We start from the raw sequence: 288358 nt of genomic DNA on the forward strand, positions 1-288358 counted from the left end.
CACTTGCAATCGCGAAGAGAGATGTGACTTGTGTGGCTCTGGATGCTTTGATTTCAAAGTCTCTAAAACCGTCACACCTTTCTTCACCTCTTGCATCGGATCAAGCACACCCCGGCTTGTTCTCTCCGAGAGCCACCGCATAGCACTTCTCACTTTGCCTTTCATCATTAATGAACCAAACACTTTCGAGATCTGTTTGTCGTCCAAATTATCTTGATTTACTTGTTTCCTTTTGCCATATCTCACTGCTTCCGCCAACAACTTGTCGAATTTGTTTTCCTTCCAGTCTTCAATGCGCCGTCCAATAAGTGTTCGAATGTCTTTTGATGCTTTAATCATTGGATCTCTTTGTAAGAAAACACGAGCACCAATCCACAAATAAGCTGTACTCAGAACACGTGATCTGCTCCAAACTTCCGAATCAGGGTAAGAAGTGAAACACCATAGAAGAACATTGCCAGTGGGTCTGCCTGTGTGGTTCCTTTCCTACTGTATATCACTTCATCGGCGCCAGCAACGAAAAGCGATGCGAAGCCTCTGTAAGCATTGAAGAGAAATCTAGAACATCTAGGCCACAATATTCGAGCATTCCACAACGCTGTTTCACGATTGAGCGAGTTAAAAGCATTTGATGCATCCATCGACAGCAGGCCACAGCCATCTTCATTGTTGTCATCAAAAACATCAGAGAGCGCATGAATTGCACCTTCAACGCCAGCTTTCAGCCCACAAGCTAATTGATCAGTCGAACATGTTTCTTCAAGGTCCATTTTTTTGAATTATTCTCCGAAGACATTCACCTCTGCCAATAGGTCGCACGCCAGGACATTTATCAAGCGCAATCAACCTTCCAGAAACCAGTGCTCGCACTTTCGACCATGGTAAGATTTGATTGCACATTTTGTGGCGAGAGTTGCAACTTCGTCTCTCAAGTGTGAACTGGGAGCCCCATGACGTAATAAAACCGTCTGCCAATGCTCAGAATCTGTTCCCGAAGCTCCCGAACTACCCTGCAAAGAACGTGTGGTCTTTTCAATGGAAGCAGAACTGATTATAACATCTTCAAAGTCGGGTAAAATCGGCACTTGCAATCGCGAAGAGAGATGTGACTTGTGTGGCTCTGGATGCTTTGATTTCAAAGTCTCTAAAACGGTCACACCTTTCTTCACCTCTTGCATCGGATCAAGCACACCCCCGCTTGTTCTCTCCGAGAGCCACCGCATAGCACTTCTCACTTTGCCTTTCATCATTAATGAACCAAACACTTTCGAGATCTGTTTGTCGTCCAAATTATCTTGATTTACTTGTTTCCTTTTGCCATATCTCACTGCTTCCGCCAACAACTTGTCGAATTTGTTTTCCTTCCAGTCTTCAATGCGCCGTCCAATAAGTGTTCGAATGTCTTTTGATGCTTTAATCATTGGATCTCTTTGTAAGAAAACACGAGCACCAATCCACAAATAAGCTGTACTCAGAACACGTGATCTGCTCCAAACTTCCGAATCAGGGTAAGAAGTGAAACACCATATAAGAACATTGCCAGTGGGTCTGCCTGTGTGGTTCCTTTCCTACTGTATATCACTTCATCGGCGCCAGCAACGAAAAGCGATGCGAAGCCTCTGTAAGCATTGAAGAGAAATTTAGAACATCTAGGCCACAATATTCGAGCATTCCACAACGCTGTTTCACGATTGAGCGAGTTGAAAGCATTTGATGCATCCATCGACAGCATGCCACAGCCATCTTCATTGTTGTCATCAAAAACATCAGAGAGCGCATGAATTGTACCTTCAACGCCAGCTTTCAGCCCACAAGCTAATTGATTAGTCGAACATGTTTCTTCAAGGTCAATTTTTGTGAACTCAGCCACACTTTTGCAAATTGTTCTCCGTAGACATTCACCTATGCCAATAGGTCGCACGCCAGGACATTTATCAAGCGCAATCAACCTTCCAGAAAGCAGTGCTCGCATTTTCGACCATGGTAAGATTTGATTGCACATTTTTGTGGCCATGGTAAGATTTGATTGCACATTTTTGTGGCGAGAGTTGCAACTTCGTCTCTCAAGTGTGAACTGGGAGCCCCATGACGTAATAAAACCGTCTGCCAATGCTCAGAATCTGTTCCCGAAGCTCCCGAACTACCCTGCAAAGAACGTGTCGTCTTTTCAATGGAAGCAGAACTGATTATAACATCTTCAAATTCGGGTAAAAGCGGCACTTGCAATCGCGAAGAGAGATGTGACTTGTGTGGCTCTGGATGCTTTGATTTCAAAGTCTCTAAAACGGTCACACCTTTCTTCACCTCTTGCATCGGATCAAGCAAACCCCCGCTTGCTCTCTCCGAGAGCCACCGCCTAGCACTTCTCACTTTGCCTTTCATCATTAATGAACCAAACACTTTCGAGACCTGTTTGTCGTCCAAATTATCTTGATTTATTGGTTTTCTTTTGCCACATCTCTTTGCTTCCGCCAACAACTTGTCGAGTTTGTTTTCCTTCCAGTCTTCAATGCGCCGTCCAATAAGTGTTCGAATGTCTTTTGATGCTTTGGTCATTGGATTTCTTTGTAAGAAAACACGAGCACCAATCCACAAATAAATTGTACTCCAAACACGAGCTCTGATCCAAATACGAGCACTGCTTGAGATAAAATGTCCGCTCAGTTTTAATAGTTTTAAGGGCTCGAGGCCCAACCCGAGATGGTCTATGCATCTGTTTGTTTCTCTCCCTGAATTGTCCCAGTTTTTTCATTTGCAATGCATTTTCAAAAAGCAATGCTTTTTCACATATGTTCCGGTACTCATCGTCTTATACTACACTAAAGTTTTGTTTAATATTAGGAAAAAACAAAATTGAAATTGAATAATTGAAAAGAATATTTTTTTAATTTAAATTTTTTTTAAAAAAAATATTCATACAGAAAAATTAGGGAAATTATCGACAACAAAAAGGAGAAACAACAGAAGGAATTAAACACTAGATAAGGGTTCAACCATCAAGTAGGTACATATAGGTTTTTCTCTAACAATTAACAAATTAACAATGGCCGTAGTTCGAAACTAACGGTTTTTTTGAGGATTTCCGAAAGCTAGTTATGGGATATTGCTAACAGCGCGCTAAATAGCTTAGACCCCATTTACTGATACCGGTTTTTGTTTCTACGCGATCAGTACCATTCAAGAAAAAAAAATAGATGCTGCGAAAACATGATCAAAAAACTTAAACGGATGACTATTCAAGATGAAGACAATGCGGTTTAAAGAAAAAGTGTATAAATTTAAATGATTTTTTGATTCTGTAGATAGAATTTGCAAAATTTTTAACAACAAAATTACAACCAGAATTGATAATTTTCACAAAAATTTTGTAGTTTCAAATTAAATGATGCGAAAAGACAAAATTGATGCTGCTTTGTCTAACAAATTTTGGCAAAAACCTGAAGTTCTAAACAATTTTTTGAACAAAGTGTTCTAACTAATTGGTCCAAATAATTTCCTCTTTAACGAAGAAAAACTTTTTACAACAAATCATGAGTTCACTTAAAAAAACACATATAGTTGAATCATGGATGTTCAATTTCAAACTTTTTAAACTGCTATTTCTTTTCTTGTTTCAGTATATTTTTTTGTTCTCCATTTAATGACATGGAAACAACTAAAAAGGCATTATTTCTAACACTGCTGATAATGGATTCAAGAGTACGGTATGATAAGAAACAAACATCTGAAAAAGTACAACGCTATAAACAACCATGTAAAATTCTCGATTCTGATTGGCTGAAAAATCCCTACTTAGAACCAAGTTAACCTCCCCACAAACGACTTTGGGGAGATGATGTTAATTTGGTCCACTCGCTTAAGCGTTTCAGATCAAAAATTAATTAAATAAACCATTATTCTAAGGCGATTTTACATTAGCAAGAGTTGCATCTGTATGTTGTTGAACTTGCTTTATTATGAAAACCTTGAAAGTTTAAGGCTCTTTTCTTAGAGAAATTGTGGTTGCCTTGGCCCGAAGGTATGCTGTTTGAGTCCCGAAGGCAAACTTTTATTTCATTTTATTTTACAATAGTATCTGCTTTTGATTTGTCGGTTTAGTTGCCTCTTCAAAAAATTTGAAATTTCACGTGCTCTACAAGTTTATTTAAAGTGAGATTATTTTAAGTCAGAGTATTTTTTAAACTGAAAAGATAACTACTTACAGCGCAAAAAAAACCGGGGTGTGGCAAATAAGGCAAAAAACAAGGATTCTAAAAACAATAGTCAGACTATTCAAATTTTCCCGGAAAACAGTTCAAACTCATACATAGTCTACATGCAAGCAATTGTAGACCTATCCTTAATAGAGGCTTGGTCTTTTTCGAAAACTTTCGCTCCATTGAATTTCACGGTTAAATCTGAAAGATCATTTGCTGAGGTAACTTACAATTTAACAATTTAAAGTATAACCATTAAATTCAACTTTAGACTGACTTTTTAACTGTACTGAATTATTTTGAAAACCGATTGATGATAATCAAACTGTACCTACCTGCCTTCCTGATCTTTTGAAAGCTTTTGAATCGATCATTCTTGAGTTTCTTCAACTAATCTTGAAGAGTTCGTTTTCTCAAAAAGCTCATTTGATATGAACATTTTGTGAGCATCAAATTTAAAAAACTCATATCAAAAGTTAGCTATACTATTTTGTAGCGTTTTTCGTAACAGTTTTGAACCAATTTTTCAATTCATAATAATCTGAAACAAAAACAATCAAAATTGTGCAAACGCATTCAAGGCAAGGATGATGAAAAGCTTTTTGTCAAAAAACTAGAATAAATCAACCTAAAAACTTTTGGAAATTATCGCGCATTACTTACCAATACTATCTTCAGAACTCAGAGCAAAAGAAATGGATCAAATTGTGTTTGAATAAACATGTACATATCAAAGAAAAAATATGTACTTTTTTTGAAATGAAACCTGAGCAAAAATCTTTCGTCTTATATCTTGATTTTATACTCAAGTGAAAAAAAAACAACTATCAACAGAACACAGCAAGCATACTGAGAAAAACGGCAAGCCGTTAGGAAAAAGAGCAACCTATCAGAAGATCCTTATTGCTTAAAACGAGATTTTCTGCTTTATTTGCGTTCGAGATGAGCCAATAACTTACGCCGGCTATTTTATTTTAAAAACTCAAAATTTTCAGTAAAATCACTCGGAAGAAATTAGTTTGCTAATAGAACCCCATCCTAAATAGGATTTTGCTCAATTACGAGGCCAAACTGTGAATTTTGTGCATTGTAATGGGATTCCGCGCGAAGCCAAAATCAGATTTGTCATGTAATCCGAACCATTGGTAAATTTTTTTCGAATTTCACTGCTGTTTTGGATTCCACAAACAAATAAATAAGACATTGTACCGCTCAAAATTGGTACAAAAGTAGCCGAGTTTGCGGAATGCGCAACTGTGTTTGCGGAATCCAGAAAAGTTTGCGGAAGCCACAAACAGATAGCAATACATGTGTTTAGTTAAACTGAGCTGTTGCGGTATCCGCACCTGTAAGCGGTATCCACAAATTATAAGTGGAATCCGCAAATTGTAAGTGAAGTCCGCATTTTGTTTGCTGATTCAGCTTACATTTAATTTTATACGTAGTAACGTTTTAATTTTATCTTTTATTTACAAGTTGGCCACCAGCAAGTTCAATCTTTAATACTATGTTCATCAGCTACTAGTTGAAATACCTGCCAATCTCTCTCCCTGTCAACCCATCTTCGATCTCAATTCTTGTAACCTTACTTCGATCTCAATTCCTGTCAACCCAACTTCGATAACAAATTCCTTTCGAACAGACGCAACATTGATATCAATTCTTGCTTTCAATCTCAGTTCCTGCAAACTGAGCAAACTTAGAAAATTCATCAAAATTCATCAGATCATTTCAATCAATGCAATTAAAACAAATCTGGTTTAGTTTGGCCTTTTTAAAATATTTTAAATAGCGAAACCAGAACATATAGTTGGCTAATTTTACACTTTGAGAAAATATTTCTTGAAGTTAACAACTGATGTGTTCTTGAAGTTAACATTTGAATTAGCTGAAATTGTTCAAGTTTGATAATTTTTAACTAAGATTGAACTACTTAAACTAACTTGAATAAATAGTTTACTCCATTTGGACAAAATATTTTGAGTAGATAGTTTACTCCATGAGAGCAATATTGACGGGCGGGCATAACACTTACTCCATACAGTTAATAAAATTATGTAAAATTAGAATACTGCTAATTTAAAAAAAAAACAAACAGTCATAACAACAAACAGTAAAAAGTTTAATTAGTTCATTCCAGACTATAAAATTGAACCACAGCAGGCTCGGCAAAATTATGGCGAAATACTTCTCGGTAGTTATCTTCGACGGCATATCTACCTCGGCATGCACTTACATGGCATCAGATTGTTTTCATGAAAAAATGTCTGCGCTCGTTGAATTTGAGAGATTTGTCTCACGTTCGCTTTTTGCTGACAACATATTCCATTTTTCCCAAAGCACAGAATCCCAAAAATGTTGGTATTCAAAATCTTCTGAGGTTTTGCAGCACCTTTGTTGGGCTGCATAATCTCCCTGAGGTTATGCAGTCCAAAAAACTAGCAGCCCACAGTGTGGATGGTAAAACAATGGCTTTTCTGGTTACTTCATTGGTGTAGCTGTAACCAACATGAAAATTGATGTTTTTTGTCACAAGCCAACGCATGTTTTTTTTTTGCCGAAAACACAAAAACTTCGCTACTTGGGTGAATGATGTCTTTCAAATCGCAAGTAATATTGTGGCACTCTCAGGGTGACATTCGCATTTCCGATAGAATTCATTCCAGCAAATGCTCGGTTTTTTGGGCAATCGAATTTCAATTAATCGGCCGGAACTTTTCTCTGGCGTGCAAGATAGTCGTTCCTAGCTAGAATTACGAGTTCAAAAACTGTTCTAAAAGATAAATTTCTTTAATCACAAGTTCCAGAGTCAGTTGAAACCGTATGAAATGTCATTGTCAGGATATGAGATGAAATCGATGATTATTTATACAGAGTATCAGGATATTCGACGTGGTTAATTAAAAGATTAGTTACACATTTGATTAACTACATGATAACTTTACCTGTTTTACACTGTTGATGCATAGTGCAAACTTCCACGGGATGTCGTTTTTCGGTCACTCAAAATAATCAAGGCGACACTAAATATCGTTTTGCGGTTTTTCCTCTTTGTTAGTTTTTTGGCCTTGGGCTGTGAGGGTTTTTGTAGGGGTCTAGGTTTCTCAACATCCTTGATGATGAGTTTTCTGAAATTGTCTGGCATTCATTCTGTGACTCGTTTCCTTGATTTGGCTTGTGACTCGTTTCTCAAATATGAGTACTTAACGTATAATGCCACTGCCTGAAGGTTCATGTCACGCAGTACTCTTAGGTTTGTCGACCTAACGAACTGTGCACTGGACACAAAATAGGTCTTTGATGATGACAATCTTTCTTTAGCACTCCCAGCAGGTTTGAAAAGGACGATCCTAGGGGTTGAACGATGCCTTCTCCTATCTACCTTTCTAGAATTTCTTCTGCTGATGACACAAGCATCATTGTGTTAGTGGAGTTTTCTTATTTTCCACGCTGCTGAGTTTTATTTTCTGTCTTCTGGGACGCTAAGGTGGCGCTTCCCAACCAATCGGACCATTTCATTCTACACACCAATCAGTCGCTGATTAATGATAAAACTGCAGCATTTTCCGAAATTGTTGGACTTGTGCTTTTTTTTACCCGAAAAGCTCTTCTTAGCATGATGACATGGATCAGAGACTCTAATATGAATGAACGTAAGAACGAACAAATGGTTGAAATTAAATAAGTCTTGGTTCAAAAATTGACTAATGACAATTTGCCTGATGCAGGACTAATGCGTCACTGATAATGGGGCAGCTTGAAGGATGAGAACTACACTCTAGTTTTTATCAGTGAAGCCGTCATTGACAATTAACCTTCCTATCATTAAGCCGTCATTATGGTATTGATGCTACAGTCGCCTAGTGTGCTCACAAGAGTGGAAATTGTATAAGCGATTGGTGCACTCTTGTCTTGATCCGATTAGAACTGTTGTTATTGATCAAAGTGGTGCTGAAAAGACGTGTGCACTGTAATTTTGATGGGAGCTTGGGCGCAAAATATTTTATCCCCATCCTCTGCTCAATGTTAGTGGCATCTCAATTTTGATCTGAAAATTACCTGCAAGTTAATTATTAACTAAGTTTAATAATTAATTTTAAAAGCAAACACAGGATACAAGCATAAAAGATTTTGTTACAATAAAAGTCGGAAGATTTCGTCAACTACATCATAATAATTTTAGCAGCATGGAAAAGTCTCCCGGGTTGAAAACCCGATAAAAAAACGAGACACTCAAATAAGTTAATTTACAGACTGTCCAAAAGCCGAATGACTGCCGATAAAACAAACGGGACCTTGGCCCACAAAGAACAATTGAGATTGCTTAGTGCCATTGTCACGTTATTGTTTACATGCACAGAGATGGTGGAAAAGCATATCGTCAACACCACAGTACACGGTGTCTTCCTGGGTAATTGTCAACATAGGAGAAGAAACAACGAACACAAAATCGAGGAGCTGAGCATAGAACTAGCAGCCTGTGGTTATCGTTTTTAATCCAAACTACTGATTTTTATGAAAAAATTTTGAGTATTTAATTTGATGACTCAATTTATGATTTCAAATTTTTGCGCATTCCACAAAATTCCAGTCTGGCTCAAAAAGGGTTTGACGTTTTACTATACGGAGGCCAGGCCCCATTTGAAGAGGAGCTATTTGAACAATGTTATTCAGCGTGTTTTTTTTTGGTACACCAAAAACCTGGTGACATCTTAAGTGTTTTTCGTCAATTTATTCAGGAACGCGGTATTCCGGGTTGCTCCACTGATCGAGCAGTTCAAACACCAGGTAGCTCAGTATAATTTATACATTTCGTCCAAAAGATTTCTTAAAACAAAATAAAAACCGACATGGAAGCCCTTGTAACCGGTTTCGTTTTTTGCATAGATTAGCATCATAAAGCTGGAGCAGCCGAAGCGCTCCCTGGCACGTAAGATTTCAAGGCTTATGCCTTTGTCTACCATAAGCCTTGAAAAGTTCAACCAGAAACTGGACAGATTTACTTAAAGAAGATGTTTTGCAGGCAATGCTATGCCGACAATTTTCACAACGTTACGTCCATCAGGTGCAATGCGCGCAGATCTTCGTGCTGCAGATGACGGCATCTCATGAGCTGTCGAGTGAGATAAGAAATATTTACACAAAGCAGAAGTGGTCAACTATTGACCTTAAGAAGATGGTTGAACATGTGTCGAAGCTGCTAAATGATGGATCAAGGAGAAATGTTCATCTGCTGGTGAAGTCCAAATGCCTGAAACTTGCCGCCAACTACATTGAAAATTTTCCATGTGAGGTTGAGGAAGAGTTGCAGGTTCGTGTATTGACTCAGAGCTGGGTCGGCATACGTGAATTGAAATTTCCCATGTTTGCTAGAAGTACTTATTTTTTTAATGGTTCATAAAATATATCTCTATGAAAAATTCAGCTTTGAATGAGTAGTTTGACTTTCTTTTTACTATTTTTTGGTTTGCACTCGTTCAAGGAAGATGACGCGTTAGTGGGTTACCACAGCAAAGTAGTCACCAATATGAATGCCGACACCAGCACTGCTTCGAACCAGGAGTTCTCTGTGAACACGCAATGAAACGGCAACTTCTAGAGTATAAGAATTCACAATCTGTGATTATCAAACGCTCCTCAAAAGGTTCAAGATGTTAAATGGAGGAGATCACTTATTCCAACTAATATGTTTACTACCTAGTAACTGAAATTTTTCTTTTTGGCTACCCGTCTGGTCAAATTTTCATAAAAACGCTGAATGACAATTATTTTGTGAGGTTGCAATTCTATGGGCCATGTTCCGAAGATCCTTTTCCAAACACCAAATAATCATGCGAGTGGCAACCGGACAAACGCATCGAATGTCTTCGATGCTGACCACTGGCGTCTTGGGTATTTCTTTTCGAAATGATACATTGAGCTCAACTCTTTACCAGTCTCTGGCTCGCAAGTTAGTGGACGGAAATCTGTAAAGTCATTTGACACATATAGTACGAGCTACGAGACTGAGCCAGATGACTGCTCCTTAAAAACACCAATTACGGGCCGCAAAAAATATTGAGTCACCAGTATGAATCAGCTTTGCTCCTAACTGTCATAGGTTTTTGTTTGGCTGTAGTACCAGCCCGATTCTTGATTGCTTGCAGTAATCGAAATAATGCACTGCTCGAAAGCTTATTCTCTATCTCTTTCACGATACGCTGAAATGTCTGTCGGTTAAATCAAGAAAAAACAACATAAACAGAAAATCCAAAACCGCAAGATTGAACACAATTATTAAAAAAGAGATTGAAAACAGGATTTTGGAATGAAAAATGCATAAACAGATGCTAAATGAATTTAAGCAAATTGGAAAATTGATAGTGAATTTCTTATTTTTAACGCTGAGCAACTGGTTCAGAAGCTCTCGTTCATTCCAAAGGGCTGAGAAAATATTCGAAAGGGCTTGTTCATAAATTCGACTTCTCAGCGTTTTGAGCCTTGATTATACTTACAATGGTTGATTATATGCTCTTCAGTTCCGCATTGGTTTTTGTCCGTTCGCAGTAATACATTGCGATTGATTAGCTCAATACTGCGTAGACAACTATTATTGAACAATACTATCGCGTGAGTCAAGTGCCTTTTTATTATGGAGCGATGCCGAGATCAATAATCCAGCAAGAAGTTTTCCAAGAAAATGTATTATAATATCTGAAATAAACGGACTAAAATGCGAAACAGAAAACAACCAGAGTTGACTGTGCGCTAAGGTTGACATCGAGTAGTCCTTTTAGCCAAATCGTACTTAAAGTCTTCAAAAGGTTCCCGTTTTTTACATAAGCGAAAATTCATAAAACGGATCGAAAAAGTAAATCTACACTTTTGCAACTACCTTTACTGCGTCCTATTCACTGTGATTTCTTCTCAACGAGGTCTGTTAGTCCTCGAAAGCTAATTCTAAGGCATCAAACATAAACAGAAATTGGCGTCATTCTCTTTTGGATTCTTTTGAGTACGCCACTGTTATAATGTTGGCAGTGGTCTTACATGCTTCGAAAAGTGGAGATGAGTTTGATGATGCTCCTGATGCCAGGGTTCTTGATAATTTTTGAAGTTCCTAATTGTTTTGAAGGTTAAAAACACCAAAAGGTGAATATTGGTGTAACATTAGTTTGTTTTAAGAAAAGAAACTTGAGCATGCTGCACCTTTTTTCCACTCACGGTTTTTCTTGAAGACTCGTAGAACTAACATCTGCTGCTACCGCAATCTGATGACTGCGTTGCAGTGCTAATGCTCTTTTTCGCTCAAGATTGTCATTTTCCAATGTAGCTTCATCGATCGTTTCTGAAACAAGTCTTTGCACTGTTCGCTCATTGTTTGTCAGTTCTTTTCTGCTATTTCGTCCAGAATTTTGGCGCCAACAAATTTTCGATCATTATTTGATGCTACTGAATACCGATTCAACAGTTTTTGCGCCATACTTTTCTCGGCCAACGAAGAAACATATATCGGTTCAGGTCGAATCGTATGCCGCATTGTATGTCGATTTGTAAGTTAATTTGCGTGTCGATCCATATGTCGATTGGTCTCTTCGATTCGTACTTCGGTTTGTGTCGATTCGTATGTAGGTTAGTTTGTCTGTCGAATCGTATCTAGATTAGTTTGTCTGTCGAATCGTATGTCGGTTTGTGTCTATTCGTATGTCGGTTTGTGTCAATTCGTATGTCGATTTATGTCATTTCTTATGTCGTTTTGTTTGTTCTTTCTTACGTCGAACCGTATTTCGATTCTTGTATCGCTTTGTATTTCGGATTGGATTCAGCGGATTCGGATTTGATCAAAATGATATTCAGGGGTCTGAAATAAAGAGTTTCAGTACTGAATGAATTAAGAAGATTTTCAAATTGAAATCAAAAATTTTGCGGTAATGAATGAAGGCAGAAGATCTTTTTTAGAATATCTACTTGATTGCGCAATTAACATTTTGCTTAATCAGAAAACTATTTTTAAATAAAAAATAGCTCGACCAATTTTGGGTTCAGCTTCAGAGCCAGCAGATAGACTTCATTGACAACTAAAGAGTCATTAATTGTTTCGATAGTTTTTCTAGGCAAGCAATTAAAATTAACTAATTGTTTCTAGGCAAGTAACTAATTGTTTTTTTTGAGTTTTTTTTTCTGCTGACTAATTGCGATTCGAGTGTTAGAATTCACAATCTGTGAATAAAAAACGCTCCTCAAATGGTTTAATATGCTAAATGAAGGAGATCACTTAATTCAACTATTATGTTTACTACCTAGTAAGTACCTAGATGAATAGTTACAGAGATCAGAGGGTGGGGCGAAAAATGGAATACATGAAAAGATGGTGATCTCTTTTTTCTGTTATATGGCCCATAACTCTGCTCACTCATAATTAAAACATACATATTTTGAGAAAAATGCGTCTTGGTTAAGCAATCTTCCTCCGCCTCGCATTGTCCGACTCTGAAAATCCTTGTTCGTATGATGATTGGAAGTTTCTTGAGCTTGGCCCATATGTTCCAGGGAGTTTGTATAAATTGAATCACTACAATTTTTGGCTTTTTGATTTATTTTAGTTCAAAGGGGCCAATCCTTGTTCCACAAGATGAGCACCAAAAATTGATAGTAGAATTTAGCCCACTTCTTGTAATCTAAAGCGTTAAAACCACCTCTTGTTCTTTACACTGGCTACCTTAGTGGTGATACTCCGAGGGTATTTTCATGGAGTTTTGAGACTAGAATTGGGTAGAGGGTTTGTAACACCCTTACAGAACTAACCTACATATGTTTATTTTCTTTGGGGTGTAAACAACTTCATTTTCCATACTGCTTTGAATAGATCTTCAGTTTCGATGCTAGTTTCCTTCACTTCTTCCTTGTCAGTGATCGGAGTCAGTGCACAACTTCCAGAAAAAGAGACTGCACTGACTTTGCCAACTTTGAATGTTCCTCCTGTCGAGACAGTAGTGAAATGAAAATATTCCTTTTTGGCTCCAGGTCTGATCAAATTTTTACTCAAAACGCTGAATGGCAATTATTTTGTCAGGTTACATATCATCAGTTATTTTTTGGGCCATTTTCCAAGGATCCGTTTACATACATCGATTAATCATGCAAATGGCATCCGGACGAACGCATTGAATGTCTTCGATGCTGACCAGTGACGTCTTGGGATCACTCATTCCAACTAACATGATTGCTACCCAGTAACTACCTAGGTGAATAGTTACAGAAACCAAAGGGTGGGGCAAAAAATGGAATACATGAAATGATGCGGGGCTCGTTTTCTGCTGTATGGCCTATAATTCTGCTCACTCAAAAAAGTAAGGGAAATTTACATTGAATATGACCGTGTAAAACGAAGACAAATTGAAATAATCTTGTTATATCTCTTGTGTTGTGAGGTTATAAGCTTGGAATATTAGGCTAATTGTAGTGTTCAATTCCCAATTGTTAAATTCCATCACCCTACACACACTAATTTGAGGGCGAGTTTTTTAAAATTGTCCCCCATGCAGAAAATATGTTTTCCCCTCTAAAATATTGGCAATTATTTTTTCCGAAGTTCAAATCACAAATCAAAAGATTTTTTAAGTTCGAATCTCAAAAGTTGACTCCATTCTGAATTGAATCGACATATGTAATGGCGCCGTACAGTTCAAACAGTACAGTTCATAACTTAATGCGATAATCTCCATATACTTACCGACAACATAAAACGAACATGGAACCTAAAAATTTAATAACAAATAGGGAAAACCTCAAATAGTGACAAAAGCTCCTTGCACTTCATGTTTCAACTGTGCTTCAAAATTATTGTCTTAAAAACATAAATAGAACTAAATTTTTTGTAAATAAGCTGATGCCGAAAGTAAATATGTTTTTTTAAAAATGTAAAATATTTTTGATCAGCAAAAGTGTTTTTAAGTTTAGGTCTAAATGTCAACAAGAAATTGAGGCACTGGTTTCACATCCTAAAGGGGTATATTCACGAATTTGATATGGTAATGCTCCAAGATTTGATCCCGGAGTCTAATCCTGGGTTTCAAGGAGTTTGGTCCTAATTTCGCAGAGCATTCTTTTTTTTATCAGTTTGAGAATTGACTGTTTTGCCGGCTCCTCCAACCTTAATGAAAATTGCATTCGGAACCAGCAGAAAGACGACCAAGACTAGGAGGAAGACGAGCCAGACGACGAACAAAAAGAGCCGTATAGAAATGAGCCGGTAGCAACGACCTGGTGCACGCTAAAGCCAAAGGAGCCGGATGCGACAACCTGGTGCAAGCAGTAATCAAACGAGGACGAGCACTAACATATGACGAGTATTTGCAAATGACGAATAAATGCCGGAGAAGGAACTCGTAGTGTTCATTTAGGTTGCAGGAGACAAAAATGCCCTGTTTTTTTGCTAATTTCCTAAGTATAAGTGTCCACGATTATGCAATTAATTCATCATTGTTTTAGCCCTCCGACTCACCAAATGACGACGAAATCTGCTTGCGTACTGCTTCACTGTTGGTAATGCTGGTACTTTAGGTACTGCTTCAAGAATGACAAGTACTGACAAGAAACATACCTCAAAAGTCGCTGGCCAGTTGCCCATCGGTGCGCCAGCTTTGCCAATTAAGATGGTAACACTTCTCGATGTACCTCTTGACCGCTTCTGAGACCAGATCCACTTCATCTCGCATCAGAGTTTGTTTCACCAATTCCTCTATCAGGGTTCAATTTGCCACTTCATCTAGTTGACGCAGATCTACGACTTCCACTGGTACAAAAACACAAAACATGCAAAACGTGAGACCTCGGAAAAAAAAGAATTTGGCCGTGGTTTCAAACAACTCCTGCAGCACGAGTGCCAGTCAGATTGATATGTTTCTTCCAAGTGTCAATGTCGAATTGAGAGAGAGACTTTCAAAAGTAAGCTTTTGGGCCTAGAATTAGCTCAGAGTCGTTTTAATTATTTTTGGATCATCTTTTTTTCTGTATTTTCTCTATTTTGTTAGATCATGCCTGCCTCAAGTCTGATCGATCGTGTCTGCGGTTGATCTTGTCGGTTGTATCCAGTCAAACTGGTTTATTGTCCAACAAGGAGCCTTGTTAGTTCCATCGACTAAATTAATCAAGGGTTTCAAAGGCTCACTAACAGGGCCGGTAGATATTTACAGCTTTGAAAACCAAATGTATGGGAGCAATTTCATCGACGAAATTTTGAAAGAATAACCTGAGGAACTGAGAGGTAAGCAGTGCCGCTTTATAACTAAATTAAAATTTATTTATATGTAATAATGTAAGCATTTATAACTAAAATGTAGTCAGTTTGTAGGGTAATTAGAATCCACTTCCTCACTGAGTCCAGTTTTCAACTGATTTTAACTTCGACATTTTGTTCAACCTTAGGAACACATACGATTAGTTGAGCCAGCTGATGTTCAATTCTCGTTCCAAAAAAAATGGTTCCGTTTTCCTAAAACATCCTTGATGTTGATGTTTTCTGGTAGGCCACCACGAAATTTTCTGCGTCAAAAGAAGTCAAGGATGTGTCGTTGGGACAGAAATATAAAAGGAATTTGGAGCAGACAGAAGTACCGACGAAGGATCCAATCTACCTATTGTTATCGCAAGCTGGCGAAGTAACACATTTCACCAGAATTTCTCCGGTACATCTGTTATGTACATTTTAGTGAAAAGTAAAACAAAACTAAAAACGGCTTTAAGGCATTTTTCTAGGCTTTAAGGCATTTAATCGATGGTCACGTTGGTCAACAATATGCAAATATTCAACGAATACCTGATGTGGCAATCTTTGGGTTGGAAACCGATGTTTCCTGGGGATGTTCTGACGGAGGATGTTCTGACAAATATCTGATGCGGCAATCTTTGGGTTGAAAGCCGATATTTCCCGCGGATCTTCTGATGCTACCCTGCTTTTCCGCTCCTTCGATCCAAATTGACTTTTCCCAATCCGCTTTTTTCAGTAGTTCTGTCAATTGACATCAGTCCTGTCAAATGGTGCATATAAAAATTTAATAGCAATTTCCTCAGAAACATTTTTGAAAAAATGTCTCAGAAACGACATTATACGAGTTTTTCTACGGTTTCGCGTGCCTGATAAGGGTGTTTTTTTTTGAATCAAGTGGTGCACAGCTCTCAATTCTGACTCTTGAGATCTGAGATAATCGAATGCGCTTAGTAATAGGGCATCAAGTAACGTAGCTTATGCATGAGATGTAGTGAGAAGAGGTATAGATGACAAATGGTGGCCTTCTGTAATATTCTATCTAAACCTGCAAGCCAAGTGTATTATCAAAAACTTGATAAGCCGATACAAGAGCTTGAAAAATTTTCAGAAAGACAGGATAGACCATTTAGTAACTTGGGTGACAGGTCTGTCACAAAATAAAAAGAAGTTATTATGCCGGAAACATTTTTTGCAGGAAATCTCAAGTTTTGGACTATAACAACCGGTACGAGACAAGTTTAATGAATTTTTTCACTTGCTGATACTGATAGTTTTTTGTCTGAGCTGAAGTTATTAGAAAACTTGGAGAAAACTATGCAAAATTGAAGCAGCAGCAAAAAAATTTGCTATGAATGTGAAACAGACACCCTCTGACAAAGGAAACGGAGAAGCTAGAAATTATTTGAAGGACAACGTTCTCCTGGCTGTTCGATTTGATTTTGAGGTAAGTTTTTTGTAATGAGAAAGGAGACAAATGAGAAGAAACTAAACGATTTTTGCAGGCAGAACAATTTGGTGAGAGGAAGAATCTGACTGACAGTGTTGTCGAAAAAACTGAAAAAAGATCGACACAACGAACTATTTGAAATGAAAAAGAGAGACGAAGGGCTGTTTCCTAGGTTACAATGAACGGGTGCGCAGCAGGCTAGGCTGTAGGGTTTAGCTTAAGTATACAACTTTTTCCGGTCCTTTGTTTACTTGGTAGCTCATATGACCATCTAAATGAAGAAAGTGGCAAAACACTATGATAAACATGAGGGCGCTGTTTAAGAAGAAGAAGAAGAAGAAGAAGAAAGAAGTAATTTTTTTTGAAGTTTTTGGTCCTACAACTTTTTCCGGTCCTTTGCTTACTTGGTAGCTCATATGACCATCTAAATGAAGAAAGTGGCAAAACACTATGATAAAAATGAGGGCGCTGTTTAAGAAGAAGAAGAAGAAGAAGAAGAAGAAGAAGAAAGAAGTAATTCCCTTAAATAATAAATTAAGGCAAAAATAAAAACAAAAGTATCAATTCGAGACAATTTGAGCAGGTGCACTTCAAGGGTAATTCCCTTAAATAATAAATTAAGGCAAAAATAAAAACAAAAGTATCAATTCGAGACAGTTTGAGCAGGTTTTTTCAATTTTTTTTTGAAGTTTTTGGTCCTACAACTTTTTCCGGTTTTTTATTTACTTGGTAGCTCAAATGACCATCTAAATGAAGAAAGTGGCAAAACACTATGATAAAAATGAGGGCGCTGTTTAAGAAGAAGAAGAAGAAGAAGAAGAAGAAGAAGAAGAAAGAAGTAATTCCCTTAAATAATAAATTAAGGCAAAAAAACTTTAAAACAAACAAAACACGAGTTAAAAACATCTAGTAGCCTGTCATTAAATCAATAATATAATTGAAAACATAAATTTTCAAAAATCATTCTGGTTACTTTTTTGGTAATCGAAATCTAAATCAAGCAAACATTCGTAAATTCATAATTTCGATTTTATCAAAAACTGTTTATTTTTCTCATTTTGAGCTAATGATATGGTACACTTTTTTTTTACTTATTTGAACTATATATAAACGACTTACCAGATAACTTGAATCTAGTTGACTCTTTTGGATATGCTGATGACTTTAAGGTTATAGCAACAACTCAAACAGAAATGAACTATGCCCTACGAAAATTGAAAATTGGTGTAGTAAAAACCAAATGCGTCTAAATACCGGAAAATGTACTCTCGTTAATTTCAAAAACGAGCTGGAAGATCAAATTAATGGAATTAACCTAAAAATCGAAACTGAACAAGAGGATCTATGAATTTGGTAACACCCACTCTCTCATAGAATGTAAATGCGTCAGTAACGCACTACTCGAAATCAATCCTCCGAGCAAATGGAAAGGTTCAGCGAACGGCGACCAAATGGATGCTTAACTCACATATCCCATATAAGTGTAGACTGCAAAAATTAAGAATGCTTCCGCTGTCTCTGTACACTGAAAAGCATGACCTCCTGTTTATTTCTATAGTTCGCAATAACTACGAAATTGACATTAACCAGTATGCCGAAAACACCAAAAGCTCAACGAGACAAAATGAAAGAAACGAATATCAAATGACGAAAACTCGCCTTAAGAAAACCAACTCGAATAATATGTCCATGTGGAAACTGTAACCCAAATGGAAAACTCAGAACTAATTTACACTAAAACTACATTTTGGGTGCAAACCCATGGGATAACAATGGGAATGTGGGACATGGGAAAATTATGGGACTGATTTTTTATTTTGGAACCTATGAATACGCATCTGAAATTTGTTCAAATTTTCGGCACTGCTGAACAAAATTTTCATTTTTGGCACTGTTGAACAAAGTTTTCATTTTCGGCACTGTTGTACTGCCCCGATAAATCCACAACTTTTTTACCAGGAGCAGCACTCAATGACATGTCAGTAAAGCAAAGATTGAGAATGTTACTCGAGGAATGTGTGGTGGAATCCATAACTTGTTCCAAAGCAACATTCGGAATATACTCGAGGGTTTCCGCAGAATCCTTGCTGGAAGCTAGATCACCGTCACAGTCAATATCCGGCATTTTAAAGTCACCGGCAATATCCGGCATTTTAAAGAAAAGAGTGCGATATCATCTTCATAACTCTCAATATGGTTTTGGTAAAAAACGTTCAGCAATTACCCAACTCCTTGCTTTTTTGCATCAAGTATACCTAAATTATGATGACCAAACGACCAAAAATATAACAGCGCTCTATCTAGATTTTGAAAAAGTTTTTGACTGCGTTCCGCATCAACTTTAAATGCATAAATTGAAGTGTTATGGTTTTGGAGGAAAAGCAATTCAACTAACAGCCTCTTACTTATTTCTTCAAAAACAGTATGTGCAAATCAGGGCGCTGTTTAAGAAGAAGAAGAAGAAGAAGAAGAAGAAGAAGAAAGAAGTAATTCCCTTAAATAATAAATTAAGGCAAAAATAAAAACAAAAGTATCAATTCGAGACAGTTTGAGCAGGTGCACTTCAAGAGCCATGAACACGAGTTCACTTGATCAAAAGTTGACACAGTTCTCTCTAAAAGAAGTTCCTTAACTCGAGGGGAGCGAAGATGTCTACACCAAGACAGATCAACTCGTTGACCGATTTCTCAACGCGATGAAAGAAGAACTTCTCAGACTGACACTTCTTTGCTGTTTGAATTGTGCAGAGGATGGATGATTTCCGGCTGGTGGTCATATTAAAAAAAAGCAGAAAATGGCAATTCTGGCAATTCTGTAAGAACCTGTAAAATTTTGTGGAGCAGTAACACATCGTTAAAAATTGGATGGTAACAGATAGGCAGAGTTTTTGTGAAAAATAACTAGTCTTTATAGGGTATTGAACCAATAACCCATTTCAGACACTTTCGATTGAAACTTTCAAGTTTTCGGAAATAAAATAATGAAGGAAACCAAACAGGGTATGCATTAAAAATGATACTCTTTATACACATGTTAACAAAAATGAACTTGGTGGTTTAAGAGACAGTGAAATCAAAATTGCGCCTGATCAACTGAAGTGACTTGTTACATGATAACAGCTTGTTATTGATATGTATCATCCAGTTCAAGCCATCAGAGACAAGTAAACCAAGGTCTTTTACTACTTTTGAAGCAGTTATGTCCTGGTCGTTGACCATTACATGACGAGGAAAATTGCCTTTGAAACCAATGAGACTGCACAAACCGTGATTGACCGATAAATCATTTGCAGTACACCAGTTGGTAAAAGAATCAATATCATGCTGTAGAGAAGTAATATCAGTGGAAAACAGCTTTGAATCGTCAGCGAACAAATAACAACTGGAAAATTCTACACACTCTGACAGATCATTGATGAAACGAAGAAAAAGAAGCGGCCACAAGATGCTGCCTTGAGAAACGCCACTAGTAACAGGACGTGGATTGGATATTTGCGCATTTATAAGAACACACTGTGATCGGTTACAGAGATACGACAAAAAAGTAACAAGAAATCATGATCAAAACCATACATTGATAGCTTGTTTAGAATGATATCACGACGAACAGAATCAAAGGTTCTACTAAATTCAAAATAATTAGCAGCAGAAGGAACGTTGAAATCACTAGTGTGGTATACTTCATCAAGAAACGATAACAACTGTGTTACAGTTGATCGCTGTTTTCTGAAACCATGCTGAGAATTTGACAAATGTTTTCCAATCATTCAGAAACGAACACTCGCATGACTTTCGGACTACTGCTCGTGGTGCTATCATAATCGGCATTCATAGAGTTTTTTCATCTTCAAGCTCGCAGTAACACGTGAATGATCAGATAAATTGGGGGCGTTCAACACAGCCGAAATACAACAGTGCCGAAAAAGGCGGGAAAATTTCAGAATAGTTTCAACTCATTTTCTAAAGAGCGGGAAATTACTGACGCTAATTAACGAAGAAAATCACTCCAAATTTGGCGCCAAAATGTCTGCAACCGCAAATAAACAATTATTTTCGCGCCAAAACGTATAAGCTGCAAATTTTCTCGCTCAAAATTTTGTAAACGATCGCTGTTTATTTTTTGATTGCCGCACTTAATATGTTGAAGTTTGGTGATTTCCCATAGGTTCCAATATTCATAGGTTCCAAAAAAAACAGTCGCATAAGTTCCGAATTTTATCTACTTGAATTCGGATTGTTTGAAATTTGAGCCAACGAATTTATAGATTGTGTTTAACAGCATAAACTCAAGCTGCAGAATAGTGACCACAGCAGCCGCGCAAATGTATTGCGAGCTTGCCACCAAATGGTAGGAGTTTATACGAAATTTGAGCCGGTTATCGCCGCAAAGCGCTCACCTAGACCGAGACTCGGCTAATTCAGTCTTTGACCAATACAAGCGAAGGGTTTTGAATTAACCATCGGTATAAAGTATAGAGAAATACTGAAAGTAGACAATCTATGCTGGAATGATATTCGATGAGGAATAATTATTGACTGTGGCACAACATGTTTATGTCGGTGTCTCGGGTACTACAGGACGTTTATTGCTGTTTCTTCCTGTGTCCTCTCAAGGCTATCAAAGCAGTTTTCAGGATGGTGAAGGAGAACTTCTTCCGGATATACTTCGTAGTGTCCGCATACGCACAGTTCAGCTTCTCACTCATTTTTTCCGCCAGCATAGCATGATATTGCTCTGCCTCCTCACCCATGGCGCCGTTGGTCACAAAAATCAAGGGGGTAAAAGAGGCATGCTCTACCTGCAGAACGCGGTAGTTGTATTCGACTTTTTTTCCGATTCTCATGAGTCTTTAGGAGTGGCTTCAGTTTTCGGTTCCAATTATTTGGAGCGTTCGGGTGTGTGAAACGGACGTCAAGATACATTTTCTGCAGCGGCGCCCAAAAACCTCGACAAGAAATATCCAGTCTTGCATTGTCTTCCAGATTGCTTCCACTTGCAATTTCTTCATTTCCCGTCTCTTGGATCAGACCGGGTCAACGCTCACATCCTTGCACACGTTACGTAAGAAGTCGGCTTCGACGTCGCGGACAGCGTTGTGACGCATTATGACGAAACCACCCAACTTGCAAATCAAGGCATGGTCGATATCATTTGCCGCGCCACACTCACAAGTTTGAGCCATTCCTTTCAGGTGCCATCCATATCGGAGACATAGTGCATCCCGGAACTCGTCTCTGTTCATGTAAAAATTCTGCTCCCTAGATGGCAGACAAGTCAGCCATGCGGATGTTCCTTTTGGCTGTAGCAGGTCTAGCGTGCGCTTCATTTCATTCTCACTTCGGGAATACACAATTTTGATGGCCTCTTTCGCATGTTTACGGTTCGATACTGAAATTTCTGCTCGTCCACTTCTATTCGTGTAGTCAATAAGATCTTGTTTTGCAATAATTGCGTTTTTCAGTTTGTTTGTCAGCTTGACAGAGTTTTCGTAGAAACGAGACGCATATTCTTATGGATTTATCAGACCTAAACCACCAGCTGAGCACGGCAATGCTATGATGTCCCATTCTAGATCACTGAGAGTTCTGTCGACTAAAAGAGAAATAATGTTCCTGAGTTTGCATGTGCAGTTCAGAACTAAAAATAGTCCTCATTATAAAATTCCACCGACTCTGGATACCCTTGACGAGAGCAATAGAGGCAAGATGGGGCTCCGTTTTGGATGTTGCTTCCAGCGAAGACAACTCATTCGACGATTCTTCAACTTTGTCTCGTAGATAGTCGTTTGTGAAGTTCTGGCTGCCATTTGCCGCTCCCATGTATGGACGTCCTTCGCTTGTGATGTTGATATTCGTGTTCTCAAAGACCTGCTTGGCTTGCTCTCGGAGACTCGCGCTTTTTATTACTAACCAACCTTTCAACGATTTCGGAAAATACCCAAGTTTGGACCGATACTGGTCAAAAGATCAAACCACTCACGGAGTTGAACTAGCTTCCCATGGACTCCGGCGTCGTCAGCGAACCACTCTTGATGACACCCAGTTTTTTTTCAAGCTCAGCGCATAAAATGCCATCGCTAAATTATCTCCTTGAGTGGTGCCTTCCTGTGATAAATTTTCTACTCCTTCGCCTAGAATGAGTCTGGCTGGCAACCGATACGTATTGATAACATAAGTGCTGATTTTTGGGCATATATGCCTTATGTTAACAAGGGCGGTTTGACGATTCAGTCTGTTAGAAGCATTCTCAGCATCAATCAATAGAACGGCTTCCCTGGCTGCATGAATTGCTGCTTCAACGTCACCTTCTTGACCTGCGCAGGTTTGCTGTGATCCTGCTGCATGGCAAATATCGGCACCAAAAATTTGAGCGATTGCTTTCCCGAGAATTCTGATTATCTCTCCAATGCCTATTGGCCTTATGCCGCCTTTACCATCATTTTTATTCACTGCAATTGCTCTGCATGCTATACATGATTCTAGTGACTTTGGGTCAACAAAAACTGCATATTCTCCTTCCTAGAGCGACTAAGGACTCACAAAGACTATCTGAGGCTCTATTGTGCTTCTTGGAACAGAAGAGTTTCCTCACATTGTTCGAATCTGAAGCTGATGGACCTGAGGATCCATGAGTCCGAAGAGCCGATGAGTAGATCCTCTTCGCACCTATATTCTCAAAGATCAGGGGACGGACTTCGGGAGGAACACCTTGTAGCAATTCTTCCCGGTTTATATCTTGACCAATCGGATGTAACAGGGCCATCTTTACTCTCACGTGCTCTGTGGGAGATAGCACTCCAGTAGCATCCGTTTGTGATATGACTTTCACGGCAGCGCTTAAAACGCTTCTCTAGAATGTTAAAACGCTTCTCTAGATACTTCAAATGATCGTTCGCTGTAGAATCTTTGGAAGGTTTGTGCAAGAAGAAAACTATCACCAAATGGAAAGCTTTTATTGAAAAACCTTCCATCGAATTTTTTTCATTGAACATGTCAAGCAGTTTTGTGAGTTCCTCAATGAAAACTTTGAAGGTATTTTCATGTGGTATATCGAGGCATTTCTCTTCCAGTTTATGGCAATATCGTAGTACTCATTGACCTTGCTCGCAAAAGTACTTGTTGATATTTTACCCCATTGACCTTCAATCGCTGCACTGTTTTCTACAAATGAAGGGAGTTCCTCTCATGTGTCTGCTGCCAGGTTCTGAGTTGATGTGGCAATCGTCGCGAAATGGGCATGTTGATCATCCATATTTCGTGGCTCGTCGGATATCTGCATCTCCGCCATCGCCTGTGAGAGGCCCGATCTTCCGCTTTTGCCGCCACTCGGATTGACGAATAATTGACAGCGGGAGTCCGCAATATCTTCTCCACATCGTTCCACATCTGGCTGATTCCCTGTCGCATCATGTCCTTCACTGGTTGTTGAATCCACTGGGTTGTCGCATCAAGAGTGCTATTTACTGTTAGACTATTTCTTGATTCCTTTTATAGTCATTTTCGCGCAAATTTTGTGAAACCAGCTTCCACAATCACAACATCGGATACTACTCGTTGCCTATCAGTCTCGAGCATGATCCACACCTCCAGATTTTCGGCATTGCTGGAGCAGTCCTGTTTTGATATTGATCGTGTCAGTGTCCGGGTTCTGCATCCATCATATAGAAAACTTTTTAATAAGTTTATCACAACAATTAGTCTAATTGAAAAGAATTTGACCAATTGAAAAGGTTTGGAACTTATGCGATTTATTAAATAATTTCATGTTAAATGGCATCGGTCTTGTGTGGAGTATCTCCAATTGGAGATTTTTAGAGACAAATTACTGTATGTTAAGAAAGCGCACATCTTCAAAATATCCAAGACGAAACACTTTTTGATTGCTGACTCACAGGCGAAGAGACTAGTATTCCCAAACTTCAACATTCTGTCAATTCCTGGTGGCGGAAACGACACTTTCAACGGTACCCAACCCTCCGCACGCGATTCCGAAGATATTGGAAAAAATTTAGCAAAACTTGCTAAGCAACTATCCCATCTGTGCGAAAGGTTATACGTGTTAGGCATCCCCCCACGAGTTGATAAATTGACCAACGACATAACAGATCGCCATCTCGAGGTAGACAAAGTTATTCAGCGCGAGGCCATAGGAGATACTTGGGTCTATAGAAGAATTAAACGGAAAATATACTGTGAAGCCAAAATCGCAAACGACGACGTTCACCTAACCCAAGAATCCCTGAGAGGTCTTCGAACAATCCTAAAAAACAACGTTCTGCGATCAAAGCGGTCTTTGGAAACATCCCAAGACAAGCACCCAGAAGTATTTCACAGCAGTCAGTGGTGCAATTGCGGAACCTACAAGCCTCTCTAAGTAAGTTTATAGCTCTCGGAACACCATTACGGGTTCCACTGTTATAGACTTGCCAATTTTTCTATCTTTAAGTCATCTGAAGCTCTCGGAACTCCTAACGGGTTCCAAGGCGAGAGGTGACTTCTCATCTAAATACCGCTACCAGCTGGTAGCCCGATAGTAAATCACAACAAAACATATGCCCAAAAAACCCATTCAAACAGCCCCAAATAAATGAGTTCTAAAATGGAAAATAACAAAAGATGCAAAACATGCTCAAAACCCATGAACAAAAGAGATGCAGTATATAACTGTGTGTCATGTGGCGAAAGTATGCACATGACTACAAACTGTACAGACTCGGAAGTAAATGCCATAAACGTATTGAAACAACTGAACAAGAATTAACCAGAAGGATGCAATTGTTAATAGTAAACATGCGAATTAAAGCACTCAAAAAATACAAACAATCGAAGAAGACATCAAAGAACCCAAGCAAGCGATGATTGAAACCAAATCAGAAATGCAACAAAAACAAGTTGCGCCAAAAGCGAACCCAAAAAGAATACGATGGCATACGCATAAAAGGCATACCCGAGTCAGAAGCAACAGACGCCAGGTCAAGATCAGACGAAGATATGCAAAAAGTGATTCATCTTTTTGATGTGATGGACGTCAAGTGCCCAATAAGTGATCTCAGAAGACTCGGAAAATACGCGGAAAATAAAAATCGTCCGTTAGTTCTAAGAGTCTCTGCGCCATGAGAGAAACGAAGAATCCTTCTTTCTCTATACAAGGTCAAAGGCTATGAACACAAAGTATTCATAAGCAAAGAGCTCACACCTGATGAACAAGACATGATCTCATTCAACCCGGAAAGTTGGAGAGCACACAACTGCGACTAAGAAGTCTAAAATTAATTAGAAAAACTGAAAACGGCTGGGTGGAGATAAAACCCGATGACGATTCAGCCTGACTAACCCAAAAAAAAAAACTGGTATCAACAATACTCGCCTTTAATGTAAGAAGTTTAATAGAAATGTCACGGCGAAATTGTTTAGAAATGCAATCTGTCTTTCAAATAAAGATGATTTTTTATGCATAATTGAAACATGGCTGACTGATGAAGTAAGATCCGAAACTCTTTTCATACCAGAATTCCAAATGTACAGATGTGATCGACCATCCAAAAATTACCAGACGAAACATGGCGGTGTCTTAATTGCCATCAGAAACAACTCTAAACATCAGCATGAAAATGAAAAGACTTCAATTGTGAAAAAATAATGATAACTGGAGATATAAATTTTTCGAAAACTGACTGGAAAGCAATGGCATCAGATGATTCCGAGGAAGATCTAATCCTTGAAACCTTAATTGATTACAATTTTGAACAAATATTGGCAACTGAAAAAGCAAAAAGCTTAAATGTTTTCCTAGTCAACAACCCCTCCCTAATCATTAACTCATTCATTGATTAAAATGTTAATAAAATGTATTCAATAGAAAATAAGAACCTCAGTCATCACAACGCCTTTACAACAGAAATCAATCTGAACCAAAGGCTAATTGAAACAAAAAGTGATGACAAAGTAAAATATGCATTCAAAAGAGCAGATTGGAGTGCAATCAACACTACAATAATCGATAATCCCTTTACACCGTTTTGCTTTAGTAACTGCGATTTTTTACTTGATCAACGGTACACCTGGCTTTGGAGAATTCTGAAAGAAAATATACCTAGAGTAACAGAACATAGAGCCACACTCCCCCCTTGGATCACACCACCAACCTCCCACCTTTTTAAGCGCAAAGAAACTTTACTTCGGAAACAGCAATCCTGTCCGAAACCGGAAATTCTATCAAAAACTACAAATTTAGAAGAAAAAAAAAGTTTCTGCTGATAAAGATCTGAAAAACTACAAATTAGAGATTTTTGCACAAAGAAAGTTTAGTACAATTCAGAAGTAATTGCGAAGCATAAGAAGAACACCTAGACTACCTTTGATAATGAAACTTGACGGCAAAGAATTGGAGACAGACAAAGAAAAATGCGATACGTTTAATCAATTCCTCTGTAGTGTATTTACGAAAGCGGAACAAATAACCGAATTAAGTAGCTTTGAAAAAGCAAAATACAACCACATCGAGCTGAATAAAGACTGCATTAAGAAGAGGTCCAGATAATTTGGGAAAGCTTGTCCACACAAACTTAGCAAAAACAGTATCAAAATCAGTCCTCCTAATTTTTCAAATTTTTATGAATAAAGGTATATTCCCAGAAACGTAGAAGTTACGTGACGTTGTCCCAATCTTCAAAGAAAGGAACAAATGCAATATTAGAAGATACAGACCGATAAGTTTACTATGCTGCATCTCAAAAATTTTCGAAAAGGTTTCATTTGACCACATTTATGAGAGAAAAGAGTGCGACATCATCATCATAACTCTCAATATGGTTTTGGTAAAAAACGTTCAGCAATTACCCAACTCCTTGCTTTTTTGCATCAAGTATACCTAAATTATGATGACCAAACGACCAAAAATATAACAGCGCTCTATCTAGATTTTGAAAAAGCTTTTGACTGCGTTCCGCATCAACTTTAAATGCATAAATTGAAGTGTTATGGTTTTGGAGGAAAATCAATTCGACTAACAGCCTCTTACTTATTTCTTCAAAAACAGTATGTGCAAATAAACAAAGCAAACTCTAACATATGTTACGTAACAAGTGGTGTCCCTCAAGGTTCTCTATTGGGACCATTACTTTTCATACTATATATAAACGACTTACCAGATAACTTGAATCTAGTTGACTCTTTTGAATATGCTGATGACTTTAAGGTTATAGCAACAACTCAAACAGAAATGAACTATGCCCTACAAAATATGAAAATTGGTGTAGTAAAAACCAAATGCGTCTAAATACCGGAAAATGTACTCTCGTTAATTTAAAAAACGAGCTGGAAGGTCAAATTAATGGAATTATCCTAAAAATCGAAACTGAACAAAAGGATCTATGAATTTGGTAACACCCACTCTCTCATGGAATGTAAATGCGTCAGTAACGCACTACTCGAAATCAATCCTCCGAGCAAATGAAAAGGTTCAGCGAACGGCGACCAAATGGATGCTTAACTCACATATCCCATATAAGTGTATAGTGCAAAAATTAAGAATGCTTCCGCTGTCTCTGTACACTGAAATGCATGACCTTCTGTTTATTTCTATAGTTCGCAATAACTACGAAATTGACATTAACCAATATGCCGAAAACACCAAAAGCTCAACGAGACAAAATGAAAGAAACGAATATCAAATGACGAAAACTCGCCTTAAGAAAACCAACTCGAATAATGTGTCCATGTGGAAACTGTAACCCAAATGGAAAACTCAGAACTAATTTACACAAAAACTACATTTGGGGTGCAAACCCATGGGATAACAATGGGACTGTGGGACATGGGAAAATTATGGGACTGATTTTTTATTTTGGAACCTATGAATACGCATCTGAAATTTGTTCAAATTTTCGGCACTGCTGAACAAAGTTTTCATTTTCGGCACTGTTGAACAAAGTTTTCATTTTCGGCACTGTTGTACTGCCCCGATAAATCCACAACTTTTTTACCAGGAGCAGCACTCAATGACATGTCAGTAAAGCAAAGATTGAGAATGTTACTCGAGGAATGTGTGGTGGAATCCATAACTTGTTCCAAAGCAACATTCGGAATATACTCGAGGGTTTCCGCAGAATCTTTGCTGGAAGCTAGATCACCGTCACAGTCAATATCCGGCATTTTAAAGTCACCGGCAATATCCGGCATTTTAAAGAAAAGAGTGCGATATCATCTTCATAACTCTCAATCTGGTTTTGGTAAAAAACGTTCAGCAATTACCCAACTCCTTGCTTACTTACATCAAGTATACCTAAATTATGATGACCAAACGACCAAAAATATAACAGCGCTCTATCTAGATTTTGAAAAAGTTTTTGACTGCGTTCCGCATCAACTTTAAATGCATAAATTGAAGTGTTATGGTTTTGGAGGAAAAGCAATTCAACTAACAGCCTCTTACTTATTTCTTCAAAAACAGTATGTGCAAATCAGGGCACTGTTTAAGAAGAAGAAGAAGAAGAAGAAGAAGAAAGAAGTAATTCCCTTAAATAATAAATTAAGGCAAAAATAAAAACAAAAGTATCAATTCGAGACAGTTTGAGCAGGTGCACTTCAAGAGCCATGAACACGAGTTCACTTGATCAAAAGTTGACAAAGTTCTCTCTAAAAGAAGTTCCTTAACTCGAGGGGAGCGAAGATGTCTACACCAAGACAGATCAACTCGTTGACCGATTTCTCAACGCGATGAAAAAAGAACTTCTCAGACTGCCACTTCTTTGCTGTTTGAATTGTGCAGAGGATGGATGATTTCCGGCTGGTGGTCATATTAAAAAAAAGCAGAAAATGGCAATTCTGGCAATTCTGTAAGAACCTGTAAAATTTTGTGGAGCAGTAACACATCGTTAAAAATTGGATGGTAACAGATAGGCAGAGTTTTTGTGAAAAATAACTTGTCTTTATAGGGTATTGAACCAATAACCCATTTCAGACACTTTCGATTGAAACTTTCAAGTTTTCGGAAATAAAGTAATGAAGGAAACCAAACAGGGGATGCATTAAAAATTATACTCTTTATACACATGTTAACAAAAATGAACTTGGTGGATTAAGAGACAGTGAAATCAAAATTGCGCCTGATCAACTGAAGTGACTTGTTACATGATAACAGCTTATTATTGATATGTATCATCCAGTTCAAGCCATCAGAGACAAGTAAACCAAGGTCTTTTACTACTTTTGAAGCAGTTATGTCCTGGTCGTTGACCATTACATGACGAGGAAAATTGCCTTTGAAACCAATGAGACTGCACAAACCGTGATTGACCGATAAATCATTTGCAGTACACCAGTTGGTAAAAGAATCAATATCATGCTGTAGAGAAGTAATATCAGTGGAAAACAGCTTTGAATCGTCAGCGAACAAATAACAACTGGAAAATTCTACACACTCTGGCAGATCATTGATGAAACGAAGAAAAAGAAGCGGCCACAAGATGCTGCCTTGAGAAACGCCACTAGTAACAGGACGTGGATTGGATATTTGCGCATTTATACGAACACACTGTGATCGGTTACAGAGATACGACAAAAAAGTAACAAGAAATCATGATCAAAACCATACATTGATAGCTTGTTTAGAATGATATCACGACGAACAGAATCAAAGGTTCTACTAAATTCAAAATAATTAGCAGCAGAAGGAACGTTGAAATAACTAGTGTGGTATACTTCATCAAGAAACGATAACAACTGTGTTACAGTTGATCGCTGTTTTCTGAAACCATGCTGAGAATTTGACAAATGTTTTCCAATCATTCAGAAATGAACACTCGCATGACTTTCGGACTACTGCTCGTGGTGCTATCATAATCGGCATTCATAGAGTTTTTTCATCTTCAAGCTCGCAGTAACACGTGAATGATCAGATAAATTGGGGGCGTTCAACACAGCCGAAATACAACAGTGCCGAAAGAGGCGGGAAAATTTCAGAATAGTTTCAACTCATTTTCTAAAGAGCGGGAAATTACTGACGCTAATTAACGAAGAAAATCACTCCAAATTTGGCGCCAAAATGTCTGCAACCGCAAATTAAACAATTATTTTCGCGCCAAAACGTATAAGCTGCAAATTTTCTCGCTCAAAATTTTGTAAACGATCGCCGTTTACTTTTTGATTGCCGCACTTAATATGTTGAAGTTTGGCGAATTCCCATAGGTTCCAATATTCATAGGTTCCAAAAAAAAACAGTCGCATAAGTTCCGAAATTTATCTTCTTGAATTCGGATTGTTTGAAATTTGAGCCAACGAATTTATAGATTGTGTTTAACAGCATAAACTCAAGCTGCAGAATAGTGACCACAGCAGCCGCGCAAATGTATTGCGAGCTTGCCACCAAATGGTAGGAGTTTATACGAAATTTGAGCCGGTTATCGCCGCAAAGCGCTCACCTAGACCGAGACTCGGCTAATTCAGTCTTTGACCAATACAAGCGAAGGGTTTTGAATTAACCATCGGTATAAAGTATAGAGAAATACTGAAAGTAGACAATCTATGCTGGAATGATATTCGATGAGGAATAATTATTGACTGTGGCACAACATGTTTATGTCGGTGTCTCGGGTACTACAGGACGTTTATTGCTGTTTCTTCCTGTGTCCTCTCAAGGCTATCAAGGCAGTTTTCAGGATGGTGAAGGAGAGCTTCTTCCGGATATACTTCGTAGTGTCCGCATACGCACAGTTCAGCTTCTCACTCATTTTTTCCGCCAGCATAGCATGATATTGCTCTGCCTCCTCACCCATGGCGCCGTTGGTCACAAAAATCAAGGGGGTAAAAGAGGCATGCTCTACCTGCAGAACGCGGTAGTTGTATTCGACTTTTTTCCGATTCTCATGAGTCTTTAGGAGTGGCTTCAGTTTTCGGTTCCAATTACTTGGAGCGTTCGGGTGTGTGAAACGGACTTCAAGATACATTTTCTGCAGCGGCGCCCAAAAACCTCGACAAGAAATATCCAGTCTTGCATTGTCTTCCAGATTGCTTCCACTTGCAATTTCTTCATTTCCCGTCAATTGGATCAGACCGGGTCAACGCTCACATCCTTGCACACGTTACGTAAGAAGTCGGCTTCGACGTCGCGGACAGCGTTGTGACGCATTATGACGAAACCACCCAACTTGCAAATCAAGGCATGGTCGATATCATTTGCCGCGCCACATTCACAAGTTTGAGCCATTCCTTTCAGGTGCCATCCATATCGGAGACATAGTGCATCCCGAAACTCGTCTCTGTTCATGTAAAAATTCTGCTCCCTAGATGGCAGACAAGTCAGCCATGCGGATGTTCCTTTTGGCTGTAGCAGGTCTAGCGTGCGCTTCATTTCATTCTCACTTCGGGAATACACAATTTTGATGGCCTCTTTTGCATGTTTACGGTTCGATACTGAAATTTCTGCTCGTCCACTTCTATTCGTGTAGTCAATAAGATCTTGTTTTGCAATAATTGCGTTTTTCAGTTTGTTTGTCAGCTTGACAGAGTTTTCGTAGAAACGAGACGCATATTCTTATGGATTTATCAGACCTAAACCACCAGCTGAGCACGGCAATGCTATGATGTCCCGTTCTAGATCACTGAGAGTTCTGTCGACTAAAAGAGAAATAATGTTCCTGAGTTTGCATGTGCAGTTCAGAACTAAAAATAGTCCTCATTATAAAATTCCACCGACTCTGGATACCCTTGACGAGAGCAATAGAGGCAAGATGGGGCTCCGTTTTGGATGTTGCTTCCAGCGAAGACAACTCATTCGACGATTCTTCAACTTTGTCTCGTAGATAGTCGTTTGTGAAGTTCTGGCTGCCATTTGCCGCTCCCATGTATGGACGTCCTTCGCTTGTGATGTTGATATTCGTGTTCTCAAAGACCTGCTTGGCTTGCTCTCGGAGACTCGCGCTTTTTATTACTAACCAACCTTTCAACGATTTCGGAAAATACCCAAGTTTGGACCGATACTGGTCAAAAGATCAAACCACTCACGGAGTTGAACTAGCTTCCCATGGACTCCGGCGTCGTCAGCGAACCACTCTTGATGACACCCAGTTTTTTTTTCAAGCTCAGCGCATAAAATGCCATCGCTAAATTATATCCTTGAGTGGTGCCTTCCTGTGATAAATTTTCTACCCCTTCGCCTAGAATGAGTCTGGCTGGCAACCGATACGTATTGATAACATAAGTGCTGATTTTTGGGCATATATGCCTTATGTTAACAAGGGCGGTTTGACGATTCAGTCTGTTAGAAGCATTCTCAGCATCAATCAATAGAACGGCTTCCCTGGCTGCATGAATTGCTGCTTCAACGTCACCTTCTTGACCTGCGCAGGTTTGCTGTGATCCTGCTGCATGGCAAATATCGGCACCAAAAATTTGAGCTATTGCTTTCCCGAGAATTCTGATTATCTCTCCAATGCCTATTGGCCTTATGCCGCCTTTACCATCATTTTTATTCAGTGCAATTGCTCTGCATGCTATACATGATTCTAGTGACTTTGGGTCAACAAAAACTGCATATTCTCCTTCCTAGAGCGACTAAGGACTCACAAAGACTTTCTGAGGCTCTATTGTGCTTCTTGGAACAGAAGAGTTTCCTCACATTGTTCGAATCTGAAGCTGATGGACTTGAGGATCCATGAGTCCGAAGAGCCGATGAGTAGATCCTCTTCGCACCTATATTCTCAAAGATCAGGGGATGGACTTCGGGAGGAACACCTTGTAGCAATTCTTCCCGGTTTATATCTTGACCAATCGGATGTAACAGGGCCATCTTTACTCTCACGTGCTCTGTGGGAGATAGCACTCCAGTAGCATCCGTTTGTGATTTGACTTTCACGGCAGCGCTTAAAACGCTTCTCTAGAATGTTAAAACGCTTCTCTAGATACTTCAAATGATCGTTCGCTGTAGAATCTTTGGAAGGTTTGTGCAAGAAGAAAACTATCACCAAATGGAAAGCTTTTATTGAAAAACCTTCCATCGAATTTTTTTCATTGAACATGTCAAGCAGTTTTGTGAGTTCCTCAATGAAAACTTTGAAGGTATTTTCATGTGGTATATCGAGGCATTTCTCTTCCAGTTTATGGCAATATCGTAGTACTCATTGACCTTGCTCGCAAAAGTACTTGTTGATATTTTACCCCATTGACCTTCAATCGCTGCACTGTTTTCTACAAATGAAGGGAGTTCCTCTCATGTGTCTGCTGCCAGGTTCTGAGTTGATGTGGCAATCGTCGCGAAATGGGCATGTTGATCATCCATATTTCGTGGCTCGTCGGATATCCGCATCTCCGCCATCGCCTGTGAGAGGCCCGATCTTCCGCTTTTGCCGCCACTCGGATTGACGAATAATTGACAGCGGGAGTCCGCAATATCTTCTCCACATTGTTCCACATCTGGCTGATTCCCTGTCGCATCATGTCCTTCACTGGTTGTTGAATCCACTGGGTTTAATAAGTTTATCACAACAATTAGTCTAATTGAAAAGAATTTGACCAATTGAAAAGGTTTGGAACTTATGCGATTTATTAAATAATTTCATGTTAAATGGCATTGGTCTTGTGTGGAGTATCTCCAATTGGAGATTTTTAGAGACAAATTACTGTATGTTAAGAAAGCGCACATCTTCAAAACATCCAAGACGAAACACTTTTTGATTGCTGACTCACAGGCGAAGAGACTAGTATTCCCAAACTTCAACATTCTGTCAATTCCTGGTGGCGGAAACGACACTTTCAACGGTACCCAACCCTCCTCACGCGATTCCGAAGACATTGGAAAAGATTTAGCAAAACTTGCTAAGCAACAAAACATATGCCCAAGAAAACCCATTCAAACAGCCCCAAATAAATGAGTTCTAAAATGGAAAATAACAAAAGATGCAAAACATGCTCAAAACCCATGAACAAAAGAGATGCAGTATATAACTGTGTGTCATGTGGCGAAAGTATGCACATGACTACAAACTGTACAGACTCGGAAGTAAATGCCATAAACGTATTGAAACAACTGAACAAGAATTAACCAGAAGGATGCAATTGTTAATAGTAAACATGCGAATTAAAGCACTCAAAAAATACAAACAATCGAAGAAGACATCAAAGAACTCAAGCAAGCGATGATTGAAACCAAATCAGAAATGCAACAAAAACAAGTTGCGCCAAAAGCGAACCCAAAAAGAATACGATGGCATACGCATAAAAGGCATACCCGAGTCAGAAGCAACAGACGCCAGGTCAAGATCAGACGAAGATATGCAAAAAGTGATTCATCTTTTTGATGTGATGGACGTCAAGTGCCCAATAAGTGATCTCAGAAGACTCGGAAAATACGCGGAAAATAAAAATCGTCCGTTAGTTCTAAGAGTCTCTGCGCCATGAGAGAAACGAAGAATCCTTCTTTCTCTATACAAGGTCAAAGGCTATGAACACAAAGTATTCATAAGCAAAGAGCTCACACCTGATGAACAAGACATGATCTCATTCAACCCGGAAAGTTGGAGAGCACACAACTGCGACTAAGAAGTCTAAAATTAATTAGAAAAACTGAAAACGGCTGGGTGGAGATAAAACCCGATGACGATTCAGCCTGACTAACCCAAAAAAAAAAACTGGTATCAACAATACTCGCCTTTAATGTAAGAAGTTTAATAGAAATGTCACGGCGAAATTGTTTAGAAATGCAATCTGTCTTTCAAATAAAGATGATTTTTTATGCATAATTGAAACATGGCTGACTGATGAAGTAAGATCCGAAACTCTTTTCATACCAGAATTCCAAATGTACAAATGTGATCGACCATCCAAAAATTACCAGACGAAACATGGCGGTGTCTTAATTGCCATCAGAAACAACTCTAAACATCAGCATGAAAATGAAAAGACTTCAATTGTGAAAAAATAATGATAACTGGAGATATAAATTTTTCGAAAACTGACTGGAAAGCAATGGCATCAGATGATTCCGAGGAAGATCTAATCCTTGAAACCTTAATTGATTACAATTTTGAACAAATATTGGCAACTGAAAAAGCAAAAAGCTTAAATGTTTTCCTAGTCAACAACCCCTCCCTAATCATTAACTCATTCGTTGATTAAAATGTTAATAAAATGTATTCAATAGAAAATAAGAACCTCAGTCATCACAACGCCTTTACAACAGAAATCAATCTGAACCAAAGGCTAATTGAAACAAAAAGTGATGACAAAGTAAAATATGCATTCAAAAGAGCAGATTGGAGTGCAATCAACACTACAATAATCGATAATCCCTTTACACCGTTTTGCTTTAGTAACTGCGATTTTTTACTTGATCAATGGTACACCTGGCTTTGGAGAATTCTGAAAGAAAATATACCTAGAGTAACAGAACATAGAGCCACACTCCCCCCTTGGATCACACCCCAACCTCCCACCTTATTAAGCGCAAAGAAATTTTACTTCGGAAACAGCAATCCTGTCCGAAACCGGAAATTCTATCAAAAACTACAAACTTAGAAGAAAAAAAAAGTTTCTGCTGATAAAGATCTGAAAAACTACAAATTAGAGATTTTTGCACAAAGAAAGTTTAGTACAATTCAGAAGTATTTGCGAAGCATAAGAAGAACACCTAGACTACCTTTGATAATGAAACTTGACGGCAAAAAATTGGAGACAGACAAAGAAAAATGCGATACGTTTAATCAATTCCTCTGTAGTGTATTTACGAAAGCGGAACAAATAACCGAATTAAGTAGCTTTGAAAAAGCAAAATACAACCACATCGAGCTGAATAAAGACTGCATTAAGAAAATAATGCTCAAACTAGACATCAAAAAAGCAACAGGTCCAGATAATTTGGGAAAGCTTGTCCACACAAACTTAGCAAAAACAGTATCAAAATCAGTCCTCCTAATTTTTCAAATTTTTTTGAATAAAGGTATATTCCCAGAAACGTAGAAGTTACGTGACGTTGTCCCAATCTTCAAAGATGGGAACAAATGCAATATTAGAAGATCTACCGATAAGTTTACTATGCTGCATCTCAAAAACTTTCGAAAAGGTTTCATTTGACTACATTTATGAGAGAAAAGAGTGCGACATCATCATCATAACTCTCAATATGGTTTTGGTAAAAAACGTTCAGCAATTACCCAACTCCTTGCTTTTTTGCATCAAGTATACCTAAATTATGATGACCAAACGACCAAAATTATAACAGCGCTCTATCTAGATTTTGAAAAAGCTTTTGACTGCGTTCCGCATCAACTTTAAATGCATAAATTGAAGTGTTATGGTTTTGGAGGAAAAGCAATTCAACTAACAGCCTCTTACTTATTTCTTCAAAAACAGTATGTGCAAATAAACAAAGCAAACTCTAACATATGTTACGTAACAAGTGGTGTCCCTCAAGGTTCTCTATTGGGACCATTACTTTTCATACTATATATAAACGACTTACCAGATAACTTGAATCTAGTTGACTCTTTCGAATATGCTGATGACTTTAAGGTTATAGCAACAACTCAAACAGAAATGAACTATGCCTTACAAAATTTGAAAATTGGTGTAGTAAAAACCAAATGCGTCTAAATACCGGAAAATGTACTCTCGTTAATTTAAAAAACGAGCTGGAAGGTCAAATTAATGGAATTATCCTAAAAATCGAAACTGAACAAGAGGATCTATGAATTTGGTAACACCCACTCTCTCATGGAATGTAAATGCGTCAGTAACGCACTACTCGAAATCAATCCTCCGAGCAAATGAAAAGATTCAGCGAACGGCGACCAAATGGATGCTTAACTCACATATCCCATATAAGTGTAGACTGCAAAAATTAAGAATGCTTCCGCTGTCTCTGTACACTGAAAAGCATGACCTCCTGTTTATTTCTATAGTTCGCAATAACTACGAAATTGACACTAACCAATATGCCGAAAACACTAAAAGCTCAACGAGACAAAGTGAAAGAAACAAATATCAAATGACGAAAACTCGCCTTAAGAAAACCAACTCGAATAATATGTCCACGTGGAAAATGTAACCCAAATGGAAAACTCAGAAATAATTTACACTAAAACTACATTTTGGGTGCAAACCCATGGGATAACAATGGGACTGTGGGACATGGGACAATTATGGGACTGATTTTTTATTTTGGAACCTATGAATACGCATCTGAAATTTGTTCAAATTTTCGGCACTGCTGAACAAAGTTTTCTTTTTCGGCACTGTTGAACAAAGTTTTCATTTTCGGCACTGTTGTACTGCCCCGATAAATCCACAACTTTTTTACCAGGAGCAGCACTCAATGACATGTCAGTAAAGCAAAGATTGAGAATGTTACTCGAGGAATGTGTGGTGGAATCCATAACTTGTTCCAAAGCAACATTCGGAATATACTCGAGGGTTTCCGCAGAATCCTTGCTGGAAGCTAGATCACCGTCACAGTCAATATCCGGCATTTTAAAGTCACCGGCAATATCCGGCATTTTAAAGAAAAGAGTGCGACATCATCATCATAACTCTCAATATGGTTTTGGTAAAAAACGTTCAGCAATTACCCAACTCCTTGCTTTTTTGCATCAAGTATACCTAAATTATGATGACCAAACGACCAAAAATATAACAGCGCTCTATCTAGATTTTGAAAAAGCTTTTGACTGCGTTCCGCATCAACTTTAAATGCATAAATTGAAGTGTTATGGTTTTGGAGGAAAAGCAATTCAACTAACAGCCTCTTACTTATTTCTTCAAAAACAGTATGTGCAAATAAACAAAGCAAACTCTAACATATGTTACGTAACAAGTGGTGTCCCTCAAGGTTCTCTATTGGGACCATTACTTTTCATACTATATATAAACGACTTACCAGATAACTTGAATCTATTTGACTCTTTTGGATATGCTGATGACTTTAAGGTTATATCAACAACTCAAACAGAAATGAACTATGCCCTACGAAAATTGAAAATTGGTGTAGTAAAAACCAAATGCGTCTAAATACCGGAAAATGTACTCTCGTTAATTTCAAAAACGAGCTGGAAGATCAAATTAATGGAATTATCCTAAAAATCGAAACTGAACAAGAGAATCTATGAATTTGGTAACACCCACTCGTTAATTTCAAAAACGAGCTGGAAGATCAAATTAATGGAATTATCCTAAAAATCGAAACTGAACAAGAGAATCTATGAATTTGGTAACACCCACTCTCTCATGGAATGTAAATGCGTCAGTAACGCACTACTCGAAATCAATCCTCCGAGCAAATGAAAAGGTTCAGCGAACGGCGACCAAATGGATGCTTAACTCACATATCCCATATAAGTGTAGACTGCAAAAATTAAGAATGCTTCCGCTGTCTCTGTACACTGAAATGCATGACCTCCTGTTTATTTCTATAGTTCGCAATAACTACGAAATTGACATTAACCAATATGCCGAAAACACCAAAAGCTCAACGAGACAAAATGAAAGAAACGAATATCAAATGACGAAAACTCGCCTTAAGAAAACCAACTCGATTAATGTGTCCATGTGGAAACTGTAACCCAAATGGAAAACTCAGAACTAATTTACACTAAAACTACATTTGGGGTGCAAACCCATGGGATAACAATGGGACTGTGGGACATGGGAAAATTATGGGACTGATTTTTTGTTTTGGAACCTATGAATACGCATCTGAAATTTGTTCAAATTTTCGGCACTGCTGAACAAAGTTTTCATTTTCGGCACTGTTGAACAAAGTTTTCATTTTCGGCACTGTTGTACTGCCCCGATAAATCCACAACTTTTTTACCAGGAGCAGCACTCAATGACATGTCAGTAAAGCAAAGATTGAGAATGTTACTCGAGGAATGTGTGGTGGAATCCATAACTTGTTCCAAAGCAACATTCGGAATATACTCGAGGGTTTCCGCAGAATCTTTGCTGGAAGCTAGATCACCGTCACAGTCAATATCCGGCATTTTAAAGTCACAGTCAATATCCGGCATTTTAAAGTCACCGCAAACAATGTTTGACAAAATAGGACTACCTCTGGAGAAGAAAACCGGAATCGGCAGCCGAACGGAGAATTGTAGACGCAAATAATCAGAGTTGAGATATTGGGAAAAATTGCAGGATAGATAATGGCAGTAATCTGGAATACTCAGAAACGCAATTGAGTTTTTACAGAGAATCATTGTAACATCATTTTCACCAACTTTAAGCGACGAGAATGCTGCAGTGTGGTAGTTTGTATACACAAAGAACCCATTGGATGGGCTGCAATCTAATCAAGTTTCTGTGATGCAGATTACTTCGGGGTTAATTAATTGTACTTCTTTGATAAACTTCAAAAAATTGCTACGCGATAAAAGACTCCTCAAGTTTTTTATGTATAGATTGAAGGTTCGACTTGGTCGAATTGACTGGTTCGAATTGACCTTATTAAATAGGTTAATGTTTCTCCGGAGTAGCCGTGGTTGCTCCGTGTAAATGTATAGACGTTATCATCAATTCAGAACGTCTTCATCTAGACACCTGCTGATTGCAGACTCTCAAGTAAGGAATCTAATTTTTCCGAATTTCAACATTTTGTCTCTACCTGGAGCTCGGATTGGCAGTGTGATCGACTTCTTGTCGGAAATGGGTAAATACAATCTAATTGTACTTTTCATTGGTGGTAACGACGCATACGAACGCAACGTACCATCTTCTGTCTCCGAACAGGACATAGCCAACGAGATTTCAAAATTAGCAGAAGAGTTATCCCTACGCGCCCCAAAAATCTTTATCCTTGGCATTCCACATCGCGGTGAGTACAGAAAGAAAGCATCAGACGTGAACGGATTCCTGAGAACAAAAAAGGAAACTGGAAATACAGAGGTCTGTGCGACAAAATTTACTGCATATACCATCTTAAAGGAGACGAAGTCCATCTAAACAAAGAGGGTCTAAGAGGTATCCAGAGCAACCTGAAAAACAAGATTTTGTACACAAAATACTCAGACTCGTGCAATAGAGAAGGTCACCTGGCAACATTTGAGTGTCAATTTCGGAATTGCAACTGCACCTATTAAGTAAGTTTTTCTCGTTGAATAGAAACTGAACTGCTGGTCTCCCCTCTCGGGAACCATAGGTTTACATATCTGTTCCCAGCCTCAGAGTAGAAACAGTAAGCCGCAGGATTCCCCTTTCGGGAACCATAGGTTTACCTATCTATTCTCCCAGTCGTTGCAATGGTCGAGAAAGCGAAAGTTGCTACTCGTTCCCGAGTAACTTCGGCTTCTGATGAAGCCTGCAAAACACGAAAAGGACCAGTGCGTGCACGTGACCCACTTTTCATATGTATAGCTTGCTCTTGCAAAACTCACCTAACCGAAAAATGTACCAATCTGAGTGCAACAGCAATAGCTGGAATAACTGAATTGAAGACAAATGTAATGCTATTGTGCAATGACTGTGTGGAGCAAAACAAACGCGATGAAATCATTTCTCTCATTGCAAAAATGGAGGTAAAAGAAACCAATCAAAGCCAAACTACGAACATCGAGAAAGAAATGATTGAACTCAAAAATTCTCTTCTCGAAATCAAAACTGCAATTATCGAAAAATCTGATCCACCTAAAACAACGCAAGTAAATCAACCAGTAGCAACCATTCGCAAAACACCTGAAGCAACAATGGTCCCTGAGGGAATACGAGTGCGAGAAATCAAAGAATCAGACGACAAAGATCCTAGAAAGCGACAGAAACACGACCTTGCAGAAATCCAGCAGGTATTTGCCCACATTGAAGTTAACTGCAACATCAACGATTTACTGAGACTTGGACCATGAAACGATACGAAAACCCGAACAATACTAGTCAAAGTGTCCAATCCTTGGCAGCGCCGGCTTATTCTTTCCTCGGCAAGCAAACTGAAAACGTACGACAAGCCAGTCTATCTCAGTCGTGAGCTATCACGAGAGGAAGCAACACTAGAAAATGAGGCGCTACAAAAACGTCGCGAACTTATTAACGAAGAAATTGACAAGAAAGACCTCAGTATCCGCGATGGGAAACTGTTAATACAACAACACAACAAATGGGTTGTCTATGAGGACCCAAAGGAGGCTAATGATTGACTAAACCACTACGCAACTGTTCTTTTATTCAATGTAAGGAGCATCCTAGATTACAACAGAAGAGCTGATCTCTCAAATAGTCTACAAGTTAATGATAACTATGATATAGTGTCCTTACGGAAACCTGGCTCACCGAAATTTTAGACAATGCAGCGCTCTTTCTGCCGAAGTTTGATATACATAGAAGTGACCGTCCCAGTAAAAATGGTAAGACTAAGCATGGAGGAGTCCTCATTGGAGTGAAAAAGAATATACCCCACACGAGAATCATGTTTGACTCACCAGACTGTGTAATCACTATACTTCACTTCAAAATTCCCATGTTACTCTGCTGCATGTATAGCGCACCGTCAAACAGTTCCTACTGTTGGTCAGCAAATAAATTGATGATACTTCTAAACCATATCAGATATGTGCAACAAGAAAACTCAGTTCGAAATGTGATATTATTAGGAGACATTAATTTTGCACTAACTGACTGGTCTACACTGACATCCAGAGCTGAGAATGAACAGGTGGTATTGGATGCTCTCTGCAGCTTTAACTATGAACAAGCAATTAAAATCGACCATAGAAAATACTTACTGGACGTGATTTTATGCAATAATGGGGATATCCTTTCTGATGTTTGCATTGATAACTTTCTGAAAAGCCACTTCGCCAGCGATCACTTGCCTTACAAGGCAAGGATTCAATTTCAGTCTAACGAATCGTTCCGTCGCGACAGACCACATGAAATTGAACTCGACTTTGCAAAGTTTGCGTATACCAAAGCCGACTGGAGAGCCATAAACGATCAATTAGCTGAGGAGCCTTTCATGCCATACTGCTACAGAAACGTCGATTTTTTACGACTAGACTGTGGTACCAGTGGTTTTAAAGTATTCTAATAAAGCACATTCCCTTACAAACTAAACATCGGCTGTCCCTGCCGCCTTGGGTAAGCCCCTCAACCTCTAATCTTATTAAAATCCGAGCTACATTAACTAATTATTATACTAAAAAGCCGAGCGAAGCTAACCTCAGGAAGTTGGAAAAATCGCAAACAAACCTGGCCTATGCTCTTCTGATGGATCAGCAAAACCATGAGAGAGAACTTTCCAAAGAAGGACGTTTTGATAAACTTCAAAAATATCTGCGTAACGTTCGGCGTTCTACTACTGTGCCAAGTGAAATGTATCTTGATGGTGAAAAAGCTCGCTCCGACCAATATAAAGCTGAACTTTTTAACCGGTATTTCCATTCCGTCTACAGCAACATTCCATATGATTCAAATCTAGACAGTGATAATGCGACCCTCCTAAATCATTTTCATTTTAATATTATCGAAATAGAAGACATTTTAAAAAATCTTAACATAAACAAGTCAAAAGGACCTGATAGAATGGGAAACCTGCTCTTTAAACAGCTCTGGAGCTCCATCTCAAAATCATTAATGTTACTTTTCAATATGATTGCGAACAAGCAGCAATTCTCATCTACTTGGAAAGTAAGTGAAATAGTGCCTATCCACAAGGAAAATAACAAACAGGTAGTCTCCAATTACAGGCCAATCAGTCTTCTGAATGCTACATCGAAGGTATTAGAAAAACTGATGTTTGATAAAATGTACTCGAAGGTGCAAAAACTGCTGCATAACTCACAACATGGTTTCAGAACGAAATGCTCAACCATTACTAACATCATACTCTATCTCCGCGAAATCTATCTAATGTACGACAACAAGAATGTAAATAACCTTTCATCCCTGAATCTCGATTTTGAAAAGGCCTTTGATAAACTCAACCACCTGAAACTAATTGAAGCTTTCTCATACCGACTTCAGTGGCGCGTGCCTTGGTCTACTGAAAAATTATCTCAGTGATAGATACCAGCAGGTGCGAATCGGGCATTGCATCTCAAAATTACTGCCAATAACACGTGGGGTTCTGCAGGGATCAATACTTGGCCCACTCATGTTTATTTTGTACATAAATTACCTGCCAACGGTGGCCATGTCCAACTGCTTCGGCTATGCTGAAGACTATAAAATTGTCTCAGATAACGCAATAACCCTGAATATCGACTCGAATAAAATTTGGAACTGGTGCTCCAAGAATTTTATGTGTTTGAACCTAAGTAAATGCAAAACCCTTCAGTTTAAAGGCAGTATGTCTGTTTGCATGAAAAAACAGAATATACCAGGAACGGATCTTATGAAAGATTTTGGACTTATAGTCACAAACAACTTGTCTTGGACGGAACACGCTAAAACTAGATCCGCTAAAAGCTTTCTTCTCTTTAAAAAGAAACCTAGCCAATAGCTCGACCATAAGCACTAAGAAGAATGCAAACAGAGGATATGTAGTGCCAAAAATCAGCTATGCATCGTCTCTTTGGAAACCACTCTGAACTGGCACTCACTGAGAAGGTTCAACGTCGAGCAAGTATCTGGATATTAGGCACAAACAAGCTTTCATATAAATCGCGTCTTCAAAGACTTCACTTACTACCACTGTCCTTACATCATGAAATGCATGTAGTTTTACTTTTTCCTAGGATTATCAACTCGAAAACTGACATTGATTGGGAGAAGTATGTACAGATTATTGATACAGGCATAACAAGATCTCACGCAATACCCTTTTATACCAGCAAATGCTTCCAACTGAAAAGCAAATGCTTCCAAATGCAAATCTGATTTTTGGCAATGAGCATGTTCACTTTCAAATATATTTAATAGGCATCTAAACCAAGATGTCATCAAATCAACGCAATGCAAAAAAGAACTGACAACTATCTACTGGCGCTACTTCACTGCGAAATTCAAAGAAAACCTCCCCTGCACCTGGAGATTATGCTGCGACTGCACAAACTGCATCAATACTGCAAAACTGATTTTCTATGAGACTCAATAAACTGAAAGTGACAGAGAATCAATTCTCCTGGAACTTATCCTAAATCCTTCATTATTATTATTATTATTATTATCATTATTATTATGATTATTTTTATTATTGTTATTATTATTTCTATAGTCTATTTCTTTTTCGTGTGCCATTCTGCCAGATTGGCACAGCGCAACCTTCCGGCGACACAAAAGAAAACGAATATAGGCCTTAGTAACGAAAAAGTATTGCGAAGGAGGGTAGGAATATTCTAGAATTTTTATTTTTAAAATTTCGATCGAAGAGTGAACATTTCTCAGAAATACAAAAAGACGGCCATTTTGACTAAAAAGGACGAAAAAAACAGAACAACGACAAATATTGTGGAAAACGGTCGCAGAAGATACGAGAAATACGAAGCCTCTTATCGTGGCAACAACACACGATAACACTCTTAGCAGTGGGAATTGGTGAAGAAGGAAGCTTCAGTGGGGAAGGAATATTCCACGGAACCCTCCCATGCCACAAATTGGAAGAGATAAGAACGTTATCTCGGGAAGATTACGGGAGCGGAGGCTTGGTCCCCCAGAGACTGTTGTATGTAAAGGGACTATATAGAACTGACTTTTTAGCTACTTGGATGTCGTAAAACTCTGAATTAACACCGGTATTATTTGATATTTTAGAATATGAGTAGCTAGAAAGAGGAAAGGGTCAATCCATCTCCAATGGATTTAATATAGAACTGTCACACAAAAACATATTAAAATAGAGTATTCGAGCCGATTTTTTAATAGCAATCACGTAGTCTGAGGATCCGAGACTCAGCTATGTGGTTGTGTTCGCATGTAAACGAAAGCTGATCAAAAGTCGTTTGACTGATGGCCTAAAAATGGTAACTTTTTACTTAGCCCTAAACAGACCAGAAAATCAACTGGCAAGGTTAAGACGGTGAAAAACGAGTAGGATTAAGGTAACTGACGCCTGCCAGTCGTTATTAGGTATTTTTTCTACGCTCCGTCGCTGTGTAGTATTTGGGCGAATGTTACATAGACGTTTTTAGAGGCATGAGACCATCATGATCAGCAAGCGTTTCAGCGACGAACCCTCCGCTCCGGGCGTATGCCCGAGTTAGAGGCCTTAATGACCGTTATTGTACTAGGGGGAAGGTGCGTACCCTCCGTCTAGTACTATTTAGCTTTTTAACTTAGTTAACACCAAAAATTCCGGGGGCCGGAGGGTTAGGTGGGAAATCTAGAGCCCGCTTGTCCCGAGGTCCCGGGACCAAAAACAATTAAAGAAAAAGCTTAAAACCAAACAAAAATAGTGCATAACCAAGAAAAAGCCAAAAATAAATTTATTTGAAAACAAAAAAGAACAAAAAACAGTAAAAAATCCAAAAAAGACCAAAAACAGTAAAAAAAACATAAAGTGACAGTTTATATGTTATTTCCGGACGAGATGTGATCTGACCTTCCTGTTTGTTGTTGTTTCAGATTGATTTATATCGTTTCTGATAGAAAAATTGTGTGTTTTGGTGAAGGGTTGGATACCCTCCCTTGAGTGTAATTTGAGTATTTAAGCACGTTAATGGTGATTTTGCCGGTGGCCGGAGGGTAGAGTGGCAAGCTGACCGACGTGTTCCACACTCAACAAGGACATCGGGGACAACATCCACAACGACTGTTGGGTATCATTGAAACAATTTTGGTATCATTCGGGTACTATTTCATTAAAACTTGAGTGGTGGGGGGCACGATTGGCGCGGTCCGATTGTACCCTCCGTCGATCACAGATTTCCGAGTTACGGGTCTTCATTCGGGTATTTTGGTGCAAAGGAGGGTATAATAATATTCATTAACGACTGCTAATAGATTATTGTCCTTACTATATATTTTTTATGTCCTATTTAGACCCAAGAAACACCCAAATTTTGTCGAAAATTACTGATTTTTGACAAACTACAGAACCCCAAATTTTTGGATATCCGAGCTTTTCCGAACAGCAAAAAGCTTTTATGTAGGGAGTAGCTACGTAGTTCAATCCCCTAACTAAAGAAACCGCGTGAGAAAAGACTCAGTAAAAGTTGGAAAAAACCAAAACTTTTCGATCAAATATTCGATAATTTTCTGAAATTTGTCAATCTATTTTGGGGATCGAGTTTTTGAGTTTTTAGAGTTAGAGCAATAAAACTTTTTGTGTTAGGAGCGTGCTAGCATAACGTGCTCGGCTGCCAGAAAAATTCTTGAGTAACCCTCCGATTAGCTCCGTAGATAGAGCTAACGACTTAAGAATTGGAAAAGGAAGGAATCGGAGGGTCCAAATTTGATAGTTATTGGCCAAATTTTTGTCTCCAAACCAATTTTGGTCCGGTTTTTTGCATAATTCCAGTGCCGTACAGGGACTACTACGCTCGTTTCAATTTACTAGGCACGTTCAATAGGAATTGCGGAAAAAGTTTCTCAGAACCTATATAGGTGGTGAAAAAAGGCCATTTGGACAAACACGTTTTTGGCAATTTCTCAAAGACTAGCCAACCGATCGGGATAATTTTGGTACCATAAGTCGACGTTTTGGACCACTTTTTCGGACCGCAACTGTTTTTGGGTTGATAATCTCGGAAAAGAAAAATTTTTTAGAATTTGTTGGTTCGGAGGTTCCAAATTATAGGTAACCCTCCGGGCGGCAGAAAATTTTATCAAAACAACTTTTATCCTGCTGGGAAGGTTGACCGTGTCAACCAACCTGGTTTTAAGCAAGTTACGCCGCATTCAGAGGCTATACTGCGGTAAATTAACAATTTTTCCTGATTTTTGCCGAACCCTCCGGAGTAACCCTCCGGAGTGACTTGAGCACTTTAGCAACCCTCCTTAGTGGGGATTTTCCATGAGACCCTCCGAAGGAGTTAAAAACAACACCCCATAGTGAATTTAGCTTGCTTTGACGCTTTCTTAAGCTAGTTGAAGGCCCTTTTCAAAACCTTGAAAATTTTGGAAGAACCTTCCGAGGTAACCCTCTGGAGCATATTAAGCCTCTTGTTGACCCTACTTAGTAAGTGAAGGGGGACCCTCCGAAGTCTCTTGGGTGACTAAGGTACCCTCCGAAGCGACCCTCCGGAGTAGGCTAGGTGTCTGAACAACCCTCCGAAGTAACCCTCCGGAGTGACTTAAACCTTCTAACAACCTTCATTGTTAGAAACTTGAGGAAACCTTCTGTGGCAATTTGGGAAACGGAAAATATCCATTTAATTAGGATCATATTAGGATATTAGGCGTGCTTATCAGGATTATAGGAGTCCATTTTGACCCAGAAATTCGTGATCAACTTTGGATTCTAGATTGGGTGTATCAGAAGTAACCGAACAAAATTTTTTTTGATTGTGATTTTGGTTGTGTGGTTGCCTTGAGCTATGTAATAGGAAAGTTCGGGCAATCCGGGAACAAATAAAAGAAGGCCTCGGTGAGTGTATTAGGCAAATACACACTCACTTGAGAAGAAAAGTTGTTCCCTGCTCTCGTGCACTTGGAGCGTTCCCGGTGTGGGGGAGCTTTTTCATAGACTTTAGAAATTTTCGGTCAGAGGTTGCCTTGAGCTACTTAGTAGGACAGAACGGGCAATCGCGGGACACCTAAAAAAAGACCTTGGTGGGTGTATTAGGCAAATACACACCCACTTGAGAAGACTGTGTCCTGGGCTTCGTTCTTTCGGATCGTTCCGATTGAGGGAAGTCTTTTTCTTTAAGATTAAGTTTTATTGATCTGTTTCTGAATCATCACTGCTTTTTACCAAAGATTGTTTGATTTTAACAAAGCAGTGACTTGATAAATTGTGTGGCGATAAATTGATACTGACGAAAGTTCGTTGTCACCTGTAGGATATTCTTATCTGATTATCAATTGTGTCTTGTGTATTGATTATATCTTGTGAAAATTTTGTGATACCGTTATACTATACAACAAGGATGAGTTAGCATTGTATCAGTACTGAGTAGGCCCTGTGTGTAACTTTAGCTGAATCGCTAAGATTGTCATTGAGAAATTTAAGAGACATTTTTGATACCTAGAAGATCGAAGAGGCAGCGTTAAGTAATTTAACTTGAACTTGTTGCGGTACGTGTGCATCGCCATTAAATAATAAGAATATTGTTGTTTGTCACAAAGTATGCAGCGCAGGGACTCTTTGGGATCGACTACTAAGATTCCCAGGCTGAGCAAGGGCAGCACGCGAAAATTTAAAACTAGGCGTAGCCAGTCCTCGTTTAGCAGCGCCTCCGACGTGTTTGCCGAAACCGAATCGACTAAAGGTCAACCTGATCTTTCAGTGAGCGAAATGAAACTAAGGAGCGAGAAAAACCTCGATGGCAAACAAGGGCGGAGCGCCGAGGCCGGAACCGCGAGCGAAACGCTTGTGGACCCCTTTGATGAAGGAGAACGGACGCTCATTCGACCCGACTTTGAGCCGAGCGAGGACCTCGAGCAGGAGGAAGTTGAGAGGACGGAAGAGACCTCGGAGCATTCCGAGGTCGAGCCGCGAGAGGAAGTGTCATTCAAGGGAATGTCCAAATCGGAGACCAAGAGTCATAGGTGGAGGAGAGAAAATTCACATTCAGCTAATACCCAATCATCTCTGGCCAAGCAGAGCCACAACGCGATGATGTCGAGTATAAGCCCGAGTGAAGAACAACCGGGTTCGAAGGCCAAGAAGAGCTGGAAGTCTTTGTACGATGAGCGCATGGCGTCACTACGGACTGAAGGTTTATCTTCCAGTTATGACTACCCCGAGATAACCCATCCGGATGTGAACTTCACACCGTGCCCAAGGAACGACATGAGCAGGAAGGCGTCGTCCGCCTCGCCGACCAGGCCCATGTCAGATGGGATAACGATGGGAGCGTCATCAACGTTCGACAGATTGATGAAGTCGATGAGCAAGCAAAAAGGCGGTGCGTCATCAAGCACCAGGCTGCAGCCGCAGTTGACCTCATCTTCTTTGGGACTAACCCCGTCATTTGGGGCCACTGGCGACATAAGTGACATGTTCGCTGGCGTAATGAATGGTCTGGATGAACTGAGACGGGACATGACTAAGAGAATAGATCAAGTTGACGAGAGAGCTCACCAGGGTCGAGAGAATCTGAGAGATGAGCTAACGCACGTGAAGTCGCAGGCGAGGGTTGATCAGGCTCAATTGATTCGCAACACCGATCAATACCTGGCGGAGAGCCTGGCACAGGCAAACAAGGAGTCACAGGAAAGAGAGGCTAGAATGACGAGAGAGATCGAGCGATTGTTGAACGATCATGATAGTACCTACGCCCACACGATGACTAGCCTGGAGAAAAGGTTAGATGCCAAGTCTGACTTGATGATGCGGAAGCTTGACGCGATCCTGAATATGAGCAATTGGCAGGAGCGTTCCAACCCAAGGGAGCGCTCACGCCATGCGAATGATGGAGATGGTACGGGCAGCAATGTCAGAGCCCAGCAAAGCTCGAGAACGAACTACGAACCTAGGAACAAGGAGCGGCCAAGGGCAGCCCCGTCGAGGCCTGACTGGACGAATCCAGTCCCGCCGGAGGCAGATGCTACCCCGGAGACAAGGTTGCCAACTGTGCCACAAGTCAGTTCAGTACCAGATCTGACTACAGTCTCACAGGACACAACGATGTATGCCTCGATGTTTGAGCCTCTGAACAGACCTCTCGAAACATTCATCACCAAAATCTCGAAGTCAACCGAGAGAGGAGAGAGGTCAAGAAGGACACTGAAAAAGCCGAAGTCATACAAAGATGAGTCAGACGGCTGCATTGATACTTGGATAGAGGTGATGAAGTTACACTTTGAGGAAGAGAGTCTCTCCAAGAAACAAGAATGCAGCGCGCTAACGAGCAACCTGGAGGGTACTGCACTAAATTGTGTAAAGGCGAAAAGAGCCAATGAGAGAGACAGCGCTCGCAAAATATTCGACATCCTGCTGAATCGCTTCGGCTCTGGAGTACAAGGGCACCAGTTTATGGTGAAGTTCGAAAAGAGGCGTCAAAGAGATGACGAATCCATAGACAATTTTTTGGACAACCTTGAATTGCTTAGGAGGAGAAGCAATCCCGATGAGAGAATATCCGAGCGAAACTTGGCGATTGCTTCGAAGTTCATGGACGGAGTAAAGAGTGAGGAGTTGAAGACGATGTTGGCCACACACTTCACCCTGTCACTTGACCAGGTACCCACGCCCGATGATTTGCGTATGAAGTCACGCGAGTATTTACTCATAAAACCGAGGACGCAAAACCGTTACAGCAATTATGGTAACTATAGCGGGACAAACACTGGTGCGAACTCCAGTTGGTACAAACCTCGCGATGACATGGATAAGAGGAGGTCGTGTGCGAATTGTGGTTCGATTGACCATCACGTTTCCGCGTGTTCTGCATTCAAACAGAATATGAAGGCAATAGGCTACTTTCTCGAGGACGTCGACGCGACCGACGAGGATCACGAAGAGTACGTCAGAGGGCTCATCATGAAATATGGTCCGAGGTGTTTCTTCTGTAATTTGGAGGGACACTTCAAGTCGGGTTGCACTCAATTTTGGGATGCAGTGGCGGACGCGAAACATCCCCGCAACGAAGAGGCGTTTTCGGGTGTCAAGGCCAGTCGAGCACGTCTGATGAACGAGGCCGAGTCTCGGAGAAAGGAAACGACACCGAGCACCTTCATGACTAAGAAGGTGAAGACACTGCCTGACGAGGTGGTAGCCTCGAACCTGGAGGCAGAGTCGGCTAACCCACTCAAGGTGGATTACGGTCTCGCGGCAAGGACAGCGTTGCAGAATGTCAAACAGGAGCTAGCCACGAAAGAAGTAGAGCAATGGGTAAGGTCGGAGCTGGAGAGCACGGATCTTCGGGAAAATTTTATTATTCTGGGTAAAACGACGAAAATAGAAGACAAACAGGAACCCAGGAAGCAGGGACTAAAACTGAACGTTATATCTGGGAGAACTTTTGGCATGACGAAGGAGGGGACGAAAATAATGTCCATTATCTCAGTCGCAGGGCACCAGGTGGTCAAGAACTTGAGTGAACCATCCGAGATTACACTAGTCCACCTGGACATCTATGCCGACTACCTGAAGGAGAAAGATCCCAAACTGGACTCCAGGGCAGTGCGAGCGCTGCTCACAACAGGAGGTCCGAGGCTGATGAAAGTGTATGGACATTACATCGATGTCCATGGCCCTTACCCGATTCTAATGAATGTGGATTGCATCAATATCTACACAAAAGCTCACATAACTGATGCGAACGATCAGATTGGCCGGATATACATTGGTCAAGAGGAGCTGAAGGTTAGACGAATCGGACACAACGCGATGCTCGAACAAGATGCGGTGCACATAGGTTGCGAGGAAGTTGCGAGGAGGTTGCGAGGAAGGATCCTGAGAGAAAGTATGAAAAGAGACCCCTTAATAAGATCTTAATTAACCAGGCCAAGGTGCCAATTTTTCTGGATCGAAAAGTTAGATTAAAACCAAACCAAGCCGTTAGTAGCGACGTTTAGGATGAGGAACTTGAATGAACTCAGCAATGACAGACAGGTGTGTCTGGTACCAAATCCAGAAAGTAAAAGCTCGGCTATTTTAGGAAGAAGCTTCTCACTCACTCAGAACGGACTTTGTGTGAGTGTGTTATTGAACACAGAAGCAACAACAGTGACAATACAGAGGGGAAAGAAACTTGGCTATGCTTTGCCTCTGAACACAGACTTTCAGAGCGTGGAGAACTTGAAAAAGTTTGATGTAACTAAATTTCCATTGCATGCGAACCAAGAATGTATAATGAAGAGAGTGAATGAATTGAAATCTTCTAGGAAATTGTTTTCAATGAAGTCGGAAACAGATGATGGGCTGTCTAGTTGTTCCAACTTTCCTGAGAGGCCGACAGAAACAGAGTTAGCAGCGAATAAACCAGTCCTACCTGAGATAGAACATTTGAAGGGTAAAATATCAGACAAGGAACTAGATTCGCTCAGAGCGGTGCTAAGTCGGAACGCAGACGTTTTTTCGAAACATAAGGCCGACATAGGTTGCTGTAATTTTGTAGAACACGAGGTTGAGATAGAAGAGGGCTCGGTACCTCATAGGGAGGGGGCGAGAAGGATGACCCCTCACAAGTCAGAAGCGTGTAGGAAGGAAATCGAGATGTAATTGGAGTACGATATGATCGAGCCGTCGAAGTCCCCGTGGGCTTGTGGCGTGGTCATGGCGAAAAAGAAAGGGGGACAACTCAGATTTTGTTGTGATTTCCGTTATCTGAACGCAGTGACTATAAAGGACGCATACCCGATTCCCCGCATCGATGAGAGCCTATCCAAGCTGGGAGACGCGAAGTTCTTCACGACGTTGGATTTGGGCTCTGCGTTCTGGCAAGTGCCACTCCGAAAGCAAGATCGAGAAAAAAGAGGCTTCGCGTACGAGCTGGGATTGTTCCAGTGGAAGAGGATGCCGTTCGGATTGTGCAACGCGACGGCCACATTCCAGCGACTGATGGCCCAGGCACTCCAATTTTAGAAGACCACATAGAGAGGTTGGAGGAGGTGTTTTCTTGCATGAAGCAGGCGGGCTGAAATGTAAACCCTCTAAGTGTGAAATCCTCAGAGATTCCATAAAGTATCTGGACCGCCTGGTGGATAAACATGGAGTGAGGCCAGATCCTGAAGCGGTTGAAGCGGTGCTGACCTGGAAGGCACCTAAAACAGATACACAGCTGATGAGTTTTTTGGGATTCGCTAATTATTATCGAGAGTTCATCAAGGGGTATGCTGACAAAATAAATCCCATGCAGCGGTTGATGAGAAACAAGGGCAAAAAGTTCACTATGACCGATGAGGCACAAGTTTCATTTGAGAACATCAAACGTGAACTTTGCGAGTCACCGGTCCTCGGCATGCCAAAAGAGAAGGGGATGTTCGTGCTGGACACGGATGCATCAGTGGTTGCGATATCGGGCATACTTCACCAGGAGCAGGAGTGGAACGGGAGAACGGTTCTTTGTCCGATAGCCTTCGGGAGTAAAGTCCTGAGTGATACCAAAAACGGAGATGTTCGCGGTGATCACTTTCGTGGAAAAATACAGGGCCTACTTGGGGAGTGCTCCCTTCACGTTGCGTGTGGATAATCGAGCCCTTGCCTGGCTGAAAACCTATTCGATGGACCAAAGTTATATTGGTCGTTGGATCGTGCGCCTGGATGGATACCACATGATCATAGAGCACCGTACCCGTGACAAGCACCAGAACGCAGATAGCCTCAGTAAAAACACAGAATTCTATGAGCGCCTCGAGGAGAAGCAGGCTAACCAATCAGAAATCAAAGACGGGTTTTCATTTCAGGACAAGGAAACCTACGACAAACTGCCACTTACTAGGTGGTTAGACACCCTGACCTTCCAGTGGAGACGGCCGCGGAGATAAAGCTTTTAGCCAGAGAAGAGCCCGTTCCGTTGGATCTGCTAGTCCGATCCAATTTGGTACAGCAGGAATTTACCAGGCTGGGTATAAACAGCATTGCTCTATTGAACAGGACGGTGAACGTGGCGCCGGACGTCATGGGGAAGCTCCGTGACTTGTTGGACAGGGAAGTGGATAGACATGATCGTGAGTGGATGGAGACCATGCAGCGGTTGAATGTCACTGAGAGAGAAGAGAAGAGGCCAGTGTCCATTCGCAGCAGAGGCGTTGAACGGGATTGCAGGTCGATAGTCAACCAGCTGGTGAGCTCGATGCCGAAGGAGGTCTTGTTGAGAACTTCGTTCACTGAACATGGAACACTGAATCAGACCCAAGCCACTGAGGAAGTCAGGATCAAGTCGAAATCTAGCTTCGCGAGGAGAGTGCATTTCACGGACGCAAGAGAAGAAAACGAGCCGAGCCCAGATTGTTCGTCCGGGGACGAGACAATGTCAGGGGAGTCTGATACCTTCGAGCCCGTCAAGGACGAATTGTCTGAGGAGTCAGACACTTTTGAGCCCGTGCAGGACAACTCGTCCGGGGAGAGGTTGACGAGACCGTCTAGGGGCAGAATTTTGTCCGGGGAGTCGGATTCAAAGCAACCAATGGACAGAGTTTTGTCCGGGGAGTCGAGAAACATCTCACACAACTTGGAATATGATGTTGGGGAATCAGTCGGCTCAAGTGTTGACTCGAGGCCCCAGTCCTGGGACAACACATCTGAAACAACTTCCAATTCCGATATGTCGGAGATCGCGATCCACTCCTTATTGGTAGACTGGAAGCAGCGCGGGCTGGACCGAGAAACACATCAGGATCCAGACAGGGACAGGTACACCTCAGATGAGGAGGGCACTGTGATAGATAATGCCGCAGATGAGCTCGAGCTGATAGCAGTTTCGAAACGCCCAACCAGATTGCTGCCGCATGGTACGGTCGTCCGTACCAATCTGGAACCATCTGTGCAGGAAGCGACGCCTTTGAAAAAGATATGTTGTGTCAAGTTGATGGACGATGCTCATGCTCCGGAAATCATGAGTGGGCAAGTGAACGTGGTAAAGACGTATTTGAAAGCCAGGTACAGGCTGTCGGATCTCCTAAGGGCTCAACGAAATGATAGAATGACGAGCAGTTTGAAGAGATGGATCGAGAATGGAGCATCTGACAAGGGAGACTTGGAAGAAGACAGCTACAAGATCTTGAAGCAATTCTACCTGAAGAGAAAAGACTTGTTTTTCCTGAACAAGGACGGAACTGTAGCCTGTAAACGTAAGGAGGAGGACAAGGTCCTTTACAAATACAATTCAATAGTGTTACCACAGTTGTACCAGACCAAATTGCTCTTTCGCTCACATGATCAGATGGGCCATCAAGGCGTGGATAAAGTGTTCAACAGGATACAGAAACGATTCGAATGGCCAGGATTGAAGAAGGCTCGTGAAAAGTGGATTGCCGCGTGCCTGTCATGTCAGCAGGCGAAGGATCCCAGGAAACTAAGGTTCCCCTTACAGTCAATAGAGTCGTCGGGATTCAACGAAGTGGTGCAAATTGATCATCAGAAAATCTGCATGACAGCAATGGGCTATAATCAGGTATTGGTAATGATCGACCATTTTACGAAGTATGCGGAGGCAGCACCCTGCATGACAGCATCGGCGGAAGAAACATGCGATCATTTGATAAATGTGTGGATAGCGAGGCATGGCTGCCCCATCACATTCCAATCGGACAATGGCAACAAAGCATTCGTGGGTGATCTCACGAAGGAGTTAATGAAAAGGTCGCAGGTAGCGCAGGCCCACTCGACCACTTATCACCCGCAAACGAATGGCCTAGTCGAGAGGCAAAATCGCACACTGGTGTCCATGCTGAGAATCTATTGCTCGCGTTACATTGATGACTGGGACAAGCACTTGCCGCAAGTGATGGGTGCTTACAACAGCACGGAGCATTCCATCACGGGAATAATTCCGCACATGATGCTAACGGGTCACGAAAAAGTGCTTCCGTTGACGTTTTTCTACCCTGAAAATGAGGGGAAGAGAACAGCACCGCAAACGTACCTGCAGGATGTTATTAGAAGACAGCAGGACCTCAATGACCTATGCAGGAGGAACACGCAACAGGCGCAAATTAGACAAAAAAGGAGGTTTGATAAAAGGACAGCCGATGCAAAAGCCTACTCAGTTGGCGACTACGTCTGGGTGTTCCAGGAAGTGGTTCCACCAAAAGGAACCAAGAAATTATTAAATAAATGGCGTGGTCCTTTTCAGATAACAGAGGTGCACCAAGGAGGTTGGTTCTATCGACTGAGCACTGGAAGAGCAGCTCATTACGAAAATATCAAACCACACAATGCCTCGTCAGAGGACTGGTGCATCCCAGCGGACATGCAAGAGGGAGACTATTTGATAGTGGATCCTGCTTGTGAAGTGAATGAAAGGGGTACTCGCGACAAAAACGACGGGAATGAGGTGGTGGACGATTGCGACCTACCACTGGATCTGGAGTTGACCGAGCGTGTAGAGGTGGACGATGAAACTCTTCCTTGTGTCGAGGAAGACTGGGACTGCCCAGAACAAATCGAAATTGACAAAGGAATACGGCCTGACTTTCCTCTCACCATGGAAACACGCCAGAGCAAGAGAGGAAAAAACAAGAAGAAATACAATCCGTACGGCGAGGATTTCATTGTAGACAGGGTAGTTGTAAGTGATGTCATGGACTCGCTAGTGGGACTGGACGAAATGGCGGTGCTAGAGGAAATCGACTTGGTGAATGACATGGATCAGGATTGGATCGACGATCGATCAGAACCGGAAGTGGAGTTGAGTTCGAACCAGAAGCTGAACAGACTCATGAGCAAAAACTAACGAACTTGCGCGTGCTCGAATGGCTCCATGATCTGCCGACAGATCCAAAAGAGACGATCCTGACGATTCAAGACATCGATAAAGACGGCATCAAACACATCAGTCATGACAATACCGAGTCCAACTGGGTCGCCCCAGATGGTCCTCTACGTGTTCCACAATCCAACCTCGATCTCCTAGACTTCGGGCGATCGACGGGGACGTCGATGGATATTTTTGTCCGGGGAGTGGGGGTAGGACTCACCCCCACCGAAAATCTGATAATAAAAAAATTGAAATCGGCAAGAGAAACCGGAGAACTAGAGACAGAGGGCGAGAATGCTAAAAAACCACCTTTTGGACGAACTTTTGAATCGTATTTCAAACAATATCGTCATAACGGACAGCGATTTCAAACTCACGGAACGCACGTGCGCTATAGCGATAACCGCGGACGTAAGCTTCAAAACAGCACTAGCGGCTGATTTCAAAAGAGAGTATAAGAACATCAAATTTTTATGGAAACAGAGGCCTGGTGTGGGAGGGATGATAGCGCTGCCCCCTGTTGCATCACAGATACCAGGGAAATATTTGTGTTTCCTGGTTACCAAGGCCAACACATAGATCCAAAGAGCTTGGTATTGGCCTTGACTCGACTTAGGGATTTTTTGGTTGAGAGAGGAGTGTCCTCTCTCTCGTTACCAGTATATGATCCTAATAGGGGAAAGCTACATCCGAAAAAGTTGTACGCATTTGTACATGTGATATTTTCAGAAATTGACATAGAGGTTTACTTACATAAGAAATACTATCTGAGCGTATGCTAGGAATTGCGTTTGGCGATAAGTGGTTTTTATTAAGTTCACTTGATAAGAGTTAGTGTCAAGTTTTAGATTGGGATTAGGTTTTAGGTACATCATGAGAAACTATGTTTTTATGTGATAATACAGATGTGTGATTTTTATGTGTTATGTTATTGTTATGATATGTTTTATGTTTTGTGTCATAAAAGACCTAGAGTACTCCAGGTCATCAAGCTACCCTGACAAAGATACAAGTGGACGATCCACCTTGGTGCTAAATTTTAAAATCAGAATTGAGAGGAGAATTTCAATGAAGAGTTTTAAAGACTTGAATGATGTTTTATCCAAAAATGATGGTTTTAAGTCGCGACTTGTTTTTTAGATCTTGATTGATCGGAAATTGTTTATTGAATTAATTGAATCGAACGAACCAGGAAGAAACTACACGACAACAAGAATCAACACGATACGAAATGGGTGACACGAACGAACTAATGGAATCCCTCTCAGCGAGTCTAGGAGCGATTCTTGACGAGATCTATCAGCGGCTGATCGATTGTGACTTTACATGAGAAGACCCGGGGCTGGCGATGTTTATGGTCGCGCTCCTCAATGCATTAGGACGAGAGGGTCGAGGGAATCGCCCTACAGAAGTCGTGTTGATGTTGGCCTTCGGTGAGTCCGGGATCGCCGAGAGAGGTCAAAACCGACTGATGAGATGGCGGCGTGGAGAAATGTCTGGCCACGACCTGGCTCGTGAGCCAGGACTAGGTGAACAGAGGGACCACCGGCTAGGTGAGATGCCGTTACCGGTCCAACCTGCGCAGCCGCTCATCGGAGCGAAGAGACAACGTGATGGGCCAGGCCCGTCACATTGGGTCGACTCTCCAACAGCTGCTCCTCCTCCGAAGAGAGTGAGGGTGAGCGAAATAGAAATCGAGACGTCGGAGACGATTGAGACATTGGAGAAGAAAGAGAGAGATCAGAGCGAGCTGTGTGCCAAACTCCAGGAGTATAGGGCGATAGCTCGAGAAAGAGACGAATGGAAAAAGAAATACAAAGATCTGCAGGTGGCCTACAAGGAGGATGAAATAAAGCACCTGAAGGAGCTGTATATGGCAAAGGTGAGCCAAGTGTCACAGGAAGTTCTGGCGACAATGAAGTCCTCGGAGGGATCCAGCGACACACGCCCCAAGACAAGAGTACAGTAGCTGTGTACATCGAGAGGGCCCGAGGCTCCTCAGCAGACACAACAGTCTGCTCCCAGTCAGAAGAACACGATACCAGACCCTTCTGACACCTATCTCGCTCCTCAGTTCCAAGAATCATTCAATCAAGTGGCTAGAGCAACAATGGATGAGATCAACAGAACCACTGGGCGGACATTGGGTAGGATCGTTCCTTCCCAATGTCTTGATCATTCATCCAATAGCTCGGAGCGAACACCCCGCACGGTAGCGTCCTCGGGGACTGCGCATGGCGGAACCTTTCAAAAGTTCCGCGTGGTAGACATTAGGAAGAATCTGATGGCACGTCACCAGTTCACGCAAGTGGCCGTGGAGCATCCTCGAGCCTGCCTGAATGACATGAGCTGGAACCCCGCTACGAGCGACCAGGTAATTCTCCCAGGGAGTCGCCACTTGATCATAGGAGACAGTTTGGTGAGAGATCTGAATGAGATCTTCGTCTATGGTCAGACTACCACTCTGTCCTTTGGAGGAGCCTCAGTGGCTCAGGTCATCAAGATGATGGAATTCCAGAGCGAAGATCACCTGGATACACTGGGAATAATGCTGGGAACCAACGACGTCTCGAGAGCCCCAGTGACCCCGGAGAGCAAGTGGGAGCACCTATTGGTATGCCTCCTGAATGAACCAAAAGAGAAGTACAGGCCCAGGCTTGTGGTGCTGTGCACGATACCACAAAACCCGCTGGTGGGCACCACAGTGGCAGATTTCATGAATGGCAACGTGACACGGTGGAACGAAATGATCCGCAGTCTGGTGAGAAACAACCCTGGCGAGCTGTGACTTCTGGATCTCGAAAACATGCTGCGCATGATTGATCACATCGCGCTTACCAGAGATGGAATACATTTCAACACCCAACGAGGGAGACACTGGGTCAATGATGTATTTCAGACACAGTTGAGGGAAGTAGAGCAGGAGTCGAGGGCGACCAGTTCTCTGGCTCGGACCAGCTCGACCGGAGGAAATAGAATAAGGGCAAGCGTGCCCGAATCCCTCGTCAAACGCCTAGGGCCCTTGGCAATGGAGACGGCTGCAGCCGCACCCGTCGCTCCGAGCTCAAACGTATGAGAGAGGCTAGGGACTGCTCCTGCTCCCAGAACACAGCCGCTTGAAAGCCGACTCGGGAGATCAGTGGATCAGAACAGGATTAACTCCCAGACCGTGTCTAGGAGGAACGATCCGCGCGCCACGGCAAACACTGCTTCAGCAGCAGGACCGTCTACGAGCGCCGTGCCAGCGGAGGGAGTTGAACCAGGCAGCGTGCTGCTTTGAAACCGATCAGACCCTAGTCATTGGGGACAGTACAAGACGGACATGTCAACGAAGTTGAACATGAATACCTTGACATGTCGGGAGGACGCAATGAGAATGATTGGCGGAGAAAGTCCCACAGTGTCATGACTATATCGGATACCGGGCGTGGATTGGCTGCTAGCAGAGCAGGAGCAGTTCAGCTCCACGACTACACTGCGGCACGCAGACTTGAATGGATTGCCTCAGGACAATACCTTTGGACCTTTGAATAGCCGGTCTCTTACGGACGTCCGACAGAGAGCCCGGGAACTGACGCCACCTGCTCGTAAGGGCAAGTTTCAGGCAGATAACAAGCCTAATAACAAGCATCACAAGATGTACAGGCAGTTTGCTAAACCACCCGGTCAGACGCCTGGCGAATATTCAAGGGACTACCCTCGAACGACCACGGTGGATGGAGATGACAAGAGATATGGGAAACTGAAGGCCCCAGTAGGCGACGGCCTGTTTGCCGCTTATGATCCCTTAGATATGAAAGCTGCCAAGTATCTGATTGTGGCCAGTTCAGATTATCTCTACACGCCCCGTTCCCTCTTTTGGTCCAACGTTATTTTCTTGACGGCACCTAAATTGGACTGGGGACAAGCAATCGGCATGATGATAAGTGTGCGAAGGGTGGTCAGTATGGAGCCGCAGGTAATAGTGGTTGCAGGCTCAAATGGTCATCTGCAAAGCAGGGGCTTATTGTCACGTCTGACGGATGGGTCGATCCCGAGCAACAAGGTCATAGGAGAGGCGATAATGACATTGCTCTCGGCGATGGCTGAGGTAGAAACAGCAGCAAAACAACTTTTCACCCAAAATGTAGTGAAGGTGGTCTTTGTGTGGTCACCAGGGTACGCTGCATTGCCAGAACCCCTTCAGTTTGTGTACACGATGGTCACAACGATAGCAGAGGGACGGTTCAATGTGATAATTCCTGCCTCGAACAGAGTGGTAGACCCCAACAATTACTACCCATCCCGATCTGAGCTTCCTGCCGTTTGGGCTGACCTTTCCAATGCCATACAGGGACTCAAAGATTGTAGCACAACTCGGTTGGTGCTAGATGAGGTTCTGGGGTTGGAGCTTTCCACCTTCGCCAGATTGCTGAAGTTAAGACCAGGGGTAGATGACAATCATCTGTTAGTACAACAGGTGGCTGATGATCTCTGGTTCAGACGGATGGATCATGCAGAGAATGAGCAGGGAAGGACAGTCAGGAAAAACATGACGTCAGCGGAAGAAGATCTCATGGCAATGGCTTTGCGCACGAAGCCGCACAACAACTTATGGTTGTACTTGTCACCAAGACTGTGCACCTTGGGTGAGGACGCGTTCGAGCATGCGCCGGTAGTGATCAAAGAGATACACGTGTATCTGAAGAACTTGTTTGATTCCCGGGAGTTAGCTGGGGGTATGATGTTGAAATTGAAGCAGGACGTAAACACGATGTCGTTGGACAAGTTCCAAGCTGACGTGCTAGCCACGAGGGCACAGTATGAACGATCGGATACCATCTTGGGTGGAATGGGAGTGGGATGGACGCCATCCTTCCTGTCGACGTGCTACCCGAGGGCATCTCGGAACCTGATCGCGAGCTTTGTCAGGGATATCAGGAAGCTGTCGATTGGCCTGATATTAGCCCTGTACGTGACATTTGGTCATGAGAATTTCGTGAAGGGACCGGCGAACCTCTTCACCCAAGCGTTGGCAGATTTGAGATTGGATGGACTCCTGACTCTGATTGCCATGACCTACGGTCGACTGGGTGATTTGCTTGTGCTGTTGCGTTACCCTGAACAACTCCAGGGAACAAGTCGTGAGTTCAACGCGCAGTTGGAAACCGCCTCGCTCAGGAAGATGAAAGACTGGAGGACTCTCCTGCTCAAATATCTCTTGCAGCAGAACAGAAGCGTCACGGGAGAAGATAAGGTGGCGACGGATGCGGGTGAGTGTAAGCAGTTTTGTGGCATGCCCTTGCTGTCAGATTTGGCTGTCATGATGCGGATCGATCCGTTGGCTCTGATTCTCGGACTGCGGGAATTCGTCACGGTGGTGTATGGACCGGTGATGTCTTTCGCGCTCCCGGACGTGCAATTCAAGGCATACAGGAATTCTGTGTTGTATGTCAACCTGGTCTCAGTCGTGGATTGTTCCGTGCTGAATTGGGTAGACCAGAGGGAGCTGAGAGGGCTGGCCAGCGACGATAGGCTGTTCGGAAGAATAGCGGAGCCAGGTTGGGTGTTGATGGATTTCAACAACCACTTCAAGTGCCGAATGGGCCGTGAGGACCTTTCCCACATCCAGTTTAACCCAAAGCTTTGGAATCTGAGACCAGTAGTGAAAGATACAGGAGCGGCAATGAGAGTCCCACTCTTGCCAGAAGCCTACGCACACGCGAAAGAGAACCAGCAAGTGTGGCTTTCCGGGTCCAGGTCCCTGCCGGACCAATGCCCTCGATATCCACCGATAAGGAGGATGTTGTTGGGAGTCACATCTCCCGTCATTGCCCCTCGCATCGGAGCAGCTCGTGATGCAGAGAAGAGGATGCTGAAGTGGAGTGAAGGGATGGAGCCGCGCTTCATCAGCTGGAATGTTGCAGCCGCGCACACGTTTGACTTCTCATTTCCCGATGCTTGGAGTAGGAAAAAGATCAAGGCACTACCTTCCAGGAGACCAGAAGTCTCGGCTGAAATGTGGAACGAGGTGTATACTCCCACAGATGACTTATCAAGACTGAAGTGGTCAGGAGAAGTGAAAGTAGTGATGCTGGAAGTGGCAAAGGAGTGCAGAGGAGGCTCGTATATAACGATAGAGGACCTGGCACCACATGGCGAGGAGTCCGTAGAATTCCTGGTGAACGATGAATTATTTTATCACGCAGCAGACATGACCGTACCGGCGCGGCCGGACTCGGGCATAGACACACGACAAGGCCCTTCAGGACCCAACCCGAAACCTGATGCAGATGACGATGAATTGATGGATCAGGACGATAACGATAACGACATCGAGGGAAAGACGGGAAAACCGAGTGAGACGGATCTAGGAGCGTTGGAGAGAGACTTGCTAGAATACCGGTTCAGTGAAGACGACGATGGGGAAGTCGATGGGAGTCTATTGCTGATGACGCCATCGTCTTTCATGTCCCCTACAAAGGAGGCGTCGGCCGACTTATCCCCGATGGACCCAATAAGTCAGGTGAGAGAGTGTCGAGGTAGGGATCCGCAAAGACTGCTCCATGAGTCACCAAGGAGGAGAAAAATCGAAGAGTCAATGAGGGTATCCTTCCTGAGTACGCTACCGGAAGAGGAATGGGAGAGATATCAAAGTGAACTAGAAGGAAAGACAGGGGCAACCTGGAGCCGAGTGAACTTCATGGAAAGGTCATGGGACGTGATACGACGATATGGGACGCAGTCCATAATGAAGGTGGGATTGAACCAACCCATCATGCGTGAGGTCCTGGAGAAAATAGTGAACTCCATGGAGTCTGATGTTCTGACCGAGTCAGTTACAGAAGACAGTGCCGATGATCAGCAGGTCACAAAGAAATTACCCGTTAGACGAGCCAGAAAGGGGCTGAAGCGACTAAAAGGGAAGACAAGAAGTCGAGCCGTGAACCCGAGAGTGGTGAAGTCAAAAGCCAGCGCAGTGGTGGACTCTCTGACGAGCGCAGGTCGTTCAGGCGAGAGCGGGCAAGGAGATGGTGCGACGCTGACCGGGGGAGAAAAAGAGAATCTGATACCCCCTATGCTCTTGGCAGGTCTGACCACGACAGCCATGAAATCAAAGAAGACAGCACGAACCCTGGCAGACACTAAGCTAGAGATGGAGATCATCAGTCAGTGTGGATCTGGAGGACTTGAAGATTACAGGCCCTCGCGAACCAACATGGCCAAGTTGAAACTGGAGGGACAACTCGACGTGGTCGAGTACAGTCGAGTCACTGTGCCGGAATCGGTCCACATGGGAGATCTAGCAGGGGGTTATGTGGAGATGTTGAAAGCGAGGAACTCCGCGAGAGGGCACCTGATGGCTTGGAGCGAGAAGCCAGCCATGCAGGGCTTAGGGATAATTCTAACTTAAATCGGAAAGAATACGGCACGGTAATGTGTTCGGAAGCGAACGAAATCGGATTGGAAAAACTGCTAGAAATTTCTTGGAGGGCGGCCCTCCAGAGATACTTCGACGAGACGATGCATGCACCTGCGACGGTGGCAGCGTACCTGGCTCATCCATGCACGAGAACTGACCTGCAAGTACGGTTGGCTTGGTGCTTGATGGGCATCAAGAAGGCGGAATATGAAGCCAGTAACGATTCGAAATCACGGGAACAGGAGCTGGAGTTGATGGAAGCTCTGCGAGCGTTGATTTCAAAAGACGATTCTGCGATAGCATGGGCTAAGCGTAAGGATGCCCTTTGCTTTGTCAGGTTCGTGGTGGATCGTATCCCCACTCCTGTTTTGGGAGAATGCATAAAGATCATTCGGCAAAAGGGAGTTGATTGCGAAAGAAACTTCCTTAGGGCACTCCTGGAACTATATCAGGATATGCAGTTGACTGTACCAAATAGGGAGTCGAATGACATGGAGAGCTATCGCAAGTTGGAAGAAGTGAGAAAATATTCCAACAAAGAATTGAAAATGAGCCGGGAGTTGATTGAAGCAGTCAGGGGACAAAAAGACTTTGCAACACTAGGGAAACTGAAGTGGTTCCAATGTGTGTCTGGCATACCGGGGATGGCGTATAATCCCGTCGTGAATGAAGAAGCCAGGGAAGCGTACTTCGACTAAGTCATAGTGCTCAATTTCTGGGTTGAACGGATTAAAGAAACTGGAATGCTGATGGTGGAGCAACCCAAGCTGGAAATTATCTTAGAAGAACGAGTGGTCTAACCCTCGGTTACCGAGCTAAAGGGGCAAGTGAATTTTGATTGTGGTTCTTGGGACGGTTCCTTGAAAACCAGTCTAGTAACGATGTGGGAACTCATGAAGCCTTCTTGGTGTCCCCATCCTAACGCCGGTTTAATCTGGGACATGACGGCAGATATCACGTTAGACCTGGATGATGATGCGAGTCTACATGATCTGGCCATGATACACCATCTGCTGGCCATGAGGTTGACGAAGCGGAAGAGCAACCCATCCACAGAGCTATCCTAGGAAAGCCCATCGAGCAATTGGTTGAAGCAAGGCACCTGTTTGGCTCAACATAGTGGGATGGAAGGACATGTTTGCAACTTGGGGCACTGCCTGATTACGCTGAGCGAGCAGCATCGACAACTGGCACGCTTGTACGGAAGATTGAGCATGTCGGATAAGAGTGGCATGGAGTTGGTCGCGGACTGTCATGGGGTGACGGATGTTAACTTGACCACAGCCTTGGGATTTTGTAGCATGACGAGTTCGATAGAATCGCTTGAGCGCCTGGAGCGTGCCCATGAGCTAGTGACGTCCCTCAGCGCGGAAGTATTCCCTGGAGCATTGCAGACAGAGCAGAAGATCGGAGGCTGGCGAGAAGCTCTGGAGAACGAAATGAAACTGAAGGATAGTGAAGCCTATCATAAACCTACTGGTTCAAAATATCTGGTGGGTTCAAGCTCCGCGCCATATTGCAATAGTAGGGGTGATGGATGCGAGGACGCAGCAGGTGTTGATTGACCAGCTTTTCTCTGTGCCAAAGTGCGTGCGGTTGGCCAGAATGTCGGAGAGGTCATATGATTTGTTGGCGAAAATCTTTCGGGCAGTCCCGAAGAGATCTGAAGGCCAGTTGCAAGACGTAGTGGGTGAAGAGTTCCTGAGATTGAACGAAGGTAATGTGAGTGAGTTCCAAAAGCAGAAAGCGAGTGTAGCGTTACCCACTGAATTCCCCACCATAGAAGAGAAAGACGATTTACACAGAATTCTGATGGAGGTGGAACCGTTGCTGGGAGCCTCAGGGTATCGGACCCGAAGGAACATAGTGAGAACCCATGGGTAGTATCCTTGCCACTGCTTGGCGCAGACGTTATGGTACCCCAAACGCGGGAATCTGATGCTAGTATGGGACGTGGAGGAGTTGAAAGCGAATTCACGTCCCATACGGGAGTAGACTTGCTACCTTGGGAGTAGAAAGCGAAGGGAGCGTTATCCACTGAATTCCCCACCATAGAAGAGAAAGACGATTTACACAGAATTCTGATGGAGGTGGAACCGTTGCTGGGAGCCTCAGGGTATCGGACCCGAAGGAACATAGTGAGAAGCCATGGGGAGTATCCTTGCCACTGCTTGGCGCAGACGTTGTGGTACCCCAAACGCGGGAATCTGATGCTAGTATGGGACGTGGAGGAGTTGTACTCTACGGGGTTGCCCAATCAGAATCAACAGGTGTCAATCGTGGTGGTTAGTGCCATGCTGGCAGTGAGATGGTTGGAGGCTAACGCGGACACAAGTGAACAGGAGACGGCCGTGCCGACTCCTGAGCAGCTGAGCAACGTGAAGATGAGTCGTGAATTGGATCTTTTCAGAACCACCTGCAAGGTTCTGAGAATACCCAAAGCCATTGAAAGAATATGGTCAAGGCAAATATTGATGCCTTGGTTCCGTGCAGTGATGACATCATGGATGTATGAACGCGCGAAGCGTCACATGTCGAGGAACACGGAAGCCTATCAATCGTTCCAGCTAGATATGGGACCGGGAGCCTATAAGAGAGCCTTCCTGACGCACAGAAACGCGGTCACCACGGCGGTGAAGAAGTAACTGGAGCGCCTTGTGCAACTGAAGATGAGAAGAAAGAGGTCTTAAGAGCTGACCTAGAACAAAATGTGAGCCTATGTCTTCACAACAGCTTTTGCAGGAACCGGGAGCAAAAGGTGAATGTGGACTTGCTACCTTGTTGCAAACCGAGGCTGTTGGAACAGGAGAGTTGATGCACGGCCCGCAACTCCATGGACATGCTGGAGAAAGTCCTAGAAGACAGCGAAGCTGAAGATCAGGATGGAGAAGCAATGGAATGAAAATGATGAAAAGAAGAGAACAAGTGAAGACGTGAGCAAGGAAAGAAGAGAAGGAGAAAAAACTTGATTGTCCTCGTGTGTTAAAACTTGAACCAATCAACCAAGTTTTGATTATTGAACTTGTTAAACTTTTTGTTTTGATCTAGTTTGCTCAAACCAAACTTTGAAAATTGTTGCAATTTTTAAAATTGTTGAAAGAAAAATTGAGTTATGCTACTTATGTATATATAGAGAACATAGGTGAGTATATTTACCTATTTAAACATGACTGAAGTTTTTAACCTGTGTAAGACACAATTTCACTGTGTGGCGACATGGTAAGTTTGGGTAAACTCGCTCGAGAAGGGAGAGTAACTCAATAACTTTCCTAGCCACAGAGTTTCTTAGTTTTAATATCGAATGGGACCGAATAAATAACTGATCATACTTGGTGAGTGATGTTAAGTTAATTTTAACGTACGCGTGGCCGTGCCACGTCCCAACTTTTTAATCACAAGGAGCGAAAAGAAGTTTTATGGCAAGATGACGTAAGTAGTCAGAAAAGAAATTTTATCTAGGACACTCCTCATGGTGCAAATTTCGTGAAAATGTTAGAAGGCAGTGAGATGTAGTACGATGCCATTTGTGACACGTAGTGAGTTGAGGTGGAGTAGATAAATTTCATTTTCTTATGCGATTCGTAAGATTGATTATAGAGAACTGGAACACTACTTGACGATAACCCGGTGTTATGCGATCAATAGGGACATTGATGGGGACTTGTCCGGGGAGTATGTGCCATTCTGCCAGATTGGCACAGCGCAACCTTCCGGCGACACAAAAGAAAACGAATAAAGGCTTTAGTAACGAAAAAGTATTGCGAAGGAGGGTAGGAAAATTCTAGAATTTTTATTTTTAAAAATTCGATCGAAGAGTGAATATTTCTCAGAAATACAAAAAGACGGCCATTTTGACTAAAAAGGACGAAAAAAACAGAACAACGACAAATATTGTGGAAAACGGTCGCACAAGAGACGAGAAATACGAAGCCTCTTATCATGGCAACAACACACTATAGGACTCTTAGCAGTGGAAATTGGTGGAGAAGGAAGCTTCAGTGGGGAAGGAATATTCCACGCAACCCTCCCGTGCCACAAATTGGAAGAGATAAGAACGTTATCTCGGGAAGATTGCGGGAGCGGAGGCTTGGCCCCCAGAGTTTTGTATGTGAAGGGACTATATAGAACTGACTTTGTAGCTACTTGGATGTCGTAAAACTCTGAATTAACACCGGTATTATTTGATATTTTAGAATATGAGTAGCTAGAAAGAGGAAAGGGTCAATCCATCTCCAATGGATTTAATATAGAACTGTCACACAAAAACCTATTAAAATAGGGTATTCGAGCCGTGTTTTAATTTCAATCACGTAGTCTGAGGATCCGAGACTCAGCTACGTGGTTGCGTTCGCATGTAAATGAAAGCTGATCAAAAGTCGTTTGACTGATGTCCTAAAAATAGTAACTTTTTACTTAGCCCTAAACAGACCAGAAAATCAACTGGCAAGGTCGAGACGGTGAAAAACGAGTAGGAATAAGGTAACTGACGCCTGCCAGTCGTTATTAGGTACTTTTTCTACCTTCCGTCGCTGTGTAGTATTTGGGCGAATGTTACATCGATTTCCGTTTTTCGAAAGTTCAATGTCCGAATCTTAATTCTTTGTTTTTCAATGCCCGACTGCAATGAAATCGTGTTACTGTTTCTCAACTAAGCGCTCAGAACGGGAAAGTTCGCTTAATATAAGGACAGAACTGCTTTCGAAAGACGCGTTTCAATTGCTTACGATCTGAAGAGTCGTGCATGCCAGATAGAACTAAATGAAGCAAAAACGGGTCTGCAGCGATCCTTTTAGAATTTTCCAACGCGATAATTAACTTGGCTTCAGGTAACTTCAGAGTATCGAGGATGTTCTCAATAGCTTGTTTGTCATTGAATTGCCGAGCATCATGGAATCTTTTGTCGCTTTCTTTTATACCGATAACTTTGACCCTGTTCTTAAGCGAGTCATCAAATGGCGCATTTTGCTGAGTAGCACTCGATGTTGATACTTGAGGACCAACAGTTTTAGCCTCAACTGTCTTCATTGTAGAATTGAGGCGTTTAAGTTTTTTGGTTAGCTTTCCCATAGAATCAGATTAACACATAATAAGTGACCTATCTTGTCTTTTTGTGTAACAATTTGTGCAATACCAGCAAGTTGTAGTGAGTGAGTCTGCAGTAGTTGTAGTTGCGGGTCAGAAATGTTGACGCATGCCCTGTGAAACCAGCAGCTGCATTGGTTTTAATGACTTACCTATTTAATCCGGGTCTGGAAATGCCAGTTTTTCTCATCTGCACTAAGTTTTGCTTCGCAATGAATTCTCGACTAAGCGGAGTAAAAAAGTTAATCATTCGACGTAACACTTTTTCAGCCAAAAAATTGGAAACAATCAGTTTGAAAACTTCACTAATCTTGGACTTTCTTACTTTTTTCACACGAAGTAAAAAACTTAGTGCAGATGAGGAAATCTGGAATTTTCAGACCCGTGTTACACTGGTAAGTCTTTGAAACCTAACACCGATAGTTTCATAGAGGGTAGTTCTGATCATTTGCTCTCGGTCTATGCAAAAATGTCACTGAATTTTGAAGGAATCATTGTATAAAATAGACATTGAGAACAGGCATTTTAGAGAGTAAAATCTTGAACTTGCGCTTAGTTTTGTCCACTAGTGTATATTTATTTTTAAAGTGCTTAATGCTATAATTTTTTGAAGTGGATCCAAGCGAATTTTTTGGCTATCTTGAACCAAAAAAATTTTCGGCTATCCGGGAACGATTTTCTTTTTTCGGCTATCCGGGAATGATTTTTTTTTTCGGTTTTCCGGGTATTCGGCTCCGTGAAATGCCACCGTTTTATTTTGATTTATTCATTTTATTCATCAATTTGTATTTGTAACTCCCCTTGGAGTAGTTAAGCCTCTCCCACCCCCCCCCCCCCCCCCTCTCTCTTCTATTACGAAAGTGGATCCATTGAATAGGATCAAAGAGCACACTTGTCTATAAACAAAATAAAAATTAAGAGTTGAAGTTTGATATTTCGAGCGCCTCGGCAACGCATGCAGCATTTCCCCGTTGGACGGCGATGCCGATACGCTGTTTTAGAAAGGCGAACGATCTCTTTTCTCCCGTCGCCAGGGCAATTCTATTAGCGATTGCTGCTAGAGTTTTGTACGAGTCTTCCCTGATACCTCCGAGGTTCTCCACTGCAACTGGTTCAAATAAACACGATCTCGGCAGGTTTGAGTAGTGGTTCCGCTTACGCACCTCTGCTTGGTTGGCAACCGATGGACCGTCTTGGAGCCCGGTGGCGACGTTAGATGCCGCTAACCGGCTCACGCAGGTAAAGTCCCAGGCCAAAACAGCTCCGTTCATCCACGGTACTAGCGTTGCTCCATCGGGCCTCTTACCGTCGTCTCGCAGCATCCCAACTGGTTCCAGTTTTGATGGTACACCAGCTGACGTGAAGGCATCTCTAATTATGTTATTACCAAGTTGATGTCTGACAAACCTGCTCTTAATTTTAGGGCAAACCAGAGGGTGATTGCCGAATTTATCGCAGCTGGTGCCACATGCACAAGTGCATGTTGTGAGAACTGGGGCACCTAAGCGGAGTCCGACGGCAATGCGGAAAGCCTCATCAGTAAGCAGAAGACCCAGGCTGTCTGACGGAAGGGCTGCAAGCCAGTCACCTGCTCCAGGGGCTGAGCAACCTTTTAGTCTTGCGACATCCGTGTCAGAGTTGTAATTGGCGGATAATATAATTTTCCTCTGTTGCAAAACTGGGTTGTACCACGACTTTTGCTGGTGTGGTGTTGTGTTAACAAACGCGTCGGAAAGACCGGTCTTGGCCTTCCAAAGGTCTAAAGCTTTGTTTAGAAAGACAGAGGGAGAGTCTGTTGAAGTCAGCCGTGCAACAGCGTTATTCGTGGCAAAAACAGACGCTAAATAGGCGGAGCTTGACAAATCACACGGTGATTGGATGCCTAGGCCACCCATTTTACAGGTTAAAGATGCTTGATTCCATTCACGATCCTTAATGAGGACATTGCTGATTTTCTGTACCGCCTGTCTGATGTCAGAGGTTATTTGTTGCAATATGTCGGGGAATGAGAATGTGGGAGCAGTTCTAAACAAGTACATCAACCTAGGCCTAGCGAAACAATGGCGAAGCAAATAAAAGGCAACATGTGATGGTAGATAGTCAAGGTTGTCACAGAGGGTGTTCATTTTGGCTCTTTTCTTCTCCAGGGCTATCTCTAGCGCTTTGTGGCCTAATGGGCTGCCTAATAAGTCGGCGTCATCTCTGCCTACAATGATAATGCCCGGGCACACCACCTGGAAAGCTTGTATGATTTCTTTTTTCTGTGCTTCACTCTTCGAGAAAACAGTGAGCTCACACTTAGTGTCGTTAAGCTTCAGTCCGAGGATTTCAGATGCTTCTTTGAAGGCGATGAAGTCTTTGAGAACTATCTTCCAGTTGTCTCCTGCACTTATGTCATCCATGTAACCTGCTTTAAAGCGAGAAATGATGGCACGTAGACATTTGTGAACACTGAGGCAGAACCCAAAAGAGGCTATCGGATCGCCTTGTTGGAAACCTTCTCTGGAAAAGAGGACATGGGGATCATAAATAAGAAAACTGGGCCTTTCGTAGCACATGTTGTAGAAAGGAAGTAGCTCAGGGCAGTGTTCTTGAAACACGAGTGCTATCTTGTCACGGCGTATAGTATTGAACGCATTGCTAAAATCTCACTGTCGTTGGCGTTTTCAAAGAAGATTCTTGCAGCATGGACGGCAGTTTCAGCACCGTTTTTAGCACCAGCCCCCATCTGAAAAGGTGCGAAGAAGTCTAAGAACCGTTTAGTTTCAGAAGTTTAGAACCGTTAAAACAGGACGAACGAACTCAGGGGCTTTGCCAGCAAGCATAAGATTGACAAAGTCTCCTAACGTGTTCAAAAGAACGTTTCCGGCATCGGTGGCAGCGGAGGATAGCGAATCTTTGAGATGTTGTGGTCGTAGACCACTTGGTCCTCCCGCTGAGCCAGTGGCGAAGCTCTGCACGGCACTGAGCACGAGAGAGCCGGAGACTTCCAACGGTTGCTCCTGTGTGACCGGGAAGGCTTGTCTATCTGGGTGTTCGGGAGGATGTTTCAGTTCCAGTAGTTTCATATTCTCGTCGCTTGGCAGAACTACTCCCTTGTCAGAAGACGCAATTCTAACCGCAGCCTTGATGTTGCCTTCATTAATTTTCTCACAGATAAGTTTTGAGAGTCTTTCCTTGTCTGGCATGACATTGTTACGTGGTCTGGGTTTCGAATCCACAGGGCGCACAGCCGCTTCGTTGAGAAACACGTCAATTTGTCGCTTTACAAAGGTTGCCAGGTTGGTTTTCTTTGCTGATCCGGCACGAACAGGGGCTTTCAGACATCGGCGGGCAATGGTAAACACATTGAGCCATGCTGTTTTGCTATCAGTGTCATTAATGACAGCCCGCAGAGCAGTGTTAACAGCATGTGAGAAGTGTATCCTTGCAGCCTTCGGAACATACTTGAGTGTCTTACATTTAAACGCCTTGATGACGTTGATGAAATCATTGGCCGTGAATGAGGTGGCATCTATTGGGGCATTGTTAGGCTCAGTGTCTGATACTGGGACGGGAAGTTTATTAGAGAAAATGCACCTGTTGTTCACCGGTCCGTGTATACGGAAGCGTCCACTCTGATGTGTTGCGATAGACTTATTACAGCCAGGACAGATGCCTCTCTTCTTCGTGTTACATCTGCATTGGGGGCAGCTGTAGTTGTACTGCGAAGCTTCTTCCAGATTGGCCAAACCAGCGCATATCACATGTGCCCAGCAATCGCATATCTCGCACTGGACCCACTGCAACATGTTCTCGTCTTTTGCAATGCATGGTGAGAAAAGACACTCGTTAAGTTTGGGGCCACCACGGCTGCCCCGTCTCCGTCTCATTCCCATAGTCTAACGGGTCTGAAACTATTTAGTAAGTTTATCACAACAATTAGGCTAATTTTTGGAGCTCTCTTCTATTGTATTGTCATGTTTTTGTTTCAAAACTAGCTTTAGTCATTTTAATAGATTTAGTTTTTTCGACCTCTGCGATTTTTTTTTGTTTTGTATCGCAAGTGGTGCGAAGCTCTGCTTCGACTCTGTATTTCATTTGCAGAAAAATTTGATTACCGTTCGACCCTCGTCGTTTTTTCTTTTTATTGTTATAAAACCATTCAAGACCGGAAAATGGAAGAGCCGCAGCCACATTTATGTGATATATGCTTGAAAACACGCTCGCAATACAAGTGCCCTAAATGCAATTGGAAGTACTGCTCCGTAAAATGCTATAGAGATGAAAAACATTCGGACTGCTCGGAGAGCTTTTACAGAGAAGAGATATTTTTGGAGCTTGACTCAAGAGAAGACGGAGATGACCTTAAAAAAGTTCTCGATGAAATATCTCATCTAGATATTGGAGAAACCAGCAGTGAAAATACAGATGAAACATGCTCAGAAATAATCGATCTTGACAGCGGTAATATTTTCGACCAACTCACTGAGAAGCAGCAAAATGCTTTCAACGAAATACTGCGAACCAATCGAGGTTCTTTGATCGTTGATCTGTTGGTGCCATGGTGGAGGACTGATGAATCAAAAAACACTGATTCTTGCCCTAGCCTGATCAAGGCAGTGAGATGTAGTACGATGCCATTTGTGACACGTAGTGAGTTGAGGTGGAGTAGATAAATTTCATTTTCTTATGCGATTCGTAAGATTGATTATAGAGAACTGGAACACTACTTGACGATAACCCGGTGTTATGCGATCAATAGGGACATTGATGGGGACTTGTCCGGGGAGTATGTGCCATTCTGCCAGATTGGCACAGCCTAACCTTCCGGCGACACAAAAGAAAACGAATAAAGGCTTTAGTAACGAAAAAGTATTGCGAAGGAGGGTAGGAAAATTCTAGAATTTTTATTTTTAAAACTTCGATCGAAGAGTGAATATTTCTCAGAAATACAAAAAGACGGCCATTTTGACTAAAAAGGACGAAAAAAACAGAACAACGACAAATATTGTGGAAAACGGTCGCACAAGAGACGAGAAATACGAAGCCTCTTATCATGGCAACAACACACTATAGGACTCTTAGCAGTGGAAATTGGTGGAGAAGGAAGCTTCAGTGGGGAAGGAATATTCCACGCAACCCTCCCGTGCCACAAATTGGAAGAGATAAGAACGTTATCTCGGGAAGATTGCGGGAGCGGAGGCTTGGCCCCCAGAGTTTTGTATGTGAAGGGACTATATAGAACTGACTTTGTAGCTACTTGGATGTCGTAAAACTCTGAATTAACACCGGTATTATTTGATATTTTAGAATATGAGTAGCTAGAAAGAGGAAAGGGTCAATCCATCTCCAATGGATTTAATATAGAACTGTCACACAAAAACCTATTAAAATAGGGTATTCGAGCCGTGTTTTAATAGCAATCACGTAGTCTGAGGATCCGAGACTCAGCTACGTGGTTGCGTTCGCATGTAAATGAAAGCTGATCAAAAGTCGTTTGACTGATGTCCTAAAAATAGTAACTTTTTACTTAGCCCTAAACAGACCAGAAAATCAACTGGCAAGGTCGAGACGGTGAAAAACGAGTAGGATTAAGGTAACTGACGCCTGCCAGTCGTTATTAGGTACTTTTTCTACCTTCCGTCGCTGTGTAGTATTTGGGCGAATGTTACATCGATTTCCGTTTTTCGAAAGTTCAATGTCCGAATCCTAATTCTTTGTTTTTCAATGCCCGACTGCAATGAAATTGTGTTACTGTTTCTCAACTAAGCGCTCAGAACGGGAAAGTTCGCTTAATATAAGGACAGAACTGCTTTCGAAAGACGCGTTTCAATTGCTTACGATCTGAAGAGTCGTGCATGCCAGATAGAACTAAATGAAGCAAAAACGGGTCTGCAGCGATCCTTTTAGAATTTTCCAACGCGATAATTAACTTGGCTTCAGGTAACTTCAGAGTATCGAGGATGTTCTCAATAGCTTGTTTGTCATTGAATTGCCGAGCATCATGGAATCTTTTGTCGCTTTCTTTTATACCGATAACTTTGACCCTGTTCTTAAGCGAGTCATCAAATGGCGCATTTTGCTGAGTAGCACTCGATGTTGATACTTGAGGACCAACAGTTTTAGCCTCAACTGTCTTCATTGTAGAATTGAGGCGTTTAAGTTTTTTGGTTAGCTTTCCCATAGAATCAGATTAACACATAATAAGTGACCTATCTTGTCTTTTTGTGTAACAATTTGTGCAATACCAGCAAGTTGTAGTGAGTGAGTCTGCAGTAGTTGTAGTTGCGGGTCAGAAATGTTGACGCATGCCCTGTGAAACCAGCAGCTGCATTGGTTTTAATGACTTACCTATTTAATCCGGGTCTGGAAATGCCAGTTTTTCTCATCTGCACTAAGTTTTGCTTCGCAATGAATTCTCGACTAAGCGGAGTAAAAAAGTTAATCATTCGACGTAACACTTTTTCAGCCAAAAAATTGGAAACAATCAGTTTGAAAACTTCACTAATCTTGGACTTTCTTACTTTTTTCACACGAAGTAAAAAACTTAGTGCAGATGAGGAAATCTGGAATTTTCAGACCCGTGTTACACTGGTAAGTCTTTGAAACCTAACACCGATAGTTTCATAGAGGGTAGTTCTGATCATTTGCTCTCGGTCTATGCAAAAATGTTACTGAATTTTGAAGGAATCATTGTATAAAATAGACATTGAGAACAGGCATTTTAGAGAGTAAAATCTTGAACTTGCGCTTAGTTTTGTCCACTAGTGTATATTTATTTTTAAAGTGTTTAATGCTATAATTTTTTGAAGTGGATCCAAGCAAATTTTTTGGCTATCTTGAACCAAAAAAATTTTCGGCTATCCGGGAACGATTTTCTTTTTTCGGCTATCCGGGAATGATTTTTTTTTCGGTTTTCCGGGTATTCGGCTCCGTGAAATGCCACCGTTTTATTTTGATTTATTCATTTTATTCATCAATTTGTATTTGTAACTCCCCTTGGAGTAGTTAAGCCTCTCCCCCCCCCCCCCTCTCTCTTCTATTACGAAAGTGGATCCATTGAATAGGATCAAAGAGCACACTTGTCTATAAACAAAATAAAAATTAAGAGTTGAAGTTTGATATTTCGAGCGCCTCGGCAACGCATGCAGCATTTCCCCGTTGGACGGCGATGCCGATACGCTGTTTTAGAAAGGCGAACGATCTCTTTTCTCCCGTCGCCAGGGCAATTCTATTAGCGATTGCTGCTAGAGTTTTGTACGAGTCTTCCCTGATACCTCCGAGGTTCTCCACTGCAACTGGTTCAAATAAACACGATCTCGGCAGGTTTGAGTAGTGGTTCCGCTTACGCACCTCTGCTTGGTTGGCAACCGATGGACCGTCTTGGAGCCCGGTGGCGACGTTAGATGCCGCTAACCGGCTCACGCAGGTAAAGTCCCAGGCCAAAACAGCTCCGTTCATCCACGGTACTAGCGTTGCTCCATCGGGCCTCTTACCGTCGTCTCGCAGCATCCCAACTGGTTCCAGTTTTGATGGTACACCAGCTGACGTGAAGGCATCTCTAATTATGTTATTACCAAGTTGATGTCTGACAAACCTGCTCTTAATTTTAGGGCAAACCAGAGGGTGATTGCCGAATTTATCGCAGCTGGTGCCACATGCACAAGTGCATGTTGTGAGAACTGGGGCACCTAAGCGGAGTCCGACGGCAATGCGGAAAGCCTCATCAGTAAGCAGAAGACCCAGGCTGTCTGACGGAAGGGCTGCAAGCCAGTCACCTGCTCCAGGGGCTGAGCAACCTTTTAGTCTTGCGACATCCGTGTCAGAGTTGTAATTGGCGGATAATATAATTTTCTTCTGTTGCAAAACTGGGTTGTACCACGACTTTTGCTGGTGTGGTGTTGTGTTAACAAACGCGTCGGAAAGACCGGTCTTGGCCTTCCAAAGGTCTAAAGCTTTGTTTAGAAAGACAGAGGGAGAGTCTGTTGAAGTCAGCCGTGCAACAGCGTTATTCGTGGCAAAAACAGACGCTAAATAGGCGGAGCTGGACAAATCACACGGTGATTGGATGCCTAGGCCACCCATTTTACAGGTTAAAGATGCTTGATTCCATTCACGATCCTTAATGAGGACATTGCTGATTTTCTGTACCGCCTGTCTGATGTCAGAGGTTATTTGTTGCACTATGTCGGGGAATGAGAATGTTGGAGCAGTTCTAAACAAGTACATCAACCTAGGCATAGCGAAACAATGGCGAAGCAAATAAAAGGCAACATGTGATGGTAGATAGTCAAGGTTGTCACAGAGGGTGTTCATTTTGGCTCTTTTCTTTTCCAGGGCTATCTCTAGCGCTTTGTGGCCTAATGGGCTGCCTAATAAGTCGGCGTCATCTCTGCCTACAATGATAATGCCCGGGCACACCGCCTGGAAAGCTTGTATGATTTCTTTTTTCTGTGCTTCACTCTTCGAGAAAACAGTGAGCTCACACTTAGTGTCGTTAAGCTTCAGTCCGAGGATTTCAGATGCTTCTTTGAAGGCGATGAAGTCTTTGAGAACTATCTTCCAGTTGTCTCCTGCACTTATGTCATCCATAAAACCTGCTTTAAAGCGAGAAATGATGGCACGTAGACATTTGTGAACACTGAGGCAGAACCCAAAAGAGGCTATCGGATCGCCTTGTTGGAAACCTTCTCTGGAAAAGAGGACATGGGGATCATAAATAAGAAAACTGGGCCTTTCGTAGCACATGTTGTAGAAAGGAAGTAGCTCAGGGCAGTGTTCTTGAAACACGAGTGCTATCTTGTCACGGCGTATAGTATTGAACGCATTGCTAAAATCTAACTTTAGAAAGACGTCACTGTCGTTGGCGTTTTCAAAGAAGATTCTTGCAGCATGGACGGCAGTTTCAGCACCGTTTTTAGCACCAGCCCCCATCTGAAAAGGTGCGAAGAAGTCTAAGAACCGTTTAGTTTCAATCTGACCTTCGCACTTGCCTACTACTCTGCGAAGGGTTTCGCCTACAGCGATGGGTCTAAGATCACCTGCTTTCTTCGACAGTGTGGTAAGGTTAGCAGAGGCAAAAACAGGACGAACGAACTCAGGGGCTTTGCCAGCAAGCATAAGATTGACAAAGTCTCCTAACGTGTTCAAAAGAACGTTTCCGGCATCGGTGGCAGCGGAGGATAGCGAATCTTTGAGATGTTGTGGTCGTAGACCACTTGGTCCTCCCGCTGAGCCAGTGGCGAAGCTCTGCACGGCACTGAGCACGAGAGAGCCGGAGACTTCCAACGGTTGCTCCTGTGTGACCGGGAAGGCTTGTCTATCTGGGTGTTCGGGAGGATGTTTCAGTTCCAGTAGTTTCATATTCTCGTCGCTTGGCAGAACTACTCCCTTGTCAGAAGACGCAATTCTAACCGCAGCCTTGATGTTGCCTTCATTAATTTTCTCACAGATAAGTTTTGAGAGTCTTTCCTTGTCTGGCATGACATTGTTACGTGGTCTGGGTTTCGACTCCACAGGGCGCACAACCGCTTCGTTGAGAAACACGTCAATTTGTCGCTTTACAAAGGTTGCCAGGTTGGTTTTCTTTGCTGATCCGGCACGAACAGGGGCTTTCAGACATCGGTGGGCAATGGTAAACACATTGAGCCATGCTGTTTTGCTATCAGTGTCATTAATGACAGCCCGCAGAGCAGTGTTAACAGCATGTGAGAAGTGTATCCTTGCAGCCTTCGGAACATACTTGAGTGTCTTACATTTAAACGCCTTGATGACGTTGATGAAATCATTGGCCGTGAATGAGGTGGCATCTATTGGGGCATTGTTAGGCTCAGTGTCTGATACTGGGACGGGAAGTTTATTAGAGAAAATGCACCTGTTGTTCACCGGTCCGTGTACACGGAAGCGTCCACTCTGATGTGTTGCGATAGACTTATTACAGCCAGGACAGATGCCTCTCTTCTTCGTGTTGCATCTGCATTGGGGGCAGCTGTAGTCAGCAGAGGGCAGCAGAGGTCATATGATTTGTTGGCGAAAATCTTTCGGGCAGTCCCGAAGAGATCTGAAGGCCAGTTGCAAGACGTAGTGGGTGAAGAGTTCCTGAGATTGAACGAAGGTAATGTGAGTGAGTTCCAAAAGCAGAAAGCGAGTGTAGCGTTACCCACTGAATTCCCCACCATAGAAGAGAAAGACGATTTACACAGAATTCTGATGGAGGTGGAACCGTTGCTGGGAGCCTCAGGGTATCGGACCCGAAGGAACATAGTGAGAACCCATGGGGAGTATCCTTGCCACTGCTTGGCGCAGACGTTATGGTACCCCAAACGCGGGAATCTGATGCTAGTATGGGACGTGGAGGAGTTGAAAGCGAATTCACGTCCCATACGGGAGTAGACTTGCTACCTTGGGAGTAGAAAGCGAAGGGAGCGTTATCCACTGAATTCCCCACCATAGAAGAGAAAGACGATTTACACAGAATTCTGATGGAGGTGGAACCGTTGCTGGGAGCCTCAGGGTATCGGACCCGAAGGAACATAGTGAGAACCCATGGGGAGTATCCTTGCCACTGCTTGGCGCAGACGTTATGGTACCCCAAACGCGGGAATCTGATGCTAGTATGGGACGTGGAGGAGTTGAAAGCGAATTCACGTCCCATACGGGAGTAGACTTGCTACCTTGGGAGTAGAAAGCGAAGGGAGCGTTATCCACTGAATTCCCCACCATAGAAGAGAAAGACGATTTACACAGAATTCTGATGGAGGTGGAACCGTTGCTGGGAGCCTCAGGGTATCGGACCCGAAGGAACATAGTGAGAAGCCATGGGGAGTATCCTTGCCACTGCTTGGCGCAGACGTTGTGGTACCCCAAACGCGGGAATCTGATGCTAGTATGGGACGTGGAGGAGTTGTACTCTACGGGGTTGCCCAATCAAAATCAACAGGTGTCAATCGTGGTGGTTAGTGCCATGCTGGCAGTGAGATGGTTGGAGGCTAACGCGGACACAAGTGAACAGGAGACGGCCGTGCCGACTCCTGAGCAGCTGAGCAACGTGAAGATGAGTCGTGAATTGGATCTTTTCAGAACCACCTGCAAGGTTCTGAGAATACCCAAAGCCATTGAAAGAATATGGTCAAGGCAAATATTGATGCCTTGGTTCCGTGCAGTGATGACATCATGGATGTATGAACGCGCGAAGCGTCACATGTCGAGGAACACGGAAGCCTATCAATCGTTCCAGCTAGATATGGGACCGGGAGCCTATAAGAGAGCCTTCCTGACGCACAGAAACGCGGTCACCACGGCGGTGAAGAAGTAACTGGAGCGCCTTGTGCAACTGAAGATTAGAAGAAAGAGGTCTTAAGAGCTGACCTAGAACAAAATGTGAGCCTATGTCTTCACAACAGCTTTTGCAGGAACCGGGAGCAAAAGGTGAATGTGGACTTGCTACCTTGTTGCAAACCGAGGCTGTTGGAACAGGAGAGTTGATGCACGGCCCGCAACTCCATGGACATGCTGGAGAAAGTCCTAGAAGACAGCGAAGCTGAAGATCAGGATGGAGAAGCAATGGAATGAAAATGATGAAAAGAAGAGAACAAGTGAAGACGTGAGCAAGGAAAGAAGAGAAGGAGAAAAAACTTGATTGTCCTCGTGTGTTAAAACTTGAACCAATCAACCAAGTTTTGATTATTGAACTTGTTAAACTTTTTGTTTTGATCTAGTTTGCTCAAACCAAACTTTGAAAATTGTTGCAATTTTTAAAATTGTTGAAAGAAAAATTTAGTTATGCTACTTATGTATATATAGAGAACATAGGTGAGTATATTTACCTATTTAAACATGACTGAAGTTTTTAACCTGTGTAAGACACAATTTCACTGTGTGGCGACATGGTAAGTTTGGGTAAACTCGCTCGAGAAGGGAGAGTAACTCAATAACTTTCCTAGCCACAGAGTTTCTTAGTTTTAATATCGAATGGGACCGAATAAATAACTGATCATACTTGGTGAGTGATGTTAAGTTAATTTTAACGTACGCGTGGCCGTGCCACGTCCCAACTTTTTAATCACAAGGAGCGAAAAGAAGTTTTATGGCAAGATGACGTAAGTAGTCAGAAAAGAAATTTTATCTAGGACACTCCTCATGGTGCAAATTTCGTGAAAATGTTAGAAGGCAGTGAGATGTAGTACGATGCCATTTGTGACACGTAGTGAGTTGAGGTGGAGTAGATAAATTTCATTTTCTTATGCGATTCGTAAGATTGATTATAGAGAACTGGAACACTACTTGACGATAACCCGGTGTTATGCGATCAATAGGGACATTGATGGGGACTTGTCCGGGGAGTATGTGCCATTCTGCCAGATTGGCACAGCGCAACCTTCCGGCGACACAAAAGAAAACGAATAAAGGCTTTAGTAACGAAAAAGTATTGCGAAGGAGGGTAGGAAAATTCTAGAATTTTTATTTTTAAAACTTCGATCGAAGAGTGAATATTTCTCAGAAATACAAAAATACGGCCATTTTGACTAAAAAGGACGAAAAAAACAGAACAACGACAAATATTGTGGAAAACGGTCGCACAAGAGACGAGAAATACGAAGCCTCTTATCATGGCAACAACACACTATAGGACTCTTAGCAGTGGAAATTGGTGGAGAAGGAAGCTTCAGTGGGGAAGGAATATTCCACGCAACCCTCCCGTGCCACAAATTGGAAGAGATAAGAACGTTATCTCGGGAAGATTGCGGGAGCGGAGGCTTGGCCCCCAGAGTTTTGTATGTGAAGGGACTATATAGAACTGACTTTGTAGCTACTTGGATGTCGTAAAACTCTGAATTAACACCGGTATTATTTGATATTTTAGAATATGAGTAGCTAGAAAGAGGAAAGGGTCAATCCATCGCCAATGGATTTAATATAGAACTGTCACACAAAAACCTATTAAAATAGGGTATTCGAGCCGTGTTTTAATTTCAATCACGTAGTCTGAGGATCCGAGACTCAGCTACGTGGTTGCGTTCGCATGTAAATGAAAGCTGATCAAAAGTCGTTTGACTGATGTCCTAAAAATAGTAACTTTTTACTTAGCCCTAAACAGACCAGAAAATCAACTGGCAAGGTCGAGACGGTGAAAAACGAGTAGGAATAAGGTAACTGACGCCTGCCAGTCGTTATTAGGTACTTTTTCTACCTTCCGTCGCTGTGTAGTATTTGGGCGAATGTTACATCGATTTCCGTTTTTCGAAAGTTCAATGTCCGAATCTTAATTCTTTGTTTTTCAATGCCCGACTGCAATGAAATCGTGTTACTGTTTCTCAACTAAGCGCTCAGAACGGGAAAGTTCGCTTAATATAAGGACAGAACTGCTTTCGAAAGACGCGTTTCAATTGCTTACGATCTGAAGAGTCGTGCATGCCAGATAGAACTAAATGAAGCAAAAACGGGTCTGCAGCGATCCTTTTAGAATTTTCCAACGCGATAATTAACTTGGCTTCAGGTAACTTCAGAGTATCGAGGATGTTCTCAATAGCTTGTTTGTCATTGAATTGCCGAGCATCATGGAATCTTTTGTCGCTTTCTTTTATACCGATAACTTTGACCCTGTTCTTAAGCGAGTCATCAAATGGCGCATTTTGCTGAGTAGCACTCGATGTTGATACTTGAGGACCAACAGTTTTAGCCTCAACTGTCTTCATTGTAGAATTGAGGCGTTTAAGTTTTTTGGTTAGCTTTCCCATAGAATCAGATTAACACATAATAAGTGACCTATCTTGTCTTTTTGTGTAACAATTTGTGCAATACCAGCAAGTTGTAGTGAGTGAGTCTGCAGTAGTTGTAGTTGCGGGTCAGAAATGTTGACGCATGCCCTGTGAAACCAGCAGCTGCATTGGTTTTAATGACTTACCTATTTAATCCGGGTCTGGAAATGCCAGTTTTTCTCATCTGCACTAAGTTTTGCTTCGCAATGAATTCTCGACTAAGCGGAGTAAAAAAGTTAATCATTCGACGTAACACTTTTTCAGCCAAAAAATTGGAAACAATCAGTTTGAAAACTTCACTAATCTTGGACTTTCTTACTTTTTTCACACGAAGTAAAAAACTTAGTGCAGATGAGGAAATCTGGAATTTTCAGACCCGTGTTACACTGGTAAGTCTTTGAAACCTAACACCGATAGTTTCATAGAGGGTAGTTCTGATCATTTGCTCTCGGTCTATGCAAAAATGTCACTGAATTTTGAAGGAATCATTGTATAAAATAGACATTGAGAACAGGCATTTTAGAGAGTAAAATCTTGAACTTGCGCTTAGTTTTGTCCACTAGTGTATATTTATTTTTAAAGTGCTTAATGCTATAATTTTTTGAAGTGGATCCAAGCGAATTTTTTGGCTATCTTGAACCAAAAAAATTTTCGGCTATCCGGGAACGATTTTCTTTTTTCGGCTATCCGGGAATGATTTTTTTTTTCGGTTTTCCGGGTATTCGGCTCCGTGAAATGCCACCGTTTTATTTTGATTTATTCATTTTATTCATCAATTTGTATTTGTAACTCCCCTTGGAGTAGTTAAGCCTCTCCCACCCCCCCCCCCCCCCCCCCCTCTCTCTTCTATTACGAAAGTGGATCCATTGAATAGGATCAAAGAGCACACTTGTCTATAAACAAAATAAAAATTAAGAGTTGAAGTTTGATATTTCGAGCGCCTCGGCAACGCATGCAGCATTTCCCCGTTGGACGGCGATGCCGATACGCTGTTTTAGAAAGGCGAACGATCTCTTTTCTCCCGTCGCCAGGGCAATTCTATTAGCGATTGCTGCTAGAGTTTTGTACGAGTCTTCCCTGATACCTCCGAGGTTCTCCACTGCAACTGGTTCAAATAAACACGATCTCGGCAGGTTTGAGTAGTGGTTCCGCTTACGCACCTCTGCTTGGTTGGCAACCGATGGACCGTCTTGGAGCCCGGTGGCGACGTTAGATGCCGCTAACCGGCTCACGCAGGTAAAGTCCCAGGCCAAAACAGCTCCGTTCATCCACGGTACTAGCGTTGCTCCATCGGGCCTCTTACCGTCGTCTCGCAGCATCCCAACTGGTTCCAGTTTTGATGGTACACCAGCTGACGTGAAGGCATCTCTAATTATGTTATTACCAAGTTGATGTCTGACAAACCTGCTCTTAATTTTAGGGCAAACCAGAGGGTGATTGCCGAATTTATCGCAGCTGGTGCCACATGCACAAGTGCATGTTGTGAGAACTGGGGCACCTAAGCGGAGTCCGACGGCAATGCGGAAAGCCTCATCAGTAAGCAGAAGACCCAGGCTGTCTGACGGAAGGGCTGCAAGCCAGTCACCTGCTCCAGGGGCTGAGCAACCTTTTAGTCTTGCGACATCCGTGTCAGAGTTGTAATTGGCGGATAATATAATTTTCCTCTGTTGCAAAACTGGGTTGTACCACGACTTTTGCTGGTGTGGTGTTGTGTTAACAAACGCGTCGGAAAGACCGGTCTTGGCCTTCCAAAGGTCTAAAGCTTTGTTTAGAAAGACAGAGGGAGAGTCTGTTGAAGTCAGCCGTGCAACAGCGTTATTCGTGGCAAAAACAGACGCTAAATAGGCGGAGCTTGACAAATCACACGGTGATTGGATGCCTAGGCCACCCATTTTACAGGTTAAAGATGCTTGATTCCATTCACGATCCTTAATGAGGACATTGCTGATTTTCTGTACCGCCTGTCTGATGTCAGAGGTTATTTGTTGCAATATGTCGGGGAATGAGAATGTGGGAGCAGTTCTAAACAAGTACATCAACCTAGGCATAGCGAAACAATGGCGAAGCAAATAAAAGGCAACATGTGATGGTAGATAGTCAAGGTTGTCACAGAGGGTGTTCATTTTGGCTCTTTTCTTCTCCAGGGCTATCTCTAGCGCTTTGTGGCCTAATGGGCTGCCTAATAAGTCGGCGTCATCTCTGCCTACAATGATAATGCCCGGGCACACCGCCTGGAAAGCTTGTATGATTTCTTTTTTCTGTGCTTCACTCTTCGAGAAAACAGTGAGCTCACACTTAGTGTCGTTAAGCTTCAGTCCGAGGATTTCAGATGCTTCTTTGAAGGCGATGAAGTCTTTGAGAACTATCTTCCAGTTGTCTCCTGCACTTATGTCATCCATGTAACCTGCTTTAAAGCGAGAAATGATGGCACGTAGACATTTGTGAACACTGAGGCAGAACCCAAAAGAGGCTATCGGATCGCCTTGTTGGAAACCTTCTCTGGAAAAGAGGACATGGGGATCATAAATAAGAAAACTGGGCCTTTCGTAGCACATGTTGTAGAAAGGAAGTAGCTCAGGGCAGTGTTCTTGAAACACGAGTGCTATCTTGTCACGGCGTATAGTATTGAACGCATTGCTAAAATCTCACTGTCGTTGGCGTTTTCAAAGAAGATTCTTGCAGCATGGACGGCAGTTTCAGCACCGTTTTTAGCACCAGCCCCCATCTGAAAAGGTGCGAAGAAGTCTAAGAACCGTTTAGTTTCAGAAGTTTAGAACCGTTAAAACAGGACGAACGAACTCAGGGGCTTTGCCAGCAAGCATAAGATTGACAAAGTCTCCTAACGTGTTCAAAAGAACGTTTCCGGCATCGGTGGCAGCGGAGGATAGCGAATCTTTGAGATGTTGTGGTCGTAGACCACTTGGTCCTCCCGCTGAGCCAGTGGCGAAGCTCTGCACGGCACTGAGCACGAGAGAGCCGGAGACTTCCAACGGTTGCTCCTGTGTGACCGGGAAGGCTTGTCTATCTGGGTGTTCGGGAGGATGTTTCAGTTCCAGTAGTTTCATATTCTCGTCGCTTGGCAGAACTACTCCCTTGTCAGAAGACGCAATTCTAACCGCAGCCTTGATGTTGCCTTCATTAATTTTCTCACAGATAAGTTTTGAGAGTCTTTCCTTGTCTGGCATGACATTGTTACGTGGTCTGGGTTTCGAATCCACAGGGCGCACAGCCGCTTCGTTGAGAAACACGTCAATTTGTCGCTTTACAAAGGTTGCCAGGTTGGTTTTCTTTGCTGATCCGGCACGAACAGGGGCTTTCAGACATCGGTGGGCAATGGTAAACACATTCAGCCATGCTGTTTTGCTATCAGTGTCATTAATGACAGCCCGCAGAGCAGTGTTAACAGCATGTGAGAAGTGTATCCTTGCAGCCTTCGGAACATACTTGAGTGTCTTACATTTAAACGCCTTGATGACGTTGATGAAATCATTGGCCGTGAATGAGGTGGCATCTATTGGGGCATTGTTAGGCTCAGTGTCTGATACTGGGACGGGAAGTTTATTAGAGAAAATGCACCTGTTGTTCACCGGTCCGTGTACACGGAAGCGTCCACTCTGATGTGTTGCGATAGACTTATTACAGCCAGGACAGATGCCTCTCTTCTTCGTGTTGCATCTGCATTGGGGGCAGCTGTAGTCAGCAGAGGGCAGCAGAGGTCATATGATTTGTTGGCGAAAATCTTTCGGGCAGTCCCGAAGAGATCTGAAGGCCAGTTGCAAGACGTAGTGGGTGAAGAGTTCCTGAGATTGAACGAAGGTAATGTGAGTGAGTTCCAAAAGCAGAAAGCGAGTGTAGCGTTACCCACTGAATTCCCCACCATAGAAGAGAAAGACGATTTACACAGAATTCTGATGGAGGTGGAACCGTTGCTGGGAGCCTCAGGGTATCGGACCCGAAGGAACATAGTGAGAACCCATGGGGAGTATCCTTGCCACTGCTTGGCGCAGACGTTATGGTACCCCAAACGCGGGAATCTGATGCTAGTATGGGACGTGGAGGAGTTGAAAGCGAATTCACGTCCCATACGGGAGTAGACTTGCTACCTTGGGAGTAGAAAGCGAAGGGAGCGTTATCCACTGAATTCCCCACCATAGAAGAGAAAGACGATTTACACAGAATTCTGATGGAGGTGGAACCGTTGCTGGGAGCCTCAGGGTATCGGACCCGAAGGAACATAGTGAGAAGCCATGGGGAGTATCCTTGCCACTGCTTGGCGCAGACGTTGTGGTACCCCAAACGCGGGAATCTGATGCTAGTATGGGACGTGGAGGAGTTGTACTCTACGGGATTGCCCAATCAAAATCAACAGGTGGTGTCATCTATTGGGGCATTGTTAGGCTCAGTGTCTGATACTGGGACGGGAAGTTTATTAGAGAAAATGCACCTGTTGTTCACCGGTCCGTGTACACGGAAGCGTCCACTCTGATGTGTTGCGATAGACTTACTACAGCCAGGACAGATGCCTCTCTTCTTCGTGTTGCATCTGCATTGGGGGCAGCTGTAGTTGTACTGCGAAGCTTCTTCCAGATTGGCCAAACCAGCGCATATCACATGTGCCCAGCAATCGCATATCTCGCACTGTACCCACTGCAACATGTTCTCGTCTTTTGCAATGCATGGTGAGAAAAGACACTCGTTAAGTTTGGGGCCACCACGGCTGCCCCGTCTCCGTCTCATTCCCATAGTCTAACGGGTCTGAAACTATTTAGTAAGTTTATCACAACAATTAGGCTAATTTTTGGAGCTCTCTTCTATTGTATTGTCATGTTTTTGTTTCAAAACTAGCTTTAGTCGTTTTAATAGATTTAGTTTTTTCGACCTCTGCGATTTTTTTTTGTTTTGTATCGCAAGTGGTGCGAAGCTCTGCTTCGACTCTGTATTTCATTTGCAGAAAAATTTGATTACCGTTCGACCCTCGTCGTTTTTTCTTTTTATTGTTATAAAACCATTCAAGATCGGAAAATGGAAGAGCCGCAGCCACATTTATGTGATATATGCTTGAAAACACGCTCGCAATACAAGTGCCCTAAATGCAATTGGGAGTACTGCTCCGTAAAATGCTATAGAGATGAAAAACATTCGGACTGCTCGGAGAGCTTTTACAGAGAAGAGATATTTTTGGAGCTTGACTCAAGAGAAGACGGAGATGACCTTAAAAAAGTTCTCGATGAAATATCTCATCTAGATATTGGAGAAACCAGCAGTGAAAATACAGATGAAACATGCTCAGAAATAATCGATCTTGACAGCGGTAATATTTTCGACCAACTCACTGAGAAGCAGCAAAATGCTTTCAACGAAATACTGCGAACCAATCGAGGTTCTTTGATCGTTGATCTGTTGGTGCCATGGTGGAGGACTGATGAATCAAAAAACACTGATTCTTGCCCTAGCCTGATCAAGGCAGTGAGATGTAGTACGATGCCATTTGTGACACGTAGTGAGTTGAGGTGGAGTAGATAAATTTCATTTTCTTATGCGATTCGTAAGATTGATTATAGAGAACTGGAACACTACTTGACGATAACCCGGTGTTATGCGATCAATAGGGACATTGATGGGGACTTGTCCGGGGAGTATGTGCCATTCTGCCAGATTGGCACAGCCTAACCTTCCGGCGACACAAAAGAAAACGAATAAAGGCTTTAGTAACGAAAAAGTATTGCGAAGGAGGGTAGGAAAATTCTAGAATTTTTATTTTTAAAACTTCGATCGAAGAGTGAATATTTCTCAGAAATACAAAAAGACGGCCATTTTGACTAAAAAGGACGAAAAAAACAGAACAACGACAAATATTGTGGAAAACGGTCGCACAAGAGACGAGAAATACGAAGCCTCTTATCATGGCAACAACACACTATAGGACTCTTAGCAGTGGAAATTGGTGGAGAAGGAAGCTTCAGTGGGGAAGGAATATTCCACGCAACCCTCCCGTGCCACAAATTGGAAGAGATAAGAACGTTATCTCGGGAAGATTGCGGGAGCGGAGGCTTGGCCCCCAGAGTTTTGTATGTGAAGGGACTATATAGAACTGACTTTGTAGCTACTTGGATGTCGTAAAACTCTGAATTAACACCGGTATTATTTGATATTTTAGAATATGAGTAGCTAGAAAGAGGAAAGGGTCAATCCATCTCCAATGGATTTAATATAGAACTGTCACACAAAAACCTATTAAAATAGGGTATTCGAGCCGTGTTTTAATAGCAATCACGTAGTCTGAGGATCCGAGACTCAGCTACGTGGTTGCGTTCGCATGTAAATGAAAGCTGATCAAAAGTCGTTTGACTGATGTCCTAAAAATAGTAACTTTTTACTTAGCCCTAAACAGACCAGAAAATCAACTGGCAAGGTCGAGACGGTGAAAAACGAGTAGGATTAAGGTAACTGACGCCTGCCAGTCGTTATTAGGTACTTTTTCTACCTTCCGTCGCTGTGTAGTATTTGGGCGAATGTTACATCGATTTCCGTTTTTCGAAAGTTCAATGTCCGAATCCTAATTCTTTGTTTTTCAATGCCCGACTGCAATGAAATTGTGTTACTGTTTCTCAACTAAGCGCTCAGAACGGGAAAGTTCGCTTAATATAAGGACAGAACTGCTTTCGAAAGACGCGTTTCAATTGCTTACGATCTGAAGAGTCGTGCATGCCAGATAGAACTAAATGAAGCAAAAACGGGTCTGCAGCGATCCTTTTAGAATTTTCCAACGCGATAATTAACTTGGCTTCAGGTAACTTCAGAGTATCGAGGATGTTCTCAATAGCTTGTTTGTCATTGAATTGCCGAGCATCATGGAATCTTTTGTCGCTTTCTTTTATACCGATAACTTTGACCCTGTTCTTAAGCGAGTCATCAAATGGCGCATTTTGCTGAGTAGCACTCGATGTTGATACTTGAGGACCAACAGTTTTAGCCTCAACTGTCTTCATTGTAGAATTGAGGCGTTTAAGTTTTTTGGTTAGCTTTCCCATAGAATCAGATTAACACATAATAAGTGACCTATCTTGTCTTTTTGTGTAACAATTTGTGCAATACCAGCAAGTTGTAGTGAGTGAGTCTGCAGTAGTTGTAGTTGCGGGTCAGAAATGTTGACGCATGCCCTGTGAAACCAGCAGCTGCATTGGTTTTAATGACTTACCTATTTAATCCGGGTCTGGAAATGCCAGTTTTTCTCATCTGCACTAAGTTTTGCTTCGCAATGAATTCTCGACTAAGCGGAGTAAAAAAGTTAATCATTCGACGTAACACTTTTTCAGCCAAAAAATTGGAAACAATCAGTTTGAAAACTTCACTAATCTTGGACTTTCTTACTTTTTTCACACGAAGTAAAAAACTTAGTGCAGATGAGGAAATCTGGAATTTTCAGACCCGTGTTACACTGGTAAGTCTTTGAAACCTAACACCGATAGTTTCATAGAGGGTAGTTCTGATCATTTGCTCTCGGTCTATGCAAAAATGTTACTGAATTTTGAAGGAATCATTGTATAAAATAGACATTGAGAACAGGCATTTTAGAGAGTAAAATCTTGAACTTGCGCTTAGTTTTGTCCACTAGTGTATATTTATTTTTAAAGTGTTTAATGCTATAATTTTTTGAAGTGGATCCAAGCAAATTTTTTGGCTATCTTGAACCAAAAAAATTTTCGGCTATCCGGGAACGATTTTCTTTTTTCGGCTATCCGGGAATGATTTTTTTTTCGGTTTTCCGGGTATTCGGCTCCGTGAAATGCCACCGTTTTATTTTGATTTATTCATTTTATTCATCAATTTGTATTTGTAACTCCCCTTGGAGTAGTTAAGCCTCTCCCCCCCCCCTCTCTCTCTTCTATTACGAAAGTGGATCCATTGAATAGGATCAAAGAGCACACTTGTCTATAAACAAAATAAAAATTAAGAGTTGAAGTTTGATATTTCGAGCGCCTCGGCAACGCATGCAGCATTTCCCCGTTGGACGGCGATGCCGATACGCTGTTTTAGAAAGGCGAACGATCTCTTTTCTCCCGTCGCCAGGGCAATTCTATTAGCGATTGCTGCTAGAGTTTTGTACGAGTCTTCCCTGATACCTCCGAGGTTCTCCACTGCAACTGGTTCAAATAAACACGATCTCGGCAGGTTTGAGTAGTGGTTCCGCTTACGCACCTCTGCTTGGTTGGCAACCGATGGACCGTCTTGGAGCCCGGTGGCGACGTTAGATGCCGCTAACCGGCTCACGCAGGTAAAGTCCCAGGCCAAAACAGCTCCGTTCATCCACGGTACTAGCGTTGCTCCATCGGGCCTCTTACCGTCGTCTCGCAGCATCCCAACTGGTTCCAGTTTTGATGGTACACCAGCTGACGTGAAGGCATCTCTAATTATGTTATTACCAAGTTGATGTCTGACAAACCTGCTCTTAATTTTAGGGCAAACCAGAGGGTGATTGCCGAATTTATCGCAGCTGGTGCCACATGCACAAGTGCATGTTGTGAGAACTGGGGCACCTAAGCGGAGTCCGACGGCAATGCGGAAAGCCTCATCAGTAAGCAGAAGACCCAGGCTGTCTGACGGAAGGGCTGCAAGCCAGTCACCTGCTCCAGGGGCTGAGCAACCTTTTAGTCTTGCGACATCCGTGTCAGAGTTGTAATTGGCGGATAATATAATTTTCTTCTGTTGCAAAACTGGGTTGTACCACGACTTTTGCTGGTGTGGTGTTGTGTTAACAAACGCGTCGGAAAGACCGGTCTTGGCCTTCCAAAGGTCTAAAGCTTTGTTTAGAAAGACAGAGGGAGAGTCTGTTGAAGTCAGCCGTGCAACAGCGTTATTCGTGGCAAAAACAGACGCTAAATAGGCGGAGCTGGACAAATCACACGGTGATTGGATGCCTAGGCCACCCATTTTACAGGTTAAAGATGCTTGATTCCATTCACGATCCTTAATGAGGACATTGCTGATTTTCTGTACCGCCTGTCTGATGTCAGAGGTTATTTGTTGCACTATGTCGGGGAATGAGAATGTTGGAGCAGTTCTAAACAAGTACATCAACCTAGGCATAGCGAAACAATGGCGAAGCAAATAAAAGGCAACATGTGATGGTAGATAGTCAAGGTTGTCACAGAGGGTGTTCATTTTGGCTCTTTTCTTTTCCAGGGCTATCTCTAGCGCTTTGTGGCCTAATGGGCTGCCTAATAAGTCGGCGTCATCTCTGCCTACAATGATAATGCCCGGGCACACCGCCTGGAAAGCTTGTATGATTTCTTTTTTCTGTGCTTCACTCTTCGAGAAAACAGTGAGCTCACACTTAGTGTCGTTAAGCTTCAGTCCGAGGATTTCAGATGCTTCTTTGAAGGCGATGAAGTCTTTGAGAACTATCTTCCAGTTGTCTCCTGCACTTATGTCATCCATAAAACCTGCTTTAAAGCGAGAAATGATGGCACGTAGACATTTGTGAACACTGAGGCAGAACCCAAAAGAGGCTATCGGATCGCCTTGTTGGAAACCTTCTCTGGAAAAGAGGACATGGGGATCATAAATAAGAAAACTGGGCCTTTCGTAGCACATGTTGTAGAAAGGAAGTAGCTCAGGGCAGTGTTCTTGAAACACGAGTGCTATCTTGTCACGGCGTATAGTATTGAACGCATTGCTGAAATCTAACTTTAGAAAGACGTCACTGTCGTTGGCGTTTTCAAAGAAGATTCTTGCAGCATGGACGGCAGTTTCAGCACCGTTTTTAGCACCAGCCCCCATCTGAAAAGGTGCGAAGAAGTCTAAGAACCGTTTAGTTTCAATCTGACCTTCGCACTTGCCTACTACTCTGCGAAGGGTTTCGCCTACAGCGATGGGTCTAAGATCACCTGCTTTCTTCGACAGTGTGGTAAGGTTAGCAGAGGCAAAAACAGGACGAACGAACTCAGGGGCTTTGCCAGCAAGCATAAGATTGACAAAGTCTCCTAACGTGTTCAAAAGAACGTTTCCGGCATCGGTGGCAGCGGAGGATAGCGAATCTTTGAGATGTTGTGGTCGTAGACCACTTGGTCCTCCCGCTGAGCCAGTGGCGAAGCTCTGCACGGCACTGAGCACGAGAGAGCCGGAGACTTCCAACGGTTGCTCCTGTGTGACCGGGAAGGCTTGTCTATCTGGGTGTTCGGGAGGATGTTTCAGTTCCAGTAGTTTCATATTCTCGTCGCTTGGCAGAACTACTCCCTTGTCAGAAGACGCAATTCTAACCGCAGCCTTGATGTTGCCTTCATTAATTTTCTCACAGATAAGTTTTGAGAGTCTTTCCTTGTCTGGCATGACATTGTTACGTGGTCTGGGTTTCGACTCCACAGGGCGCACAACCGCTTCGTTGAGAAACACGTCAATTTGTCGCTTTACAAAGGTTGCCAGGTTGGTTTTCTTTGCTGATCCGGCACGAACAGGGGCTTTCAGACATCGGTGGGCAATGGTAAACACATTGAGCCATGCTGTTTTGCTATCAGTGTCATTAATGACAGCCCGCAGAGCAGTGTTAACAGCATGTGAGAAGTGTATCCTTGCAGCCTTCGGAACATACTTGAGTGTCTTACATTTAAACGCCTTGATGACGTTGATGAAATCATTGGCCGTGAATGAGGTGGCATCTATTGGGGCATTGTTAGGCTCAGTGTCTGATACTGGGACGGGAAGTTTATTAGAGAAAATGCACCTGTTGTTCACCGGTCCGTGTACACGGAAGCGTCCACTCTGATGTGTTGCGATAGACTTACTACAGCCAGGACAGATGCCTCTCTTCTTCGTGTTGCATCTGCATTGGGGGCAGCTGTAGTTGTACTGCGAAGCTTCTTCCAGATTGGCCAAACCAGCGCATATCACATGTGCCCAGCAATCGCATATCTCGCACTGTACCCACTGCAACATGTTCTCGTCTTTTGCAATGCATGGTGAGAAAAGACACTCGTTAAGTTTGGGGCCACCACGGCTGCCCCGTCTCCGTCTCATTCCCATAGTCTAACGGGTCTGAAACTATTTAGTAAGTTTATCACAACAATTAGGCTAATTTTTGGAGCTCTCTTCTATTGTATTGTCATGTTTTTGTTTCAAAACTAGCTTTAGTCGTTTTAATAGATTTAGTTTTTTCGACCTCTGCGATTTTTTTTTGTTTTGTATCGCAAGTGGTGCGAAGCTCTGCTTCGACTCTGTATTTCATTTGCAGAAAAATTTGATTACCGTTCGACCCTCGTCGTTTTTTCTTTTTATTGTTATAAAACCATTCAAGATCGGAAAATGGAAGAGCCGCAGCCACATTTATGTGATATATGCTTGAAAACACGCTCGCAATACAAGTGCCCTAAATGCAATTGGGAGTACTGCTCCGTAAAATGCTATAGAGATGAAAAACATTCGGACTGCTCGGAGAGCTTTTACAGAGAAGAGATATTTTTGGAGCTTGACTCAAGAGAAGACGGAGATGACCTTAAAAAAGTTCTCGATGAAATATCTCATCTAGATATTGGAGAAACCAGCAGTGAAAATACAGATGAAACATGCTCAGAAATAATAGATCTTGACAGCGGTAATATTTTCGACCAACTCACTGAGAAACAGCAAAATGCTTTCAACGAAATACTGCGAACCAATCGAGGTTCTTTGATCGTTGATCTGTTGGTGCCATGGTGGAGGACTGATGAATCAAAAAACACTGATTCTTGCCCTAGCATGATCAAGTCACGCGATTTGTCTCTAATTTTTACTGGAAGTCCTTCGAGTACAATGGTTTTTCGATCTCTAAATGTGGCGTTTGTGTACTGTTTTTGTTACCGACTTTATAATGCAGATTTTTCCGACCTCGCGGATGAAGTTGCTGCTTTTCTCTACGAGTGCACGATTTTTGGAGATGATAAAAATCTACATTTTGAAAATACGGATTTCTGTATCTGGTCAACGATTTACAAGATTCAGTGTAAATCCCAGTCTCATTTGAAAATGGTACCAATAAAACTGTTGTTGGAGGATACAATGCTTGTTTTGGAATCTTTGGAAAACCGAAACGCCATGTTTTCGCATATTTTCCAAATCATCGACGGTTGGAAAGGCGGCGCCCTAACTAAATCACAATCCAAAAAAGCAATGATGTCCTGCAAGTTTTATCTTTCGTGGTTGGATTCACATCACGCAGGTCCAAAAGTTTGGCATAATTTGATTGCAGAACTTCGAATATTTTTTGCGAATTATTTAACTATGCAATATGCTATTCCAGAACACATTCTGCAAAAACTTAGGCACAACGTGAACTCTCAAACTTCAAGCAAAATTGAAGAACTCTAATAAGAAGCGATGATTTGAAACACAGATATAATTAAAATATGACACCAATTGTCATCTGTAAGCAAATTTACCTTTTCAGACGACCCTGAGTCATAACTTTTCTTAACTATTGTTGCGATTATCAAGGATTGTTCGGACAGCTAGTGCAACTTTGTTCAAAGAATTTTCACAAAAAGTTGTTTTTATATTAAGGTCGATATCAATGAGTGAAATTGTTGTCCATTTGGCGCTGAGGTAACGCCAATGCCCGGAGTGACAAAGGCATGGGGTTTGAGTTTGATTGGAATCTGCACTTTTGGCTAACATGAAATTTTCTCTTTTAGAAGTTCAATTTTTGGACTATCGCGTTTATGCCAGCTTACATCTCGCGGCACAGTTTTTTGTGTAGGTTCAGTTATTTTAAGCATTTGAGAATGCCATTCAAATGTCCCCTAGAGTACGGGTTATTGAGCTCTAAGAATTCTGATTTTTTTAAGCAATAAAAAAGATACGTTTTTTAGTCCTTGCGATAATTTATACTTTTGATATGACGATTCATTTTGCACATAATGATAGTATTTAACAGTAAACTGATGGCGTACAGGTTACGTGTTAGACTTTTATGACAAAGGTAGATAATTCGAGTCCTTTGTTACAGTTTTTCGGATATTTTTTATTGGTTTGAAAATGAGATTTTGGTCGGTTCCTTGTTTTTCGGCTCCTATAGGTTTTGTTTCCGAGATCTTGAAAATTGTTTCCGTGTTTCATGAAACCTTAGGTGATGGAATTGCACCAGCTGAAGCGCATTTTTTTGAACAGCTGAAGCGCAACTTTTCTGTGTTATTCGAAGGTATCTCATCTCATCTGATTACAAAATCAAACAAGAATAGCCGGTTACTGTGTAAGTAGCACAGAATGTGATCACCATAATCTTAAAAAATACAACAGAAATGTTTTTTTTTAAACAAAATAGTCTCGTTTTTTTTCTGCGTGGCATGATGAAAAGATCTGAACGAAAAACTAGGAACTTAATCGTATTCGACATTCATAGTAAAATAGGCAAATTGGATAACAGATTCCCAAATTGGCGCTAAGTTGGCTGGAATAAAACCAAATTTTCACTGAACACAGATTAGCTATTGTAATTTTCCTTGCAGAAATAAGTCAGATCGCTCGCTTTTATCGCTCGAAATTAGACAAAATTTTTTTTTTAAATCCAACCTGTTTTTTTTCGACACTAGGAAAATTTCTGGAAAATTTAATATGTCATTCGAATCACGACCGAATGAAAGCGTTTCACTATGATATATCACTCAACTCTCTCCGATGGTTATTTGTGCTAGCTGATTCTGCGTGGAAAGCAAAAAAAAGTAAAAAAAAAAAACAAACACACCCGAATACAAAGTTCCTCCCCAATTTTCAAGTGGTCGCAGCAAGAAAGTACAAAATTACCACGCTCATATCCAGAAACTAATGTACGAACAAATTCCCTTCTAAATAAAAGATATTTAAAAACAGAGTTTCAGAAAAGAAAGATAAAAGAACCTTCAATCATGTTTAGACACGGAAACAGTCTTAACAACAGTAAAACTGCAAAAAAGTAAAGATTTTTTTTTTCAAATTACGAGAGTGGACAACAAATGATAATTACCAACCAGTTAAACACATACCTAATTACACAGTATCAGTGATAACTGTCCGAAGAGTAATCGGAAAACGATGAGCAAAAACGAATGTAGCCTATTGGAAATATATCGTCTGCCATTTGAATTAAAAGTCACTGCCTATAGAAACAGAGATCAGATAGTATCGGGATAATCGGGAAATATTCGAAATAAAATCGTAATAGCACGTGATTCCCATAAAGCGATTAAAGTTTTTTTTCAGTTTTTACAATTTTCCGTTTTTTCTAGTAAAGGCCTGAAATGGATAAAAAAATAATTAACGATTAGAAGTGAAAATAGCTAAATAACATTGAATTTGTAGCCGAATTAAATTGATATGGCAGCCATTTTCCCTCATCTTAATCAAATTTTGTCCAAAGTTTTCTGAAAAGCGAAAAAAATCAAACAAATTTTTCGACAGAGAATTTAGTCAAACTTTCTTTTTGGAATTCGAATTGCGACCAAAAGGGGTTTGATATGATAGCACACTTGGTCCCCAGCGAGATAACAAGATTTCTTTTTGTTTTTCGTTAAAATTGGCTGGTAAATTTTTTACCAGAATCCAGTTCGTTCCTGTTCTTCGATAATTTCTCCTTTGTTGAGTTCGTAGTTTGAAAAACTTAGCAACGGATTTTTGACAGTTAATTGCGGTGTTCCTTGAATCGTATTTTTTTTCGAATCGAACCTTGCCAAATATTAAATTGTTTGAATATACTTTTACCATAGTCATTGCTCTAACGAGAGCAAGTGTCGTGTAACTGAGAACTAGATTTTATTCATCAAATAACTCTCACAAATGTCATTTTACAGACATTTTACGAAAGTCATTTTGCAGACATAATTTGAGCATGTCTGTATTTTAAGCTTTGGTACTATTTGAAGTTTGTGTTTTTGTTGGCTGTAAACCAATTCAAGTTTGTGCAAGAGTTCAAAAAATTTTCTGCAAAAAAAGTTGAAAAAAAGTTCTGATTATTTATCATGATTTTTTTTGATTTTCTAGTCATTTTTGTCGAAAGTTTTTACACCGTTTGCCTATATTACTTTGAAGGCCGATTATGCCTAATAAATATTTGTACGTCAGATCCTTTTATCACACCACGCAGAAAAAACTACCCTAAAAGAAAACAAAACTTATTTTTGTAGTTTTTTAGTTACTTAGGTCGGAACATTCTGTGCTACTTGCACAGTAAACGGTTATCTTTTTTGAAATTCTGTAATTTGTAAATTTAAAAACCCTGGTCTAGTATTGTTCGCGCTTTTGTTTTTTTTCCGCTTAAACGCTTTAGTCAGTCTAAACTGTTGCAGCTTAAGTTTTATCAGGCGACTTAACTTATATTGTGTCATTTGAAGTTAAAATTGATTACTGTTTACAAAAAAAAACTCAGTCGGTCGTGGTCTAATTATTTGAAGTTTGAACTTAATAGCGCAAATTTTTTATGACAACAACTTTTTTTGAAATTTTTCTGTCTTGGGCTCAAAAAGCGTCTGCCCACGTATTGTCGGCTCGGTGGTCGCTCGGTTAATACTGAAACCTTGTTTAAAGCTGATAGTAGTGTTTTTCGACTGTTCTTTCGGAAATTAAATTTTTAATTATTTTATCCATAATTTTTTTTGCTATCATCATCATAACCGGTTTTGGTTTTTAGGGTGCTGCGGTAGTCCCAGTCACTGAGGTTGGCAACGTCTAACTCCTGCTCTCCATCCTTCCCTGTCCCGCGGATCGGTGCCAGACATGTTGCAGATACTAACATCATTACTCACACACTCTGACCACGCCTTTCTGGGTCTTCCTCTGCGGCCAAGGATTTCCATGCTGGTGACGGAGCTGATGCATGACGAGGCACGTTGCACGTGTCCAAACCATCTGAGACGTCGTATTCGTAGGACAGACGTGATCTCAACGACCCCCAGTTTCTGGTGAAGTGCAGCCGTGGGAATGTCATCATCCAGTTTGGTGCCACAGATACAGCGAATCATTGCGCGATCATTTCGGCGGAGACGCTGCAAGTCCGGGAATTTGGTGCCCATGTCTGACTTCCATGGAGCATGGTCGAACGGACGCAGGCAGTGAACATCTTGCCACGGATCTTTGGTGACAAGTGTTTTTTTGTCAGGATGGGTATAAGTCTCCTGAACTTGCCCCAAGCTGCGCAATATCTGGCAGTGATGGCACGTTCACAACCTCCTCCCGCACATAGCATATTTCCCAGGTAACAGAAGCTGGCTTCGACATCCAGCAAGGTTCCGTCCACGTCCAGTTGGGTTTCAGGCCTTCCATCGATTGGACGAGCCTCACCACGACATCTTGGACAGCCAAATTCCGGATCTGCAGACAGTCTCCCAGCAATGCCACAACACTTCTTGTGTACCCAGAGTTTACATTGGGAGCACCTAATCGATTTTGAGCGTACTCCTCTGCGACACACTGCGTCCTGCAATTGGAGTCCTGCAATTGGTCAAGGCCAAAACCGGAGACTAGAATCTTAGTCTTTTTCATGTTTACTCGCAAACCTTTCTCCTCCATGTTTGCCTTCCAGGCCTTCAGCTTGGTGATACACTCCCCCATGGAATCAGCGATAATTATAAGGTCATCAGCGTACAGAATCTCCCAAGGCACGTCAATGCGGAACTCGCGTGACAGCGCCTCCAGTACCATGATGAAGAGCAGCGGGCTGAGTACTGAACCTTGATGCACGCCCACTCCGACCCCAAACTCCTTACTGTACTGTTCGTTGACCCGCACGCCTATTTTTACATGCCCTGGATGACACGTATCGCCCACTCCTCGACACCAAGACTTCTCATAGCCCACCAGAGGACTTTTCTTGGCACTCGATCGAAAGCTTTCTCCAGATCGACGAAGGCGAAATAGAGATGCTTCTTCGCTGCGATGTACATCTCTTGCAACTGGCGGACAATAAAGATGGCATCAGTTGTTCCCCTGCCCGGCACGAAACCGAACTGCGTTTTATTAATGTCCACCATGTTGCGGATGAGAGGGTCCAACACATGTTCCAACAGTTTCATGACCTGGTCTGTAAGCTTAAGGCCACGATAGTTACCGCGATCTAGCGCTTCACCTTTACTTTTGAAGAAGTTCAGGATGAAGCTCTCCTCCCAGTCTTTAGGGATCTCACTGCTGCCGAAGACTGCCTCAGCCAGTTGCGTGGCTAGCTCAACTCCCTCCTCACCAGATGCTTTCAGCATCTCAGCTATGATACCAGATGGGCCAGCGGCCTTACCTATCTTCATTTTGCGGAGAGCTTTACGGATCAGTACAGCAGACACACTTGGAGGGGGACCTGCAACAGGCGGTACTTCAGGGAGCAGGTCGCACGGCCACTCGAACTCGACGTTTAGCAGTGTCGCGTAGTGCTCCTCCACGCTTTCATCTTGTCCTCATCACTGAGCGAGAGCTCACCTGCATAATTAGGAACACACTTCTCGTTACCCGCAACGTCCTGATTTGTACGGTCCAGCTGCTTAGCAATCCGGTAGACACTGCCGCCATCAGGGGTAATGTTGGCGAATTCGGCTTTTTCTGCCTCAGACTTGGCCAGCCAGATGACGTATTTGGCCACACGTTTGGTCTCACTGCATGCAGTTTTAGCTTCTTTCGCCTCAGCCGTCATGCCTAATTTCTTCAGGTTGTTGTAGGTTTTAAAGCATGCCCGTTTCTCTCACCGCTTCTTCCACACTTCCGTTCCACCATCAAGTTTCCGGCTTCCACTAGTGTTGTTTAGAGAGGCCGCGCACTTCAGAGGCCGCCTCAAGGAGTGGGTCCTTTAGCTTGGTCCATGCCTCCTCCACCGAGTTTGGAGGGCCGTCATTGGTAGCAACAATAGCCACCTTATCCCTGAAGGCAGCATGGAACTGGTTCGCAGTAGCAGGATCCTTGAGCTTCCAGGAGCGGATACGGGGAGTAAACTTGCGCTCCTTCACAGCGATGATGTGGACTGAGAAGTCAAACACCACCAGATGGTGCTGTTGAACGCATTTCTCATTCAGTATGACCTTGACATTACTTACTGCCTGGCTGAAGTTCTTGCGGAAAAGGATGTAGTCAATCTAGGTTCTGTAGTCACCAGAGCTGTATGTGATGAGGTGAGAGTCCCTCTTCTTAAATCAGGTGTTGCCTACAGGCAGGTCGTTAGCCAAGGCAAACTCCAGGATCCTCACACCCTAAGCATTTCGGACGCCGAAACCCTGCCCGCCGTGGACTTCATCGAAGCCATCAGCGTCAGCACCCACATGACCGTTCCAGTCCCCCAGCGATACAAGTATCTCCGAAGCAGGAACCCTGGCGACAGTGCTCTGCAACTGATCGTAGAATCGCTCCTTTTCAACTTCAGGCAGTCCAACTTGAGGAGCATAGACGGCAAGAAAGGTGAACACCGCCCTGCCAACGACAAGCTTCAGTTGTACATTACCTTGTCCACTCAACGCTCAGCCAACAGTATCCCAATTCCACTCAGTCCTGAGCTGTTCCCACACCAGAAGAACTTGTATTTGGAATCATTACTTTTGAGAATACGAGCCTGGTTGGCTGTTAAGCCACCAGCTCACCTATGCTCGGACACACTACACAGGTCCACTCTCCTCCTCGTCAGTGTCTCCACCACCTCACACTGTCTCTTCTTTAGGGTGCCCACATTCCAAGTGGCCACACTGAACTTTTCCGGGTGCTCGCTTGATTTGCCGCGATGGCCGGTCCCTGCCTTCCGCACCCGGGAGTCAGCCAAGCCCGAGACGCTACCAGCAGTCTGTCTATGACGGCTGCCGGCACCGCCTATCTCTACTGTAGAAATTAGACTTGCCATGTGATTGGTGTCGAAATTTTTTACAGGACCGCCTCGTCCTAGCTGTCGTCCCAACTCTGACATTACGGCTGACAGAGAAAAAACCGCCGTTCCCGCACTCGGGCTGTGTGCCTCTCCGAATGCCACCCTGTGGGGGAACAATCGCAGAACCACTGTAGCTCCTGCACCAGAATGTCAGTATGTTGATGCCTGCCACAGAAACCCTGTCACTCTGGCTGTGACAGCTCTTGTCCTTGAGAAGGGCTCTTGACCCTGAGAAGGGGGTTACAAGAATGCGGGCCTGATCCCACCCACAGGACCAAAGGACCCCCTTGGTCAATTTAAATATGGAGTTTTATTCTCCTAGACTGACTGCCACCCAGGGCTAAGGAGTTCAATCTACACCCAAAAGCTCAATGCACCCCCCAAAAGCCCAGTCGCGCCCAGGACAGAAGATGCGCCGCACTGACACAAATCACTGAACACAAATCCCCGGAGGCAGGTTGTGCAGGTGCTCCGACACACTACACAGGTCCACTCTCCTCCTCGTCAGAACAGAACAGATAAACAGAACCCCATGCAGTTTAGCGTCGTACTATTTACGACTAGTTCTTTCATCTCATTTTTGGTCGCTTGCTTGCAATGCTACGCTTGCCTTGTGTCGCTAGTGATGCAATGATCCGCTTCGCCCCTGTTTAATTGTCTTTCTCGACATGTTTTCTTGAAAATTAACTTCATTCGAGATATTAAAGATTTGATAGACGCAGTTTTCGATGTTTTTGCGAGTAAATAGCTTTTGCCTGTCTGTTTTCTCTGTCGGCTTACATGCATGGTATGTTTGATCTATCTGTCGTCTTGATTTGTACTTTTTTTGAAATTGACAGCTTCATAAAGCAACCTTATGATCGGCGTTTCATTTTGCTGACAATCAAAGATCTCAGTAAACCTTCGATTATGCAGAGGTACTTCACCACTTTGCTTAAAATTATTCTCAATATGGCGTAGTTTTTTAACTAAAAGTCGATCACTGTATTCAATGCAAAAATCATGTCCGCGAAACCTTTACAATAATATAAACTTGCTTGCGGAATTTCGCCCAAACTTTCACGCTAGAGCACTATATTAAAGATTGCTCGGAACTCTTATTTATTAAAAAAAATTTGACACATCCTACTCTGCGTGTTTAATTGTTCTTTCATGCACTGAAGATGAAGATGTTCGTTTATTTATATTATTGAAATAATTTCAGACAAGGTTTGATTTTCGAATGTTCAGCGAATATTCTCACTGAAGTAGTAGCAATCATGGAAATTGAAAGTTCGCCTCAAAATGGAGAATTAATTAATGATAGACAATTTTCAAATGCAACAGAACCAGAAGTGGATTTAGATGTCACTCCTGCTGAGACTGGGAATGTTTCTAATTCCACTGATAATTTACAACCAGCCCTGTATACGCAGACGAACAGAGCGTATAGTAGCAAAGGAAGAGGCGGCTTTAACGGTCCATTCCCAGTCGAGAGGGTGATGAAAAAGAGGGTTCGGGAGGGCAGAGTGGAGTATCTTCTGAAGTGGACTGGGTTGCCAGAGAGTGAGTGCACGTGGGAACCCCATGATTCGATTCATAGTGAATCGTTGATCGAACAATTGGAAAAGGAGCTGAAGAAAAAGCAGGAGGCTAAAAGAGCATTTGGATTTGAGAGGTCTTTAACATCAGCTTAGGTTTAAAATAATCATGGATAGAGGATGTTCACTCGCGAGCATATTTTTGCTCGAATAGAATAGTCATTTTAGTAGCTTTAAGTAATATAATCTTCTGGTGGTCTTGACCTTGACACTGTTATTACCCATATATTATCAATTGTTTCAACAGTTTTGAGGAACAAGGTCAATTTTTAAGCTTCGTATGTTTGTTAAGTCCTTTGCAATCTGACGTCACAGATTGACGCTCTAAACGCCTACTTCAGAACTTCGTTGTTTCAGGTGTTTGGAGCCAGAAGAGATAATCGGTGGCACTGAAAGTGGAGGCAGAGCAAAGTTCCTAATGAAGTGGAAGGGCGTGAATCAACTAGAAATGGTGCCCTGCGAGGAGGCCATAGACTACTGTCCAGACCTTGTGCTCAACTTCTTTCAAAAGAGAGTGTCCGGATCATTCAACTAGAGTTTTCATCTAGTTTTACCGATATCTTTGCTTAAGTGTAGCGGTCGTTTACAGAGTAATGGCCATTTCAAATTAAAACGATAGAAGCGTTATGGTCAGTTAGGTGGCAACGGAGGTCAGTTACAATTATTTTTGGTATCTCGACAGTCAGCGTGAGATTACTTTAAGCGTGAAAACACTTTATCGGTATGTTTCATCGAGATGACTCGTATCAGAAATGGCTGCAGGCCTAGTTGCCTTGGAATTCCATTGGACTTTATGATCAATTATGATTGATGGGAATAATGTCGCTTAATTGGTCTTAAAACTTAATAATTGTCGTTAGATATTAACTTTGGTTTTAGATTGAATGTTCAGAATCTGCGATTTTAGAATTGAGTTGTTTAGACCTAATTTTTTCTCATACCGAGAAGGGTATATCAAAAATTATTACTTGATATTTAGCTATTTTTGCAAAAGTAAACAATCATGTCCAAGATAAAGACTGATTTTCATCAGTTTGCTGTTTTTTTCCCGCCCACATTAATGAGAGGAATTTGACAGTGTATCTTATATATTTCGATCACATCCCTAGATCACATCCCTTTTTTGGGTTAACATTTTTAAAACTAATTCCGTTTAATCATTTGATAGCTTGGCTTATAATAAATTCAATTTTCTTAGCTTCTGCTGCACATTTGGTTTGGAGGTTATGACTACGCCTGGAACGGCAAAGGTACTAGGTTTGAAACTCGGCAGGTTTAGTTTTTTTTTCAAACCGAATAATTAGTTACAAAAAAAGTGTCGGACTGTCGTTTGTCTGCTTGTGTTTTATCGGCTTAAGTGACACATCAAGTTTTTTTTGAGCTGTAAGCAATTTTAATTCGAATTGAAAGTGTTTTATTTGAATTTTTTCCTGTAATTTGTAAATTTACTAAATTTGATTATTTTAGTTTCCTTGGTTATTTTTTGAATTGAAAGCTCTATTTGCCTCACTTGTCTCGGCTGACGTTTTATTGGTTTAGTGAAAGTATTTTGCGTCGTGTGAAGGAAAAATTACATTTTTACCTGTGTTTCCTGGAGGGAAGGCGTAAATTAAGATTTTCGAAAGTTCTTCATGACAACAGTTTCGTTTTCGGTTCAACTGGAGTTTACCCATATTTTGGCGGCTTAGTTCCCTCTTGATGAAATTTTTCTGTAGACTTGTTTTATGCAAGCGATTGTGATTTAGGAATTGTTATCCTCAAATAACACAATTACAAATAAATCTTCGAGTGTTTTTGTAGATGTGTTTTTTTATCGTACGGTATTGCAACCGAATACTAGACGTTTTCACGTAAATAAATTCGTTTACTGGATCTTCAAGTGCAGTTAATCTTCGAATCTGTACTTTCGTCAATCAACAGTCACATTGTGAGCATGTCTGCTTTTTAAATACCCGTTATATTCGAATTTGGCCAAATATTTGTTGTAAATTTGTCAACTCCGATTGGTTGAAATTTCGTTTTCGAGTTTTTACTTAATCGATTATATTATTTCGGCTTTGTGGCTTCTGTATGAGAACTTAATTATTAAATGCCAATGAACATAGTGAAGATATTGATAGAAATCATTTAATTTCGTTTTATGCCCGCATTTCATGCTCTACTTTGCGTGTGTCGATTTTTGTCTGCTTTTTATGATGCAGGTGGCAACTAACAAATACCTTAATTATTTTGAGATCTATAATTTTTTCTGAAGAAAATTTACTGCTCCTGATTTGTTTTTTTATTAGAAGCTCTTTTTGTTCCGACCGCTGAAAGTGAAAATTAACTAAGGCTGCAACTGTTTTAAAACTGAAAGTTGGGCGCTACAGACACATCAACTGTTACTGTTTTTTAAACTAAAAGTTAGGCGCTATCATTAGCAAAGATTTTCAGTCGTGATACTGCCGATACTAAAAGATTTCAGTTTTTGCAACGCACTTTGCAAATAGTGGTATTTTAATTGAAGTGCAATAGTTCTTAATGGATGTGTTACCCCTTAATAATGAACCCTAGATACGTTGGGGCCCTTGGTTTAAATTTAAAAAGATTTTCGGAATTTTCAAAAGTTTTTCAATTGAAAACAGTTTTGATCAACGTGAGTTTAACTACTTTTTGCCGGCTCAGTTGCCGATCAGTTTTTGTGTCTGAATACTTATTAAGCGCCAGTTATTGTGTTTTTAAATTGAACATTCCAGACAAATTTCTGAAAATTTTGTAGTTATGGTTTTTCGAAATTTTCTAATTATTTTTGTTTCATTTTCTGTCTGCTAACTTGCAATGCTATGTGTGTGAGGTATCGCAAGTGTGTTTAACATGCAATCTTTTTTGTGAATTTGTGAAGGTTTTAAGTTCGACAGTTTATCAATTTGCTGTACTATAATATGCGCGGTTTTGTACTTGTGTATGATGGTCAACGCGTGAGCGAGGCAACTGAACCCAAATTTCGACTTTCGAATAATTGTTTCAAATTGAGTTAATGCTGGCTAGTCAGTTTCAATTGTTCTTACAGGACTCAAATCATGTTTTTTGGTTCTTCTTATTTTTTGAAAATCTATTTATGTTTAGGCGTTTTTCTATATTTTATACGTTTTTTTTGTTTTAGAGACACTTTTCGCCGTTGTTTGGCTACTTTTGGCAAAGTGCAGGTTCATGTTTGTGTTAAATCTTTCTGCGAAAATTTTTCTGGACAGAATTTTTTTTTCCGATAAACAAAGCAACCGGCGTATTTTGCTGAATATAACAAGGCTTTTCGAAGTGATTTCTATCTACTCCTATGTACTGCTTCTGATTTCATTTATATTTGAAAAATTGTCAGTCATTTGCAAGTGCTAAATTCACTGAGTTAGTTTGTGTGATGTTTTGTCGTTTTCTTGGGAAAAAAATTAAAAATTTGTTTACGCGCAAATTTCAATTTTGGTAGTTTGCTTTTTGTTTTTTCTTTCACTTCCAATTATTCGCTAAATGGAAAATAAATTATGCTTTCACGGCAATTGGCGGTCCTTTTTAAGTTTTCAACTAATTCGCTGTTTTCTGAATCAGCTTTCGATGGTCTGGTTTTGAATTTGCCTGTGACAGCGAGCGGAAGTTGATTTAGAAAACAGCGGGCTAGTTCAAAACTTAACAAGACTGCTCGTATCAGGGCGAAGCCCTGAATGTTCCGACTGCCTTTTTAGGACTATAGAGCAGCAAGAACATGAAAACTTTGAACGTAATAAAATAAAATTAAATTTTTTGAAAAAAAATGTGAGATTTTTTGTGAAACCATCCCCCACACGCCATATTAAGTACAAACTGATAGATTTTGCTCCTATTAACAAATCAATTATGTCATATAAGCTTCCTTGAATCAATTTACGATTTCTAAAACGGATTATATCTCGCTTACGCGTTAATAGCGCGAAATATATCGCACATTAATTGTCCCAAAATGGCAATCTTTAAACCCACTTAACTTTATGAAAAAACGATCACAGGTGAAATATCTTTTCCAATTTGAAGCTCAGGATAACAATAACTTTCGATGGATAGTAAAAAAAATTCCGTCTAAAATGGCTAGTTAAAAAGTCGAAATTTGTCTGAAGAAATAAAACGACCCCGAGCACAAATATTCCGTTACTTTCGTTACGAAAGTCGGAACAACAAGGACCAATTGGAGTGAAATAGCATGGAATGTTTCCAACCCAGTAATCTTAGTAAAAGTATTAAAAATATGTATTTTTTTAATTTTCCAGGCTGGGATTACAGCTATGAATGTGGTACCTTAAAAGAAATTTTCTTGTCGCAGTTGAATCGATGTTTTATAACATGAAATAATATTTCAGATACACATGATTTCAATAATGCAGATTTGGACTGAAAATGAACCAGTGTGGACACAGAAACTACTATTTGAACAACTTGAAAGCCAATTTTTCTCTAAACTTTACGGATGTTACCAATCTTCTCACCCAACAGTGAGTAGTTTTTGATTTCTTTTGAGTTGAATAAAACAAAATTCTGATTCTGTAATAAAATTGGTTTGTCAATCTTTAAGCAGCTTTGAATCCGTTTTGACCACAACGGCTCAACGCGCTGTAATATTTGATTGGTAAACTGATAACTACTTGCCATAATGACTAAGAAGAAGCCTAAGAATTCCCACATGCAAGGCAGTGGAGGTGGCGGTAAAAAGAAACCATCGCAAAATAAACATCCTGCTCCATCCAAAAAGCATCAAGATTCCTCGGGCACGTCGATTTCAAAATCATCAACGATGGAAAATCTTTCCGCTGAAAATCCTTCCACGTCCAATACAGACTTGACACAAAAAATTACATCAAGCACTAGCTTGCAAAATATTCCGTGCGCTAATGAAGCAGCGGATCAAAGTTGTCGATCAACAGACTCTTCCGAACACTCTAATGAAAGTTCCAAGCAATCTTCCGACGTAGTTTCGAAGCCGAGAGTTCACTTTGACGAAACAAAGCTCATCCTGAATCTCGATGACGCAGAGCTAAAGGAGCACTGTGAAATAGTCGATAAAGATACATTTGATTCTGCTAGTTTGCAGGTATAGCGAGGCATGTCACAACAGATTCGTTGAGTTCCATTGGTAGATAATTTAAGAATGCTCGTGGAATGTATTATACGCATGATAATTACTTTAAATGCACCTCAAACATCCTGGTCACCACAATCCGTACCTTTCAACTATACTTCATGGCAACGAGGTGAGGACGGTTAAATGAAAGAATCCCTTCCCCAGGATTGCAACTAAAAAAGTTGCAGCCACTTGTATGCCTGGCTGGATAAACTCACGAAATAGATTCACGCTAATAAACTGAACATTACCTATGTTGATCTCTAAGCTTTCGCGGATAAATGTTCCAACTTAATTCTGCTGATAAAAATGTTCATGAGAAAATGAGAGCTATTTGAGATGAACTAGTCTTGCAAATGTCAGCTTGCCTGTCAGCATGTACTTGATTGAGTTCCACATTTATTTTGAGTCTTAACCCATGAGTTTGCTTGTTAAGAATTAAAAAATGAAACCTTGAATAATTTAAAGGCTGTTTAGGCTCACCACGAAACTCTTACTTCGGTGTGGAGAGAACATTTGAAGTTTAGCATCGAAGAATCCAAATACATGCTGGCCCAGTTGAGCCGCGCAACTCAAAAGCAGCCAGTCTTAAATGTACGCTTGATTCTACACCAGTTTTAAAAAAAATATCAGAAAGAGATAGAAATATGAAAATTGAGAACTTGAAAGTAGGAGTACTTGACCAAAAAAAAACAGTACGTGTCTGTAAAGTACTAATTCTAACATATTAACATAGTATAATTAAGTTTATAATTTACAGGAACATAAAGCTACGGAGCCAATTACTTCAAACATGGTTCGGAAATCCGAATCATCGGTTGCGAATAAAGTAACCGCTGTTGCAGATAGTTCTGCTTTTTGTCAGGCGGAAGAAAGGTGCTGGCGACATAATTGTGGTTTCAGCCACATCAAATATGTTTTGGCCGAACAGGCTTTTTATGCTCATTTGGCAGAAAGTGCAAAAAACGTAAGGAAAAACACGAAATTTTGCTCCTTACAAAAAATAGGCAAGACAGAGCAAAATCAAAAAGAAGCGAAAAGCAAAGTCAGTTTCTCAGAAGAATCGACTGACGTTTCTTTGTTCAGCGAAGATTCTTCCGTTTGGTCCAAACGACCGTTCTTCGAGAGCTCTGAAAGTTTGTTCTGGGCTAAATCAAGCGTCAGAAAGGTCAGTGATCAGGTCTCATGATTAATGATCCTGCAAGTTCTTTCTGCATGATTTGATTTCTGTCCATTTCCAATCATATTTCCATAAATCTCTAGTTTGCACGCGTGGTTTGCTCATGCCTCAAGAACTTCAACGTAGTGAGAAAGAAGTCGAAAATAGTACACTGAATAATAATAAGTGAAGAAAAATTGAATTGCCATCTGTTAGTTGCTGTTTTGCTGCATGTCAATTAGGTGTTTATTTTTCAAAACTGAATCATAGATGTTTATTTTAGGAGTCTAATTGGGTTGAGAAACCTGCCAACAAAATATTTAATGAGCAACTTCTGAGCACAAGAGTTCCAGTTGATATGCTACCTGCATATTATAAAGCAGAAGAAGCATACTTCTGCCATCGTTACAGCACAAATTCTTTAAAAGTTGCAAATGCAGAATGCGAGTTCTATAAGCATGTAGTGCAATCTGAAAGTGTATCTACGAAAGCATCGACTTCTAAACCTGACCAAGCCTTAAATAACGCAAAATCACAGCCTATTGCTAAAAGCAAGGAAGAGGCCTTTATGGATCCGGAAGTTCTCCTTAATTTAAAATCGTCAAATGATATATGGATTCCTTATGGAGACTCAGTTTGGCTGAAAAAGCCAGCGTTTCATAACGCCGAAACTCGGTTTTGGCACAATTCGAATATAGAGGTCAGTTTTGTCTCACTTGAGTTGCTTGCCATCTAAATTTATTCTTTCGCATGTTTCGCTGTTTGATTAGCGTTATCTAGAAATCAATCATTACTAATCATATCTTCTCGCAACAACATCGAACGACGGAGTTGGCCACAAAATTTTGGACTGTTGTCTTGATTTTGTTTTGCGGGCTGTCGTTCTTGTTTGCAAGTTAAACTAATTGTAAGTTTGATTCCTCATCTCTGTCCGAATCGATTTCTCTGTAGCTACTGCTTCTTGGTACTAAAACAGCACGACAATCAATAATTTCTATCCTTGCATGAGAACTCATCTCCAGTTAACAGCGATTGGATTCCTGTTTAGAAAAACAACACCGAATCCAAAAATCCGTCTTCGAAACGTTCGGATTCCAAACAGAACTCTAGTAAGAGCGAAAGTCAACGTTCAGCAGTATCTTCAAACGTAGCTGCAAGTAGTCTGGGAAGTAGTAAAGCGACTCCAGGAAAGTCAAAGCAGGTTAAAGATATCTTGGACAACTGCCTTGATTCGGATGTTCTCAGAGCTTCTAGCCTCATCCGCGAGGAGTTGATGCGAGCCAGGGCCATAATTCAGGAGGCACTGTCGGAGGTCGGTAGTCTGGAAACCTCAAACCTTAGACCAAAATATTTTCCGGATCATTTTTAAGTTGAACGCCTTGCTGAAATCTAGATTCAGCTTACCCTTGATTTTAAAAAATGATTTCAAAACTTATAGCAATTATTAGGCGAGAAGGGGAAAAGCATTATATTGTCCTACGTTTTGATGAAGTCAGTTTTGGGCGCTTAGAAACATGTTTCGAGCAAGCAAATCAAATGGAAGTTTCCAGTCTAGCCTTATGCAACCAAACGGTTTACTGATTAATAATGGTGTGATGAAATCGTGTTTAGTTTTTCGAATAGTTATCTAAAATACGGTCCATAAATGTTGGATTTAATACGCTTGCATTTCCAAGTCGACATTTTATTGATCAGACGATAGTTTTCTTTTTGGATTTCTTGCGTGGTATTGCTTCACTAATAAAGCTCAGACATCATTCTTGTTTGGAAAACTGACATTGTGTGAAGTGTTATGTTGTATCATAATGAAGTTCCAAAGTAAATTTACTTGTCCCACTGTATTGCGCCCACAAACCCTGACAAACTCTGACGCGACCTGGTGGTTGCATTCAGACCAAAATCTGAAAACAACCAGAAAAAATTGCAAATTTGTTTTATTTGATTCAAAATCAGATGGATTTCAAACATTAAGGATCGAAATTTTAGAAGCAAATCATCGGGTACGCAATTCGAAACGAGACTTGACGATAAAACAGGCAGCGCAAAAAATGGTTTTGAAAAATTTCTAGAAGAAGAAAAAGAAAGAAAAGACTTATTTGACAAAAAACGTAACAATGGTATCAACCGCATATGACTTTTTCACTTTTTACACAAGCAATGCTTGAATTATAGTATGAACTATCTTTTTTTCGAACTTAAGTCGCAAATATTGTTGCGACGCAAATATTGTTGCGATAAAATGTGTTCATTTTTAAAGTGTTCATTTTGATCAATAATCAGCTATTAAGTACAGCCAATGCTAAGGGATTTAATCCGTTAGAGAAATCGTTCCAAATTGGTTGAAGGAAGCTTATTTGCCATAATTGATTTGTTACTAGGAGTAAAATTAATCTTTTTGTACTTAATATGGCGTGTGGGGGGATGATTTTCACACAAAAAATTCGCCTCTGCGTAAATTTTTAATCACAGACTTCGCACGTGAAAATGTTAAAAGTTTCAACTGTGCAGTTGGCGTTTGGGTAATTTGGCTCCAAGATTAATTTCTTTTAAAATTTCTGATTATTCAATTCATTTGCACATAATTGTCTTAATTTACAATGCACATATGGCGAAAACGTCTAAGAATTTCCCGACATAGGTAGACCCGAGTCCTGTTCAGACTTGTTCGGAATTTTCCGAGAGATTTTTATCGGTTTGTTTTTCTGCTGATAGGTACGCTGCGTTGTTTCCAAATTGAGTTTTTTCTTTGCGTGCTCAGGGCAAGCCTGCTATAATTCACCTGTCTTGGTTGTTCACAAATGAATGCCGAGTTGGAAATTATTCTGGTTGATTTTTTTCGGCTTAATGATTTTATTCTCAATTAGAGTCTGCCTATTCGTTTCTGAGCTATCGGCTTAGATCTTCAAATGCTCAGTATAAACTTGTTTGAAAGCTGATTTGTGCAGAAGGAGAGATCAATAAAAAAAATTTTGCACGAGAAGAGATCAATAAAATTTTTCCGTTGAGTTTTGAAATATTGGTCTTTTTCGTTTTTTTTTCTGAAATTCAGCCAGCTTAGCCTGTTCTTTTTTTGATCAGTTTTTTTTTAATACAGAACGATTTGAAAACCGCTCTGGTATTCTGTTTTTGCATATCGATAGATACTTGTAAAAGTTAATTATTGTCGCTTCTCTTTTGATATATCAGATTTTGATTTGTTTTTACACTTGCGAAGCTACTGTATTAGTACAAACCTTCTTTTTTCCAACCTAAGTCGCAAATATTGGTGCCACTTTTGAGGCACCTTTACAGCTTTTCATAGCATGTGCTTTGACTTTCGAATAGTTATATGTTGTCTCAGTTGATGCATTTTTAATTCATCAAATGAACCGAAAAAAGTTTGTTTCAAACAACATAACAATAATGAAAACTCGATTTCAGAAACTTTTAACTCAATATATCTCGCAATTTTTTTGAAATGCATAATTTATACATAATGTGGCTTTACGCCTTGCGATATGTTACATGCAAAGTTAGTGTGGATGCCTTCAGTTGGTTATATTCCAAACTATTACTTGCAAAATTGAGTAATATAATATTTGGTGTCACTTTTGCTGAATTGCATTGACAATTTATTAGCATATGTAGCTGCTTTATTCGTGACTAGTCTTTGTCGGTTGTTAAGCTTGCGTGGCTGAGGGGATAGTGCGTGAGACTCAAAATCTCTTGATTGCAGTAGGTCGCAGATTCGAATCCTACACGTAGCCGAGTTTTTGCTAATTCGAGGCTTATTTCTACTCTCTTTTTTCACTTGATAGAGCTGCTTTTTGGTCGTGTTCTCGCAAGTGTTTGCAAAGCGCAGCTTGGCCTCTGTATAAATTTTTGTTTTCACGATTGATTTTTTTGTCAAATTCGTGAACGATTTCTCAATAGAGTCTTTGAATGGCTGTTCATATTGAATTTTAGTTCAACTTTGCGAAATGAAATAATTGCGTTAAATTTTTTTACCATAGCTATTTTTTAGTTTCAGTAGTGTTTCGCTTTGCCTCTAAAATATTGGAAGAATTGACTTATATTAACGACTGTGATTTGAAAACTTGCCAAACTTATCCTTTATAAAATGTATCTCGATTTGAGCAAACAAGACCAAAAAACTGTCGATATTCTTAAGTTTATTGAAAAAATTTATGGCGTTTTTGAGCAATACATTGATTAATCACGATTTTTTGTTGCTTACCCTTGATAATATTTTCACTTGCGAGAACAAGTGACCTGTAATCGGGAACTATACTTTTTCTCCCGTAAATAGTTTTTCTTATATTTTAAAAAATTGTGTAGGCATTACAGTTTCTTTCATGTGTGCAGGCTGACAGGCTCAATTTCTTCAAAAATATAAATAAAAGTACCTCTGAGTTCAGTTTCGGTAGTAATTACTATTTTTTTCAAATATATTGAAAAACGGTTGATTTTTTTTTCGGATGTGTGGTTTTTTTCATTTTTTTCTGACGGCTTATTTTTGTTCTAAATGCAATTTATTTCATATAGTTCTCTTTTTCAGCCGTTTCTTTGCAAAGCATGGGTTTTTTATTTAGAATTTTTTTACTGTAATTGAAAATTGTTTGTAGTTGATTTTGAAATTTTTTTTTCGGTTGAACGGTTTGTTTTATTGGCTTAGTGAACTTATGTTGCGTAGTTTTAAGGGAGATTTGTACACTGCTTTTGCGGCGTGGTTTAGGAGGGCTGGGTCGTAGAGTTTTTCATTTTTCAACTTTAGTTTTTTATGGATACTGTTTCATTTTCAACATAACGAGGGTTGACCCATGTTTTTTCGGCTTAGTTGCCGCTCGATCATTGGTTGCCAATGCTTTTTAAGACTCTTCTTGAACATTATTCGAAACAAAGGTATGAAATGTTTGTAGATAGTTCTCTTTTTTCGACTCTCTGGTATTTTTTCAGCTTAATTTAAAAAAATCCTTTTTCTATTCAATATCCCATAATGCATGGTTTAATTGTATCGCAAGTGTTGCGAAGCTCTGCTTTGCTTCTGGGTATACATTGGTAAAAGCACATTGGTCCAAAGGTTTCTGAAAAAAAAATTACTTCGGCGTGCTTCTGTTCATATGGCTCGAAACGTTTGGCCAAATTTGTTGGTAAGAAAAATCTGTTTGTTTGGATTAAAAACTGCTCGGAAATCAAATATTTCGTGAGTTGCTGCAAAAGATGGAGCAAAAAGCGCGCAATAGAATCGGAAAGTTGGTCAGCTTTAGCAGAATGAGCTCAAAGTTGAAGTCGAATGGTTTCCTTATGCAAAAATACGTCTGCTATTTTACTCTATATCATCAACAATGGGAGTATTGTCTTATTTTTAGGAAGGATTGACGAATCTGAAAGAAGCTGTGACTCGTGTAGACCACATTGAAGCTGACCAGACCGACCTCAAAGACGGTGAGATGATGAACAAGATACCATTTTATGTATTCATTGTTGTAAAATAGATTTTAGTCTTAAAATAGTTCTACTGCAACACCACACAAACAGCTATAAGCGAGCACTAAAACATTTGTCGCAAGTTTGATTGAATATATTGTTAGTTTCTCGCTTTTTTCAGTAACAAAAAGAATTCAGAATCAATTACAGAGTTTAGAGGACCGTGTGAAGGGGCTCGAAGCTGTCGTCAAGATGAAAAACGGTAACTGTTCATTCTCGGAAAATGTCCAAGTTTTCTTAGTGACCTTTATCCAGTGGCGGATCTAGGATTTTCTCGAGGAGATAATCCAAAAAGTGCCAGAAAATATGTTTGAGCATTTTCTGGAAGGTGTTTCGCACAAACAATTGCAGTTTTTCGGCGAGCGCTTACCCCTCCAAATGAATATATCTAGACTCCAAACGTCGGTCTGCCAAGATGGATCTTATAAAAGAGTACCAAAGAGTACAGTTTGAGTAAAGAAAACTGAAAGTTAAAATAATGTCAGCCTATTTTAACTTTCAGCTGTTTTTACTCACAGTAAAATTGTTGCTTAATGTAATTGAAAGAAGTTGTTTATTTCAGGAGAACGACCTACAACCAGTAGCGAAGTACGTCAGTGCTTCATAGATTACTTTGTCGCTAAACACGCACATAGGTTTTGTCCCTCCTCAAGCACAATTCCCCATGAGGATCCGACACTCCTGTTTGCAAATGCGGGAATGAATCAGTTCAAACCCCTCTTTCTGGGAACTGCAGATCCCAACAGTGATCTGGGAAAACTAAAAAGGGCGTGTAACACTCAGAAGTGTATCAGGGCAGGTGGAAAGCATAATGATTTGGACGATGTGGGGAAAGACACGTACCATCATACTTTCTTCGAAATGTTGGGAAACTGGTCTTTTGGAGACTACTTCAAGGTTTGTATCATTCCCAGTGTATTCACACTATTCAAATCTTTCAGCTAGTTAAATAGTCGCAAAAAATCGTAACAAAACCGCGTATAAAAGGAATGAAAGAATTATTTTGTACAATTGTTTTTTGTGATAATATATTTTTTCGATAATTCAAGGAGGAGAATGCTAAGACATCAGGTACATGCGTGATATAAACATCTGCCTTTGTAATCTATTCTTTTTTTAATCGGGAACAAAAATTAATGCGAGGTTTTTGAAACTGCTTAGTTAAATTTTTTGAACTGTTTTTGATGCCTGGTTGTTTCTGGGCAAACTGATTGCGTTCAAGTAGTATTGATTCTGGGTTTAGAAAGAGGCCTGCTTCTGGGCTCTTGATCTACTCACGAACTACTACAAAATAAACAAAAGCAGACTTTACTTCACCTACTTTGGTGGCAACAAGGAACTGGGATTGGAACCAGACGAGGAGTGTCGCCAGATCTGGCTGGATCTTGGAATTCCAGCATCATGTGTTTTGCCTTTTGACATGAAGGATAATTTCTGGGAAATGGGAGACACTGGCCCCTGTGGACCCTGCAGTGAGATCCACTATGATCGGGTGGGAGGAAGAGACGCCGCTAGTCTTGTGAATATGGACGACCCTGAAGTTGTGGAAATTTGGAACCTGGTCTTTATTCAGTTCAACAGGTGATCATGTCAGATCATTTGACACACTCATGTTCATTTTGTGCTTTATACGGAATGCGCAAATTATAAGATAATAGTAAGGAACCTTTAGAAATGATCTTAACGTCAGTCTGCCAAAAATTTTTTAAAAAAATATGTAAAAGAGTATCAAACAGGTACGTACGTTGGCTGGCAAGTGGTTCGAATTCTTGAGGAATCCCTAATAGTTTTGAGCATGCACATAAATTAATAGTTTTTCAGGTACTTTGGTTTCTTATTTTGTCTTAATGACATTTCAGAGAAGTTGGCGGAGATCTGAAGCCTCTACCGAAGAAACACGTCGATACCGGAATGGGATTTGAGCGTGTGGTGTCTGTAATTCAAGATAAGATGTCTAATTATGACACAGATGTGTTCACGCCAATCTTCAATGCCATACAAGAGGTAAGAAGAAATATTCATGATGTTGCGAATAGTTACGCATCTTTCTGTTCTCGGAAATTTGATGAAAATGAAAAAGGAGTTAACTTCAATTTTAAACAAAGGACGAATTGGCTCATTCCTAGCGTCTTGTCTAGAAAGCTAATGTTCGGGCGTACACCGGAAAGCTGGGCCTGGACGACACGGATTCTATAGACATGGCATACAGAGTACTTGCCGACCATGCCAGAACCCTAACAGTCGCTATTTCAGACGGAGGCAGACCAGATAACACGGGTAGAGGCTATGTTTTAAGACGCATCCTAAGACGAGCAGTCCGATTTTCAACTGAAGTTTTGAAAGCGAAGCCTGGATTCTTCGCCGATCTCGTGGACACAATTGTGGAGTGTATTGGTCCTGTTTTCCCAGAAGTGAGGAGTTCTGTAGATACTGTGAAGAAGATCATAAACGAGGAGGAACAGCAGTTTTTGAAGACACTTGTCCATGGGCAGAAGGTGTTTCAGAAGACAATCAGTCAGCTGGACTCTAATATTCTTCCAGGTGCATCATTCATCTCTTGATAATCTTCTTATTTGTTTCTTTATTTGGTGATTCTTTCCAGGTGTGCTTTAACTAAAATGCGTCAATAATAGAGATTTTTATCTGCCAATTTTTCCTGATAATGCAAATTAAAATGCATAGTTTTCTTTTTCAAGGTCACCTGGTGTGGAGATTGTATGAGACGTATGGGTTTCCTGTTGATCTCACCACTTTGATGGCAGAAGAGAAAGGTCTGCAGATTGACCAAGAGGGATTCGAGAAAGCGAAAGAACATTCCATCGTAAGTGGTTTCCTTGACTGTTAGAGCGATAGTTTTCTCACCAAATGATGAATATTTTATTGCTTATGAATGATCGTTAATTTTTTCTGTATATTGGTTTTGCTTGTGCATAATTTGTTTTCATCTCATCAAATTCTTGCCTTGATTGGCTTGAGATTTTGATGAGATTCGGTTTTTGGGTTTTGTTGATTTTATGGATCTTTTTGTTTGTTGATTTGTCATGCTTGATGCGATGCTATGACTCATGATGCTGAAACACTTCGTAACGCTTTTTTACCAAGGACATGAGAATCTTCTGTTTAACAACTATTGCTTGGTCTGCTGGTAGCTTTGATTCCCTTTTTTTCCACGCCGAAAGGAAAAGGTGGTTGATTACTTTCTAAATGATGTATTTTTCTGTTTTATTATGAGTCCATGAACGTACTGGAGACTCTTTTGTAAGTCTTGATGATTTTTTTCAATGTTTTCCGGAAAAATTCTTGTTTGATAAATACCTTTCTCTATTTGAAAATGGTCAGATTGTGATGCTTGATGCGAAGGTCTGATTCATGATGCTGAAATATAACTGGTTGAAAAATTTTGATTTGATGTCTCTTGAAGAATCTGCTTAAGTTTTTGTTATCAAAGTGTTAAGCTGTAGTCTTTCAAAGAATCTTCAGATGAGTGTTTCAAATTATGAGTCAAATAAATTTAAATGCTTAATTTTTGATATCGCATATTAGTAATATGTAACATAGATAAATCTCAGACCTGAAACGCAAGTAATTGGGTTGGTTATTTTTGCTTTTACGCCACAAATTATGAGTTCGATCCTCCTAATTGCAGTCTGATTTAAATGTTGCTCTGTTTTTCTTTTATTGATGTATGATGTGTGATTCGAAGGTATATTGATAAGGCTATTGATTTTTGTTTACTGTCTTCTTAATTTAAATGCTTAGTGTTTAATGCGGTAAATCACTTTTTTTTGATAAAGTTTAAGATAGATGTGGAAGTTATAGGGTTTGAAATAGGGATGTTTTTCTCTAAATTATGGCTTCAAGCGTCCTTAGTTGCTGTCTGATTTAAAGTACCAATCCAAGTTCTTTTTCGTGCTGTGTTTCTCTGATATCGTTCTCTATTGGTTTATGATATTTGATACGAAGGTACGATCCATGATGCTAAAAATGTGCTGCTTTTTTCTGTTTCGCGTTTTCATTTGAGCTGTCAGGTGAATCATGTGTGATCAAACTTGTAAGCCTAAGTTAATAGTTGATATCATAAAGTGTGAAATTGTGGTCACTTCAAAGCCTAGCTTAGTGTTTAATGTGGGTAAACAGTAATTTGTAACATACTTGAATTGGAAGTGGAAGTTATGGGGTCTCTATTGAAGTGGAACTATGGGGTCTGTTATTGTGAGTTTTGCGGTAAATAATGACTTCGAGCCTCCTCATTTGCTGTCTGATTTAAGGTTACAATTGAGTATCTTAGCGCAGTATTTCTCTGTTTTTGTTTTTTATTCATTTTTGTAATCTGATGCGAAATTATGATTCATGATGCTCAAACTTTTTTTTTTTGCTTTTTTCGCAATTTTCTATGATCTTACTGGTGAATCATTTGTGATCACACTTGTAAGTGTAATCCTATCGTTTGTTTCTACTGTTGAATCGAATTCTAAAAAAATAGCCATTTGAAGGTTAATTCTTTCATTTTGTACATTTCTGACCTCTGACTCGTTTTTTGTTTGTTAGGTCTGTGATTTTTGATGCGAAGGTCTGACCCTTGATGCTGAAATATAACTGATTGAAAACTGTTGGTTTGATTTCTCTTGATATCATTATTTTACCTTGATTTGATTTCAAATTGTTAAGCTTTATTTCTTTCAAAGAATCTTCGGATGAGTGTTTTAAATTATGAGTAAATTAAATTCAATTGCTTGATTTTCGATGTCGCATATCATTTTTGTTGAAACAGTTGAGTCTCAGGCCTGAAATGGAAGTTATGGGATCGGTTATTTCGCTTTTACGCCACAAATTATGATTAAATTGTCCCTAATTGCAGTCTGATTTAAATAAGCGAGCGCTGATTCAATCTCTTGAAGTGCTGCTCTATTTTTTTTGTTGGTGTATCATGTGTGATTCGAAGGTATGATTCATAAGGCTATTGATATTTGTTTTCTGTCCTGTTTTGTTTTAATGATTAATGCGGTAAATCAATTTTTTGGATATAAATGAATCTCAGTATTTAAGACCAGAAGTGGAAGTTTTAGGATTTGAATTTTGGATGTTTTTGCTGCGAATAATTGGTTCAAGCCTCCTTAGTTGCTGTATGATGTAAGGTAAAAATCCACTCTTTTTTTCGTTGTGGATTGATTTTTTTTGATTTTTGTTCGATTATGATTTGTGATGTGAAGGTACGATTCATGATGCTAAAACTCTACAAATTTTTTTTGCTCTTTTTCGCGATTTTGTTTGATCTTTCTGGTGAATCATTTTTGATCAAACTTTTATTTCTAATCCTATCGTTTGTTTCCACTCTTGAATCGAATTCAAAAAATAGCTATTTGAGGGTTCTTAGGTTTCATTTTGTACATATCTGACTCGTTTTTTGTGTGTTAGCTTTGTGATGCTTGATGCGAAGGTCTGACCAATGTTGCTGGAATATAACTGATTGAAATCTTTTGAATTGATTTCTTTTGAGGAGTCTGCTGAAGTAGTTGATATCAAAGTGGCAAGCTGTATTTTTGCCTGGAGTCTCAAGATGAGTGTTTCAAATTATGAGTCAAATATCCTTTTTGATGTCACATATCAGTAATTTCTAACATAGTTGAATCTCAGACCTGAAATGCAAGTTATGGGGTTGTTGATTTTGCTTTTTCGCCTCAATATTTAGTTCAATCCTCGCTAAATGCAGTCTGATTGAAATCAGCGAGTGCTGATTCAGTTTGTTTGAAGTGTTGCTCTGTTTTTCCTTTCGTGATGTATGATATTTAATTCGAAGGTATGTTTCTTAAAGCTGTTGATTTTTGTTTTCTATGTTCTTAGTTTAAATGCTTAGTGTTGAATGCGGTAAATCATTTTTTTTCGATAAATTTTAAGACTAGAAGTGGAAGTTATAGGGTTTTAAATTGGGATGTTTTGCTGTAAATTATGGCTTCAAGCGTCCTAAATTGCTGTCTGACTTAAGGTAACAATCCAAGTTCTTTTTCGTACTGTGTTTTTCTGTTTTCGTTCTCTTTTGGTTTATGTTATTTGATGCGAAAGTTTGATCCATGATGCTAAAAATGTGCTCATTTTTTCTGCTCCGCGATTTCATTTGATCTTTCTGGTGAATCATTTGTGATCAAACGTGTACGTCTAATCCCATTGTTTCTTTCCACTGTTGAATCGAGTTCTAAAGAATAGCTGTTCGAAAGTTGATGCGTTTCATTTTTCTACATATCTCTATTTTGTTTGTTTGTCAGGTTTGTGATGCTTGATGCGAAGGTCTGACCAATGTTGCTGGAATATAACTGATTGAAATCTTTTGAATTGATTTCTTTTGAGGAGTCTGCTGAAGTATTTGATATCAAAGTGGCAAGCTGTAATTTTGCCTGAGAGTCTCAAGATGAGTGTTTCAAATTATGAGTCAAATATCCTTTTTGATGTCCTATATCAGTAATTTCTAACGTAGTTGAATCTCAGACCTGAAATGCAAGTTATGGGGTTGTTGATTTGCTTTTTCGCCGCAATGTTTAGTTCAATCCTCGCTAAATGCAGTCTGATTGAAATCAGCGAGTGCTGATTCAATTTGTTTGAAGTAATGCTCTGTTTTTCCCTTGGTGATGTATGATATTTAATTCGAAGGTATGTTTCATAAGGCTATTGATTTTTGTTTTCTATGTTCTTAGTTTAAATGCTTAGTGTTTAATGCGGTAAATCATTTTTTTTGATAAATTTTAAGACTAGAAGTGGAAGTTATAGGGTTTTAAATTGGGATGTTTTGCTGTAAATTATGGCTTCAAGCGTCCTAAATTGCTGCCTGAGTTAAGTTAACAATCCAAGTTCTTTTTCATACTGTATTTCTCTGTTTTCGTTCTCTATTGGTTTATGATGTTTGATGCGAAAGTGTGATCCATGATGCTAAAAATGTGCTCATTTTTTCTGCTCCGCGATTTCATTTGATCTTTCTGGTGAATCATTTGTGATCAAACTTGTGAGTCTAATCCTATCGTTTGTTTCCACTGTTGAATCGAGTTCTAAAGAATAGCTGTTCGAAGGTTGATACGTTTCATTTTTTCTACAGATCTCACTTTTTTTGTTTGTCAGGTTTGTGTTGCTTGATGCGAAGGTCTGACCCATGATGCTGGAATATAACTGATTAAAATCTTTTGAATTGATTTCTTTTGAGGAGTCTGCTATAGTGTTTGATATCAAAGTGGTAAGCTGTAATTTTGCCAAAGAGTCTTATGAGTGTTTTAAATTATGAGTCAAATATCCTTTTTGATGTCACATATCAGTAATTTCTAACATAGTTGAATCTCAGACCTGAAATGCAAGCTATGGGGTTGGTGATTTTACCTTTACGCCACAGTTGAGTTCAATCCTCGCTAATTGCAGTCTGATTGAAATCAGCGAGTGTTGATTCAATTTGTTTGAAGTGTTAATCTGTTTTTCCTTTGGTGATGTATGATGTTTGATTCGAAGGTATGTTTCATAAAGCTATTGATTTTTGTTTTCTGTCTTGCTTGGTGTTCAATGCCGTGAATCTGTTTTTTTTTCTGATAGTTGAATCTCAGTTTTTAAGACCAGAATTGGAAGTAAAAGGTTTTGAAAGTTTGATTTTTTGCTCTAACTGATGGCTTCAAGCCTCCTTAGTTGCTGTCTGACTTAAGGTAACAATCCAAGTTCTTTTTCGTACTGTGTTTTTCTGTTTTCGTTCTCTTTTGGTTTATGTTATTTGATGCGAAAGTTTGATCCATGATGCTAAAAATGTGCTCATTTTTTCTGCTCCGCGATTTCATTTGATCTTTCTGGTGAATCATTTGTGATCAAACGTGTACGTCTAATCCTATTGTTTCTTTCCGCTGTTGAATCGAGTTCTAAAGAATAGCTGTTCGAAAGTTGATACGTTTCATTTTTTCTACATATCTCACTTTTGTTTGTTTGTCAGGTTTGTGATGCTTGATGCGAAGGTCTGACCCCATGATGCTGGAATATAAATGAGTGAAATCTTTTGAGGAGTCTGCTAAAGTATTTGATATCAAAGTTGTAAGCTGTAATTTTGCCAAAGAGTCTTAAGATGAGTGTCTTAAATTATGAGTCAAATATCTTTCTTAATGTCACATTCAGTAATTTCTAACATAGTTAAATCTCAGACCTGAAATGCAAGTCATGCGATTGGTGATTTTGCTTTTATGCCACAATTATGAATTCAATCCTCGCTAATTGCAGTCTGATTGAAATCAGCGAATGCTGATTCATTTTGTTTGAAGTATTGCTCTGTTTTTCTTTTGGTGATGATTGATTCGAAGTTATGTTTCATGAGACTATTGATTTTTGTTTTCTGTCTTGTTATTTTAATTGCTTAGTGTTTAATGCGGTGAATCATTTTTTCGATAGAGTTGAGTCTCAGTATTTAAGACCAGAATTGGAAGTTATATGGTTTGAAATTTTGGTTTTTTGCTGTAAATTATGGCTTCAAGCCTCCTTATTTGCGTTCTGACTTAAGGTAACGATCCAAGTTTTTTTTCGTACTGTGTTTCTCAGTTTTTGTTCTCTTTTGGTTTATGTTATTTGATGCGGAGGTACGATCCGTGATGCTGAAATGTGCTGATTTTTTCTGTTTCGCGATTTCAATTGATCTGTCTGGTGAATCATTTGTGATCAAACTTGTACGTCTCTTCCTATCGTTTGTTTCCACTGTTGAATCGAGTTCTGAAAAATAGCTGTTCGAAGGTTGATACGTTTCATTTTTTCTTTAATTCTCTTTTGTTTGTCAGGTTTGTGATGCTTGATGCGAAGGTCTGACCCATGATGCTGGAATATAACTGATTGAAATCTTTTGAGTTGATTGTTATCAAATTTTGCCAAAGAATTTTAAGATGTGTTTTAAATTATGAGTCAAATATCCTTTTTGATGTCACATATCAGTGATTTCTAACATAGTTGAATCTCAGACCTGAAATGCAAGCTATGGGGTTGGTGATTTTGCTTTTACGCCACAATTATGAGTTCAATCCTCGCTAATTGCAGTCTGATTGAAATCAGCGAATGCTGATTCAATTTGTTTGAAGTGTTGCTCTGTTTTACTTTTGGTGATATTTGATTCGAAGGTATGTTTCATAAGACTATTGATTTTTGGTTTCTGTCTTGTTGTTTTAATTGCTTTGTGTTTAATGCGGTGAATCAATTTTTTTTGATAGAGTTGAATCTCAGTATTTGAGACCAGAATTGGAAGTAATAGGGTTTGAAATTTTGATTTTTTTTGCTGTAAATTATGGCTTCAAGCCTCCTTAGTTGCTGTCTGACTTAAGGTAACAATCCAAGTTTTTTTTCGTACTGTGTTTTTCTGTTTTCGTTTTCTTTTGGTTTATCTTATTTGATGAGAAGGTACGATCCATTATGCTAAAAATGTGCTGATTTTTTCTGCTCCGCGATTTCATTTGATCTTTCTGGTGAATCATTTGTGATCAAACGTGTACGTCTAATCCTATTGTTTCTTTCCACTGTTGAATCGAGTTCTAAAAAATAGCTGTTCGAAGGTTGATACGTTTCATTTTTTCTATAGATCTCATTTTTTGTGTTTGTCAGGTTTGTGATGCTTGATGCGAAGGTCTGACCCATGATGCTGAAATATAACTGATTTAAATCTTTTGAGGAGTCCGCTAAAGTATTTGATATCACAGTGGTAAGCTTTATTTTTGACAAAGAGTCTTAAGATGAGTGTTTTAAATGATGAGTCAAATATCCTTTTTGATGTCACATTCAGTAATTTCTAACATAGCTAAATCTCAGACCTGAAAAGCAAGTCATGGGGTGTGTGATTTTGCTTTTACGCCACAATTATTAGTTCAATCCTCGCTAATTGCAGTCTGATTGAAATCAGTGAATGCTGATTCAATTTGTTTGAAGTGTTGCTCTGTTTTTCTATTGGTGATGTTTGATTCGAAGTTATGTTTCATAAGACTATTGATTTTTGTTTTCTTTCTTGTTATTTTAATTGCTTTGTGTTTACTGCGGTGAATCATTTTTTGATAGAGTTGTATCTCAGTATTTAAGACCAGAATTGGAAGTAATGGGGTTTGAACTTTTGATTTTTTTTGCTGTAAATTATGGCTTCAAGCCTCCTTAGTTGCTGTCTGACTTAAATAACAATCCAATTTTTTTTCGTACTGTGCTTCTCTGTTTTCGTTCTCTTTGGTTTATTTTATTCGATGAGAAGGTACGTTCCATGATGCTAAAAATATGCTGTTTCTGATGAATCATTTGTGATCAAACTTGTAAGTCTTCCTATCGTTTGTTTCCACTGTTGAATCGAGTTCTGAAAAACAGCTGTTCGAAGGTTGATACGTTTCATTTTTTCTACATATCTCTTCTTTTGTCAGGTTTGTGATGCTTGATGCGAAGGTCTGACCCATGATGCTGGAATATAACTGATAAAATCTTTTGAATTGATTGGTATCAAAGTGGTAAGCTGTAATTTTGACAAAGAATCTTAAGATGAGTGTTTTAACTTATGAGTCAAATATCCTTTTTGATATCACATATCAGTGATTTCTAACATAGTTGAATCTCAGACCTGAAATGCAAGCTATGGGGTTGGTGATTTTGCTTTTACGCCACAGTTCTGAGTTCAATCCTCGCTAATTGCAGTCTGATTGAAATCAGCGAGTGTTGGTTCAATTTGTTTGAAGTGTTACTGTTTTTCCTTTGGTGATGTATGATGTTTGATTCGAAGATATGTTTCATAAGGCTATTGATTTTTGTTTTCTGTCGTACTAGTTTAATTGCTTTGTTTTTAATGCCGTAAATCATTTTTTTTTATAGTTGAATCTCAGTTTTTAAGACCAAAATTGGAAGTAAAAGGTTTTGAAATTTTGATTTTTTGCTGTAACTTATGGCTTCTCATTAGTTTCTGTCTGACTTAAGATAACAATCCAAGTTCTTTTTTCGTACTGTGTTTCTCTGTTTTCGTTCTTTTTTGGTTTATGTTATTTGATGCGGAGGTACGATCCGGGATGCTAGAATGTGCTGATTTTTTCTGTTTCGCGATTTCAATTGATCTGTCTGGTGAATCATTTGTGATCAAACTTGTACGTCTGATCCTATCGTTTGTTTCCACTGTTGAATCGAGTTCTAAAAAATAGCTGTTCGAAGGCTGATACGTTTCATTTTTTTCTACAGATCTCACTTTTTTTGTTTGTCAGGTTTGTAATTTTTGATGCGAAGGTCTGACCCTTGATGCTGAAATATAACTGATTGAAAACTGTTGGTTTGATTTCTCTTGATATCATTATTTTACCTTGATTTGATTTCAAATTGTTAAGCTTTATTTCTTTCAAAGAATCTTCGGATGAGTGTTTTAAATTATGAGTAAATTAAATTCAATTGCTTGATTTTCGATGTCGCATATCATTTTTGTTGAAACAGTTGAGTCTCAGGCCTGAAATGGAAGTTATGGGATCGGTTATTTCGCTTTTACGCCACAAATTATGATTAAATTGTCCCTAATTGCAGTCTGATTTAAATAAGCGAGCGCTGATTCAATCTCTTGAAGTGCTGCTCTATTTTTTTTGTTGGTGTATCATGTGTGATTCGAAGGTATGATTCATAAGGCTATTGATATTTGTTTTCTGTCCTGTTTTGTTTTAATGATTAATGCGGTAAATCAATTTTTTGGATATAAATGAATCTCAGTATTTAAGACCAGAAGTGGAAGTTTTAGGATTTGAATTTTGGATGTTTTTGCTGCGAATAATTGGTTCAAGTCTCCTTAGTTGCTGTATGATGTAAGGTAAAAATCCACTCTTTTTTTCGTTGTGGATTGATTTTTTTTGATTTTTGTTCGATTATGATTTGTGATGTGAAGGGACGATTCATGATGCTAAAACTCTACAAGTTTTTTTTGCTCTTTTTCGCGATTTTGTTTGATCTTTCTGGTGAATCATTTTTGATCAAACTTTTATTTCTAATCCTATCGTTTGTTTCCACTCTTGAATCGAATTCAAAAAATAGCTATTTGAGGGTTCTTAGGTTTCATTTTGTACATATCTGACTCGTTTTTTGTGTGTTAGCTTTGTGATGCTTGATGCGAAGGTCTGACCAATGTTGCTGGAATATAACTGATTGAAATCTTTTGAATTGATTTCTTTTGAGGAGTCTGCTGAAGTAGTTGATATCAAAGTGGCAAGCTGTATTTTTGCCTGGAGTCTCAAGATGAGTGTTTCAAATTATGAGTCAAATATCCTTTTTGATGTCACATATCAGTAATTTCTAACATAGTTGAATCTCAGACCTGAAATGCAAGTTATGGGGTTGTTGATTTTGCTTTTTCGCCTCAATATTTAGTTCAATCCTCGCTAAATGCAGTCTGATTGAAATCAGCGAGTGCTGATTCAGTTTGTTTGAAGTGTTGCTCTGTTTTTCCTTTCGTGATGTATGATATTTAATTCGAAGGTATGTTTCTTAAAGCTGTTGATTTTTGTTTTCTATGTTCTTAGTTTAAATGCTTAGTGTTGAATGCGGTAAATCATTTTTTTTCGATAAATTTTAAGACTAGAAGTGGAAGTTATTGGGTTTTAAATTGGGATGTTTTGCTGTAAATTATGGCTTCAAGCGTCCTAAATTGCTGTCTGACTTAAGGTAACAATCCAAGTTCTTTTTCGTACTGTGTTTTTCTGTTTTCGTTCTCTTTTGGTTTATGTTATTTGATGCGAAAGTTTGATCCATGATGCTAAAAATGTGCTCATTTTTTCTGCTCCGCGATTTCATTTGATCTTTCTGGTGAATCATTTGTGATCAAACGTGTACGTCTAATCCTATTGTTTCTTTCCACTGTTGAATCGAGTTCTAAAGAATAGCTGTTCGAAAGTTGATGCGTTTCATTTTTCTACATATCTCTATTTTGTTTGTTTGTCAGGTTTGTGATGCTTGATGCGAAGGTCTGACCAATGTTGCTGGAATATAACTGATTGAAATCTTTTGAATTGATTTCTTTTGAGGAGTCTGCTGAAGTATTTGATATCAAAGTGGCAAGCTGTAATTTTGCCTGAGAGTCTCAAGATGAGTGTTTCAAATTATGAGTCAAATATCCTTTTTGATGTCCTATATCAGTAATTTCTAACGTAGTTGAATCTCAGACCTGAAATGCAAGTTATGGGGTTGTTGATTTGCTTTTTCGCCGCAATGTTTAGTTCAATCCTCGCTAAATGCAGTCTGATTGAAATCAGCGAGTGCTGATTCAATTTGTTTGAAGTAATGCTCTGTTTTTCCCTTGGTGATGTATGATATTTAATTCGAAGGTATGTTTCATAAGGCTATTGATTTTTGTTTTCTATGTTCTTAGTTTAAATGCTTAGTGTTTAATGCGGTAAATCATTTTTTTTGATAAATTTTAAGACTAGAAGTGGAAGTTATAGGGTTTTAAATTGGGATGTTTTGCTGTAAATTATGGCTTCAAGCGTCCTAAATTGCTGCCTGAGTTAAGTTAACAATCCAAGTTCTTTTTCATACTGTATTTCTCTGTTTTCGTTCTCTATTGGTTTATGATGTTTGATGCGAAAGTGTGATCCATGATGCTAAAAATGTGCTCATTTTTTCTGCTCCGCGATTTCATTTGATCTTTCTGGTGAATCATTTGTGATCAAACTTGTGAGTCTAATCCTATCGTTTGTTTCCACTGTTGAATCGAGTTCTAAAGAATAGCTGTTCGAAGGTTGATACGTTTCATTTTTTCTACAGATCTCACTTTTTTTGTTTGTCAGGTTTGTGTTGCTTGATGCGAAGGTCTGACCCATGATGCTGGAATATAACTGATTAAAATCTTTTGAATTGATTTCTTTTGAGGAGTCTGCTATAGTGTTTGATATCAAAGTGGTAAGCTGTAATTTTGCCAAAGAGTCTTATGAGTGTTTTAAATTATGAGTCAAATATCCTTTTTGATGTCACATATCAGTAATTTCTAACATAGTTGAATCTCAGACCTGAAATGCAAGCTATGGGGTTGGTGATTTTACCTTTACGCCACAGTTGAGTTCAATCCTCGCTAATTGCAGTCTGATTGAAATCAGCGAGTGTTGATTCAATTTGTTTGAAGTGTTAATCTGTTTTTCCTTTGGTGATGTATGATGTTTGATTCGAAGGTATGTTTCATAAGGCTATTGATTTTTGTTTTCTGTCTTGCTTGCTTAATTGCTTGGTGTTCAATGCCGTGAATCAGTTTTTTTCTGATAGTTGAATCTCAGTTTTTAAGACCAGAATTGGAAGTAAAAGGTTTTGAAAGTTTGATTTTTTGCTCTAACTGATGGCTTCAAGCCTCCTTAGTTGCTGTCTGACTTAAGGTAACAATCCAAGTTCTTTTTCGTACTGTGTTTTTCTGTTTTCGTTCTCTTTTGGTTTATGTTATTTGATGCGAAAGTTTGATCCATGATGCTAAAAATGTGCTCATTTTTTCTGCTCCGCGATTTCATTTGATCTTTCTGGTGAATCATTTGTGATCAAACGTGTACGTCTAATCCTATTGTTTCTTTCCGCTGTTGAATCGAGTTCTAAAGAATAGCTGTTCGAAAGTTGATACGTTTCGTTTTTTCTACATATCTCACTTTTGTTTGTTTGTCAGGTTTGTGATGCTTGATGCGAAGGTCTGACCCCATGATGCTGGAATATAAATGAATGAAATCTTTTGAGGAGTCTGCTAAAGTATTTGATATCAAAGTGGTAAGCTGTAATTTTGCCAAAGAGTCTTAAGATGAGTGTCTTAAATTATGAGTCAAATATCTTTCTTAATGTCACATTCAGTAATTTCTAACATAGTTAAATCTCAGACCTGAAATGCAAGTCATGCGATTGGTGATTTTGCTTTTATGCCACAATTATGAATTCAATCCTCGCTAATTGCAGTCTGATTGAAATCAGCGAATGCTGATTCATTTTGTTTGAAGTATTGCTCTGTTTTTCTTTTGGTGATGATTGATTCGAAGTTATGTTTCATAAGACTATTGATTTTTGTTTTCTGTCTTGTTATTTTAATTGCTTAGTGTTTAATGCGGTGAATCATTTTTTCGATAGAGTTGAGTCTCAGTATTTAAGACCAGAATTGGAAGTTATATGGTTTGAAATTTTGGTTTTTTGCTGTAAATTATGGCTTCAAGCCTCCTTATTTGCGTTCTGACTTAAGGTAACGATCCAAGTTTTTTTTCGTACTGTGTTTCTCAGTTTTTGTTCTCTTTTGGTTTATGTTATTTGATGCGGAGGTACGATCCGTGATGCTGAAATGTGCTGATTTTTTCTCTTTCGCGATTTCAATTGATCTGTCTGGTGAATCATTTGTGATCAAACTTGTACGTCTATTCCTATCGTTTGTTTCCACTGTTGAATCGAGTTCTGAAAAATAGCTGTTCGAAGGTTGATACGTTTCATTTTTTCTTTAATTCTCTTTTGTTTGTCAGGTTTGTGATGCTTGATGCGAAGGTCTGACCCATGATGCTGGAATATAACTGATTGAAATCTTTTGAGTTGATTGTTATCAAATTTTGCCAAAGAATTTTAAGATGTGTTTTAAATTATGAGTCAAATATCCTTTTTGATGTCACATATCAGTGATTTCTAACATAGTTGAATCTCAGACCTGAAATGCAAGCTATGGGGTTGGTGATTTTGCTTTTACGCCACAATTATGAGTTCAATCCTCGCTAATTGCAGTCTGATTGAAATCAGCGAATGCTGATTCAATTTGTTTGAAGTGTTGCTCTGTTTTACTTTTGGTGATATTTGATTCGAAGGTATGTTTCATAAGACTATTGATTTTTGGTTTCTGTCTTGTTATTTTAATTGCTTTGTGTTTAATGCGGTGAATCAATTTTTTTTGATAGAGTTGAATCTCAGTATTTGAGACCAGAATTGGAAGTAATAGGGTTTGAAATTTTGATTTTTTTTGCTGTAAATTATGGCTTCAAGCCTCCTTAGTTGCTGTCTGACTTAAGGTAACAATCCAAGTTTTTTTTCGTACTGTGTTTTTCTGTTTTCGTTTTCTTTTGGTTTATCTTATTTGATGAGAAGGTACGATCCATTATGCTAAAAATGTGCTGATTTTTTCTGCTCCGCGATTTCATTTGATCTTTCTGGTGAATCATTTGTGATCAAACGTGTACGTCTAATCCTATTGTTTCTTTCCACTGTTGAATCGAGTTCTAAAAAATAGCTGTTCGAAGGTTGATACGTTTCATTTTTTCTATAGATCTCATTTTTTGTGTTTGTCAGGTTTGTGATGCTTGATGCGAAGGTCTGACCCATGATGCTGAAATATAACTGATTTAAATCTTTTGAGGAGTCCGCTAAAGTATTTGATATCACAGTGGTAAGCTTTATTTTTGACAAAGAGTCTTAAGATGAGTGTTTTAAATGATGAGTCAAATATCCTTTTTGATGTCACATTCAGTAATTTCTAACATAGCTAAATCTCAGACCTGAAAAGCAAGTCATGGGGTGTGTGATTTTGCTTTTACGCCACAATTATTAGTTCAATCCTCGCTAATTGCAGTCTGATTGAAATCAGTGAATGCTGATTCAATTTGTTTGAAGTGTTGCTCTGTTTTTCTATTGGTGATGTTTGATTCGAAGTTGTGTTTCATAAGACTATTGATTTTTGTTTTCTTTCTTGTTATTTTAATTGCTTTGTGTTTACTGCGGTGAATCATTTTTTGATAGAGTTGTATCTCAGTATTTAAGACCAGAATTGGAAGTAATAGGGTTTGAACTTTTGATTTTTTTTGCTGTAAATTATGGCTTCAAGCCTCCTTAGTTGCTGTCTGACTTAAATAACAATCCAATTTTTTTTCGTACTGTGCTTCTCTGTTTTCGTTCTCTTTGGTTTATTTTATTCGATGAGAAGGTACGTTCCATGATGCTAAAAATATGCTGATTTTTTCTGTTTCGCGATTTCATTCAGTCTTTCTGATGAATCATTTGTGATCAAACTTGTAAGTCTTCCTATCGTTTGTTTCCACTGTTGAATCGAGTTCTGAAAAACAGCTGTTCGAAGGTTGATACGTTTCATTTTTTCTACATATCTCTTCTTTTGTCAGGTTTGTGATGCTTGATGCGAAGGTCTGACCCATGATGCTGGAATATAACTGATAAAATCTTTTGAATTGATTGGTATCAAAGTGGTAAGCTGTAATTTTGACAAAGAATCTTAAGATGAGTGTTTTAACTTATGAGTCAAATATCCTTTTTGATATCACATATCAGTGATTTCTAACATAGTTGAATCTCAGACCTGAAATGCAAGCTATGGGGTTGGTGATTTTGCTTTTACGCCACAGTTCTGAGTTCAATCCTCGCTAATTGCAGTCTGATTGAAATCAGCGAGTGTTGGTTCAATTTGTTTGAAGTGTTACTGTTTTTCCTTTGGTGATGTATGATGTTTGATTCGAAGATATGTTTCATAAGGCTATTGATTTTTGTTTTCTGTCGTACTAGTTTAATTGCTTTGTTTTTAATGCCGTAAATCATTTTTTTTATAGTTGAATCTCAGTTTTTAAGACCAAAATTGGAAGTAAAAGGTTTTGAAATTTTGATTTTTTGCTGTAACTTATGGCTTCTCATTAGTTTCTGTCTGACTTAAGGTAACAATCCAAGTTCTTTTTTCGTACTGTGTTTCTCTGTTTTCGTTCTTTTTTGGTTTATGTTATTTGATGCGGAGGTACGATCCGGGATGCTAGAATGTGCTGATTTTTTCTGTTTCGCGATTTCAATTGATCTGTCTGGTGAATCATTTGTGATCAAACTTGTACGTCTGATCCTATCGTTTGTTTCCACTGTTGAATCGAGTTCTAAAAAATAGCTGTTCGAAGGCTGATACGTTTCATTTTTTTCTACAGATCTCACTTTTTTTGTTTGTCAGGTTTGTGATGCTTGATGCGAAGATCTGACCCATGATGCTGGAATATAACTGATTGAAATCTTTTGAGGAGTCTGCTAAAGTATTTGATATCACAGTGGTAAGCTTTTTTTTTCACCAAAGAGTCTTAAGAGGAGTGTTTTAAATTATGAGTCAAATATCCTTTTTGACGTCACATTCAGTAATTTCTAACATAGCTAAATCTCAGACCTGAAATGCAAGTCATGGCGTTGGTGATTTTGCTTTTACGTCACAATTTTTAGTTCAATCCTCGCTAATTGCAGTCTGATTGAAATCAGCGAATGCTGATTCAGTTTGTTTGAAGTGTTGCTCTGTTTTTCTTTTGGTGATGTTTGATTCGAAGGTATGTTTCATAAGACTATTGATTTTTGTTTTCTGTCTTGTTATTTTAATTGCTTTGTGTTTAATGCGGTGAATCAATTTTTTTTGATAGTTGAATCTCAGTTTTTAAGACCAGAATTGGAAGTAAAAGGTTTTGAAGTTTTGATTTTTTGCTGTAACTTATGGCTTCTCCTTAGTTGCTGTCTGACTTAAGGTAACAATCCAAGTTCTTTTTTCGTACTGTGTTTCTCTGTTTTTGTTCTTTTTTGGTTTATGTTATTTGATGCGGAGGTACGATCCGTGATGCTAGAATGTGCTGATTTTTTCTGTTTCGCAATTTCAATTGATCTGTCTGGTGAATCATTTGTGATCAAACTTGTACGTCTAATCCTGTCGTTTGTTTCCACTGTTGAATCGAGTTCTAAAAAATAGCTGTTCGAAGTTTGATACGTTTCATTTTTTCTACAGATCTCACTTTTTTGTTTGTCAGGTTTGTGATGCTTGATGCGAAGGTCTGAACCATGATGCTGGAATATAACTGATTGAAATCTTTTGAGGAGTCATCTTAAGTATTTGATATCACAGTGGTAAGCTTTTTTTTTTACCAAAGAGTCTTAAGATGAGTGTTTAAAATTATGAGTCAAATATCCTTTTTGATGTCACATTCAGTAATTTCTAATATAGCTAAATCTCAGACCTGAAATGCAAGTCATGGGGTTGGTGATTTTGGTTTTACGCCACAATTTTTAGTTCAATCCTCGCTAATTGCAGTCTGATTGAATCAGCGAATGCTGATTCAATTTGTTTGAAGTGTTGCTCTGGTTTTCTTTTGGTGATGTTTGATTCGAAGGTATGTTTCATAAGACTATTGATTTTTGTTTTCTGTCTTGTTATTTTAATTGCTTTGTGTTTAATGCGGTGAATCATTTTTTTTTGATATAGTTGAATCTCAGTTTTTAAGACCAGAATTGGAAGTAATAGGGTTTGAATTTTGATTTTTTTTTGCTGTAAATTATGGCTTTAATCCTCCTTAGTTGCTGTCTGACTTGAGGTAACAATCCAATTTTTTTTTCGTACTGTGCTTCTCTGTTTTCGTTCTCTTTTGGTTTATCTTATTCGATGAGAAGGTACGATCCATGATGCTAAAATTATGCTGATTTTTCCTGTTTCGCGATTTCATTTAATCTTTCTGGTGAATCATTTGTGATCAAACTTTTAACCTTCCTATCGTTTGTTTCCACTGTTGAATCGAGTTCTGAAAAATAGCTTTTCGAAGGTTTATACTTCTCATTTTTTCTACATATCTCTTTTTTTGTCAGGTTTGTGATGCTTGATGCGAAGGCCTGACCCATGATGCTGGAATATAATTGATTAAAATCTTTTGAATTGATTGGTATCAAAGTGGTAAGCTCTAATTTTGCCAAAGAATCTTAAGATGAGTATTTAAATTATGAGTCAAATATCCTTTTTGATATCAAATATCAGTGATTTCTAACATAGTTGAATCTCAGACCTGAAATGCAAGCTATGGGGTTGGTGATTTTGCTTTTACGCCACAGTTATGAGTTCAATCCTCGCTAATTGCAGTCTGATTGAAATCAGCGAGTGTTGGTTCAATTTGTTTGAATTGTTTCTGTTTTTCCTTTGGTGACGTATGATGTTTGATTCGAAGGTATGTTTCATAAGGCTATTGACTTTTCTTTACTGTCTTGTTAGTTTAATTGCTTTGTTTTTAATGCCGTAAATAATTTTTTTTTGATTGTTGAATCTCAGTTTTTAATACCAGAATTGGAAATAAAAGGTTTTGAAATTTTGATTTTTTGCTGTAACTTATGGCTTCTTCTTAGTTGCTGTCTGACTTAAGGTAACAATCCAAGTTCTTTTTTGTACTGTGTTTCTCTGTTTTTGTTCTCTTTTGGCTTATGTTATTTGATGCGGAGGTACGATCTGTGATGCTAGAATGTGCTGATTTTTTCTGTTTCGCGATTTCAATTGATCTGTCTGGTGAATCATTTGTGATCAAACTTGTACGTCTAATCCTAGCGTTTGTTTCCACTGTTGAATCGAGTTCTAAAAAATAGCTGTTCGAAGGTTGATACGTTTCAATTTTTCTACAGATCTCAATTTTTTTGTTTGTCAGGTTTGTGATGCTTGATGCGAAGGTCTGACCCATGATGCTGAAATATAACTGATTGAAATCTTTTGAGGAGTCTGCTTAAGTATTTGATATCACAGTGGTAAGCTTTATTTTCGCCAAAGATTCTTAAGATGAGTGTTTTAAATTATGAGTCAAATATCCTTTTTAATGTCACATTCAGTAATTTCTAACATAGCTAAATCTCAGACCTGAAATGCATTTCAGGGGGTTGGTGATTTTGCTTTTACGCCACAATTATGAGTTCAATCCTCGCTAATTGCAGTCTGATTGAAATCAGCGAAAGCTGATTCAATTTGTTTGAAGTGTTGCTCTGTTTTTCTTTTGATGTTTGATTCGAAGGTATGTTTCATAAGACTATTGATTTTTGTTTTCTGTCTTGTTATTTTAATTGCTTTGTGTTTAATGCGGTGAATCGATTTTTTTTTTGATGGAGTTGAATCTCAGTATTTAAGACCAGAATTGGAAATAATAGGGTTTGAAATTTTGATATTTTTGCTGTAAGTTATGGCTTCAAGCCTCCTTAGTTGCTGTCTGACTTGAGGTAACAATCCAATTTTGTTTTGGTACTGTGCTTCTCTGTTTTCGTTGTCTTTTGGTTTATCTTATTCGATGAGAAGGTACGATCCATGATGCTAAAAATATGCTGATTTTTCTGTTTCGCGATTTCATTTAGTCTGTCTGGTGAATCATTTGTGATCAAACTTGTAAGTCTTCCTATCGCTTGTTTCCACTATTGAATCGAGTTCTAAAAAATAGCTGTTCGAAGGTTGATACGTTTCATTTTTTCTACAGATCTCACTTTTTTGTTTGTCAGGTTTGTGATGCTTGATGGGAAGGTCTGACCCATGATGCTGAAATATAACTGATTGAAATCTTTTGAGGAGTCTGCTTAAGTATTTGATATCACAGTGGTAAGCTGTAATTTTGCCAAAGAATCTTAAGATGAATGTTTTAAATTATGAGTCAAATATCCTTTTTGATGTCACATTCAGTAATTTCTAACATAGTTAAATCTCAGACCTGAAATGCAAGTCATGGTGTTGCTCTGTTTTTATTTTGGTGATGTTTGATTCGAAGGTATGTTTCATAAGCCTATTGATTTTTGTTTTCTGTCTTGTTATTTTAATTGCTTTGTGTTTAATGCGGTGAATCGATTTTTTTGATAGAGTTGAATCTCAGTATTTAAGACCAGAATTGGAAGTAATAGGGTTTGAAATTTTGATATTTTTGCTGTAAGTTATGGCTTCAAGCCTCCTTAGTTGCTGTCTGACTTGAGGTAACAATCCAATTTTTTTTTCGTACTGTGCTTCTCTGTTTTCGTTCTCTTTTGGTTTATCTTATTCGATGAGAAGGTACGATCCATGATGCTAAAAATATGCTGATTTTTCCTGTTTCGCGATTTCATTTAGTCTTTCTGGTGAATCATTTGTGATCAAACTTGTAAGTCTTCCTATCGTTTGTTTCCACTGTTGAATCGAGTTCTAAAAAATAGCTGTTCGAAGGTTGATACGTTTCATTTTTTCTACAGATCTCACTTTTTTGTTTGTCAGGTTTGTGATGCTTGATGCGAAGGTCTGACCCATGATGCTGAAATATAACTGATTGAAATCTTTTGAGGAGTCTGCTTAAGTATTTGATATCACAGTGGTAAGCTGTAATTTTGCCAAAGAATCTTAGGATGAATGTTTTAATTTATGAGTCAAATATCCTTTTTGATGTCACATTCAGTAATTTCTAACATAGTTAAATCTCAGACCTGAAATGCAAGTCATGGTGTTGCTCTGTTTTTCTTTTGGTGATGTGTGATTCGAAGGTATGTTTCATAAGACTATTGATTTTTGTTTTCTGTCTTGTTATTTTAATTGCTTTGTGTTTAATGCGGTGAATCGATTTTTTTTTGATAGTTGAATCTCAGTATTTAGGACCAAAATTGGAAGTAATAGGGTTTGAAATTTTGATATTTTTGCTGTGAGTTATGGCTTCAAGCCTCCTTAGTTGCTGTCTGGCTTGAGGTAACAATCCAATTTTTTTTTCGTACTGTGCTTCTCTGTTTTCGTTCTCTTTTGGTTTATCTTATTCGATGAGAAGGTACGATCCATGATGCTAAAAATATGCTGATTTTTCCTGTTTCGCGATTTCAATTAGTCTTTCTGGTGAATCATTTGTGATCAAACTTGTAAGTCTTCCTATCGTTTGTTTCCACTGTTGAATCGAGTTCTAAAAATAGCTGTTCGAAGGTTGATACGTTTCATTTTTCTACAGATCTCACTTTTTTTGTGTGTCAGGTTTGTGATGCTTGATGCGAAGGTCTGACCCATGATGCTGAAATATAACTGATTGAAATCTTTTGAGTAGTCTGCTTAAGTATTTGAGATCACAGTGGTAATCTGTAATTTTGCCAAAGAATCTTAAGATGAATGTTTTAAATTATGAGTCAAATATCCTTTTTGATGTCACATTCAGTAATTTCTAACATAGTTAAATCTCAGACCTGAAATGCAAGTCATGGTGTTGGTGATTTTGCTTTTACGCCACAATTATGAGTTCAATCGTCGCTAATTGCAGTCTGATTGAAATCAGCGAATGCTGATTCAATTTGTTTGAAGTGTTGCTCTGTTTTTCTTTTGGTGATGTTTGATTCGAAGGTATGTTTCATAAGACTATTGATTTTTGTTTTCTTTCTTGTTATTTTACTTGCTTTGTGTTTAATGCGGTGAATCGATTTTTTTTTTGATAGAGTTGAATCTCAGTATTTAGGACCAAAATTGGAAGTAATAGGGTTTGAAATTTTGATATTTTTGCTGTAAGTTATGGCTTCAAGCCTCCTTAGTTGCTGTCTGACTTGAGGTAACAATCCAATTTTTTTTTCGTACTGTGCTTCTCTGTTTTCGTTCTCTTTTGTTTTTATCTTATTCGATGAGAAGGTACGATCCATGTTGCTAAAAATATGCCGATTTTTCCTGTTTCGCGATTTCATTTAGTCTTTCTGGTGAATCATTTGTGATCAAACTTGTAAGTCTTCCTATCGTTTGTTTCCACTGTTGAATCGAGTTCTAATAAATAGCTGTTCGAAGGTCGATACGTTTCATTTTTTCTACAGATCTCACTTCTTTGTTTGTCAGGTTTGTGATGCTTGATGCGAAGGTCTGACCCATGATGCTGAAATATAACTGATTGAAGTTTTTTGAGGAGTCTACTAAAGTATTTGATATCACAGTGGTAAGCTTTATTTTTGCCAAAGATTTTTAAGATGAGTGTTTTAAATTATGAGTCAGTTATCCTTTTTGATGTCACATTCAGTAATTTCTAACATAGCTAAATCTCAGACCTGAAATGCAAGTCATGGGGTTGGTGATTTTGCTTTTACGCCACATTTATTAGTTCAATCCTCGCTAATTGCAGTCTGATTGAAATCAGCGAATGCTGATTCAATTTGTTTGAAGTGTTGCTCTGTTTTACTTTTGGTGATATTTGATTCGAAGGTATGTTTCATAAGACTGTTGATTTTTGGTTTCTGTCTTGTTATTTTAATTGCTTTGTGTTTACTGCGGTGAATCAATTTTTTTTTGATGGAGTTGAATCTCAGTATTTAAGAACAGAATTGGAAGTAATAGGGTTTGAAATTTTGATTTTTTTTTGCTGTAACTTATGGCTTCAAGCCTCCTTAGTTGCTGTCTGACTTAAGGTAACAATCCAAGTTTTTTTTCGTACTGTGCTTCTCTGTTTTCGTTCTCTTTTGGTTTATCTTATTCGATGAGAAGGTACGATCCATGATGCTAAAAATATGCAGATTTTTCCTGTTTCGCGATTTCATTTAGTCTTTCTGGTGAATCATTTGTGATCAAACTTGTAAGTCTTCCTATCGTTTGTTTCCACTGTTGAATCGAGTTCTGAAAAATAGCTGTTCGAAGGTTGATACGTTTCATTTTTTCTACTTATCTCACTTTTTTTGTTTGTCAGGTTTGTGATGCTTGATGCGAAGGTCTGACCCATGATGCTGGAATATAACTGATTAAATTCTTTTGAATTGATTGGTATCAAAGTGGTAAGCTGCAATTGTGCCAAAGACTCTTAAATTGAGTATTTTAAATTATAAGTCAAATATCATTTTTGATATCACGTATCAGTGATTTCTAACATAGTTGAATCTCAGACCTGAAATACAAGCTATGGGGTTGGTGATTTTTGCGTTTATGTCACAGTTATGAGATCAATCCTCGCTAATTTCAGTCTGGTTGAAATCAGCGAGTGTTGATTCAATTTGTTTGAAGTGTTACTCTGTTTTTCCTTTGTTGATTTATGATGTTTGATTCGAAGGTATGTTTCATAAGGCTATTGATTTTTGTTTTCTGTCTTGTTAGTTTAATTGCTTTGTTTTTAATGCCGTAAATCAATTTTTTTTGATAGTTGAATCTCAGTTTTTAAGTCCAGAATTGGAAGTAATAGGGTTTGGTATTTTTATTTTGTTTTTGCTGTAATTATGGCTTCAAGCTTCCTTAGTTGCTGTCTGACTTAAACTAACAATCGAAGTTCTTTTTCGTACTGTGTTTCTCTGTTTTCGTTCTCTTTTGGCTTATGTTATTTGATGCGGAGGTACGATCCGTGATGCTAGAATGTGCTGATTTTTTCTGTTTCGCGATTTCAATTGATCTGTCTGGTGAATCATTTGTGATCAAACTTGTACGTCTTATCCTATCGTTTGTTTCCACTGTTGAATCGAGTTTTAAAAAATAGCTGTTCGAAGGTCGATACGTTTCATTTTTTCTACAGATCTCACTTTTTTTGTTTGTCAGGTTTGTGATGCTTGATGCGAAGGTCTGACCCATGATGCTGAAATATAACTGATTGAAATTTTTTGAGGAGTATGTTTCATAAGGCTATTGATTTTTGTTTTCTGTCTTGTTAGTTTAATTGCTTTGTTTTTAATGCCGTAAATCAAATTTTTTTGATAGTTGAATCTCAGTTTTTAAGTCCAGAATTGGAAGTAATAGGGTTTGGTATTTTGATTTTGTTTTTGCTGTAATTATGGCTTCAAGCTTCCTTAGTTGCTGTCTGACTTAAACTAACAATCGAAGTTCTTTTTCGTACTGTGTTTCTCTGTTTTCGTTCTCTTTTGGCTTATGTTATTTGATGCGGAGGTACGATCCGTGATGCTAGAATGTGCTGATTTTTTCTGTTTCGCGATTTCAATTGATCTGTCTGGTGAATCATTTGTGATCAAACTTGTACGTCTTATCCTATCGTTTGTTTCCACTGTTGAATCGAGTTTTAAAAAATAGCTGTTCGAAGGTCGATACGTTTCATTTTTTCTACAGATCTCACTTTTTTTGTTTGTCAGGTTTGTGATGCTTGATGCGAAGGTCTGACCCATGATGCTGAAATATAACTGATTGAAATCTTTTGAGGAGTCTGCTAAAGTATTTGATATCACAGTGGTAAGCTTTATTTTTGCCAAAGATTTTTAAGATGAGTGTCTTAAATTATGAGTCAATTATCCTTTTTGATGTCACGTTCAGTAATTTCGAACATAGCTTAAATCTCAGACCTGAAATGCAAGTCATGGGGTTGGTGATTTTGCTTTTACGCCACATTTATTAGTTCAATCCTCGCTAACTGCAGTCTGATTGAAATCAGCGAATGCTGATTCAATTTGTTTGAAGTGTTGCTCTGTTTTACTTTTGGTGATATTTGATTCGAAGGTATGTTTCATAAGACTATTGATTTTTGGTTTCTGTCTTGTTATTTTAGTTGCTTTGTGTTTACTGCGGTGAATCAATTTTTTTTGATGGAGTTGAATCTCAGTATTTAAGAACAGAATTGGAAGTAATAGGGTATGAAATTTTGATTTTTTTTTGCTGTAACTTATGGCTTCAAGCCTCCTTAGTTGCTGTCTGACTTAAGGTAACAATCCAAGTTTTTTTTCGTTCTGTGCTTCTCTGTTTTCGTTCTCTTTTGGTTTATCTTATTCGATGAGAAGGTACGATCCATGATGCTAAAAATATGCTGATTTTTCCTGTTTCGCGATTTCATTTAGTCTTTCTGGTGAATCATTTGTGATCAAACTTGTAAGTCTTCCTATCGTTTGTTTCCACTGTTGAATCGAGTTCTGAAAAATAGCTGTTCGAAGGTTGATACGTTTCATTTTTTCTACTTATCTCACTTTTTTTGTTTGTTAGGTTTGTGATGCTTGATGCGAAGGTCTGACCCATGATGTTGGAATATAACTGATTAAATTCTTTTGAATTGATTGGTATCAAAGTGGTAAGCTGCAATTTTGCCAAAGACTCTTAAATTTGTGTATTTTAAATTATAAGTCAAATATCATTTTTGATATCACGTATCAGTGATTTCTAACATAGTTGAATCTCAGACTTGAAATACAAGCTATGGGGTTAGTTATTTTTGCGTTTATGTCACAGTTATGAGATCAATCCTCGCTAATTTCAGTCTGGTTGAAAACAGCGAGTGTTGATTCAATTTGTTTGAAGTGTTACTCTGTTTTTCCTTTGTTGATGTATGATGTTTGATTCGAAGGTATGTTTCATAAGGCTATTGATTTTTGTTTTTTGTCTTGTTAGTTTAATTGCTTGGTGTTTAATGCCGTAAATCAATTTTTTTTGATAGTTGAATCTCAGTTTTTAAGACCAGCATTGGAAGTAAAATGTTTTGAAATTTTGATTTTTTTGCTATAACTTATGGCTTCAAGCCTCCTTAGTTGCTGTCTGACTTAAACTAACAATCCAAGTTCTTTTTCGTACTGTGTTTCTCTGTTTTCGTTCTCTTTTGGTTTATAATATTTGATGCGGAGGTACGATCCATGATGCTAAAATGTGCAGATTTTTTCTGTTTCGCGATTTCAATTGATCTGTCTGGTGAATCATTTGCGATCAAACTTGTACGTCTAATCCTATCTTTGTTTCCACTGTTGAATCGAGTTCTGAAAAATAGCTGATCGAAGGTTCATACGTTGAATTTTTTCTACAGGTCTCACTTTTTTTGTTTGTCAGGTTTTTGATGCTTGATGCGAAGGTCTGACCCATGATGCTGGAATATAACTGATTGAAATCTTCTGAGGAGTCTTCTAAAATATTTCATATAAAAGTGGTAAGCTTTATTTTTGCCAAAGAGTCTTAAGATGAGTGTTTTAAATTATGAGTCAAATATCCTTTTTGATGTCACATTCAGCAATTTCTAACATAGTTAAATCTCAGACCCTGAAATGCAAGTCATGGGGTTGGTGATTTTGCTTTTACGCCACAATTTTGAGTTCAGTCCTCGCTAATTGCAGTCTGATTGAAATCAGCGAATGCTGATTCAATTTGTTTGAAGTGTTGCTCTGTTTTTCTTTTGGTGATGTTTGATTTGAAGGTATGTTTCATAAGGCTATCGATTTTTATTTTCTCTTTTGTTAGTTTAATTGCTTTGTGTATTGCGGTGAATCATTTTTTTTTGATAGAGTTGAATCTCAGTATTTAAGTCCAGAATTGGAAGTAATAGGATTTGAAATGTTGATTTTTTTTGCTGTAACTTATGGCTTCAAGCCTCCTTAGTTGCTGTCTGACTTAAGGTAACAATCCAAGTTTTTTTTCGTACTGTGCTTCTCTGTTTTCGTTCTCTTTTGGTTTATCTTATTCGATGAGAAGGTACGATCCATGATGCTAAAAATATGCAGATTTTTCCTGTTTCGCGATTTCATTTAGTCTTTCTGGTGAATCATTTGTGATCAAACTTGTAAGTGTTCCTATCGTTTGTTTCCACTGTTGAATCGAGTTCTGAAAAATAGCTGTTCGAAGGTTGATACGTTTCATTTTTTCTACTTATCTCACTTTTTTTGTTTGTCAGGTTTGTGATGCTTGATGCGAAGGTCTGACCCATGATGCTGGAATATAACTGATTGAAATCTTCTGAGGAGTCTTCTAAAATATTTCATATAAAAGTGGTAAGCTTTATTTTTGCCAAAGAGTCTTAAGATGAGTGTTTTAAATTATGAGTCAAATATCCTTTTTGATGTCACATTCAGTAATTTCTAACATAGTTAAATCTCAGACCCTGAAATGCAAGTCATGGGGTTGGTGATTTTGCTTTTACGCCACAATTTTGAGTTCAGTCCTCGCTAATTGCAGTCTGATTGAAATCAGCGAATGCTGATTCAATTTGTTTGAAGTGTTGCTCTGTTTTTCTTTTGGTGATGTTTGATTTGAAGGTATGTTTCATAAGGCTATCGATTTTTATTTTCTCTTTTGTTAGTTTAATTGCTTTGTTTATTGCGGTGAATCATTTTTTTTTGATAGAGTTGAATCTCAGTATTTAAGTCCAGAATTGGAAGTAATAGGATTTGAAATGTTGATTTTTTTTGCTGTAACTTATGGCTTCAAGCCTCCTTAGTTGCTGTCTGACTTAAGGTAACAATCCAAGTTTTTTTTCGTACTGTGCTTCTCTGTTTTCGTTCTCTTTTGGTTTATCTTATTCGATGAGAAGGTACGATCCATGATGCTAAAAATATGCAGATTTTTCCTGTTTCGCGATTTCATTTAGTCTTTCTGGTGAATCATTTGTGATCAAACTTGTAAGTGTTCCTATCGTTTGTTTCCACTGTTGAATCGAGTTCTGAAAAATAGCTGTTCGAAGGTTGATACGTTTCATTTTTTCTACTTATCTCACTTTTTTTGTTTGTCAGGTTTGTGATGCTTGATGCGAAGGTCTGACCCATGATGCTGGAATATAACTGATTGAAATCTTCTGAGGAGTCTTCTAAAATATTTCATATAAAAGTGGTAAGCTTTATTTTTGCCAAAGAGTCTTAAGATGAGTGTTTTAAATTATGAGTCAAATATCCTTTTTGATGTCACATTCAGTAATTTCTAACATAGTTAAATCTCAGACCCTGAAATGCAAGTCATGGGGTTGGTGATTTTGCTTTTACGCCACAATTTTGAGTTCAGTCCTCGCTAATTGCAGTCTGATTGAAATCAGCGAATGCTGATTCAATTTGTTTGAAGTGTTGCTCTGTTTTTCTTTTGGTGATGTTTGATTTGAAGGTATGTTTCATAAGGCTATCGATTTTTATTTTCTCTTTTGTTAGTTTAATTGCTTTGTTTATTGCGGTGAATCATTTTTTTTTGATAGAGTTGAATCTCAGTATTTAAGTCCAGAATTGGAAGTAATAGGATTTGAAATTTTGATTTTTTTTTGCTGTAAATTATGGCATCAAGCTTCCTTAGTTGCTGTCTGACTTAAGGTAACAATCCAAGTTTTTTTTCGTACTGTGTTTCTCTGTTTTCGTTCGCTTTTGGTTTATGTTATTTGATGCGGAGGTACGATCCGTGATGCTAGAATATGCTGATTTTTTCTGTTTCGCGATTTCAATTGATCTGTCTGGTGAATCATTTGTGATCAAACTTGTACGTCTTATCCTATCGTTTGTTTCCACTGTTGAATCGAGTTTTAAAAAATAGCTGTTCGAAGGTCGATACGTTTCATTTTTTCTACAGATCTCACTTTTTTTGTTTGTCAGGTTTGTGATGCTTGATGCGAAGGTCTGACCCATGATGCTGAAATATAACTGATTGAAATCTTTTGAGGAGTCTGCTAAAGTATTTGATATCACAGTGGTAAGCTTTATTTTTGCCAAAGATTTTTAAGATGAGTGTCTTAAATTATGAGTCAATTATCCTTTTTGATGTCACGTTCAGTAATTTCTAACCTAGCTTAAATCTCAGACCTGAAATGCAAGTCATGGGGTTGGTGATTTTGCTTTTACGCCACATTTATTAGTTCAATCCTCGCTAATTGCAGTCTGATTGAAATCAGCGAATGCTGATTCAATTTGTTTGAAGTGTTGCTCTGTTTTACTTTGGTGATATTTGATTCGAAGGTATGTTTCATAAGACTATTGATTTTTGGTTTCTGTCTTGTTATTTTAATTGCTTTGTGTTTACTGCGGTGAATCAATTTTTTTTTGATGGAGTTGAATCTCAGTATTTAAGAACAGAATTGGAAGTTATAGGGTTTGAAATTTTGATTTTTTTTTGCTGTAACTTATGGCTTCAAGCCTCCTTAGTTGCTGTCTGACTTAAGGTAACAATCCAAGTTTTTTTTCGTACTGTGCTTCTCTGTTTTCGTTCTCTTTTGGTTTATGTTATTTGATGCGGAGGTACGATCCGTGATGCTAGAATGTGCTGATTTTTTCTGTTTCGCGATTTCAATTGATCTGTCTGGTGAATCATTTGTGATCAAACTTGTACGTCTTATCCTATCGTTTGTTTCCACTGTTGAATCGAGTTTTAAAAAATAGCTGTTCGAAGGTCGATACGTTTCATTTTTTCTACAGATCTCACTTTTTTGTTTGTCAGGTTTGTGATGCTTGATGCGAAGGTCTGACCCATGATGCTGAAATATAACTGATTGAAATCTTTTGAGGAGTCTGCTAAAGTATTTGATATCACAGTGGTAAGCTTTATTTTTGCCAAAGATTTTTATGATGAGTGTCTTAAATTATGAGTCAATTATCCTTTTTGATGTCACGTTCAGTAATTTCTAACATAGCTTAAATCTCAGACCTGAAATGCAAGTCATGGGGTTGGTGATTTTGCTTTTACGCCACATTTATTAGTTCAATCCTCGCTAATTGCAGTCTGATAGAAATCAGCGAATGCTGTTTCAATTTGTTTGAAGTGTTGCTCTGTTTTTCTTTTGGTGATGTTTGATTTGAAGGTATGTTTCATAAGGCTATCGATTTTTGTTTTCTCTTTTGTTAGTTTGATTGCTTTGTTTATTGCGGTGAATCATTTTTTTTTGATAGAGTTGAATCTCAGTATTTAAGTCCAGAATTGGAAGTAATAGGTTTTGAAATTTTGATTTTTTTTTGCTGTAAATTATGGCATCAAGCTTCCTTAGTTGCTGTCTGACTTAAGGTAACAATCCAAGTTTTTTTGTACTGTGTTTCTCTGTTTTCGTTCGCTTTTGGTTTATGTTATTTGATGCGGAGGTACGATCCGTGATGCTAGAATGTGCTGATTTTTTCTGTTTCGCGATTTCAATTGATCTGTCTGGTGAATCATTTGTGATCAAACTTGTACGTCTTATCCTATCGTTTGTTTCCACTGTTGAATCGAGTTTTAAAAAATAGCTGTTCGAAGGTCGATACGTTTCATTTTTTCTACAGATCTCACTTTTTTTGTTTGTCAGGTTTGTGATGCTTGATGCGAAGGTCTGACCCATGATGCTGAAATATAACTGATTGAAATCTTTTGAGGAGTCTGCTAAAGTATTTGATATCACAGTGGTAAGCCTTATTTTTGCCAAAGATTTTTAAGATGAGTGTCTTAAATTATGAGTCAATTATCCTTTTTGATGTCACGTTCAGTAATTTCTAACATAGCTTAAATCTCAGACCTGAAATGCAAGTCATGGGGTTGGTGATTTTGCTTTTACGCCACATTTATTAGTTCAATCCTCGCTAATTGCAGTCTGATTGAAATCAGCGAATGCTGTTTCAATTTGTTTGAAGTGTTGCTCTGTTTTTCTTTTGGTGATGTATGATGATTGATTCGAAGGTATGTTTCATAAGGCTATTGATTTTTGTTTTCTGTCTTGTTAGTTTAATTGCTTTGTTTTTAATGCCGTAAATCAATTTTTTTTTGATAGTTGAATCTCAGTTTTTAAGTCCAGAATTGGAAGTAATAGGGTTTGGTATTTTTATTTTGTTTTTGCTGTAATTATGGCTTCAAGCTTCCTTAGTTGCTGTCTGACTTAAACTAACAATCGAAGTTCTTTTTCGTACTGTGTTTCTCTGTTTTCGTTCTCTTTTGGCTTATGTTATTTGATGCGGAGGTACGATCCGTGATGCTAGAATGTGCTGATTTTTTCTGTTTCGCGATTTCAATTGATCTGTCTGGTGAATCATTTGTGATCAAACTTGTACGTCTTATCCTATCGTTTGTTTCCACTGTTGAATCGAGTTTTAAAAAATAGCTGTTCGAAGGTCGATACGTTTCATTTTTTCTACAGATCTCACTTTTTTTGTTTGTCAGGTTTGTGATGCTTGATGCGAAGGTCTGACCCATGATGCTGAAATATAACTGATTGAAATCTTTTGAGGAGTCTGCTAAAGTATTTGATATCACAGTGGTAAGCTTTATTTTTGCCAAAGATTTTTAAGATGAGTGTCTTAAATTATGAGTCAATTATCCTTTTTGATGTCACGTTCAGTAATTTCTAACATAGCTTAAATCTCAGACCTGAAATGCAAGTCATGGGGTTGGTGATTTTGCTTTTACGCCACATTTATTAGTTCAATCCTCGCTAATTGCAGTCTGATTGAAATCAGCGAATGCTGATTCACTTTGTTTGAAGTGTTGCTCTGTTTTACTTTTGGTGATATTTGATTCGAAGGTATGTTTCATAAGACTGTTGATTTTTGGTTTCTGTCTTGTTATTTTAATTGCTTTGTGTTTACTGCGGTGAATCAATTTTTTTTGATGGAGTTGAATCTCAGTATTTAAGAACAGAATTGGAAGTAATAGGGTTTGAAATGTTGATTTTTTTTGCTGTAACTTATGGTTTCAAGCCTCCTTAGTTGCTGTCTGACTTAAGGTAACAATCCAAGTTTTTTTTCGTACTGTGCTTCTCTGTTTTCGTTCTCTTTTGGTTTATCTTATTCGATGAGAAGGTACGATCCATGATGCTAAAATTATGCAGATTTTTCCTGTTTCGCGATTTCATTTAGTCTTTCTGGTGAATCATTTGTGATCAAACTTGTAAGTGTTCCTATCGTTTGTTTCCACTGTTGAATCGAGTTCTGAAAAATAGCTGTTCGAAGGTTGATACGTTTCATTTTTTCTACTTATCTCACTTTTTTTGTTTGTCAGGTTTGTGATGCTTGATGCGAAGGTCTGACCCATGATGCTGGAATATAACTGATTAGATTCTTTTGAATTGATTGGTATCAAAGTGGTAAGCTGCAATTGTGCCAAAGACTCTTAAATTGAGTATTTTAAATTATAAGTCAAATATCATTTTTGATATCACGTATCAGTGATTTCTAACATAGTTGAATCTCAGACCTGAAATACAAGCTATGGGGTTGGTGATTTTTGCGTTTATGTCACAGTTATGAGATCAATCCTCGCTAATTTCAGTCTGGTTGAAATCAGCGAGTGTTGATTCAATTTGTTTGAAGTGTTACTCTGTTTTTCCTTTGTTGATGTATGATGTTTGATTCGAAGGTATGTTTCATAAGGCTATTGATTTTTGTTTTTTGTCTTGTTAGTTTAATTGCTTGGTGTTTAATGCCGTAAATCAATTTTTTTTGATAGTTGAATCTCAGTTTTTAAGACCAGCATTGGAAGTAAAATGTTTTGAAATTTTGATTTATTGCTATAACTTATGGCTTCAAGCCTCCTTATTGCTGTCTGACTTAAACTAACAATCCAAGTTCTTTTTCGTACTGTGTTTCTCTGTTTTCGTTCTCTTTTGGTTTATAATATTTGATGCGGAGGTACGATCCATGCTGCTAAAAATGTGCTGATTTTTTCTGTTTCGCGATTTCATTTAGTCTTTATGGTGAATCATTTGTGATCAAACTTGTAAGTCTTCCTATCGTTTGTTTCCACTGTTGAATCGAGTTCTGAAAAATAGCTGTTCGAAGGTTGATACGTTTCATTTTTTCTACTTATCTCACTTTTTTTGTTTGTCAGGTTTGTGATGCTTGATGCGAAGGTCTGACCCATGATGCTGGAATATAACTGATTAAATTCTTTTGAATTGATTGGTATCAAAGTGGTAAGCTGCAATTGTGCCAAAGACTCTTAAATTGAGTATTTTAAATTATAAGTCAAATATCATTTTTGATATCACGTATCAGTGATTTCTAACATAGTTGAATCTCAGACCTGAAATACAAGCTATGGGGTTGGTGATTTTTGCGTTTATGTCACAGTTATGAGATCAATCCTCGCTAATTTCAGTCTGGTTGAAATCAGCGAGTGTTGATTCAATTTGTTTGAAGTGTTACTCTGTTTTTCCTTTGTTGATGTATGATGTTTGATTCGAAGGTATGTTTCATAAGGCTATTGATTTTTGTTTTCTGTCTTGTTAGTTTAATTGCTTTGTGTTTAATGCCGTAAATCAATTTTTTTTGATAGTTGAATCTCAGTTTTTAAGACCAGCATTGGAAGTAAAATGTTTTGAAATTTTGATTTTTTGCTATAACTTATGGCTTCAAGCCTCCTTAGTTGCTGTCTGACTTAAACTAACAATCCAAGTTCTTTTTCGTACTGTGTTTCTCTGTTTTCGTTCTCTTTTGGTTTATAATATTTGATGCGGAGGTACGATCCATGATGCTAAAATGTGCAGATTTTTTCTGTTTCGCGATTTCAACTGATCTGTCTGGTGAATCATTTGCGATCAAACTTGTACGTCTAATCCTATCTTTGTTCCCACTGTTGAATCGAGTTCTGAAAAATAGCTGATCGAAGGTTGATACGTTGAATTTTTTCTACAGGTCTCACTTTTTTGTTTGTCAGGTTTTTGATGCTTGATGCGAAGGTCTGACCCATGATGCTGGAATATAACTGATTGAAATCTTCTGAGGAGTCTTCTAAAATATTTCATATAAAAGTGGTAAGCTTTATTTTTGCCAAAGAGTCTTAAGATGAGTGTTTTAAATTATGAGTCAAATATCCTTTTTGATGTCACATTCAGTATTTTCTAACATAGTTAAATCTCAGACCTGAAATGCAAGTCATGGGGTTGGTGATTTTGCTTTTACGCCACAGTTTTGAGTTCAGTCCTCGCTAATTGCAGTCTGAATAAAATCAGCGAATGCTGATTCACTTTAATTGAAGTGTTGCTGTTTTTCTTTTGGTGATGTTTGATTCGAAGGTGTTTCATAAGGCTATTGATTTTTGTTTTCCGTCTTGTTAGTTTAATTTCTTTGTGTTTATTGCGGTGAATCAATTTTTTTTGATAGTTGAATCTCAGTATTTAAGTCCAGAATTGGAAGTAATAGGGTTTGAAATTTTGATTTTTCGCTGTAAATTTTGGCTTCAAGCCTCCTTAGTTGCTGTCTGACTTAAGGTAACAATCCAATTTTTTTTTGTACTGTGTTTCTCTGTTTTCGTCTTCTTTTGGTTTATCTTATTTGATGAGAAGGTACGATCCATGATGCTAAAAATGTGCTGTTTTTTCTGTTTCGCGATTTCATTTAGTCTTGCTGGTGAATCATTTGTGATCAAACTTGTAAGTCTTCCTATCGTTTGTTTTCACTGTTGAATCGAGTTCTAAAAAATAGACGTTTAAAGGTTGCTACATTTCCTTTTTTCTGCATATCTCACTTTTTTTGTTAGTCAGGTTTGTGATGCTTGATGCGAAGGTCTGACCCATGATGCTGGAATATAACTGATTAAAGTCTTTTGAATTGATTGGTATCAAAGTGGTAAGCTGTAATTTTTCCGAAGAATCTTAAGATGAATGTTTTAAATTATGAGTCAAATATCCTTTTTGATGTCACATTCAGTAATTTCTAACCTAGTTAAATCGCAGACCTGAAATGCAAGTCATGGGGTTGGTGATTTTGCTTTTACGCCACAATTATGAGTTCAATCCTCGCTAATTGCAGTCTGAATAAAATCAGCGAATGCTGATTCACTTTAATTGAAGTGTTGCTCTGTTTTTCTTTTGGTGATGTTTGATTCGAAGGTGTTTCATAAGGCTATCGATTTTTGTTTTCTCTTTTGTTAGTTTAATTGCTTTGTTTATTGCGGTGAATCATTTTTTTTTGATAGAGTTGAATCTCAGTATTTAAGTCCAGAATTGGAAGTAATAGGGTTTGAAATTTTGATTTTTCGCTGTAAACTTTGGCTTCAAGCCTCCTTAGTTGCTGTCTGACTTAAGGTAACAATCCAATTTTTTTTTGTACTGTGTTTCTCTGTTTTCGTCTTCTTTTGGTTTATCTTATTTGATGAGAAGGTACGATCCATGATGCTAAAAATGTGCTGTTTTTTCTGTTTCGCGATTTCATTTAGTCTTGCTGGTGAATCATTTGTGATCAAACTTGTAAGTCTTCCTATCGTTTGTTTTCACTGTTGAATCGAGTTCTAAAAAATAGACGTTTAAAGGTTGCTACATTTCCTTTTTTCTGCATATCTCACTTTTTTTGTTAGTCAGGTTTGTGATGCTTGATGCGAAGGTCTGACCCATGATGCTGGAATATAACTGATTAAAGTCTTTTGAATTGATTGGTATCAAAGTGGTAAGCTGTAATTTTTCCGAAGAATCTTAAGATGAATGTTTTAAATTATGAGTCAAATATCCTTTTTGATGTCACATTCAGTAATTTCTAACCTAGTTAAATCGCAGACCTGAAATGCAAGTCATGGGGTTGGTGATTTTGCTTTTACGCCACAATTATGAGTTCAATCCTCGCTAATTGCAGTCTGAATAAAATCAGCGAATGCTGATTCACTTTAATTGAAGTGTTGCTCTGTTTTTCTTTTGGTGATGTTTGATTCGAAGGTGTTTCATAAGGCTATCGATTTTTGTTTTCTCTTTTGTTAGTTTAATTGCTTTGTTTATTGCGGTGAATCATTTTTTTTTTGATAGAGTTGAATCTCAGTATTTAAGTCCAGAATTGGAAGTAATAGGGTTTGAAATTTTGATTTTTCGCTGTAAATTTTGGCTTCAAGCCTCCTTAGTTGCTGTCTGACTTAAGGTAACAATCCAATTTTTTTTGTACTGTGTTTCTCTGTTTTCGTCTTCTTTTGGTTTATCTTATTTGATGAGAAGGTACGATCCATGATGCTAAAAATGTGCTGTTTTTTCTGTTTCGCGATTTCATTTAGTCTTGCTGGTGAATCATTTGTGATCAAACTTGTAAGTCTTCCTATCGTTTGTTTTCACTGTTGAATCGAGTTCTAAAAAATAGACGTTTAAAGGTTGCTACATTTCCTTTTTTCTGCATATCTCACTTTTTTTGTTAGTCAGGTTTGTGATGCTTGATGCGATGGTCTGACCCATGATGCTGGAATATAACTGATTAAAATCTTTTGAATTGATTGGTATCAAAGTGGTAAGCTGCAATTCTGCCAAAGAATCTTAAGATGAATGTTTTAAATTATGAGTCAAATATCCTTTTTGATGTCACGTTCAGTAATTTGTAACATAGTTAAATCTCAGACCTGAAATGCAAGTCATGGGGTTGGTGATTTTGCTTATACGCCACAATTATGAGTTCAATCCTCGCTAATTGCAGTCTGATTGAAATCAGCGAACGCTGATTCAATTTGTTTGAAGTGTTGCTCTGTTTTCCTTCTGGTGATGTTTGATTCGAAGGTATGTTTCATAAGGCTATTGATTTTTTTCCGTCTTGTTAGTTTAATTGCTTTGTGTTTAATGCAGTGAATCAATTTTTTTGATAGAGTTGGATCTCAGTATTTGAGACCAGAATTGGAAGTAAATTGGTTTGATATTTTGATTTTGTTTTTGCTGTAATTTTTGGCTTCAAGCCTCCTTAGTTGCAGTCTGACTTAAGGTAACAATCCAAGTTTTTTTTCGTACTGTGTTTCTCTGTTTTCGTTCTCTTTTGATTTATCTTATTTGATGAGAAGGTACGATGCATGATGCTAAAAGTGTGCTGATTTTTTCTATTTCGGGATTTCATTTAGTCTTTCTGGTGAATAATTTGTGATTAATTTTGTAAGTCTTCCTATCGTTTGTTTCCACTGTTGAATCGAGTTCTAAAAAATAGCTGTTCGAAGGTTGATACGTTTCATTTTTTCCACAGATCTCACTTTTTTTTGTTTGTCAGGTTTGTGATGCTTGATGCGATGGTCTGACCCGTGATGCTGGAATATAACTGATTAAATCTTTTGAATTGATTTGTATCAAAGTGGGAAGCTGTAATTTTGCCAAAGAATCTTAAGATGAGTGTTTTAAATTATGAGTCAAATATCCTTTTTGATATCACATATCAGTGATTTCTAACATAGTTGAATCTCAGACCTGAAATGCAAGCTATGGGGTTGGTGATTTTGCTTTTACGCCACAATTATGAGTTCAATCCTCATAATATTGCACTCACAAGTAATTGCAGTCTGATTGAAATTAGCGAATGCTGATTCAATGTGTTTGAAGTGTTGCTCTGTTTTCTTTTGGTGATGTTTGATTCGATGGTATGTTTCATAAGGCTATTGATTTTTGTTTTCCGTCTTGTTAGTTTAATTGCTTTGTGTTTACTGCGGTGAATCATTTTTTTTTGATAGAGTTGAATCTCAGTATTTAAGTCCAGAATTGGAAGTAATAGGGTTTGAAATTTTGATTTTTTTTTGCTTTAAATTATGGCTTCAAGCCTCCTTAGTTGCTGTCTGACTTAAGTTAACAATCCAAGTTTTTTTCCTACTGTGTTTCTCTGTTTTCGTTTGCTTTTGGTTTTTCTTATTTGATGAAGGTACGATCCATGATGCTAAAAATGTGCTGATTTTTTCTGTTTCGCGATTTCATTTAGTCTTTATGGTGAATCATTTGTGATCAAACTTGTAAGTCTTCCTATCGTTTGTTTCCACTGTTGAATCGAGTTTTAAAAAATAGACGTTCGAAGGTTGATACGTTTAATTTTTTCAGCATATCTCACTTTTTTTTTGTTTGTCAGGTTTGTGATGCTTGATGCGAAGGTCTGACCCATGATGCTGGAATATAACTGATTAAAATCTTTTGAATTGATTGGTATCAAAGTGGTAAGCTGTAATTTTGCCAAAGAATCTTAAGATGAATGTTTTAAATTATGAGTCATATATCCTTTTTGATGTCACATTCAGTAATTTCTAACATAGTTAAATCTCAGACCTGAAATGCAAGTCATGGGATTGGTGATTTTGCTTTTACGCCACAATTATGGGTTCAATCCTCGCTAATTGCAGTCTGATTGAAATAAGCGAATGCTGATTCAATTTGTTTGAAGTGTTGCTCTGTTTTTCTTTTGGTGATGTTTGATTCAAAGGTAGGTTTCATAAGGCTATTGATTTTTTTTCCGTCTCGTTAGTTTATTTGCTTTGTGTTTAATGCAGTGAATCAATTTTTTTTGATAGAGTTGAATCTCAGTATTTGAGACCAGAATTGGAAGTAATAGGGTTTGATATTTTGATTTTGTTTTTGCTGTAATTTATGGCTTCAAGCATCCTTAGTTGCTGTCTGACTTAAGTAACAATCCAATTTTTTTTTCGTACTGTGCTTCTCTGTTTTCGTTCTCTTTTGGTTTATCTTATTTGATGAGAAGGTACGATCCATGATGCTAAAAATGTGCTGATTTTTCTGTTTCGCGATTTCATTTAGTCTTTCTGGTGGATCATTTGTGATCAATTTTGTAAGTCTCCCTATCGTTTGTTTCCACTGTTGGATCGAGCTCTAAAAAATAGCTGTTCGAAGGTTGATACGTTTCATTTTTTCTACAGATCTCACTTTTTTTTGTTTGTCAGGTTTGTGATGCTTGGTGCGAAGGTCGGACCCATGATGCTGGAATATAACTGATTAAAATCTTTTGAATTGATTTCTTTTGAGGAGTCTGCTATAGTGTTTGATATCAAAATGGTAAGCTGTAATTTTACGAAAGAGTCTTAAGATGTGTGTTTTAAATTATGAGTCAACTATCGTTTTTGATGTCACATATCAGTAATTACAAACATAGTTGAATCTCAGAACTGAAATGTGCTGATTTTGCTAAAAAATATTTTTGCTAAAAATGTGCTGATTTTTTCTGTTTCGTGATTTCATTTGATCTTTCTGGTGAATCATTTGTGATCAAACTGGTAAGTCTAATCCTATTGTTTGTTTCCACGGTTGAGTCGAGTTCTGAAAATTAACTGTTCGAAGGTTGATACGTTTCATTTTTTCTACATATCTCATTTTCTTTGTTTGTCAGGTTTGTGATGCTTGATGCGAAGGTCTGACCCATGATGCTGGAATATAAGTGATTGAAATCTTTTGAATTGATTTCTTTTGAGGAGTCTGCTTAAGTGTTTGATATCAAAGTGGTAAGCTGTAATTTTACCAAAGAGTCCTAAGATGTGTGTTTTAAATTATGAGTCAAATATAATTTTTGATGTCACATATCAGTAATTACTAACATAGTTGAATCTCAGACCTGAAATGTGCTAATTTTGCTTAAAATGATTTTGCTAAAAATGTGCTGATTTTTTCTGTTTCGTGATTTCATTTGATCTTTCTGGTGAATAATTTGTGGTCAAACTGGTAAGTCTAATCCTATCGTTTGTTTCCACGGTTGAGTCGAGTTCTGAAAATTAGCTATTCGAAGGTTGATACGTTTCAGTTTTCTACATATCCCGCTTTTTTTGTTTGTCAGGTTTGTGATGCTTGGTGCGAAGGTCTGACCCATGGTGCTGGAATACAACTGATTAAAATCTTTTGAATTGATTGGTATCAAAGTGGTAAGCTGTAATTTTGCCAAAGAGTCTTAAGATGAGTGTTTTAAATTATGAGTCAAACATCCTTTTTGATGTCACATATCAGTAATTTCTAACATAGTTGAATCTCAGACCTGAAATTCAATTAGTGGGGTTGATGATTTTGCTTTTACGCCACACTTAATTGCAGTCTGATTTAAATGTTGCTCTCTTTTTCTTTTGTTGAAGTGTGATATGTGATTCGAAAGTGTTATTGATAAGGCTATTGATTTTTTGTTTTCTGTCTTGTTAATTAAATTGCTTTGTGCTAAATGCGGTAAATCATTTTTTCTGATAAAGTTGAATATCAGTAATTAAGACCAAACTTGAAGTAATAGGGTTTGAAATTGGGATTTTTTGCTGTAAATTATGGCTTCAAGCGTCCTAAATTTCTGTCTGATATAAGTTAACAATCCAAGTTCTTTTGCATACTGTATTTCTCTTTTTCGTTTTCTTTTGATTTCTGATCTTTGACGCGAAGGTGTGATCCATGATGCTAAAACTCTGATTTTTTTTCTGCTCCGCGATTTCATTTGATCTTTCTGGTGAATTATTCGTCGTTTAACTTGTCATTCTAATCCTATCGTTTGTTTCCACTGTTGAATCGAGTTCTATTAAATAGCTATTCAAAGGTTGATACGTTTCATTTTGTACAAATCTCGCTTTATTGTCAAGTGGTTGATGCTTGATGCGAAGTTGATCCTTGAAGCCGAAATATATCTGATTGAAAACTACTGGCTTGATTTCTTTTGAAGAATCTGCTGAAGAATATGATATCAAAGTGCAAAGCTGAAATTTTGTCAAAAAATCCTCAGACGAGGGTTTTGAATTATAATTCAAATAAATTTGATTACTTAATTTTTGACGTTGTACATGAGTTATTTGAAACATAGTTAAAACTCAGACCGGAAAGGGAAGTTATGGGGTTGGTTTTTCGCTTCCACGTCACAAATTATGATTTCAATCCTCCTCAATTGCAGTATGATTTCAATCAGAGAATGCTGATTTGTTTTTGTTGGAAGGGTTACTCTGGATTTCCTTTTGTTGGTGTATCATGCGTGATGCAAAGTTATCATTCAATAGGTTTTTGATTTCTGTCTTTCGGGTTTTGTTTAAATGCGTAGTGTTTCATGAGGTAAATAATATTTTGTAATGTAGTTGAATCTGTTTTTAAGACAAGCAGTTGAAAATATAGGCTTTGAAATTAGGAGTTTTTGCTGTAAGTTATGGATTCAAGCCTCCTTAGTGGCTGTCTTTTTTTAAGGTACCAATCCTGCTTTGTTCGTACAGTATTGCTCTGTTTTCGGTTTCTATTGGTTATTGATGTTTGATTCGAAGGTATGATTCATGATTCTTAAACTGTACTGTTTCTTTCTCGATTACTTTCTTGCTTATGTTTTTGTTTGAATTTTCGGGTGATTTATTTTTGATCAAACTTGTAAGCCTAAGTCAATTGTTTCGTTTTTCTAATATCGAATGAGTTTTAAAAGATAGCTATTTTATGGTTGATACGGTCCGTTTTGTACAATATCTCGCTCGTTTTTGTTTGTTTGTTTGGTTTGTGATGCTTGATGCGAAGGTCTGACTAATGATGTTGAAAAAAAATTATGCAAAATTCTGTTTTGATTTCTCTTGAAGTTTATGCTAAAGTTTTTGATATCCAATTGTGAAATTGTGGTCATTTCGAAAAAGCTTCAGATGCGAGTTCATTTTTATTTTACACAGTTTTGTTTAATTGCTTAGTGTTTAATGCGGCTAATCAGTATTTTGTAACATACTTGAATCTCAGTATTGAAGTGGAAGTTATGGGGTTTGTTATTGTGATTTTTGCTGTAAATTTTGATTTCGAGCCTCATTTTTGGCTGTTTGTTTTAAGACTACTATCGATCATTCTTCGCGCAGTATCGCTCTGTTTTTTTATTCGTTGATGATGTGTGAAGCAAAGGAGTGATTCATGTGATGCTGAAACTACTGTTTTTTTTTTTACTGTTTTTGGCGATTGATTTGATCTTTCTGGTGAATGATTTGTGATCAAACTTGTAAGTTTAATCCTATCGTTTGTTTCCACTGTTGAATCGAGTTTTAAAAAATAGCTGTTCGAAGGTCGATACGTTTCATTTTTTCTACAGATCTCACTTTTTTTGTTTGTCAGGTTTGTGATGCTTGATGCGAAGGTCTGACCCTTGATGCCGAAATATAACTGATTGAAAACTTTTTGTTTGATTTCCCTTGAAGAATCTGTTTAAGAATTTGATATCGAAGTGTTAAGCTGTAATTTTGCCAAAGAGTCCTAAGATGAGTGTTTTAAATTATGAGTCAAATATCATTTTTGATGTCACATCAGTAATTTCTAACATAGTTGAATCTCAGACCTGAAATGCAAGTTATGTGGTTGGTGCTTTTGTCTTTACGCCTCAATTATGATTCAATCCTCCCTAATTGCAGTCTGAATTAAGTGTCGCTCTGTTTTTCTTTTGTTGAAGTGAGATATGTGATTCGAAGGTGTGATTGATAAGGCTATTGATTTTTTGTTTTCTGTCTTGTTAGTTTAATTGCTTTGTGTTAAATGCGGTAAACCTATTTTTTTTTGACAGAGTTGAATCTCGGTTTTTAAGACCAAAATGGAAGTAATAGGGTTTGAAATTGGTAATTTTTGCTGTAAATTATGGCTTCAAGCGTCCTAAATTGCTGTCTGACTTAAGTTATCAATCCAAGTTCTGTTTATACTGTGTTTTTATTTTTTTTCGTTTATTGGTTTCTGATGTTTGATGCGAAGGTGTGATCCATGATGCTAAAATTATGCTGATTTTTTTTGCTGCTTCGCGATTGCATTTGATCTTTCTGGTGAATTTTTTGTGATAAAACTTGTCATTCTAATCCTATCGTTTGCTTCCACTGTTGAATCGAGTTCTAAAAAATAGCTATTCGAAGGTTGAAAAGTTTCATTTTTTACATATCTCTTTTTTTGTCAGAATGAGTGAAGCTTGATGCGAAAGTCTGACCCTTGATGCCGAAATTAAACTGGTTGAAAACTTTTGTTTTGATTTCCATTGAAGAATCTGCTGAAGAATTTGATATCAAAGTGTTAAGCTGTAATTTTGCCAAAAATCCTCAGACGAGGGTTTTAGATTATGATTCAAAGAAACTTGATTGCTTAATTTTTGATGTTGTTTATGACTAATTTGATACATAGTTAAAACTCAGACCGGAAATGGAAGTTATCGGGTTGGTTTTTCTGCTTCCACGCCACAAGTTATGATTTCATTCCTCGTTAATTGCAGTATCATTTAGTGCTGATTCGTTTTGGTTCGAAGTGTTGCTCTGTATTTCCTTTTGTTGGTGTATGATGCGTGATGCGAAGTTATGATTCATTACGCTACTGATTTTTGATTTCTCTCTTTTGGGTTATGTTTAAAAGCTTAGTGTTTCATACGGTAATTAGTATTTTGTAATGTAGTTGAATCTCAGTTTTTAAGACAACCTAAAAATATAGGGCTTGAAATTGGGAGTTTGTGCTGTAAGTTATGGGGTTGGTTTTTCTGCTTCGACGTCACAAATTATGATTTCAATCCTCAAAATCCACTCTTTTTTTCGTGTTGTTTTTTTTTTTTTTGGTTTTTGTTCGATAATGATTTGTGATGTGAAGGTACGATTCATGATGCTATAACTCTACAAATTTTTTTTGCTCTTTTTCGCGATTTTGTTTGATCTTTCTGGTGAATCATTTTTGATCAAACTTTTAATTCTAATCCTATCGTTTGTTTCCACTCTTGAATCGAATTCAAAAAATAGCTATTTGAGGGTTTATAGGTTTATTTTGTACATATCTGACTCACTTTTTGTTTGTTACGTTTCGTGATGCTTGATGCGAAGGTCTGACCCTTGATGCCGAAATATAACTGATTGAAAACGTTTTGTTTGATTTCCCTTGAAGAATCTGCTTAAGAATTTGATATCAAAGCGGTAAGTTGTAATTTTGCCTAAGAGTCTTAAGATGAGTGTTTTAAATTATGAGTCAATTTTTGATGTCACATATCAATAATTTCTAACATAGTTGAATCTCAGACCTGAAATGCAAGTTATGGAGTTGGTGATTTTGCTTTTACGCCACAATTATGATTCAATCCTCCTTAATTGCAGTCTGATTTAAATGTTGCTCTGTTTTTCTTTTGTTGAAGTGTGATATGTGATTCGAAGGTCTGATTGATAAGGCTATTGCTTTTGTTTTCTGTCTTGTTAGTTTAATCGCTTTGTGTTAAATGCGGTAAATCATTTTTTTGACAGAGTTGAATCTCGGTTTTTAAGACCAAAATGGAAGTAATAGGGTTTGAATTTGGGACTTTTTTGTTGTAAAATAGTGCTTCAAGCGTCGGAAATTGCTGTCTGATTTTAGTTAATAATCCAAGTTCTTTTTCATACTGTATTTCCCTGTTTCGTTTTCTATTGGCTTCTGATGTTTGATGCGAAGGTGTGATCCATGATGCTAAAATTGTGCTGATTTGTTTTCTGCTCCGCGATTTCATTTGATCTTTCTGGTGAAATTTTTGTGATCAAACTTGTCATTCTAATCCTATCGTTTGTTTCAAATGTTAAATCGAGTTTTAAAAAATAGCTATTCGAAGGTTGATACGTTTCATTTTGTACATATCTCACTTTTTTGTCAGGTGAGTGATGCTTGATGCGAAGGTCTGACCCTTGATGCCGAAATATAACTGATCGAAAACTTGTGGTTTGATTTACCTTGAAGAATCTGCTGAAGAAATTGATATCAAATTTGATTACTTAATTTTTGATGTTGTACATGAGTAATTTGAAACATAGTTGAAACTCAGACCGGAAATAGAAGTTATGGGTTTGGTTTTTCTGCTTCCACGTCACAAATTATGAATTCAATCCTCCTTAATTGCAGTATGATTGACAATAAAAAGGTCGACAGATTTTTCAAAATTTTTTGAAAATCCGCCGCCCGCAAACCTCCCCCCACCCCTCACCCCTCCTCGAGAAAATCCTAGATCCGCCCCTATGGGCGATCAAGAATTCAAATTCCCGGGAAAGGCGTCCTTTCTCCCTCCAAAATCTGCTACTGATCTAAATCTGCTAGAAGAATACCCTTGATGCCGAAATATAACTGTTTGAAAACTTTTGGTTTGATTTCCATTGAAGAATTTGCTGAAGAATTTGATATCAAAGTGTTAAGCTGTAATTTTGCCAAAAAATCCTCAGTTGAGGGTTTTAAATTATGATTCAAAAAAACTTGATAGCTGAATTTTTGATGTTGTTTATGAGTAATTTGAAACATAGTTAAAACTCAGACCGGAAATGGAAGTTATGGGGTTGGTTTATCTTTTTCCACGTCACAAATTATGATTCCATTCCTCCTTAATTGCAGTATGATTTAGTGCTGATTCGTTTTTGTTCGAAGTGTTACTCTGTATTTCCTTTTGTTGGTGTATGATGCGTTATGCGAAGTTATGATTCATTACGCTACTGATTTTTGATTTCTCTCTTTTGGGACTTTGCTTAAAAGCTTAGTGTTTCATGCGGTAATTAGTTTTTTGTAATGTAGTTGAACCTCAGTTTTTAAGACAACTTGAAAATATAGGGCTTGAAATTGTGAGTTTGTGCTGTAAGTTATGGGGTTGGTTTTTCTGCTTCCACGTCACAAATTATGATTTCAACCCTCAAAATCCACTCTTTTTTTCGTGGTGTAATGTTTTTTTTTGGTTTTTGTTCGATTATGGTTCGTGATGTGAAGGTACGATTCATGATGCTATAACTCTACAAATTTTTTTGCTCTTTTTCGCGATTTTGTTTGATCTTTGTGGTGAATCATTTTTGATCATATTTTATTTCTAATCCTATCGTTTGTTTCCACTCTTGAATCGAATTCAAAAAAATAGCTATTTGACGGTTTTTAGGTTTATTTTGTACATATCTGACTCACTTTTTGTTTGTTACGTTTCGTGATGCTTGATGCGAAGGTCTGACCCTTGATGCCGAAATATAACTGATTGAAAACGTTTTGTTTGGTTTCCCTTGAAGAATCTGCTTAAGAATTTGATATCAAAGTGGTAAGTCATAATTTTGCCTAAGAGTCTTAAGATGAGTGTTTTAAATTATGAGTCAAATATCACTTTTGATGTCACATATCAATAATTTCTAACATAGTTGAATCTCAGACCTGAAATGCAAGTTATGGAGTTGGTGATTTTGCTTTTACGAAACAATTATGATTCAATCCTCCTTAATTGCAGTCTGATTTAAATGTTGCTCTGTTTCTCTTTTGTTGAAGTGTGATATGTGATTCGAAGGTGTGATTGATAAGGCTATTGATTTTTGTTTTCTGTCTTGTTAGTTTAATTGCTTTGTGTCAAATGCGGTAAATCATTTTTTTTTGACAGAGTTGAATCTCGGTTTTTAAGACCAAAATGGAAGAAAAAGAGTTTGAAATTGGGACTTTTTTGTTGTAAATTAGTGCTTGAAGCGTCGGAAATTGCTGTCTGATTTTAGTTAAAAATCCAAGGTCTTTTTCATACTGTATTTCCCTTTTTCGTTTTCTATTGGTTTCTGATGTTTGATGTGAAGGTGTGATCCATGATGCTAAAATTGTGCTGATTTTTTTTCTGCTCCGCGATTTCATTTGATCTTTCTGGTGAATTATTTGTGATCAAACTTGTCATTCTAATCCTATCGTTTGTTTCAAATGTTAAATCGAGTTCTAAAAAATAGCTATTCGAAGGTTGATGCGTTTCATTTTGTACTTATCTCACTTTTTTTGTCAGGTGAGTGATGCTTGATGCAAAGGTCTGACCCTTGATGCCGAAATATAACTGATCGAAAACTTGTGGTTTGATTCACCTTGAAGAATCTAGTGAAGAAATTCATATCAAGTTTGATTACTTATTTTTTGATGTTGTACATGAGTAATTTGAAACATAGTTGAAACTCAGACCGGAAATGGAAGTTATGGGGTTGGTTTTTCTGCTTCCACGTCACAAATTATGATTTCAATCCTCCTTAAATGTAGTATGATTTAAATCAGCGACTGCTGATTCATTTTTGTTCGAAGTGTTACTCTGTATTTCTTTTTGTTGGTGTATGATGCGAAGTTATGATTCATTACGCTATTGATTTTTGATTTCTGTCTTTCGGGTTATAGTTAAATGCTTAATGTTTCGTGCGGTAATTAATATTTTGTAATGTAGTTGAATCTCAGTTTTTAAGACAAGAAGTTGAAAATATAGGGTTTGAAATTGGGAGTTTGTGCTGTAAGTTATGGCTTCGAGCGTCCTTAGTTGCTGTCTCATTTAAGGTACGAATCTTGCTTCTGTTTCGTACTGTATTGCTCTGTTTTCGTTTTCTATTGGTTAATGAAGTTTGATGCGAAGATTTGATTCATTATTCTTAAACTGTACTGTTTCTTTCTCGATTACTTTCTAGTTTGTATTTGTTTGAGCTTTCAGGTGAATCATTTATGATCAAAATTGTAAGCCTAAGTCAATGGTTTCGTTTTTCCAATATGGATTGAGTTGTGAAAGATAGCTATTTGATGGTTAATGCGGTCCATTTTCTGCAATATCTCGCTATTTCTTGTTTGTTTTGCTTCGAAGGTCTGACTAATGATGTTGAAAAAAAAACTGATACAAAATTCTGTTTTTGATATCTCTTGAAGTACATGTTAAAGTTTTTGATATCAAATTGTGAAATTGTGGTCATTTTGAAAAAGCTTCAGATGTGTGTTCAACGTTGTTTTAGTCACATTTATTTAGTTGCTTAGTGTTTATTGCGGCTAATCAGTAATTTATAACCCACCTGAGTCTCCGTTTTGAAGTGGAAGTTATGGGGTCTGTTATTGTGATTTTCTGGGGTAAATAATGACTTCCACCCTCCTTAGTTGCTGACTGATATGAGGTAACAATCCGCTTTTTTTTCGTACTGTATTCCCTTATTTTCATTTTCTGTTGGTTGATGACGTTTGATGCGAAGGTATGATCCCTGATGCTGAAACTGTGCAGATTTTTTCTGTTTCGCGTTTTCATTTGAGCTTTCGAGTGAATCATATGGGATCAAACATGTAAGCCTAAGTCACTCGTTTTGTTTGTGTCCAAATTGAATGAGGTCTAAAAAAAATAGCTGATTCAGTAGTGTTGGTTTGATTTTTCCTGAAGTAAATGCTTAAGCTTTTGATATCAAAGTGTGAACTTGTGGTCATTTTAAATAAGCTTCAGATGGGTGTTTTAATTCACATTAGTCAGTTTTGTTAAATTGCTTAGTGTTCAAAGCGACTAAACAGTAATTTGTAACATACTTGAATCTCAGTATTGAAGTGGAAGTTATGAGGTTTGTTTTTGTGATTTTTGCTGTAAGTTTTGACTTCGAGCCTCATTTTTGGCTGTTTGTTTTAAGACTACTATCGATAATTCTTCGCACAGTATCGTTCTGCTTTTTTAAATTCGTTTATGATGTGTGAAGCAAAGGAGTGATTGATGTGATGCTGAAACCACTGTTTTTATTATTTTTGGCGATTGATTTGATCTTTCTGGTGAATGATTTGTGATCAAACTTGTAAGTTTAATCCTATCGTTTGTGTCCACTGTTGAATCGAGTTCTAAAAAATGGCTATTTGCAGGTTCTTAGGTTTTTTTTGTACGTATCTGACTCGCTTTTTGTTTGTTAGGTTTCGTGATGCTTGATGCGAAGGTCTGACCCTTGATGCCGAAATAAAACTGATTGAAAATGTTTTGTTTGATTTCCCTCGAAGAATCTGCTTTAAAAGTTGATATCAAAGTGGTAAGTTGTAATTTTACCAAAGTGTCTTAAGATGAGTGTTTTGAATTATGAGTCAAATATCAGTTTTGATGTCACATATCAGTAGTTTCTAACATAGTTGAATCTCAGACCTGAAATGCAAGTTATGGGGTTGGTGATTTTGCTTTTACGCCTCAATTATGATTCAATCCTCCTTAATTGCAGTCTGATTTAAATGTCGCTCTGTTTTTCGTTTGTTGAAGTGTGATATGTGATTCGAAGGTGTGATTGATAAGGCTTTTGATTTTTGTTTCTTGTCTTGTTAGTTTAATCGCTTTGCGTTAAAAGTGGTAAATCATTTTTTTTGACCGAGTTGAATCTCGGTATTTAAGAGCAAAGTGAAAGTAATAGGGTTTGAAATTGTTTTTTAGCTGTAATTTATGGCTTCAAGCGTCCTAAATTGCTGTCTGATTTAAGTTAATAATTCAAGTTCTTTTTTATACTGTATTTTTCTTTTTCGTTTTCTATTGGTTTCTGATGTTTGATGCGAAGGTGTGATCCATGATGCTAAAATTGTGCTGCTCTGCGATTTCATTTGATCTTTCTGGTGAATTATTTGTTATCAAATTTGCCATTCTAATCCTATCGTTTGTTTCCACTGTTGAATCGAGTTCTAAAAAATAGCTATTCGATGGTTGATACGTTTCATTTTGTACATATCTCACTTTTTTTGTCAGTTAAGTGATGCTTGATGCGAAGGTCTGACCCTTGATGCCGAAATATAATTGATTGAAAACTTTTAGTTTGATTTCCTTTGAGGAATCTGCTGAAGAATTTGATATCAAAGTGTTAAGCTGTAATTTTGCCAAAAAATCCTCAGATGAGGGTTTTAAATTATGAGTCAAAAAAATGTGATTGCTTATTTTTTGATGTTGTATATGAGTTATTTGAAACATAGTTGAAACTCAGACCGGAAATGGAAGTTATGGGGTTGGTTTTTCTGCTTCCACGTCACAAATGATGATTTCAATCCTCCTTAATTGCAGTATGATTGACAATAAAAAGGTCGACAGATTTTTCAAAATTTTTTGAAAATCCGCCGCCCGCAAACCTCCCCCCACCCCTCACCCCTCCTCGAGAAAATCCTAGATCCGCCCCTATGGGCGATCAAGAATTCAAATTCCCGGGAAAGGCGTCCTTTCTCCCTCCAAAATCTGCTACTGATCTAAATCTGCTAGAAGAATACTTGTTTATGATAATGAACACCGTTGCTAATGAACCCCAATTACTTGTAATGCCAGTGAACACCAATTATTCTTTAGATAGTCAGCCGAGGCGAAGGAAAAGTGGTGGGAGAAACTATTACATTAGACGTGCATGCAATCAGCGAGTTGGAATCGAAGAGTGTCGCAAAAACAGACGATTCTCACAAATACCAATATTCATCAAATTTGGAAGGCATCTACGGTACCTCTATTTTGTTTTTGGAGCAGACATCGTCACATAGATTTACATCGATGTTTTACAGAGCAGAATAGGAGTAATGCTGGGCACAAATTTTTTGACCCCATTTAAATTAAGTTTCCATCAGTTTTATTTTCTTATCATATGAACATTATAAATAAATTTGAACAGCTTGAACAACAATAAAGATAGCAACAGTTTGAATTCTTTGAACATGTTGCTGTTTTACATCGGTTTCTAAAAAGAAATAAAGCTGCATGTGTTTTTGTTCCAGATTTTTCCTCGTGTGACGGAACAGTTCTGGGTATAATCAAAAACAAAGAGTTCTGCACGTCAGTATCAACAGGAGATGAATGTGGCATTTTGCTGGACAAGACTAATTTCTATGCGGAGTCAGGTGGCCAGATATACGACCAGGGAATCATCCATGTTGAGGGATCGGGTGCCAGTTTCCACGTCACTAATGTGCAAGTGCACGGAGGCTATGTTCTGCATGTGGGGCAGGTGGAATCTGGAACATTTGCAGTGGGAGACAAAGTGGGAACTTTAATCGATGAGGTATCTGTTCAAGTTTTGGCCCATATAATTCCTTCGAAGATGGAAAAAATGTTAACTAGAAATAATTTCATCGTCAAATAAATTCAAAAGTCGTCGTTTGCTAATTCTAGTCAAAAATAGTATCTCTCAAAAAGAGTGCTGCGCTGTACTGTATGTTGTATGTGAAACAAGTGTATTGAATTTCCAATGTATCTGATGCTGATTTGGACGTGTAGGAGCGAAGGCGGCCAACTATGAACAATCACACCACCACTCACTTGGTCAACTTCGCCCTGAGGAATGTGTTGAGTGAAGATGCGGACCAGAGGGGCTCCCTAGTGGCTCCAGAGTACCTCCGATTCGACTTCACTGCCAAGGGAGCCATGACTGACGAGCAGGTGGCCAAAGTGGAGGAGATCGTGAACAAACTGATCGCCAATAAACTGCCTGTATTCGCCCAAGTTGTGCCTCTGTCTAAGGGCAAAGCTATTCAGGTGAAAACATTAACAGTTGCCGAAATATGTTTCAAAATCAGATACCGGACTTAGAGAGAGAGAGAGATGTTAAATATTAACCTTTGTTCTTTTCTTCGATTGTGGTACAAACTAGAGAATGAAAAATCAAATAAACAAGAGAAACAAATTATCTTCGGTTGTGGTTAAAACTAGAGAATGAAAAATTGAATGAAAAACGAAAAATCGAAAAACGAATGAAAAATTGAAAAACGAGAGAAACGTAAAGACCAAAGGTTGCAATACGGTGTTAATTTTGTAACTGGCGTTTGACTTGGCTATTGATGATAGGGCCTGCGTGCAATCTTTGGAGAAACATATCCGGATCCTGTCAGAGTTCTGTCTGTGGGAGCTAATGTGGATGATCTCGTCAGCTCTAACGGAGAAGTGGATGCTTTCCAGAACTCAGTCGAATTCTGCGGAGGAACGTAAGTTTTATTTTCTTCCATCGCAAGCGTGCTCGCACAACTGGGAACAGTTAACAACTGGGAATAAGTTACAACTGCGCATTGAGACAAGTTTTAGTGCATTCGGACTGTTGCGTGTTGCGAGCTGCCCAAGCACGAAGTTTATGAAAACGCGTGGCGGTTATTGGGGCGAAGCGCATCCATCACCAGGCCACTCAAAAGTTGTTACCTGTTGTCGCAGGTTCCTAGTTATCGTTTGCTGCTGGTTGTCGCGGTGTCCATTCCAAGTACTATGGAAGTCATCGGTGCTGTTTAAATTACAAATGTGTTTAGGCATGTACAAAACATTGGTCACATCGAGCAATTTGCTCTGATATCAGAAGAGGCTATTTCGAAAGGTATCCGAAGAATTGTTGGTGTCACAGGGAATCGAGCTAAGGAGGTTAGTGTTTAAAGTTGAATAAACGCCACCTGCCCGGAACACGGCGATGATTATAGAAATTAGGAGTTTTGTTAGATTTGTGTATTGATGATTCCAGGCTATGATTACTGGTGAGACTCTGTTAGCGAGATTGAAAGATGTCAACAGCCGGATGCCCGAAGGAGAGTGCGCTGACCTATTGAGGATTAAACAACTGGACTCAGAATTTGTTTCACTTAAGCAGGTGAGAATCAAATTATTAAGTTTTTTTTGCATCAACATTTTAATTTGCAGTGCAATTGTTGAATTGACAAGTTCGTCTCGAATTTTGTAAGTTTCATTGTACTTACGTAGTGTAGCGAAGTCACCTGTATAGGTCGGGATTACATTTTTTCTTTTTTTTCCGCTAAAAGTCTTGACGCTTGTGATAAACAAGCGTTATCAAATCAGAATATAGACGTTTTGTCGGGTTAACAACTAGTTCAACAAAATCAGTTGAATCCTTTATGATGCCGCTAATTCTTTCAATTATATCATCCTTCGAAGTTCTCTCTGCTTATTTTTCAGCGTCATGATGCTTTCATCCCATAATTAATATATCGCAAGTAAAATTTGGTCACGCTCAAATATATATTTTTTGTGGTTTGGTTTTTGATTTTATTTAAGTTCAGTTCATTTCCTTCGTTAAAAAGAAGGCAAAATCCTTTATCGACATGCAAAAGTGTCGAGGTTTTGAAAAACGCGAACAATTTATTTTCGAAAGTGGATTTTTATTTTTAGATTTCCCAGCGAACTATTACCAATTGATCCAGTGTTCTAAAAAATGTGAATTTTATTTTAAGAAAGTGTAAATCATGACTTAGTCGTGGTAGTTCAAAGTGCCTTTAAGGGCATATATTCTTTCTATGAAATTCGAATGTTTCATTTTTTTCAATAAACAGTTCGGTGGTTTTTGTTTTCTTGCGTTCATTTTCCTTTTTCCAGCTGTATGTCGGCTATGTTTAATCGTTTATATTTTAGGATATCGATACATTGACTATATCGCAAAGTGTGAAAAGAAAAATAGCGAAAGATGTTGTTAACGGAAGGAAAAAACTGGCAGAACTAGAGAGGAAAAGCACTCAACAAGCACAAGCTAACCTAACCGAAACAGTGAAGGAGCTACTGGCTAGTTCCAACAAAAGTTTCCTGATACACAAAACTCCCGAATCCACAGATGATAAGGCAAGGAAATGATTTCATTTTAAATATCTCTTCGTTTGCTATTTTAAATAGTTTTTTTTTGTCTAGTAAGTTTTGTTGCGATTCATTTTGTGCTCTAAATATATTTAGCAGTAGAAATAAACTGTTTCGGAGGTCTGGATTATATTTTTTCTTCGGTTATTCTCAATTCGCCATCACGTCTGTCGTCTTAAAATATGCCTGAAAATCATGTATACTTTTTGCTTGTATCCGTTGAAAACTGAGGTCCGTGGTGTTCGATTCAGCTGTTTCTAATTGTCCCAGACAACCAGGTGCATGTGTTTGTTTGTTAAAGTGAATGGTTTTCAATGAGGCAAATGTTTTCTGTTTCAGTCATGTAATTTCATTTTACATTTGCATTCCTCCAGTTTTGTAACTATTAGTTATTACTTTAACTGGCTTAGTATAATTTGCTACCATCCAAGTTTGACTTTGTAACCATAAAATATTTTGAGGTGTTCATCAGATAAATCGTTAAGTTGAGTGCCTGAAACAATGGTTTTCTGTTTAAGTTGTGAAATTTCGATTTCATATGGTTGCTTTCATCCAAGTTTGACTTTGCAATCGGTTCTTCCAGGTAGCATGTAATATTTTGAGATGTTCATCATTATGCTTCCATCCAAGTTTGACTTCGTAAGTCAAGTCTTTCAGGTAACATAAACTGTTTTGAGGTGTTCATCAGAAAAACTCCTTAGGTTTTTCTCAACTTGCCTTAAACAATTGTTTTATGTTCTGGCTAAGTATAATTTGCTTCCATCCAATCTTGACTTTGTAAGTCAAGTCTTTAGGAAGCATAAATGGTTTTGAGATGTTCATCAGAAAAATTTTAGTTTTTTCTCAAGTTGCTTTTAACAATTCTTCTCTGTTTTGTTTTGATATATATTCGCTTTCATCCAAGTTTGACTTTGTAAGTCAAGTCTTTCAGGGAGCATAAATGGTTTTGAGGTGTTCATCAGAAAATTCCTTAGGTTTTTCTCAACTTGCCTTAAACAGTTGCTTACTGATCTGGTTAATTATAATTTGCTTCCATCCAAGTTTGACTTTGTAAGTCAAGTCTTTCAGGTAGCATAAACTGTTTTGAGGGGTTCATCAGAAAAACTGCTTAGGTTTTTCTCAACTTGCTTTAAAAAATTGTTTTATGTTCTGGCTAAGTATAATTTGCTTCCATCCAATCTTGACTTTGTAAGTCAAGTCTTTAGGAAGCATAAATGGTTTTGAGATGTTCATCAGAAAAATTTTAGTTTTTTCTCAAGTTGCTTTTAACAATTCTTCTCTGTTTTGTTTTGATATATATTCGCTTTCATCCAAGTTTGACTTTGTAAGTCAAGTCTTTCAGGGAGCATAAATGGTTTTGAGGTGTTCATCAGAAAATTCCTTAGGTTTTTCTCAACTTGCCTTAAACAGTTGCTTACTGATCTGGTTAATTATAATTTGCTTCCATCCAAGTTTGACTTTGTAAGTCAAGTCTTTCAGGGAGCATAAAATGTTTTGAGGTGTTCATCAGAAAATTCATTAGGTTTTTCTCAACTTGCCTTTAACAGTTGCTGACTGTGGTTAATTATAATTTGCTTCCATCCAAGTTTGACTTTGTAAGTCAAGTCTTTCAGGGAGCATAAATGGTTTTGAGGTGTTCATCAGAAAAATGTTAGTTTTTTCTCAAGTTGCTTTTAACAATTCTTTTCTGTTTTGTTTTGATATATATTCGCTTTCATCCAAGTTTGACTTTGTAAGTCAAGTCTTTCAGGGAGCATAAATGGTTTTGAGGTGTTCATCAGAAAAGTCCTTAGGTTTTTCTCAACTTGCCTTAAACAGTTGCTTACTGATCTGGTTAATTATAATTTGCTTCCATCCAAGTTTGACTTTGTAAGTCAAGTCTTTCAGGGAGCATAAAATGTTTTGAGGTGTTCATCAGAAAATTCATTAGGTTTTTCTCAACTTGCCTTAAACAGTTGCTGACTGATCTGGTTAATTATAATTTGCTTCCATCCAAGTTTGACTTTGTAAGTCAAGTCTTTCAGGGAGCATAAATGGTTTTGAGGTGTTCACCAGAAAAATGTTAGTTTTTTCTCAAGTTGCTTTTAACAATTCTTTTCTGTTTTGTTTGATATATATTTTCTTTCATCCAATTTTGACTTTGTGAGTCAAGTCTTTTAGGGAGCACAAAATGTTTGAAGTGCTCATCAGAAAACTCTTTGGGGTTTTCTCAACTTGCCTTAAATGATTGTTTTATGTTCTGGTTAAGTATAATTTGCTTCCATCCAAGTTTGACTTTGTAAATCACGTGTTTTAGGGAGCATAAATGGCTTTAAGTGTTTATCAGAAACATTTTAGTTTTTTCTCAAATTGTTTTTAACATTTCTTTTCTGTTTTAATTTGATATATATTTGCTTTCATCCAATTTCGACTTTGCGAGTCAAGTCTTTCAGGGAGCATAAAATGTTTTGAGGTGTTCATCAGAAAATTCTTTAGGTTTTTCTCAACTTGCTTTAAACAGTTGCTTACTGATCTGGCTAATGATTATTTGCTTCCATCCAAGTTTGACTTTGTAAATCAAGTCTTTCAGGGAGCCTAAATGGTTTTGAGGTGTTCATCAGAAAAATGTTAGTTTTTTCTCAAGTTGCTTTAATAATTCTTTTTTGTTTTGTTTTGATATATATTCGCTTTCATCCAAGTTCGACTTTGTAAGTCAAGTCTTTCAGGGAGCATAAATGGTTTTGAGGTGTTCATCAGGTTTTTCTCAACTTGCCTTAAACAGTTGCTTACTGATCTGGTTAATTATAATTTGCTTCCATCCAAGTTTGACTTTGTAAGTCAAGTCTTTCAGGGAGCATAAAATGTTTTGAGGTGTTCATCAGAAAATTCATTAGGTTTTTCTCAACTTGCCTTAAATAGTTGCTGACTGATCTGGTTAATTATAATTTGCTTCCATCCAAGTTTGACTTTGTAAGTCAAGTCTTTCAGGGAGCATAAAATGTTTTGAGGTGTTCATCAGAAAATTCATTAGGTTTTTCTCAACTTGCCTTAAACAGTTGCTGACTGATCTGGTTAATTATAATTTGCTTCCATCCAAGTTTGACATTGTAAGTCAAGTCTTTCAGGGAGCATAAATGGTTTTGAGGTGTTCATCAAAAAAATGTTAGTTTTTTCTCAAGTTGCTTTTAACAATTCTTTTCTGTTTTGTTTGATAAATATTTTCTTTCATCCAATTTTGACTTTGTGAGTCAAGTCTTTTAGGGAGCATAAAATGTTTGAGGTGTTCATCAGAAAATTCATTAGGTTTTTCTCAACTTGCCTTAAATAGTTGCTGACTGATCTGGTTAATTATAATTTGCTTCCATCCAAGTTTGACTTTGTAAGTCAAGTCTTTCAGGGAGCATAAAATGTTTTGAGGTGTTCATCAGAAAATTCATTAGATTTTTCTCAACTTGCCTTAAACAGTTGCTGACTGATCTGGTTAATTATAATTTGCTTACATCCAAGTTTGACTTTGAAAGTCAAGTATTTCAGGTTTTTCTCAACTTGCCTTAAACGATTGTTTTATGTTCTGGTTAAGTATAATTTGCTTCCATCCAAGTTTGACTTTGTAAATCACGTGTTTTAGGGAGCATAAATGGTTTTGAGGTGTTCATCAGAAAAATGTTAGTTTTTTCTCAAATTGCTTTTAACATTTCTTTTCTGTTTTAGTTTGATATATATTTGCTTTCATCCAATTTCGAGTTTGCGAGTCAAGTCTTTCAGGGAGCATAAAATGTTTTGAGGTATTCATCAGAAAATTATTTAGGTTTTTCTCAACTTGCTTTAAACAGTTGCTTACTGATCTGGCTAATGATAATTTGCTTCCATCCAAGTTTGACTTTGTAAATCAAGTCTTTCAGGGAGCATAAAGTGTATTGAGGTGTTCATCAGAAAAATGTTAGTTTTTTCTCAAGTTGCTTTTAACAATTCTTTTCTGTTTTGTTTTGATATATATTCGCTTTCATCCAAGTTTGACTTTGTAAGTCAAGTCTTTCAGGGAGCATAAATGGTTTTGAGGTGTTCATCAGAAAATTCCTTAGGTTTTTCTCAACTTGCCTTAAACAGTTGCCCGACTGATCTGGTTAATTATAATTTGCTTACATCCAAGTTTGACTTTGTAAGTCAAGTCTTTCAGGTTTTTCTCAACTTGCCTTAAATGATTGTTTTATGTTCTGGTTAAGTATAATTTGCTTCCATCCAAGTTTGATTTTATAAATCACGTGTTTTAGGGAGCATAAATGGCTTTAAGTGTTCATCACAAACGTTTTAGTTTTTTCTCAAATTGCTTTTAACATTTCTTTTCTGTTTTGATTTGATATATATTTGCTTTCATCCAATTTTGACTTTGCGAGTCAAGTCTTTCAGGGAGCATAAAATGTTTTGAGGTGTTCATCAGAAAAATGTTAGTTTTTTCTCAAGTTGCTTTTAACAATTCTTTTTTGTTTTGTTTTGATATATATTCGCTTTCATCCAATTTCGACTTTGTAAGTCAAGTCTTTCAGGGAGCATAAATTGTATTGAGGCGTTCATCAGCAATTCCATTAGGTTTTTCTCATATCTTGACTTAAACAGTTGCCCGACTGATCTGGTTAATTAAAATTTGCTTACATCCAAGTTTGACTTTGTAAGTCAAGTCTTTCAGGTTTTTCTCAACTTGCCATAAATGATTTTTTTATGTTCTGGTTAAGTACAATTTGCTTCCATCCAAGTTTGACTTTATAAATCACGTGTTTTAGGGAGCATAAATGGCTTTAAGTGTTCATCACAAACGTTTTAGTTTTTTCTCAAATTGCTTTTAACATTTCTTTTCTGTTTTGATTTGATATATATTTGCTTTCATCCAATTTTGACTTTGCGAGTCAAGTCTTTCAGGGAGCATAAAATGTTTTGAGGTGTTCATCAGAAAAATGTTAGTTTTTTCTCAAGTTGCTTTTAACAATTCTTTTTTGTTTTGTTTTGATATATATTCGCTTTCATCCAATTTCGACTTTGTAAGTCAAGTCTTTCAGGGAGCATAAAGTGTATTGAGGTGTTCATCAGCAATTCCATTAGGTTTTTCTCATATCTTGACTTAAGCAGTTGCCCGACTGATCTGGTTAATTATAATTTGCTTACATCCAAGTTTGACTTTGTAAGTCAAGTCTTTCAGGTTTTTCTCAACTTGCCTTAAATGATTGTTTTATGTTCTGGTTAAGTATAATTTGCTTCCATCCAAGTTTGACTTTATAAATCACGTGTTTTAGGGAGCATAAATGGCTTTAAGTGTTCATCACAAACGTTTAAGTTTTTTCTCAAATTGCTTTTAACATTTCTTTTGTTTTGATTTGATATATATTTGCTTTCATCCAATTTTGACTTTGCGAGTCAAGTCTTTCAGGGATTATAAAATGTTTTGAGGTGTTCATCAGAAAATTCTTTAGGTTTTTCTCAACTTGCTTTAAACAGTTGCTCACTGATCTGGCTAATGATAATTTGCTTCCATCCAAGTTTGACTTTGTAAGTCAAGTCTTTCAGGGAGCATAAAGTGTATTGAGGTGTTCATCAGCAATTTCATTAGGTTTCTCTCAACTTGCCTTAAACAGTTGCTTACTGATCTGGTTAATTATAATTTGCTTCCATCTTTCAATGAGCATAAAATGTTTTGAGGTGTTCATCAGAAAATTCATTAGGTTTTTCTCAACTTGCCTCAAATAGTTGCTGACTGATCTGGTTATTTATAATTTGCTTCCATCCAAGTTTGACTTTGTAAGTCAAGTCTTTCAGGGAGCATAAAATGTTTTGAGGTGTTCATCAGAAAATTCATTAGGTTTTTCTCAACTTGCCTTAAACAGTTGCTGACTGATCTGGTTAATTATAATTTGCTTCCATCCAAGTTTGACTTTGTAAGTCAAGTCTTTCAGGGAGCATAAATGGTTTTGAGGTGTTCATCAGAAAAATGTTAGTTTTTTCTCAAGTTGCTTTTAACAATTCTTTTCTGTTTTGTTTGATATATATTTTTTTTCATCCAATTTTGACTTTGTGAGTCAAGTCTTTCAGGGAGCATAAAATGTTTTGAGGTGTTCATCAGAAAACTCTTTAGGTTTTTCTCAACTTGCCTTAAACGATTGTTTTATGTTCTGGCTAAGTTGAATTTGCTTCCATCCAAGTTTGACTTTGTAAATCACGTGTTTTAGGGAGCATAAATGGCCTTAAGTGTTCATCAGAAACATTTAAGTTTTTTCTCAAATTGCTTTTAACATTTCTTTTCTGTTTTGATTTGATATATATTTGCTTTCATCCAATTTTGACTTTGTAAGTCAAGTCTTTCAGGGAGCATAAAGTGTATTGAGATGTTCATCAGCAATTTCATTAGGTTTTTCTCATCTTGCCTTAAACAGTTGCCCGACTGATCTGGTTAATTATAATTTGCTTACATCCAAGTTTGAATTTGTAAGTCAAATCTTTCAGGGAGCATAAATGGTTTTGAGGTGTTCATCAGAAAATTCCTTAGATTTTTCTCAACTTGCCTTAAACAGTTGCTGACTGATCTGGTTAATTATAGTTTGCTTCCATCCAAGTTTGACTTTGTAAGTCAAGTCTTTCAGGGAACATAAATGGTTTTGAGGTGTTCATCAGAAAATTTTCTTCTCTGTTTTGTTTCGATATATATTTGCTTTCATCCAATTTTGTTTTTGAGTCAAGTCTTTCAGGGAACATAAAATGTTTTGAAGAGTTCATCAGAAAAACTCAGCTTAAATAATTGTTTTCTGTTTCGGTTTAATATTTGGCTTTCATCCAAGATTGTTTACTTTGAACCAAGCTTTTCAATAAGCAGCTCTTATGGTTTAATATTTTTTGTTTTCATGTAAGATCGTTTACTTTGAACAAAGCGTTTCAGGAAGCAAGTAATTCTGAGGCATATGATAGATATTGAATTGGTATTTTTTGTTGTATCGTTCCTCATACAGCGTATCTTATGTGATTTGACATTCGATTAGGATTAAGTTAACACATTGATTAACTAAGAAAAGCCAAAATGACCCATTTTTGGGCCCGAATTTCGCAAAATAAATTACATCATATTAATTCTGCTTAAATTTTAAGCAAGTTTTGTCTTCATACGCTTTCACCTAAACTCAACCCAATTTGAGAAAAACACGTTTTTAGTTTCAAGCTTAGCTCGTTTTGTCCGGTTAATTTAAATCAGCACTGTAGTGTTGTATTACGAAATGTTTTTTTTTCAAAACTCAGATCGCCATTAAAAGCGCTCTTTTCATGACGTTTTTGCTGCATAGCATTGGCAGTTTAATTGCACTGTTCTATCTGCTTTATTTGTGGTTTTATTTTTAAAACGATAGAATGTGTGCTTAGCCATGCACTGTGGTGTGGTGGTCAACTCAAACCTTTTGAAATAATTGTTTTTTTGGTACCGGTAGTTTTTCAAATGTGTTGTGTGCGATTTCGCGTCGGTGTCTATGATTTTTTTTCTAAATCTGCTAAACGATAATTGGAGTATCAATGTTTTTAATACCAAACTGCCATTTACTTTTGAAATAATCAGGCTATTTGAACATAAGTTTCATTAGTGAAAATCACTAGTGAGCGAGGGAGATGGCGATAAAACCCACTATAGTTCGCTGCGCTGAAATTCGGTACCTGTGGCATTGGCAGAGAAAATCGGGGCTAACTATTTTATGTACTTACCGGCACTTATGACTATAGGCCTGCTTCTCTTTGATTTTTAACCGCTGGCTTAACCCTCTAATCAAATTTCAGTAGAACTAAAGTTGTATCTGAACTGAATTGTCTGGCTGAATAGTCCGGAAATCTTAGCCTGAATTTTGCATCGTAACTTTTTGTATTTGCAGTACTTGAAAAAGAAATTCGTTTGTCTTTGATCTGTTCGAAAGCCTCGGTGAATGCAGCGAAAACAGCAGTTTTAGTCTTCGGATTTTTTCATGGTTAAATAAACGGTTATAATATTAGAATTCGCATTTTAATTGCTTTTATCCAAATTTGGCGTTGTGAGTCGATTCTTTCAAGAAGCGTTAATAGTTTTGAGGCGTTCATCCGAAAAACTCTAAGGTTTCTATTTCAGTTTGCCTTAAACAACCAACCAAGTTTTATGGATTTCGTCTAATATTTTTTGCTTCCATCCAAGTTTGTTTTATTTTAAACTAAGCCTTTCAGGAAGCATAAAGTATTTTTGAGGCATGTGTCAGAAAAGATAATTATTTTTCTCTGAAGTGCTTCTTACATGCAAGTTTCTGCAATTGGTTCTAATGATAATTGGCATGTGTTGCTTCCATCCAATTTTGTTTTATTTTAAACCAAGCCTTTCAGGAAGCATAAAGTATTTTTGAGGCATGTGTTAGAAAATATAATTATTTTTCTCTGAAGTGCTTCTTACATGCAAGTTTCTGCAATTGGTTCTAATGATAATTGGCGTAGTGTTGCTTCCATCCAAATTTGTTTTATTTTAAACCAAGTCTTTCAGGAAGCATAAAGTATTTTTGAGACATGCGTTAGAGAAGATAATTGTTTTTCTCGACGTGCCTCGTTCATGCAAGTTTCTGCAATTGGTTCTATTGATAATTGGCGTAGTGTTGCTTCCATCCAAGTTTGTTTTTATTTTAAACCAAGCCTTTCAGGAAGCAGAAAGTATTTTTGAGGCATGTTAGAAAAGATAATTATTTTTCTCTGAAGTGCTTCTTTCATGCAAGTTTCTGCAATTGGTTCTAATGATAATTGGCATGTGTTGCTTCCATCCAAGTTTTTTTTTAAACCAAGCTTTTCAGGAAGCATAAAGTATTTTCGAGGCATGCGTTAGATAAGATAATTATTATTCTCGACGTGCCTCTTTCATGCCAGTTTCTACAATTGGTTCAAATGATAATTGACATGTGTTGCTTCCATCCAAGTTTGTTTTATTTTAAACCAAGCCTTTCAGGAAGCATAAAGTATTTTTGAGGCATGTGTTAGAAAAGATAATTATTTTTCTCTGAAGTGCCCCTTACATGCAAGTGTCTGCAATTGGTTCTAATGATAATTGGCATGTTGCTTCCATTCAAGTTTGTTTTATTTTAAACCAAGCCTTTCAGGAAGCAGAAAGTTTTTTTGAGGCATGTGTTAGAGAAGATAATTTTTTTTCTCTGAAGTGCTTCTTACATGCAAGTTTTTGCAATTGGTTCTAATGATAATTGGCATGTGTTGCTTCCATCCAATTTTTGGTTTTATTTTAAACCAAGCCTTTCAGGAAGCATGAAGTGTTTTTGAGGCATGTGTTAAAAAAGATAATAATTTTTCTCTGAAGTGCCCCTTACATGACAAGTCTCTGCAATTGGTTCTAATGGTAATTAGCGTGTTGCTTCCATCCAAGTTTGTTTTATTTTAAACCAAGCCTTTCAGGAAGCTTAAAGTATTTTTCAGGCATGTGTTAGAAAAATTAATCATTTTTCTCTTGAAGTGCCCCTTACATGCAAGTTTCTGCAATTAGTTCTAATGATAATTGGCATGTGTTGGATCCATCCAAGTTTTTTTTAAACCAAGCCTTTCAGGAAGCATAAAGTATTTTTGAGGCATGCGTTAGAGAAAATAATTTTTTTCTCGTTGTGCCTCTTTCATGCCAGTTTCTGCAATTGGTTCTAATGATAATTGGTATGTGTTGCTTCCATCCAAGTTTGTTTTATTTTAAACCAAGCCTTTCAGGAAGCATAAAGTTTTTTTGAGGCATGCGTTAGAGAACATAAGTTTTTTTCTCGATGTGTCTCTTTCATGCCAGTTTCTGCAATTGTTTCTAATGATAATTGGCATGTGTTGCTTCCATCCAAAGTTGTTTTATTTCAATTTAAGTCTTTCAGGAAGCATAAAGTAATTTTGAGGCATGTGCTATAAAAGATAATTATTTTTCTCTGAAGTGCTTTTTACATGCAAGTTTCTGCAATTTGTTCTAATGATAATTGGCGTGTGTTGCTTCCATCCAAGTTTGTTTTATTTTAAACCAAGCCTTTCAGGAAGCAGAAAGTATTTTTGAGGCATGTGTCAGAAAAGATAATTATTTTTCTCTGAAGTGCTTCTTACATGCAAGTTTCTGCAATTGGTTCTAATGATAATTGGCATGTGTTGCTTCTATCCAATTTTGTTTTATTTTAAACCAAGCCTTTCAGGAAGCATAAAGTATTTTTGAGGCATGTGTTAGAAAAGATAATTATTTTTCTCTGGAGTGCTTCTTACATGCAAGTTTTTGCAATTGGTTCTAATGATAATTGGCATGTGTTGCTTCCATCCAATTTTGTTTTATTTTAAACCAAGCCTTTCAGGAAGCATAAAGTGTTTTTGAGGCATGTGTTAAAAAAGATAATAATTTTTCTCTGAAGTGCCCCTTACATGACAAGTCTCTGCAATTGGTTCTAATGATAATTGGCGTGTTGCTTCCATCCAAGTTTGCTTTATTTTAAACCAAGCCTTTCAGGAAGCTTAAAGTATTTTTGAGGCATGTGTTAGAAAAAATAATCATTTTTCTCTTGAAGTGCCCCTTACATGCAAGTTTCTGCAATTAGTTCTAATGATAATTAGCATGTGTTGGATCCATCCAAGTTTTTTTTAAACCAAGCCTTTCAGGAAGCATAAAGTATTTTTGAGGCATGCGTTAGAGAAAATAATTTTTTTCTCGACGTGCCTCTTTCATGCCAGTTTCTGCAATTGGTTCTAATGATAATTGGTATGTGTTGCTTCCATCCAGGTTTGTTTTATTTTAAAACAAGCCTTTCAGGAAGCATAAAGTATTTTTGAGGCATGCGTTAGAGAACATAAGTTTTTTTCTCGATGTGTCTCTTTCATGCCAGTTTCTGCAATTGTTTCTAATGATAATTGGCGTGTGTTGCTTCCATCCAAAGTTGTTTTATTTCAATTTAAGTCTTTCAGGAAGCATAAAGTAATTTTGAGGCATGTGTTATAAAAGATAATTATTTTTCTCTGAAGTGCTTTTTACATGCAAGTTTCTGCAATTTGTTCTAATGATAATTGGCATGTGTTGCTTCCATCCAAGTTTGTTTTATTTTAAACCAAGCCTTTCAGGAAGCAGAAAGTATTTTTGAGGCATGTGTCAGAAAAGATAATTATTTTTCTCTGAAGTGCTTCTTACATGCAAGTTTCTGCAATTGGTTCTAATGATAATTGGCATGTGTTGCTTCCATCCAATTTTGTTTTATTTTAAACCAAGCCTTTCAGGAAGCATAAAGTTTTTTTGAGGCATGCGTTAGAGAACATAAGTTTTTTTCTCGATGTGTCTCTTTCATGCCAGTTTCTGCAATTGTTTCTAATGATAATTGGCATGTGTTGCTTCCATCCAAAGTTGTTTTATTTCAATTTAAGTCTTTCAGGAAGCATAAAGTAATTTTGAGGCATGTGCTATAAAAGATAATTATTTTTCTCTGAAGTGCTTTTTACATGCAAGTTTCTGCAATTTGTTCTAATGATAATTGGCGTGTGTTGCTTCCATCCAAGTTTGTTTTATTTTAAACCAAGCCTTTCAGGAAGCAGAAAGTATTTTTGAGGCATGTGTCAGAAAAGATAATTATTTTTCTCTGAAGTGCTTCTTACATGCAAGTTTCTGCAATTGGTTCTAATGATAATTGGCATGTGTTGCTTCTATCCAATTTTGTTTTATTTTAAACCAAGCCTTTCAGGAAGCATAAAGTATTTTTGAGGCATGTGTTAGAAAAGATAATTATTTTTCTCTGGAGTGCTTCTTACATGCAAGTTTTTGCAATTGGTTCTAATGATAATTGGCATGTGTTGCTTCCATCCAATTTTGTTTTATTTTAAACCAAGCCTTTCAGGAAGCATAAAGTGTTTTTGAGGCATGTGTTAAAAAAGATAATAATTTTTCTCTGAAGTGCCCCTTACATGACAAGTCTCTGCAATTGGTTCTAATGATAATTGGCGTGTTGCTTCCATCCAAGTTTGCTTTATTTTAAACCAAGCCTTTCAGGAAGCTTAAAGTATTTTTGAGGCATGTGTTAGAAAAAATAATCATTTTTCTCTTGAAGTGCCCCTTACATGCAAGTTTCTGCAATTAGTTCTAATGATAATTAGCATGTGTTGGATCCATCCAAGTTTTTTTTAAACCAAGCCTTTCAGGAAGCATAAAGTATTTTTGAGGCATGCGTTAGAGAAAATAATTTTTTTCTCGACGTGCCTCTTTCATGCCAGTTTCTGCAATTGGTTCTAATGATAATTGGTATGTGTTGCTTCCATCCAGGTTTGTTTTATTTTAAAACAAGCCTTTCAGGAAGCATAAAGTATTTTTGAGGCATGCGTTAGAGAACATAAGTTTTTTTCTCGATGTGTCTCTTTCATGCCAGTTTCTGCAATTGTTTCTAATGATAATTGGCGTGTGTTGCTTCCATCCAAAGTTGTTTTATTTCAATTTAAGTCTTTCAGGAAGCATAAAGTAATTTTGAGGCATGTGTTATAAAAGATAATTATTTTTCTCTGAAGTGCTTTTTACATGCAAGTTTCTGCAATTTGTTCTAATGATAATTGGCGTGGGTTGCTTCCATCCAAGTTTGTTTTATTTTAAACCAAGCCTTTCAGGAAGCAGAAAGTATTTTTGAGGCATGTGTCAGAAAAGATAATTATTTTTCTCTGAAGTGCTTCTTACATGCAAGTTTCTGCAATTGGTTCTAATGATAATTGGCATGTGTTGCTTCCATCCAATTTTGTTTTATTTTAAACCAAGCCTTTCAGGAAGCATAAAGTATTTTTGAGGCATGTGTTAGAAAAGATAATTATTTTTCTCTGAAATGCTTCTTACATGCAAGTTTTTGCAATTGGTTCTAATGATAATTGGCATGTGTTGGATCCATCCAAGTTTTTTTTAAACCAAGCCTTTCAGGAAGCATAAAGTATTTTTGAGGCATGCGTTAGAGAAAATAATTTTTTTCTCGATGTGCCTGTTTCATGCTAGTTTCTGCAATTGGTTCTAATGATAATTGGCATGTGTTGCTTCCATCCAATTTTGTTTTATTTTAAACCAAGCCTTTCAGGAAGCATAAAGTGTTTTTGAGGCATGTGTTAAAAAAGATAATAATTTTTCTCTGAAGTGCCCCTTACATGACAAGTCTCTGCAATTGGTTCTAATGATAATTGGCGTGTTGCTTCCATCCAAGTTTGTTTTATTTTAAACCAAGCCTTTCAGGAAGCTTAAAGTATTTTTAAGGCATGTGTTAGAAAAAATAATCATTTTTCTCTGAAGTGCCCCTTACATGCAAGTTTCTGCAATTAGTTCTAATGATAATTGGCATGTGTTGGATCCATCCAAGTTTTTTTTAAACCAAGCCTTTCAGGAAGCATAAAGTATTTTTGAGGCATGCGTTAGAGAAAATAATTTTTTTCTCGACGTGCCTGTTTCATGTCAGTTTCTTCAATTGGTTCTAATGATTATTGGCATGTGTTGCTTCCATCCAAGTTTGTTTTATTTTAAACCAAGCCTTTCAGGAAGCATAAAGTATTTTTGAGGCATGCGTCAGAGAATATAAGTTTTTTTTCTCGATGTGTCTCTTTCATGCCAGTTTCTGCAATTGTTTCTAATGATAATTGGCGTGTTGCTTCCATCCAAAGTTGTTTTGTTTCAATTTAAGTCTTTCAGGAAGCATAAAGTAATTTTGAGGCATGTGTTATAAAAGATAATTATTTTGCTCTGAAGTGCTTTTTACATGCAAGTTTCTGCAATTTGTTCTAATGATAATTGGCGTGTGTTGCTTCCATCCAAGTTTGTTTTATTTTAAACCAAGCCTTTCAGGAAGCAGAAAGTATTTTTGAGGCATGTGTCAGAAAAGATAATTATTTTTCTCTGAAGTGCTTCTTACATGCAAGTTTCTGCAATTGGTTCTAATGATAATTGGCATGTGTTGCTTCCATCCAATTTTGTTTTATTTTAAACCAAGCCTTTCAGGAAGCATAAAGTATTTTTGAGGCATGTGTTAGAAAAATATTTATTTTTCTCTGGAGTGCCCCTTAGATGCAAGTTTCTGGAATTGGTTCTACTGATAATTGGCATGTGTTGGATCCATCCAAGTTTTTTTAAACGAAGCCTTTCAGGAAGCATAAAGTATTTTTGAGGCATGCGTCAGAGAAGATAATTATTTTTCTCGACGTGCCTCTTTCATGCCAGTTTCTCCAATTGGTTCTAATGATAATTGGCATGTGTTGCTTCCATCCAAGTTTGTTTTATTTTAAACCAAGCCTTTCAGGAAGCAGAAAGTATTTTTGAGGCATGTGTCAGAAAAGATAATTATTTTTCTCTGAAGTGCTTCTTACATGCAAGTTTCTGCAATTGGTTCTAATGATAATTGGCATGTGTTGCTTCCATCCAATTTTGTTTTATTTTAAACCAAGCCTTTCAGGAAGCATAAAGTATTTTTGAGGCATGTATTAGAAAAGATAATTATTTTTCTCTGAAATGCTTCTTACATGCAAGTTTTTGCAATTGGTTCTAATGATAATTGGCATGTGTTGCTTCCATCCAATTTTGTTTTATTTTAAACCAAGCCTTTCAGGAAGCATAAAGTGTTTTTGAGGCATGTGTTAGAAAAGATAATCATTTTTCTCTGAAGTGCCCCTTACATGCAAGTTTCTGCAATTAGTTCTAATGATAATTGGCATGTGTTGGATCCATCCAAGTTTTTTTTAAACCAAGCCTTTCAGGAAGCATAAAGTATTTTTGAGGCATGCGTTAGAGAAAATAATTTTTTTCTCGACGTGCCTGTTTCATGCCAGTTTCTGCAATTGGTTCTAATGATAATTGGCATGTGTTGCTTCCATCCAATTTTGTTTTATTTTAAACCAAGCCTTTCAGGAAGCATAAAGTGTTTTTGAGGCATGTGTTAAAAAAGATAATAATTTTTCTCTGAAGTGCCCCTTACATGACAAGTCTCTGCAATTGGTTCTAATGATAATTGGCGTGTTGCTTCCATCCAAGTTTGTTTTATTTTAAACCAAGCCTTTCAGGAAGCTTAAAGTATTTTTAAGGCATGTGTTAGAAAAAATAATCATTTTTCTCTGAAGTGCCCCTTACATGCAAGTTTCTGCAATTAGTTCTAATGATAATTGGCATGTGTTGGATCCATCCAAGTTTTTTTTAAACCAAGCCTTTCAGGAAGCATAAAGTATTTTTGAGGCATGCGTTAGAGAAAATAATTTTTTTCTCGACGTGCCTGTTTCATGCCAGTTTCTGCAATTGGTTCTAATGATAATTGGCATGTGTTGCCTCCATCCAATTTTGTTTTATTTTAAACCAAGCCTTTCAGGAAGCATAAAGTGTTTTTGAGGCATGTGTTAAAAAAGATAATAATTTTTCTCTGAAGTGCCCCTTACATGACAAGTCTCTGCAATTGGTTCTAATGATAATTGGCGTGTTGCTTCCATCCAAGTTTGTTTTATTTTAAACCAAGCCTTTCAGGAAGCTTAAAGTATTTTTAAGGCATGTGTTAGAAAAAATAATCATTTTTCTCTGAAGTGCCCCTTACATGCAAGTTTCTGCAATTAGTTCTAATGATAATTGGCATGTGTTGGATCCATCCAAGTTTTTTTTAAACCAAGCCTTTCAGTAAGCATAAAGTATTTTTGAGGCATGCGTTAGAGCAAATAATTTTTTTCTCGACGTGCCTGTTTCATGCCAGTTTCTGCAATTGGTTCTAATGATAATTGGCATGTGTTGCTTCCATCCAATTTTGTTTTATTTTAAACCAAGCCTTTCAGGAAGCATAAAGTGTTTTTGAGGCATGTGTTAAAAAAGATAATAATTTTTCTCTGAAGTGCCCCTTACATGACAAGTCTCTGCAATTGGTTCTAATGATAATTGGCGTGTTGCTTCCATCCAAGTTTGTTTTATTTTAAACCAAGCCTTTCAGGAAGCTTAAAGTATTTTTAAGGCATGTGTTAGAAAAAATAATCATTTTTCTCTGAAGTGCCCCTTACATGCAAGTTTCTGCAATTAGTTATAATGATAATTGGCATGTGTTGGATCCATCCAAGTTTTTTTTAAACCAAGCCTTTCAGGAAGCATAAAGTATTTTTGAGGCATGCGTTAGAGAAAATAATTTTTTTCTCGACGTGCCTGTTTCATGCCAGTTTCTGCAATTGGTTCTAATGATAATTGGCATGTGTTGCTTCCATCCAATTTTGTTTTATTTTAAACCAAGCCTTTCAGGAAGCATAAAGTGTTTTTGAGGCATGTGTTAAAAAAGATAATAATTTTTCTCTGAAGTGCCCCTTACATGACAAGTCTCTGCAATTGGTTCTAATGATAATTGGCGTGTTGCTTCCATCCAAGTTTGTTTTATTTTAAACCAAGCCTTTCAGGAAGCTTAAAGTATTTTTAAGGCATGTGTTAGAAAAAATAATCATTTTTCTCTGAAGTGCCCCTTACATGCAAGTTTCTGCAATTAGTTCTAATGATAATTGGCATGTGTTGGATCCATCCAAATTTTTTTAAACCAAGCCTTTCAGGAAGCATAAAGTATTTTTGAGGCATGCGTTAGAGAAAATAATTTTTTTCTCGACGTGCCTGTTTCATGTCAGTTTCTTCAATTGGTTCTAATGATAATTGGCATGTGTTGCTTCCATCCAATTTTGTTTTATTTTAAACCAAGCCTTTCAGGAAGCATAAAGTGTTTTTGAGGCATGTGTTAAAAAAGATAATAATTTTTCTCTGAAGTGCCCCTTACATGACAAGTCTCTGCAATTGGTTCTAATGATAATTGGCGTGTTGCTTCCATCCAAGTTTGTTTTATTTTAAACCAAGCCTTTCAGGAAGCTTAAAGTATTTTTAAGGCATGTGTTAGAAAAAATAATCATTTTTCTCTGAGTTCCCCCTCACATGCAAGTTTCTGCAATTAGTTCTAATGATAATTGGCATGTGTTGGATCCATCCAAGTTTTTTTTAAACCAAGCCTTTCAGGAAGCATAAAGTATTTTTGAGGCATGCGTTAGAGAAAATAATTTTTTTCTCGACGTGCCTGTTTCATGCCAGTTTCTGCAATTGGTTCTAATGATAATTGGCATGTGTTGCTTCCATCCAATTTTGTTTTATTTTAAACCAAGCCTTTCAGGAAGCATAAAGTGTTTTTGAGGCATGTGTTAAAAAAGATAATAATTTTTCTCTGAAGTGCCCCTTACATGACAAGTCTCTGCAATTGGTTCTAATGATAATTGGCGTGTTGCTTCCATCCAAGTTTGTTTTATTTTAAACCAAGCCTTTCAGGAAGCTTAAAGTATTTTTAAGGCATGTGTTAGAAAAAATAATCATTTTTCTCTGAAGTGCCCCTTACAAGCAAGTTTCTGCAATTAGTTCTAATGATAATTGGCATGTGTTGGATCCATCCAAGTTTTTTTTAAACCAAGCCTTTCAGGAAGCATAAAGTATTTTTGAGGCATGCGTTAGAGAAAATAATTTTTTTCTCGACGTGCCTGTTTCATGTCAGTTTCTTCAATTGGTTCTAATGATAATTGGCATGTGTTGCTTCCATCCAATTTTGTTTTATTTTAAACCAAGCCTTTCAGGAAGCATAAAGTCTTTTTGAGGCATGTGTTAGAAAAATATTTATTTTTTCTCTAGAGTGCCCCTTAGATGCAACTTTCTGGAATTGGTTCTACTGATAATTGGCATGTGTTGGATCCATCCAAGTTTTTTTAAACGAAGCCTTTCAGGAAGCATAAAGTATTTTTGAGGCATGCGTTAGAGAAGATAATTATTTTTCTCGACGTGCCTCTTTCATGCCAGTTTCTCCAATTGGTTCTAATGATAATTGGCATGTGTTGCTTCCATCCAATTTTGTTTTATTTTAAACCAAGCCTTTCAGGAAGCATAGTGTTTTTGAGGCATGTGTTAAAAAAGATAATAATTTTTCTCTGAAGTGCCCCTTACATGACAAGTCTCTGCAATTGGTTCTAATGATAATTGGCGTGTTGCTTCCATCCAAGTTTGTTTTATTTTAAACCAAGCCTTTCAGGAAGCTTAAAGTATTTTTAAGTCATGTGTTAGAAAAAATAATCATTTTTCTCTGAAGTGCCCCTTACATGCAAGTTTCTGCAATTAGTTCTAATGATAATTGGCATGTGTTGGATCCATCCAAGTTTTTTTTAAACCAAGCCTTTCAGGAAGCATAAAGTATTTTTGTGGCATGCGTTAGAGAAAATAATTTTTTTCTCGACGTGCCTGTTTCATGCCAGTTTCTGCAATTGGTTCTAATGATAATTGGCATGTGTTGCTTCCATCCAATTTTGTTTTATTTTAAACCAAGCCTTTCAGGAAGCATAAAGTGTTTTTGAGGCATGTGTTAAAAAAGATAATAATTTTTCTCTGAAGTGCCCCTTACATGACAAGTCTCTGCAATTGGTTCTAATGATAATTGGCGTGTTGCTTCCATCCAAGTTTGTTTTATTTTAAACCAAGCCTTTCAGGAAGCTTAAAGTATTTTTAAGGCATGTGTTAGAAAAAATAATCATTTTTCTCTGAAGTGCCCCTTACATGCAAGTTTCTGGAATTAGTTCTAATGATAATTGGCATGTGTTGGATCCATCCAAGTTTTTTTTAAACCAAGCCTTTCAGGAAGCATAAAGTATTTTTGAGGCATGCGTTAGAGAAAATAATTTTTTTCTCGACGTGCCTGTTTCATGTCAGTTTCTTCAATTGGTTCTAATGATAATTGGCATGTGTTGCTTCCATCCAAGTTTGTTTTATTTTAAACCAAGCCTTTCAGGAAGCATAAAGTATTTTTGAGGCATGCGTCAGAGAATATAAGTTTTTTTTCTCGATGTGTCTCTTTCATGCCAGTTTATGCAATTGTTTCTAATGATAATTGGCGTGTTGCTTTCATCCAAAGTTGTTTTGTTTCAATTTAAGTCTTTCAGGAAGCATAAAGTAATTTTGAGGCATGTGTTATAAAAGATAATTATTTTTCTCTGAAGTGCTTTTTACATGCAAGTTTCTGCAATTTGTTCTAATGATAATTGGCGTGTGTTGCTTCCATCCAAGTTTGTTTTATTTTAAACCAAGCCTTTCAGGAAGCAGAAAGTATTTTTGAGGCATGTGTCAGAAAAGATAATTATTTTTCTCTGAAGTGCTTCTTACATGCAAGTTTCTGCAATTGGTTCTAATGATAATTGGCATGTGTTGCTTCCATCCAATTTTGTTTTATTTTAAACCAAGCCTTTCAGGAAGCATAAAGTATTTTTGAGGCATGTGTTAGAAAAATATTTATTTTTTCTCTGGAGTGCCCCTTAGATGCAACTTTCTGGAATTGGTTCTACTGATAATTGGCATGTGTTGGATCCATCCAAGTTTTTTTAAACGAAGCCTTTCAGGAAGCATAAAGTATTTTTGAGGCATGCGTTAGAGAAGATAATTATTTTTCTCGACGTGCCTCTTTCATGCCAGTTTCTCCAATTGGTTCTAATGATAATTGGCATGTGTTGCTTCCATCCAAGTTTGTTTTATTTTAAACCAAGCCTTTCAGGAAGCATAAAGTATTTTTGAGGCATGTGTTAGAAAAGATAATTGTTTTTCTCTGAAGTGCCCCTTACATGCAAGTCTCTGCAATTGGTTCTAATGATAATTGGCGTGTTGCTTCCATCCAAGTTTGTTTTATTTTAAACCAAGCCTTTCAGCAAGCATGAAGTATTTTTGAGGCATGTGTTACAAAAATAATTATTTTTCTCTGGAGTGCCCCTTAGATGCAAGTTTCTGCAATTGGTTCTAATGATAATTGGCATGTGTTGGATCCATCCAAGTTTTTTTAAACCAAGCCTTTCAGGAAGCATAAAGTATTTTTGAGGCATTTGTTAGAAAAGATAATTATTTTTCTCTGAAGTGCCCCTCACATGCAAAACTCTGCAATTGGTTCTAATGATAATTGGCGTGTTGCTTCCATCCAAGTTTTTTTTTAAACCAAGCCTTTCAGGAAGCATAAAGTTTCTTTGAGGCTTGTGTTAGAAAAAATAATTATTTTTCTCTGAAGTGCCCCTTACATGCAAGTTATTGCAATTGTTTTTAATGATAATTGGCATGTGTTGGATCCATCCAAGTTTTTTTTAAACCAAGCCTTTCAGGAAGCATAAAGTATTTTCGAGGCATGCGTTAGAGAAGATAATTATTTTTCTCGACGTGCCTCTTTCATGCCAGTTTCTACAATTGGTTCTAATGATAGTTGGCATGTGTTGCTTCCATCCAAGTTTGTTTTATTTTAAACCAAACCTTTCAGGAAGCATAAAGTGTTTTTGAGGCATGTGTTAGAAAAGATAATTATTTTTCTCTGAAGTACCCCTTACATGACAAGTCTCTGCAATTGGTTCTAATGATAATTGGCATGTGTTGCTTCCATCCAATTTTGTTTTATTTTAAACCAAGCCTTTCAGGAAGCATAAAGTGTTTTTGAGGCATGTGTTAGAAAAGATAATTATTTTTCTCTGAAGTACCCCTTACATGACAAGTCTCTGCAATTGGTTCTAATGATAATTGGCGTATTGCTTCCATCCAAGTTTGTTTTATTTTAAACCAAGCCTTTCAGGAAGGTTTAAGTATTTTTGAGGCATGTGTTAGAAAAAATAATCATTTTTCTCTGAAGTGCCCCTTACATGCAAGTTTCTGCAATTAGTTCTAATGATAATTGGCATGTGTTGAATCCATCCAAGTTTTTTTTTTAAACCAAGCCTTTCAGGAAGCATAAAGTGTTTTTGAGGCATGCGTTAGAGAAAATATTTTTTTTTCTCGACGTGCCTCTTTCATGCCAGTTTCTGCAATTGGTTCTAATGATAATTGGCATGTGTTGCTTCCATCCAAGTTTGTTTTATTTTAAACCAAGCCTTTCAGGAAGCATAAAGTATTTTTGAGGCATGCGTTAGAGAATATAAGTTTTTTTCTCGATGTGCCTCTTTCATGCCAGTTTCTGCAATTGTTTCTAATGATAATTGGCGTGTGTTGCTTCCATCCAAGTTTGTTTTATTTCAATTTAGGCCTTTCAGGAAGCATAAAGTAATTTTGAGGCATGTGTTTTAAAAGATAATTATTTTTCTCTGAAGTGCTTCTTACATGCAAGTTTCTGCAATTGGTTCTAATGATAATTGGCATGTGTTGCTTCCATCCAATTTTGTTTTATTTTAAACCAAGCCTTTCAGGAAGCATAAAGTATTTTTGAGGCATGTGTTAGAAAAGATAATTATTTTTCTCTGAAGTGCCCCTCACACGCAAGTCTCTGCAATTGGTTCTAATGATAATTGGCGTGTTGCTTCCATCCAAGTTTTTTTTTAAACCAAGCATTTCAGGGAGCATGAAGTATTTTTGAGGCATGTGTTGGAAAAATAATAATAATTTTTCTCTGGAGTGCCCCTTAGTTGCAAGTTTCTGCAATTGGTTCTAATGATAATTGGCATGTGTTGGATCCATCCAAGTTTTTTTTTAAACCAAGCCTTTCAGGAAGCATAAAGTATTTTTGAGGCATGCCTTAGAGAAGATAATTTTTTTTCTCGACGTGCCTCTTTCATGCCAGTTTCTGCTATTGGTTCTAATGATAATTGGCATGTGTTGCTTCCAACAAGTTTGTTTTATTTTAAACCAAGCCTTTCAGGAAGCATAAAGTATATTTGAGGCATGTGTTAGAAAGATAATTATTTTTCTCTGAAGTGCCCCTTACATGCAAGTCTCTGCAATTGGTTCTAATGATAATTGGCGTGTTGCTACCATCCAAGTTTGTTTTATTTTAAACCAAGCCTTTCAGGAAGCATAAAGTATTTTTGAGGTATGTGTTAGAAAAAATTTTTATTTTTCTCTGAAGTGCCCCTTACATGCAAGTATCTGCAATTTGTTCTAATGATAATTGGCGTGTTGCTTCCATCCAAGTTTGTTTTATTTTAAGCCAAGCCTTTCAGGAAGCATAAAGTATTTTTGAGGCATGCGTTAGAGAAAATAATTATTTTTCTCGACGTGCCTCTTTCATGCCAGTTTCTGTAATTGGTTCTAATGATAATTGGCGTGTTGCTTCCATCCAAGTTTGTTTTATTTTAAACCAAGCCTTTCAGGAAGCATAAAGTATTTTTGAGACATGTGTTAGAAAAAATAATTATTTTTCTTTGAAGTGCCTCTTACATGCAAGTTTCTGCAATTGGTTATAATAATAATTGGCATGTGTTGGATCCATCCAAGTTTTTTTTTAAACCAAGCCTTTCAGGAAGCATAAAGTATTTTTGAGGCATGCGTTAGAGAAGTTAATTATTTTTCTCGACTTGCCTCTTACATGCAAGTATCTGCAATTGGTTCTAATGATTATTAGCGCAGTGTCGTCTGCTTCCATCCAAGTTTGATTTTATAGGTCAAGTCTTTCAGGAAGCGTAAAAAATATTGAGGCGTTCATCAGAAAAAAACCTCTAGATTTTTTTATTAGATTGCCTTAAACAACCCTTTGTAATTTCTAAGGAAGGGAGGCGTTGACATTTGGTTAGTTCATTTAATTACCCTTTAATATATTTTTTAATATTCTGTCCATTTTTGTACAGCAGTTTTCAATCTAGACTAATTATTCTTGGTTTGATTTAGACAATGAACAAAGTTGCACAAACCAGTGATAAGCCGATCGTCATGCTCTCCAATCAACCCGAGAAGAAAATCATCAAATGCTTGATTAGTGTGCCGAAGGTAAAACATTTTTCTCAATGAATATTTCCATTCCAAATTGTAGTTAAAGCGGAACTGGGGGATTGGTGCGAGTTGTTAAAAGTTGATAATTTTGCAATACAGAAAATGCATTGCAATTTAATGTCTGTCTGATTCCAATTAATTGGTTTTTTGTACCTCAAATTATTTTTGTAAAAATCAAATGAAAGTGATGCTCTTTCAGTCAGATTTGCATGAGTTTAACACTTAAGCGTCTAGCACGTGATTTGTAATCGGGTACCATCAGTATTTTTGGCTGATGAAAAAGTGGGATATTTCCCCAGCTTATGTATGCCGTTGTGTTCACTGATTGCTTTTTTGTGTTTTTTTTTCTGTGTTTAAGAGTCGATGAATGTAGCTAAGACTCGTATATTGGTCGTTATGATGTTTTTTCGTTCTCCACGAAATAATATTTGTTCAGGTTCGTTAACGTTTTCGCGGTTTCACCTTCGATTTTCTTAAAAGCTTATATTTACTTTTTAAAGGACGGCAACTTAAACTAGCCGTTTATATCATTCGAAAGGTTTGTTGTCCTGAGCTTAAATTTGAAAAGATATTTCACCTGTGATCATTTTTCGTAAAGTTATGGGGTTTAAAGATTGCCTTTATGGCCAATTTGGGACAATTAACGCGCGATATAGTTCGCGCTAATAACGCGTTAGCGGAGATTTAATCCGCCTCAGAAATCGTTCCAAATTGGTTGATTGGTTGAAGGAAGCTTATTTGCCATAATTGTTTTGTTACTAGGAGCGAAATCTATCACTTTGTACTTCATATGGCGTGTGGGATGATATATATTCACAAAAAAATCTCAAATTGAGAAAAAAAAAACATTTTTTTTATTTTATTACATTTTCCATGTTACTGCTCCATAGACTTTGAAAGGCAGTCGGAACATTCAGGGCCTCGCCCAGATACGAGAAGTCTTGTTTACGTTAGGTTACCACAAGCTTATATAAAAATCTTATAAAATCTTATAACAAGCTTATATAACTAACACTAGCTTTTTGCGGTTTTTCTCCAAATTCACCAATGAAATTATTGATGTTAGCGGTTTTGCGATTGTTTTTTCAATACTGTAGCTCAATTAAGTTTTTTTGTTCGTTCTACTCTGAATTGAGTTATTTTTTTTGCATATACGTACTCTAAATTTACTTAGCTAAACTGTTCGCCCAAGTTGTGCAAACAACGTTCCTGCTCTGCCAAATTAAGTCTGCATTTTGATCTGACCTTTTGGATTTTAAGCAAAGTCAGTTTATGGTTTTTATCTAACGGGTTTTTATCGGGTGTTTTGCTATTGGTTTGATTTAAAGTCGATGAAGGTTTTTTTTTTTCAGTTTAAATCTTAAATTTTGTTATCGCTCTGTTGAGTATTTTCGACGTTTGACTTTTAATTTCTTTTCAAGTCCAGTTCTTTTCCTTTGTTAAAAAGAAGGCAAACCCACTATCGAACGGCAAAAGTGTTAAGGTCAAGAAAAATGTGATGGACTTCAAATTTCCCAGCGGAATAAAAATTTTATCTATTGATCCACGTTTTGCAAATTGATGTAAGTTTATCAAGTCAGTGTCAACCATAAGTCGTTCAGTTTTAAGAGATTTAAGTCCATATTTTTTTCACTCAGATTTTTTACTCGTTTCCAACTGTCTGTTGGCTCTATTTTTGAAATGCTTGATCTTTGACATCAAGCCTTGTTCTAAACTTTCGTTATTCCATCGAGTTGATGAGGTATTTTTTTCTAAGTATCTTTTGGGTAGAATAGGTTTGTTTAGTAAAAATTTATTGGCCGTTCCTTGGTTGTTGCTGAAGTTCTGTCATCTATTTGCCAAGCTTTTCATGAAGATCCAAAATGAATCTGTTCAATGGCGTTAATCTGGGCCTTAAGTTGATGTTCATCGTAAAAATTCTACTTTTTTCTTTTTTAATTTTTTAAGGTTCTGGCTGAAGGTGCTTATTAAGTTTTCGTAATTTTTCCATATATTTAATATATTTTTATTGATCCATTTATTTTTTATATGTCTCAAATTTTTCGAATGAGATTTCAATCAGATTTTTAAAAATTGTTTTGTTTTCCTGTTTCATCGCCCTGTTTTATGCTTCGCCCCTGTGCCGAGAAAAACCAGTTTGAAGATTTTCTCTTGATGGCGAATCAACGATGAAGATCACTCTTCTTATGGGTTGATTTTAAGCTCTATTATTTAAAAAGTCTCTCTTATTTTAAAAGTTATTTGTTAATAATGCCATATGTAGTCTTTTTACTGCATATTCATTAGCCACACTCTCAATATAAAAAATGAAGAAAATGAGAAAAAGTTTGAAAAAGATATTTTGTTCATTTTTCATTAGTATTTGCAAATTTAACTGTGGTCGGATCATTATGTACTACTTGTTCAAAAATCTGCTATTCTTTATAATTGAAGGATTGGTTTTTAGGCCTTCCATGTTAAAATCACTGCCGACACCTGGATGGATTCGCTTTCGAAGGGCGGAATTTCGTGCAAGGGAGGTGGGAAAGGAGCTAATGCTCAGGCCCAAATAGCAGTCAAACCCGAAGAAGTTGAGTCAACTATGGCGCAAATTGAGTCCATACTCGACAGTTGCGCTTCTTCTTTGCTGTGAAACGACTTGATTTTTTTTAAATGGGCGAATTAATCGTCCAATTTGTATCTACTAATTGAAATAATAATGATGGAATAATGATGCCAAGTTTTTGACTAACATGAATAAGCACATCAGCTGTTTTGTCTACATAATAATTATGCTTACATTAGCTTGAAAAAGGGGTAACAGCCAGTTACTCCAATGGACTGAAATTCCAATGTTTGCAAAAATGTCAATGTGTTGTAAGGTAGCGGTTGCATAATTTGGAAATGTAAATATCCTATTTATAATTTCGATTTTTTTTGCTGAATGTCACTTGAGTTTTGATAAATTTGTAATCTAACTGCTAGTGCTGAGCATGACTCGGTTGGAATGGAAATGACCCTTGTTTGGTGCTTGCTTAACCTTACCTAATCCTCTTTATTTTGATGAATATGGGTGCATCTTTTTCCATAATGTACTAACTTACTTCTGACCTTATTAATGGACTTTTTACCTTCTATTGAACCTTTTTCATTTTGACGCGGTATCTGTCTAGATTAGCTTCCTTGTTGCGTACGCGTACTAGATTGATGTTGAATGATGCCTCTTCGGAAGGCACTTTGTAACGCTCCCTGTAGAGAAATATTAAACCGTATATGTCTACGAAACGAAATGAGAGTACCACAATGAAAATTCTGTTTTATCCCTGAACATTCTGTTTTATCCCTGAAAACATGTCAAATTTGATAAGGAAGCTAATCCGTATAGGAACTAGAGACTCAAAAATGATCAATTTTGTGCTACGCTGTGCATCACAAAAGAAAACTTGAATACCGTTCAATTGAATGCGGTAAGTTCCGCATCAGGAAACACGCCAATTCTTTGTGTTGTCTGCCTGTTGAATTGTCGATAATAATCATTCTTTATGCCTTTGCATTTTGAAGCAAAGGTAAAATAAAGTGTAAATTACGTGTTCGGGACATGACATTTGATGGGCGATGCAATTTACCATTACTAACTTTCTCTTTTTCTTCAACTTGTATTTGAATTTGTTTTGGGCGTGTTCAGTTCCAAAGTTAGAATCCAGGTACATAATGATTCCTTTGATGGTAGCGGTTATGCAAATTGACTTATTGGTTTTCAGATAATTTGGAAGAAATCTCAAATTCGTGAGCATATACCCACCAGGGTGTGCTTCGGATATTTCCCCAAGCGACCACTTCAAAGTCTTACCTCATTATACAGCTGGAAGGAGAACTTTTCCGACCCCCTTTGGACCACCGAAAACGGAATATTGTGTAGAAATCATAATTTGGCACAATGATCAACTGAAGACAGAAAACTTGGACTGACTTCTGAAAGTTTATTTGATTTATCAACGGTGCAATATCTTATTATTCTTTGTGCAGTTATCTCCTGCAGAAAAGTCACAATGAGGTTAGTTTTAATTAATTCGGATTTCGATGAAAGTCTCTGTCATTGAAAGTAGTGAATACACTTCTACAGGTCATGCTCATTTTGAATTTTGATGAAAAGTTATCTATCTATTATTTAAGCGTAACGCCAAATGCTCTATGGACGGAATGTTCAAGCCATTTTATGGGGGGTTTGGTTAACGAAAACCATACTCAAGAGAGGTTTAACCAATCGAAAGTTGGGATAAATTGCAACTTTGACCAGAGATTTATGGCCAAATGTGTGAATATTTTAAAATTAAATAAATACTTTTTATTTCAAGGCTAGAATTATTATTGTCAAATGGATTATCTATCTATACATTATTTAACAGGCCTTTCACTTGACGCATGTTTGAGCAGTCTCTATGTTGACATGTTCAAATGCAAATATATTGGCACCTAAGGTTTACGGAAGTCAACGCTTTAAAGTTTTCTATACAAATAATGAGTTTGTCTTTTTATCCATACGAACAGTTGAGTGCATTTTTCCAAGCTCATATCCGGTTTTCATCAGATATCTATTGGAGTTTTTCGCGGAAGTTGTCCGTTTCACAAAAAATAAAATAAACAGTCTTATGATGGGGGTGCTCTCAAAGTTCTCCCAGCGGTTGCAAATTTGGTCTCAAAATTCCTTGTAGCTTGCTAGTTTTAGCGCTTTAATTGTTTTAAGTGGATTTTTCGAAAAAAAAAAGTATTTTAGCAAGTAACTTTCACGTTGTTTTGCGTTGTTTTATTTTCAAAAGCTTAGGTCTAATATTTAGCAGGCCATATTCGCCGACAAGTTCTTGAAATCGTTTGATTACAATTACACCTGCGAAGCAATGTGTTATAGTACGAACTTTCTTTTTTTTCCAACCTAATTCGCAAATATTGTTGCGACTTTTGTTGCGACTGAAAGCAACATTATTTGCTGCGTCGAGTTTGCTGCATCGAATTGACAATAAGATATTCTGATGTTTTGTTGCACCTTTGGCATTTAGTTGCACCTTTACAGCCTATTGATAGCATGTGCTTTGACATTCGAATAGTTATAAGTTTACACAGTTGATGCATTTTTAATTCATCAAGTGAACCGAAGAAGGCTATTTGTTTGAAACAACATAACAATATTAAAATCTCGATATATCTCGCAATTTTTTGAAATGCATAACTTATATATAATTTGGTTTTATGATTTGCGATTTTTTACATGCTAAATTGTATCTTTTTTTTTGTTTGATGCTACTTTTGCTACATCGAATTGGCAATTAATTAGTATACGTAGCTGCATATTGGTGGCTAGTTATTGGGGATTTTAAGCATCCGTGACTTATCAGTGTGTGAGGCTCAAATTTGTTAGGTCGCTGAACATTTTAAAATTGTTTTTAAATAAAATGTTGGTATTTTATATAGTAAAAACGACCTTTTTTGTCTCTCAAACAAAAATAAGTAACTTATACAATGTTTTGGAGAATTTAATCTTCTTAAAGTTTGTTGGGCTACGTAAGGGGCTCACTTTGATGTAATTATGTCTGTGATCGACTGGGTAATTTTGGCGTAATTTTTGATTAACTAAGAAAAGCCAAAATGACCCATTTTTGGGGTAAATTTTTGGGCCTGAATTTCGCAAAATAAATTACATCATGATAATTCTGCTAAAATTTTAAGCAAGTTTTGTCTTCTTAAGCTTTCACTTAAACTCAACCCAATTTGAGAAAAACACGTTTTAAATTTCAAGCTTAGCTCGTTTTGTCCGGTTAATTTAAATCAGCACTGTAGTGTTGTATTACGAAATGTTTTTTTTTTCAAAACCCAGATAGCCATTAAAAGCGCTCTTTTCATGACGTTTTTGCTGCATAGCATTGGCAATTTAATTGCACTGTTCTATCTGCTTTATTTGTGGTTTTTTTTAAACGATAGAATGTGTGCTTAGCCATGCATGTACTATGGTGTGGTGGTCAACTCAAACCTTTTGAAATAATTGTTTTTGGTACGGGTAGTTTTTCAAATGTGTTGTGTGCGATTTCGCGTCGGTGTCTATGATTTTTTTTCTAAATCTGCTAAACGATAATTGGAGTATGAATGTTTTTAATACCAAATTGTCATTTACTTTTGAAATAATCAGGCTATTTGAACATAAGTTTCATTAGTGAAAATCACTAGTGAGCGAGGGAGATGGCGATTAAACACACTATAGTTCGCTGCGCTGGAATTCGGTACCTGTGGCATTGGCAGAGAAAATCGGGGCTAACTATTTTATGTACTTACCGGCACTTATGACTATAGGCCTGCTTCTATTTGATTTTTAACCGCTGGCTTAACCCTCTAATCAAATTTCAGTTGAACTAAAGTTGTATCTGAACTGAATTGTCTGGCTGAATAGTCTGGATATCTTAGCCTGAATTTTGCATCGTCATTTTTTACATTTGCGGTACTTGAAAAAGAAATTCGTTTGTCTTTGACCTGTTCGAAAGCCTCGGTGAATGCAGCGAAAACAGCAATTTTAATCTTCGGGTTTTTTCATGGTTAAATAAACGGTTATTATATTAGAATTTGCATTTAATTGCTTTTATCCAACTTTGGCGTTGTGGGTCGATTCTTTCAAGAAGCGTTAATAGTTTTGAGGCGTTCATCCGAAAAACTCCAAGGTTTCTATTTCAGTTTGCCTCAAACAACCAACCAAGCCTTCAGGAAGCATAAAGTTTTTTTGATGCATGCGTTAGAGAAGATAATTGTTTTTCTCGACGTGCCTCTTTCATGCAAGTTTCTGCAATTGGTTCTAATGATAATTGGCGTAGTGTTGCTTCCATCCAAGTTTGTTTTATCTTAAAACCAAGTCTTTCAGGAAGCATAAAGTATTTTTGAGGCATGCGTTAGAGAAGATAATTGTTTTTCTCGACGTGCCTCTTTCATGCAAGTTTCTGCAATTGGTTCTAATGATAATTGGCGTAGTGTTGCTTCCATCCAAGTTTGTTTTATTTTAAACCAAGTCTTTCAGGAAGCATAAAGTATTTTTGAGGCATGCGTTAGAGAAGTTATTTATTTTTCTCGACGTGCCTCTTACATGCAAGTTTCTGCAATTGGTTCTAATGATTATTGCTGTAGTGTTGTCTGCTTCCATCCAAGTTTGATTTTATAGGTCAAGTCTTTCAGGAAGCGAAAAAGATTTTGAGGCGTTCATCAGAAAAACCATAAGGTTTTTCTCAGCTTGCTTTAAACAATTTAATTTGTTTTGATTTTGATTAGTATTTGTAATCATGTTGCTTCTTTCCAAGTCAGGAAGCGTAAAGTTGTATTGTGGCAGAGAAGATTTTTTTTCAACGTGTCTCATACAAGCAAGTTTTTGCAATTTTTTGTGACAGTTTGCTTAGTTTTATTTGATTTTATCCAAGTTTGATTTTATAGAGCAAATTTTTCTGGAATTGCTAAACTCAAGATGAGTTCATGAGAAAAACCTCGAAGTTTTGTATGGAATTCGTATTATGTTGTTTAATGTTTTTGCTTCGATCCACTCTTGCTTTTCTTTTGAGTCAAGTGTTACAGGAAGCCTGATAACTGGTCTATTTTGGTTAGCTTCAATTTGAAAGTTTAGCTTCCAATTATTTTGGTTAGCTTCTAGTCTTTCAGGCCGCTTTAAAAGTTACATGAGTTCAACCTGCCATAAACTACTTTTTTTAAATTTCGTGGTGTGTAATTTGTTTGCTGGCAAGTGCGTTTTTTATTTAAAATGCGTCTCAGGAAACAAAAAGTTTCGCTCAATGCAGTGAAAAGAGCAAAAAGATAGAACATACAAAGCTAATTAAAAAGAGCAAATGCGTTTTTATATTCCTACAGATGACGGAAAATTTTTGCATGCAAAAGCTTGTTTTCAATCAGAAATTTGACTAAGTCACCTAAAATTTCAAATTTGATAAAGATTTGTTCAAAGTTTGAAGACAGCTGTTTTCTATGAATTTTGCTCTTTTTAGTAAGTTAGTTCCAATTTTTTCCATTGTTTTTTTAGAAGCTTAGTGAGTTTTGTTCACACTCATATAGGTGCTTCAGCAGTTTGATTTCTCAAGCGAGTGTTTTGGATTCTCTTTCCGATAATCTCAAAGTTCGCAAATGGCGCAAATTCAAACGTGTTGTTATCTTAAAAACATCAGGGAAATAAGTTCTTAGCAGTATTGATTTTTTCTGACCTTTCTCGTTTTTTTATTGTTCCGACTTTCGATACGAAAGTAACGGAATATTTGTGCTCGGGGTGGGTTTTTTTTTCTTCAGACAAATTTCGACTTTTTAACTAGCCACTTTTGACAAAATTTTTTAACATCATTCGAAAGGTATTGTTGCCTTGAGCTCAAATTTGAAAAGATATTTCACCTGTGATCATTTTTTAGGTATGGGGGTTTGAAGATTGCCATTTTGGCCAATTTGGGACAATTAACGCGCGATATATTTCGCGCTATTAACGCGTAAGCGGAGAGTTAATTCGTCTTAGAAATCGTTCCAAATTGGTTGAAAGAAGCTTATTTGCCATAATTGATTTGTTACAAGGAGCGAAATCTATCCTTTCGTACTTTACATGGCGCGTGGGGGATGATTTTAAAAAAAAAATTAAATTTTAGAAGAAAAAAAATTTCATTTTGTTTTATTTCATTTGACTTTTTAATGTTATTACTGCCCCATAAACCTTAAAAGGCAGTCGGAACATTCAGGGCTTTGCCCTGATACGAGCAGTCTTGTTAGTGTTTATTTTTGCTATTGTATGCGTGGCAACGCTCAATTAATATTTTGTTTGTGAATGCGGGGCAGTACAACAGTGTCAAAAATAAAATAAGGTTCAACAGTGCCGAAAATTATTGGAATACTATTTGTACTGAGCTCAATACACCGAGTAGTTTTATTCAGATTGACTTAAAATGAAAAGACAAAATTGGCCAATTGAATGGGTATCGATCGTTTAGCAGACCAATCTTTTAGCATAAAGCTTCAATAAGTGAAAAATCTGCCTTTATAGCAGACCAACGTAATAAAGTGATGGATTATTGATGAAAGACTCGAAAAGACGCTCAGTCTGGGGCCAAGCTTCCCCAATTAAGACAATTATCTCAAGATTTGTCAACAAAACTAACAACTTCAAAAACACAACTGTCTAAATTAGCGGCATATCAAAGATTTACGCGTACAATAACACTCGTGTTGAATTGAAGCGCAGTGGTGCAAGCGGTCGCGCTAATCGCCAATGCCGCGTTTGCAGTTATCTGACTTTATAATTGCTCTGAGTCTGCTAAAAGATTGGTCTGCTAAAAAACCGGTCTGCTAAAATTCCTAGCACCCATTTTAATGTATGCCGCATGTTAAACAAACAACAGTTCCTCAAGCACAGCTTCCTAATTTTTGCTGCACAAACAATTAGCTCCGAAGTTTTTGTATTTTTTTTATCGGTTTTGCTCCACAGCAAAACAGTATTCACGCACAATTGCGGGGGCATTCAACAGTGCCGAAGTAGAACAGTGCCGAAAAAGTCGGAAAAATTTCAGAATCATTTAACTCATGTTCTAAAGATCGGGAAATTACTGACGCTAATGAACAAATCACTCCAATTTTGGCTCCAAAATGTCTGCAACTGCAAGTTAAACATTTTTTTTGGCGCCAAAACTTCTAAGTTGCAAATTTTCTTGCTCAAAATCTTAAAGTGTCTTTCAAAATTGTAAACGTTCGCCGTTAAATTTCTAATTGCCGCTATTATGTTGAAATTTAAAGTTTTCGGCACTGTTGAACAAAGTTTTCATTTTCGGCACTGTTGAACTTATTTTTTACGGCACTGTTGTACTGCCCCAAAATAGATCATTATTCGAGACATACGTTTAAGAGTAATGAACGTAGTGAAGACTCTTATATAGGTTTTGCTGATTTTTTTGTTTTTTTTTTTAAGGCAAAAGTCTGCAAAAGTCTCTAATGAGCACAGATGTGCATTCATACATATTGATGCATTAATGAATCTGTTTAGATATATATAGGCATTTTGAGTTCAATTGAAATTTATCTGTTTAAAGGGACGGAAATAGCACTCTTCAAAAAATTGTGAACAATTTTTAGTTTCGAAAATGGAATTTAATTTATAGATTTTCAGCAGAATAAATACTTTACCAGTTGATCCAGTTTTCTTAAGTTGGGTTAGGTTTATCAAAAAAGTGCCCATCATAAATCGTTCTAGAAATTCAAAGAGCTCAATGGGCATCATTTTTTTTTTGAAATTCGAAGTTGAGAGTTTTTTTCAACAAAGTCGGGTTTTTTTTTGCGTTCATTACTCTTTTCCAATCTTCGATTGGCTATGTTTTTAGATTTAGTTTTTTCGTCAGTTTTCAAATATTTTTCATGCCATTTTTAAAGTTATTATATTTTTATCCACTAACTTTTTTATAAGTGTTATGCAGTTTTTATAAGTGTTATGTTATAATTGAGAAAATGTGTTTACACAAGCAATGCTTGTGTTATAGTATGAACTATCTTTTTTTCCAACCTAAGTCGCAAAGATTGTTGCCATAAATTGTGTTCTTTTCGAAAGTGTTCATTTTGACCAATAACCAATTATTAAATACAGCCATTGCTGAGGATTATTAAGTACAGCCATTGCTGAGGGGGGTGATTTTCACAAAATTAATTTTTTTTGTTACATTTGATTTTTTCATGTTATTACTGCTCCATAGACTGCTGCATAAATTGGGGCATGTTAGTTAGTAAATTAATTTTTTTAGCAAATTGACTGGTACTGCTAATGCATCATAATTGGCGTGCGTCACTTAAGAAGTTTTGTTTGTAGACTCAAAATTTTACTCATTCAGTTTTTCCCAGTAGCGTTATCGGTCATATTTTTGCTGCTGTGTCATTGTTTGTTCTAAAAAGTTATCTCAAATACGTTTCATAATGTTCTTTTTGATTGAACCTTTAACTGTGGATTTTTTTAGTTGTCAACTTAAATCTATTATCTATCTATCTATATCTATCTATACTATATTTAAATGCGAGTGACAGCTATCTCCCATGTTTAAGCATAATAATTTTGCATGTTTAACGAAAGAATTTTTTCATGTTTAAGCTATATCATATCTTGCAATGCTTAAGAAAATTTTTCAATTAGTTTTTCGCAAGGTCATTAATTTTTCAGTATCTTTTTCGAGGCCTATTTAAGTCTGTCTGTCTGTATACCTGCTTTTTCGAGGCCTAATTTGATTATGTCTGTCTACCCGTTTTTTAACTTTCATCAATTATCTATCTATTATCTAATATTTTATATTTAAATGCGGGATTCACTCTCTCGCCATGTTTAAGCTTTTTCAACGTATTAGTTTTGTATGTTTAACAAATGAATTTTTTCACGTTTCAGCTATATCGTATATTGCAATGGTTAAGGTTTTTTTTCGATTTTCCAGTGTTTAAATTCAGTGTTTATTTCGTCAAGTTTGAAATAAGCAACCTGAAAGTGGTATGTTGTCAGAGTTTTCCCAGGCTTTGCGATTCTGGCCTCCATATATGAATAACCAAATCCTTGTACTTTACGAGATAGGCAATTTTCGAGATGTTTCAAAAATTTCTAAAAATAATTAAATTTAAAAAATTTCTCAATTTGTAAAATCCGTACCCTGTAGTTGGGTGCTGCCAGTTTACTCTCAGGGGTTGCGAGTCTTGCCTTTCATTATGGCTGCTCGAATCCTTGTAGTTTTCGAGATATGACGTTTTTTTTTCAAAATTTTTCAGAAAATTTAGACAGAAAATTTCACAAAACTTGAAATTGCCATCTCTGTAGTGAGGCTCTGTTAGGGTACTCTCAGGAGTTGCAATTTTTGCCTCCCAAAATGACTGCTCAAATCTTTGTAGTTTTCGAGATATGACGTTTTTTTTTATTTTCTCCGAAATTTTCAAAAAAACTTAAATGTCAAGTTCCAAAACTTTGAAGACATCAATCCTGTTATTGGAATCTTTGAGAGTACTATCCGGGGTTTGCAAATCTTGCCTCTGAATGGGACTGCTCAAAATCTTGCAGTTTTCCAGATATTACGTTTTTTGTGATTTTTTTCAAAAAAATTTTCATGAAAATTAAGTTAATTTTTTTTTCAAATTTTGAAGTTTTTAACCCATAGTTGGGGGACTGTCAGAGTAATATCAGGGGTTGCAAATTCTGCTTACATTTAAGAATGCTCAAATCATTTTTGTTTAAGAGATAGACGATTTTTGTGATTTTTTAAAGAAATTTTCAGAAAACTCAAATTACAAAATAATTCGTTGAAGTGAAATTTCCAAGACTGTAGTTGTGTACTTTCAAAGAATGCGAATATTCCCCTCAGAAAAGACTGCTCAAATTTTTGTAGTTTTCGAAATAAGAATTTTTTTAATGGTTTTCAAAAAAAAATACCTCTTTTAGTGAAACTTATCAAAATTTGAATTTCCTAACGTTGTAGTTGGGTACTGTAAGGGTACTCTCAGGAGTTGCAAATCTTGCGTCCAAATGCGACTGCTTAATTGCTATCAGTTTCCCAGATGTGACGTTTCTCAGTTCATTTTAAATTTTTCGAAGAACTTATATAAAACTTCACAAAATTCTATGGTTCTTCAAAGTTTGTTTAATAAACTTGAAAAAACATAGCAAAATTTTTAATTACGAACCCTGTAATTGGGTGCTGTCAGAGTACACTCAAAGAATGGTGTTTTGAGTTGAAAATTTGAAGCACCGGAGGTGCGGTACACGCTAGTCTATCTATTATATATTTAAATGCGGGCTTCACTATCTCGCCATGCTTAAGCTTTTTCAACGTATTATTTTTGCATGTTTAAGCTATATCGTATATTGCAATGGTTAAGAATTTTTTTTTCGATTTTGCAATTTGATTTTAGTGGTTATTTTACGGAGTTTAAATTAAGCAGCCCAATATCGAATTAGGGGTTGCGAATTTGGCCTCCAATTTTGAATGCCCGAATCGTTTTAGTTAACGAGATAAGACGATTTTTGAAATTTTTCACAAAATCTGAAATTTCCAGCCCTTTAGTTGGGTACTGTCAGAGAACTATCAAGGATTGCGAGTCTTGCCTCCAAATATGACTGCTCAAATCCCTCACTCAAATTCCTAACTCTATAGTAGGGTGCTCTCAGGGACTCTCAGTGGTTGCAAATCTGGCCTCCAAATTTCTCCAGAGGCCCATAAGTTTTCGAGATGACGCTTTTAAAATGGGAATTAAAAATTACCAACCCTCTGTAATAGGGTGCAGTCAGAGTAGAGTACACTTAAAGTTTGCAGATGTTGTTTCCAATATATGCGGTTTTTCTTGAGTTGTCGAAAAATTTCGAAGCACCGGAGGTGTGTTAAACGCTAGTTTAAATTTAAGTCAGCTCAAAAAGTGAATTTACACGCGTTATGACACCCACTAAATTTCATCATCACTTGATTGTAATCTTTGACTTTGACTTTAATGTTAGATATCTGTTTTTTTTAATAGTATATGTTATTTGTTATATTAAACCGCATTTGGTGTACAAGTGTTAAGTGGATTTGCTTTCTTACTTCTCAAGTAACAACTATCATGTTTAGTGACTTGCATGTGAAGGTGATCAATGGAGCCGCAGCCGGTGTCTTAGGTGAGTATTTTTAGATTGCACCAAAGGGTTTCGAGCGCGTCTGAAATAATATTTTTTGGCGAAACCTCTTGGGAAGAATAGCTGGTAATAAGAGGTTATTGCGTTTCTCAGAATTCATATGCAGAGTATGGTTATTTACATTGAAGTTTTACAGTTTTTGAATTGCGGATTTTCAAAAATTTTGCTAGTGCACCCAGAACAGTACATAAACCCTATTTTGCCAAAAAAAATTAGCGCATCGGGCAAATTTTTGAAAATTTTTTTTGTCAATGTCGTTTTTGGGCACTTTTTGGAAAATTTTGAAATGCGTTTTTTAACGCTCTCCTTCAAAATAAGCTTTATTGGCGTCTTAAGAAAAATTTTAGGGTTGGTGTTTCGAAAATGGATGTGATCAAATAATACCCCCTCCCCCTTAAATCCGCCCCTGCTCCTATTAATCAAAAGAATGCAAATAAAGTTCAGCCTGGCAATAAATAGGTTTTAGTTTTTATGTCAGAATTTTTAACTGATCTTGTCTTAATTATTTGAGGTAAAAGATGGCGAATACGATTACCTGTAGTTTTTTTTGGATACCAGGGCGTTAATTGTATGCTAGTAGTCTGGGTTGGCCTAGCAATTCAAATCCTTTTACCAGACCTATTTTACCTCTTTACCCGTACCTTCCATCAGCACAAATGTGAATGAAGCTTAAGAAAGTGTGAAAATGCATTGGTGAAAGTTAAAAGGAAGACGCATGGTTGACAATTCGGGAATGATATATCTTGTTCACACAAGTTATTACCCTTGTGGTAAGCAAGAGTATTGCAATAGGGTACTAGACATTTTTCCCGTAAATAACTTCCCACAGAATGGTCGATTTAAGTATCAGTGGTAAATTTCACTACTGCAGATTGCTGACAGGCTCAATTTCTTGAAAATTTAAATAAAACTACCACAATTTAGGTACTAATTAGGGGAAGTTCGTTTCAGGTAAAGCTTTTCTTTCAAAAAAAATTCTTGAAAAAGATTTTTTTTTCGCATTCGTGGTTTTCGTCCTAGTTTTTGTCGGCTCATTTTCTCTTTTTTTAATGCAGTTTGTATTATCTGGTACGTTTTTTGTACCTACGTTCCAAAGCACAGGCTTTTTTTTAACTAAAATTGAAAGTTCTGCAATTTGTGATATTTTTTTCCCTTTGACGGTTTTGGCTGACATTATTTTAGCTTAGTCAAATTATGTTGCGTAGTTTTGACGGTAAAGTATATCTTAATGCTTTTGTGTTTCGTAAAAAATTTTAAAACTTAATAGCTCAAAATTTTTTTATGACAACCATTTTTTCGGCTAATTTCTTCTCTTCATTCTGTTCTTTTTGCAAATCTTTTCAGTAATATTGATCCTTAACATCTTCTCAATTGGCCTCGCGTTTCGACCGGGCCTTGTTTTTTGTTTAGTTTGTATGCAATTGACAAAAAAAATTGGTTAAAATTGAATTGTCGGATTTACTTGCGTTATTCTGCTCAAATTTTGTCTGCTAAGTTTCCTTTATCTAGGTTTTGTTTGAGCTGTAAGCAACTTTCAATGCAACTGCAAGTGCAGTGGGGAACTTAAACGATTTAAAAAAGGTCGTAAAATCATTTTTGTATGGCTCAACTGGTGTCTGCTCAAAGGTTGTCGTCTTATTTTCTACATTGCCGTTTTTTGTGTGCAAAGCAACTTTCATTTTAATTGCAAGTGCAAGTATTGTTTATTGTAGTTTTAGGTGGGCCTTAAGTTTTGTTCCGTTGCTAATTTAATATTCAAATTTCTAAGATTTTTGACTGGAATGAGTTTTAATTGAGAAATATCGAGAAATTTAAAATTTTAATAGACCTTGTTTTTTATTTTTCGTAACTTTTTTCTCTTTTATTACTTATGTTTTTCATGTGTTTGTTGCATCGCAAGTGGAAGCTGTGTAAAATATTGGTTTCTTCTGTTTTTTTGGACATAAAACGCAGTTTTGGGTGACCCTGTATTCTTATTTAATCCAAGTGTTTAGCGTCTGCTGATGAAGTGATCGGTCCGATTTTCAATGCCTTAGTGTGTTGAATAGGCGTGGCGACTACTTTTCCTCTGGATCTGGTGAAGACCAACCTGCAATTGCATCCTACCTCCTATCAGGGTATCCGAGACTGCTTCCGCAAAATTTACTCCTCGGGAGGACTCGTATCTTTCTACAGGGGTATGTGAAACAAATAACTCCAAAATAAATCAGGAACTAGTTTTCAGAGCGTATTTTCCAAAAATTTATGATCATCTTAACATTTTTGTCTATCGAATGCAAAATGCGATCCTTTCGTAGTAATTTTTTTGTGTAATGTTAATTGTGACATAGTTTATTGTACACCATCGCCTACGGCATATTCTTTGTATGATCTAACTTAATTTGGTTTCAGGTATTAAGCCGAATCTTTTGCTCATTTCTCCCGAGAAAGCGATCAAATTATCTTGCAATGACATTTTCAGGAAACAGCTTCTTGGCAATCGGTGAGTTTAATTTGCAAATGATTGATCTAATCAATCTAATTTATTGTGTGTGTGTGCGGGGAGATGAGTTGAATCTATATGTTAATATGGGCTAGGTTGTGGTATTTTGCATATTTAGCGCATATGTTATGAGTTGTTCTGCTCTGCTAAATTTTAGAAAAAAAGCGCCTTTATAAAAAAATATACAGAAGTATGGCTTCATTATGCAAAAAAATGCATCAACGAAATTTTATCAAGCTTTAGGCATTTTATACTAAAATTAAAATTCCTTGCAATGTGTTCTGCTTTTGTGCAAATAATTTGTTCCAAGAAGTTTTGCCGACTTCTTTTTAATGACATTATAAATGCAAGTACATATGCCAGTACGTGTGGTCACCCTGTATTCTTATTGAATCCAAGTGTACGGAAAAATTCTGATGCAGAAAGTTATGCAGAACTTTGATTTTTTTTTGAAAAATATTAATTAAGTTGCTGTTTTACACTTAATTTTACGCTGTAATTCGGACTTAATTTTACGCTGTAATTCCGTGAAGCTTATCGTGTTGCTTCTGTGGTTACACTTTTCTAACCATATGTTGCCTGTTTTTTGACAATTTGATTTTCCTACAAGATGGTTTTCTTTAAACTAAATGATAGAAATATAGCACTTTTCACTATTATATTTAATACTTTCCAGTTATGTCAAATCGTGAGTAATGTCAAATTCTTCTCTTTTCTTCTGAGTGAGGGAAGGTTTTTATCTCCGAATGACAAAAATGTTCTCCTTAATAATCAACTGATCTCTTCAATATAACTTTTAAATTGTTCTTAAGAGTCTAACCGTCGAATCCGTTTGGAAAACGTCTTCCGCAGGTGTAATAGTCTAACCGTCGATTCCGTTTAGAAAACGTCTTCCACTGGTGTACGAGTGCATAGCGGGCGGCGGCGCTGGACTTTGTCAAGGTGTCATCACAACTCCGATGGAGCTCTTGAAAATCAGAGGTCAGGCTAGATTGGCAGTGGCTGCATCTTTGACCAACACGGCAGCTCCCTCAGCGAATCTCAACTCGAAACCAAATCAGTCTTCCTATGCTAATGTAAAACAGACCTCAAATTTGTCAACTAAGGTAGAAAGTGGAGCTTCTCAGAAACCAAGCGAATCGACCATTTTCAAAGAGTGTGTAAAAATAGTAAAAAATGAGGGCTTTAGAGGCATTTATAAAGGTGCGGGTCCGACCTTGATGCGAGATATTCCGTTTTCGATGTGCTATTTTCCGATGTTTGCGCACTTGAATCATGCCAATTTGAATGCAGACGGCACCTCGAAGCCACTGTGGTCTCTGGTATCAGGAGTGGGCGCGGGCGCCTTCTCCGCTTGGATCGTGACACCACTTGACTGTTAGTGGTTTGTTGTTAAGAGTCATGAACGTAGTGAATACTCTTAAATAGGTCTCAGTGATTTTTTTCGTTGGTTTTTTTTCAAGAAAAAGTCATAAAATTTGTTCTCGGTCAAGTTCGATTTCCTTTTTTAAATTCATTTCATTTCCTTTGTTAAAACGAAGGCAAATTCCACTATGGGACAGCAAAGGTTAAATGATCACCAAAAATATGATCGACTTCTAGTTTCGAAAGTGGTATTTAATTTTCAGACTTCCAAACGGAATGAAAAATTTACCGATTGACCCAGTTTTCTTGAATTGGGTTAATTTATCTATAAGTGTCAATCAAAACTTTTCTGAAATCCAAAGAGCTTTAAGACCAATATTTTTCTTTGAAGTTCAAAAGTTGTTCTTTCAAAAATAGGTTTTTCTGTTTGTTTTCTGTTTACTTGCGTTCATTGACTCTTTTCCAACTGTTTGATGGCTATGTTTGATTTTTGAGCGTTAATGAACAAAAATTTTACAGCTATTTAGGGTGTGTGGTTTTTTAAGGAAAAAACTGTTCAAGCGTAAGTTTCATTTTTCATTGTAAGATTTTGAAGTTCGATTCAATATCATTTGCTTAAAGTGGGGCATAAAACGTTAATTAATTTAAGGTTCCTAAAGATGTTGTAATTTCAGAATTCCCGGCCGCATAAAAACTTACTTTTTGACCCAGTTTCTCTAATTAGTTAAGCTTGATGAAAAAGTTGTCAATTTAACGAAATTAATGACAATCAAATTGCTTTGTCATCATTTATTTTTTCTCCGAAATTGAAAGTTAGAAAGAGAATTCATCTTATTTTTTTGGTTTCCTTGTTCACTGATCCTTTGCCACCTGTCTGCTGGCTACGTTTTTTGAAATTCGTGTGATATCTAAAGGTAGCTAATAGTAGGCTTGTCGAGGATTTACGAAATTTCAGAGGTTATTTTAGTGGAATATTATTCCTTCGTTTCGATATACTTATTCAAGCTTAAGTTTGGTCGAAGGTGTGTTTACTCATCAAGTTTTTTGTTTAGATGTGAAAACTCAAATTCAATCTCCGACAGCAAAAGAAGGCCTAAAGATTCATACACTTATTGTGTAAGTATGTTCGATCAACTTTTATTGTTCCGACTCTTGAAAATGATGAAGATAATTGTCATAGGGTGCTTAAGATCAATGAATGTTGTGAAAACGCTTCTATAGGTCTTGCAGATTTTTTTTTTCAGGAATAGTCTTAATTAACTACAGATTTATAACTAAGATAACTACGATAACTAAGAATAACTAGAGTTTTATGCATTTATTAATGCACTGATGCATATATGCACTTTTTCTTTTGAGTTCAATTGAAATTCATCTGCTGATAGTGACGTAAATAGCACTTTCCAAAATTTAACGTCGAAATGGCGCGAAAAAACGAACGTGGAATTTAATTTCTAAAAAAACTCCTATCCAGCAGAAGAAAAACTCTACCTATTGATCCAGTTTTCTCTAGTTGGGTTCATGTTATCATAAAAGCGCCAATCATAAATTGTTCAAGAAATTCAAAGAGCTTAAATGGTATCTATTTTTTTGTGAAATTCGAAAGTTAAGATTTTTTCAAGACAGTTAGTGTTTGTTTGTTACTTGCGTTCATTACTCTTTTTTGCCAGTGTCAATGAAAGTCGGTTTACATTTTAACATACGTCAAATTTTGAGCGAGTAGGTCTTGTTAAAGAAAATCTTTATTTAAGAACTAAAAACTTATTGATTCGAACAATTTTTTAAAAATTTTCTTAGTGTCAATGAAAGTCGGTTTATTTTTTAACAGACGTCTAATTTTGAGCAAGTAGGTGTTGTTAAATAAACTCTTTATGTAAGAACTAAAAACTTAGTTTACCTCTGGATGTTTTGGAAGCTTCATTTGGAGCTTCCTTAGCAATAAAATGTTTTTCAAAATCAAAAAGTTAATCTGCAAAAGATTAAGATAAAACTTTGGCACTTTTTCTCTGAATTTTTCCCTTATTTAAGATCGATGAGTGTAATAAATACTCTCACTCGTGTTGGTTTTTAAGAGTACTGAACTTAGTGAGTACTCTTATATAGGTCTTGCTGATTTTTTATGTTTTTTTTTTCAGGAAAAACTCAAAATTTGTTCACGCTCATTTTTGGTTTTTCGCTGTTTGACTTGTGATTTTTTTCAAGCTCAGTGCATTTTATTTTAAAAATGAAGGCAAACTCCACTATCAAACAGCAAAAGCTTAATGGAGACGAAAAACGTGATCGGCTTCTAATTTCGAAAATGGAAGTTAATTATTAGATTTCCGAGCGAAATAAAAATTTTGCCTATTGATGGGGTAGATTTTTCAAAAAAAAAAATGTTCATCATAATCAAATTCAAAGAGCTTTTAGTTCATCTACTTTTTTTCTTCGAAATTCAAATGTTGAAGTTTTTGAAAAAAAACAAGTCAGTTTTTTTTTCAGTTTCCTTGCGTTCATTACACTTTTCTACCTGTCAGTTGGCTATATTTTAAGGATTTACATTTTTCTTTGAAATTATTTGACAAATTTAACTTCCTTACTTTTTGTATCTAACTTCTCGAGGAATGAAAAGTCTGGAAAAGTCGGAAATCAGTTTGGCAGGTTAGACAGTCCCGAGTTGGTGATATGTTGGTGCCTTTTTTGGTTTCAGAGATACAATAAGCAAACAGGGTCCAAGAGGACTGTTCACAGGCGCACTTCCAAGAGTCATGGTGGTGGCCCCATTGTTTGGAGTCGCACAAGCCACCTACTACATTGGGTTGGGCGAGAGAATTTTGGGACGCCAGGACTGGGACAAACCTATCTAGGGAGGAGGGAAACCCTGCCACCTCTTTTAAAACTGACAGTCAACACTTGATCTGTATTGTTGTTTAGATTTAGAAATAACTTAGCACTGTGAGAAACACTGTCAAACAATTGTGCCATGAATTGACCTCAGCCAAAAACTGACCACGATAAAAGCTTTAAGAAATGACCAAACTTCTTATCCACAATTAAAAGAATAAAATTTAGAAAAATCTTGTTATATTTGGTAGTCGATGTAAATCGCATCAAACATTTTCCATATTTATGCATTCCACGTTCATTGCCTTGCAATTTATAGCTGCTAGATACGGGTTGTGATTTGTAAATTTAGAGCTGTAAGTTCGGAAATGTTTTCTCGCCAATTGTCTTAGCTTGTAGGATAGTAAATTGTTCTCAATGGCATTAATTATATCTAATGTAAAAAAAATTGAAGGAGTTGAATTGAATTTGATCTCCTGTATCGTTAGTTTAACATAAGCAAATCTTACCGAGTGACGTTATGAGTAACTAAAGGAACTACGAAAAAATGATAGTAATGTGATATTTCTGTCTTCATGAAAGGGGCTTTTTAGTCTCAAGACGTTTCTTTCAAAGCTTCTTACATAGATGGGCATATTGTAAGTAAGGATGGGCAACTAACAACAACAATGTTGAAAGTAGCAAAGAAGTTCCGACAGCAATTTTTTCAAAATAAAATTGATTAAAAAAACTACAAAAAGTTGCAGTAAACACGCTTACTCAAGCTGCATAAACTAAACTAGTTTTAACGTATATATTGATTGGTTAGACCTAAATACCAATGTTATTGCAGGACGTGAAAGAAACTTCTTCATCTCTTTGTGGAGAGAAAACGGCATTTATTTATTGACTTTTTTTAACCTTTACAGTATTTAAATTTTTGAAAGACTAGACAATTTTTAAATTCATATTCTGAAAAAGCCTCCTACGTCATTAATTATCAATGCTTAAAAGCCTCATTGTGAGCGTAATGTTACACGATCAGTCCAAGTTTTCGAACGCTAGTCGCAATTTTTTGAGCTAAATTTTGTTGAAATAGTTTTCTAGAGAACTTTCATAGCAGTTCGATTATCTCTACTCTCTGAGATCAAACAAAAAAGTTCTCTGCATTTTTGAATTCACTGAATTAATCCAAGAATTTTGAATATTTATTCAGCAATACCCCTATATTGCCATGTAAATCCATGCAAAGGAGCCACATAGTTTAACTATGTCTTTCTTTCATTTATTTATTGTGATAAAACTGGATTTTTTTACGTCCACTCAGGCACTAATAAAAATTGAGTTATATTATACATTTCTCGTTTCCATGCAACTTCAGGTGCGGAAACGATTCACTATATGCAGATAGGCGAGACTGCAATTCGCAAAACAAGTGAGAGTACTGCAAACTGGCTCTCAAAACGGCAAAAAAAGGAAAATGTATGAAAACTCAAATATATGCATTAAAAAACATTTTCGAGTTTTCATGCATTTTCCTTTTTTTGCCGTTTTAGAGCCAGTTTGTAGTTCTCTCACTTGTTTTGCGAAATGCAGTCTCGCCTATCTGCATATAATGAGTCTTTTTTGCACCTGAAGTTGCATGGAAACGAGAACTGTATAATAGAACTCAGTTTTTAGTGCCTGAGTGGACGTTGAAAAATCCAGTTTTATCACTAAATAAATGAAAGAAAACCATAGTTAAAATATGTGGCTCCTTTGCATGAATTTACATGGCAATATATGGGTATTGTTGAATAAATGTTCCGTGTCTGTACAAAACGGTCCCATACAAAAAGTCCAATACAAAACAGTCCGGAAAAGTATGAAAATGAACGAACAAAAACAGTCCGATACAAAACAGTCACAAGTAATAATTGTTTTAATAAGCCGGCAGGCCGAGAAGTGTCCTTTGTTCAACAAACAAAGAACAAAATAGTGAATGCCGCAGTCGCGCCAGCGAGCTTGCCAACAGAGGGTAGGACTTAATACGAAATTTAGATCTTGTTGTCGCCGCGAAGCGCGCCCACCAGCGGCCTTAAACCGGACTGTTTTGTAATGGACTGTTTTTTCCTTCATTACATGATTTCTTGGACTATTTTGTATTGGACTGTTTTCTATGGGACTGTTTAGTATATGCACCAAATATTCATGGCATGAGTTAATAGTGAGTTTCTTGAAAATTGTAATGGTTCGAGTTTTTGGTGCAATTATAAAAGTCGCGTAATTATAGTTGCTAAGTAAAGCTAGCTCCTGCATATGCTTTTCGTCTGAAACATCTACTCTTCTAAAACATTGTCACTTCACCTTAAAAATGCTCACAGCGCAGGAAAATGCAAAAAATGGTCGTGTTTTATTAGAATACGGACCCGATAAAAACTATCTAGACTAAAGCGCGGACGCAATGGAACTTTTCGTTGCCTGAATGAGTCTTATGGCCTGAATTTAATTCAGTGGTTTGAAAATAAAATCGATTTTTTATTTCAATTTTTTTTCCACAACCTCAAGTTGTATTATAGGGTTTATCATCAATTAGATGGGTTGATTGCTGTCTTTTCAGTCGCAATCACAGCTCGGAATAATGAAAATCTCGAAATGAATTTGACAAATACTGACGTTAAAGCAGACTTGTTAACGGGCCGCCATAATACAGGGAATTTTTTAAATATCGGCCCGTTGGGGCCCGTTGCTGCTTTTTTGGTAAAAAAAAACAAATTTGTTTCAAAACAATTTTAATTAATTGTTTTACTTATTTATAAAGACCTTTTTTGAAAGCCATGGAAACCATTTCAAGTCATGTCGTTTAGCACACTGCAAGCTGTACAGTGCGCACTGAAACATAACATTGGTTAGTCAATAAAAGTAAGGCCCGTTGGGGCCCGTTGACATAAGTGAAAACATCGGCCCGTTGACAAGTATGCGTTAAAGTTGAACTTCAGCCATCTTCATTTTCTTTAATGGCTCGATGAATGTAATTTTATATTCAAGTTCAGTATAATTTTTGAGAATTATTCTTTTCAAATGCTGGTAAATCATAAGCGTCGAAATGCGCTAGCTAGACTTTTTCGCATGGTTATGTCTTAAAATTTGAATTACAGCTTTACTGTTTCTTAAAGAAAAACAGCGTGTAAAACTTTTTCGCATATTTTAATTTTTTGGATCTTCATTTTAAAAAAAAATTTAAAATCTGTAATAGATTTTTTGTCATAAGCGTTAAACTTAGTTTATACAAAAATACTTGAATTGAATTATGGGCTGCAAAATAGGCAGTTTTCTGAGTTTTGCTTATGTTACATTGAAAAGATCAATTTATTTCTGTACCCCTTTTTTACCTTGAAATTTGGATTAGCAAGATTTTCCATTATTCGATTGGCATGGTAGTACAGAGCAGGTACAGTAAAAAAATATATTTTTGTTGTAACTAAGCAAAACTCAGAAGGCATTACTTACTTTAGAGCCCAGGCATTTTTGAGCAACAAATTAAACACTTATAATTTAAGACATCGGGACGTCTTCAGCAAAACTACGGCACGCAACAAGTTCCAAAAACTAAAATGAACGAAGATCTGAAACATTTTCTGTAATTTAAGGACACCGATTACTTCAGTAGCTTGTGATTATTTCAAATATTGGCCCTCTGTAACCATAGCATTCCAGTTTTTGAAAAAGTATTCGATCATGCGTTCATGAGTTTCGGACGTTTTTTAAGATCAATAATGATTGCATGACTTTCTGTTTTTCTTGCATGACTTTCATTATTTTTAGAATGTGATCTTTTTTGGCAATTGCTTTTTCGCCTGAAACGGTGGACTATTTTATGCCACGTTAAAATTTTATCCATGATGCTTATCAGTCAGAAATTTTGGGCTACTTTGTCCAGGTTCAGCGTGGTTTTTTTTTGCGAGGGAAAATTGGAAGTCTTTATGATACAGTCGCTAAATACTATACCAAAGAAGAGAACAATTTCAGTTCAATTTTCCTAGGCAAATTTTGCAAAATTAGTCTAAAAATAACGCTTAGAACTATCGTTTCAGATTTAATCAGCGAACTTTATATCATTGTTCAATTGCAATTGATGAAATTTTTTAGTTAAGTTAAGTGTCAGCCTGGTCATTAACTAAGTCTTACCGCAAAATTTGATCATCCAATTAGCTGAAGTTTTGATAAGCTGCAGTCTAAGCAAATTACAAACAAGAATAGCCGGTTACTGTGCATGTAGCACAGTATGTTTGGACCATAGTCATTAAAACAAAAATTTTTCAAACTAGTGTAGCTTTTCTGCGTGGTGTGAGAAAAGGGTCTGACATAAAACTATAATTTAGTCATATTTGACATTCATAGTAATATGGGCAAACCGGGCAAAATTTTTTGAAAAAAACTGACTTGAAAAAACTGACCAGAATTGTTTTTTTGAGAATTTATTAGTGTGGTTCGAATCCCGCTGAAAGGGTGTTAAAATGATATATCATTCAACTCAGTCCGATGATTATTTGTGGTACCTGATTTTGCTTAAAAAACTAAAACACAACACACCCGAATGCAAAGTTCCTCCCCATTTTCAATGATCCGAACAAAAAAGACAGCGAATATATTTTTTAAGAAACCATTTTTGTTTCGAAAGATAATATAAAATATTGCTTGCGTATTTTTATTTATTTTTTCATTTTTCGAGAACCCTAGATAGGAACTGATGCAAATTGGAACCAACTTCCGTGTTGTCAGACTCAGATCGCGATCACACCCATAACTTAGCACAGTTAAGATAAATCAACAAAATTTAACAATCTGAGTTTTTTCAAAACGTTTCTAGAGTAATACAAGAGTCTAATTTTAGTTATTTTAATTTGAAACTCGGATCAACATAGTTATCGGAAAATTAAGTGCCGGCGCAAGTACTCGCGCACATGTCCATAAACATCGCATAATTCTTCCTCACTTCTTCTGCGAACACGTTCGATTTTTTGAAATCATTCACATCGTACAAAGAATTGCACTCGTACTTGTGTTTGTGCAGAGGACCTGCCACCACGAGAAGTGATGAGTAATTTGAGCTAGGACTGAGGTGTTTGTTAGTTGCCACGTAAGGAAATGCAGTTGAGGTGTTGTTTGTGAAGCAGGGCGAGAGGGAAAATAAGAACACGTTGTTTCCGTGTCTCTCCCCAGGCCCCCCTCGGTAGTACTCGAAGTGGTCGGCGTTTGAGGCTAGCAGCACTGTCTCTGCATTCGTCAATTCGTATTTTCGCAACACGACTACACAAAATAAATTTTGTGGCTACCGAGAAACTTCATAAGATAAACAACTTTTTCATTTTAAAAATTTAGCCGGAAGCATCAATTTCAGTTCTAAAATTTTGACTAGATATATTTATCAAAAAAAAAAATGTTCACCAGATTTTTTCCTCTATTTGCTGCTTGATTTTGGAGGGTTTTGGTCAATATTTCTGTTTCGAAGAAATTTGAACCGAAACTTTAACTTAGCGGAATATGAAAACTTTTCATAAATTTTCTGAAAAAAATAAAACAACAATAGAAATAGAGCCAGTTTACCTTTTAGCAAGCAGAAAAACTTGAGCTGTGATTTTATGCTTTTCTCCTTCAGGCTCACTTCTTCCCCAATTGAGTTGTGGTAGGACCACGTGAACGAAATACGGGTCCAGTTGACACTGCACGACCCAATGAAGGGCAGATGCTCGTATTTCACCAGGGGTATCGAATTGCTGTCATTTCTGACCCCCCATGATGAGGGGGTAGTGTAGGAAGTCAAGTCGCTATTTTTAGCCGGACTAGCAATTTGGTCTGACCATTTAGGAGTAGTGAATGAACTGCTTTCATTTTGAGTTTTTCTATTGAACGCATCGTACGGGTTTAAGCTCACAGAGTTCGGCCAAATAACGGTAAGACAGAAAATCATTGATATCGAAAAGACTATCATGAAAATTGAAATGAAGAGAAGAATCAGAAAAATTTTGGGCAAATTAAGAATAACATCCAGAAACTCTTTCGCGAAGATGGAAATTTTGGAGAACATGGAGCTCATCTGGGAATAAGTTTGGATTTCGTTTTCAGGCTCGCTGGCACTGATAGATGATTCAATAGCCAAGTAGTTTGAATCCAGGGGGACGTAGCTATCCACGTGAATTGGGGCCGCTAAAGTTCGTACTTTCTGAGTTGTCTGGCCTGGAAATGGAGGAGACATCGCTGTAGTGTTTGTAGATACAGTAGCTATTAATGTGGAGGAGCTACCTAAAAACTAGAAATGAAAGTGAGGTTCAAAATGGGGCTGAAAAATGCTGCATGTGGTCTGGAATAGAATGTCAATTACAGATTTACATAAGAAAGACAGGCGTCAGATGGGTAATATTATATCCACGCTACCGTTTTATATCCACGCTACCAATTTCTAAAAAGAGCGAGTGGCTCCAAAATTTAATATTCAGACCGCATGGATCGAATTTTGATGGTAAATTTTAACATGCATACAAAGGAAACAGGTAATGATCGTCACTAATCAATCAGAAACTGGTTATGCTCAACCAAAGTAAACAAATGCTGTGAACAAGAACAAATCAGTACCTTTATCAGTTTTTTACGTGCTAAAAAGGTTGACACCGTTCCCCATGTGGCGTTAGAGTAGAAACGTTTTGCCCTTTTTACGGGAGGCCTGTGTATCCTCATTTAATTGTTTCCGACTAATTGGTAACGAAAAATTTGATATTTAACAGGGATCTACTTTAACAAGAACATATAGCAATACAGGGAACATCCATTGCTCTCAAACTGTCTTTTTTCAGGCAGCTTAATTGGGAAGGTTGCAAGATGAACTCCAGAAGCTTTTTGGGTTCAGTTGCTAAGTTCTTCAAAAAAATTGTTGAAAACATAAATCTAAAAAGATTTTGAGCTTCAGAGATTTTTTTCGAACAGTTGCTAATGATTTTGACTCGGGCTATTGTCAGGCAGGTGTAAAAAAATTAATGCAATAAAATATCTGTAGTTGTTAGTTGCTGAAAAGTTATTTTATTAAATATGCTGAAAAATGTTTTCGAGAATCTAAAATGTAGGAATTTTGTAAAAATTGTTGAAAAGTTGGATGAGCGTTAAAAATGATAGTAAGATTGCTTTTAGATTCATCAAATTTGATTAACTGAGATACAACCCTCTTTTGACAAACACCCCTAATGCTGGCTTTTCTTTTTTTCCCGCCAGATAAAAGTAGGTACAGCTCATTAACTTTACCTGCAAGTGTTTTTGGTCTGTTCGTCGATCCCTCTCTGCTTAAACTTCTCTGCCTAGTGGGCAGTGTCTGGTAGGGCACACTGATCACAGAATTATGGATGGTGTTCAGGGTAGTCTGTGAGTTCCTCCTCCTTTCATCGCTATTGTACATCAGAGAAGGAGCCACCCGGTTGGCATTGTGTTCCAGAAACCAGTTCCTCGCCTCCTCGAAACTCAGAACGCGGCCTTGCAGTCCGTACAGTGAACTGTCCATACTTTTTAATAAGAAGTCTTAGCTTGAGCAAGATTTATAACAATACTTGGAAACTAATTTATATATCAAACTGGTAGTTATTTCCATTCACCGGTAAATTAAACCTTATGTAAATGTAATGTTAGTCAGAGTTGTTTCTGTACCGTAGCTCTATGCTAATTATTGGCTGCTAAGCAAGGAAGGTCTCGCCCTTTTATTCTGTGATATTTATGCGGCTTCTCTGTTAGACAACCAAGTCAATTCTCAAAGTTTGTCTTCATTCCACTGGGAAAAATTGGAATGCATTACCTAATCCGTTTTTGCTTCAAGGGAAAAGAAAAAGCCGAAGATGCTCCCAAGCTAAACTAACAAAGTATGTCAGGGGATTTTAAGCAACCGGGTAGCGTTTTGGGAAGCCGGGCTCAAGGCGACCGTTCGGCTCAATTGTAAAATTGAAATTGACGCATCACAAAATTTCCTCTCCTGAATTGAAATTGGGTATAAAAATGAGAAGAGCGGGCATAAAACAAACACTACGCGGGTTAATGTGCTGAATAAAAATTAGAGAAATACAACAATAATAACAAGAGGGCTTGAGGCCTATTCATTGCAACACAGTAGTGGGAAAAATTGTCCAACTTCTTGAATCTGATTTTTCCTTTTTGTTATAACCGCTAGACATTACTAACTGATTGATATCATTACTTTTCCTTTCCTCTTTACAATTTGACCAACCTATTCGGAAATATTACCTGTTGGCTTTGCGATAGAAGAAATAAAATTATTTCATTGTTAGATTTGAATGGGCGAGCGGCTTTCTCGAGAGGGCAATAATATACTCTTTATCTACATTAGAGGCCATAAACGGGACTGCGATGAATAAATATGACTACTTTTAACCCACAATTGGGCTATAGAGTTACACTTGATGGTAAGGAAGAGTTAAAGGGGAGCCCATTATAGAAACCTAAAGTTACAAAAAAAGGAGGGCTCTAAAGTTACAAATTGCAGTAAAAAAATTCATCGAGTAAGTTCTCAGGTTTTAATATCAAAAAATGATGACGTTTTTGAATGATTTTGTTTTAGTATCAATAGCTAAATTGCTTGCTTTCATCAATTTACCGGAAAATTTACATGAATGCACGAACTGTTTCAAGCTGTTTAGTTAAGCGAAATAATTTAATTTTGTCTAGCTTTTGATCTTGCTCGAACGTAACAAATGCAGTTTAATCGCCTCATTTTTTCAAAACAGGATTTCCTCAGTAGGTTTTGAAATTTCACTTGAGGGTAACCATTAAATCTACTAGTGTCCCTTTTAATTAGGCTAAAAAGGGGTTCAATAGTTGGTATTGAGGTCACCCCGTTGGAATGCCACTGAGCTCCTAAGCAGATTTGGGTCGTTCGGTTTTATCCAAAGTAATTGTCGCTGAAGAGGTAAATTAAGAGATAAAAAGATATCTTAATAGATAAGATTTATCTCTCAACATGCAAAGTCTGCTCGTAGTGAAGGAAGAGTATACTTGTTAAAATAAGGTTAGAAAAGTGAGCAACAGGGTTGAAATCGCATTTTGAAGTTTTTTTCTCCACAACTAGAATGAAGTTTTCCCATTGTGAAAAAAAAACATGCTTCTTGACTAGGTTAAAACCTATAAGATAGATTGATTAAATAAAACTTTGAATCACAACATTCTTCTTAACAGAAAAACATTTAGCTTACTACGTTTACTACTAACAATGTAACGGCTCCTTTCCTCTCGGGAAATAAGTTAATACGTCGAAATAAGTAAAATGATTTTCTAGTAGAAAAAAATGGTACTAAATTACAAACGAATGATTGATAAAGAAAATATACCCCTAAAATGGTACAAATTTGATTTAATAAGCAACATACAAAAATTTATATAACATCTTTTTTTCTATCGAAAATTATTAGTTTTCGGCTTGGCCCAGTTTTAGTTTTTCTATTTCTGCATCAAATAGTTCGCTTTACATGTCCATCGTATCGTCGAGTTCGTTTATAGCCATTCTGAGATATTGGTCAGTTGAGGATAGGGATAGGATGTCATCTGAGTACATTGAGTATCCAAATCGTCCGAATCGTGATGGCATCGGTTGGTCAATCACGTTCGGCGGTGTAGGATTCAAGGCGACAAGGTCTCCGAAGGATCCAGTATGTTAAGGTATCTGGTCTATAACATCTATAACCATTCTTTGACCGTAAAGTTTAATCGGGCCTGCATTACGACCAGAGCAGCGCAAAATTGTTTTGTTACCATATGTAGCAATTGTCTTTGGTCCTGTTGTAACTTCGTCTGAGGAGTGTACAAAAGCTTGTCGAAGTGTCAGCAGAGTGGTCTGAATTCTGATAGTTCGAAGGAGTGACAGTGTCTGGTTTGCTCTCGTTTGTCGGTTTTTGGTCTCCAAAGTGTGATGATTATGCTTTTTGGTCACCAATGGTCGTTGGTTGTGCCAGGATTATACTGATATGATAAACCGGAGAAGGAGTTTTCATGAGAAGAACACGTTCTGAAATCTCAGACATTGCCTTATCTAAGATGAAATCCGAATGAGAGTGGGGTTCGGCAAGTTTTCTAACCATTTGTACAAGGAAAACTTCCAGCTATCTATTTCCAATCGCTAAAATCCGATGTATCCGAAAAAATGCCTATTGATTCGTCGCAAGCTAAAAAAATTTTGGTAGAATTAATTTTTTAGCGGGAAATGGTTGTCGCTCATTTTTTGTAGCTTTCCGATTGGCATCTATTCAGCATTATGGTTAGGAGACGAATGCGAACGAAAGCTTTCCTTTAGAAGTGCAAATATGAGTCAAATTTGATTTTGATAAAGCGATATTTGATTTTCGGATTATTTTACCTCTGATAATTTGACCGTGGATTTACTTGACTTCACAATTTTCTGGTTCATTTTCTTCTAGAAAGAGTTTCCATTAATGCTTTTTTTGTTTTCCGGAGAAAGGTACCTTTACATGGACTTCGAAGGAGAATCCTTGAGGTGGAGTGTTTTTAAAATGTAGGGTAGTCTGTCTCCTATCCCTTTTCCAATGGGAACTGACTATATTTTTGACTTCATGATTCTTCATTTAATTTTTTTTCTGGTAAAACGGTCCTTTGTTACACCTAATTCTATTTTATAAAGAATAAAACGCTAAAGAGTAAATTAATCTCAAAGTTAGAACAATAAAGAAGAGAAGAGCATTCTTTCCATCGAATAGAATAAAGATATCAGGCTGACATAAAAAAAAATCAGTTAAAACTTTTAGGATAGATTGATTTAGTAAAACATTGAATCACAACATTCCTCTTAACAGAAAAACATTTAGCTTACTACGTTTTTTACTAACAATGTAACTGCTCTTTTCCTCACGGGAAATAAGTTAATACGTCGAAATAAGTAAAATGATTTTCTAGAAGAAAAAGTGGTACTAAATTACAAACGAATGATTGATAAAGAAAATATACCCCTAAAATGGTACAAATTTGATTTAATAAGCAAAATACAAAAATTTATATAACGTCTTTTTTTTCTATCGAAAATTATTAGTTTTCGGCTTGGCCCAGTTTTAGTTTTTCTATTTCTGCATCAAATAGTTCGCTTTACATGTCCATCGTATCGTCGAGTTCGTTTATAGCCATTCTGAGATATTGGTCAGTTGAGGATAGGGATAGGATGTCATCTGAGTACATTGAGTATCCAAGTCGTCCGAAGGATACGTGATGGCATCGGTTGGTCAATCACGTTCGGCGGTGTAGGATTCAAGGCGATAAGGTCTCCGAAGGATCCAGTATGTTAAGGTATCTGGTCTATAACATCTATAACCATTCTTTGACCGTAAAGTTTAATCGGGCCTGCATTACGACCAGAGCAGCGCAAAATTGTTTTGTTACCATTTGTAGCAATTGTCTTTGGTCCTGTTGTAACTTCGTCTGAGGAGTTTACAAAAGCTTGCCGAAGTGTCAGCAGAGTGGTCTGAATTCTGAAAGTTCGAAGGAGTGACAGTGTTTGGTTTGCTCTCTTTAGTCGGTTTTTGGTCTCCAAAGTGTGATGATTATGCTTTTGGTCACCAATGGTCGTTGGTTGTGCCAGGATTATACTGATATGATAAACCGGAGAAGGAGTTTTCATGAGAAGAACACGTTCTGAAATCTCAGACATTGCCTTATCTAAGATGAAATCCGAATGAGAGTGGGATTCGGCAAGTTTTCTAACCATTTGTACAAGGAAAACTTCCAGCTATCTATTTCCAATCACTAAAATCCGATGTATCCGAAAAAATGCTTAATAATTCGTCGCAAGCTAAAAAATTTTGGTAGAATTAATTTTCTTAGCGGGAAATGGTTGTCTGTCATTTTTTGAAGCTTTCCGATTGGCATCTATTCAGCATTATGGTTAGGAGACGAATGCGAACGAATGCTTTCCCTCAGAGGTGCAAATATGAGTCGACTTTGATTTTGATAAAGCGATATTTGATTTTCGGATTATTTTTACCTCTGATAATTTGACCGTGAATTTACTTGACCTCATAATTTTCTGGTTCATTTTCTTCTAGAAAGAGTTTCCATTAATGCTTTTTTGTTTTCCGAAGAAAGTTACCTTTACATGGACTTTGAAGGAGAATCCTTGAGGTGGAGTGTTTTTAAAATGTAGGGTAGTCTGTCTCCTATCCCTTTTTCAATGGGAACTGACTATATTTTTGACTTCATGATTCTTCATTTAATTTTTTTTCTGGTAAAACGGTTCTTTGTTACAGCTAATTCTATTTTATAAAGAATAAAACGCTAAAGAGTAAATTAATCTCAAAGTTAGAACAATAAAGAATAGAAGAGCATTCTTTCCGTCGGATAGAATGAACATATCAGGCTGACATGAAAAAAATCAGTTAAAACTTTTAGGATAGATTGATTTAGTAAAACATTGAATCACAACATTCCCCTTAACAGAAAAACATTTAGCTTACTACGTTTTTTACTAATAAAGTAACTGCTCCTTTCGTATCGGGAAATACGGCAATATGACAAAATAGTACGACCTCGAGTTAATACGATCTTCTTCTGTAAGCAGAGCAATAAATTTAAGGATGAACAGACAACTTAATTCAAGGGTCTTTCCAGTGACATCAAAATTTCACGGTTTTTGAATCAGTTTCTCGTGTTCTGATAGAAGCAGAAAGTCGACGGAAATTTGAATACCAACGGTAGAGGAATTAACTACGTTTTGGTTCTTAGACATTTTTACAGCATTTACCATTTTAATATCAAAAGGAGATATTATGAAGCAATAGATAAAAAATTAAAAATATATAGAAATTGAATTTAAAAAAAAAACAAAAGTCAAGTTAAAAGTCAAAGTTTGATAACTCAAAAGAAAACAACAAGAGTTACACAATTTGGTGCCATTTTTTCCTAGTGATAGTTTGAAAGAAACCAGGCTAGAAAAATTAAAACCGAAGCTATTTGGTAGGTAATTAGGTAATCTTGCGTAATCCGAAATTTTCAAAACTGAAGCAATTGCGTTGCAGTATATTTTTTTAAATCTTTTATATAATCGCTTTTTAATTTTTATTAATTGTTGTTACCACAAATTCTTGGTGTTTTTTATGTTTTTCATACAGAAAATCAAGGAAGAATTCAATTGAACCATTTTCCATTTTGTTAGTCTACTCTGATTAGTTTTCTTTCCAAGATTTGTTGAAAGCGCAGAATAAAAATTTGGGGTCTTTAAGAATTTCAAAATCGGAACCGTAGAGATAAATTTTGTATTGCTCTTTTGCCGAAAGAACTTCTATAGATTCTAATTGTTTTTATCGATTTTTTTATTTTCTGAGCATTTGGAAACCTTAAGGCAATTGAAACGGTCTTCCAATGAATCTCATGTAATTGGTCGAAAGATGCACCGAGTGCTTTATGAGATGCATCTGTGTTGAGTTGTACGTCTAAAGTCGTTTTTTTTTCCTCAAATTGACAATTTATTGCTGAGTTTTTTCCATTGCTTCTGATTGACTATTGTTCTCTTGGAAATAATTTTTTTGTTTAGTGGGCTTAAAGAGCTTCCCCAAGGTTTTAGTTTGGCACAAATTTAATGTACTGGTTTGTTGAGCCAAGGGATGATCCAGCAGATTTTTTGCGAAAGCGATGTTTTTGATGGCTTTGGTTTTAACTACCAATGGTGAAACGCCCAATTGTGTAATTTTGAATCCAAGCCATCAAATTTTTTGGAAGAATTTGCACTTGGGCTACTTAACAACAAAGTTATAATTGTCAAAGTTTGAGAAAAATTTTTAGCCTGTCTTTTTGAATCTACTTAGTTGTGGAGCTCTCTCGCGTTGTTTTTGATTGACCAGTTCGTGTCTTTCGAATGTGACTCTGATTTTCTTTACAGAAGCTGTGGCCAATTGATTCCAAACTTTTTGAACAAAATGTGAAGAATTTTGACCCTCGTGATTTTTTGTCCGAGAAATCGTTCGCTTTCATTCTAGCTCAAAATATAGTATCTAAGGTAATTTGTTTTTTCGCAATATCCAATCGCTTTTCGTTAAAGCGTTTCATCTCAGTCTTAATTGCAGCCATATCTTCGTCGTCGAATAATTTTTGTCCGCGAAACTTTTTCTCAGGCCTCGCGGTTTTTTTGGTTTTAAGATTCTCCAACCGTCGAACTTTCTAAGACGGGAGGTTGTTGTGGTTTCTTGTTATCGGACTTGAAACACTTTCAATGTCTTCATTTTTTGTTTTGATCACCGGTATATGAAAGAAATCATTCTACTCTTAACACGGATTAGGTGGATTCACCGTTTGATTCTGCAAAAATTGAGGTATACTTCTCATGTTGGATTCGATCCTGCTGGCTGCGTCATGATCGAATGTTTCTGTGTCACAGCAATTTCTACTTATTTACGATTAAAAGAAAAAAGTGAAGAGTACATTAGTCTTGATCCTGCTGGCTGCGCCACGATACCATGTTTTTTTGTTACATCTAAGTCAAATAAAACTCAGGGTTAAAACATTTAAAAAAGAGCATTATCTTCATCGGAGAGAATGAACAAATCAAGGTCAAATAAAAAGGACCAGTTAAAAATTTTAGCAAACTTTGAAAGTTGTAATTTTTTGTTCTTCATTTCAAAAGTCACTGGTTTGAGGTCTATCATGATGAGTGCTCAATGGTTTCAGGAATAAAAAATCAGCGGACTGCCCAAGAGCTACCACAAACTAGCCTGAGAAGAATTAACGCCTTTTCATTTATCATCAACCAAAAGGGGTTATCCGTTACTAGGCGCTTCATCAAAATTTGCTTTGCTGCGGAATATCAATTGAGGATATTTTTTATTAGTAAGCAGTAGTGAAATGGAGGTGAATTTTAAAACTTGAATCTTAAATCTCCAAAAGTTTTTTTTTCAAATGAAAAGTTTTTGTAAATAAACACTCGCATGTACCATAGTGACAAATTTTTATCATGATTGTAACAAAAAAAAACAATTTTTGCTCTTATTTATGTGAGTGAGAAGAATTTTTTAAGCCGTTAAGCTGTATTTCCAAAAAAAAATCCATGAAAATTCAGTTTAATTGATTCTTGGAGAATAATTCAGAACAAACTCTAGTTTATACAACTCAAAATATTATTCTTTATTGCAATTTCCTGCATTATCAACCACAGTACATTTAAAAACAAGAATTACCGGCTAACGTGCAACTTGCGCATAATACTCCAACGATAGTCCTAAAAAACGCAAAATTTTTTTCATTCAATTTAGTGCCGTTTTTTCTGCATGGTGTGATAAAAGTATCTGACGTAAAAAAATACTATTGGCGCATGTCCGATAGTAGTAGTAAAACGAGCAAACTTAATAACAGTTTTTGAAGAAATATGACTAAAAAAACAAAAATCTTTTTAAAAATTTTAAAATATCACATTTTTGGTTTTGGTTTTTTTTGCAGACACTTTTGGAATTTTTGAAAAATTTTGATTTCAAAATGGCTTCCAAAAACTAATTATATTGAGTAAAACTAAAATTAAGCTGAAATAAATATTTGTAAACGGCCTAAATTAAGCATAAACATGCATGCTTGCTCGCTTTACTCGCTTAAAATAAAACAGAAGATCAAAAAATTCAAACCGGTTGTTCTCGACACCCGAAAATTTTTGAAAGATTTTCAATATCTACATTATTTTCTGCTCACCGCTAGCTGAAAGAGATCACTCCAATTTCCCACGGAATGGGTCGATTCACTGTATGATTCTGCAACAGTTGAGGTATTCCTCTCTTGTTTGATTCGATTCTGCTGGCTGCGCCATGTCAAAACGTTTCATTGTAGCAGCTAATAAAAAAAGTAAGAGTGAAATAGTCTCCGAGTAAAATTTTTTTTAAAAAATGAAAGAACATTTTTCCATCGGAGAGAATGATTATATCAGGGTCAAACAAGAAGGACAGGTTAAAGTAACTACGATAGATTGAATAAATGAAACAGTGAATAACAACAGTTTCAAATATATAGAAAAAGTTTAATAAAGAAAACCGATTGAATCTGAATTTTTATGTTTCTCGTTTTTTGTATTTTATTCTAAACGCCAGAGGTTTGATGTCCATCATGATGAGAGCTCGATGATTGCGAGAATGAGAAAACATTGCACTGCACAGGAAAAACCACTAAAGTGGCCTGGTGCAAAATTCACATGAGCTGAACTGCGGAAATAATTCCTAATAAATGTGGATATTTTTTATTAGGCACCATTGGTTAAATTGGGAGGGGGGTTAGCCAAACAGATCCAAATATGATGTTTTTAAAAAAGCAGCTACTATTCGTATGCAAATACTTCGAAAGCAGTTTCTTTGTTTTAGGAAAAGTCTTAAAACTTGAACCTGAAATCCCCATTAAACTTTTTTATGTATAAGCACTCGCATATACTCAAGTGAGAGACTATATACCAAAAAAAAACTAATTTTTTCTCTAATCACTGAAAGTGAGAAGGAACTGTGCAATGCATTGAGCTGTTTTCCTGAAAAAAAAACTGTAACTTTTCTGTTTCAAGGTTTTTTCTAGATTTTTATAGATTAAAGTGTTATTCAATGCCAAAAATTTCCTGAATCCATCGAGCTGTTTTCCTAAAAAAAACTTTAACTTTTCTTCTGATTCAAGGTTTTCTTCTAGATTTTTTTTAGAACAGAGTGTTATTCAACGCCAAAAATTTCCTGCATTATCAACCAAAATACATTCCAATACCAAGCAACCATGAAAAAAATGATAGCCAGTTATTGTGAAAGTAGCACATCATGCTGCAACCGTAGTCTCAAAAAACACCCATTTTTTTCTTCAAATTATTAGTAATGTTTTTTCCGTGGTGTGATAAAACGATCTGAAAAAACGACAACTTAGAATTTAGGCATTTTCGACACTCATTGGCATCCTAGGCATACTTAAAAACAGTTTTCGAAAAAAATGACTAGAAAAAACATGCACAAAGCATTAAACATTTTTTAAAAATCTAAACCTTTTTCTGACTTTTTTGCAGACATTTTTTGAGTTTTTGAGATTTTTGATTCTCAAAATGGCGTTAATAAGATCCAAAAACTAATTATATTGAGTAAAACTAAAATTAAGCCGAAATAGTTTGTTTTGAAGAGCCTAAAGTAAGCATGAATAAGCATGCTGTCTCGCTTTACTTGCTCGAAATAAGAAATTTCAATCGGTTTTTGTCTGACTTGTTTTTGTTAGATAAAAAACATCACTCCACTCTTCCCATAGAATCGGTTCATCCACTGTGTGATTCTGCCAAAATGGAGGTTTGTCTTTCACGTTTGATTCGATTCTGCCGGCTGCGCCATGATAAAAATATTTTTGTTAGAGCTAATTCTACTTATTTACGATTAAAAAAATAAAAAATAAGAGGGAGTTAAATTCAAAGTTTAAATCCTACGAACGAAAAAACATTCTCTCCGTCGGAGCGAATGAACATATCAGGGTCAGATAAGAAGGACCGGTTAAAGTAATTAAGAAAGATTGAAAATAAAAACAGTGAACCACAGCACTTTCAAATATATAGAAAAAATATTGAGGAACACAGCTGATTCAATCTACACTTTGATTTTTGTAATTGTTGCTCTTCATTCCAAAAGCCAGTGGCATGAGGTCTATCATGATGACTGCTCAATGGTTGCGAGTATGAAAAAACAGCGCGCTGCCCAGGAGTAACCACAAATGCGCCCTAAGGTCCTAACTTAGCAGTTTAGCTGTGGTACACTGAGAAGAACTGGGGCCTCTTCAACTATCATCCACCAATATGGGTTAACCGTTACTAGAAGCAAAATCAACATATGCTAAATTGCGGAAGTAACTCTTAATAGATGTGGATTTTTTCCATAAGGCACCATTGGTGAAATGGATTGGGGGAGGGGGGGTGGGTTAGCTTAACAGATCTAAAAATGATGTTCTTAAAAAAGCAGCTACTATTCGTATGCGAATACTTTGAAAGCATTTTTTTTTGTTTTAGGAACAGTCTTAGAACTTGAGCCTGAAATCTCAGTAGTTTAACAGATCCAAAAAAATGTGAGTCTCAAAAAAACACTGCTATTTGTATGCGAATACCTCAATAAACGTTTTTTTTTCTTTTTAGGAAATGTTTTAAAACTAGAATATTAAATCTCTATTATATTTTTCATAATAAGCATTCGCATATACCCAAGTGAGAGACTGCTTACCAAAAAGAACTAAACAACTAAATTGTGCTCCAATCATTGAAGGTGAGAAGGATCTTTGCAATCCGTTGAGCTGTTTTCCTAAAAAAGCCCCTAAATTTCTGTGCAAATGTTTGCTTTTACATTATTTTAGAACAGCTTCTATGTTTTTCAACGCCAAAATATTACTCTTATTTACAAATTGCATTATCAACTAAAATACAATCAACAAAAAAAAACAATTTTCTTTTGTATTTGGTTTGTACAGATGACTCGAACCTGTAAGTTAAGGGCTTTTTGCACTGCAAGATGCTATTTTTGTATCACTTGAAGAAATTAAATCAAACTGCCATTCACAATATCTCTTTTTTTATCTCTAATAGTTTGCATTAATTTTTAGCACTCTATGCATTTAATTTGCAGACGAAGCCAAAAATAAATAAGGAAGTGAAGTCGAAAGACATGATTAAATATTTTTTATTGAAACATTTTCAGACTATGATTTTTTGCTTGTCATTGGATTTCTTATACAATAAACAAAAAGCCAGATTTTTGTGTAGATAAATTTTGTCTCCGGCTAACGTTCGAAAGGCAGGCGAAGATATGTCTGCCAATTTTAGAAGCAAGGCAGCAAAGTTATGTTTTCTGTAAGTAAACCGAAAATGGCTTCGTGATACTACTTTTTAGGTAAAGTCTTGGCAGTTTTGTTGAAATATCATACAGAACAACTAATGAGCTTTGTGACTTTTTGTAGTTGTAGTTTCTTCTATTTTTTTTAAATTTGAGGCTAGGCTTTTCTTCTTTTTTTCTGCAAACTTGCAATGTTATGCTTGTCTAATTGACTCCATTTTGGTGTTCATAGATGTTTTCTTGTCGCCATACTCCTATTTTCCTCTCAGCAACTTTTTATTCCGACCATTGAAAATGGGGAGGAACTTTGTATTCGGGTGTTTTTGTTTTTTTTCCACGCAAAATTAGGTACCACAAATATTGATCGGACTGGGTTGAGTGATATATAATATTGAGGCCCTTTCAGTCGTGATTCGAACCACAATTTAAAAAATTCCAAAAACTTTTCCCAGCGTCGAGAAAAAGCGGTTTGATTTTTTTGTCTTAATTAGAGCGAATAAAGCAAGCGAGCTGCTACCACAAACAATCAGCGGACTGGGTTGACTGATATATCATATAAAAGCCCTTACAATCGTAATTCGTGAGTAAAAAAAAATCGGTTTGAAATTGTTGATTTTTTTGTCTAATTTCTAGGGAGTTAGCTGGCTTACATTAACTTATTTATGCTTAATTTAAGCCTTGGAAATTTAGTTTTACTCAAATAAAGTTAGATTTTGGAGTTTTAGCTTCATCTTGGGCAAAAAATTTTGATATTTTGTTTTGAAAAATTTTAAAATTCCCTTTGATTTTTTTGTTTTTCTCGTTTCTCTTCACAACTTGTTTTCCAATATGCATATTTTACAAAGACTGACGGAAATGCATAAACTTTGTTTTTTCGCTCACATTACTTTATCACAGCAAGCCAAAAAAACAACAGTTTAAAAAATACTTTTGTTGTAATTTTTTCAAGACTGGTCGGAACATTCTGTGCTACTTGCTATCTTTGTTCAAATTTTGTAACCGGCTATCTTTGTTCAAATTTTGAATTTATCTATTTTAAAACCCCTCCACCCCTCCACTTTGCGCAATAATTTCTATGGATTTATTAAATGCTTGTTTCATTACGAATTGATTTCGGTTTCATGGCTTTCATCTCCATTCTGGCTCCCTTGTTTTTTTTGCCAAACTAACGGAATTTCTTTTATTTGAGAACTGAATTATTGCTCTGGAGTTGTTCACGCTGAAGTATACGTCCTCATACAATTTATTCATATTCAGAACTGGCAAAAAAAGTTAGAAAAAGACTGAGTCGTATTTTTGTGGCGGTTACGCTTTAGTTATTATGAAGCTAACATTTTTTGAAGTTTGATGTAATCTCAAATTTGATAATCACAAAATACTTTCAGACTTAAAAAAGCCGTTTTTCAAGTTTTATTTTACTTTGCCAAATAAATGTTTAAATCAACCCTTTAAAGCAAGCAATAATTTTTTATCAGATAAGAAAAGGTCGTTCCAGTATCATAACTTTCTTATACTAAGTTTTTGAAAATTAACTCAAATTTTAATCTTTAAATGAATTTGTGCACTGTGTTGAGAATTTGTCCTTAGTGACCTTCAGAGTTCATAATTTGTTTCTTTTTCAAATTCCTAGAGAAATTTAATAAATTCATATTTTAAAAACTCTTCATGAACTGGCAGAATGTGATCATTTTTAATTCAGAAGGTATGAGAATTTTTATTTGGCTTGTGTAAAAATTAATCACATCATGATTTCGCTATCAATTTGCTCCAGAGAGATATTCATCATTCAGGGTAACCATATTATTTTATTTAGAGCTCAATCAAATTTTCCTCTTTTTTTTCAGAAAAATTGAGACAACTAAACAACGCTCAAAACATTCAGCGCTTCGTCCTCATACTAAAATTCTTGGTTACCGCAAATTGAGGTCCATGACTTAATTAAAAACTTTCAAAGTTGCCCCAATGTTAGTTTCTGGACCAAAAGTTCGTAGTTTGTGCAGGTTTTTCTAGTAGCGGATAAAGTCTTAAAGAATCATTTTTTGGTCTTGATGGTGTTAAATTAAATCATTAGGGTATAAAATTTTCTCGCATTAGTCTAAAAATTAGTGGAGGCATTTAGAGGCGATAATCTGAAAATAAATCGAGTTATACTGGAAATGCGTCTCGATAGCCAGGGCATAGTCTAGACAGTCTGGATATAAATTTCTGACCTCAAATCAAAGTCTGAGAAACAATTATTGGCTGTGTTAATTTATTGAAGCCTATTTATAATGACTTTTAATGTGACTTCCTCTTTCCCCTCACATTTCAAAAAAACCATTTCTGTAAAAATTTTACATGTTGTTATGCTGAAAGCGTGATACTACGATAAAACTTATCATAAAAAATTTGTTCACAATAATGAATTTAATCACCATGAAAATTTTAATTACGTTGAGACAAGTTAAAATAGCTTTTCAAAGCTGAAACTTAAATGTGAAGTAAAAGTGGAAAAGATACTTAAGTGTTCCTAAAATTTAACAAAACTTCTCGTACCAGGGCGAAGCCTTGAATGTTCCGACTGCCTTCTAAGGTCTATAGAGCAGTATTAACATGAAAAAATTAAATGCTAATTTAAAAAATGTTTTTTTTTATTGTGAGATTTGTTGTAAAAAAATCATCCCCCACACGCCATTTAAAGTACGCAGTGACAAATTTGCTCCTTGCAACACATCAATTATGGCAAATAAGCTTCCTTCAACCAATTTGGAACAATTTTTGAGACATATTAAATCTCTGCTCACGTATATTAGCGGAAAATATATCGCGCGTTATTTGTCCCAAATTGGCCAAAATTTCATTATTCAAACACCCATAACTTAACAAAAAATGATCACAGGTGAGATATCTTTTCATATTCAAGCTCAAGGCAACAATACTCTTTGAATGATACAAAAAATTCCCGTCAAAACTCGAAATTTGTCTGACCCCGAGCACAAATATTCTGTTACTTTAATTTCAAAAGTCGTAACAAGACTGCTCACATCAGGGCGCAGCCCTGAATGTTCCGATTGCTTTTTTAGGTTTATAGAGCAGTAATAACTTAAAAAATGTAAAGTAATAGAATAAAATGAAATTTTTTTTGAAAAAGAAAATCAAATTTAAAAAAAAAAAATTTTCATTTTGCTTTATTACATTAAGTTTTTTATTTTTTAGGAAAATCATCTCCTCACACGCGATATTAAGTACGAAAGAAAAGATTTTGCTCCTTGTAACAAATCAGTTCTGGCAAATAAGCTCTTTCAATCAATTTGCCACAGTTTCGAAGACGGAATTAATCTCCGCTTACGCGTTAGTAGCGCGAAATATATCGCGCGTTAATTGATTCAAATTGGCCAAAATGGAAATCTTTAAGCCACCATAACTTTACAGAAAATGGTCACAGGTGAACTGTTTTTTCAAATTTAAGCTCAGGACGAATGAAGTAGAAGCAAAAGTTGCGCCGATCCCTATTAATTTTTCTTCGGTTGCGCCTGTCGCGGATAACCTTTCCTGGGGAGCGCTGGTCGCGGACATCTCGTTCTGCGCAGTCTGGAATTGCCGAATTTTAGTCGCGGCTGTATTTTTCCTTTCCCTCCACCTCGCACAAGCATCAAATTTATGGTGTAACGAGTGGTTTTACAATGTTAATTATGAAGACCAAATATGTTTGCCGCGGCCTAATTAGTCCGTATGCCAATTTTCATAACAATCGAGTAATGTGAACAAAACTTTTATTTGTAAAATTTTGCAAGTGGGGATTTTAAAAAAGACTGTTAGACTCGACAGTCTGGAAATACCAAAAATCGGTCACAGTGGTCTGATAATAAAATCACAAACTCGGCCCGGGATGTCAGCATTACACTTTTCAATTGAACGTTCTCAAACTGGTTGCTACAGTGGGATTAATGTATTTGGATTCATGCGGTATTTGCACGTGTCTAATTAGTAATCAAGCTACTTGAGTTAACTATTGAATTCGATGAGTTTTTATGGATACATGTTTGCTTTTGGAGCTTTCTCAGTTGTGCCAACAGATTCTGGATCAATCCACCGTAGGAAATGAAACTCAATATTCGAATTCGAAGTCCAAAAAACGCCGCAAGAGGGACAGAAAACATGTGCTTAAGTTGTACACATTAGCGAATCTTCTTTTGTGCGGTGTTGGACATAATTTCCAAATTGGTGGATGTCCTTCTCAAATGGACGCAGAAAGACTCTTGCTCATTATCGGCGATATTATTGCATCAAATACCAACGCTATTATGGAATCGCTTTACAACGACATGATCAGAGGTCTTAAAAAATGTTCACTCTTTTCGAAAAGGAAACTTCGGAAACGATTTCCGTACACTCTTTTTGTTCATGCGCCTCAAGCAGCCGATCGTAAACGAGGAAGCCTTGCATCTTTCGTGAACAAAGTACTGCTCGTGGATTACGTAATAATTTATCCCATTTCATTCGGCTGGGCCTCGGCTAAGAAAGAGTGCAGTAGAAAAACGCACAGGGTTATAAAAGACTCATTCTCGAAACGGGACACAATTCTATCAATTATGGGAAATCACAAGGCACAAAGATCGGGAAACTCCTCGCGGTGAGCACAAAAAAAAACTTTTCACTACCCATCGCACAAAATCGTTCTTTTTTCTAGTAATATTTTTCTTCCATAATGAAACGAATTGTCCTACTTTTAATAAAGAGTCAACGTGCAAAGATAAAATAACTGTATTTTTTCCACTTGCTCACGCTCAGCTCATTTCTTTCCCAGGCATAAGAACCCGTGTAGCAGTGCTTATGTGATGTGTTGAAAAGAAAACAGAGCCACGCGTTTAGCTGAAAAGATGACGCGACCAAGTAACCCCCTCCCCCACCTAAAAAATTATAGCTTGGGCTTGGTTTCAGTTTTGTTATTTGTGCTATGAAGGACATTGCTCGAAAAATTTAAATCATACGAAATAGGTTTAAGATTGCTCGAATGCCAGTTTGATGATTGTGTGGAATCGAACGCCACAAAAGTAGTTTACGTAAATAAAATTAGTTTTGGAGCTTTTTATTGCAATTTTGGGAATCATGAACTTGAATTTTTGTTTGTTTTTCAAGTCACTTTTCTTCAAAAACTTTTGTCCAGTCTGCTTATTTTACTATGAAGGTCGAATATACCTAAGTTCAATCTTTTTGTTCAGATCCTTTTATCACACCACGCAGATAAAGAAACAACACTAATTTGAAAAAAAAATTTGGTATGTTTTTTAAGACTAAGGTCGGAACTTTGTGCTACTTGCACAGTTACCGGCTATCCTTGCTTTCATGTGAGTTTGACATATTTTAAGTTTCATTAAAGTTGTTTTTGTTTGTAAAATTATCATAAATAGTTTCGAAATAACAAAATTTTGAACGGATATTAATTGGACATTGCTAATTCAAGTCAAAGAATGTTTTTTTTTGGTCGATCATCATAAAAAAAGTAAGAGTGAAATAGTCTCCGAGTAAAATTTTTTTTAAAAAATGAAAGAACATTTTTCCATCGGAGAGAATGATTATATCAGGGTCAAACAAGAAGGACAGGTTAAAGTAACTACGATAGATTGAATAAATGAAACAGTGAATAACAACAGTTTCAAATATATAGAAAAAGTTTAATAAAGAAAACCGATTGAATCTGAATTTTTATGTTTCTCGTTTTTTGTATTTTATTCTAAACGCCAGAGGTTTGATGTCCATCATGATGAGAGCTCGATGATTGCGAGAATGAGAAAACATTGCACTGCACAGGAAAAACCACTAAAGTGGCCTGGTGCAAAATTCACATGAGCTGAACTGCGGAAATAATTCCTAATAAATGTGGATATTTTTTATTAGGCACCATTGGTTAAATTGGGAGGGGGGTTAGCCAAACAGATCCAAATATGATGTTTTTAAAAAAGCAGCTACTATTCGTATGCAAATACTTCGAAAGCAGTTTCTTTGTTTTAGGAAAAGTCTTAAAACTTGAACCTGAAATCCCCATTAAACTTTTTTATGTATAAGCACTCGCATATACTCAAGTGAGAGACTATATACCAAAAAAAAACTAATTTTTTCTCTAATCACTGAAAGTGAGAAGGAACTGTGCAATGCATTGAGCTGTTTTCCTGAAAAAAAAACTGTAACTTTTCTGTTTCAAGGTTTTTTCTAGATTTTTATAGATTAAAGTGTTATTCAATGCCAAAAATTTCCTGAATCCATCGAGCTGTTTTCCTAAAAAAAACTTTAACTTTTCTTCTGATTCAAGGTTTTCTTCTAGATTTTTTTTAGAACAGAGTGTTATTCAACGCCAAAAATTTCCTGCATTATCAACCAAAATACATTCCAATACCAAGCAACCATGAAAAAAATGATAGCCAGTTATTGTGAAAGTAGCACATCATGCTGCAACCGTAGTCTCAAAAAACACCCATTTTTTTCTTCAAATTATTAGTAATGTTTTTTCCGTGGTGTGATAAAACGATCTGAAAAAACGACAACTTAGAATTTAGGCATTTTCGACACTCATTGGCATCCTAGGCATACTTAAAAACAGTTTTCGAAAAAAATGACTAGAAAAAACATGCACAAAGCATTAAACATTTTTTAAAAATCTAAACCTTTTTCTGACTTTTTTGCAGACATTTTTTGAGTTTTTGAGATTTTTGATTCTCAAAATGGCGTTAATAAGATCCAAAAACTAATTATATTGAGTAAAACTAAAATTAAGCCGAAATAGTTTGTTTTGAAGAGCCTAAAGTAAGCATGAATAAGCATGCTGTCTCGCTTTACTTGCTCGAAATAAGAAATTTCAATCGGTTTTTGTCTGACTTGTTTTTGTTAGATAAAAAACATCACTCCACTCTTCCCATAGAATCGGTTCATCCACTGTGTGATTCTGCCAAAATGGAGGTTTGTCTTTCACGTTTGATTCGATTCTGCCGGCTGCGCCATGATAAAAATATTTTTGTTAGAGCTAATTCTACTTATTTACGATTAAAAAAATAAAAAATAAGAGGGAGTTAAATTCAAAGTTTAAATCCTACGAACGAAAAAACATTCTCTCCGTCGGAGCGAATGAACATATCAGGGTCAGATAAGAAGGACCGGTTAAAGTAATTAAGAAAGATTGAAAATAAAAACAGTGAACCACAGCACTTTCAAATATATAGAAAAAATATTGAGGAACACAGCTGATTCAATCTACACTTTGATTTTTGTAATTGTTGCTCTTCATTCCAAAAGCCAGTGGCATGAGGTCTATCATGATGACTGCTCAATGGTTGCGAGTATGAAAAAACAGCGCGCTGCCCAGGAGTAACCACAAATGCGCCCTAAGGTCCTAACTTAGCAGTTTAGCTGTGGTACACTGAGAAGAACTGGGGCCTCTTCAACTATCATCCACCAATATGGGTTAACCGTTACTAGAAGCAAAATCAACATATGCTAAATTGCGGAAGTAACTCTTAATAGATGTGGATTTTTTCCATAAGGCACCATTGGTGAAATGGATTGGGGGAGGGGGGGTGGGTTAGCTTAACAGATCTAAAAATGATGTTCTTAAAAAAGCAGCTACTATTCGTATGCGAATACTTTGAAAGCATTTTTTTTTGTTTTAGGAACAGTCTTAGAACTTGAGCCTGAAATCTCAGTAGTTTAACAGATCCAAAAAAATGTGAGTCTCAAAAAAACACTGCTATTTGTATGCGAATACCTCAATAAACGTTTTTTTTTCTGTTTAGGAAATGTTTTAAAACTAGAATATTAAATCTCTATTATATTTTTCATAATAAGCATTCGCATATACCCAAGTGAGAGACTGCTTACCAAAAAGAACTAAACAACTAAATTGTGCTCCAATCATTGAAGGTGAGAAGGATCTTTGCAATCCGTTGAGCTGTTTTCCTAAAAAAGCCCCTAAATTTCTGTGCAAATGTTTGCTTTTACATTAATTTAGAACAGCTTCTATGTTTTTAAACGCCAAAATTTTACTCTTATTTACAAAAATGCATTATCAACTAAAATACAATCAACAAAAAAAAAACAATTTTCTTTTGTATTTGGTTTGTACAGATGACTCGAACCTGTAAGTTAAGGGCTTTTTGCACTGCAAGATGCTATTTTTGTATCACTTGAAGAAATTAAATCAAACTGCCATTCACAAAAGTTGAAAAATGGATTATATCTAGGATAATTGTCGAATTATGGATAAATTTGTTTCAAAAATTCAATTGTTTTGTATAAATTTTCGCCGCCTACGCTTCCGAAAAAACTGCATTTTGAGGAATTTCGACGTAACAATTGGTTAAATTCGATTTTCGAACCCTCTTCCATTGTTACACCGCTCTGATATTTTTTGATACTTCTGTGTAGAATTTTTTTTTAATATCTCTAATAGTTTGCATTAATTTTTAGCACTCTATGCATTTAATTTGCAGACGAAGCCAAAAATAAATAAGGAAGTGAAGTCGAAAGACATGATTAAATATTTTTTATTGAAACATTTTCAGACTATGATTTTTTGCTTGTCATTGGATTTCTTATACAATAAACAAAAAGCCAGATTTTTGTGTAGATAATATTTGTCTCCGGCTAACGTTCGAAAGGCAGGCAAAGATATGTCTGCCGATTTTAGAAGCAAGGCAGCAAAGTTATGTTTTCTGTAAGTAAACCGAAAATGGCTTCGTGATACCACTTTTTAGGTAAAGTCTTGGCAGTTTTGTTGAAATATCATACAGAACAACTAATGAGCTTTGTGACTTTTTGTAGTTGTAGTTTCTTCTATTTTTTTTTAAATTTGAGGCTTTTCTTCTTTTTTTTCTGCAAACTTGCAATGTTATGCTTGTCTAATTGACTCCATTTTGGTGTTCATAGATGTTTTCTTGTCGCTATACTCCTATTTTCCTCTCAGCAACTTTTTATTCCGACCATTGAAAATGGGGAGGAACTTTGTATTCGGGTGTTTTTGTTTTTTTTCCACGCAAAATTAGGTACCACAAATATTGATCGGACTGGGTTGAGTGATATATAATATTGAGGCCCTTTCAGTCGTGATTCGAACCACAATTTAAAAAATTCCAAAAACTTTTCCCAGCGTCGAGAAAAAGCGGTTTGATTTTTTTGTCTTAATTAGAGCGAATAAAGCAAGCGAGCTGCTACCACAAACAATCAGCGGACTGGGTTGACTGATATATCATATAAAAGCCCTTACAATCGTAATTCGTGAGTAAAAAAAAATCGGTTTGAAATTGTTGATTTTTTTGTCTAATTTCTAGGGAGTTAGCTGGCTTACATTAACTTATTTATGCTTAATTTAAGCCTTGGAAATTTAGTTTTACTCAAATAAAGTTAGATTTTGGAGTTTTAGCTTCATCTTGGGCAAAAAATTTTGATATTTTGTTTTGAAAAATTTTAAAATTCCCTTTGATTTTTTTGTTTTTCTCGTTTCTCTTCACAACTTGTTTTCCAATATGCATATTTTACAAAGACTGACGGAAATGCATAAACTTTGTTTTTTCGCTCACATTACTTTATCACAGCAAGCCAAAAAAACAACAGTTTAAAAAATACTTTTGTTGTAATTTTTTCAAGACTGGTCGGAACATTCTGTGCTACTTGCTATCTTTGTTCAAATTTTGTAACCGGCTATCTTTGTTCAAATTTTGAATTTATCTATTTTAAAACCCCTCCACCCCTCCACTTTGCGCAATAATTTCTATGGATTTATTAAATGCTTGTTTCATTACGAATTGATTTCGGTTTCATGGCTTTCATCTCCATTCTGGCTCCCTTGTTTTTTTTGCCAAACTAACGGAATTTCTTTTATTTGAGAACTGAATTATTGCTCTGGAGTTGTTCACGCTGAAGTATACGTCCTCATACAATTTATTCATATTCAGAACTGGCAAAAAAAGTTAGAAAAAGACTGAGTCGTATTTTTGTGGCGGTTACGCTTTAGTTATTATGAAGCTAACATTTTTTGAAGTTTGATGTAATCTCAAATTTGATAATCACAAAATACTTTCAGACTTAAAAAAGCCGTTTTTCAAGTTTTATTTTACTTTGCCAAATAAATGTTTAAATCAACCCTTTAAAGCAAGCAATAATTTTTTATGAGATAAGAAAAGGTCGTTCCAGTATCATAACTTTCTTATACTAAGTTTTTGAAAATTAACTCAAATTTTAATCTTTAAATGAATTTGTGCACTGTGTTGAGAATTTGTCCTTAGTGACCTTCAGAGTTCATAATTTGTTTCTTTTTCAAATTCCTAGAGAAATTTAATAAATTCATATTTTAAAAACTCTTCATGAACTGGCAGAATGTGATCATTTTTAATTCAGAAGGTATGAGAATTTTTATTTGGCTTGTGTAAAAATTAATCACATCATGATTTCGCTATCAATTTGCTCCAGAGAGATATTCATCATTCAGGGTAACCATATTATTTTATTTAGAGCTCAATCAAATTTTCCTCTTTTTTTCAGAAAAATTGAGACAACTAAACAACGCTCAAAACATTCAGCGCTTCGTCCTCATACTAAAATTCTTGGTCGTCCTCATACTAAAATTCTTGGTTACCGCAAATTGAGGTCCATGACTTAATTAAAAACTTTCAAAGTTGCCCCAATGTTAGTTTCTGGACCAAAAGTTCGTAGTTTGTGCAGGTTTTTCTAGTAGCGGATAAAGTCTTAAAGAATCATTTTTTGGTCTTGATGGTGTTAAATTAAATCATTAGGGTATAAAATTTTCTCGCATTAGTCTAAAAATTAGTGGAGGCATTTAGAGGCGATAATCTGAAAATAAATCGAGTTATACTGGAAATGCGTCTCGATAGCCAGGGCATAGTCTAGACAGTCTGGATATAAATTTCTGACCTCAAATCAAAGTCTGAGAAACAATTATTGGCTGTGTTAATTTATTGAAGCCTATTTATAATGACTTTTAATGTGACTTCCTCTTTCCCCTCACATTTCAAAAAAACCATTTCTGTAAAAATTTTACATGTTGTTATGCTGAAAGCGTGATACTACGATAAAACTTATCATAAAAAATTTGTTCACAATGATGAATTTAATCACCATGAAAATTTTAATTACGTTGAGACAAGTTAAAATAGCTTTTCAAAGCTGAAACTTAAATGTGAAGTAAAAGTGGAAAAGATACTTAAGTGTTCTTAAAATTTAACAAAACTTCTCGTACCAGGGCGAAGCCTTGAATGTTCCGACTGCCTTCTAAGGTCTATAGAGCAGTATTAACATGAAAAAATTAAATGCTAATTTAAAAAATGTTTTTTTTTTTTATTGTGAGATTTGTTGTAAAAAAATCATCCCCCACACGCCATTTAAAGTACACAGTGACAAATTTGCTCCTTGCAACACATCAATTATGGCAAATAAGCTTCCTTCAACCAATTTGGAACAATTTTTGAGACATATTAAATCTCTGCTTACGTATATTAGCGGAAAATATATCGCGCGTTATTTGTCCCAAATTGGCCAAAATTTCATTATTCAAACACCCATAACTTAACAAAAAATGATCACAGGTGAGATATCTTTTCATATTCAAGCTCAAGGCAACAATACTCTTTGAATGATACAAAAAATTCCCGTCAAAACTCGAAATTTGTCTGACCCCGAGCACAAATATTTTGTTACTTTAATTTCAAAAGTCGTAACAAGACTGCTCACATCAGGGCGCAGCCCTGAGTGTTCCGATTGCTTTTTTAGGTTTATAGAGCAGTAATAACTTAAAAAATGTAAAGTAATAGAATAAAATGAAATTTTTTTTGAAAAAGAAAATCAAATTTAAAAAAAAAAATTTCATTTTGCTTTATTACATTAAGTTTTTTATTTTTTAGGAAAATCATCTCCTCACACGCGATATTAAGTACGAAAGAAAAGATTTTGCTCCTTGTAACAAATCAGTTCTGGCAAATAAGCTCTTTCAATCAATTTGCCACAGTTTCGAAGACGGAATTAATCTCCGCTTACGCGTTAGTAGCGCGAAATATATCGCGCGTTAATTGATTCAAATTGGCCAAAATGGAAATTTTTAAGCCACCATAACTTTACAAAAAATGGTCACAGGTGAACTGTTTTTTCAAATTTAAGCTCAGGACGAATGAAGTAGAAGCAAAAGTTGCGCCGATCCCTATTAATTTTTCTTCGGTTGCGCCTGTCGCGGATAACCTTTCCTGGGGAGCGCTGGTCGCGGACATCTCGTTCTGCGCAGTCTGGAATTGCCGAATTTTAGTCGCGGCTGTATTTTTCCTTTCCCTCCACCTCGCACAAGCATCAAATTTATGGTGTAACGAGTGGTTTTACAATGTTAATTATGAAGACCAAATATGTTTGCCGCGGCCTAATTAGTCCGTATGCCAATTTTCATAACAATCGAGTAATGTGAACAAAACTTTTATTTGTAAAATTTTGCAAGTGGGGATTTTAAAAAAGACTGTTAGACTCGACAGTCTGGAAATACCAAAAATCGGTCACAGTGGTCTGATAATAAAATCACAAACTCGGCCCGGGATGTCAGCATTACACTTTTCAATTGAACGTTCTCAAACTGGTTGCTACAGTGGGATTAATGTATTTGGATTCATGCGGTATTTGCACGTGTCTAATTAGTAATCAAGCTACTTGAGTTAACTATTGAATTCGATGAGTTTTTATGGATACATGTTTGCTTTTGGAGCTTTCTCAGTTGTGCCAACAGATTCTGGATCAATCCACCGTAGGAAATGAAACTCAATATTCGAATTCGAAGTCCAAAAAACGCCGCAAGAGGGACAGAAAACATGTGCTTAAGTTGTACACATTAGCGAATCTTCTTTTGTGCGGTGTTGGACATAATTTCCAAATTGGTGGATGTCCTTCTCAAATGGACGCAGAAAGACTCTTGCTCATTATCGGCGATATTATTGCATCAAATACCAACGCTATTATGGAATCGCTTTACAACGACATGATCAGAGGTCTTAAAAAATGTTCACTCTTTTCGAAAAGGAAACTTCGGAAACGATTTCCTTACACTCTTTTTGTTCATGCGCCTCAAGCAGCCGATCGTAAACGAGGAAGCCTTGCATCTTTCGTGAACAAAGTACTGCTCGTGGATTACGTAATAATTTATCCCATTTCATTCGGCTGGGCCTCGGCTAAGAAAGAGTGCAGTAGAAAAACGCACAGGGTTATAAAAGACGCATTCTCGAAACGGGACACAATTCTATCAATTATGGGAAATCACAAGGCACAAAGATCGGGAAACTCCTCGCGGTGAGCACAAAAAAAAACTTTTCACTCCCCAACGCACAAAATCGTGGTTCTTTTTTCTAGTAATATTTTTCGCCCATAATGAAACAAATAGTCCTACTTTTAATAAAGAGCCAACGTGCAGTGATAAAATAACTGTATTTTTTCACTTGCTCACGCTCAGCTCATTTCTTTTCCAGGCATAAGAATCCGTGTAGCAGTGCTTATGTGATGTGTTGAAAAGAAAACAGAGCCCACGCGTTTAGCTGAAAAGATGACGCGACCAAGTAACCCCCTCCCCCACCTAAAAAATTATAGCTTGGGCTTGGTTTTAGTTTTGTTATTTGTGCTATGAAGGACATTGCTCGAAAAATTTAAATCATACAAAATAGGTTTAAGATTGCTCGAATGCCAGTTTGATGATTGTGATGTGGAATCGAACGCCACAAAAATAGTTTACATAAATAAAATTAGTTTTGGAGCTTTTTATTGCAATTTTGGGAATCACGAACTTGAATTTTTGTTTGTTTTTCGAGTCACTTTTTTTCAAAAACTGTTGTCCAGTCTGCTTATTTTACTATGAAGGTCGAATATACCTAAGTTCAATCTTTTTGTTCAGATCCTTTTATCACACCACGCAGATAAAGAAACAACACTAATTTGAAAAAAAAATTTGGTATGTCTTTTAAGACTAAGGTCGGAACTTTGTGCTACTTGCACAGTTACCGGCTATCCTTGCTTTCATGTGAGTTTGACATATTTTAAGTTTCATTAAAGTTGTTCTTGTTTGTAAAATTATCATTAATAGTTTCGAAATAACAAAATTTTGAACGGATATATTAATTGGACATTGCTAATTCAAGTCAAAGAATGTTTTTTTTGGTCGATCATCAGACTGATGTAGAGAAAAATTTTGTATTCAGGTTTGACGCTAAACTCTGCATGGACGGGGCTGGAGACATATGCTGTGAAAAACAAGAACCCATCGCTGAGGTGAGTCGGGAGTTCTCGGAGAAACAACATACTAACTCCGACAGCTCAGAAACCTCGGAAAGCGATGAAATAGAACTGAAACAGGGTAAGAATGAAGCTGAGCAACCCGAGCAAGAAACGAGTGGAGCCGAAACAGACTTTTCACTCTCAGACGTCAACGACAAAGTGCTTAAAATCAAATTAGATGTCGGACATTACTCGGACACTTTAGACAGACTACTGGAAAGAAACAGACATCATTTGTGTCTGTCGCCAGCTAGTAGTGATGTATCTGTAGACTCGGTCGAGAAAGCACCAACGCCAAAAACTATTCATTCTTCTTCATCGTCTAGCATGCTTTGACTTTCGTTATAAATATTTTGTAGAGAACAAATATTTTAAAATCTTTTTTAAAAGTTCGCGACTGTCAATTCTAGAGAGTTTTCAGATTTCTGTCAAGTTTTTCAAATCTTTAAGTAATGGCCCAAACAAATATCATCTTTATTCTGTGGTTATTTTCTTTTGAGTTAGGTTCCAGACGCAATTTTTGTAGGTTTAATGAACTAATCAATAGCTCAGGAAAAGCAAAAAATACAGGAAAAGCGGAGCTTCACATCACTTGCGATGCCAAAAAAAGCTAGCGTGGCGAGCTAGCCAAGAAAATGAAACGCAGGCCAATAAGTCGAAAGATGTCGAAAAAATCACAATTATGAAAATTTCAAAACTTTGCTTAAAATAATGTTCAGTTGGCGGCATACAGGAAAAAAACGTCGGCGTTACGTAAGCAATCAAAGATAACAATCGAATGAGAACTACGCTGAAAAAACTTCGTAAACTCCAGCTGAGCCCAAATCAAAATTAAGAGCTATTAAACTCTGCAGTTAAGATTTTTCTTCTTCGGTGTGTTTCCAGAGAATAATTGTTGAAATTGTTTGTCCCTTCAAGAGCTCCAAAATTAGATCACTAAGCCGATGAAACAAGACGACACAGTTTAGACCGAATGAAATTTCTAAGCGAAAATTACAAAACTATGCAAAGTCAGGGTTAGTAAATTTACAAATTACAGGATTAAATAAAAAAACTTGCTAGTGAATTGAAAGTTGCCTGCAGTGCAAAAAAGTCGATGTGGCAATTAAGCCGACAAATCAGATGGGTTGGCAATCATCGCACTAACGGTAGACCGACAAACTTTTGTAAAAACAGTTTGAAAAACCACAGGCCCTGACCGGATTCGAGCGAAGGTCCTTCGCCTCTCAGGCATAATCGATCTCTGACAAAGAATTTCGATTTGGCCATACTGTTAACTATCAAAAAAATTTTGTTAAACGATTTATTAACCCGAAAATACTGACATCTATATTCCAATTTAATATTCCGATATTTCTATTAAATTTCATTCCTGGCTTAACGTTTGCTGACACGGCAAATGCATGAAGTGGAGCTTTAAACATTATGTTGTTTTCGTAATTTAGGTACAAAACAATTCCACAAAACCATAAGCCATAATTTGCTCTAGGTGCTCTTGGCTTACTGGATAAGTCTCATGGAAAAGCAAAAATTTCTGTTCGGTTTCGCTAAAAATTGTTTAAAATCGAACACATCGCAATTGAAAACTTCGTTTAGCTTTAATTCGGTATATCACTCGACTTAATTTGAAGTTTATTACGGGAACCTGAAAAAGAACACCTTATTTTATGTTGGAAAAAATACATCAGAAAAAATAGTTCTTTTCCAGTCCATGTTCGGGGGGGGGGGCTAGATTTGCAATCAGCAACAGAATACAAGACAACACTGAAAGACAAAAACTAGGACAGAAAATGTAATGATCACAAGACGACGTAAGCAGCATCAACAAAAAAAGGCTTGCCACGTGGGACGCCTGCCAGACGGTGCAAGTGGGCTGCGCACAGGACGCCTAGAGCAAGAAACGGGGGTTCCGGAGAAGTACTAGGATGAAATTTCCCAAGGACTTAAAATTTCTCTTACAAACAGCTAAGGAGTCGCAACTTCTGTACGAAAAATGTTCGCAAACGGTTCTTTAGATTGATCTTTTCATCTCAGTGTTGATAGGGTAGATATCGAGAACATTTACAAGTTTCTTTTAAAAACGGTCAAACTTTCAAAACTTTATTTTCCGAAATCCACAACTTTTTCCTGCAAAAGTAGGTCGTTGCTGCTCAAGTAGAGGCGCTTCCTAAAACCGGCCTTTACGATTGAACACTTAACCTGAGAAATGACAGAGTAGTTTTGAGAAAAGTTCATCAGAACGGTCAAAGTTCCATAACTTTGACTTTTTTGAAGGCCATTATTTTTTTCCAAAAGAAATTGGGCGTAGACAATTATAAAAAAAAACTTGTTGTTTCGATTAAACCTTTAATTTCAGATTTAGCAGGATAGCGAGAACCATGGCTTTTTGAGCGAAAAAAAACTTAGGTGTAACCGCTTATGCAGAAGAGATTCATGCAACCTTTAATTTCGATTCAAACCAAAATATCAGATTTGGGTCGGAAATTTTCTGGAAACGTCAATAAGTTTCACTAAGCGGTCAAAAAAATCAAAATTGGCAGTCAATGACACTTATCTAGTTGGAGCTTTTTTAATTCATTTGCTCTGAGGTGCTCTTCTCAATTTGCTGAGACATTTCTCTCATATTGGGTTAAAGTTAGATAAAAAATTAACAGAACAAAAGTTGCTTAAATTTTTCCAGTATTATCATTGGGCAATTGATTTTCGCGAAATTCGGAACCAAAATTGTACCCCAAAAATGGGTCAGCTTTGCTTTTTTGTTATTTACTTGCCTTTTGACAGTCGTCTCTTTCAGTCCTTGAATTATTTTTATCAGCTGCGGAAACCTCTTCGGATTTGACGTTTTGCTAGCTAGGTGAGTTTTTCTCAGACGTTAAAAATTCAGTTAAAGTTAAATTGAACACAAAAAGTTAGTAATATTAAAGTTACCCGAATTAAAAGCAAAAATATGGAAAATATCCCGCTGTTGTATATTTAACAGAATTAAGACAGTACAACAGAAATTAAAACTAGCACCATTATAGATTTCAACTGCCCTTCATTAACTTAATAATAACTAAAGCTGAATAACTAATTTTATCTTCTAAGTTCACAAATTGGTCCATATCTAAAGGGGCTCTAAGGGTTATTCTGAACGTCTGTGGAGCTCCTTTCACTAGCAGCACTCTCTTCAACAAGGCAACTGAGGATATCTACTGCGGGAAAACTTGACTTGCCGACGGTCGGGTATCCCTGAGACTGACTGGATGCGTCTGGAGCTTCGGAACTCCATGGTGAAAATGGTTTCACAATTGGCGACCTTGGAAGCGTATCTACAGATGAACTTGAGCTTTTATGGTTACTGTTAGACGCTCGTTGTCTCTGAGCTGCCAGAGCTTGTTCGTTGAATGCGTCCTGAAGTATTCCGGATGAATTGGAAGACAGAAGCTGCGAAAGTGTGACATCATCGTCGTTTACTGGAACTTCGTCCACAATATTTGAAGCTTTGCGTGATCCCTCGCCATCATCGTCTTCATCTTCGTCGTCATCTAAGTTTTCGTCTTCAATATCGTCTTCATTTTCAAAATCAAGTTCTTCGTTCGAGTAATTAATCTCTTCCTCGTGATTGTTGTCAACAATTGTTTGTCCATCAGTGTTATCATCTTCATCACTTTCACTTCCAACTTGAATCTTCACGCCTGGATTTGCATTGTCATCTTCAACTTCTCTACGTCTTCTCCTTGACCCGCGTCTGCGTCTATAGGACGAGTACCTAAACTTACGTCTCATAAACTCAGTCACTGCCATTAGATGATTCTTTTCCGATCTCTTCTCTTTATCAATGATATCATCTCCCTCATCTCCTAGTGATGACATACTAGAGCGTTGTGGTTCCATGGACATGTAGTGGATTTCTATGTGATCTGTGATTGATAAGTAGTCGCGCTCTCTAAGGGGGAGCATGTGGTTTAAATATGCAGCGTATGCTTGTGAAGAGTAACTATGATCATGATGTAATCCCTTGTTCGCAATTGATTGACTGGAGCTGAACATTTTGTTCAACGCTTCTCCTGAAACACTAAATTGGCGGTTGTTGAGACTGAACTTAGGAATCCGCCGGACAACTGGTGCTCCGTTTTGACTTTCACACGAATGAGTCCTTTCGTACGGCTTTTGAACTGCTGTTAAAAAAGGAGGGTTTGGACCTGTTCTACTATCTTCACTCGATTGCCTTTTAGGTTTCATAACCGAATTATTGTCGCTGAGATCCTGATTTGAGTCTCCAACTAAAGTTTGGTCCTGGATATTTTCACTGTTTTCAGTCAACTTCTTTAACATTGAGAACATCATGTCGAGTTTCTCGTTGGTATTTCGGTTGATTTCTTCGATCTGATGTTCGAGGCTTTGCAGGGCTGTTCTATTAACCGCTATTTTGTCGTTAATGTCGACAAAACTGGATCCGAATTGCTCCGTCCTAAAATTGCGAAATATAGCCATGAGATCCGAGTAAAAAAGTCAGTGAACCCACCAAACCTGCAAAAAAAAAAGATAATCGAAATTAATGAACCAATTCAGTACTCACTACAGCTGTTTCAGCCTTAGGGCAATAACCATGGTCAACATAGTTAGAAAATGGGTACTGAATAATAAGATCAGCAACAACAGCAAGCTAAAAAAAAGTGAATTTTGCACTTCTTGGTAGCAACTAACCTGAAAAAGAACCCAAAAATTAGGTGGTTATAAATTAAAAACAATTACTGAGAGAACATGCCCGAATTAATTGAAATAAAACTCTTCAAACAGATGCAAAGCTGAGCTTCGCACAACTTGCGATACAAAACAAGAAAGCCGCTAAAAATAAAAAATTGAAAAAATTTCGAAAATATCAAAAAAAAAATAGATACATCAGAATGAATAAGACTAGTTTTGAAACAATAGAAGACAACCCAAGACAATAGAAAGTAAAATCAACATTGAAAAAAATTTTACCCAGCGGTAACAAAGCCGAAAAAACCTTTCTTGCAGAAGCCCTTTAAGCCGAAAAAATTCAACAAGACATAAAATTTGATTAAATCTCCTCACCCTCAATTACACACGCACACACATACACAAAAATTTTACTCGCTCGTCAAATGAAATAATATGAGGCCTCTAAGCCGACATAATATAGGCCGAAACCAAACTTTAGCAATCAATCTTTTGGATCATCCCGTGACAATTAATAAAGGAACAAAGTTAGGTTTCTTTAAAGTTTTCACTCCTACGGAATCAAGTGAATTAATTCCTATAGATGCAAACATGCTTGCACAAAATAAATTAACACAAGGAAAATTTTTTTCGGAACTCAATCAACTAGTCCAAGTCGATAAAAAAAGAAATGCACAGCACCACAAGACCAGAACCTGAATATGAAAAACTTTGGTTCCCAACACCTGAAAATTGCCATGAGCCAGAAACATTGCCAAAGTTACAAAAACGAACTTTTTACTCAATTCAGGAATTGATGGACTTGATACGCTGGATATATCAAATCCAGATGATAAAAAACAAATCCATGAGCAATTTAATTGGAATGAAACGGCACTAGATACAGAACAGACATCAAAAATCAAGGAACTTCAGCTCGAGTTTTTTTGACATTTTTGCAAAACAGATTCGATGTTGGTTATAACACAGTGTTGAAAATAAAGCTAACACTTGAGCATAATTTACCAAGTTATACAGAATCCACCAACGCCCATACACCTTAGGAAAGAACTATCAGTAGAAGTAGCTTTAATGCAATACTTTAACATAGTAACTACTTTACCAAATTCAATGTACAGCAGCACGATTTTTGCACAAAGAAAGACGTCAGGAAAATTGCGCAAAGTGTTTGATCTAAGACGAATAAATCATCTACTCCGACATCATTACAATAATAATAACTTCCCAATTTCCAACATGACAGACCCAGTAAACCACTTTGCAGGGAAAAAAGACTTCACAAAACTTGACTGTTCACAAGCATATCGTTGTGCACAAATGGCATATCCGTTATCAGTACAACTGTTAGCTTTTAACTTTGCTTCACGCACCTTTGCATATAAATCTCTAGCTCAAGGCTTGAGTAAGCCATAGACAGGCTTTAGATGATTCATCAGATCATATCTAGACCCCTGTGTGACATCAGATCTATGTACACAATTCAAGGATGATATAGGCGCAGTAGTAACAGATTTTCGGAAACGATTCCAAATGTAAGGAAATTTTTTGAATGTTTGAGAAGTTAAGGATTGAAACTGTCACCAAAGAAAGGCCAGTTCGGAATGCCACCAATCTTTTTCTTGGGAAACATGATAACTGAAAAGGGATTACAACTTGAAGAGGAAAAAATTCTGAGAAACATGAGAATTCCACAGACAGTCAAGCAAACAAAAAAATTATTAGGCCTCGTTCAATTCTTTAGATCATTTCTACCTATTCTAGTTGAAAAACTAATGCCATTTTATAATCTTTTACGAAAAAACGTAGAGTTTAAGATAAACGAAGACCATCAAATTCTGAGAGATGATCTTTCAAAAGCAACAAAAACCACATTAAGATTAGTAAAACCTGATCAGCAGTATGGATTACTCTGTGATGCTAGTTACCATATTAACGGTTTTGTTCTCATGATCGAGGATTATAATCAAAAAGGAAAAACTGACACCAAAGTTAAAAGTTATGCACCAGTTTCATACGGTTCAAGACTATCTAACTCAGGTCAACTGAAAATATCAACTTATTGCAAGAGATTCCTAGCTTTGTATTTTGCACTGGAAAGTTTTTCAAACTACATTTGGGGATGCAAAAAACCTGTTATAATCCTAACGGATAATAAAAGCTTAACGTCATTTTTCGATGCCACCATCAATTTGGAATTTTTTGGACAGAGTGCTAACGTACAATATAGTGATTGCGCATTCACCAGGAAAGGCTAATGAGGCAGCTGATTTCCTTTCAAGAATGCAAACTGAACCAAACCAGACAGCAGAACTAGAGTTACAGGACTCCATTCCAACTAGAGACATTTTAGTTCACTCAAAAGCGAAAACACCAGATGTAACAATATCAAATTGCGAATTACCTGAGGAAAATATTGCAAGTATTGAGGAAAATCAAATGAAACCAGATTTAGCAGAAGCCTTAAAATTTCAAATCAGTTTACTCTCAGAAGTATAAAATGTTTTAAAGGTGAAAGAAACCGGAAGCTCACGAAAAATAAATGAGTTTTTTTCAAATAACAAGAGAAGTACAAGTTAATTCTATTCAAGATAGCGATCCAAAAAATAGCTCGATAATTTATAAAGATGAAATGCTACCTGTAGATCTATAAAACGAACAGAAAAAAGATCAGGACATTAAGGAAGTTGTTGAATGGATGGAAAAAGGATGTAATGAAGATTGACGTACTCTAGCTACGATCTTAAAAAGTATCGCAAAAACATGCTAAGATTCGAAATAATCGATGGGAAGCTGTATAGAAAATTTTAAGACGATACAGGGAAAGTAAGTCACCGACATGTGTGTGTACCAATAAACCTAAGAAGCGAGGAGTAATACAGAATCCACATTGCACCCAGAGGAGGTCATTTAGGAATAAGTAGGACAACTCAAGAATTTCGAAAACGGTTTTATTTCCCTGGTTTTACAGAATTTTTAGCTAGATATATCAGAAACTGTCAAACATGCTTAGCTGTAAAAAGAGCAACCTTCAGAGACCTCATAGAAATATACTGAGGTACGACACTGGATACGAATTGCTCCGTCCTAAAATTGCGCAACATAGCCATGAGATCCGAGTATAAACGTCCGTAAACCCACTAAACCTGCGAAAAAAAAAAAAATAATCGAAATTAATGAACCAATTCAGTACTCGCTACAGCTGTTTCAGCCTTAGGGCAATAACCATAGAATAATAAGATCAGCAACAACGGCAAGCTGAAAAGTGAATTTCGCACTTCTTGGTAGCAACTAACCTGAAAAAGAACCCAAAAATTAGGTGGCTATAATTTAAAAACAATTACTGAGAGAAAATGCCCGAATTAATGGAAATAAAACTCTTCAAACAGATGCAAAGCTGAGCTGAGCTTCGCACAACTTGCGATACAAAACAAGAAAGCCGCTAAATAAAAAAGATTGAAAAGATTTCGAAAATGTCAAAAAAAACTAGATATAACAGAATGAATAAGACTAGTTTTGAAACAATAGAAGACAATAGAAAGTAAAATCAACATTGAAAGAAAATTTACCCAGCGGTTACAAAGCCGAAAATACCTTTCTTGCAGAAGCCCTTTAAGCCGAAAAAATTCAACAAGACATAAAATTTGATTAAATCTCCTCACCCTCAATTACACACGCACACACACATACACAAAAAATTTACTCGCTCGTCAGATGAAACAATATGAGGCCTCTAAGCCGATATAATATAGGCCGAAACCTATTATAACAAAAAAAATCAAGTTGGTAAAAATACACCAACGTCAAAAAAATCGAATAGGACAGATATTTAAAATGCTAACTAGCAGAAACTATTTTGTGCCTGTAAATTTGTTGCTAAAAAAGGTTTCCAGGAAATGAGTCTAGATGAGCCCATTGAACAAAGTTAATCACAGGAAAAAAGTCTAGTACCCGATTGCAAGAGTAATTATGACTAGAAAGACTAAATGAAGCACTGAATTTAAGTGGATAATTTCACCCATACATGTATCAATTTTGCGTTAGGGGAGAACGTTTTCTGTGTTACTTCTGGGGAAATGGTTCCCTTCATCCTAAGCATTCACATTGCCGCTCTGATATTTTAGATCTAAATTTCAGTATGCTGCGGCGTTTGTTAATATGCTATTAACAAAAAAAATCTGAATGTCACCAAATATTTACCTCATAGAAGAGAAATGCAGCTGTCTAATGAAAAAAGTTACTTTGAGTTACTCGTATGAAAAACTTGCCACTTTATGACTATAGCTCCGCATTTCTAAGTTAGATTCTACTGTTCTTAGGTTACAAAAATAATGACGAAGTTTTTCGCATCATAATCAGCGCACTATATGAATAGCCTTAGACTTGAGCGGGACTGATCTAGATGCAATTATTGGAAACAATAAACAAACAGATACGGGAAATAGAAGGAAGAGTGACAAAAACTCAAGGACATAACCGCTTCTAACCTCTGGTCGATGAGCTTGACGCGTTCGTTGCTGGACTGTCTGGAATCATGTTCAGTTCTGCGCAGGTAGTTGGCCAGACACTTGTTCTCGAACCCGTTCAGATCCAGCTCCTCCTCCCGACTCAGAAACAACTTCAGACCCTTGTCGTACGCGTGCAACTTGCGTCTCTTTACCACACATCTGAACATTTTCCATTTTGATATATATGCTGTTTAAGATATATGCTGCTATTGTTATCTTGAGTAAATTACACAATGAACAGACTGGGACATAATATGGAATTATTCTTGGGCGTTTATATCCGAAAACTTTTCATACCTTTACTTAAACGAATATATTACCCGAGTGATGAAAATTAGCTAATAAATATATATTACCTGACGAAGAAGTAGACGTAGCTGATGAAAGTGAGTGGGGGAGGTACCACTGATTTGGTCTCGTGGTGCATGATAACATAGTAGCGCTGGTACTTCCACACTTCTTTCGTCATGGTGCGCACCTGGTTGTAGGTGTTGCTAAACAAATACAATTGACAAGACAAATGAAAGCATCAACAAGTTGGAGATTTTTCCAAGCCTTTAGTTTCATCTATATAATAAAAAGTGGGGCCTTTTGGACCAAGAAGACATCAAATTCCGCTTCCCAATAATCTAACTATGACAAATCAGTTTGAAGTGTGCACACCTTACAGCTTAAGTATGATTTTTCACTACTCACTTAAAAACAGCGATGAGCAAATTCACAAGCAGAATGTTCTCTACTAGCAAGTAAATTGACATCAGAGCCGGCTCGATCCAGTGTCCGGTCACACATTCGGGAGAGTGATCCGTGCCACACTCGGGTGCTATCTCCATCGCATACACTTCCCCGTATATCATGAAGTAGGGGTGGAAGAAGATGTCTCTGATGTTCTTCCAGCGGAAGGGTTCATTCGGGTTCAAAATTGACTGTCTTACTGTACCATAACAGGAGAGCACCAGGAACATGAACACCATGAAAGATATCATGTCCAACATCTAAACGGAAAATTCATCCTAGACTAATTCAAATATTTCACATTTCTATGGATCATTAGTGGCCGTTATTCTTCACAAAAAGCATTCTATAACCTCTGTTTGAGATACCGGTTTACTGAAATGAGCCATACTGTTCCCAGTTAGCTGAAAGTGACTGAGTGCAACATGTCTTACCATCTGCGCAATGATCTGCACGAAGGGTCCCAGAGTCCTGTTGACGCTAAATACCTCGAGCAGTTTGGCATACCAGAAGATGACATCGAGGCAGTAGAGCCACCTGCCCCAAGCCATAGTGGCCGGGGTACAGCGCAAGGGCAGGGCAATGAGAAAGAGAGTGCAGCCGAGGAAGTCGATGATGTTCCAGGGGTCACTCAACCACACACTCACCTTCAGGCGAACTTTCACAGGCTCACTAGTCGCTATCTGACGCACAAAATACAACACCATAACTTGCACACTTGTTCAACAACACAAAACGCGGTAAAAAGTCATCTATATTATTAGTAAAAATGGTATTATACGTAATTCTCGGATGCAATGACGAGCAAGGGATAAGAAATGAAGAAACGTTTAATCTTACAAAGGTATAATGAAATTTAACAATGATTTCGCTGGCCTAAGCATGCACTTTATTGCATTCAACAGGTTCCAGTGAATATGGACTATTTACCTCCCTGTAGACTTCGAGGCACATAGAAATGATGCAGCATATCACGTAGATCTCAGTCCAGTGTGGATACACTGGCAATTTCACCAGAATCATCCAATGGTACAATGTCAGGAACACGAAAAATGCCATCGTGTGCGTCCAGAATTTGGTTATCGGTGCATTGAAGAACTCGTAAATTTTCTTCTTCGCCGTGATTTCTATGTTTACTCGTGCAGAGGACACGACACTTTTCACATCTTCATAATGATTTCTTTCATCCTTGGGGCCCACAATTCGAACAGTGGAATCATTGTTACCTGATACTTCATTGTTCTCCTTCTGAATTGCACGTGGAAAATGCTCTTCCGCGACTTGCTTTAAATCACTGGCAATATCGTCCGGAATCTTTTTATTGCTGGTGGTACTAAGCTTCCCATTTTTGACCGTCACCAAGTCTATAGCTTGAGATCCGTCATTATTCACACACTGCAGTATAATTTGTTCGTTCACACTGTTAGTTGTTGACTTATTCCGACGTCTCTTCAGCCGCTTGAGCCTTCGCCATACTTTATGGTCATCTTCACCCGTGTTAGATCCTTCTTCTGATGAAGTAGAAGACGACGATGACGATGAAGACGACGAACTTGAGTCGTAGTGAAGCGGGTCGACTTCGGCATGTTCTTCAGCAGTTTGAGGCATAAGTCTCAACTGTTCCACCGTTTTGTACTCCATCAGCAACAAAACTGGCGGGAAAAGGATACACGCTATCACTTTGAAGTTACTGTTTTTGTTGATCTTCAGACCTCCCATCCACAAATCGTTGATGAGCAACTGGCATGCATTATGCGACACAAATGTTTTCGCATTAGCATTGACGGCCATGCTGAGATTGGTTTGCTTGCTCCATTGACGCAATTCGTATGTCAACAACTGACAAGTCAAATCGACATCATTCACGTAACACTCCTCCAATAGATTCAAAGCCAAATCCAGAAATTCGTCCCCACATCTTTTCAATTTCTCAGCTGATCCTAAATCGGAATCATCCTTTTCTGCCTCTTCGCTCATTGAGAAGTACAATTTCGCACCCGTGATTGCCTTCGCCAGAGGTTCTGGTGATTGTTGCCAGATAAACTTGGCCATTTCTTGGCGCTCAGCCAAAACTGCCCAGACGAACAATTCATGAAACGGGTATTCAAATACAACCTTCTCTGGTTTACTTTCCGCGTCCTCTGTTCCTTCTGAATGTTCGTGATTACTGGCCTGATCTGTCAGGTTCTTGAAACTATGAGTTGAACTGAGAGCAAAAAGTTTGTCTTTCACACTGATCCTTCGTAGCTTCTTTTTATTAAGTTCCTGGTCTACTAAGCTTTGTCTGTGGCTCTTGTATTTGATCTTGAAACTCTTCCGACAGTAGGCACTTCTGTACACGCCTCCGATTAACATTTCAATGATACTTCCGATGTCAATCAAGGACACAGCCATGTGCTCCTCATTTGCAGCTTTGCTCTAAACGTACACTAGTCAACATGAACATAATCAAGCACTCTGCTCCTCCCTTATTGCAAAACGGTACGGGGAGAAGAATTCATGACAAGTGTCAATATTTCTATACGCTTAGCGGTTGGAGCAGTTCATTACAGGGGTGCAGAGAGCCATTACTACCTAATATAGGGATCAATTTCAACAAGATCTGCCAATGCGAATTCCGCTGTATCTATGGGGCTACTAATTGCAGCACAATGATTTTCATAATCAGGCAAAACATTCCAATCTAATCAACAAGATGCTTCAATTCCAATTCCAATCCATGGGGAATGAACAATCTATCTTTCCAGAACAAGGATGATAAATCAAACAATTTTGAGGACATTTCAGCTGAATAGCTCTCTCTTTCAGTGAAATATCACCTCTACAGCTAGAACACCTTGAAACGGACAACTATCGATGATCGAAAATGCATTGACTGATTTTCTCAACTAACATAATCTACCTATATATGTTTGTACATGCACTCATACCTGTTCTTTCACAACATATTGGGTATCGTGCTAAAAATGAATCAACTAGTAAAATAGTACAAATTAAACAGCAAACATCTCGGTGGTTTAATTTGAGCTGCGCTTGGAACATGAATTCGATTAGGAAACTAATTTGTATATGTCAAATCATCAAAAAAAGAGCGCGAGAAAGAACGTTCGTGAGAAAAACGACTTGAAGACAAGGTGTTTGAATGAATGTTGGATGCTTTACGAGTTAAACAATGCAAAATTGTGCCACCTTGACCTCCTTGAGGAGTTTGGCCAGCATGGAGTTGGGTGCTCTGCAGTTGTTGAACAGCTCCTCCATGGCCTGGAACGTGAGGAACTTCTGGATGTCGATGCCATTGTTCAGCAGCAGCTTCACGAAGTCCACTCTGTCCTGCTGTAAAGCCAACATCATCGCCTCGTGCAGGTCACTCACTTCCCACTCCTGAAACAGTTGTTAATCTCCAATAGCATCACAACATCATCAACTCTTATGCTAGCCAGATGATTCTCCAGCAGTGTAACTGGTTGACACCTGCTTCCACATTTGCTATCGCTAGATCACAAATAATCTCAAACTACAGACCTCGGTGAGCTCTGTCTTGCATTTCCCCTTTAATGCTCTTTCATTTCACCTTTAATGATCTTTCATTTCACCTTTAACTCGAAGTAAAAAAAAATCAGCGCATCATATTTCTCATCTGGAAAAACTAACAAAATGACATCCGCATGATATATCTATTTTCTAAGCGCCGATATTAAAATGATGTTTAATTATGGAAACAGCTATTCTTGTCTTTTATCAATATATTTTCATTTAGGGAGATTGAGTGCTAGCTTTTTTGAATTTGATCAGTGAAATGAAGTGACGCATGAAAAACAGAAGTTGATTTGAATATTGTCCTTCGAAGACCTGAACATAAAAATGCCGCACACGGTAAATACAAGTGCGTCATCTGTTTAAAAACGGCAGATTAATCAACAAAACTGTTTGTTAGTGCGTCCATACACGGTAAGTAGCACACCACACCAAACTGATCCGTATCAGGCAAACAGTCTGTCGTCAGTACATGTAAGGTAAGAGCTTTGTAGTCCATTTAAATCTACTCGTGGTGTCTTTTTAGAACAAATTAGACTACAATAGGCCCCCAATTTTATCGGATTAGAAAGATCATTCATTTGAATGGATGAAGGGGCTCTACTGATTTAAAAATCAATGTATGACCACAGATTCCACTGAAACAAAATGACCATTTAAAGTGAAGTAGAAACTTGATTTTGAGCTCAGAAAAGAATATTGAGAGAATTTAACGAAAAGTCTATATAGTGGATTAGAAATCTAAATTTCAGTTCTTCATTCAAACTTACTGTTGGATGTGACTAGAAAAAAAATTAGATTGACATAAATTCGCACTTCTATTTTGGAACTCCTTTTAGGCAAAAAGCATGAAACTTTGATGAAAACGAATGAATTTTTGCTAATTTTATCCTTAAATATCGCAACATGAGTCCGGTAGGATTAGGCTAATTACATCCTGGGGCGAGTGGATCCCGCCGGATTAAAAGGAGGAACAAAGAGGATAAAACCAGGAAACAAAAGTTAATTAATTCTGATGGGCTTCAATCCCGAAGGGATAGATTAAAGTCGGAAGCACAGACAAATTACTTTTGTTTCCTCATTTCAATTTTGCTTTGAAAGGATCAGGCGACTAAAAAGGGAGATAAAAATCAGAGATGGAAAAGACCTCTCCTCTTAATACAATCAATTCTAAACCCCATGACCACAAGGATGTATTTGTTTCACACAATTTTCCCCAGGAGGTTTTTCACATAATAAAATTGGAAACAATACCAGCCACAATCAAATGCCGAGATCAAACTGACAAAAAAATAATGAAGCAGATTGAAGTCTCCATGTCGAGGTTCTTTGTCGCCACAATTATTAAAATTTCAAGCCTAAAACACTAAATTTCATTGCTACCTTTCCCTGTCTGAAAATCTCATTGTCTGCCAAATCCGGGCGTCCCCAGGACATGGTCAATTTAAACCTCTCCAGACAAGATTCAGAGTGACTCTTCAGGAGCGCCGAGAGAATCTTCACGTCGACATCTGCAACTCCGTCCGCCTGTGATCCGTAAGAGTAGATGGATATGTGCTCGTGGCCAATGTGGAAACAGTTGACCAGCTCATCCAGCAGATTGCTGGCATCTTCAGTGGTAATGTTGAAAGACAGATGCATCGTGTTGATCAACTCGGGGCGAACATTCTCCGGAATCGATTTTCTAAAACACAAAAAACTATGATGCGTACTCGTTGCTTGATGGCAAGATAACATTTCCCAGTCCAATCAACTAATCAATAAATGCACGTCCTTCTTAACCATGGGCAAACGAGCGATTCCCCATTGACTTGACTTTCTCATTTTATCGTGGGCAAACTACCATTTTGAGTTATTTGTACATGATATTATACCAAGTTTAGTAAACAACATAGCTAACAGACGACAGTTGGAAAAGAGTCAATGAAAGCAAGTGTCAAGTTCCAAAATTTCCCAGAAAAAAAATAGTTTTCCTTTAGTTTAACTTCTAGAACACTTTATGATAGACACTTTTTTGATAAAATTACCCTAATTTGAGAAAACTGGATTAAAAGGAAAAAATTTGATTCCGCAGGTAAACTTAAAATTAAACTCCACTTTTGAAACTAGAAGTCGATCACCTTTTTCGTGGCCTTTAGACTTTTGCTGTTCGATAGTGGAGTTAGCCTTCCTTTTAACAAAGGGATTGAACTGAAATTAAGAAATCAAAGTCAAACCGCAAAAAAAATAAATTTGAGTCTGAACAAACTTTAAGACTTTTCCTGAAAAAAAATCATCGCGACCTATATAAGAGTCTGAACTACGTTCATCGACTCTTAAAAAGTTAAATATATGAATGTAACAATGCAGACTTAATTCACAATGAGGCTTTAACTTCCTTAAAAAGGCGACATCTGTTTGTTCAAGCTTTAGAATGAATATTGATGAAAAACCCACCTCTCATCATATACTCGATGCGCAAATGAAATAATATCGGCGGCTCTCCCAGTTCCATCACATACAACCACAGGAACTGGCGGTTTCTCTGACAAGTAGTCCGCCAATGTCCTGATCAAACTCACTCCTCCTTCTATTGCAACACACACCAGGGGTATCTCCGATGGCTCTCCAAGGAATCTAGTCTGGACACTTCTGCCGGACAGATACCTCTCCAGACTTCGCCTCAATCTCACTTCTACTCCGTCACAAGATGCAGTTCCATTGTCCGCCAGCAGAAAATGACTGTGATGTGCGTTGAGCTTACCCACTTCTGCCTTTCTACTGTAGTACCGCACTTTATGCTGAAAATGGAAGGAAATTCAGTCGACAATAACGAACACTTAACGATGTCGAAGCTGAAGTGAGAATTTCTTAACCCCTTTGTGAATTCGACCACCTGAATTTTGTGGTCCAAATCTTCCTACGAGAAAGTGGAAATATGATCAATTGAGCAATACCCCCCCTGTACTGACCTATGGAGATATCTCCACCATGCAAAGCACAAAAAAGGCGTTATCAACGCGAGCAGGGAGTTGATTTGTAGTTAGCATGCAGTCAATTGATCGATTGAGGTTTTTTTATGAGAAAAACATCGGAAAGGTTTAATATTTTTCCAACTATTTTGTTTGGGAAATAATTGCCTCAAAGAAAACAAGTTACCAGGGCTGATGCTTCCCTAATTTCGTATCTGTATACCAAAATTGGTTCTCTCCAGAATCTTAAAATTCACATTGTTCTACATTTATAACAGAAAAAAGCCTGCTGTATATGCGACTAATTGGGTCATTTTCTCCCATCCCTTTTCTCTCCAACGCTTGATTTTTTTAACCCCGCCCTAGTCAATGCAGGACCAACCGTGGGGGACGGGACTCATCCATTTCGCTGTAGCCAGTCTCACCTTGAGGCGATTGTCACAGGGACCCCTCCAACGAGACCGAGGTGGGATTCGAACACACGACCCTTATTATGAGAGACGCGTGCATTGCTCACTTGGCCACAGCTGAAATGAGGGGATGGGGGAGATTGCTCAACTAATCCCGGAAACTTTACTTCGACCCAGAGTACAAACAAACATTGATAACAATTAAATTGAAAAACGTCGATCATAATCACTCTATTTACCCATTTACTCAGGCGAGAAATACCAAACTTATCGCATTTCGATTATGTAACCCATGCTAATGCTCGGTTATGAATGGAGTGTATGTATCTTGCTTCTGTCGAGTATCCGCATGTAAAAAAAAAACAAATAACTGATGTTGAAATTCATTCATTTAGAAGTAGTTTCATAACCACCAACTCACGCGAAAGTGCATCATGCGCAAGTACATCTTAGAAGCATGAAAACTCCTTGAAGCAAGTTTTGTCACATGTTCAAATACTATTTCATTATTAGCGCCTTTCAAATCTGACATTCAAGTTGTTTCAATTACTTGGCTTTCTTCGGTTTATGACGTCTAGCAACTGTAAGCCAGCTGACTAGTGGCAATTAGCTAACCGAATTCATCTGACTCTAACCTCTATTCCAATCATGCCTTCTTTTCCCTGCACAATTCCCCAGGGCGTCACTCCGATACAGGGGATTCTGTTGTTCCTCTTGAACGCATTCTTCAATGCCGACCCAACCTCTTTACTGGCACCACAATTCAGTCCATTAGTTATAATCCAGGCCCCTGTGGTTTCGGCCGCTTGCACTAGCCCAGTCTTGATTGACTGCTTCACTTTGGGTTGTAGTTCGAAATCTGTGGTGCCTCCTAGCACTGATATGAGTAGGTTAGGAACAGGTAGTTTCCACACATTCAAAAGCAATTTGCTCACCATTGCAGCATTCATATCTTCTGCCATCCTACAGTACTAAACACATTGAAAAAAATGTTGTTCTGGCTACTTTTCTTCTCTTACAGTTTTTCACAGACTTATTTTTCAACGCCATTTTTACACTTGATATTGACGAGCGTAATTTGCGCTCCACGTGAGACTAGGATTAAAAAACTGGAAAAATTCAAAAATTTGTTCGAGTGTTTCCACATAACGCTAAGAGCTTAACGTAGCTATGAATAAGAAGTTAATCCTGTCAATAAAACAATGAGGAATGGAATCTATGCAGGTCACTAACTTTCCCAGTAAAATTTCAATTTTTAAATTAAATTATAAATTTCAGCATTTACTGGCGCCTGATTGACCACTCCGATTCCCTGAAAGTCGAGTACTCCATAAGTATTGCACGGAACCCTGGTAGTCATGATGTATGACCTCCCATTTCTGCGCCTTCTGGTCCTTGGTCTGTAACTCTGTTCAACCAAATGGTCGCTCTCTTTGTAACCACATTTACATCTAAGACAAAACATAGCCAACATATAGTCGGAAAAGTGTCAATGAACACAAGTAAACAGAAAAAAAAAATCTCGACTTTCGAATTAGAAAGAATAAATAGATGGCCGTAAGCTTTTTTACAAAAAATTAAACTGTTTTTTATTTGGACCAAAATCATTCGAAAAAAGAAGTCGATCACGTTTTTCGTGACCTTTACACTTTCGCTGTTCGATACTGGAGTTTGCCTTCCTTTTAACAAAGGAAACTAAAAAAGAAATTAAGTCAAACCGCGAAAAAGTAATTTTGAGCCTGAACAAACTTCAAGACTTTTCCTGAAAAAAAAACATTGAGACCTATTGAACTACGTTCATCGACTCTTAAAAAACTCATCATTTATCTAATTGGAGGACAATCAAAAATAGAAGGAAAAAGAATTACTAACACATCAGCTATGTTTGAGGGCATGAACTCGTAGCAAGTTTTCATCTTAATATGTTTCTGAATCCAGCTCTTCGATACCTGAAACACGACAGAACATTTCAAGATTTCCGTTTATGAACCAAGTATTTTTTCATGGATAAGTATAATCATGGTGGAGACCTAGAGATTAAGGAGAGCAAATAGAGTATACACAGAGGCAAAGCTGCGCTTCACAAACACTTGCGAGAACACGACCAAAAGGCAGCTCTTTCAAGTAGAATAAGAAAAAAAGAAATAAGCCTCGAATTAGCAAAAACTCGGCTACGTGTAGGATTCGAATGTGCGACCTAACAAATTTGAGTCTCACGCACTAAACCCTCAGCCACGGATGCTAAAAATCCTCAAAAACTAGCCACCAATAATGCAGATACATATGCGAATAAATTGCCTATTCGATGCAGCAAAAGTAGCACCAAATAAAAAAAAGATACAATATTGCATGTAGTAAAACGCAAAGCATAAAATCACATTATGTATAAAATATGCATTTAAAAAAATTGCGAGATATATTGAGTTGAAAATTTTTTGAAAACGAGTTTTATTTATTGTTATGTTGTTTGAAACAAATAGCTATTTTCAGTTCATGCGATGAATTTAAAATGCATAAACTGTGTAAGCTTATTAAAATTCGAATATTAAAGCACACGCTATCAATAAGCTGTAAAGGTGCCCTAAAAATGGCACCAATATTGGCGACTTAGGTTGGGAAAAAAATTCCTACTAATACACTTTGCTTCGCAAGTGTAAATACAAAATATTGCACAAAAGTAAAACCGAATTTCGAACTGCTGGCCATACAAACATTAATGCGAAAAAAAAGTTATAATTAACTCATTTTTGTGCAAACCACAAACCACGTTGTGAAGGCAAAATTTTGATTCAGTGCGTTTGTTTCACCAAATAACAGTCTTTTGCTCAAAGAAAATTAACCTCAGTCCAATGCTTTAGAGTATAATGCTCTGGGTGCTTTAGCGTTAATTCGTCGATGGAGATCAAAGGTTTTTCAAATGATAGCGTATCTCAAAGCACAAAAACCTATTGTCTAAAACCGGAAAACGCTAAAGAAATCAAATATACAGTTGGAAAAAGTAACAAAACTCAAAGAAGCCAAAAAAATGATTGACTCAATTTCGAACATCTTTCAACTTTCAAATTTTGAAGAAAAATATATCGCGTTAAAGCTCTTTGAATTTTCAAAACATTTTACTATAGTGGACACTTTGTACACAAAACTAAACCAACTCGAGAGAATCAGGTCAATGCGTAATTTCTGAAAGATAAAATCACTCTCGAAACTAAACATCTTTCTTAACGTCAATCCCGCCATAAAAATGGGAATGAAAAAACGGGCAAGGAACAATATCTGAAACATTATAACTTGGTAGACTACGGAAAATGAACCAAATCCATGATAAAGAATGACGTGTGAAGGTGACGTAAATCAAAATTGAAAGTGTAAAATCGGCAAAAAACAAGAAGCACGATACGTTTTCTCAGAATTGGTTAAAAATCGTTCTCGATTTTATAAAAAATAACAATTAATTAGGTTGATACTAGAAAACGATGAATACAAAACAGAAAAATGTGTGCAATGCACGAAGTGACTTACTCTGAATGCAAGGATTTTGCAAATTGTTAATCTAAAGCAAATTCGGCTAAGATTACCATTATAATAGTAAGGATTTGAAATAGTACAGCTTATCTTAAACAAAGTGTTTTGAAAAATAATGATTACAAGACAGGAAGCGGTAAAGCAGTATCGAGTATCAAAATTACCAAACACTTTAATGTGTAAGTTTAAAAGTTGAATGTGGCAAGCGATTTCCGCTGAATACCTCCAATATTTAAAATATATAAGCCAACTAGATAATGCTCTGCAATTAAAAGCCTGCACAAAACGCGAGAGATATGCTTGAGCAAAAATTTAAATTAATCACATTATGATGCAATATACACAATCTCCCAAACATTATTGAGAACTAAAAACATATGAGTTCAATCTTGGAGACAAACCAAGGACTTTAGTACTAACGGAACCGTGGTTAAATGAATCATCGAGCCATTTTTTCTTAACAAAAACTGAGTACCAAAAACTCTACAGGTTCAATAGAACCAACAGACGTGGTGGTGTAGCTGTTTTTAAAGGAGAACAAGTCTCAATGGTGAAGTTGTACTACAACAGACAAAAATCAATTACCAACAATTCGAACTAAATTGGGAGAAACCTAATTTATTTGAGAATTCTTTGTAAATCACCAAAACAACCACTTGATTTTTTGAAGACGCTGGTAAATCACTTACTCGAGCTCGCTTGAACAACCTAAACAGACGCTAAGCACTGGCGTGCGGAGGTTACAATGTCAACATTAAAAAGGAAAACTATGTCTGAAACGATACAACAAAAAAGACAACGCAACAAAAATAAATCAGTGGTTAGAAACTCGCTCAGTAATTACTATCAGACAAATAGAAACAGCAAATTTCTTCAAGTTCGTCAGCAGTGTGAAGCCAACGGTAAATAAAGACGGAGATGAACAATGCTACAAGTGCAAAAAAAATCAGTTGAAACTTTAAATCAATTTTTTTGTTGAAATTGGACCCAATGGAGCTGTATCACGGAGAAATTTTTCAAATGAAAGAAAACTAGAGAATACATGTTATTTATCTGAAACGATAGACATTTTGCTGATTTTGTTTATTGACAAAAAAGACATGCTTGCTCAGGACTCTAGAAGTTTCTTTAGAAGAATTAACCCGGCAATCTGTTTAACTTTGTCTGATCTGGAATGTATAAAACGAAAGAGGAATCAAACACAAATTACAGGTCAAAATCACTTCTACATGTTTTTGCAAAACTATTCAAAATATAATTATACTGGAGGTTTGTTAGATTTTCTTATTTAAAAAAATGTTTTCAAACAGTTAAAGGATTTTTGTCAGAACAATCATGAATTGATGGAATTGAAGAATTTCTCTAATCAATTGAAACTTATCGTCAAAAAAAATAATATTTTTTTACGCTCATTGATTTATCAAAAACGTTTGATACTGTGAATAATTAAATCCTGCTTCGAAAGTGCTCAAAGTATGAATAAAGAAGAACATTTTGAATTCTAAAATCACATCTAGAGAACCGCTACCAACTATTTCAAATTAATCCAACGAAGAACACACAACAGAAAAAAAAGTAGGTCGCTTTGTGATCAGTTCTAGGTCCACTTTTGTTTCTACTTTACATCAGATGATGCTAACACATGGCTAAGTTTTAGACAAAACCGAAACAAGTATTCAGCTCAAAGAAATTACAAAAACGCTTAAAGCTTCGAGGGATTGTGTCGAAACAGATAATGATGTTACTAGAAACATGTTGTCGGTTGAACAACTCATTAGAGTGTATAAAAGCTACATACTATCAATTTATCAAAATAGAGAATACTGATTTCTGGTTGCACCTCAAAATTTTGAGGAACCGCCAGCAAACAACATTGAGGAAGAAACACGTGCAGAAGAAGTCTTCAAAAAACTAAAGTCATAAGAAAAGAACATACAATTATAGATGTGAAAATTTTGTAAGCAGCTTTTAAGTGACACACGGATTACAACAGTACATCCGTGAAGAACAAATTTGACAAAAAAATAAGTGGACGAGAAAGACTTCGTTTCAATAAGATGGTGTAAAATAACTAGATATTTTTGTGAAAGAACACAAGGCCCAGCAACTAAATTAGACAGTCTTTTTCATAATCTTATAGATGAATTCTGTGCAATAGTTTTTTTTGGTAAAAACTCGGTTGAACTTTTGTTAATACAAGTAGCAGGTTTGTTTCGTATTAAAACTACATCAAACTATTAAAACGGTTTATGCAAAACTTTATAGTTCAATCGGATGAAAATAAAAATCTAGATTCTGACTTTCGAAATACTCTCAAATGATTTTTATAAAGGGCTTGATTTGTAAACGAAATTAAAATTAAGATTATAAAACAGTTATCTCTTGATTATTTATGTTGAAATAACCAAATCAAAGTTTTAAGAAATTCAAAAACACTTCAGTTTCAGACCTTTGTCAGCTTCTAATACGGGCTGCTTCGCAAGCCTTACCCTGTAATTTAAGAATGTTTCCCTTTAATTTAAGAAATCATACGTAGGTACAGATCTGCTTCGTAAAAACGATCAGGAAAAAATCTACGAAGGTTCTTGTTCTGGCTTTTTGAATCAATGGAAATCATATAACAAATGGAATAAATTAATCAGTAAGGCCACCCAAAAACCTAAAAATGAATCAATCAATTTCAAGCCATCATTTTTGAAGATACTTGACAAAACATTGGATAAACTTTTTAAAATAAAAAAAGATGGCAGGTAGACCAAAAAACATTAAACCAAAAATCATGAAAATTCCCTCGATTACGTGAACTAATTTTTATTTGCAGTCAACATTAGTGTATTTAGATCAGTTGATACCTCAAAAAACTAGATAGCCTTATGCTGAGTAATATATAGAACATGGTATCTAAGCAACAAAATTTGATTTTTTAATTTCGGAGAATTTTTTTCATTTCGAGAAGATAAAACTTATACGAAACAAAAAATCCACAAATTGGAAAACATCCCCTAAGAACGTAACAAAAAATAACTTTCCATTTTGAGAAAAAACAACATACAGAAACCAAAAGCGTAACAAGTTGGGCAAAAAACGATGATCCCAGCGAATTTTTCAAAATTTTAAAATTAAAATAAAAAAATTAGGCCAATTAATTTTCAGCTTTTATCTAAGCAAGTAGCTATCAAAAGGCTTAGATTGAAACTTATTTGATCTCTCGTTTTCCGCTGTTTTTAACGTTTTTTTCCAGCACCAAAAACGACAACCATAAAATTTAGGAAGATTTAATAGTTCAAAGGATATTCCAAAAAATAATCAAAAGCCGACAACTTGCCAAAGCTCGTAAATCTATCCTGAATTCTTTCACGCGAAGGCGAAACTGCGCTTCGCAAACACTTATGAGAAAACGGCAAAACAGCAGCTCTAAAAACTCGAATAAGAAAAAGTCGAAATAAGCATCGAATTAGTAAAACTTTTGCTACGTGCCGGATTCGAATTAGGAGTCTCACGTCCTTCTCTCTCAGCCACGGACGCTTAACAATTGGCAAACTATAGTCACAGATAAGAAAGAACAGATATTATAAAACTTTGAATGCTACAAATGGTGCTTACAGCAAAAGTGTCACCAATCATAAGTTTCAGGAGAAAATCCTGGAAAACTCAATTCAACTTAGGGATCTCAAAAAGCGAAAGGTTTGTTAATCTCATACTTGCTTCAATTTTCGTGAACTCGAAAAGCAAAAAGTTTGGTAATCTCCTATTTGCAGCCCGATCCGAAGTTGGGAGACACCGACGTCTATTAAGATAGAAACAAAAAAAAGTACAACCCAAATCAGTTATTCAAATAACTTTCGGGAAATCTGTATGACAAATCCACATCCCAAAAAGCAAAAAAGAGCACCTTATTTCACTCAAAAAAGCAACTTTTTGCAGCATTTCATTGACATAATGCACAAAAAAGAAACATTTAAAAAACCATCTCAAAAAGTAAAGAGTTTGGGAGTCGCAATTTTTAGATTAATCTCGAAACAACAGAAAGCTTTCTAGTTAGGCAAATAAAAGGTTGAAAACAATGACATGACAAAAAAGTTTCGAATAATTACAATTTGTTACAAAAATGCTCACAACTTTTATCAAAACTCCCAGATGTCGAAAACATGACAATAAAAGAATTTTGTCATTATTTTCAATGTATTATGGAAATTCTGAAAAATGTTTTGAGTAGATTCATATCTCGAAAATAGCCCTTACAAAAATTCTATCTACATCTCAAAACAAAGCGAGAACTTCGCAAACACTAGCGAGAACATGGCAAAAAGCAGCTCTATAAAGTTCAATAAGAAAAAGTAGAAATAAGCCTGGCACTTCTAAAAAGTCTCGGAATCAATCTGCGACCTAGATATTTTGAGCCCCACGCACGAACAACTCACCCACGGACGTTTAATAAATCACAAACACTAGCCACAAATAAATCAGAGAACAGATGCTATGAAACTTCCAATGCTAAAGAATATTAATGAACACTTTTATTTCCGAGTTAGGTTAGAAGAAAAGAAGGTTCGTACTATTACACTAACGCACGCAAGCTGCCTAGTAAAAGCGGAAAATTCCTGAGCCTAAAAAACTTCAAAAAGACAAAAACTAATTTAAAAATGTCCTAATCCCCCTCCGCCTCAAAACACCGAGAACAGCACACGAACAACTTTTTCTGTCATCAAACGACGCAATATGAAGATACTTCGCCAAAAAGAATAGGACGAAATCATTTGAGCATAATAAAGTTTTTAGCGGAAAAAAACTAACGAAGTCAAGGTAAGTAAAAAACACAAACAGCAGAATTAAATCAAAACCCTAAACGCAACTACAATGCATATTGGGTACAGCAAAAAATTCTACGATGTGGCAACTAAGCCGACAAAACAGAAGCTGACAAAAAACAAACCGACATTTTTTGAAACAGAATATTTCCAGCGCAAAAAAATCTGGTCCTGTCAGATACGAGCTCGGGACATTTGCCGATACAGGCGCATTCGTTACCTCCAAGACCAAGTGTGCCAGAGACGCAAAGAAACTTGAATTCATTTTGAACAGAACCTAAAACTACCCTTTCTAAATTTTGACTATTCTGTGAACAAAATTATTTACGGAAAGTCTAGTACCCGGTTGCAATACAGTTGTTATCATAAGTTTAACTTAAAAAATAGTATAACTGACGGTTCAACCGTTTCATTTAAAATTAGTTTTATTCCATGTATTTTTTCAATTATAACTCGTCAGAACATTCAATGCTTACATGTATAAAAATCGGCTATTATTGTCTTATAGATGTTTGCATGAAAAACAGTTAGTGTCCGAATTGAAATACAATTACCTGTCTCAATTGTTTAAAAAAACGATAAAATGCAAGCTAACCGGGAATTTCTCTCTTGAGTTGTCACTGTAGAGCATGGCACAATGGTTATCAGTATAAACCACGTAATTTTCACCATCCTGCTTTATTGCTTTTGTGGTCACTGAGTTGAGTCGCTGAAAAGTTGGTTGGAAGGATGATGGAAGTGCTGAATATTTATGATAGTTATCGTGAAGCTCTCGCGTCGTGTCCACACCGGCTCGCTGTAGAGCATTATCAGCCATTATCAAAAGCCACGTCGCTCAAGTTAAAGCCAAACGTCATAACAAATTTAACGAAACACGGAGCAGATATTCAGATTCATTTTTCTCTGAAATCTGAAGGAAATTGAAAGAAGAACAGATCGTAGCAGAGGTAAACTGATTAACCAGCACTAAAATGACCAATTGAGCACCTTAGCCAATCTCCTTTTATACTGGAACCAATGAATCTCATTGGTCAGAAACAAACATAAAACCGGGAACAGTATTCCCTATATGATTGCAGCATATTTATCACCTCAAATAGAGCGCAAAAAACTAGCAGGAGTATCATTTTTAAAATACATGCCGGCTCTTTCCAGAGCCCCTTCAACCTTTTCTGAAATTCAACGAACAAGAGTCTATTTAAAAATACTTTGATATTCTTAACTGATAAAATATGTAAGCGTATAGACTGTTAACTGAACAGGTTGTTCGTATGAACACAACTTATTCGTATGCACACAACTTTTCAACATTTCTGTTTTTTTTTTTTTTTTTTTTCAAACTTTTTTCAGGTAATCAGAAGGTCAAAAGTATCATAGTAACCGAGGTTACAGTCATGAGTCCCTTCATCATGTATTCCAGTCAAAATCCTTGGAATTTTCTAGATATGGAAGTGATAATGATAAAAGAAGATGTCAAGTGTTTAAGTCCTTTTCATTTAAAATCGATACGGGTTACGCTTCTTCAATAAGAACACGCAACTCGACACGAGATAATATAATATACAAGTGTTACAAGTAAAAAATTTCGTCGAAAGTTATTTTGTCATTTATTGTTCCGAGTACGCAAGCGGCGTTCGCAATCTGTATTGCCAGGGAGATTCTCTGTTTTAAAAAGCTGCCTGCTCTGGGTTCCTCAGTGCATATGCTTAGGTTCTTACAAAGCTTGCTCAAAAAAACTTGTGCTGGGGCCGGCCGCGCCCTGAATTTCAAAAGCTAGCGGTTGAAAAAGATATCCATCATTTACAAGATCTTTATATTTGTCAATTTTTCGCTCTTCCGCTTCAGCGGCAGCCGTACCAGGGTTACAGACAGACCCGGCATTAATCCTACAAGGGGCTAAGGAGTCTACTACCGTTACATCCCACAAGAGCTGCTTACCATCAGCCCATGGAACGAGCGTCAAACCGTCTGGTCGCTTCTGATCGGTCCTGTAGAGGTGTCGTGGTTCTAAAACAGACGGAATGTGAGTAGATGATAGACTCTGCTTTATAAGGGCATTCAGGTTTGAATGCCTAGAGAATCTCCCTGTACTTTTGAGGCAAGAAAGACCATGCCAACCATCCTCGGTAACGTCTTTTCCGCACACGCATTTATGCCGTTCGCATATTTTTGATCCTAATCGAAGTCCTATCGCAATTCTGAGTTGTTGGTTCGACAGTTTTAACCTTAAATTTTTGCAGGGGATGACGTTCAACCATTGGGATCCAAATCTATCTTGGAACGCGTTGAACCTTTTCAGGTCCGTTGGTTCGAGTCGTAAAATCAAGTCTGCAATTTCGCTGTCAAAAATTGGCTCCGTCCAATTTTTTTGGATTTCATTTTCCGGAGCCATTTCAATTTTTCCAAGGTCAAACCACCGTTTAAGCGCATCATCATAGGTTCCATCCACATGCTCCAAACCAAAGATTTCGCTCAAGGCATCTTTCGCTCCTACTGCTGAGGCTAAGAAAGCGGGTAAAGCGAGTAGACGAGCGGAAGAAACGCCCAAGCCACCTTTGGCTGCCGGGAGAACTGCTTGTAAAAACTGGTTATCATCCATTTTCACGTTAGTGACCTTGCATAACGAATTTCTTAGTAATTTATCGTAGCGTTCCAAAAAATCATTTTGCAAAAAACAAGGGCTCGTACGAAAAAAATATAGGAGTTTTGGCATGCTAAAGCAATTTTTCAGGAGGTAAAAACCATAATGGGCGTCTAGTTTGTCAATGACATCCGAGATTTTTTCAAGCTCCCTAATTTTTTCGTCGAGGGAGCTTGAAAAATTTACAGTGTGCAAACTGGAAATGGGCCTATATGCCCTTGGATGAATAATAAAAACCGGATGAATACTACAAAATGAATCTTTCTTAGATCAAAAACGATTGATTCAGTGTTAACATCATTTACAAAATTTCAACGATTTTTTAGTATGTACAAAAGTAAAAAAGCACAATGGTGCAAGGTCTTTTACCAGACCGACTTGTTTATCAGACCACTATGATTAAGAATAGGCAGAGTTAGGAATGTGGTAACTCCGCCTGGTCTTTCTTGCTATCAAAATTCTCTGTACATGCACCGCTCCAAACAACTCTTGGAAAATCATTAAAGCGATGGTCCTTGGAACCGGTTTTTTAGCAGACCAGTTAAAGAAATTTTGAAAAAAAGTAAATTTCAAATTGTTTTCGCAACTCTGTGCATCGTCAGGATTTTCAGAAAAAACTAATCTAAATGACGATAAAACTTCAAGTTACAAATGTTATTTACATTAATTCACATAAATTTTGGTTCTGAACCATCATGTTAAAAAATTAGCCAATTAGAGTTGACTTCTAAAATTACAATTTAGATTAAAATACTTTTAACCTCTAAAATTAAATAACAAATTTTTAATTAATTGGTCTGGAAGTTTTCGATGGTTAATACTTTCGGTGTAGACATGCACGTTTAAAATAGAAAACTAAAAACATTTTTTTTTGACTGAATTTTCAGTGTTACTTTCCTGCTCCTAAACTCATAAGGCCGTGTTCAAGCTGGGTTTCTCTTTCCTGTGTATTGCCTCTGGTGTTAACAATTCTGTTTGGTTATTTGACCTATCTATAATTTCCCAACTAAGATCTGCACTATTTCCATCAAGACTGCATTGCTGAAGGTGGAGGCATACCTGTGAGTTTGCTGTCTTATGTTCCTCAATTCTAGTGGTCAAATGTCGACCAGTTTGTCCGACATAGGTGGAAGTGCATCCACTACATGACAATTTATAAACCACACTTGACTTGAGGTCATTAGAAAATGCTGAATTCAGTGATGAATACTATGACTCTAGTTTTCTTGCGGTGATAACCACATAAACGTTGATTAAATTTCCTAAACTGCTTGCAAAATGTTGTTGGCTTTGGTTACCTCCAAACTGTACCATCAGCATTGGGTATTCACATCCTTTGGCGATTGAATTGACAAAGTCCTCTCGCTAATCAGAGGCTTGCCCTTACCCTCCATAATTTTGATCAGGGTGTCTACCGCCACCTTTGCGGATCATTTTTCAGGGTACTGATTTGTCAGCCATTGCGCCCTATTAATTTCCATAGCCTCATCAAATTGCTGCCAGTTAGATGTACTCCAAAAAACTCTAATTACAGTGGGGCGCAACTTCTATAGTTCAGTTTAGTCACAGTATCTGTTGGCTTTTGATAACAGTTGCAGGTTACACACCTATCCTGCAAAACATTTATGTTAAAATCCAGGAACGGCAAATTTCCCTTTGAACTAGTTTCCTCTAGAGTGAGTTGTAGATTTGGGTTAAGAGAATTGGGCGGCATCGAGGACGCAAATTGGCTCACTTCTGAATGTTCTAACAAGGTCATCCTCATACCTGAGGAACAATTTTTAATTGTGGAGCATCGTTTTCTTTGTTCATAGCGCGGCAGCAGATTTCACAGAACCAGACTATCTCGGTTATTGATGCGTATACCTCATCGGGTATTTTTCCGCATTTTAGATTTCACCAGTTTCGGTAACAATCGCATTCAAACCCCTTTGATCTTTTTGTTACTTTCCTGCGGCAGCAAGTGCACAAACCGTTTTTGGTCATTCATTGGCTGTATCTTAGTTCCCACCGGTGTTTCTTGTCTTAGAGCAAACCCGTATTCTTTCAGCCATAGGTTTTCCAGAGTTACTGCGTTTGAAGCACTCATTGTTTCAGGAGGAGGCTTCTGGCTGTACCGCTTCTGTAAGCCAATTTCAATTGCTTCCTTCAGGGGAATATTAAGTTACAAACTTTTCACATCAAGAGATATTATGGTTCCATCCAGATCTCGAAAAATGTTTTCAATTGTTTCTCTGGCATCTTAAGTATTGGTTTCTAAATTGGCTCCATCGATGTTGTCAAAGAACTTTGCAATAGTTTTGTAAGGGTTCTCATACGAGCTGCCCGGAACAGATAGTACTGGTCATAGGGGTGTCTCAGCCTTATGTACCTTAGTTAAACCGTACAAATGGGCAAGTTGCCCCCTGTGGACCTCAACTTAGAATATAATTGATCACTTATCTCGCCTTTTCTGTACATGGCAAATAATTCTTTGTTGAGTTCCCTCTCAATTTTCAGAGTAACCTCATGAGTGGTTGCCTCTTTTTTCATAAACTGAGCAGATTACAACAACGATTCCAGCTTTGATTAATACGTTTCTTTCCTCATTATGCAAAAACTATCCTCCTTATCAAAAAGCACAGCCAGCAAACCATTATCTTTGAGATATTTCTTCGTTGTCTCTTGGGGTTTGCCTTACTTTTTGGCAAAAACCTTTGCCGCGGCTTCTATTTCACATAAAGTTTCACCAGGTAATTTTCGGTTTTTCATTTGTGAGAGGAAAATTTTGATATCAGCCAAAAATTGCGCTTCGTTAAATTTGTCTCTGATGGGATATTTTGGGCTAATTGAAAACTTTTCATGTACCCATCCAGGCAGTTCTATATTATCAAGCACATTAACTGATTGCTCATTTCGCCCCTCAAGAGGTTCATCTCTCGGACAATTTTTTTAAAGTTTTTTCATTGGTTTTCTGATGTTGTCATTAAGCTTGCCTCAACTTGACACCTCACGAAGCGGAAAATGAATGCCCAACACGGTTCGTCAATTTTTTTTGCACCAGCAATCGGGCTTTCACTAGCATCTCCTCATATGTTTTCCTTTCCTCATTTTCCCTAAAAGTTTCAGACCTAGTAGTTTTGATTGAAAATTTTGCACACTTTGGTCCAAAAAGCCGCGTTCTCGGGAACCCTAAACTTCAAAAGTCCGCTATTAGATCATTTTTTAGACATTTTCTCAGAATCTTCATTCTTTGTACGGATACTTGAATTTTTTAAAGAACTTTTAATAGTCTAACACAAATTTCCAAGTTTGATTTCTTTTAAAAGTTTGTCTGAGCCAAACAACAGGAAAGAATGCTGTAGTCTTTGTTTTGCAGGCCACGATTAATGAAATTCACAAGGCACAAAGCAAATCAAATCACACTCTCCTCACCCCTGTCCTCGAAGCGCAGACACTTCCTCTGCCTTCAGCTTCTGCTCACGTCTTGCTTTCGCCTTCCTCGGTGTCTGCGATGGTCTCTGTGGTTTGCCCCTGATATTGCCACTCAGTTCTGACAGCCTTTCTTTGTGTGCCACTACCAGTCGCAGAGAATTCAGCTCCAAATTAGCACTCTGGTGCAGCTTCAAATATTTATAGTGATGCTCCGGGTCGTTTTGTTTGCTTTAGGAGAGTAGCCGTTTTTTTGCTGGAATAATGAGCACTCTTTTGCCAAGTAATTGACTAAACAAGTCGGCTGTTCCTTCCCTTCTGCAATGGACAATCGCCAATATCTGCTGCCTCTTCGATTTCAAATATTTTGTCAGGTCCTCGACACAGGCTGAGTGATAGTTGTTGATTCTCTGGCTGCTAATTGGTGTTATTCACCACGTGTTGTATTTGACCAGTCATTTTTGATCTTTTAGAAAATTATAGAACTGTATCATTAAAAGACCCATGGACCCAGATAAATAAAAGAAAATGTAGAACTGCATCAACTAGAAAGAAAATTTATTTGTCTTATAAAATTGCTTTAAGTTATGCAAGTGTTTTTAGTTATGCAAGTGTATCAGACGTCAGCAATTCCTGGCCTATCCCTCAAAAACAACTCACTGAATCAAGGAAAGAACCTCCGACGATTAGTGGAAGACAGTCCGTTGAAGGAGAAAAAAGTGGTTGTGTGGCACGACGTGTAAACAACACCATTAGCAACCACAGAACAAACAACTATCGCCCAGCCTATGTCGAGGAGCTGACAAACTAGTTGGAGTCGAAGAGGCAGCAGATATTGGCAATCGTATATTGCAGAAGGGAAGGAACGCTCGACTTGTTTAGTCAACGACTCGGCACAGGAGTGCTCATTATCCAAGCAACAAAACGGCTACTCTCCAGGAGCAAAAAAAAACAACCAGGAGCAGCTCTAGGAATATTTGAAGCTGCACCAGAGTGCTAAATTGGAGCTGAAGTCTTTGCAATTGGTAGTGGCAGACAAAGAAAAGCTGTCATCTCTTATTGGAAATATCAGGGGCAAACAACAGAGACCATCGCAGACACCGAGGAAGGTGAAAGCAAGTCGTGAACAGATGCTGAATGCAGAGGAAATGCCTGCGCTCCAAAGACAGGGGTGAGGAATGTGTGATTTGTTTTGTTTTTTGCTTTGTGATATTCACTACTCGTGGCCTGCAGAACAATGACCACAGTACTTTTGCCTGCTGTTTGGCTCGCAAATTTTTTTTAAAAAGAAAACTTTCTTAGAAAATTGTGCTAGACTATTTAGAGTTCTTTAAAAAAGTTCAAGAATCTGTACAAAGAATGAATATTCTGAGAAAATGTTTAAAAAACGATGTAATACTGGACTTTTTGAAGTTTAGGGTTCCCGAGAACGGGGCCTTTAAGGACCAAGTTGTGCATAACATTCAATTGCAACTACTAAGGATTGAAACTTCTAGGGCAAATGAGGACAGAAAAGTGTACGAAGAGAAGCTAGTGAAAGCCCGATTGCTGGCGCAAAATTAAATCAACGAACCGTGTTGGGCATTCATTTTCCGCTTCGTGAGGTGTCAAGCTGAGGCAAGCTTAATGACAACATCAGAAAATCATTGAAAAAAATTTACAAAAATTGTCCGAGAGATGAACCTCTTGAGGGGCGAAATGAGCAATCAGTTAATGTGCTTGATATAGAACTGCCTGGATGGGTACATGAAAACTTTTCAATTAGCCCGAAATATCCCATCAGAGACAAATTTAACGAAGCGGAATTTTTGGCTGATATCAACATTTTCCTCTCACAATTGAAAAACCGGAAAAGCAATTGGTAAAAAGCAATTGTCCAAGAGGCAACCTTAATGACAACATCAGAAAATCATAGAAAAAATTTTAAAAAATTCTCCGAGAGACAAGTTAAACCTCTTGAGGCGGACAAATGAGCAATCAGTTGTGGTGCTTGATAATATAGAACTGCCTGGATGGGTACATGAAAAGTTTTCAATTAGCCCAAAATATCCCATCAGAGACAAATTTAACGAAGCGCAATTTTTGGCTGATATCAACATTTTCCTCTCACAATTGAAAAACCGGAAAAGCAATTGGTAAAAAGCAATTGTCCAAGAGGCAACCTTAATGACAACATCAGAAAATCATAGAAAAAATTTTAAAAAATTCTCCGAGAGACAAGTTAAACCTCTTGAGGCGGACAAATGAGCAATCAGTTGTGGTGCTTGATAACATTGAACTGCTTGGATGGGTACACAAAGTGCTGTTAATGGGCTCGAAGGACCCCATCACAGCCAAATTTAACGAAACGCACTTTTTGGCTGATATCAACGTTTTCCTCTCACAATTGAAAAAAACCAAAAAAACACCTGGTGGAATTTTATGTGAAATAGAAGCCGCGGCAAAGGCCGATGCCGAAAAATTAGCAAACCCCAGGAGACAGAGCCGCTGTGCCTTTTGATAAGGGGGTTGGTTTTGCATTATGAGAAAGCAAACATATGAATCAAAGGTGGAATCCTTGTTGCAATCTGCTCCATTTTGGAAAAAAGAGGCAACCATCGATGAGGTTATTATGAAAATTGATACAGAACTTAACAAAGAATTGTTTGCCAAGAACAAAAGAGACGAGATAAAAGATCAATTATATTCTAAGATAAGGTCAACAGGGAGACAACAAGCGCTTTGTACAGTTTAGCTAAGGTACAAAAGGCTGAGACACCCCTACGACCAGTACTATGACTTCCGTATGAGAATCTTAACAAAACGCATGCAAAGTGTTTTGACAACATCGATGTAGCTAAGATAGAAACCAATACTAAAGATTCCAGAAAAATAATTGGAAACATTGCTCTAGATCCGGATGAAACCATAATGTATCTGAGTAGGAAAAGTTTGTACCTTAATGTTCAACTGAAGGAAGCAATTGAAATTGGTTTACAGAAGCTGTACACACAGAAGTCTCTTCCTGAAATTCAAAGAGCAACCATGAAAAGGCTTTTGAATATGGCAGTAGCAAAGAATATTTCAAGTGTAATGATTCATGGTATGTGCAGGTTGATGGTCTTGAACACGCACTATGAGTTTGGGAGCAGGGAATAAGCACTAAAAAGTCAGTCAAAAAAAGTTTTTAGTTCTCGATTTTAAACGTACATGTCTACACCAAAAGTATGACTCAGAAACTTAATTAATTATTCAATAATTATCCAAGCCAAGTAATTATTTAATTTTAGAGGTTGAAATTATTTTAATCTAAATAGTAATTTTAAAAGTCAAAATTGATTGGCTAATTTTTTAACATGATGGTTTAGAACCAAAGTGTATATAAATTAATGGAAATAACAATTGAAAATTGATGTTTTGTCGTCGTTTAGATTTGTTTTTTGTTAAAATCTTGACGATGCACATAGTTGCAAAATCTTTGAAGTTTATTTTTCTTATCAAGAATCTGTTCAGGTGTATATCAATTTTTATGAAACAATTTTGAAAAAACGTAACATTAGCCCGGAAGTACTTACCGACGGAAAATAAAGCTAGATTCTAAAACGACTGGCTAGCGTCTAACCACAGCTCGGCATGCTTTTAACCGTTTCTACCAAAGCCAGTTCAATATGAGTTTCACGTGACATCGGGTCGACGTAGTCATTACAACTTGAAGGCTATCGGCCAAACCGCGAAAACTAACTAGGTTATATGGCAAATAGTGAGCTCATGGCTGGTGAATACTTCGCAATAGCTGGAAAGCGACTGTATTGTAAGAAAGTTGAAATAATCATGATTTAGTTGCTGTGAATTGCGGGTATTTGAAATGAATAAATTATGGGAAAAATAACATGCGTTTTTAATTGTGTTTATGTGACATATCATTTTGCCATTTAAAACATGCTATGTTTGCTCTAACAGCTTGGTCTCAGTATCCCCATACCATGAAACCACTTCTAAAATTAGGGCTATTAGTAACTTTTTATTGTTTTATTTGTTCAGTTCATAAAATCATCATATTCATCAAAGATGGATCAACCTTTTACTCAACTCCTAGCTTCTCATTATCTGAATTTGAATCTGATAAAATTTTATTTCAATTCAGGTCATTCCAGGAAGCTGAAAGTTGTTTAAAAACAGTTTAGAGTTACTCTACGGTAACTCTTCTGGTAACCCTTCCGACTTCCTGGATCCGCGTTAAGAAGCGTCTTCTTCACGATCAGGAAGTATAGCAACAAACAAACTTAAAGAAACAAACTTTACGAAACAAACAGGGCCATTACTAACTTATTGCCGCCCCCGTTGATTTTTGATCAATTTTTTCACATATCAGATGGAGATGAAATTTGGAAGCAGTAAAAAGAAGGTGGGAGTGAAGTTGTCGGGATTGATTGCGGGGAAGGTGGATCTTGTGGAGAAGGTGGCGAAGGTCAATTGGAAGTTTCGGGTAGTCCTCAGGCGTCTGGAATTGAATCATGCAGCCCCTGATCCTGTGGTGAAGAAAAAGAGTAGAAACAATTGGTATAGGAAATGTCGGTAGGCGTTTAGTAGAAAGATGAGGAAGAGGAGATGGATGACCATTGTTTTTGAATTTTGTTTTAGTTTTTGATCTGTTTTTTCGTAATCTGTTTGTTTTTATCTGTATATTTTAGGAGGTATCTGGATGATTCCTGTCAGCGGGGCAAACCAGTAAAACTGTGCTGTAGCAGGTTAGCTCTCGATTTTTGTTTTTTTTAGGTCGGAAAACCTCTTCCAATAATGGCCACTTTTTGGGTTAAATCATAATCTGAACTTGAAAAATTAGTTTTTTGACTTTCGTTCATGTCTAGTCGTTTTGGGGCAATCATGCCAAATGTGACTGTCAAGATTTGTTGCTCTTTATTTTTTTGTTCAGCCTTTTTTAAGCGTCCGGAAATGATCAGTGTGATTTGGGACCTCGTTGAATCTGTCTTCTAATTTTTTTGATCTTAGGCAAAAATCTAAGCGATTCATCTGGCTTTTGCTGGGGTTCAAATGCATCAGGCCCTAGTTTCCAGAGATGCCTCTATCCTTGTCATATGAGGGGTTGAACTTGGCAATATTTTTGACTATTTCGGCGACAACTGGAAGCGCTTCAAAATCAACACTCGAGACTTTTAATAAAGTTTGATAAGGTTTGCGGTGCCTTGAGGCATGCCATTAGGCTTCAAAAAATCCAACTTATCCATACACTGGTACTGGAAACAATCAGAAATTTGATGATGTCAATTGACCCCAACAGTTGTGACGCTGTGGTCATTTACTGCTAAGAATAATTCTTGGTTTTCATGCAATTTGTCGGATATATCCTCAATAAAATCGGTGCTGTTGCTTGCCACATCACTTCCAAATGTGTTGGCAGGCTTTGTCCAGAGTGTCGGTGAGACTCTGGCGTATTCTGTTGGCCTGTTACTCAGTATCTGTATCTGCATCACCAATGTAATCGTCCACGTAGAAGGACTCGCGAACTGCTAGCTTTGTCTGTTCATTATCTGTTGTGGCGGCGGTGTCTGACTCGTAAGCTATATCTTAGATGGCACGAGTCATCCGGTTTTTCTCATATGATTCTTCTTTTTCTCTACTCCAGTAGAGCTGATGTAGATTTCTGTCTTTAGGGTGTAGTTCTGTTTGCCTGTACATCTTGTTGATGTCACCAGATAGTGCAGTTTTGTCGAATCGGACAGGACAAGGATATTGAAGAGGGCTGGCTGCTGCTAGGGACCAACCAGTAGACAATCCTTTAACGATTGTCCATTTGAAGTTGGATCTGATCCGTTGAAAACAGCTCTGCACTTTTTTGTTGTTGAGTCCGACTTCCAAACTGCATCATGAGGGATGATGAAGTACTTCACGAGTGGCAGAAATTGATCTGACACAGGTATCTCTCGTTATCGCCAGTGTCAATCATCTCTTGGAAGAAGTCGTTATATTAGTCTTTGGCTTCTGTTTTAGATTCCTTTCATTAGAAATGAATTGCCGGAAAGCTTTGCATGCTGCGTGACCAAATCGGGCAAACATTCATGGTTGAATTCGTCATAGACCCCGGTGATTTGCGGATTGGTAATCTCACCATAGCTCGTCCGTCTGGACCGTACGTCGTAGTCTGATCAAAATGTCGGATACATCCAAGTTTGTTGGATTAGTTTTGAAAGAATATCCTCGATTTCCCAGAATATGTCAAATGTGGTGACTAGCTGTCAAGGAAATTGATTTCATATCGTGGCGATTGTCTTCGTATTGTTACAGTATGACCGATATCAGCGATACCTGAGACTATCCAACCAATCTTTGGGTCGGTTAGCAGTATAGCTCCTTCCTTGACATTCCTTGACATTCCGTTCACTATGAGTGTGCGCAGACGGATTGTCCATGAAGCAGGAGATCAATTGTATCAGGCTTGTCGAAAGCTGGATCTGCTAAGTTGTAGTGACTGACCTTTCGTAGGTCTGTGGCTGCGATATGGGTGTTTGGATGCTCGTGATCCGTGATGTTTTCGAACACCACACAAGATACTTTGAACTTGTTAGCAGATTTTGGTAGAACTGTGAGGTTCACTCGACCATGGGCAAGCATAGCGCTTTTCTGGGTCACTCTAGTTATGCTTTCTGGAGCTTATGTTGGTTTGATGCCAAGTTGGTGCAAGACCTGTAGGGTGATGATGTTCGTATGAGCACAATTGTCAACGGCCGACCTCAAGTGATGATTTCGACCGTTCTGAGATCGAACTTTGCCTTATGCCGTTGGAAGAACTTTGATAGTTCCAGTTCGGTTGATTTGGAGAGCATCTATTGTCGCTGCGAGATGAGGACTGGGCTGACTAGAATTGTCATGAAGAGTTGTATGATGCTTCTTTTGATATGTCTTGCGCAGTGATGCTGAAGGACATTACTGGATGCCGTGTCTGGCAGACAAGCAATTGAAGCATATCCTATTGCTGGTCACGAAATTCTTTCTTTCTGATGTTGTCATCGATCTTTTTTTTGCACACTGTCATATTGGAACACGCTCTTGGCAGGTTTGAAAACTGTTTTAAAGAAAAACGAAGTCTCATCGAAGACGGGGTGTGGCTGACGAAGCTGAAACACATTCTTCGCTTGAACTGCAGTGAATCCGTGAACTCGGGACAAAAGTGTTAGAAGCATGACGCGATCGTTCTTTTGAAGCGCTACCTCGTAGTTACTTACTGTCGTCTCCAAGTTCATGATGGACTTAGAAGCATGACTCCTCAAGCAACTCTTGAGATACATCAGTTTTTGAACCGATGACAGCTTGCAATTGTCATAGACATTTGATCGAAATTGATCAAGAAAGTTTAGCCAGGCAGTGAAATCGCCACTGAAGCTGGGCAGATTGATCTGCGGAAATCTTGGTGTTATCCTTGTAGGTTTATTCTGCAATGTTGCAACAGGGTTGATAGGCTGACTTGATGCGGCTTCTTTCTCTTTGCAGCTTGTAGAGTTTAGCGAACATTGATCGATCACTTGATCGTATTCTGCATCATCGGTGATAGCGTCAAGCAGCTTGTGATCAGCAGTTGAGGAGTGAGCCAAGAAACACTCAATTTTGGTTGTTTCAACGCTCAACTCGTCTTGGTTACAATCGAGGTTAGCACAAAGATCGTTGACTTGAGAAATTTACCGTTTCAGACTTCGCAGACAGTTTCTTTGAGTTCGTTTAAGCTTCCTCATAGCTGACGAAGTTTGACTTTCTGTGGTAGGCTCAGCCAGTGTGCTGAATTTCTTTAGGTTAAGAGGCGGGCCAAAATGAATACCTCGTGATAGCTGGAAAGCGACTGTATCATTTGAAAATTGAATTAATGATGGTTTCTTTACTGATGATATCTTGCCATTAATGATGATATCCTGCTGGGTCTCAGTATCCCCAGACACAAACACACTCCTAAAAACAGGACTCATACTAAGATAGTTTATTTTAAACGTTTTTGTTCGGTACATAAAATCATCATATCCATCGGCGATGGGTCAACCTTTTACTCAACTCCTAGCTTCTCCTTATCTGAATATGAATCTGATGTAATTTAATTTCAATTCAGGCCATTCCAACAACTTAACAGTCGTTTAAAAATAATTTAGGGTTACTCTAAGGTACCTCTACAATCAGGAAGGGTAGCAACAAACAAACTTAACGAAACAAACAGGCTAATACTAACTTACTATTGTTTTTGTTGAGTACATAAAATCATCATATCCATCGGAGGTTGAGCAACCTTTCCCTCAACTTCTAGCTTCTCAGTATCTGAATATGAATCTGATTTTAGTTTAAAAACAATTCAGGCCTTTCCAGAAACCTGAAAGCTGTTCAAAAAAATTTAGAGTTACTCGTCCGTCTGTGTTCTGCCAGCAAAAATTGTCTGTCTGCTTTTCGCTTTTTCAGTTATAGCGAAAAAAAAATGGAACAATTCATGCACGCCTAAATCAAAATAGAAAAATAATCAGGTCAACCTTCAGAATCAGCATATCTTCCAACGAAACTGCTCCTGTAAGAATTCGTTAATGACATGCATTTTTTTGAAGTGATTCTGGTCGATTGGCACATACTCCGCGGACAGCCCGCTCAATGTCCTCATCGAGTTTCGAATAACTCACCAAAATGGTACAGTGCCATCGAAACGAATTTTACAAAATCCACAAAAAGAACTTTAACCAAATCATATCGACTCACTTCATGCTATAAATGCATCATACTACATTGCTATAAAACTCTAACATTTTAACGAGTCAGCACTCTGAGAATATGACTTAAGATAAAAATCATTACTGATTTTTAGCGTCTCGAAATTAAACTTTTTCTCCTGGGGTTGCAAAGTGTTTGGACGCAGGACAGACCTGCCAACCAACAAATTAGAATTATTCCAGTGTGTCTCTTGGCTTCTGGATTTTTAGTTGTCATTGGTCCTGAAAATTAAAACTGAGAAATTCGCTGTTTAGAAAAAACAATGAAATAATCCCCCTCTTCAAGAAATTACCAAAATCTTCCTTGCCACCTAAGAGTGAACAATCCTCTCACTTGATTAAAACAATCATGCAAGCTGGGGTACTTCGAATATAATCTTCACTCAAGACTTTCCAAATAAAAATTAAGTGTCTCTAAAAACACCAAAAACAAAATTATAAAACAAATTCATACTTGCAGCAATGATACACTCAAAATAACTAACGTTTTCCCTTCATTGAGTTTCAATTTCAAGCTTAGTTAGCTTGTTGCTCATTTGAGTTTTTTCACAAAAAAAATCCAAGTATTAAATTCCTCCTCTTTGTTACTTCTTTGTTCATCTCCTTCACTTACTTTTTTCCGTTTAGCAGTCCTGTAACTTCTAAATTTTTGTAATCGTTCTTTTGCGTCTTGTCATTCGGTTTTTGTTAATGTCCCATTTCATCCTCCTGCGAAAGCGACTCTGCGCTATCGGTTTAAGTGCCTTGCAACAAATCAATGGCCATTCTTACGCTGCTGGAGGCAGTCCTTCTACTTTTCTGCTCTTCTACCTTTTGTTTTCAACAACGTAGAGTATCCACAGTCGTTTCCTTGTTTCTGCAAAAGCTGTTGTGGGGGCAGTGGTTTCGCTTCCATCATCACTCGGTGGGGTTCACAATATCGTCTACTGCATTGTAATCTGTCGCTGTTGATCCTTTCTGCATTTGTCTTTCAAAATCGCTGAAGTTTCCACTGACGTATCCCATAAACTTCTTTCCAAGGTTCTGATTCGTCCTTAGTTCTTTCTAGAATTGCGGCAAACAACTTGCAAAGTAACTCGTGAGAATTTTCCAATATTCTCGCAGTTCTTACACACTTTTGCGTTGAGAAAGTCTGATCGTCTATCGTCCTCAAATTTTCACAACCACTGCCGCGAATTGTACCGGCTTTTGCACATGGGAGCCATAGTCGAGCCTATAAGGTATCGAACTCCAGGCGGTCTGCGATATGTTTCACTTTGCATGATAATCATCTCCACTTCAATCGCTTCTCTCCAGTTTCCGATAAGCTGCTGCTTGGTCTGTTAAGCTCTCGGCAACCCTTCTACTCTGATGGCTGTGACCATCTCATGTTTTTGTTCAAGATTCAATAGTTACTCTAAAGAAGCAAACATGCTGTAGAATCCTAGTGCAGTCACTATATTCAATTGGGTTCCCATAATACATTATTAGTTTCGCTTCCGTTCTCGATTTAATTTCTATAAATTTCACGAAATTACTCAAGTCTTCCATGTCACCACGAAATGAACAATCCTCCCATTTCATTAAAACAATCATGCAAGCTGGAGTAATTTGAATATGATTTCCAATCACGACTTTCTAAAAAAAAAGTGAAAGTCTCTGAAAACACCAAAAACAAAATCATAAAGCAAATTCATATTTGCAGCAATGATAAACTCATAATAACTAACGTTTTCCCTTCATTAAATTTCAATTTCAAGCTTAATTAGCTCGGTTGCTCATTTGTGTTTAGAACTTCTGTAATTTCTAAATTTTTGCAATCTTTCTATTGTGTCTTGTCATTCGGCTGTTGTTAAGGTCCCAATTCCTCCTCCTGTGACAGCGACTCTGAACTCTCGGTTTGAGTGCCTTGCAACAAATCAGTGGCCATTCTTACGCTGCTGGAGGCAGTCCTTCTACATTTCGGCACTTCTACCCTTTGTTTGCAACAAGGTAGAGTATCCACAGTCGTTTCTTTGTGTCAGAAGCTGTTGTGGAGGCACAACGTCAAATTTTTCCCTAGATGATCCTTCAATGTTTCTTCATTTTTGCTTCTGTCACAATCAATTGTATTCAAGGTTCCTTTCACAGCAGTGGTTACTGCATTCGGATGAGTCACGAAAGCTCGCTTGAAAGCTTCTGGTCCTATGTCCAGCTTATACGAACTGTACACTATGCTGTGTTTCGACAGATGCTTCTTGGCGTATTTGTACACACAGGCCGTCATGTTGGCTATGAACCATGCTATCAGCCGTCTTCTGGTCCATGTTTTCTTCACTTTCATTGGAGTTTTCTTAATTTTGATAATTTTGCGCATAGTTCCAAAAATATCTAAGGCTTTTAGACTATCAAGTTCTTCCAACTGTTCTTTAGTCGGTGCTTCCTGCCAATTGTTCTTTCTATCATGAACTTCCAGCCATCTAATGGCCATCAAAGTTCCGACTATGACTTTTGGTATGGGCTGTGATGAATCTGGTAAAAACCCATGAAGAGCAGCTCTC

The 288358-nt window shown here is 37.7% G+C and overlaps 8 protein-coding genes across 18 annotated transcripts; 5 read left to right on the plus strand and 3 right to left on the minus strand.

Moving 5' to 3' along the window:
* The first annotated feature begins 40316 nt into the window (after window positions 1-40316).
* LOC134840740 (alanine--tRNA ligase, cytoplasmic-like) lies at window positions 40317-196124 on the plus strand. 8 transcript variants are annotated; one of them, XM_063856754.1, is made up of 23 exons: window positions 40317-40328; window positions 108257-108388; window positions 108469-108984; window positions 109492-109608; window positions 109775-110182; window positions 110457-110873; window positions 111222-111485; window positions 115522-115597; window positions 115761-115841; window positions 116202-116536; window positions 116883-117220; window positions 117499-117643; window positions 117778-118180; window positions 118336-118460; window positions 166559-166703; window positions 166975-167258; window positions 167474-167731; window positions 168041-168177; window positions 168490-168598; window positions 168696-168821; window positions 169598-169801; window positions 192405-192503; window positions 194953-196124. In XM_063856754.1, the coding sequence occupies exons 3-23, from the start codon at window positions 108547-108549 to the stop codon at window positions 195136-195138; spliced, it is 4695 nt and encodes a 1564-aa protein (XP_063712824.1). In that variant the 5' UTR covers window positions 40317-40328; window positions 108257-108388; window positions 108469-108546; the 3' UTR covers window positions 195139-196124. The 8 variants fall into 8 exon arrangements, with proteins under 8 accessions (XP_063712824.1, XP_063712823.1, XP_063712827.1 ...); XM_063856753.1 differs by having other exon boundaries at window positions 108472-108984; XM_063856757.1 differs by lacking the exon at window positions 111222-111485 and having other exon boundaries at window positions 108472-108984.
* LOC134839867 (uncharacterized) lies at window positions 94784-95992 on the plus strand. The gene has a single exon (XM_063855492.1). The coding sequence runs from the start codon at window positions 94788-94790 to the stop codon at window positions 95826-95828; it is 1041 nt and encodes a 346-aa protein (XP_063711562.1). The 5' UTR covers window positions 94784-94787; the 3' UTR covers window positions 95829-95992.
* LOC134839813 (uncharacterized) lies at window positions 99137-99499 on the minus strand. The gene has a single exon (XM_063855436.1). It carries the CDS (start codon window positions 99497-99499, stop codon window positions 99137-99139), a length of 363 nt encoding a protein of 120 aa, XP_063711506.1.
* On the plus strand, window positions 103575-104430 carry LOC134839814 (chromobox protein homolog 1-like). Its single transcript, XM_063855437.1, has 2 exons — window positions 103575-103972; window positions 104253-104430. The coding sequence occupies exons 1-2, from the start codon at window positions 103575-103577 to the stop codon at window positions 104428-104430; spliced, it is 576 nt and encodes a 191-aa protein (XP_063711507.1).
* Window positions 196125-206107: 9983 nt separating the features above from the next.
* Window positions 206108-213411, plus strand: LOC134839815 (mitochondrial glutamate carrier 2-like; the record flags this gene model as incomplete). Its single annotated transcript, XM_063855438.1, has 6 exons — window positions 206108-206151; window positions 208218-208346; window positions 208631-208651; window positions 209535-210028; window positions 211069-211132; window positions 212706-213411. Coding segments are annotated over 6 exons (909 nt in total), but the record flags the coding sequence as incomplete, so codon positions are not given.
* A 4089-nt stretch (window positions 213412-217500) lies between these two features.
* Window positions 217501-221159, minus strand: LOC134839349 (uncharacterized). 2 transcript variants are annotated; one of them, XM_063854862.1, is made up of 4 exons: window positions 220720-221158; window positions 220091-220335; window positions 218405-219100; window positions 217501-218107 (listed from the first exon to the last, which is right to left on the minus strand). In XM_063854862.1, the coding sequence occupies exons 2-4, from the start codon at window positions 220239-220241 to the stop codon at window positions 217734-217736; spliced, it is 1221 nt and encodes a 406-aa protein (XP_063710932.1). In that variant the 5' UTR covers window positions 220242-220335; window positions 220720-221158; the 3' UTR covers window positions 217501-217733. The 2 variants fall into 2 exon arrangements, with proteins under 2 accessions (XP_063710932.1, XP_063710931.1); XM_063854861.1 differs by having other exon boundaries at window positions 220091-221159.
* Window positions 221160-244806: 23647 nt separating this feature from the next.
* Window positions 244807-246243, plus strand: LOC134839817 (uncharacterized). Its single transcript, XM_063855440.1, has 2 exons — window positions 244807-244932; window positions 245832-246243. Exons 1-2 carry the CDS (start codon window positions 244892-244894, stop codon window positions 246241-246243), a joined length of 453 nt encoding a protein of 150 aa, XP_063711510.1. The 5' UTR covers window positions 244807-244891.
* Window positions 246244-248786: 2543 nt separating this feature from the next.
* On the minus strand, window positions 248787-272025 carry LOC134840506 (transient receptor potential cation channel subfamily M member 3-like). 3 transcript variants are annotated; one of them, XM_063856350.1, is made up of 15 exons: window positions 271654-272025; window positions 264601-264677; window positions 264014-264179; window positions 263364-263699; window positions 261804-262147; window positions 260751-261051; window positions 260138-260149; window positions 259023-259214; window positions 258764-258793; window positions 256764-258251; window positions 256268-256516; window positions 255795-256093; window positions 255455-255592; window positions 255078-255257; window positions 248787-250360 (listed from the first exon to the last, which is right to left on the minus strand). In XM_063856350.1, the coding sequence occupies exons 1-15, from the start codon at window positions 271873-271875 to the stop codon at window positions 249025-249027; spliced, it is 5370 nt and encodes a 1789-aa protein (XP_063712420.1). In that variant the 5' UTR covers window positions 271876-272025; the 3' UTR covers window positions 248787-249024. The 3 variants fall into 3 exon arrangements, with proteins under 3 accessions (XP_063712420.1, XP_063712422.1, XP_063712423.1); XM_063856352.1 differs by lacking the exon at window positions 260138-260149; XM_063856353.1 differs by lacking the exon at window positions 258764-258793.
* Between the last annotated feature and the right edge of the window lie 16333 nt (window positions 272026-288358).

The sequence above is a fragment of the Symsagittifera roscoffensis genome, chromosome 2, assembly GCF_963678635.1.
Source record: "Symsagittifera roscoffensis chromosome 2, txSymRosc1.1, whole genome shotgun sequence".
In the NCBI taxonomy this organism is placed as follows: Eukaryota; Metazoa; Xenacoelomorpha; order Acoela; family Convolutidae; genus Symsagittifera; species Symsagittifera roscoffensis.

Coding starts and splice junctions, on each gene's coding strand:
- LOC134840506 (XM_063856350.1), bottom strand. CDS start 271,875: ATGGCTGATAATGCTCTACAGCGAGCCGGTGTGGACACGACGCGAGAG. Junction 264,678..271,653: donor ACTCAAGAGAGAAATTCCCG/GTTAGCTTGCAT, acceptor GTCGTGTTTCAG/GTATCGAAGAGCTGGATTCA. Junction 258,252..258,763: donor AATATGTTGTGAAAGAACAG/GTATGAGTGCAT, acceptor GTGTACGTTTAG/AGCAAAGCTGCAAATGAGGA.
- LOC134839349 (XM_063854861.1), bottom strand. CDS start 220,343: ATGGACAGTTCACTGTACGGACTGCAAGGCCGCGTTCTGAGTTTCGAG. Junction 219,101..220,090: donor CAGACCAAAAACACTTGCAG/GTAAAGTTAATG, acceptor TCTAGTTTTTAG/GTAGCTCCTCCACATTAATA. Junction 218,108..218,404: donor GTTTTTCTGCTTGCTAAAAG/GTAAACTGGCTC, acceptor TATTTTGTGTAG/TCGTGTTGCGAAAATACGAA.
- LOC134839867 (XM_063855492.1), top strand. CDS start 94,788: ATGGAAGAGCCGCAGCCACATTTATGTGATATATGCTTGAAAACACGC.
- LOC134840740 (XM_063856754.1), top strand. CDS start 108,547: ATGACTAAGAAGAAGCCTAAGAATTCCCACATGCAAGGCAGTGGAGGT. Junction 118,181..118,335: donor GGACTCTAATATTCTTCCAG/GTGCATCATTCA, acceptor TTCTTTTTCAAG/GTCACCTGGTGTGGAGATTG. Junction 168,822..169,597: donor AATTTGTTTCACTTAAGCAG/GTGAGAATCAAA, acceptor TTTATATTTTAG/GATATCGATACATTGACTAT.
- LOC134839814 (XM_063855437.1), top strand. CDS start 103,575: ATGGAAATTGAAAGTTCGCCTCAAAATGGAGAATTAATTAATGATAGA. Junction 103,973..104,252: donor AGAGCATTTGGATTTGAGAG/GTCTTTAACATC, acceptor TCGTTGTTTCAG/GTGTTTGGAGCCAGAAGAGA.
- LOC134839813 (XM_063855436.1), bottom strand. CDS start 99,499: ATGGGCACCAAATTCCCGGACTTGCAGCGTCTCCGCCGAAATGATCGC.
- LOC134839817 (XM_063855440.1), top strand. CDS start 244,892: ATGGGAAATCACAAGGCACAAAGATCGGGAAACTCCTCGCG. Junction 244,933..245,831: donor AGATCGGGAAACTCCTCGCG/GTGAGCACAAAA, acceptor TTTTGTATTCAG/GTTTGACGCTAAACTCTGCA.